The 228,456-nt window shown below is 38.8% G+C and overlaps 11 protein-coding genes across 33 annotated transcripts; 6 read left to right on the top strand and 5 right to left on the bottom strand.

Moving 5' to 3' along the window:
- The first annotated feature begins 8,936 nt into the window (after window positions 1–8,936).
- On the top strand, window positions 8,937–39,509 carry limk2 (LIM domain kinase 2). Its single transcript, XM_026931101.3, has 16 exons — window positions 8,937–9,137; window positions 10,923–11,019; window positions 21,511–21,646; window positions 27,295–27,404; window positions 28,788–28,979; window positions 29,595–29,700; window positions 30,250–30,461; window positions 30,796–30,982; window positions 31,543–31,629; window positions 31,796–31,927; window positions 33,184–33,240; window positions 34,568–34,633; window positions 35,821–35,998; window positions 36,698–36,753; window positions 36,947–37,104; window positions 38,158–39,509. The coding sequence occupies exons 1-16, from the start codon at window positions 9,122–9,124 to the stop codon at window positions 38,348–38,350; spliced, it is 1,983 nt and encodes a 660-aa protein (XP_026786902.1). The 5' UTR covers window positions 8,937–9,121; the 3' UTR covers window positions 38,351–39,509.
- A 100-nt stretch (window positions 39,510–39,609) lies between these two features.
- Window positions 39,610–51,666, bottom strand: pik3ip1 (phosphoinositide-3-kinase interacting protein 1). The gene is made up of 6 exons (XM_026931102.3): window positions 51,030–51,666; window positions 50,499–50,627; window positions 47,999–48,115; window positions 44,727–44,894; window positions 44,436–44,514; window positions 39,610–41,746 (listed from the first exon to the last, which is right to left on the bottom strand). Exons 1-6 carry the CDS (start codon window positions 51,097–51,099, stop codon window positions 41,530–41,532), a joined length of 780 nt encoding a protein of 259 aa, XP_026786903.1. The 5' UTR covers window positions 51,100–51,666; the 3' UTR covers window positions 39,610–41,529.
- Window positions 51,667–55,440: 3,774 nt separating this feature from the next.
- Window positions 55,441–74,760, bottom strand: si:ch211-225b11.4 (thyroid adenoma-associated protein homolog). 2 transcript variants are annotated; one of them, XM_026931374.3, is made up of 31 exons: window positions 74,530–74,760; window positions 72,537–72,720; window positions 72,293–72,379; window positions 72,167–72,194; window positions 71,880–72,028; window positions 71,683–71,805; window positions 71,370–71,490; window positions 71,091–71,233; window positions 70,344–70,428; window positions 70,108–70,244; window positions 69,745–69,942; window positions 68,315–69,032; window positions 67,941–68,093; window positions 67,639–67,748; window positions 67,357–67,517; window positions 66,345–66,499; window positions 66,087–66,245; window positions 65,189–65,337; window positions 64,552–64,689; window positions 64,338–64,442; window positions 63,968–64,168; window positions 63,713–63,863; window positions 63,245–63,482; window positions 62,385–62,624; window positions 62,003–62,207; window positions 61,285–61,473; window positions 59,992–60,239; window positions 58,721–58,891; window positions 58,019–58,285; window positions 56,633–56,835; window positions 55,441–56,427 (listed from the first exon to the last, which is right to left on the bottom strand). In XM_026931374.3, the coding sequence occupies exons 1-31, from the start codon at window positions 74,658–74,660 to the stop codon at window positions 56,183–56,185; spliced, it is 5,592 nt and encodes a 1,863-aa protein (XP_026787175.3). In that variant the 5' UTR covers window positions 74,661–74,760; the 3' UTR covers window positions 55,441–56,182. The 2 variants fall into 2 exon arrangements, with proteins under 2 accessions (XP_026787175.3, XP_053085017.1); XM_053229042.1 differs by having other exon boundaries at window positions 71,683–71,784.
- Window positions 74,761–74,839: 79 nt separating this feature from the next.
- On the top strand, window positions 74,840–78,022 carry si:dkey-174n20.1 (uncharacterized protein LOC796174 homolog). The gene is made up of 4 exons (XM_026931376.3): window positions 74,840–75,231; window positions 75,664–75,906; window positions 76,782–77,084; window positions 77,600–78,022. Exons 1-4 carry the CDS (start codon window positions 75,111–75,113, stop codon window positions 77,857–77,859), a joined length of 927 nt encoding a protein of 308 aa, XP_026787177.2. The 5' UTR covers window positions 74,840–75,110; the 3' UTR covers window positions 77,860–78,022.
- A 206-nt stretch (window positions 78,023–78,228) lies between these two features.
- Window positions 78,229–138,119, bottom strand: camk2b1 (calcium/calmodulin-dependent protein kinase (CaM kinase) II beta 1). 21 transcript variants are annotated; one of them, XM_053229060.1, is made up of 23 exons: window positions 138,029–138,119; window positions 130,207–130,266; window positions 128,924–128,978; window positions 127,433–127,498; window positions 116,851–116,923; window positions 113,012–113,114; window positions 112,139–112,222; window positions 111,937–112,031; window positions 110,809–110,931; window positions 110,602–110,685; window positions 109,645–109,687; window positions 103,339–103,376; window positions 99,506–99,538; window positions 96,609–96,677; window positions 92,702–92,746; window positions 88,522–88,570; window positions 86,202–86,294; window positions 84,487–84,609; window positions 83,466–83,666; window positions 83,024–83,099; window positions 82,798–82,892; window positions 81,810–82,044; window positions 78,229–81,586 (listed from the first exon to the last, which is right to left on the bottom strand). In XM_053229060.1, exons 5-22 carry the CDS (start codon window positions 116,875–116,877, stop codon window positions 81,812–81,814), a joined length of 1,614 nt encoding a protein of 537 aa, XP_053085035.1. In that variant the 5' UTR covers window positions 116,878–116,923; window positions 127,433–127,498; window positions 128,924–128,978; window positions 130,207–130,266; window positions 138,029–138,119; the 3' UTR covers window positions 78,229–81,586; window positions 81,810–81,811. The 21 variants fall into 21 exon arrangements, with proteins under 21 accessions (XP_053085035.1, XP_053085037.1, XP_053085022.1 ...); XM_053229062.1 differs by lacking the exons at window positions 92,702–92,746; window positions 99,506–99,538; XM_053229047.1 differs by lacking the exons at window positions 86,202–86,294; window positions 130,207–130,266; window positions 138,029–138,119 and adding an exon at window positions 109,058–109,153 and having other exon boundaries at window positions 128,924–128,972.
- Window positions 138,120–146,942: 8,823 nt separating this feature from the next.
- si:dkey-13n15.2 (protein transport protein Sec24C) lies at window positions 146,943–160,627 on the bottom strand. Its single transcript, XM_026931603.3, has 21 exons — window positions 160,376–160,627; window positions 159,833–160,164; window positions 159,615–159,685; window positions 158,629–158,697; window positions 158,387–158,498; window positions 158,062–158,189; window positions 157,419–157,554; window positions 157,199–157,302; window positions 156,161–156,273; window positions 155,881–156,072; window positions 155,680–155,773; window positions 154,982–155,086; window positions 154,713–154,880; window positions 153,607–153,703; window positions 153,247–153,395; window positions 152,517–152,655; window positions 152,037–152,158; window positions 151,636–151,815; window positions 149,627–149,824; window positions 149,445–149,534; window positions 146,943–148,239 (listed from the first exon to the last, which is right to left on the bottom strand). Exons 2-21 carry the CDS (start codon window positions 160,101–160,103, stop codon window positions 148,096–148,098), a joined length of 2,682 nt encoding a protein of 893 aa, XP_026787404.3. The 5' UTR covers window positions 160,104–160,164; window positions 160,376–160,627; the 3' UTR covers window positions 146,943–148,095.
- Window positions 160,628–162,083: 1,456 nt separating this feature from the next.
- LOC113537205 (transcription termination factor 1) lies at window positions 162,084–172,481 on the top strand. The gene is made up of 10 exons (XM_026931599.3): window positions 162,084–162,227; window positions 163,656–164,583; window positions 164,672–164,857; window positions 167,715–167,793; window positions 167,928–168,052; window positions 168,165–168,369; window positions 168,857–168,943; window positions 169,999–170,064; window positions 171,470–171,555; window positions 171,859–172,481. Exons 2-10 carry the CDS (start codon window positions 163,722–163,724, stop codon window positions 172,077–172,079), a joined length of 1,917 nt encoding a protein of 638 aa, XP_026787400.3. The 5' UTR covers window positions 162,084–162,227; window positions 163,656–163,721; the 3' UTR covers window positions 172,080–172,481.
- Window positions 172,482–172,720: 239 nt separating this feature from the next.
- Window positions 172,721–178,672, bottom strand: LOC113536899 (gelsolin-like). Its single transcript, XM_026931049.3, has 16 exons — window positions 178,553–178,672; window positions 178,024–178,230; window positions 177,772–177,926; window positions 177,522–177,683; window positions 177,277–177,426; window positions 176,938–177,027; window positions 176,715–176,847; window positions 176,264–176,568; window positions 175,589–175,722; window positions 175,277–175,367; window positions 174,232–174,402; window positions 173,972–174,146; window positions 173,741–173,862; window positions 173,547–173,624; window positions 173,403–173,463; window positions 172,721–172,949 (listed from the first exon to the last, which is right to left on the bottom strand). Exons 2-16 carry the CDS (start codon window positions 178,214–178,216, stop codon window positions 172,780–172,782), a joined length of 2,190 nt encoding a protein of 729 aa, XP_026786850.3. The 5' UTR covers window positions 178,217–178,230; window positions 178,553–178,672; the 3' UTR covers window positions 172,721–172,779.
- A 2,837-nt stretch (window positions 178,673–181,509) lies between these two features.
- Window positions 181,510–189,385, top strand: LOC113537055 (ras-related protein Rab-14). The gene is made up of 8 exons (XM_026931354.3): window positions 181,510–181,644; window positions 182,423–182,481; window positions 182,562–182,615; window positions 184,501–184,678; window positions 184,851–184,917; window positions 186,774–186,861; window positions 186,952–186,982; window positions 187,395–189,385. Exons 2-8 carry the CDS (start codon window positions 182,430–182,432, stop codon window positions 187,570–187,572), a joined length of 648 nt encoding a protein of 215 aa, XP_026787155.1. The 5' UTR covers window positions 181,510–181,644; window positions 182,423–182,429; the 3' UTR covers window positions 187,573–189,385.
- A 2,228-nt stretch (window positions 189,386–191,613) lies between these two features.
- riok2 (RIO kinase 2 (yeast)) lies at window positions 191,614–197,823 on the top strand. The gene is made up of 10 exons (XM_026931000.3): window positions 191,614–191,805; window positions 192,250–192,388; window positions 192,514–192,630; window positions 193,377–193,552; window positions 194,051–194,139; window positions 194,945–195,136; window positions 195,311–195,403; window positions 195,489–195,914; window positions 196,301–196,397; window positions 197,542–197,823. The coding sequence occupies exons 1-10, from the start codon at window positions 191,740–191,742 to the stop codon at window positions 197,701–197,703; spliced, it is 1,557 nt and encodes a 518-aa protein (XP_026786801.2). The 5' UTR covers window positions 191,614–191,739; the 3' UTR covers window positions 197,704–197,823.
- A 1,696-nt stretch (window positions 197,824–199,519) lies between these two features.
- Window positions 199,520–226,132, top strand: epg5 (ectopic P-granules autophagy protein 5 homolog (C. elegans)). 2 transcript variants are annotated; one of them, XM_026931605.3, is made up of 45 exons: window positions 199,520–199,671; window positions 200,018–200,127; window positions 200,264–201,145; window positions 201,988–202,231; window positions 202,327–202,457; window positions 204,069–204,176; window positions 204,321–204,394; window positions 204,689–204,800; window positions 205,607–205,721; window positions 205,940–206,090; window positions 206,214–206,375; window positions 206,855–207,012; window positions 207,248–207,402; window positions 208,331–208,471; window positions 208,873–209,034; window positions 209,520–209,642; window positions 209,838–210,103; window positions 210,232–210,372; window positions 210,693–210,837; window positions 210,970–211,167; window positions 211,253–211,363; window positions 211,546–211,668; window positions 212,060–212,226; window positions 212,337–212,570; window positions 212,846–212,969; window positions 213,612–213,759; window positions 214,100–214,271; window positions 214,833–214,995; window positions 215,102–215,244; window positions 215,439–215,595; window positions 216,098–216,292; window positions 216,537–216,750; window positions 216,889–217,019; window positions 218,057–218,264; window positions 219,043–219,118; window positions 219,224–219,327; window positions 219,444–219,619; window positions 219,854–220,039; window positions 221,154–221,363; window positions 221,458–221,602; window positions 221,773–222,015; window positions 222,164–222,383; window positions 222,602–222,817; window positions 223,275–223,389; window positions 223,668–226,132. In XM_026931605.3, the coding sequence occupies exons 2-45, from the start codon at window positions 200,071–200,073 to the stop codon at window positions 223,848–223,850; spliced, it is 7,689 nt and encodes a 2,562-aa protein (XP_026787406.3). In that variant the 5' UTR covers window positions 199,520–199,671; window positions 200,018–200,070; the 3' UTR covers window positions 223,851–226,132. The 2 variants fall into 2 exon arrangements, with proteins under 2 accessions (XP_026787406.3, XP_053084796.1); XM_053228821.1 differs by having other exon boundaries at window positions 199,540–199,676.
- Window positions 226,133–228,456: the final 2,324 nt, after the last annotated feature.

The raw sequence follows: 228,456 nt of genomic DNA, 5'->3' as shown, positions 1-228,456 counted from the left end.
CTATGAAATTTGAAAACTCACTGTAACTCCTAGGTCTTGCTGTGAACTAAAAGCATTTTTTGTCATATTAACTTTTTTTCTGAAATTCTGGATATTTCTGAACAGCTTCAAGATTCATGGTTTAACACTCAAAAGCAGAAATGAACAAATGATCCAATATGAAACCGCCTGGAAAATAATGCTTTCAGGCCCTTCTCCTTATCTCTGTGATCACATTTCTGTGTGGCACTCCTGCAACCCACTGATGGAACTGAAACAGCAAATTCCACTCACTTCTGTCAGCATTTAAATTTTAAATACAGCAATTCCCTGCTTATTGCTTTTCACTGAAGAGATCAAGAGACATAAGAGCAAAGGTTTTGCTTTTCAGTGTGTAATGTTTTCTGCATGTTGTTAATGAAAAGCAATACAGTCTGTGTAGGTCATTTCACATTGTTTCACTGCTATGATTGCTTTTTTATCACTTAAACAGAATCACACAGTCAAATGCAGTGAAGTGGCGTAGATTGCTTTTAAAGGTGGATCACCTTCACTTCTGACACAAGTTGGAGAAAAAAGACAAAAAGCACTACTTGTATATTATATATATATACTACTCTAGTATATATAAGCTTAAATAATGCTTATATATAATACACTAGTATATATAAGCACTATATACTAGATTTATTGACTTTATTTATAAGATCTTACAACAAATGCCACAATAGTACATCCAGAACATTATACAGTAGTTTGAGGGAACATACTGTATATCATGGCCAAGATAATCACTAGTGTACAAAGTCAGAAATCACAGGACAGGCTAGGTGTTTAAAGTGATGGACTGCAATGCAAATGCATTTTCTAGAAATTCTTATTCCTCAATAGAATGTGCTTACTTTGGGGTGAGAATTTGAATTTAGCACAGGTTGTGTTAACCTTTCAGGATGTGGTTTCAATTTAAGCCATTTCAGATCATGCTGCATGTCTGATTTCCTGTTGTCACATACCACAGACATTTCCTAGAAAAATAATATGCATGCAAGTAATTTGTGTTTTCCATTTAGAATAAACAGGGACAGTGTGTCCAGATCTGACAAGACTATTATTGGATAGGACTGCCTGGGCCAGATGTTGTATGGGTATTGGGGGAGATTTTTGTAGCTCAGAACCATAAGCTGAGGGATTGCAACATGGCTATAGCGAGGGAGTTAGATGGTTGAAGCTTTCAGGCAGTGTGTATAATGAAGAGCCAATTTTATCTTTATCCAGAGAGACCCATAAATAAATCTAATCAAAGGATCAATATGATCTGATATCTTACTACATTTAGCAAATAATATATAACTTAACAGTGGACATGCTTTGTTTACCATCTACCCCTACTAGCACAGTCCAAGCCTATGGTTCTCAAATCCATTTCCCTTTATATTGTGAGTTGAATCAGGTGTATTAGAAAGGTGTATTAAAATGTCTCTAAGATTATAGCTGAAAATGCTCAATGTGTATGTACATACTTTGTCTAAATCTTTTATTTTGTTTAAGTAAATAATCCAACACATTACAGGAGTAAAAGATGATATTCAGGGCAACATGTTCCAAGTGCACTGAAAATGGTAACTACCAAACTTGAACTAAACATTAGGTATGTAGTACTCAACAACAGCAGTACCTTTAGGGTAAATTGTTGACTTGTAAACCGTTTGGATGAATTACTGATACTAAATAGACAATTAAGCTACGGCAGGCTAAAATGATTGGAGATAGCCAGCTGAGATACGTATGACTGAGTTAGTATTGTCCATGTCATTATTTTATAATTACATCATCACAAGATTATCACACATCATTTACTGTTCATGTCTTTATTGCTTGCTTCTAATAAGATTGCAGAAGACATTGCCCTCTTCGTTCTGTTGGTATTTTATTCCCAGTTTATACATGTGCATGTATATTTTTAGGAGCATTGTTGATTTACATCTGTGACCCACCGACAGCTATGGCGGTCTGTCTGTTCTATTTTTTTCTCTCACTCATTTTTTCTATCTTCGGTACGCCATCTGGTGTCTCACTTCAGTAAACCATCTACTCATCAGTCCCCTCTTTAGTATTTCTAATGTGACTGAATTGTACAGGATTTGCACATACAATATCATGCAGTACTGCTTCCTTCTGTGAGTGATGTCTAAAGTGTTGGTGAGAGCTTGAGGCTATCATGCCTCTGCAAATCATGACTAGGTTATGTTGGACTTGAAAACCTATTCCAACCTGTAGCTTTCTCCATTCATGTCACTTTTACCACAGTCACTGAGCACTAAGTAAAGAATAAAACATTATTCTTATAATGTGCTTTTACAGGAAAATAATCAATGATCCCCAATCATTCAACCACCCTGAAGTTTTTCCCCCTATTTTCCCAGAGTCCCAGTGTTTTATTCCTCTTATACCATAGCAATTTGCCAACATTACAATTTGTAATTTATTAATGAATGCCACATGGTACTTTTTAACCATTTATGGTTACATTTAATGCTGTGGAAGACGAGTTAGTTCCTGTTATCACTTGTAGCAGTTATAGTCATTCCCTATTCCCTCCACAGCCTCTCTTTTTTCCACTCACTTGCAGTTTATAAAACAAAAGAATGTGCTGATTCTAATCATAAGTCAGAAAGAAAGACTGTCTCCTTTTCCTAAGTCAGTTTGTATTTATTTTTATTATTATTTTTTTTAAATAATTTTAGCATCATGTATGTATGTATAGTCTGTTTGTAGACTACATCTAGGATCAAAGAGAATCAAATTGCAGAATATGCTGAGATTGCCAAATGCATGTTCCATACATATCAGTAATATTTCTTAATGTAAATATAGTAATAACTGAAACATATTTGGTGAACTATCTTGACGTGTCCACAGATGTTCTTAATTATTTTCATGAAAAACATGTTAGAGCATGTTAGAGCATGTTGGATGGTTGAAATTGAGAGTTATTTCAAGTTGCATGCAATTATCTCAAGTCTCTAAGAGTAGCATCGCATTGGTGTCACAGACAATCTACAATGTCATGTTGGTCACAGAAAATTCTTTGGCACAATTAGCTGGCAGATGGCTGTTATTTTCTTACATTGATTCACCACGTAATTAGAGTCAGTAAATGAAAATACAGTACTAAGTCAATGTTTTGGGTACTCTAACCACACTGAAATATAACCATGCTAATTGGTTAGGGCTGTATTTACACTTTGTATATTTATACTAAAATTTAAAAGAGGACTTATTCATATGACAAGAACATAATGTGCTACTGCTTAGAAAGAGACTAGAATGTACTTGTCGAAATAAAATGAGAGTAGGTTTGGAATTCAATATCATTAAATGTAACAGAACATAGAATAGAAGTTTTCTATTTATTTACAGAAATTTTCCGCACAGCAATTCATTTCATGAATCGTTTAGATTGAATATTTGCATTTGTGTATCATAAAAATAGACACACACTGACGATAGGCAAATGCAAAAATGATACACGTGACAGGAAAATAGTTTGCTTCTGGAATAATATATTTCATTAATCAACAGTAAAGCAACCACATGCAGCTCTAGAGTGTTTTCATATATCGTTATTTTTAAATGAGCCATGCTCAGTATTGTTACATACTCAGGACCTGAAAGGGAACTAGCTGTATACGACCTCAGTGCTTTTGATACAGGACTCAGAAGTGGACTCAGTTCTCTCTGTGGACATTTTAATATTGAAGAAATCTCAGACCACTTGGTGTTCACATGGCAACTCCTTTACCATAGCTAAATTATGGATAATGTCATTCAAAATGGCTGCTTTATATTGGGCTGTGGATGAAAATTAGAGACAGAGAAACAGAAATATGGTGAAACACCAGAAGCATCTGGTAAAAAAAACAGTGGTGATGTTGCGCCATCAAAGTCAACTCTTGCTTCTCTCTATCTTTCATCCAAAATACATGCATACACCACATATATTACAATAGTAATATACAGTAACTATTGTTTGTATCACTGACAGATTACTATTATTACTGCTGCCTAACTACTTAAGTCAATAGCATAATTGCTAGTGCCACAATGCCTCTATTAGCCTCTCTGTCATGTTGATACCTAACACTGCTGACTTTGTTGTGGGACCACACAGAAAGCCATTTGAGTATTTTTTAAAGTTCTTTATCCATAAAGCGAAATGTCAAGCGGACTGAGAGCGCTTTGTATTCGCAATGCACGAGTCAAGTGAATTACAAAATGAACCAAAAACAAGGTGGTCTGAGAATGGTTATTAATTATGGGTCATTTTAGAGAGGTTTGAGTTTGTTTATTGTGTTCAGATATGCACAAAAATAGCCTTCATCTTCAGTCATCAATCTGAGACCACTTGGAACACTGAAATGGTCCAAGTGTGAAAACACCCTTAGATAATAATCATTTTGGTTCTGCTTTCAGGTTCTTTTTCTTTATAGTGGAATTTATTACCCAACACAGATTCCTCTAAAGACTTAGCTCTTCTCGAACGGGCTGCATGGTGAAACATGATATATGTTTTCTTGTCATGCCATATTCAAGGTCAAAATAATAATCAGATACCTAACATGCACACCACAACAACATAACAAGCAGTGAAACAAACAGCTCAGCAACTTCACATGGGAATGAGAGGTCACTTAAAGCAGGTAAACTATCGAAGATGATGAGAAATGTATGTATATAGTGTATGTATAGTCAATTTTGGTTGACTGTTTACTCTAGTGACAAATACAGAAAATGCACTTAAAGTTATTAAAATATACTAAAATGTGTCTATACTGTAAATATACTAATACATTTCTATACTTAATTAAAATTGGCTTAAAATATATTAATCTCAAATGCTAGCAAGCAAATTTTGAACATATGGTTAATAAAATTGTATTATTGTATACTTTTATGGTATAAAATTACCTTAATATTATAAACTTTATATTTTGATCTTTATAATTTAACCTTGAGAGTATCAAGTTTAGAATATACCAATATAGCATAAAATTTGCATTGTAGTATACCATTTATAAACACGTTACTATCAAATATAATTTTTGTTTTGTACAGTGTCACTATATACACATATTAAATACTTGCTTTCAAATAAATTTCTTTGATATTTTTGCAGTTTTTGTTTTTTAAATCATATTGAAGCAATTATATCACATTACCAAAATTTCTCATTCTATACAAAGGTTTAACACAAGCCTATTTATGAAAGTGAATTTCATAATATTTTATTTAAATTAAATTGGAAATAACTGTCCCTTGACCTACTGTATATGGCAAAATTGAGATATTTAATAATAGTGTACAGGGCTCTACCAGCTTGTTTTGAGAAATGTTCAGCATGGAATCTTTGCATCAGTTTTAATTTTGAATTCAACTCAGTTTTGCACAGAGCTTTTAACTTTAGACAATGTCATAATGTGGCTTTACAGCAATCCAGATGTAGGTTTTAAATTCCTAATGAGCAAACCAGATGCAACTGTGGCAAAGAAAAACTTGGCATGAGGAAGAAACTTTGAGAGGAACCAGACTCAATCCATTCAACCTCTAATCAATAGCCTTCTACATCTGTATACTATAAAGTGAAATATTACTATGAGTGTTGAAAGGATGCTCAGCATGAGCACATTGTGAATGAGTCCTGGGAAGAGCGCAGGGCAGTGTTAACGATTACAGCAGCAGTTCTTAGGTACAAATCTACAGTAATCAAGCAAGATTATCCGCGAAAGAAAAGGAGAGTCTTGGGCATAAACTGTTTTGGTGAGTGCATATCTTTAGGATATCTATAAGGGATCAAATCTAAACCTTAAATGAGATGTTCTTCAGAAAAGTGCTATAGACTGCAGGATACAAAGTGATAGAACCACTTTACATTAAATAATATGAAAAGAAAAAAAGTGTGGCTTGGTTAGTCATTCATTTAGTCAAAACCTTTTTATCTCCTGTCCAAAATCCCTACACACTGTTGTAGCATGCGTACACACACACACACACACACACACACACACACGAAGCATACAATACTGTTGTAAACCATGACATCCATGATTGACATAACACAGTATATAATAATGTAGTGGGAATGTAACCCTACGTATAATAAAGAACAAGCCTCTAAGACTTAAAAGACTCTCCTGTACAATTTTTCAGAAAGAAATGTTAAATGTTACGGTTATTTCATCTTATTTTAGTCCATACCCTGTGTAATATCCAGAGATTTTGTCTGAAAGCAGAAATTCATACTCTAGGAGATTCAAAGCATTATTTTATCTCATATTTTCTAAGTTATAAAAATAATTGGCAGCAGAAAGTCCTCAGGTCAGTATCTGGTGGTTATGGTCAGCTCTTAACTCAGTACTCAGTGTTTGCTTTACACCTAAGTTAGGGGTTCGCATGCTTGCTTTGCACCTCCTGGGTTGGGGGTTCGATTCCTGCCTCCACCCTATGTGCATATTCTCCCCAAGCTGTGGGAGTTTCTTCTGGGTACTCTGGTTTCCTCCCCCAGTCCAAAGACATGTGCTGTAGGCTGATTGGCATGTGAATGGGGGTGTCCCCTGTGTCCCCTGTGTCCCCTGGGATATACTCCAGGCTCCCTTTGACCCTGTGTAGGATAAGCAGTACAGAAAATGGATGGATGGATGGTAAATATTTACAGGATATTTTACTTCTGATTAATTCATCAGCAAACTATGTAACATTATTCATGAATATTACCTGCAAACTGAATATGAATGAATATGACGAGCAAACGGCAAACAGATATAGAATGATGTTTTCAGCCAAAATGATGTAGTTGCATATAACAGTTTTAGGCAAGTAATAAATGTTAGCTTTAACACGAAAACATGACACTAACTTAATTTTTATCAGTAAAAAAAAAATATTTACTTTTTTTACTTTTTAATACTTGAGTACATGTAAAAGTGATTTGATTGTCATTTGATTAAACATTTGGCTGGATACTTTTTACTGAGTAAGATTTTGACACATCTACAGTCCTGTGCAAAAGTCTTAGCCACCCTATTTTTGCACAAATTTTATTATAGATGTTTATTTTATTGAGTCATTTTATATTTCCACACATTACTTTTCCAACAACAATAAATTTAAGTTTTCAGCATTTTTTCCACTCCTGGTCTTTTATAGCTACTATGGATGTAAAAAGTCACCCCTGTTAAAATGGCAGGTTTTGAAGTAAAAGAATGACACTAAGATAAATCAGATAATCAGATAAGTGAGATCTTTTCCCACCTTTAATGTGAAATTGCAAAGTATGCAAATGAAGTGAAAAACAAACAGAAACTTTTATAGGGAAAAAGAGAAATTTAAAAACGTACGTTGCGTAAGTGTGCACACCCCTAATCTAATGCTTTGTTGAAGCTCCTTTTGATTTTATTTGATTTTATCAGTCTTTTTGTCTATCAGAGTCTATCAGAGTGGCACATCTAGACTGGGTAATATTTTTCCACGCTTTCTTGCAAAAAAAAATTCTAGAGCCATCATATTGTAAGGGCATCTCCTGTGTACAGCTTGCTTCAGGTCGCCCCACAGATTGTTAGTTGGGTTCAGGTCTGGGCTCTGGCTTGGTCATTCAGAAACATTGATCTTCTTTTGGTTAAGCTATTCCTTTGTTGATTTGGATATATGCTTTGGATCATTGTTGTGCTGAAACACCTGAAGGTTTTGCAATAAAACTGACTGGTATTTGTAGCTATTCATGATTCCCTCCACCTTGACAAAAACCCCAGTGCTGGCTGAAGAAAAGCAGCCCTAAAGCATGATGCTGCCATCACCATGCTTCACTGTGGGTATGATGTTCTTTTGGTAATGTGCTGTTTTTTGCAGCAAACATACCTTTTCGAATTATGGAATTATTATAACTCTTGGATTTGGTTTTATCAGACCATAACACATTTTGACACATGGTTTGGGGTGATTTAGTTGAGTTTGGATGTTTTTTTGTGAGAAAGGACTTCTGTCTAGCCAACCTACCCCATAGCCCAGACATGTGAAGAATAAGTATATAATGTACTATATAAATAACAAGTAATCTATATAAATAACAAGTAATCAGTACTTGTCAGATATTCCCACAGCTTCTTTAATGCTGTCATAGGTCTCTTGGCAGCCTCCCTGGTGAGTATTTATTTTGTCCTTTTGTAAATTTTGGAGGGACGTCCTGTTCTTGGTGATGTCACTGTGGTGCTCCATTTTCTCCGCTTGTTAATGATGACCTTCACAGTGTTCCATGGTACATCTAATGTTTTGGAAATTTTTTTGTACCCCTCTCCTGATCGATTCCTTTCAACCATGAGACCCTGTATGGCTTTGTCAGCTCTTTGCAGACCACGGCTTCAGAAGTCAGAAGAAACCAAGAGGATGTCAGGAAAATCCTAGAGAAACAGCTGATCCTTATTTGGGGTTAATCAGAATCATTTCACTGATGACATCTGTATGATCATTACTTTTGTACATGAGATTGGATGTGATTGGTTCATTCTGAACACAGCCATATCCCAAATGATAAAAGGGCATGCACACTTATGCAACAAGGTTATTTATATATTTTTCCTATCTTTCCCTAAGGTGTTCTTGATTGTTTTCTACTTAATTTGTATATAATTTGTATAAGCTGTAATTTCACACTGAGGATGGGAAAAAGATGATTTATCTTTGTTTAATTTTTAATTGTTTAATCACAAAACCTTTAAGAGGAGTGTGTACACTTTTTACATCCACTGTAAATGCTTTGATTCACAGATCTACCCCAGCTCTTCAAGTGGCCTGTTTTACGCAGAGATAAGCACTAGATGGAGCAGTGGGATCTCAGCTCTCAGCTCTCAGTTTCTCCTGTTTCAGGTGTTGCTGTTTGATCCCTTCCGGTCTCCGTACAGGAATTTCAGCTGCATGACGTCACCAGCTCTCCCAGCAGCCTGAGAGGCAGTCGATGGAGCGCTGGTTTCAGCTCGGCGGCTCGGGATTTCTCGCTTTTCAGTGTGTCTCCAGCCTCAGAGATGGCCGGTGAGAGTATTCCTCAGATCGGGAACAGCATGTGAGCTCCTGTTTGAAAGCAACCACCGAGTAAATGGACGAACAAGAAGGTAAAATGACCCTAATCGAGGAGGCGCGCGTGCGTGTTTACAAACCGCAGACTAAATTGGACCATCTCAGTGTTTTAATATCTTAAAGCCTACATGTGTGTGTGTGTGTGTGTGTTTGGGATTGCTGCTCAGAATGATGTAAACAAATGTACTCGAGGTGCTCGAATTTGCTGTTTAGACAACATTTTTGTTGCATAGCTTTGATGTGATTCATGCAAACTCACTGATATGACAACACAATTCAGATCCGGTTGTGATACATAGTTATGACGTCACTATTGCCCTTTGCTTATCTATGTCTATTAGGTGAATGTTCAATATTTCATTCAAAATTCTTGCTGTAACACTTTATTTATCCAAACTAACCATTCTTTTCTTTAGCTTGCGCTCTCAGAAAAAGGGCACTAAAGGGTACTGTACCTTTCCTTGTCCCTGGATTGCTACAAGGTCAAGCATACACCTTCTGTACACGTTTATCTAGAACGGTTGCATGTCAGCTTTACTTTACTTAAAAAGTAATTACGATTATTCATGTAGCTCAGAAAATCTTCTAGGAGAAAGATACGGGTTAAAGGTACAAAGGGTGCCAATAGGTGTGGACGATATAACAAACAATCATATCACGATACGCAGACATTTCTGCGTTATGAGGTGTGTATCATGTTGGCGTGCTTACAATTTGCCAGCAGAATAGTAGTCGCAAAAAAAAAAAATATGAAAAATGTCTATTTAATGTATACAAAAATGACTTAAAGCTGTAAAGGAGAAAATTCTAATAATAATTTAAAGAATTGTAAAGAATTAGTACAGAATCTTAACATCAGATCAGCTGCTTCCATCAGAGTTTGTAACTACTATGTAAAACATGTTGGGAAAACATACCTGTGATATCACAGAAAAGTATATTATGATCTTGATATCGATTATATTGTCATATTGCCCGATTATATTGTCAATTATATTGCATATTATCGATTATATTGTCATATTACAAAGATAAGTAGTACCCTTTTTCTAAAGAGTGTATGTATACGTGTACTTGGTATATAGACAATAAGCTGAGACTTCTGTTGGACTCGTATACATGCAAGGAAATGGTCTTTCAAAACATGGGACAAAGCAGGAAATGCAGATGAATGGAAATAGGTGCTTTAGTGGAGATGTGCGCCCTTTTTTTTTCCCAGTTGCCTAAAAATTACCCGAGACACTAACCTGAACCAGATTTTAGACTACTTCACTTTATCAGCCATTATCAGCACATACTTAACTTATGCAGATGGAAAAGTAGATGATGTGTAGATGAGTTTTGTTGTTTGTCCGCCTGAATTTCCAGTGTGTTTGTTGTAAATTTGTAATGCTATAATTCGAATCATTTGTTATTGTGTATTAATTTTTGATTGAAGACTAAATCTGAGTAAAAGTAATCACACAGCTATACATATTTTAAATTCAGTGCATTAAATAGGTTCTGATCATCTGTGGTTCCTTATTAATAGGAGACCAAACTTCAAAATCTGACTAAAATAAAGTAGTCATTGATTCACATGTAATAAATTTGAATGTAGGGGAATGTGGGAAAAGTGCTGGCTCAATGGTTAAGGCTTTGGGTGACTGGAAGGTTATGAGTTCCAATCTCAGTGCTGCCAGTGGTTCATTCTCAACTGCTCAGTTGTATTCTGTCTCTATTGTAAGTCGCTTTGGATAAATGTGTCAGCAAAATGAGTAAGTGTAATGAGTAGGTTAATCTCAAATGTGTTTGTTTACCAGTGTCCTCTTGTACCCCAGATCCAGGTGACAGCGTGTGCGCTGGATGCGGAGGCAGGATTCAGGATGCTTTTCATGTCAAGCTGCACAAAGGTTTCTGGCACAACGCTTGTTTTCGGTAAGTCTTTATCCTAGCAGGACTTGGACAAGACAAACATATCGTGATATGGATACATTGGGCCATTTTCTTTATATGCATGTCTTTGTATTTTGAGGAAAGTCGTGTCAGGGATTGTTGATTAAATGACATGCGCATACTCTTTAACGCTGACCACATGTGTAAAACCCATAGATTAGCTGGAATGTGAGGTATTCCCCCAAAAAGAAATACCAAAGGAGCTTATTTACTTTTGGCGCACTTAAGCGTGACGCAAATATTGATCTGGAAATGGAAAAAATGATTGTAATACCAAGCGATACAGTGGAGGCTGCCAAGTTGGCAGTTGTAAATTTCTTCCCAGTCGAGGCAGGGAGAAATGTGGCTTTATTTCCATTTCATGCTAATTTCATTGCCAGTAAAGAAGGCGAGTCTGAGCTGTTTTGCTGCATTTTTGCATTCAGGTTCAGAGGGAGCGTCAGTCTGGTTAAGATTGGGAGTAACCAGGGCCTGGAAGCTCCTTTCAGTCGAGTATTACACCAAAATTCTTTAATACTTCCTCACATAATTGGCTGTGTGTGTGTGGCAGGGATTCTCAAACTTTTAATGCCCATGGACCTCTTTAATTGTTAAATAAAATCCAAGCAATACAGATTTTATTTACTATTCAGATATCAGGCTCATTATTTTAATGTGTACATTAAGAATTTGGCTATGTGTTGGAGCCATAGAGCTTTTATTCCTGAACTTTCCACACACAGAGAACGCATTTTTATTAAAATTATCATTTGATTCAGGTTGGCATTATTCGTTAGCCTGCTTGATTTTGAGTTTTAAAGATTTGGATTAAACCCATTCAATTCAATTCATTAGTAAAAACTAGAACTCAGTGATGAACATAAAAACTCTGATAATGGTATATTATGATTTTCACCTGTGTAAGACAATTTTAAAAAAAATTCTTGGACGCTCTGATTATGCTTGATATTTGTGAAAAAGTGCAGGATGTATATTAATAAAGTTTGAATTCAGTGCTGATACAGCAGTGATAAAAGTGTGTGTGTTTATAGCTGAGATGGAATGAATAAATCATCGTGTACAATGCTGATTCACTCTACCGCACTGTTTCTCACACTCTGTTTGTCCCTCTCTTTTTCATTTTTCTGTTTTCAAGTTTAATCATTTATAGGATTAAGTGATTTTTAGCACATTGTTCTGAGGTATTAGGGTCAAAGTCTTCTCTACAGCTAAAAAAAATGCGGAACTGCAGCAACAGTACAGTGAAGTAGCCACATGAAGGAATGTTGGGTCATCCTCCACTTCTTGTTATAAAAAAAAAATAAATAAAAAAAAAAGGGCAGGCCAAAGTACAAGAGTGTGTTTTGTACATATGGTCATGACTAATCAGTAGTATCAGTTACAGATGATCTGTGAGTCATTGCATAAGGTTGAACTACAAAAGTTAAAGAGCCAAAGACACATTTTGTGCAAACAACATAATTGTAGTCACATGCATGGTAATGAGTGTATGATCCCTTTTTATTTATACTTCTAATAAATTATTCTGTTAGATTCTCCATACAGTTGTTTAGATGAGTCAAAATCCAATCTCAATGACACTAACCATGGCATGGTTGTTGCTCCCAGATGGGCTGGTTTGAGTATTTCAGAAACTGCTGGGATTTTTTTACACACAACAGTATGTAAAGTTTACACAGAATGGTGCGAAAAACAAAAAACATCCAATGAGCGGCAGTTCTGTGGGCAGAGACGCCTTCTGAAATGCTTTTCTGCTCAGCATGGTTGTAGAGAGTGGTTATTTGAGTTACTGTAGCCTTCCTGTCAGCTCAAACCAGTCTGGCCATTCTCCTCTGACCTCTGTCATCAACAAGGCGGTTCCACACCCAGAACTGGATATCTCGGGATGTTTTTTTTTTTATTATTATTTCACGCCATTCAGGGTGAGCTCTAGAGACTGTTGAGTGTGAAAACTGTGAGTAAATTTCACTAAAACAGCGATGTTTTGCTGTTTAATCTTGCCTAGGCTTAAAATCTTCTTGCAGAGGATGGTGTGTAAAGAGCCAGTTAAAAACAGTCAGGCTGTGTAAAGATTTCTAAACCCTTGCTAGATAAATGTGGTTTTCTCACGCAGTGAATGCCCTGCTTTGATCAAGTTATTGGATAGTTACATGCCATGACAAAATATCCATAACCCTGATCAGTTCAGTTTGTAATCAGACACTGACTGTTAAAGTGTCTGTGATGCATGTGCGCTGCAGTCGAAAAGGCAATTCAGTCTTCTCACTTTTTTTTACTTTCCAGAATTGTGTATAGTAGAAAATTTCATGACATCACCACACATTTGTGAATAATCCTCCAGCCTGTGTGTGTGCTGAGTAATATTTGGTATAGCCCAGACATCTGGTGCCTTTTTTTTATGTGACATCAAAAGTTGCATCAACATTTTGCATGTAACATCAAGAAAGTTATATGGTCACGTAGATGTTGATTTTAGACTCTTGACCGAGTTTCTGAGAAAGGACATTGCTCTGCTGCCTAGATCGGCTCACAAAAAAGGACAAACCCGAGCAACAGGCAGAGAATTTTAAACAGGGCTGAGAACTGAAATGGATGTCAATCAAAAGGTAACATAAGTTCATCTAAGCTTGTAGTTGCGACTAATTGAAGGCTCAGTAAATGCAGTAACCGAAATTGCGCTTTAGACTGGAAAAGCTATTTCTGTTCAGAGTTGATTAAGTCTTTAGGATAGATTAAGGCTCTTAGTTGGGAATTCCTTTTGCACATGATTAAATTATTTGCACATCCTGTTGCACAGTCCTTGTTTTCCAGGTTAAAATGAAAACTGATGTTGATAGACTGGAATGGACATTTAATCAGTCATCATATAAACACATCATATGGACATATATATATTTTAAAGTGTTTCTATCAGCCTTTATCTTCTTGATTTACTTTATACACACTTTATATTAGATATGACACAGTAACACGTTTTGGCAAATACTGAAACCATTCCAATATATTTTAGCTATTAAGCTTTAAAAATTAGCAGTTTTTAATTTGAAGCACTTTATTTAAGCTAGCTATCTAAACATGGCTCCATTGCTGACAATCTATGGCTCCAAAACTGACAATTTAAGGACGAACAAGATTTAAATGACTTCCTGCAAATCTTCTGCACTAGGGCAGGTAGGGACCGCTCTCCACAGCGCTGTGCAGACCACTGGGACATTCCTAGACGGCGATTCAGTGCTCCTCCAGACACACACCGCCTGCTATTACTCCTGCTTCTGAAAAGCGAGCTCGTCAGTGCCCCAGCTAATGCCCCTTTGTGATTAGAGGAAAAGAGTGAAACCTCGGGCCTCAGTGGCTGCTTTTTAAGTGCGGTTATGGGAGGGACAGGAATGCTCCCTGCATGCCTGCTAATTGTGTTTGGTTTCCCTTTTCATATAGGTTTGCTTTTCAGTGAGGACGTCATGTTGTGGGTAGGATTTTGTCCTCCCACTCTGACAGCAGCAGTTTGTGGTTTAGTCGTATAAGAAGTGCAATATTTAGACATTATTTAGTTTTGTGTACATAGGCATTGTGTGGTCTTGTGTGTTTCACAGTTGCTCTTGGTGGCAGTATATCTTTTCCTGTTGTTTCATGTACAGTATGTGTACATGAATGGACATGGATAGATTGGCATTGTCAACTCAGCAGACCTCTCTTTGAAAGTTCAAATCATAACGGTTCACATGCTGTAACATGCTGTAGCAGTAAGACTTCAGAATTTTATTACATGATAACTGTACAATCAGAGTCAGTGTTGATAAAATTATCACAATATCATCATATTTGATTTCAGTCGGTGTAAGAGAGTTCCTGTCTGACGTGTTTTTCAGAGCTTTCCCAAAGCTCTGTTTTGGTGAGCAGAGTCATGGGATTGCCTTCACTGAGGAGGGCACATGCAGGTCTCCTTCAGATTGGTCCAAGTTAACGAACCTTAGCAAGCAGCTTTCTTCTTTATTCGTCCTCATACAGATACTGGATGCAGCAGAATAAGTTAACAAATAAATTGTGAACAAAGATTCAACAAAACTAAAAATCCAAACTACACTTAAGGAACCTTAAAGCAAAATACCTCTGTTCATTTTTCTAGCCTTACAGGCATAGGACTTCACTGTGGCTGAATTCTGGCACTCAGCCAAAAAAAAAAAAAAAAAAAAAAGATGAAAATCTGTGGTGTGGCCAAAATCAGGTTTTTCTATTTGACACTTCAAATTTCTGAAAACACAATGACTTTAAATAAATAATAAAGCAGTTTGTGCTGTTATAATAAAATAATCAACGGTGGGGTAAATAATCAGTGATGCAGATAATCAGTGTGACTGTCACCACCCCGAAGTAGATTATTTTCCAATAACAGCATGTCCCAAAGTGTTTTATTCCTTTTATACCACAGTAATTTATCAATGATTGCATTTTTTTTATTTAATAAGGAGCAGTATCTTGTACTTTTTTAACCATTTATAGTTACATTTAATGTCCTGGAATGTCCATGAAACAAATTTGTTCCTGTTATCACTTGCTTTATAGCATATATAAACACATTCTCTTGAAATTAATAAGACAGAAAAAATGCAGCTTGTCAGCTTGAAACTGACAGACTACAAGATATTGAAGGCTGCTGAAAAATCAGCTTGGTCTGAGCTGCTACCAGCCGCCAAAACACACACCGAGAAACTGGTAGACTGTCTTTGCCAGATACGGTGAGTGCTGGTAAACAGAAACAGTTTTTAATGACCAGTACGGATGCTACATCGTAGAAAAGCCATTATTAAAAAAAATAACTATGACTATCTTCTGACCGATCAGAATTGAGAATTCAACAGCACTGTGGTGTAAAATGCTATGGCAGTCTTCAGAATTACTGTATGCGTGCGTGTGTGTGTGTGTGTGTGTGTGTGTGTATGTGTATATATATATATATATATATCTCCGCCTCATTCATATGAAGGGTTTTTCTAGGTTGCCGCAGATATAGTTATCTTATTTCATGGACTTGCTTAGTAATTTAATTCTTCCTCTGTAGAGGAAAGGTTGCCTAATAAATGAGACGTAGGCATGGTGCTTAAGATTCAGATTTGATTAAGTGTTGGGCAAACATGATTCTCTGTTAATTTCCCTACTGTGAAAAAGAAAGAGGACTGTTTGTTCTGCATTGTTTGCTGTGTAGTGTGGCAACGCATGCACGCCTTTGTGTCTTTCACCTGAGCATTGCTTCTCTATCTCTCTCTCTCTCTCTCTCTTTCTCTCTCTCTCTTTCTCTCTCTCTCTGGGTGTGAACACCAAGTGTTAAAGGAGGTGGCGATTTGCTGCTTGTGCAGAACAGGAGGAGAGTTGCTGACAAAGATACAGGTTGGCATATTGAATAAGCAGCGAAGCTTCACAGCGAGGTGTTTTGTGTGAGTTGCATGTTCCATGTGGGAGTCATCAAACCCCGGCTGTGTCAACACGCTGGTAATAAATCAGGACCTTTCAGTCACGTCTGGCTTAAAGATGTACGTTTATCGTGAGTGTGTGTGTGTACACCTGGAAGACCTCTGTGACAGACACAGATTTGTTCACAGACGTCACAGAGTGTAAGATTGTGTGTGAGAAAAAGATTAACAAATCCTTAGATACACATGCATTCCCAGATGTTACCATGACATCACTGCACACACGGGTTGCCAAAAACAAATTGATTAATCCTGTTGACTTACAGTTCAGTCAAATAATTCATCTGTATAATTAAGAACAATTAAAGATTTTGGTGTGATTTTGTACTTTGTGTGTTTGCATTTCTGTGTCAGCAGAGCAAACTTTAGGATTCCAAATATTCATTTTTTTTAAATAGCTAAATGTTTGAATGTCATTAAAGTAGCATATTAATTAATAGAGAATTTTTCAAATAAAACTCTTATCAAGGCTGCCTGGGATTACCTGCAGAAACAGAAATAAATGAGACAGCCAAAGTCTCTAGAAGAAATGGGGCAAGTTTGTTTCAAGATGCTTGGAACAAATTACCAGCAGAGTTCCTTATAAAACTGCGCAACAGGGTGCCTAAGACAACTGATTCACTTTTAAAAGCAAAGTGTCATGAAAAATATTGATTTGATTTAGTTTTATGTCAAAAATGCATGCTTAAAATTACAGAAATCAACCAAGCAAGCGGAGACAACAAACCGAGTACTAAAATAAATAAATCTTTAAATAACATTATATGTAAATGTGTAGCATGATGGCACAGCAGGTTGTTATGTTTCACAGCACTATTCTTCGATTCTCAGCTCGTGTTGCTGTCTGTGTAGAGTTTCATATGTTCTCCTCTAGGTCACATGGGCTTCCTCTGGGTTCTCCGGTTTCCTCTAACCTCCAAAAACATGCCGGTAGGTGGATTGGTGACTCTAAATTGCCATGAAGGTGTGAGTGAAGAAATGATGTCCTGTGATAGATTGGTGTCGTGTTCAGAGTGTATTTCCATTGTACACACCGTGACCCTGACCCGGGTAAAGCTCTTTCTAAAGACGAATGAATAGCGCTGTAAACAAGTCACTTAAAATATGTGTTCATTATACTTCTGCAGCATTCTAGCTGTGTCCTCTTTCTATTATTATCTCGAAAAATAGTCTGTCACATACAGTGTTCACTTTCTTCATTGGGATTGAATCAGGGTTCTGTTCTCACTACTACGGCACCATGAAGACACAAATTCATACACACCTAGGGGCAATTTAGACTAGCCAATCCACCTACCAACATGTTTTTGAAAGACGATACAGAAACTCGAGCTCGGGATCAAACCGGGGACCCTGGAGCTGTGAGGCAGAAACATTACCCACCATTCTGCCTGGTCTACATACTGTAAAAAAATAAAATCAATAATAAAGCTTCTGCAATAATAAATTTTATCAATAATAAAGCTTCTTGCTTCTGCAGAGAGTGTTTATCCGATCACTCACTCAATCTCATTTTGCAGATGTGTTTTGTATTTTGCTCCAGAAGCAGAGCTTCTGATCTCTACATTCCTCGATACGGAGGCACTCGTCAGGCGATCAGCCAGAACCCAGGCGCTTGGTGGACAATCCCACAGCTGCTCAGGCTGCGTCTTACTAATGTGATCCTTATCAAAGCAGACTTTTATTTTCCATCCTGCTTCTCTGCCACTGAATGCAACATGATCTTTAACAGCACCTTTCTCCTGGTCTCTTTGTGACTTCTTTATTCGCTTCCTTTCTGTCTTTTTCTTATTGTTTTTCTCTTTTCTTACCCCCTCTCTCAGTTTCCCATTCTATGTCCATTTCTTCTTCGAACACTATGTTCCAGACACCTCAAATTTCCTCTTTTAGATGAATCAGAGATTGGCGATGTTGAGCAGCAGCCGGCCTCGGAATTCAGCTCGCACATGCAAGCGGGACCCGAATTACTCATAAAACACTTGGCAATCACTCTAAATCTGCAAATAGAGCTTTGAAATGTCTGGAATTAAAGATTACATATGTCAGGAACAAAAAGAAAGCCGTGCACTGGAGTGACTCGTTTCCTGTTCACAGGCCAGCTCTCACAGCAGAATGAGGCGTAATCAAGAAGATGGATTGCACTTAAGCCGTGAAAGCTTTCTGGCTGTTCGGCTCAGAACTTTGCTGCTTTTTTTAGTTCTTGACCAGATTCCATGTCAAAAAAATGTTCCTAGCAGCTAACAGTTATCGGAGGTTCTGATAGACATGTCTGTTTTTCTAACAGTGACTCTGAACATTTTCGCTGTTATTGTTTTGCAGCACAAGTTGGAGCTAAGTGAAAAGTTTGGCTCCAGGTGTTTCCAGTTCTCTTGGTATGCAGAGAATTTAGGTTGTAGAAAGTTTTGAACATGTTGCATTGTTCGCTGTTGGATTCAACTTGATTGGTGTAAGACAGCAGTATAATTGTATGCAGATTATAGATGGAACTTTTCTCCTGAGTTGTTTCTGAAGACAAATGATACACTTCAGCAATTCACAGCAGCGAGTCTGTATTTTTCACAGAGGGTAAATGAAAACTGTGGCATGACTGGATAATTGCATCTGACCATCCATGTTTTCGGTTAGTCGATTAAATGCAGATGCTCAAGTACTTGCAGAACGTTTTTCACTGACAAATTGTCAGGAACTCTCCAAAGGTCAAAAAGGGAATGTTGTCTTTCTAGTAAACTTCCCCTAACTGTTATTTCCCCTGAAGGCAACCCTTCTAAGGTCCCCCATGGTGACACACACACAAATCTATGCTCACACACTGTGACAAATTTTACAGAGCAAGCTGTGGCGTGTTCAGAAGGAGTCATGTACTTTCCGTGCTTCTTAGCCAAATGTTCTTCCTTAATAACAGAACTAAGATGCTCCAGTGTGCAGTTCAACAAGTTAGTCTCCTTTAATTAAGTCAATTTTTCCCGTGGGAGCAATGTCACAGCTAAAGGGAATATTATGGTGCTCCAACATCACCTCCCAGCCATGGGATTGCCGAAGGGAGAAAGTGTGTGATATCCCTTTATGACTAGTTTTGGCTTGAGGCCCAAATTCCTTGTTTTTTTTTTTTTTTTTTTTTTTTTAAAACATGCCTCAGACTTCATTCACTGTGGCCCCTGTGTTTCGGTGGGTGGGCTAGTGTGTGTGTGTGTGTGTGTGTGTGTGTGTGTGTGTGTGTGTGTGTGCGTGTGTGTGTGTGTGTGCGCGTGAGTGAGCACACCCCCAACCATGTCTTTGTCTCTACACATGAGCCAGAGCTTTCCTCTTTGAAACCAAACACCAGGATTTTCTAGCGTGAGTTTGCCCTAACTGAACTGCTACTTTTACCAGAGTTTACACTGTCAAAATCTAGCGAGTTGCTTTTATGATGTATGTTGTCTGAAACAAAAATTCATATTTTGTGGACTATATATACATGTAGACCACATGGTAATAAAAAGAACGGTGGTAAGCATTCAAAGCAAGTAGCCTAAAATGCCAATCCAATGCTACAAAAATGCATGTGTCTACCAGTGATACAGTACAGAGATTGAGGACACAGAGAGACAAGGTCAGGTAATAATGCAGGGGTTGTAGACTGGGTAAGAAAGGAAATGCCACAAAATCTGTTGTCTGCAGCTTTATAGACTTTTGGCACTGCATGCCACTACACTACTCTCTCTCTGCAATGGAATAAAGCTTGTAAAGCCTGCTGTGTAGATCAGGGAATGACACAGGGGATACAAATTGTGGAAAGATGCACAGAACATAGATTGGGGATTGATGCAGGGGACGTACACCATATCACCAAAAGTATATGGACGCATGGCCATCACACCCATATGTGCGTTTTGAACATCCCATTCCACATTTAGTACCCTTTTGCTGTTATAATCGTCGCTCTTCTGGGAAGGCCTTCAACTAGGTTTTGGAGCGTTGCTGTGGGGATTTGCCCATTTAGCCACAAGAGCATTAGTGAGGTCCGGCACTGATATTAGGCGAGGAGCCCTGGCATGTAGTCAGCATTCCAGTTCATCCCAAAAGTGTTCAGTGGGGTTGAGGTCAGGGCTCTGCGCTGGTCACTCACGTTCTTCTACTCCAACTTTGGCAAACCATGTCTTCATGGAAGGACATTCATGGGGCACTGTCATGCTGGGACTAGTTTGAGCCCCTTAGTTCAAGTGAAGGAAAAACTCTTGTATATGGGTATGATGGTCAGGTATCCACAAACTTTTGGCTATGTAGGTTAGATCAGGGATCGGTGCAGGAGATGTTGATCAGAAAATGATGCAGGGATGTTGATCAGGGAACGATGTATGGGATGTTGTTCGGGAAATAATATGGGGGATTTTGATCGGGACATGATGCGGGGATGTTGATCACGGAAAGGTGCGGGGGGTGTTGATCGGGAAATGATGCAGGCGATGTTGATCAGGGAACGATGCAGGATGGGGATGTTGATCAGGAAATGATGGAGGGGATGTTGACCGGGAAATAATGCAGGGGACGTTGATCAGGGAACGATGTGAGGGGAGTCAATCGGGGTATTGCTGCAGGGGTTGTTGAACAGGGACCAGTGCAGGGGACATAGTTCAGGGAACGATGCTGAGGATGTCGATCGGGGAACGACACAGGGTACGTAGATGGGAGGACAACAGAGGACAACATTCTGTAGATCAGGAAATGATGTGTGGGAAGTAGATCGGTGAATGATGCAAGGGACTTAGATCAGGGGACAAAGCAGGGAATGATGCAGGGGATGTAGATCTGGGATTAATACAGGGTACATACATCAGGGAACAATGTAGATGATGTTAGTACACATCAGCGAGTGAAGGAGGAATGGAAATAGCATTGTTTTAACCACTGATTTTCATTGCAATAGAAATGGTAAAAGAAATTATATTTCCTTGTATATAGTCTTAAATTCTAATCCAAATCAAAAACTAACCCCTGCTATAATTAGTGCTTTTCCCTTGTGTGTCCTCAGGTGTTCCGAGTGCTGTGATCTCCTGACCAATTGGTACTATGAGCGGGAGGGAAAACTCTACTGTGGAAAACACTACTGGGAGAAATTCGGGGAGCTGTGTCATGGCTGCTCACTGCTAATGACCGGACCAGCTATGGTAAGAAAAAACTATTCTGCTTTTCTCACTTCACTGAGTATGTCTTGAGGCCGTTACTTCGGGACAGTGATTCTTCAAGTTTGCATGTCATTTCACAGATTAAAGTGATCAAATAGATTTTGGGTGTTTGCTTAAATTTGTCTTTGAATAACAAACATGCAGCAAAATATAATGACTGTAAAGCATTCATGAGGGAGAGTAGCAGTGTTGTTGCTATTTTCAGAACTTGAAGGAAGGGATTCTGGTTATACTGCCCTCTTAACAGCTCACACTGCAAGAGAATGTTTTGCAAACAAAACCTTGCAAATCCCTAATTGCAGCTCTAAAATGTAGCACAGCTTAATCAGATATGGTAAGACTTTGCTGTTATTATTTAAGCCTTTATACAGGTAATAAGCAAGTGGAGGCATCAGCTTCATTGATCTGATTTTATTTCACTGGTTTTAGAGATCACTGATCCTCTAATGATAGATGGGTAGTGGCTGTCTCTTCTCATTCTCACTAATCCTCACTCCTGCTCTTCCTCCTACGCACGATTTTCATTGAGGATCTTGCTGTTCATCTTAGCATTCCTCTGAGCCAGGTTTCATGGAGGCGCCAAGTCTGTGGACTTGGACAGTATTACTATCTTGGATTCACCTTAGAGCTGTGCACATTTAAACACAAATGTGACAAACGGATCCACCAAGATTCACAACACTTTTTTTAATCCTATTTTTTGTGACTATTATGCAGACACAAAGCTGAGTTGATACCACACAGAAGATTGCATCTCAGTGGTTAGCCTAAGTAGCTATGAGCAAAGTCAGCTTCAGAATTATTGGCGCCCTTGATATAGATGGGTGAAAAGGTTATGAAAACAATCTTTTGTGCTTACTTAGCTCAATTTCACTCAATTTCACTTTAGTTAAATTTAGGTAAATTTAATATAGTAGAAGATGCTGTGATGTTATGTTGTTAAAGGGAGGTTCCACAAAGTACTAAATTCATCGGTGTGAAACATATAGTTTGATCATATGTAGTTTTTTAAATTTTATTTTATTAGAATTACTTCAATTAAAGATTCTGGATTCATTTGTGTCCCATTAGTGTTGCCGAAGTTCAGTGTTTTATTGTTTCCTGAGCTACAGTCCTTATCTTTTGTCATTATATAGCAGTATTTAACATTGACACCTCTTAATACATAGCTCCTGTATGTATGATTGCTGTTGCTATGACAGCGCAAATGTCTGCTATTGTTGTGTTAGCACCTTCCCATGACATTACCATAACTGCTGGAGTAGCAGGGCTACTGTTAATACGCTAACAAATGTTCATGACACCTAAACTAATGAAAAAATTATAATGCATGTTGCTTTGCTGTAAAGGTCGCAGCACCTGCTAGAAGAAAGAAAGAGTATGCATCTCATGGGTTTAAAAAGTACAGAAGTTGGTTCCTAATGGCTTCATCCACAAATTGGTCTCACCCTGAACAGAGTATTTATAGTAATTACGCAGTTATAGTGTAGTCATAGCCTCTGAGCTCTCATAAGCACAGGCAGGGGGCAAACCCTTCGCCAACCTAAATCATTTAGTGAGTTTATTTAGCTCTGTGCCGTGTCCTACTTTAGATTTCCTTTCGTCTCTCAGTCTCCATCCTTCTGTCTGTGATGCTTACTGTGAAAGCTTAAATGAAAACAGGCCATAAGCACAGCTTTCCTCCTCTCCTGTGTGTGTGTGTGTGTGTGTGTGTGTTTTAACCCTGCTAGAACAGACTTTCACTTTAGAGCAGTTCATTTTCCTCTACCTGTGATTTCTGTCCTGGCTCTAGAGCAGCACCTTTTGTTGCTAGCAGATCAGAGCTAGAAGGCAACAAGGCCCAAAACCTAACCACTGTTTGTTTTCCAGGCTTAGACTATGAGCTCATTCCCTATGATCTGGATGAACGCGATCTGAAGGCTGGAATGGTCTCAGCGTGTCTTTGCTTTGTCATCATGCCTTTGGAATGTGCATGGGCTTTCAATGGACTGCTTTGTAATCATAATACAAATGTTAGCTCTAACCCAAATCCTGAATAAGCGCGGCGTTTAAGAACAGCAGCGTGACACACGCAGGGCAGTGGTCACAAAGCAGCCATTTTTCATTGGGTAAATTCAGGGTTTTGAAAGCACATTAAAAGGAAGAGGGGCTTTACCAGTGAGAAAAACGCATAATAGGTCTCATCTATTCAGACTCGAATTGACAGTTGGCAAATATTTTTGTGGATGCTGTGCATTGCGATCGCCCTGCAATCAGCAAGGTGTAAAAACATATTGTCCCCTCAGAGGGACAAACAGACTGGAACTGATGCTCACAATAAAACTGCTGTGTGCCTGTAGTTGCTTGTGTGTGTGTGTGTGTGTGTGTGTGAGAGAGAGAGAGTAACTGAGTGTGCGTGTGTGTGTGTGTGTGTGTGTGTGTGTGTGTGTGTGTGTGTGTGTGTGTGGCTGTTCATGTGGAAAAAGAGTCGTCATGGTGTGTTTTAATGAAGTGTGGCATGAAATGGTGAATTTGTCATGCGAGCAAAACCAAACATTAGAAACCTAATACAAATTCAAATTAAACAAGTATGCATTTACAACAACACATCATGAAGTGTTTCTTATACAACAGCAATTTATCAAGGATTACAGTGTTTTATTAATTAAACAACATCCCATTGTAATTTTTATACATTTAGAGCTACATAAATGTTGGGGGATGTCTACAAATCATGTCACTTAAGTTATTGCAGCTGTTAACAGTCACTCCCCTATCAGTCTCTCCTTTTCTCTTAAAAAAAAAAAAAAAACTCGGTTACAGTCCTCTGTCCTGAAGAGCTTCCTGTGGCAGAAAATGTACAGCTTTAAGTCTGACTGTTGCAAAGCGCTGACACTGGAGACTCCTTCCAAACATTCCATCACAGAAAGCTACACTGTATTAATATTAATATACAAACACATTTTCTTACTGTGTTAACATTAAACCTGTGATTTGAAGTACAGACAGCACTGCTGTCAGAGCTGCTGTTATAGAAAATGAAAACACAAAAACATCTGACCAATCAGAATCGAGAAATCACTGGCACTGTGTTATAAATATATGAATAAAGTTCTAATAATACTCAAATTTTGAAATTAATCTTTATAACACAGCCACGTCATGTTTGGGACAGCACTTTCTCTCACTCATGAGTGATCCTTTCTTTCTCTTTCCCCTAAATCTGCTTTAATCTCAGGGTCTAAAGGGGAGGGAGTAGCTGCTGCAACCCAATGCTGGGAAATACACACACACACACACACACACTCACTCACTATTACGAATCATATAGGAATGAAAGTGTCTGAGACATTCTGCATGCTCAGAGTCACAGTGTCAGCTGCATCTAAATCAGTGAGTCCTAGTCAATATTGTGTATAATCACCTTTCCAAATGCACTTGTGTTCTTCCTGTGTCAAAAAGGTGAAAGCAGAACCAGAAGCTAGATCTAGGTTTAAGAGACAGAGAGCTGAAATCATCCTCACCAAGAAGGACTGACTGATGGATGACTCTATAACCGTCTCTCCTAATCTGTTTTTGTGGTTTTGAATGAATTGACCTGCAGCGTATGTGTTTTGGCTGGACATCGCAATCTCCTTTTATGTCCGTCCAGACAGCTAAAGATACAGCAAGTTACATGCACAAATATTTAATGGCCCTCATGGAACAAAAATAGCATCTTTATTTTAAAATATCTAACAAAATAAGTTCTTTGGGTTCCTCAGCAGTTTATATCGTGTTTTTGTTGTTTGGAGAGACAGTATGATCTGCTAATCCTGGAGCATTCTGAAGTGTGGTGGTCGAGGTGTGTGCACGCGTGATCAGCAAACATACCACTAGCTGCCGCTCTGACATTGAGCCCTTACGGCTGCGGGTTACTGTTATTAGCAGAAGAAAGGCAGAAGAGCAGTGTGCGTGTGTCTCGCTTCCTGTGTATAGAGGCAGGTATTCGTTTTCCTGTTGTCTGCCCAGGGTGTGCGTGTCTGACATGTGTGCGTGAGATTATTTCTGGTGCAAACATGAACAAATAGGCGTGTTTCTTTTGTCTGCACTTCCCTTTCCTTTCCATAATATGTTCTGAGACTATAGGTAGCATGCAGCGGCTGTGTACATGTCTTTAAAGGTCTTAAGGGATGAATGTTCTGCCTGTTTGTCATAGTTTGAGGTAGAGCTGTACAATATCTCATGTTGAACACACACACAAGCAAACCACAAATCTGATTAATCTGTCAGGTCTTTGGGTGTTCCTGAGTGATGCAATTTTGATCAAATTAATGCAGACAAAAGTATTTAACTGTGACGCAACACAGGTTTATTGTAATATGTAAGGAAAAACAGACATGAGGGTGTGCAGTTATAGGAAAATAACGAATGATGGAATGCTGTGATGAGGCCCTCACAAAGTGGAGTTACTGTTACCACCCTGAAGTTGATTATTTTCCAAAAAGAGCATGTCCTAAAGTTTTATTACAATTACATTTACATTTAATGTTTAATGTTTACATTTAATTTACAGTTACAATGTAAACATTAAACAATGTAAACATTAAACATTAATGTTGTGGAACATTTGCAAAACAAGTCAGTTCCTGTTATCGCTTACATTATAACAGCTATAAACAGTCATTCCCTCACCATACTCCCTTTTTCTCTAGTTAGTAAGACCAAAAAACATAGCTTATCATAATACTGACAAACCAGAACGCATCATCTGACACTGTTAAGTAAACGTCTCCTTACAGAAAACTTCACCATATCAATGATTAGACTTTTTTATTTGTTAAATAACAACACTTTTTTTTTTTTTTTTTAAATCCATTTATTATTAGCTTAAGATTATGTTCATCTTCTACCATGTCCCTGTGAGTGAGCTACTACAGATAAGAAAATATGTTAGAATGAGAATATATATAAACCTGTGATTTGAATTACAGCCGGTGCTACTGTCTGAGCTGCTGTTATAGAAGATTAATCAACACTAAATGAAAAATTAGATTTGAGAATAAAAGTTTTGGGGAAAATAATCAAAATAAGACCCAAGTTCCGAATCTGTTGTCTTTGGACATTTTCCTGTTTTTCATTTTCATGATATAGTTAATTAACTTTAAAATGAGCAAGAAAACAGAACATTGATAACTGTGAAGGATTTAAAGAAACAAAAATTGGGAATAATTCTTAAACTTTTTTTTTTTCCCTTAAATGAGGCAAAATCATGAACTTTGTGAAAAATAAGGAAAAGTAGCTAAAGGTACAAGAAGACAACAAGGAATTAGAGATAGGGTAATACTGTGTGTGAGTGTGTGAAAGAGGGTTGGTGTGTAAAGTTCCAGACTGCAGGGAGGTGCTGATTGCATTGCATCACTGACAGCAGGCAGGTTCAGACACAAGCAGGTGAGAGAGGTAAAAAAAAAAAAAAAAAGGCAGCGAATACAATTAGTCTCGTGTGTGGAAAACAACCCCAAACCACTGAGGACGTGTTAGTGTCAGGGCGGCGTGCAGCAAACGCTTGGATGCAGTAGAGGGTGTCACTGGGATCTAGGGTTGTTTTTTTTTTTTCTGCTCGTCTTTGGCTGTGGAATGGCACTGATCAGAACTCTGGCTATGTTTCTCAGGTGGCTGGAGAGTACAAGTATCATCCCGAGTGTTTTGTGTGTCTGAGGTGTAAGGTGGTGATCGAGGAACGGGATACGTACGCCCTGGTGGAGCGCTTCAAACTGTACTGGTGAGAAAATGCTGATCTGTACAAACATTTTCACTATCTCTGTCCATATCTATCGCTCCGTCTCATATTGATGCACTCCATTTAAAGAACTATTTTTCTTTGAACAACAAACTATCTGTTCTTCATAGAACCGTTAAGGGTTTCCCCAGAGGGACCAGCGCAAAAACCCTGCGTGTACTCTTATAGGAAAATAATCAACAACGGGGTGGTGTAATGTAACTCGACACAAAATTACCACCGTGAAGTTGATTTCCTATTAGAGCATGCCTTGTCATGTTTTATTCGTCTTGTAATTCAACAATTACAATTACAGGCTGTCCCAAAAGTCTCCATACATAGGGGACCTTGTATGCTAGCACCATGTCGGTTGTGCCTTCGTCAGTGGATGTTCGTGGACAGCCACTTCTCGGTTATTCCGCAGCACTTCCAGTCTTTTTGAATTTGTTAAGAAGTTTGGCAGCAGTGTCGTGTGTGATGTGCCTGCCATGTTACCTGTTAAAGTCTTTCACAACTTTGGAACAGCTTCCCGATCCAGCCATGAGAATTATTTCAATACGTTCTTCTTTTGTCAAAGGCATTTTTAAAGGCTATCTGAAAAAAATATATATAATATAAACTAAGTATGAAGAATTTTGGAAGACATTTTGCTATTTAAAGAAAAAAAGTTTTAATTTCCGCTATGTATGGAGACTTTTGGGACACCCTGGATTTTATTTATTAACGAGTGAGACATCATACTTTTTACTTGGAATTAACATGTAATGCTGTGGAAGATCCACAAAACAAGTTAGTACCTGTTATCAGTGACATGATAACCAGCCTCTCTTTTTTTCGCGCTCTTTCTTGAAGTGACTAAGACAGAAAAATGCAGCTTGTTACCAGGAAGCACCAAAGTGTGGGAAAACTTAACGACTTACCTCTGGCATTTTTGATAATGTATTCGAACGAGATTAACATTAATAAAAATAATAAAAAAAAAAAAACTCTCAGAGGCGGACTGTTAAAGAAAATAAATCAAGACCTTCCAACCAATCAGATTCAAGAATTCATAGGTGTTGCGGTGTAAGGCAAAAATAATAGATACAATAATATCACAATATTTCAGTTTGTTAGCAAATGAGCAGCAAATATTGCTGCATTTCTTTTTTTTTTTTAAAAAAAGTCATTTTTAAAAAATGCATTTCTAGAGCAAGAGATTTTGTTTTTCTTGTTTAACAAGGAAAATGAAGGAAATTGGAAAAACATGGCTAAATCCATTGCAGCTAAATCCAATCAGCTATTGTTTCTGTGAGTAACAGTGGAGTCAGTCAGTGTTATATCTATATCTGCTTGTGCTTGTGTGTGTGTGTATGTGTGTGTGTGTGTGTGTGTGTGTGTGTGTAGTGGTAAATGCTACAAGCAGGAGGTCTTGGCACCGATGTTGGAAAGGCGCTGCACGGCTGACTCGTCTCCCGACACGCTGCCTCACACAGTGACGCTGGTGTCCATGCCAGCGGCTGCTAATGGGAAACGAGGCTTCAGTGTAAGCGTGCTCCGGGACTGCAGCAGCACTACAGCCAGCGTGCACGTCAAAGAGTGAGTGAAGACATGTCAAAGAGCTTGATACATGCACACACTTGCATGCGTAATTATGTTCAATTAATTGTTGAAGGCAATTTTTTGGGCCAGGTACAAACGCAGCCTCTCCTTCTACCTAATGAAAATGCCAATTTAGTCCATATTCCTTGAAGGCTGTCTATGCTATCTTTTTTTTTTAATCTATCTGAAACTATTCTTAATAAATTCATCCCAAATGGATCAGTTTTCTTGAGTGTGCCTCACGTTCTTAAACAGTGAGTTCATATCCGATCAATCACCACAGGAATTAGCCCCAGCACCATTTTGGCTCTTGTCATAGACACATACTAGTAAACACTGAGTAATATGTTGCATGAGTGTATTTGTTGGTTTGTGGTCAGGTTCAGAGCAGTTTTGAACTTGTACCAACCATCCTGTTTCTTTCACACATGGCTTCAGTATCTGTCAGGAATCTTTCAGTATTTTTTATAGCTGCTAGTGGGTTTGTCATGGTGCTGTTATGCTAGTAAATGAAAAACCTGCCAAGCCAGTCCCTGGTTGCTTAGGTAATCAGACCAAGCGCTCGCATTGATGTGTGTGTTGGTGCACTCAAAGAAATTCCTCCACCCTCAGGGTACGGGGGATGCTGATCAGCCCGGAGGTTCGGAATGCCATCCATGTGGGTGACCGCATCCTGGAGATCAATGGCCTTCCAGTAGGAACGCTGATGGAGGACGAGGTAAGTGCGCGTGTTGCAATGCTAGCGTGCTACCTTGTCCTAGAATACAGTGAGGAATGAAATCAAAGTCAGTTATGCTGGAATGGTGTTCGTCTACATTGTGGCTGCTTGCTGTGACACAGTGTTTTTACAATACCAGCACACTTCTCAAGGAGAAAAATCAACTCCTGGGGACATTTTGTGTTTGTCAGGCATTTCCATGAGAACTAGTTTTACATTATGACTTGTATGTCAGGAGTATGAGAACACTTCGTCACTTTGTCAAGTCAGTTTAAAAGCAGTGCTTGAGGAAAAAAAACAATATATAATAAAGCACAACTCACTGTGACCGCAAAAGACTCTCCAGTTTCATTTCCCAAAACGAAATCTTGTTACATTACAGTTATTTCATCTTATTTTAGTCCAGACCCCACATAATCCCCAGAGATTTAGTCTAAGATCAGAAATTCATACTCATACAGACCCGCATCATTGTTTTATCTCACATATTCTAAATTTCAATAACATCAAGCCTGAGGGTTGGATTTTACTTTTGATCGGTCGTTCTAGGTGGAGGATCTCATCCATCGAACCAGTCAGACGCTGCAGCTGCTGATCGAGTATGACCCGGTCAGACAGAGACTGGACCGACTTCGTCTGGGCACCTCCAACAACCGCCTGGGCGTTCCTGCCGCTTCACGTCTGCGTCTGTCCTCCCCGACTGACGGAGTGATCGAGAGGACAGATAATGATGACGGGACACTGAAGAGGAGATCTCTAAGGTTGGTCATCCAGAGTGATCTTGTATAAGATTATATAATACAGATTTTAATACAGATTGTTATACTATGATGAAATTTTCATTTTCAGTCCAATATCAATATCAGAGCTTTCCAAATTTTCTTCTTAAATAATCACTAATCAACAAGTACACAAATTATATCAGTGGATTTAATATATTCAGTATGATTGAGTATCAGTCCAATACTTATAATTGGTTCTTTCATATTATATTAAATATAATATATTTTTTAATTGTTCTATAAACACAAACCATTAAAGTGTTAATGCTGTAGTGTTTTAACAGAATGGTTTGTTTTTTACTATGAATTCCAGGCGCAGTAACAGTATCTGTAAGTCCCCGGGGCCCGGTTCCCCTAAGGAGCACCCGATTCTGGCACGGGACATCAGCCGCTCCGAATCACTCCGAGCCTCCTCCAGCTGCTCCCATCGTATTTTCCGACCATGTGACCTCATCCACGGAGAGGTGCTCGGCAAGGGCTTCTTCGGTCAGGCCATCAAGGTCTGTCCACTCTTCAGTTTACGCTCTCACGGTGCCAGTGTTGGTGTTGATGCCTAAATCAGGAACCGTTTCATGCTTTTCCACTGCGCATGAGCTAGTATTCTGCAGGCAAAAAAAAAAAAAAAATGCTTCTCTTAGAACCAAGAACCGGTGAAGTCAGAGGCTTGGCATCATTGCGTTACCATGACACCAACCAGTTATTTATTACACTGGAGAGGAAGAAAAAATAGTTTGGCTCTCAAAGTGGTGAAAACAGGACAGTTTGGGAAAAGGTTTGCCAGTTCCAGCACCTGCATCGGCACCAGATTCCCACTTTTCAGTGGAAAACAGGCATCTGGTTCATTCTTTTGGTTTGATAGAGTAAGTGTTAGTGGTGCAGCTCGGTAGTAGTGGTGTGCAGTTTGCTGAATGTGGTTAATGACTCACTCTTTTACCACTGTGTTTTCATCCTCTTCTTTTTTTAGTGGAATTTTGCTAGTCAAAGAATTACACTGTTGGTAATAATTGTCGTCAAAAGTTCCTGCTGTTAGTTGATGATTTGTTAATTTGTTATTGAACAGGTCACCCATAAGGCCACGGGAGAGGTCATGGTCATGAAAGAGCTGATCCGGTGTGACGAAGAGACGCAGAAAACCTTCCTAAAAGAGGTAAGATTCTGTCCTTCACCACACAGCATTTCATACTGCAGTGGTTGGTTTTGGACAAGAACTGTCTTTGTGACTTTCATTTCCTCGTTTTTATAGCTTTGGTTTTCTTCAAGCTTACAAAGCATACAGCATATAGATAATTAAAATTCATAAATATTTTTTCTAGGTCAAAGTGATGAGGAGCTTAGATCATCCTAACGTCCTTAAGTTCATTGGCGTGTTGTATAAAGACAAGCGGCTCAATCTAATCACAGAGTTCATCGAGGGTGGAACCCTGAAGGACTTCATTAGAGATGTGGTATGTTCCGGCGGATAATTTTCTCTCTCTCTCTCTCCCTCTGTCTCTCTCTCTTCGTCTCTCTCTCTCCTTCTCTCTCTCTCTCCTTCTCTCTCTCCAGTCACTTTTTTATTTTCCACAAGCGGCTTTTCTAGTGACTGCAAAAAGCCAGGATTTTATCCAGACAGCGTCTGAGACTGGTTCTCATGTCCCGAGGTAAACTGTGCAGATGGAGAGATACAGAGGTCCAGTGCACTGTACTGAAGGAATAGAGAGAGAGGGGGACATGCATGCATTGGGAGAGTAAGGAAGGAATGCAGGAAGAGAGAGAAAAAGAAAGTGTTTCCAGGTGAGAGCGTTCAAAGAAAAGGTTGTTTTGCTGGCTTCCCCCTGTGATCCCTCTCGGCTGGTCTTGTCTCAGTATCTGCACATGGCCAGCAGATGAGACCCGGAGATCTGCCGTGGCACTTTGAGCTAGACAAGTTGTCTCAAAGTGATGAAAGTAGAATGGAATAGAATTTTATTTTTACACATTACAGATGGTCTCAAAGTTGCTTTAATGACATCAGTGCCCTTGGCCTTAACTCTTCTGTGAGCAAGTTACGGATGTGTGGAGAGGACTGTCCAAACTCTGGACATTATTAGCATACCTTCAGTGTATAATTTATCTGCATGTGCATGTTCACATTTGCCATGAAACTCCTAATATTCACAATATGATAAATCTATATATCCCATGCGCAATGGATTTGATGAACCCTGTATTTGAAACACATCTTCTCTCCACTGATGGTTCTCAAAGTCTGCTGTTGATTCACTCATAAATGAGGCGCCTTATAAACAAGCAGTGTCATTCAAATGACAAAGAAATGTAATCAACCAATGGTCTCTAAATCATCCCGATTTCATGGCTTTCCTTATGTTACTGTGTCACTGTACTAATGTCTTAAATCTGCTGCCTTGAAAGGGAACAGCACAGTCTTTCTGGGTTATGTAGCAATCTTTTTCCTCACACAAGAGATCCCTGATCCTTTTTCATCTTCCCAGGATTCCATCTATGGCTTGCATTTACACTGAATCCATTCCTGATTAATTAACATTTAGTTCCTGGTAGGGACTTACAGGATAGATAATTATCCTGTTAGTCCCTACCTAGGTAACTACAACCGTTTTTGCATAGCGTTTTCCAGGTCCCACGTTACGGTAGTGATAAGGGTCCGTGAGTCATTATCACATGATAACACTGTTATTGTCTCTCTGTCTCTCTCATTCTTCAGGACCCATTCCCATGGAGGCAGAGGGTTAGCTTTGCCAAAGGCATTGCTTCAGGAATGGTGAGTGCTAAATTAGTTCACTTGCCTGCAAATCTGGCAGCTTCCTCGCAGTGACAGATTTGTGCGTGAGCCCAAACATTAAGAATGACTGAATAAAACAACATGACTGTAATCTGTGAAACTGGATTCAACCCAGCCCACACTGGCATTTATGTGAGCCCTTGAAAGTCTGTAAAGGCTTTTAGGTTTTTAGTGTATTATTATAAGGACATTTATGCCCTAATCTGATCGTGGTTCAGATTCAGTTTACCATTTATATGTTTCATAATGATGACAAAAATTGTATTAATTCATACCACAGCTTCTTGACTGTAGCAGTAAAGATGAAATCATACTTCACTTTGTAAGGACATACACATCCTCAGTCTCCCAAGTCTTCTCCCACTGAATGATGCATTTCAGTATTTGGAGTCGATTACTATATCAAAGGCTGTTAACAATGCACTAACACTAACAAACACTCTGAAGCGTTTCTAGATACGCTGCAGAAATGCATCCATTTTAACTAGCATTTCAGTCCACTAGAGCTTTGTGAGATGCCCTGTTTCAAGTGCTTTATTTTATTGTCTCTATTAAGTCCATAAGGCATAATAATGATAATTATGGGTTGTCAGAATAAATAGATACTTGTGGTTTATTCACTGTTTCACTCTCTTCTGTCATGATTTTTAGTGAACTGTACTGTAAATATAGCTGGCACAGCGTCCATTGTCCCCATCCCTCATATACACTGACACCGTTGTATACATCTGAGTTAGTTTTCTTTGTGAAAGTTAAGTGCATACGGAATGTGTGTTGCACTTTGGACGGGCGGTCAGTATACACTTGCGCAAAGTTTCTGATGGGATTTAAGCACTTTTTGAAGCACTTTTTAACTAAAGTTTAGAAAGGTGGTATATTAATAGAGATTACTTATTTAGATATTACTTAGTAGAAGCTGTTTTATTTCTAAAGACACTTTTTCAGGGACTTTGCCTCGGTTCCAGTGTTTTCCAATGCGTTTCTGTTCCTGACAAGTGTCTGTTGAGAGAAACTCCTCATCTTTTATTACTAGTATAGGATTCACAGCCTTGCTGTGTTAGCATGCTGAACCACCTGAACACACACATTTATATACATTCCTGTCAGGATCCTGTAATAAAAATACATGGTGCCTACTAGCATGTGCATGTTCCTAACATGTTTTTACTGGTCTAACAAGATGACATACAAAGCCTTGTAGCCATAAATTAAGTTTCCAAGTGTTGCTAACCTTCCTGTACCATTCCAGTACTTTTCTGTTCTACATCCCTCCTGTTAAAGAGTGCTCTCTTTCTTTTCTTTTCAGTCATACCTGCACTCGATGAGCATCATCCACAGAGATCTGAACTCACACAACTGCCTGGTAAAACTGGTATGTTACCTTTTATACACTGTTTTTATATATATATATATATATATATATATATATATATATATATATGGCACTTGTTCACATCAATTTGCATGCGTTGATGTTTGGTATCACACTGCCCTCGACTGCAGTAGTCTCAATTGAGACTGATAGCCTTGATGGTGTTAAAAACTTGTTTTCATCCCGACGGTGAAGGATTGTCTGCATGTGCTCATCGGATGGGAGGGAGGAGCAGTTTAGCCTTCATGTCAAGACAGGCCAAATATCTGCAAAGGTGAAAAACAAAAACATGTTTTGGAGGACTCTTTAGCATGAAAGACAGCTGGAGAGAGAGAGAGAAAGAACAATCCTGAGTTGGGATGAAAACCAGTAGATTTGAGGCTCAGGCAGCATGGTGATAAGAACCAGAAAGAAATTGTGTGTGTGTGTGTGTGTGTGTGTGTGTGTGTGTGCGCGTGTGTGTGCTGTATATATACCCTGCCGAAAAATCTACCCTGCTGGCAGAAAGGAAACTGTATTATTCTGAACAATTACCGAATTACCGCTCCTGATGCTACAACTTAGAACATTTATTTTTAAGAAAATAGCATGACAATTTTAAAATAATCACAAATATTCATTGATCAGTTTAGATAAGTAATAAGGAAGCCTGAAAATACCTTGCCAGCTGGCAAAGATGGTCTACCAGCTTGTGTTGTTTTGGCAGCTGGTAGCTGGTCAGCCCAAACAGGGTGGGAAAAAAAGGCACAGTGAATCACTTTCTTTATCTGAATCTTCTGGAATGTGCCTGATAAACTGGAAACCTATCATAAGAAACTTAACACTGGAGGGGAAGTCAGATTTGTTTCTTAAGTCTTATTTTTATATTTAGAAGTAACCCAATTTCATTTGTTTGTTCAGACTGGAGACTGAGAGAGAGCCACACCGGTTTCACAGTTTTTTGATTGCGGAAAATCTTTACTGCTGAAACGTGGCCACAGTATCTGAATTGAGCTGTATGTCTGAACAAAAGTGTATGTAACCTGCTTTTTAAATTCAACATTCATCTCTGAAATGAGTGAGACTCCCTTCCAGTTTAAACACCTACAGCATGGTACAATAAGCCTTAATATCTACCATGTACTTACTTGCAAAAAACCTCTGAGCATTCTATATGATTGAAAATAACTATGGTTAATTGACATCAGGACAACACGGTGGTGGTGGCGGACTTCGGTCTGTCTCGTCTCGTCATGGAGGACAAGGTGAAGCAGCCCCCTCCTGACAAGCCCACCAACAAGAAGAGGATATTCCGTCGTATCGACCGCAAAAAGCGCTACACAGTGGTGGGCAACCCGTACTGGATGGCTCCGGAGATGCTGAATGGTGAGAAGGAATTAGAGTGTCACCATAAAACATCAAAGTGGAGATAAGCTGTCATTTAATTAAAGAGCCGACTTTTCTTTCTTAACAGAAATTCATTAAATGTACACAGTATTAAAACATTTAACATAAAAACAACCCATAGATGCATGACGTACCACATAACATGCATGTATACAAAGCGTAATAGCAAATACAACACAGTACAACAGGAAGTAATCAGCAGGAAAGAATTGGAACAATTGCATATTGTAAGCAAGTACGGATAAGTAACGCACTCTAATGTTCTTCAACCTAATCTCTAACCACTGCATGTGTAATGTGTGTGTGTGATCACTACAGTCAAGAATTTCAACATTTCCCCGCACTGAGAAAAGAACAAAAACCTGTTTTCCCCGAAAAACTCACCTTTAATAGAAGTTTCAGGGCACTTGTTTTTACTTACTTATATGCAATAACCACAAAACCTTCCCTCGTACTTCCATTATAAGTGTGTTGTAAGGAAAAAGGTTTTCTCAGTACAGAAAAACATTGAAAATCTTGCTTATGGTAATCCTATATACACTACAGATGTGGTGGATAGATAAGGTTTAAAAACACGAGTATTCCTTTAAGTGTTCTGATTTGCAATAATCATTAATCGAGCTTAAAGCTTATACATCATTCCTCCTTGTGAAATACCTCTTTCTTTGTGTTGAACAGGTAAACGCTACGACGAGAAGGTGGACGTTTTCTCGTACGGCATTGTGCTCTGCGAGGTGTGTCTCACCACAACCCATCTCACCTTTCTTTTTCTTACACTGCCTAGAACCTAATTTACAATCCTGTCATTATCCTGCAAGGACTTATGCAAAAGTCAGTGTTGAAATCAAATGTCCAGCTCAACTCCTCTCCATCTCTGTGGGGCATTTGCATGGCTTTTGTTCATTTTCTGTGTGTTTGTGGCTCTAGATCATCGGGCAGGTGTACGCTGATCCCGAGTGTTTGCCCCGCACACTGGACTTCGGGCTCAATGTGGGCAAGTTTACAGAGAAGTTTCTACCTGAGGACTGTCCTCCTGCTTTCTTCCCATTAGCCGTGGCCTGCTGTGACCTCGTTCCTGACAGCCGGTGTGTGTTTTGGATCAAGAAGCTAAGGATGTTGCAATATAAAGCCAGCTATGATATCTGACTGAAAATCTATGCCTTTTTTCAACACCCCATCCTGCCAGTTCTTGTTTTGTCTTCAGTTGTAATGGAGCTGAAGAGATGTAAACAAGTGATACACAATGCTGAGTGCCAGCCTGCTCTGTTTTCCTCCCTGTTGAGACTGAAGTCTGAATGCTCACTGAATTTCAAATAGCTTTGCAAAGCAGTCCTGCATAGGGGAATCAGTTTTTTCCACTGTCTCTCACTATATATAGTCCACAGGGTATTACATAAGGAATAAAAACACATCGGAGTGTGCTGTTAGAGGAAAATAATCATCACTGGGTGGTGTGATATCCAAAAACTGCATGTCCTTATGTTTTTTTTATTCCTCCTATACTACAGCATTTTGCCGACGATTACAATTTTTTTATTTATTAAAGAACAACATGTATGTTTAACTGTTTAGGACAAGTTAGTTCCTATGATCACTTATGTAATAGCATCTATAAAGTCATTCCCTCGTGAAGTTAATACAAAAACCTCCTTACAGAAAGCTTCACCATATCAACCATTATATGTTTCTCATTAATGTTTTTTTTTTTAATTCCAATTTTATTAGCCTTAGATTATGTACAGCACCCATGAATAAGTTGTTACTACAGAAACGATAATACATTAGAATGAGCCCATTAATATAAACCTGTGGTTTGAATTACAGCCAGCACTACTGTCAGTGCTGCTGTTAGTCAACACCTTCGGATTCGAGAATGCAACGGCTCTGTGGTATAACTTCTGTTACACAAGTTGCAGAACTCCTTTTTCTGATTTATTTAGACTTGTACTTTCATCTGTATAGATGCCAGAGTTTACTCATTGACAGGTTCTTAACATTTTCTCTTTGCTTCAGAAATCTGCATTGTCCTCTGCATGTATTTAGGGAAAATCAGCAGCTCCCTGGCCAGCATGGCTGTATTTGAATAAAAGATGCAAAGCATTATTTTAACCCCTCTCTCTAACATCTTACCTTTCCAGGCCAACCTTCCAGAAGCTGGAGGACTGTTTCGAGGCCTTGACTCTAAACCTGGATCTTGGTATCCCTCTTCCGGCGGAACTTGATGAGCTGCAGCAGAGACTTTCAAAACCTAACGGGCTCAAGAGTGACGATCTGTCCCCAAAATCCAGCTCTTCTCTGGAGCGCTCCAGCCTGGATAACGACGCCACGTAGCCGGAGGAAGTAAAACTCGTAGAGCTCAAGTTGGGCCTCCACACAGATTCCATGGGGCGGTGACCAATTTATTATTACCTACAAGGACAAGTTTACATGAACGGATATGCTGGATTCTGTGCACTTGGTGTGTTTACAATGCGTTCACACTGGGGTGCTTGTGTTGAGTCAGAATGTTGAGGAGAATTTTAGAGCTGATGGATCTTTTGTTATGATCCAATGAGGGAGGCACATTTCATGACTCAAGGAGGTTTTTTTTTCTTTTTCTCTCAAGGGTAAGGTTTTTCCTTACGTTACAGACTAATTTGGGATATTTTGGCATCTCTCATCCTATTTATATCTGGAGTGCTTGCAACTAGAGGCATCATGACGAATCTGTAAAACAAACCCAAATGACATGCAGCTGCTAGGATCAGAATAAAACTCACAAGGGTCTTACTACGGCTTCTGTTGTGTATCTGTGAGCATGCGTCGATCTTCCTTGAATTAAATCAGTAGTATCTTGTTGCTGGAGAGACTGTTAATCACTTGGATGACTTTGTAGCATGACTTTAGAGGTCTTGGAGCGCAGGCTGTTTAAATCAGAACCCTGAACACTGAACCCTGCTGCCCCCTGGTGGTTGATTACATTAATGTGCATATTTCTCAGCAGGGCCTAAGACAAATTACCTGGACGAAAAACTGGATATTCTATTTTTAAAAAGAATGAAAAAAAAAATAGAAGGAACTGCCAGCAGCAGTTGTTTTTTTCTGTTTTACTTCCCACTACAAAAAATAACTCCTAAATGACTGGTGAGTTTTTATCCTGGACGAGTCGTTACAGATTTTTGTACATGTTTAGGCTGAAAGCAGCTGCCAGTTTGGTGTTAATATTTGTGAAAAAGTACAGAAACTTAAAAATAACTGGAGATATGATTGTTTTTTGTTTGATAAGAATTATTTGAGATTTGTTAGTGTCAGAATTGTATAGAAGTTGTAATTGCATAGTGTGGGATAACCTTGGTTTGCTGATTGCATTTTGTAGAATGTAAAAAGTCCAGTTCTTTCCCCCTAGCATCCTCGTTCAAAAGGTACTTGATGTGTGAACATCATAACCACTGATATTTCTATTTCCTGTGTTCCTGACGCTAATGTTTCACAAATAAATTAATTAATTAACTGTTGGATTGATGTTCATTTGGCATTAAAACCATTTAATGCTGTTATTTTTAGAATGTACTGTAATAACTTTTTTGAATAACTGACATAAAGCAGAAAACTGCATATTAGTTCATTTTTTATTTTCTTCTTCATAGCAGTGAAAACCTGCCAAACATTAAAAATAAGATTTTTCGAAACTATATGCAGGTGTGTTCTGGTACATCAAGAAGACAGTAAATAAGAATACAGACTCCAGGTCATAACAAAATGAACAGAAACCAAAATAACTAAATGATTCCCCAGGGAATGTAGATCCACATACCATCCCGGATTGGAGGGCAAAAAAAAGAGGGGAAAAGTCAAGGGTTTCCAACATTTCAGGCTTTTTTTCCATAATGGATTTGCTCAAATGAATGGGTCACACAGCCAGCTTTCATCTATCAATATCAAATGAACTTGTTTTCTGACTAGATAATACAGCTGGACGTTCCGTTCCATTCGCACCCCTTTGTGCAAACAGGCTGCTCAAATCTGATTTTTTTTTTGACATCCTGAGCAGGGAAGATTTAGATCAGCGAAGAGAAACAAAAGAAAGCTGAATTTAGCCAAAGGGTTTCAACCGTGTTAGTCTCCCAAGCCTGATCTCTTGCTAGAGTCTGGTATATTTTGTTATGAAACGTGGCCAAGAGCCACCTTTCATACAAAATTCCTGATTAATTCTTAAATACAGGATGATGTGAACGTTCTTCAATCTTGTGACTATATCTTTCTACAAGTGTAAAAGCTCATTTTATCATAGTGTTCAAATGTTTGTTTTTCCATCATAAATGAAAATGCAGCGTGCCAATCAGATTGCTACCTTCAAGATCCTGAAGCTTGTGGCCAGAAAAGTGTACAAAAGACATCAGATGATCAGTGTCCCATAGGTGGAGCAAAAATCTGGTAGATAACTCACTTTTCTGCCCTGCACTAGTTTGCAGACCTCCATCTGTACAGTTACTAACAATCTGCAGTCCAGAAAAATCAGATTTGGTAGTGTCATTTGCAAAGCAGACATTACAGAATCTGAAAATGGAATTTAAGATATAAATCAGATTTGAGTTGCTGTGTGAAACCGTTTTTGTTGCCAGTCTAAATCATTTAACACCTAATCTCTGCTCAAGGACAGTCTATACTCTCTAATACCACATGAGGAACAGAGCTAGTGTTGACCTCACTAACCTGATCCACAACACACTTTCAGGCTTTGCTAATCTTTCTTCCATTGCATCTGGCTTCCTTGGGAATGTATTTCTGTACACACCCAAAATAGTAACACTTCAAAAACCCCAAAGTCTGAGTTACAGTAATATTCAATACATTAAGGCAATGTGTGTGGAAACCTGGGCACTGTTTTCTGTAATAAACTGAGTGCAGGTTTCTGAAAAAGACCTGTCAAAGCTGATGTATATAGATCCACTTTGCTAATTGACCCAAAGCCACTCAAATACCGAGTGCTACAACTCCAGAGGGGCACTGTAGCTCTAAATGCTGTGGGGAAAAAATGCCTGCGCTTGCTCTGCCCTTTTCCTCCAATTAACATAGTGCATGATCATCAGAATTCAGGAAAAGAACGCAATTCCCCTCCAAGCACTTAAATTTTGCCCTGTTATAATACACAGCTTCTTTCCATCATGTGCATAAGGCTTGTTTATGGACCACCATGCTATAACCAGCATGCAAACTGGTGAAATGCTGTGACTGTATAGGTTCCAAAAGAACACACTCAAAGGTTTAAACGTGATTAACCTTGAAAAAATCCTGACATGCACTTTTATACAACTCCTCCCCCAGTCCTTGCATCCTTAATTGTCTGTGATGTGTCTTGGTGCATCCTTCACTCCTCAACATGGCTGCCGTTGAGGAGACAAGGATGCCAGGAGTCCATGAAGAGCTTTCCCTTCTCCTGAAAAGCAGGAGACAGACAGAGAGGGTGTGTGGGGTGGTGCTGATCCTCTGAGACTCAAGATTTTATCATTTCCAGTCCTGTCCAGGATCTGTCAAGCTCCAGGGGTGCCTGCAGAGTCAATGAGGGGGTCGCTGCCCTCAACAACTCCCTGCGAAGGCGCTTGCTCAGCGGGCTCGGCCGCCACCACGATGGTGTTCTCATCCACCAGCTCGCACGTGGGGTTGGCGAATGCAGAGAGGGGAAGCGTGATGCGGTGCATCTCTCGCTCGTACACACGCTGCTCATGCTTCTTCTTCAGGTCTCGACCCCTGTAAATGATGGAACAGGAAGAGCTCGATTCATCAACAGTAACATTTCATCTTTATCACGGCCTCAGAAATGTTCTTTTTATACTGCTCTAATGAACCACTCCCACTGTTAGGGATTATTATAAATGCACATTCTGTGAGAGTTGGTGTACATGTATAGCTACTTTTGTGTCTCCTATTTAAAGGAGCAGTTTGTCATTTTTAGGTGAGGTAAACTGCAACTGCAATAGAACACTGGCAAGCCTTCAACTTCCTAACTTTCTGGGATGAAATTACATATGTCTCTCTTATTGTTTTTTGGGAAAGGGGGTGGAGGTGAAGAGCTGCTGCAGATGGAGTGTAGCTGATTTCCAGCCCAGAAAAAAGTAAACGAGTGCCTTAAATGTAGAAGCTAGCCAACTCTGTTGCAATGGTAATATTATAAATCATGTTTTCTAAGGTATTTTTAAAGGTATTATCATTATTTTAGGTCTAGAGGGACTTAAATAAATTTACAAAGTGCACCTTTAATACTAGAGTTACATATTGCAATTATTCAGCTCACTTCTGATATATGGGTCCTATTTCTTCTTTAAATATTTCACAATGTGTATATCTAAAAAAAAATAAAATTAATAAATCACGAAAACTCTTCTTACTCTTTAAGACCAAGGTTATGTTTTAGAGCACCTCTTCAGAAGGTGTCATATTTAGGGAGCTGCAGGATAATAGTGGAACTAGTGCACTGCTGAGGGCGTGTGTATTTTCAGACTGGGCCATTAATCACTGATAGGAAGGAGCGTGGCTGTACTAGGCCAGGAAAAAAGAAAAACATCTTTCTCCAGAGGCAGTCAGAGATGATGATTGAGTGTGTACAAATTACGGCTCATGGCTTGCCATTTGGACTGCAGCCCTCTTGTACCTCCCTCTCTTCAACCTTTCTTCTTTTCTCTTCATCCCCTTCTCATGCCCTGTCCCACTCTACCTCTCTGTGTGCACCCGTGTATCTTCGCTTATTCTGCCAAACTGTGTGGAACGTGTTCGCAGAGCGTTACGCAACCATCTTGCATCTCTACACACCTGTGTCTGCATTAACCAAGCAATTCAGTCATTAGAGCTCGAAAATGAACTATTCAAGCATTTATATGAAAATAAACTCCAAACTCTGCAATGCCGAAACACTTGATGAAGTAATTGAATTAAATGCTATATTTATTACTGTATGAAATGATGCTGCTAAAATGAATGGTGAATGGTTATACAAGAATGTCTGTGTATCTGTGTGTAAGTAAGCCTGTTCTATTTACTTTTAATACTTGTTAATGCTGAGGTGTTTAACCAGATAAGCATTAACGACAGAGTGAGATCATGACAGCTGAGAAACACACAGCTTTGGTCAGGTGTCCTTCCACAATAAGTCCCTCTCTCTGGTTCTTTTATCTTGTTCAGTATACATAGGCTTCGTCTTTCTACTCTTAATAACAGCTTAGCATTTGATTAGCGGAGTGTAGCTTTATTAGAAATCGATTATATATTAAAATATCTAAATGGTGTCATTTTTTTCCCCATCCTGGTGAAAATAGCATTAGCCACACAGTATAGCATTTAGTATTTGCACCGTCAAATACCCCAAACAAAAGTGTGCATACCTAACAGAAGTTAGCCAGCTAACTGGCACCATGCTAATGTTGCCAGCTAAACAGTTACTTAGCTAAACTCCAGCAATAGGTATTATTAATAGCTAATGTCACCACACTTAAGCTAACCAACTTGCTAATTCTAAAGCTATGTATTTTATTATAAAAAGCTAGCTATTAGGCTATTATATTGTGTAAAGCAACAGCCAAGGTTTGTTAGCAGGCTAGCTAACATCAGCCTAACTTGTATTGTGTACACCACGCCACTAACAAGCTATGCTAACTAGTATACTGTTTAAACAAGAGTGAAGATTGCTAGAAAGTTAGCTAACATACGGCCAGTAAAACAACAGCTATGAATAAATTGGGAGGAAATAGTACACATTAAATAGTATACAATAGTATACAGATAGTATACACCCTGGTGCAAATAGCCTCTGCTTATTAAAACATAAAAAAATTAAAAATATCAGTGGATTGAAAAGCTTAGTGGATGAAAAATATATATTAAATTCTATATACTAGAAGGTTTAGAATTTAAAAATAGTTTTAAGATTTTTTTTTTTTAAAGACAAACTATAGACACTGCATTTGGCCTTACTGGTTTAGTAATATATAGATAGAATTAATATTATATATTAAAAAATTACTAGATTAAAGAAACATTTCATTCATTTCTGCTGAAATTTCATTCCCACTTATTACTTTTTTGTATTCACACAACCTCCTGAAGCTCTTAATCACCTCCCACACACAAAAACACTGAACAGCATTTCACAAGATTCTCAGTACTGCCCACAAAATAATCAACAACATAATCGAATGATTAACTGACAGATTATTCAGGACCAGCCAGCAAGTTTCTACATTAATTATACTCAATCCATTCAACCAAATTACTTACAGCATGTGCTGTCTTGCTTTGTTTCTTCAAGCCCTCTTTCTTATAAGCCATGCTTTGTCTGTGTCCTCGTTCTCATTTCACGCTCTGGTCTGTTCTGTACTGACCCTAATTCTCTGTGGTGCTTTGTGGTGGTGTGTTTGTTCCCATGTGTTCACGTGTGTGTACTAACCGCTTGTAGAAGTAGCCCAGTGTAATTCCCACTCCCAGTATGATAATGATGGCCATCATGATGATGGCTAAGACATAACCTGAAAAAGAACACATCAGCAGATTATTAACACTGGGCTCTGGGGAAAGCTGAACAGAGCTGGTCATCTATCCAAGCATTTACAAACTACATGAGCCGATTTAACGCAGCCAGGTTCTGCTACAAGGGAAGCTTCCAGCCGAGTTGCTCAGGCATAAGAGAGGAGTTTGGGAGTTTACATTTATGAACAATGATCCAAACCACAAGACCTACCCATAGTCCCTAGGTCTTTCTTCTTCTTGGGTCCTGTCCTGACCCGCTGACTGACCCCCACCACCGGCTGCACAGCGGCGCCATCCACCGCCTTCACCTGCTCAGTCATCGCTTCCCCTTCTCCAGAGGGGCTCATGGCGCAAGTTACTGCTCCTGTGCAGTTTTCATCTGTGGGTTACAAGGTCATTTGCCTGAATGCATGTTCAGACACAATTTAAGGTGCAAAGTGAGTTTTTTTTTTCTTCATTTTTTTACTTAAATCCACCAGCATAGAGCAAGGGTATTCAATTAAAATTTGTAAAGATCCAGCTACATAAAATTCCTTGCTTACAAAGGTCCTGACAAGCAACCAACATGACTGAATGGCAACAACAGTTACCTTTTAATGTTTAACAATTAATGTTAAGTTCATGGCTATAAAGAAGACAGTTCATCTCATCAGTTTACCGTCAGTTTACCATCAGTTTACTTTTAACTAGCCATGTCATCAGTTTTTTTAACGAGCCATGTCATCTGTTTACCAAAGAGGAAAGTCTGTGAAAACTCTCCACTTTTTGACCTAATGTCTCTAGCCCTGTAGCTAGTCTCTGGTCTGATGAGCTGCCTTCAGCTTAATAATTTACAAATAATTGCATGTGACTGCATAAGCTATAATGGAGAATCTGCTACAAAAGCTTCAGTGGTTCATGTTTAGAAAACCACCAAGTCGCTGAAATACATCCAGATTTTATACAAATTTATTTCCTCTGCTCAGTTTGGTGCTGGTCCACATTAAGACCCCTAGAGTCTATTAGTCAAAAGGAGACATAGGTCCATTTCAAAATGAGATACCAAATTTGAGTATTACATTGAACATCCAACAAAGTTTGAATTGTAAAAAAAAAACACCAGATAATAATATGAGAAAACATCCTTGATTGACAGTCCTCTACAGACTCTTCCTACTGCCCTCAAGCAAAATGTAACAGCACAAACAAGACAATCTTGTTCGGTGAGACTCGAAAATATTGTTCAAGATCGAATGGATTGTTTTGATCAAATCTATGTGGTTGGGACATCGCCCTTGTGATTAGTGGGATTAACACTTGTATAATCCTTATATAAAGACTGTCACAGCTCAGTTTGCATTGAAAGAAGTGAAATTCAGGCAGTAGAAATGTAGACACTGTAGTTCTTCATTTTCAATAGTGCATATCATGCCCATAAGACAAATTTTAACCTAATAACCAATCACAAGGGTTTAGGCCTCTGGTATATTGCAATCTTGTCACAACAATAAGGTATGCACTTGTGTACTGAAGCTTTATAGAAGGAACCTGTCTGTTATTTAAGCTACTTGTTCTTACAATGTAGGATTCAGGGCTTTACAAAGAAGTATATGCGTAAGTAAATGAGCTCTCCTATGAATCACTACATTTCTGTTGTGCAGTGAGCTCCGTTACTAAGTGTTTAGAGTGTTTCATCATTATCATGACCCAACAAACAGATGGTCAAAATATGCCAAATGATCAACCATTGTACCAACGTGTTTGTTATCACAATCACATTATGTAACAATACAACTACAATGTTATTTTGTCTGTATTGTGTAGCACTTCCTGTGTGTTTGCTCTCGTTATTGGTCTTGGGTTGTGTCTTGCCTGGTTACAGAGACAAAGCTTAGAATTTTTACTGATTAAGCAGCTTGGAGATGACAACAGCTGTGATAAGCTTCCATTAGCAGACAGACTGAGCAAACACAGGGATCTTTCTCATTTATTTACCTTTGAGCCATTTGCTAGAGGAAACAGACTTTAAAAAATAAAAAAAAAAAGAGAGAGAGAGAGAGAGAGAGAGAGAGAGAGAGAAGCATTATGCTTGACATGTTTTAATGGGTTCATGGGAGGGAGAAACCTGAGCTGAGAACAACAACTCTGTATCTTCCTGTTGCCTGTCTACTGATTTTTTTTCCCCCAATCATCCCCCCTGAGCTCCACCCCCATAAAAAAAAAAAAAAGTTTTTTACCAACAGCCCTAGCGTTAAACAGTTTAAACCAGTCAGGAGCTGTTACTGTGGAAAGCATTTCACTTTCACCCAATCACAATCCAAGGCTTACTTACTTCCTTGAGTAGTCAGCTGCCTGACAAGTTTCCTTATGTTCTTGTTTGACTTGATCTGCCTGATCACACACTCACAGAATGTAAGGCGACACGTTCAGGAAAAGACACATGAACCCTGACCGACTGGCCCACTAATTTTAATAAAATTGAAGAAGGAGGTCATTAAATGCCTTCTCTGCATTTGTTTAGACTGAATAATGCTCCACCACAGACTTGTTTAGTAAACCCTGTAGGATTCGCTCTACATGATGGCCAAATATGGGACGGAGAGAACATGATTTACTGAGCCAGCAAAATTCACACTCGGCACACTTGATCTTCAGTGTGGAGAGTATTCACTCACTGGAGAAAATTATTTGCACTACATTCAGAGTATAAGACAGCAAGACAGATGAACAGACATTCCACAGGCTAGTGCACATGGTGTGAAATGCCTGAGAACTATTTTGCTCAATAACAGACTCCAAACAAACCAGGTCAGGAGACTCGAAGCTAAAATGGCTAAAAAACGTGGGCTAAAAACGTGGGCATTCCCTCTCCAGGCTCTCTTTTTTTCTTTCTGTTGAAGTTAAAAAGACGAAAAATCACAGCTTGTCATGTTACTGAAAACCCAGAAAGCACAAAGTCTTCCATCCTCAGACTTTCACCTGGTGGAAAATCTAAAGTTGCACCTTTACCTCTGACTGTTACTGTTACAAAGCACTGGCACTGGAGACTCCTTCCATACATACTAAATAAACAACTTCTAACAGAAAAATTCACCATGTCAATAATTAAATATATTTTTTGTTGTTGTTGTTGTTGTTAAATAACAGCATTTATTACTTGTCTTAGATTTCTATATTAGCTGTTACCACAGAAATGATAACATATTAGACTGAGTGCATTAATAAAAACTTATGATTTGTTTGGAACTACTGTTATAGAAAATGAGTCTTCTGATCGATTCAACAGTGTGGTAGGAAGAAATACAAAGGTGGTGTCTGTAGGAATAACTCCTTTGTGGACGCTGCTTTCTACAATAGATGCAACATTTTCATTCAATACTAATAGCTTGCAATATTTAAGTGTTTCATTAAAAATACATGATCTCTATAAATGGTACCAACTGCTGATCTGTTTTTATATTAGTACTGTAGATCAGTTATGAGCAGGTTTAATAAGATGGCTACCTTGGCATGCCTCAATAGCACATGCTTCTCTCTGGAGTTGTCCATCTGCTCCGGAAACATAGCACCAGGGCTCGTCTGAGTCATCGGGATTACGGCAGTAGTTATGGTCCCCTACACCTGTAGAGAAATACAACACAGTAACCAATAGAGATTTAAAGGTATGTGAGATTTTTTTTAATAGAACTTGTCTCTCTGACCCCAATAAATAGCATAAAATGTGAGAGAGTAACATTAAAGTTTTTATTAGCTATTATTTTTGGTTATACAAGCCATGTCCAAAATCATAGAGGAGAAATCCAGGGCACTTATGAAATCCCAAAACGACAATTACAGTGTCCAAGCGTTGTCACATGGCTGGCTCTGCTACAGAATGGGTTGCACAAACATGCTGTTCTTGCTCAGTATATTCTTTCTACTATTTTTCTCCTACTGTGTGTGCGTGTGTGTGTCTCCAAGCAAAATGCCATGTTATAAATTACAGAAATGTACCAAGATACTAAAAAATGTTCCTTTATACAAATGACCTTGAATGTGGTTGATCATTGAAGACACCACGACGCTCATATTTCAAGTTAGCTTTTTTAATCCTGCAGTAAGACAATAAATGCTGGCTTCATGTGCTTTCAAATTGACCAGAAAAAGAGTCCCTATCTGAAACATTACACATTAACATCCCTCCAAGCCATGACTACAGCTGGGAGCCTATGAAACTAATTTGATACTCAAGTTTCCGACTTTAGTTGCTGACCTTTATTCTTTAATCATGGCAAAGGAAAGGACAGTTCTGTTTGTTAAAAGACTATATTGCTTATTTAATCATGGCTTACTTCTAGGTTAAATATTTGCATCATATTCAAATGTATAAGAGAGCAAGACAAATGAACAGGTAGTCCACAAGCTAATGCACACAAATGCCCGAGAACTAGTTACTGCTCAATCACACACTACACACAAACTAGGTCAGGGGACTTGGGTGAAAAACAAGGACTAGATCAAGAACCAATTCCAATATATACATGCAAGCTTAGGAATAAAACATGATGCGGTGTGCTGTTACAGGAAAATAATCAACAGCGCGTGTGTGATGCTGCCAAATGAGGAGCAGTGTTTATTATTTTTCTTATAACATCACATCCTGATGTGTTTTATTTCTCTTATACCACAGCAATTTACCAACACTAGCATTTTTATTTATTAAAGAATGACACTTACATTTTATGCATTTATACTTACATTTAATGTTGTGGAAAAGCCACAAAACAAGTTAGTTCCTGTTTTCACTTACAGCTATAAATAGTTGCTCCTTCACCAGCCTCTATTTTTATCTCTGTCATGAAATTAATAAGACAGATAAAATGCACAAAGCCCTCCACAATGAAGAACCAATTCCATTAAAATGCTTAATAAAACACAACAAACTGTGTTGTTTAAGGGAAACGATCAACAATTATGTATACTGTGTGCGTTTTTATAACAGGTGGAAGATACAGCTTGCTTCCTAGCTAACGTAGGCAGTGCGCTCAAATACAAATAATTACGATGCCACAAGTAGAAGCATGTAAAGGCAGCATTAAATAGAAAATACAGTCACAGAATGCTTACAGAGGAAATATTAAGCCTTCAGCAATGCTATTACATGGCCAGCATCATGTGCTTCTTTCTGCACCAATGAACAAATCAGATGTTCTGTAAATACACGTACAGGTGGTGCCACTCTCGAGTGTGCTCTTGCCCTGCCTTTGCCACCGCGTTTGTTTGAAAAGGTGGACAAACCACTGAGTCACAAATCCCTGTATTATACATTTCAATAATACACACACCACACTAATTCATATTGAAGATAAACAGGAGCACTAAGTATGCAGTTCTAGATTTTGGACTCTGAGTCACTCTGACTCTCTCTCTCTCTCTCTCTCTCTCTCGTGTTCATTCTGGATGTACTGTGTAGTGTGTTATGTGTAGTGTGTAGTGCTAGATTTTGGACTCCTCCCCTGTGTCCAGGCCTGGGTTCAGTGTGTAGTATGTAGTTTGCAGTGTGTAGTATGTGTAGTGTGTAATTTGCAGTGTATAGTATGTTATGTGCGGTATGTTATGTGTAGTGTGTAGTATGTTGTGTGTAGTATGGAGTTTTCAGTGTGTAATGTGTAGTGTTAGATTTCAAACGTTCTCTCACCCATGTCCGGGTCTGGGTGCATTGTGTAGTTTTCAGTGTGGAGTACATAGTGCTAGATTTTGGACTCTCTCTCTCTCACCCATGTCCAGGTCTGGGTGCAGTGTGTAGTTTTCAGTGTGTAGTACATAGTGCTAGATTTTGGACTCTCTCTCTCTCACCCATGTCCAGGTCTGGGTGCAGTGTGTAGTTTTCAGTGTGTAGTACATAGTGCTAGATTTTGGACTCTCTCTCTCTCACCCATGTCCAGGTCTGGGTGTATTGTGTAGTTTTCAGTGTGTAGTACATAGTGCTAGATTCTCTCTCTCTCTCTCTCTCTCGCTCTCTCACCTGTGGCCAGGTCTGGGTGCAGTGTGACGTCATAGTCCCGGGTCGTGCTGTTCCAGCTCAGACAGAGACTGCCTGAGGAAGATTTCTGCTGCTCTCCTCTGTACTGCACACCACTGCCCCTTATGCACTCTGCACAGAGTTACAGAACACCTTTAGGTGAATCAATACAGTCATTCCTTACAGAACAGCAGGGATCTCTATAGCGCTCAGAAAGTCACGTGGTTTGCCAACATTAAATACCCAGTGTGTTTATTTCACGTGCTTTTTAACAGCAAAGAAATATGAGTTCAATTGCATGGTTACATTTAAACACTTAATTACAGGTAGTAAGACCGAGCTGATTTGCTTTTATTGTGGTGTTTTGGAAGTTTTTTGGAAATTATTTAATTTGGTGTAATGTCTAAATGTTAAGGGAAAATCTCTAAAGTACGTATGTCAGAATAAAATTAATGCGTGGGAATAACACGTTTTTACACTTTCTACAAAATAACTTTTTCTAATAAACTGAACAAAGAACAAAGGGACTCCTACCTTCAAGAAGCGACGAACAATCTCCCAAAGCAAGGCTTAGCAAAAGCACGAAGTGCACAGGACTGGCCATTTCCAACGCCGTTGTTTAGCCTGCTAGCAGCTGGAGTTCATAGTGAATCGAGTTAAAACCGTGTGAAATGATTTTACTGAGAAGAAGCTGAAGCACCCTGATTAAACCTCTCAGAGCTGCACAGCCCTTTTTGTTTTGGTAAAAGCCAGTTCAGATGCAGCGTTCACAGGCTCGTCTGATTTACCGTATATACGAGTTAGCAGCACATGAACCGCCCCCAGTGCTAAACAGCCTACCAGTGCGGAAAACACGGCTTGTTTTTAAGTACCCGAGATAAAATATTCACCAGTTTGTGATAGTGCCAAATAAACAAGTGACAAGACACAAATCAACACTTCGTTGCGACTTTTCGATTATGCTACATGTCATTTTTATGAATTGTTATATATTTTTTCATTTTTATTTGCACTCATAACAAAGGTTATCACTATTTATCCTCACATTATCTTTCCAGTTCATGTGTATTTATTGCCACATTCACACTCCTTAATGTAACTGCTTATCAAGTCAAAATTACAAACATCCAACTATGAGAAAGTTTCGAGGAGCGCGTGAACGCTGCATCAGCCGAAGCTTCGTTCGTAAACAGCCTCATGCTCTGAGCGGTAGCGGCGGCGCGCAGCGCGGGGGCGCGCATCGTTCTCGAGCTCCCATAAGCACTGATTGCGAGCGCGCACGTGGAGCCCTGCTTCCAGCCAAGGAGATAACCCCAGATTATTATTAATAAATAAGCTAATAATCTTATTTAGAGTTAAATAATATTCGATTTAAATAAATTACCGGATTTGTTCATAAATACTTAATCTAGAAATGTGTATAGTTTTTAATCTTTCTATATTTTTTTCTCTATTCTATAGTAATGGCAGCAGTAGTAGTAGTAATATTAGTACCAGTAGTAATATTAGTACCAGTAGTAATATTAGTAGCAGTAGTAGTATTAGCAGCAGCAGCAGTAATAGTAGTAATATTAGTAGCAGTAGTAATATTAATAGCAGTAGTAGTATTAGCAGCAGCAGTAGTAGTAGCAGTAGTGCTATTAGTAGCAGTAGTATTAGTATTAGCAGAAGCAGCAGTAATAGTAGCAGAAGAAGTAGTAGTAGTAATAGTATTAGCAGCAGTAGTAGTAGTAGAAGAAGAAGTAACAGTAGTAATAGTATTAGCAGCAGCAGTGGTGGTGGTAGTAGTAGTAGTAGTAGTAATATTAGTATTAGCAGCAGTAGTAGTAGAAGAAGAAGTAGTAATATTAGTATTAGCAGCACCAGTGGTGGTGGTAGTGGTAGTAGTAGTAGTAATATTAGTATTAGCAGCACCAGTGGTGGTGGTAGTGGTAGTAGTAGTAGTAATATTAGTATTAGCAGCACCAGTGGTGGTGGTGGTGGTAGTGGTAGTAGTAGTAGTAATATTAGTATTAGCAGCAGCAGTAGTAGAAGAAGAAGAAGGAGCGGTAGTAATATTAGTGGTAGTAGTAGAAGTAGCAGTAATAATAGTAGTAGCAGTAGTAATATTAGTAGTACCAGCAGCAGCAGTAGTAATAGTAGTAGAAGAAGAAAAAGAAGTAGCAGTAGAAGTAGTAGTAGCAGTAGTAATGTTAGTAGCAAGAGTGTTTTCTTGTTACAACAATTTTTAATATTTATACCTGATTACTACTGAAACATGTTTTAAAATCTAGTTGACCCGAATATAGATACATAAAGAAAACATCTTATGTATTGTCCTTTTTCTATTTAATATAAAAGACTACATCGAAGTTATCAAGAGCAAATTTCACATTTCTTCAAAGCATTAACTTAAGGTGTATAATGAAAACAAAATATTATTAAAGTGGATTTAAATGAGAATATCCTTGAAGTACAATCCTCAAGCATGTTTGGACTTTCATTTCTGCACCCCCAGCATCTTTCCCTATTCAGTCATCAATCTTCCTGACTCTGATGTGAAGTTAGATTGCGGCTGCTAACTATCGGGCAAAAGAAAGAGAGGTCCAGCAGTTTACATGAGCATTAGCCAGTCAGATGCTTTGTAAACAGGAGCCTAATTCTCGCTTTATTCTTGCTCTCTTTATGCCAGCTTTCTTCCTCGCATTGGGTTAGTTGCTCACCATTTCAGATCATTCCAAATGAAAGTTAGAGAAACGTTTCCTAGAATATTTCTAATTGAATATTAAATATCTATAAATTGTAATTCATATAAAATGTAATGTATATTACAATAGAATCTCTTTGCATTTTGGAATATATCCAAACGCAAAATAATCCCCTAATGAAATATTTTCCATTAGTTATAAACTGTAGACTTTTTGAGCAGGAATCAGAGCTAGACATTAATGGATATTTTTCACGAGCTACACCTTGTCTAGCTAGATCTAGCTAGAAGGTCCGATTGCAGTGTGTCTAATTGTTTCACCATGTGGACACGAACTATGCTGTTCTATTGGGCTTGCTGCAGCATTCTAGAGAATGGCAGTAAATAGTCACACATAATTGGACCAGATGGTCAGCTTCCTGTTCCACAACACTCTCGCGCCAAACAGCACACACCCTGGCCAACTGGCAGTCTTTCTAATTAATACCACAGAGTTTCCATAATAAAACTTTCCAGAGTTTTTCAGTGTAGTGGCTCTTTGTGCTCCTAACACGTGCTTTCAAAGTCTTCCATTCAGCCTCCTGATATTCTTTATTTGGTTTAATTTCTGTAAGGTGGTTTTAAATTCTCCAATGCACAGCTGAGCTTAATACCAAAAGATCCCAACAGCACCAACACCTGTGTTTTAACACTTATTTTCACAGTGTGGAAGAAAACAGGTAGAAGCATGGCATAGGATTTGTATGCTCCAATACGTGCAACTAAGAGGTGTAGGTAAATGTATTCATTAATGAAAAATGTGGTCTAATATGGAACTTGTGCTACACACACACACACACACACACACACACACACACACACACACATACAGCTACAGGTTTTCCATTTGTGAGAAGAAGGAAGCATTCTCTGAGTTTATTTGTTTAAGTTGTTTTGAGCAAAATAGCTAAAGTATTCTTATTGAAGGCACACTTTCCTCCCCGTGACAGCTACAGAGGCCACACCTCCTTCACTTTGACTGACAGGCACAGAAGATATTTCTCTTTTCAGTAAGACGAACAGGTAGAACAAGCACACCTTCTTCACTGTGACTGAGGCACAGAAGATTCCTCTCTTTCAGTGATCTGAAAAATAGGCATACAGAGGACAGAGGACACGCCTCCTCCACTGTGACGGGCACTGAGGACACATCTCTTTTTCAGTGAGACTGACAGGCACTGAGGACACGCCTTTTTTACTATGACAGATATAGGCACAGAGGACATGTCTGATAGGCACTGAGGACACAACTCTTTTTCAGAGAGACTACTTTTACTACTTCACTGGGCCTAACAGGCACATAAGCCATACCTCCTTTACTATGATTTATACATTTTCTACATTGTTAGGTTGTTCTTCAATAAAATCCCTGATGGAAAAGAGCCCAATTTGTATGTATACTCTGAAACTACTATGCATTTATTTAGTGTATTTTCTTAACAGCAAGTAATTACTTAAAACATAGAAAGAATTTCTGAATTGAGAAATGGATTGATTCTACATGAATGGGTGGCTGAATGCTGCACCTTTTGCACAGAAAAGGTTCAAATTTCGGGTTGTTCAAACTGAGAAAAAACATTCTCTGGACACAAAGTGAGACTCTTCACCTGGCAGATGGGTCTGTAATGAGGCTTAAAGCACACTGTATTTCTCTGCTGATTCACTTAGCCAACTCCATCAATGCTGCTGCCACGACCATTACATCACAGCCTGATACAAGCACTCCATCCACTGTTGAGGAAATCAGATCAGACACGGCTAATGTAGAGGGATGAGATAAGTGAAGGAGGGAAATAAAGAGGGAGAATATATGAGTATAGAGGCATAGTACAAATGAGATAGAGAGAGAGAAGAAAATGTGATGTGAATGCGGTTTATAATGTGGGTCAGGAGATGCTGTGGGTTGGAATAAGGCAGTTGAAACCGGTTCTGGGAAACAGCACTCCGAAAACCAGGCAAACAGCACGGTATTGTTCATAATTCACCATGTTGCATAATGCTATACAGATCACAAATCAAATGGGTCTCTAGTCCGCCAACATTACCGATGTGATTTACTCCCAAAAAAACAATTGTATTATAAGTTCATTGTGTTATGTACCTAAAAACAACACAATTCCACTTTTAACAGTCCAAGATGAGACAAATGTTGTAGCAGTCTCTGTTGGAAGGGTTTTTGGGGTGCTTGTTTGACTCACATAAGCAAGTTTTAGAATACAATTTAAAAAAAGAATCAACATTTATTCAACACATTATTATCTTTACATATCAATAAAAGTAGTTATAAATAACCAGTGTTAAAAAATCAACTTGGTTGTGGTCCGAGGACATGGTGTTATAGCACATGATTAAGAAATAATTAAAGGAGCAGTTTGTGCATTGCAGAGCCCCCTGCTGCCTGCTAGGAGAAGTGCAAATGCAATAAAAAACATTACTTGTGCATGAGCTGTCTTTTTGTGAAATGGAGCAGTGCTGAGAAGCTCTGTATCAGCTGGGGGGTGGAGCTCAATTCTGGGTCTGAAATGAAGAAACTAGCCTGATCCAGATCACAGTCTTTGTAAGATCTCTGTAATTATATGCTTTTTAAAACATTACACACTGCACCTTAGATATTTGCTTCAGAAAGGTAGGCTGATCTCAGTATAAATTAAAAAAAAAACAAGCCAGTTATCCTGGCCTGCATCCACTGTAACATGATCTGGCTCCAGCTCTGATCTTCTCATCTTCCTACTCCTTCTCAGACAACTCCGCCTGAAGGAAGTAGAACGATATTGCCTGCTATTCAGAACCACATCAACATTCACTCATCAATGCAATACTGACTCTTTGTCCAGCGCTGTTCTTCCACTTTATCTGGAAGAGAGGTAGCTCAAGGTAGCCAATGGCATAAAACCGTAGTCACTATAAAAACTCAAAGCAGCAAAAACAACAATAATACAATCCCAAATCCCCTTGCATCAATTTACACTCGTTCTGTTCTGATGGCATTAATAAAACTGTCTGGGATATAAACTCCATTCAGGCTCAGCCGTTTGTGTAAATCCAGCAGGTCCTGCTCTAAGACAGAAGGGTCAAACAGGGGTCGTGGTTTATTGGAAACACTGTGCATCTGCAGTAGAAAGGCAGCCTTGGCGTACAGCCCACAAAGGGCGCCATGGAAACGTGGCTCCATCAGCACACTCAGCCAATCAGGATCCAGGGTGTCACCTAGACAACACACAGGACACTAATCATGTGACAGATCCAATCAATAATGTTCACAGACAATTTTTCTCCTCAATAAAGTCAATGCCATCGTTTTAGTAGTATAGGAGTGTAGTGAATGTTTTTTTTTTAAATACTACTGGAGATCACATGACTATAGCTATATTTAAGGAAATCAATACAGTAATTGATTGTCAGTTGTAATTACCTAAATGAAGCTTGGCACAGATGCTGAGATTCTCTCTGACAGAGACTGTATTTTCTTGTTCCCACTGATCGAGAAGCTTGGCAAGAACAGAGGATTCTGGGTATCGTTTTGCCAGGCAAAGCAAATATGGCAGCATGGTCTCAGAAATCACAGAGGGCTCCAAAAACATGTTTGCGTTGTCCTGCTCATACAGACTGCTGCATCTGAGAAGCAAAGAGAACACAAGCAACAGGACAAACAATGTGACCGATTAACTTTTACATCTATTCAGCAAATAATTCCTAACAAATTAATATTCCTAAAGTAATTACGATCAATTATTGAATTAATAAACATTGTGAATGGGTGATGAAAATGTATCCTGGAGGGGTGGGACTTAAAGCAGAAGCGCCAGCATTGCTAACAAGAAAAACCTAGCAGATAGAGAGAAAAACTGAATTTTACAATAAAACCCTGTAGGTGGATGAGATCACTAATTTTCTTTCAGATGTGTGCCAAGTAACAGTAAGAAAACAGTGAGGCAAATGTCCAGTGTTGACCACTATTTAATGAAAAGCAGCTTTTTTATAAACCAACAATACCACAGCCCTGCATTCTTGCTTTCTATGGGCTCAGAAGACTAAGGCTCATGAATTCACAGGTCAAAGTTCACCTAGATAACGTCGGTTCAAGTGAAATTAACCACAAACAAAAGCAGATGTATCTATCTTTCACAGAAATTGTAAGCTAAACTGTGAACATTGGCAACTTTGTGCTAAAGTAATATAAGGTGAAACCAGCTGATATTTAAAATCTTTAGATCTTTAAATCACTGGGTTCTGAAGTCCTGAGTGTGTAGATGGATTTTCTTCTCCAGAAATTTTGTAATTAGGGCTGTCACAGTTATGATTTCTTTGACTCCTTAAATTCTCAGGATATGTCGGCGGGTCAGGCTTATGTTTCTTATTCACACTAGATACCTTCTTATTTATTTCAAAGTAGTTACTCAATAAGCCAGAGAAGGCAATCTGTCAGTCTTATCTGTTGCTGGAGATAATGCAGTGATTCATGGGAGATTTCGGGTGATGATAAAGGATTATTATGGCTTGAGATTGTAGTGGCTGACTGCTTTAATAAATAAGTACCATAGCTATTATTTAACTGATTATTTATTTTATTCCTAACAAGTATGTCTTGGATGTTTTAGCCTTGTTTAGGTCATATATTTCAGCCACTATTTTATTAATTAGACTGTAAGTGAGCACTAAGGGCATTCACTGTATGCTGAAAACATTTTCTGGTCCTTATTAAAGGTTTTATTTAGATTTGATCAGAGAGCAGATACAGTGAAACATAGTGCAATGCTGGAGTATGTGTATGTATATGTACAGCAGGTGTGTGACTCACTGTGTGAGCTTGGCCTCCTGAAGTACACTTCTGAGATCCCAATCTGGCAAGTGACACACCAAAGCTTCCAAAGTGCCCTCGCTATCCCAGAATTCCCCCAGCAGCAGGTCCAGCAGCATACGCAATGATCGGCTGCTCTGCATGAGGAAGCACTTTGGTGGGGTGTCTCCTGCTTGAGACTTGCAAATGACAGAAGCAAATTTGGCCGCTTGGGCTCTCACTTGCTGACTCTGATCCTGCAGTAGGTGCGCACCTGTACTGATCAGCCTATACACACACACACACACACACACACACACACACACAAATTCCCACATTTTACAGTTGTTTGTGATGTTCAGTCAACCTCCTGCCAACAACGTAAACATAATGAATGTTATCAAATTGCAAACAGGTCTGTTGAATGAGCTGAGGGTTGCATGCTGGAAACCTGATAAGGAAACCAGAGACCTGATAAACAGCGTGAGCTCATTGTTAGCGCGACGGCTAAAGCACTGGGCTTTAGAGTGACTGAGATGATAAAGCGAAGATTTAAAGCTGACTTTTGTCCTTCCTGTTCAATTCAGAAGTCTGAACCATTTGGAAAACTATGTAATCAGCAATAAGACGCAAATGAACTGTACTGCACGTGTTAAAACTTTTTTTTGGTATAAAATATAAATAAATTGGGAAAATGAAAAGAATGTGGCTACACAAACGCACCTGGTGCTGAGGGCTTTCAGAGCGGTGCTGCCCATCAGGCTGCTGGTCACTACTGCAGCTCCAGTCAGAGCCAGAGCCTGAGCACAGGCCAATCGCAGAGCTTCAGGAGCCTCAGCACGCCTGTGTGTTTCTAATAACACACACCAGCGCTGCAGTACGGCCATGTTTGTGCTAAGAGAGAGAAAATCATAGTATATTAAAGGAATAATTCAACGTTTCTCTTATGTCTATCTCATCTTAAGACTAGAGATTAGAGTGTAACTGTTATACTGTTAAATGTGTTATTTAGTTGCATAATTTACTGCATTCACATTGAGTGACTGATTCCAATAACTGCCCTTAGCCTTACAATCAACAGTTTTTCCTTTCTTTTCCTGGTACAGAGAGGAAATTGTAAAACGTAGTAAATGTAGAAATTGTTGCCTGGGTAGTCAGATATACTATACAGATGCTGTAGATAAAGGTTAGGGTGAAAAATGCTGGAGTATGCCTTCAACCTTAGTCTGTATAAATACATCTACTCCATCATGAAATCTTGTTAATCTTGGCAAAAAGGAGGGGTTAAAAATGAGGTAAGGACTTCAGGTGTAGAAAGTGTATATAATGCAAACAAATATAAACATAACTGTTGGCACCCTTCAATAAAATGCACATAAAATGATTGTATAAAATAAGCAATACACACATTTTTTACAAGAGCAACTTGTTAGCATTGTTCTAACAAAACACAATACTTAAAAACATTTTTAAATAATAGTATTTTCTCTAAAATTATACACTGTGTCCAGATGATTGAAAAACCTATGGAATACTTTAAATAAATCCAAACTGTTAATCTTGAAAAACTTTCTTTTATTATTTTTCTTAATTTGCTTTATTAACCATGTATGTGTAAAAATACTGCATGTATGTAGCCAATATAACCTATATAAGTAAAAAAATCTTCTCGTACAGCAATAGAAGCAGAACTAAATGTAGCCTAAAACCACATAGGTGGTATGTTCAGTATGTGGGAGTGCATGTATTTGAACAGAGATCCTGTTGATGCAGGTAATTGCCGGTTTCCTCTTTCAACAATCACACTCCCAAAAGCAACTTGACTAACTGCACCCCCTTGTGGGGAATCTTCTGCCTTCTAAACCTGAGTAAGTGTGTGACTCGGGAGTTACAATCCAGGTCAGTTATCTTTTACGTGTTTTTGTGATCACTGTGAATGAGGGACAGCATTCAATCTGTTTCAGTGAATATGAAAATGACGTTAAATGAGTCACCTTGGAGAAAGTAGCAGAGTCAAAGCACCTAGGGTCTGAGAGAGGAGCTCTGGCCCTCCTCTGCTTCCCTCCAGATCCTCCAAGAGTAGCTGTATACACTCGTGCAGTTCTGCCTCCTTAAGCTTGAATAGGAGAGGCTGAGTCTGGGTTACACTCAACACATCTGGGGTCATGACTTCCACCAATGCTGATAAGTACGCTCCCTTGTACTCAACATCCTGATCCAAGAGTGCCTCCCTCAGACTGGCCTGCACACAATACATACCGTTATTAGATGGTCCTGATTGGGATTCAAATATCTTTTAAAATCAGCTATCAAAACCACTATGACATACTGACCTCAGTGCAGCACTAATGCAGGATATTTTTAATCCTACACAAGGTTATGCCAGCAAATACAGATAATTCTTATCCATTAAAAAGCTTTTTAGGCCTTTGATCATTTTGTTGAGTTTATCCAAAGAGACTTACAATTGAGACAGGACAAAACTGAGTAGATAAGGGTTAAGGGTCCTGCTCATGGACCCAGCAGTGGCAGGTGGTTCTGGAATTTGAACTCACAACCTTACGATCAATAGCCTTAGTCTTAACCACTGAGTCACCCTACCCACAAAAAGGTATTGAGCCGTTACTAAACGGACTTTAATGTTTCTGCACACAAAGCCCTTTCACAGCATACAGTACATAAAGGATGGAAACACTGTGGCACAAGATAAGCTGCTACCCTGCCAGGGTTTACTTTGAAGTCATTAGTGAAATACAGAGCCGAATCAGATGTTTTTGGGTAAATTTTTACTTTAATATTAAGTCAGTTACTATTATAGCCAAGCGGAAAATTGTGACTAAGCTTGTTCTGTACTTCAGAGTCACTGAATACAATAGCTGTGCCTAAATTCCCTAATCAAGCAAGAACATGAGTTGTGTATCAATGACCACCAGCAGTGTATTACAGCAGTAATTTCCTTTCATTGTGTGTAAAACAGAAGCAACATAACAAATGCCAAGTGAGTTAAGGCTTTGCCAAAGTCAATCACAGAATGTCCATCTGGCCCATAACCCACTCGATAAGTAAGGAATAAAAGCATGATGGGGCATGATGTTGAAAATAAATAATCAACGACAAAGTGGTGTGATGTGGCCCAGTGCAAAGCAGAGTTACTGAGTTACACCCTGAAAGTTGATTATTTTCCAACAGCAGCACGTCCTAATAATAAAAAAAAAAATGCAGCTTGTCACATGTTACTGAGAAACTGCAAGCCCTCCTGAAGACACGGCCAAAGATGATTTATTTACCTGGAGTGCTTTCTCCAGGGCATGCTCTAGGCGGCTTCCTCTCCAGCCCCGCCCCTCTTTTACCCACTTGACCAAAGAGAGACGAGTAACTGCATTTTCACTGGATAGGTTGGGCCACAGCTGCCACGCCCAGTCGGGGTCTTCACACAGGTAGTGCACTGCACTTTGGTGGAAGGAGGCGGAGCCAAGCTGAACAGACATGTAAAAAGAATATCAGTGAATAAGACTGCATGTGCACGTTTGTAGCACGGTTTAACAAACCAAATACCATCCGAATTTTCGGGATTTACACATTTAAAGGCAACACCTTGAAACATTTAAAGCCTGAATAACAACTGCTTTTTTGTTGATGTGTGAAAAGGGCTCTGAATTAATGTCATACTTTATTCTCATTCTCACTTATTTTTAATTGTGCAAGTTATTTTAAGTGTGCACCAAGTCATATCACATGTATTCAGCATATATAGTGAATAGAATGCTATTTGCAATTCAGACTAAATTCAACATGATAAAAAAACTTCCTCGGCAAAGACGAGTTGGAGATATCAGACTTTTAACATGAATCCTGGGTAGCATTAGAAATGTAAAATCTAGCTTAACATCACTTTGCCTGTTATGAATAATCTTGCTGGAATTTAAGAAAGCACATAAACCTTTTAAGCCATTTAAAGTCTTCATTCATATTCTATCTGAATGCCAAATGAAGACATATCTGCACCTCCAAAGTGTGTGGAGCCCGGTGTAGATCCTTCATCAGCAGAGAGCCAAGTTTCACGAGGAAAGCCCTTGAGCAGTTCTCTCTCAGCAGCCTCAGCACAGCCACGTACGCCTGGCGCACCAAAGGGCACCTTTGCTCGTGGGATGCCAGCCAAAGTCGGGCCTCCATCGCCTCCACCACGCCACATAGAGAGGATGGGCGAGGGCTAGACAGAGGACCACAATACATATATTTAGATTTGGCATTTGAAATCGACACTGGCAAGTGAATAGGTACAGTTATGTAACTAGAGAGTGGGCAGGAAATGAACTGTATTGGTGAAAATCTAGCTTTCTTTTATTTTCTTTTTGCTTTCCCAAAACTCCATCTGCAAGATTCTCACTTGTCGGCATGAAGGACCCTGGCCAGGATGGCCTTTATCTGTAAGAGTTGACCATGTATGCGGTTGTGACATCTTGGGCTACTCGGCTTCTCAGGCAGCTCCTCCACCACTCTCAGAACGCTTGCCACATACTCTGTAGGTGGTATCATAGCAACCAGGGCTTGGGCTGACATCGTTCTCACACCATATACCGGACTAGCAGCTAGCTGGAGCAGCGGAGACAGGAAGTCTGACAGAGCTCTGTTACAAAAAATCACACAAAAATCAGTCTGAGCAATTAGCCGTAATTCAATTAATCCATCAAATCCTCATTTCCTCCTAAATAGTGCAGTGACCTAAGAGATAAGTAGATTTCTGTACATTACAGCAGTCATTGCATGCTTGGGAAGGGCAGTTTGGTGCCAATACAAAGCAAATTTATAAAAATTCATTTCCAGGGAATGTCTAATGTCAACTGTTTTTATAGAATATGCCATATAATTTATTCTGTATCTTGACATGGTACTTCCAGAAAAAGGCACAATTTTACCTTCATCAAAAAATCCAAATTTTTCTCGAACCCTCTGTTGGCATGCCCCCGTTTCACGGTAAAATCTACATGGGCTTCATTTGCATATTGAAACATGATGGCTCTTATAATTTATGACACACTTTATAATTTGCCTGTTGTGAGATTTTCCGCTCCCTGTTACTACACTTTGACCAGTCTATACTCTTGAATGTATACAACCTGAAAGGAATTAGTCCAAAAAGACTTTGATAAGCAATGCCATCTTATTAACTGATTTAATACAGTTAATACAGAATACAGTGCATATTTTATCATTTAAAAATCAGCACTAATGAACAAAACGTCATACTGTGTTTGCTCCTGAGCTCCAGGCTGCAGCTTGGCCAGCAGGGTTAGGATCGGGTAGAGAGAGGGGTGAAGGCTCAGTCTGGCTTCATGCAGGTCTGTGGCTGCTCTTTCTAACGCCTCTTGGAGGAAGGGCTTTAATGCAGGATAATGCTTAAAAAATGCAGGGGAAGACATGCCATACTGGGCAGAGATATCTTCACCAGCGGGTCTCTGACCCAACATCCTGGAGCAGAGAGAACCTGGGGGATGAAGACCAGGGATCAACAAAAGGATGTAAAACATAGGCATGGCAAGAAATCCAGGATGATATATAAACTCTCTACAAAAAAAAAGAGTTTGAAACCAAGGCTATATTCACAGCTAAAACAATTTTTAACATACAAGTCATTCCCATTGGCTAGTAGATCCCAGAAAATGACATAACGAAGTGATATGCAAGAGTTGAGTAAATGCAGATAAAGTTACATACTGTAAAGCTGCAGGGCAGCGTTCCTCATGGCCCAACAAGGAGAGCTGAGGAGTGTGAGCGACAGCATGGTGATCTCAGGGGCATACTGAAGAATAGTCAAACCCAGACTGGAGCCTTTCACCAGTGCCTGAATTGTGTGAACTGCACACACCTGGAGAGAGAAGAAGCAACAAATTTTACCTAGAAACTCAGTCCAAAGGCTCAGTCTGCGTGTAGTCTATAAATATCGATAATAATGGGAAGGCGGGGTTGTACCTGGGGCAAGTCAAGGGTCTGATCCCAGTTCTGGGGCAGTGGGGCTGCGGCTGTCTCCAGCAGTGTGTTGATGCTGTGGGCCAGCAGTGGGTGAGAGGTGCTGCTCTCCTCTGCTGCTAACACACCAAGAATAAGCATCGGCAAACCCGCTGCCCGTCTCGTCACTGATGTACTGCGGGGGGTCTGAAGGACACACAGACCCTGGAAACAGAATTAAGGATGGATAAAAAAGTAAGCACAAAATGGAGAGGGAATCCCAGGGGTCACTAATAGTAGATCTTCACCTCTCCACCACCATCACCATCAAAATAGTACGAGTATTATGAAAATTCAAATAGCATTCAAACAGTGAAATCCGCCATTTTAGTACCTGCTGTAGAATGTGGTTTGGGATTTCTCTGAGCTTTGGATCAGAGCTGGTAAGAAGGGCAGCGCAGAATTTAGTGAATCCAATGCAGCAGCCCTCCACTGCCCCCTAAAGGGACAAACAGAGTAAAATATTGTAGGTCTATATATGTGAAAAAAAGACATTAACACACATCATTTGTATTTAATAAACGGAGTCAAATAATGTTTCTGCTTACCCAGTGCCTACATTTAAGAATAATGTCCTTAAATACTTTTGAAGCCTTCTGCAGATCTTCTACAGTTAGCAGTGTTCTGTCTTTACGAGTGATTGATAGAATCCTCTCTACCAGCGAGCCAAGAAAAATCCCTATTTCCTACCCAGAAAGAGGAAAAATACAATATGTAGTGAGATATATGTAGCAAAAGTAACAATACTGGCTACTCAGTGGCATAAAACAATCCCAAGTTACTAATCATTTATTAAATGCAGTAAAGCTTGTTTGGACTCAATATGGCAACGCAATCATTAAAGCTTTATGCCAGGCATACAGAGTATGACTTGACCATCAAGGATCAAGGATCTTCAGAAAAACAGGCAGCATTTTAATGTCATTAGCCGTGATGATTCCTGATGAAATACAAAAACAATCTTGGATTGAGCTGTCAGATAATGGGAGTCTTGGACAGATTAGAAATTCTGGTCAGCTGTCATGAAGTTGAAGCAGTCTCAAATAGTCTCCCCTATACATGTACACATGCCCATGGAGTGGCCCTACTGTTTTGAATGAAATAAATAAAAATTTCTCGCACGGTGTGAGCAGATAAATTGTTATTTCATCTTTGCGAGACGTGATTCCACTTCCACGCCGGTACCTTCAGCGTGACCCAGCAGCAGGTCAGCACTAGACTGTGCTCTTCTGACAGCAGCACGTTCTCTTCTCCATCCTCATCCAGCTCCGATCCATTGTGTCCAATTAGAGAGCTGATGGCATTCCCCATGTCACAGAATGAAGGCGGGACTTCTGCAACAAACAGCCATGAGGCATGTGTGTGAAAATAAAACCTCACTAGAACAAAAGATATATTGGCCTAATTATTCAAATAAAGTATTAATAACTAACTACCACAATCCTCTGTTGCAAAATTATTAATTTTTAGTCTGTGTCTTATTGTTGATTTGTTAAATCAGAAATTTGAAATGCCAGGCGAATGGATCAATGACCAGGGGCAAGCACCTACTGACCAAACAGGATCATTTCTTTAAACATTATTTGGCAGTTGTCAAAGTTTCGTAACTCAATAAACTCAGAAAAACATGTCTTAATTTGGAGACACTAAGTCAGAATTTACATAAAAGCAGGTCAAAATGTTGAGAAAGAGATAAAACATCCCAATTTCCAAGTCTTTCCACACAATTAGTCAATACTGTAAGGTACAAGTATACATTTTGACATATTAAGCTAGAAATGAGAGAAAAAAAAGTCAAAGTTTTGTGGTCATAAGTGAGAATGGAACATAGAACAAATAACTGAAATTAAGTCACAACTATAACAAGTCTATAAGTATGACAAGTATATAAGGCATTACATCATGTTTCCCCCTAGTGGTCACCCAACATCATAAAGCCAAAAAAAATGGAAAAAGCAATGTTTATTTTAATATAAATGTTATGCACTGATGCCTAAAGAATGTATTCATATAACATCTTACAGATTGCTAAGAAATATATTTACATTTTAAGACAACCTAATAGGAGTAATAGTGAGTGTACCTTTGTCCTCCATATTCTGATCTCCGTATAGCACACCAAGCAGCAGCAGTGTGATCTTTTCCAACAGTGAGAGCGTTTCTGCTATCATACTGTGGTCTAAAGCTTCAGTCAAAACCCCAGGTACGTCCAAAACACACTTGTGAACAGCGCTGACTGCACCTACAGCCGTTCAGTTAAACACACACAGTAGACATGAAGATACATATACACAGTCGTGCATGCTATATTTTCCATTGGAGCACATATGAATCATGTCACCGTGTAGAGGTGAGGAGCGTGCAGCGAGCAGCATGTCCTGTTTGGCGATTAGGTACTGCTGCTCCAGACTCTTCAGCAGGTGTCTGATCAGCCTTACAGACTGCACATCATCCTGCTTCAGAGCCTCCGACAACACATCATCCAGAGACACACACCTAGAGCCCAATAACAAAGACGCACAACAATGAGTATTTATTAACACCGAAAACAAAACCCTACAGGATGAATCGAACTTACTCAGAATGATTACTAGAATGGTTAATAATAATTAATAATAATGGTTAATAATAAGAATGATAATAGAATGATTACTCAGATAAGTGACAAACCAGTAGATTATATTATTAAACTGTTTTATTAAATCTGGGGTTCATTTTGTTAACAATGTTGCTGAAAAAAATGCTTGTTGTAGGATTGTAAAATTTTGTCATTTTTTCATATATCACAATAAGTTAAACATCATCCTATTAAGTTAATAAGTAAGGAATAAAATGTAACGGGGGCACTTAAATAAAGTGTAAATGTCACAGTTCAGAAAACTTCACCACAGCAACGTATATGTGTTTCATTTTTGTTAAAAAGAATTAGAAGGAGTGCATTGTTATAAACCCGTGATTTGCCTTGGAGCCAGCACTAACACCTTCTGACCAATCAGATTTGAGAATACAGTAGCGCTGTGGTATACCATTAAATATGAACGCTTTCTTTAATTTTTTTTCTGTGAAAAAAGTGTCGACTTCATGAAGGCTATTTTTCACATTTTAGTTTTAAGAATAGAGTGTTTATGAAGGTACAAATGTGTGGGAGCCTTAAAAACAGGAAGAAATTACGGTTTACAGCAGAGCTTGTAAGTAAATTTCTGTTTAAAATGCTTTATTATTGTTTGTTCAGTTTGACAAACAAGCACATTTATCCACTAAAACATGAAACACTGCTATTAAATAGTAAAAATCACATGAGATATTAAAATGTAAACTGAGTTATAGAAGTTTTAGAAAGTATACTAACGCACTTCTGGAACAGCAGTTTAATCATCAGAGCCCCCATCTGGGCCTCCTGAACACGTGGGCTGTGCAGACGTCTCTGTGCTCGACTGAAGAGCGCAGCAGCGACATCAGACTCGAGAGACTGCGGGAAAAACCTCACCAGCAGCTCAGCCGCATGCTCACGGATCTACAGAGGAGTGGTATGATGGATGCTATGTTACAGAACACGAAGACATCATAAACTATTCTGTATGAATCATCTCTTAATTAAGTAAAAACACAGAACTTGGAAATTGGAAAGTTGTTACCTCATTGGTCACATCCTCCAAACAGCCAATCAGGACCAGCTGTCTTGCCCGGCAGTAAAAGTCCCACTTTCCTCTTTCTCTTGCGAAGTTTATCAGCTCAGACATATTAGCTGAAATAAAAAAAATAATAATAACAAATTTGTGATGTCAGTCATATCACCATAGTAAAACAGTGGAACTGTTAAGTGGAAAAAGTTCTTAATTGAAAATTAGAATTTTTCTCAATTTTAAGTCTAGTACTTGAGCTGCAACAAGTTCTAAACAGAAGTTAGTGTTTTAATAATGTGAATAGTGTCTTCTACCTGGTGGCTGACCCTTCTTCCTGTCTGGACTCCAGGAGTCTGAGCAGGTCTCCAGAATTGCAGCTAGCAGCAGAAGAGCTGTCTTCTTTCTCTGGAAGCTGTTCCCAGGAGCCAGGGAGACTAACGGCAACTGCGCCAGCCAGTCAATAAAGTCTGAAGATATTTACAGATTCACAGATATTTATCCAAATGCCCAATCATGGTTTTAATATAGACAATGCTGACTGTGAGAATATTCTGAACCCTAAACTGGACATGCATAATAATCTGACAGACAGTATGATCGATCGAAAGAGAATTTATAGGAAGAACGCCTTCAAATTTATCAGTAACAACAGATGTAGAAGATGAGTGTAGATTGTACCAGTCCGTACCTACGCCTTGTTCAAGTTCCTTCTCTTCTTCCTTGCTCAGACCCCTTTTACTTTTTTGACCCTTGAGACTCGCCATACAACTGTCCCGAATACGCACAAGGAATTTCCTGACCCCAGCCTGGAGGTGCTGACGAAACGGAGACGACTCGCTGTTCAGATTAAAAGGAAGGAAATCCTTCACGGCAGCATATTCCACTTCTAATGGAGGCTCTTTAGACTTTGGGCTACAGCAAATTAGACTGAACGCTGCTAACCGCACGCTGTCGTCCAGAGACGACAAGGCTAGCTGGAGTGTTTCCAAGGCAAAGTTGCTCTCTGAAATCCAGGACAGACGCCCGCTATTTGCTCGCTGGGCACTCATGATACACACCCATGCTCGTAGGTGCCCAGGGGCAGCAGGGTCTAGAGCAGCTAGTAGTGTGTCAAACGCTTCCGGAAAGCAGCGTAGGGTGCAGGGCAGGAGGTAGCTAGAGGCGTTATTCTGAAGTAGAGTCACATCAGAGGTCAGAGATTTCAGGACTGTAGGTTGCCATCGCCGTGCCCATTGAGTGGCCATGTGTAGCTCAGTGGGCGGAGCATCCTTCACTGTACTAACTGTAAGCTCCCGTCTTTGCTCCTGAAGCAGCAACTTGTAGATCTCAGAAGCACAAGGTGCAAGGTGATTGGTGGAGAGGCACTTATAGATATGAGATGGAAGAGCAGGATACTGTTCCAGAACCTGGAAAAGAGAATATAACAGATACCAATACCATTTACATCAATAATGAGTTTTGGGTAAGTGCTTATTTATTTTTAAAGTAAAAATTCTTGTCCTTTGTAATTGCACATGCACTAGAGATGAAGTGGAAAGAGGTCTATTAATTCTTTCCAAATGATGACACCTTAACACAGACAGACACAAACAGATGGATGGAAGGATTGACATATAGACAGACAGACAGATAGTGAGACAGTTGCAGAGATGGTTAAATCGACAAACCAACAGACAGATAGGCAGACAGATAGATGACAGAGACAAATAGGCAGACAGACAACCAGATAAACAGATCAATAGACAGATAGACAGACCAACAGACAGCCAGCCTGAGACAGACAAACAGACTCAGGCAGACAGAGACAGACAGACATGCGACAAACAAAATGACAAAACAAACAAAAAATACAGACAGGTAGAAAGACATTCAGAAAGACAGACTGAGAAAAGACAGACAGGTTGAAAGAGAGACAAAAAAGACTGACTGACAATCACAGACAGACATAAACACAGACCGAAAGACAATCAGACAGATAAATGGATAGATAGACAGACAGACACACAGACTGACAGATAGACACAAATCGTCAGATTGACAGACAGACAGACAGACAGAGGCAGACAAAAAGACATACACATGGTTAAACTGATGCACATCCCACAACACCAGTTATACCTTGTTCGTACCCACGTATGGCAGAAGGGCACTGAGTGGTGAGTACTTGGCCCTGGACTCCCATGGCAGCTCAGCAATCCTGCGCAGTAAGTTCACATAAAGCCGTTTCTCAGTATCTCCAGAAAGCTGACAGTCCAGCTCATAAATCTCCAGAAACAAACTGAAAGCAGTGCGAACTGATTCAGAAACGCCCTCTACCTGTACACAAAATGTACATAAATAAAATAACTGTAACATGGTGATATCTGGTACAGTCGAGTGATATGAGTTGCTTTGGTAAAATACAGCAAAATAAAGATGTAATCAAATACACACTGATCAGCTTCTCTATTTGTATAGCAAATTCACATAAACCAGGCTTACCGGGCTCTCAGCATTGTCCCAAATGATTTGTGTGAGTTTGTCTCTTAGGTTTGAGCCTTCTTCAAGGAAAGGAGCACCGGAGATCTCCCTAATCTCGGGCAGACATTCTTTCACACTCTTCAGCCACAAGATAAACACTGCAATCAGAAATTGTAATATGTCAATTCCATAAAAAATACATGCAGCTATAAATCATATACTTTTATAATGTACAATTTTTCTACAGATTAGAGCACCTTGAAACACATAGTAGTGACAGTCCAGTTTCTCTCTGAGCAAATCGGAGACAAGAGGAAATAACCCATCTAGGAGGAGGCAGGTCTGTGAGACAGCAAGAAACAGATGAGAGCTGGAAGATACAGCTAGCAAAGAAATAAAAAAACAATAACATTGACAAATACAAAAAAAAAATGAATACCGTTTACACAGATTACAAACATGTTATTAAAAATAGGCACACTAGTGATCTATTGTTAATCTTCTGCACAATGTAGCCCTAATAAAATAGAACAATATTAAGACATAGGGGTCAAAGAAGGGAAAGGAGAGGAATGGATGGTGTAAGAAAGGATATGAGTGGAAAGGAAACGATCCGATAAATCAGGTACGGGACGGGACAAATTAGTATATAAAAGTAAATGAATGGAAAGAATAGGATAGGATGGGATGGGATGGGGAAGTTTAGGAAACTGAAAGGAATGGAAAGGAAAGGAAAGAATACATTATGAAAAGAAAGGAAAGGAATGGAAATGAAAGGAAAGAATACATTATGAAAGGAAAGGAAAGAATACATTATGAAAAGAAAGGAAAGGAATGGAAATGAAAGGAAAGAATACATTATGAAAGGAAAGGAAAGAATACATTATGAAAGGAAAGGAAAGAATACATTATGAAAAGAAAGGAAAGGAAAGGATGCCTTAGTGGGCAGCAGTTTAGGTTTTGGAAACACCCTATGTCTAACTTTATTCAGTGCACCGCTGTACCTGTTTGCCTGTATTCTGTCGAACGAGGATGTTCTTCCTCAAGCAGGTCAGGAGTCCTCTGGCTACACTGAGTCTGTCAACTCCATCACATCCTCTGGGAATACAGTCTACCTGCAACTGCCCTACTGCCAAGCTACACTTCTCTGCAACATACATACATACATACACCATTATGAACTAAAATGGAAAATTATAGAGATATATACACACACCCCACTTGTGGAGCATAATATTCTTGATGCTTGTGTACAGTAGATGCTCATATACAAAAATACTCACCCATGCTAGTAACCTGGAGTAAACTCAAAGCTGATGAATTTCCACTCTCACTGTCGGGGGCTATGGAGATCAGCATGGCCATAGCAGTGCCTGCCAACAACCGTGTGTCCCTGTTACAAATCTGACAAACACAATCCACCATGAACTGCCAAGATCACACACTGTTTATATAGCAGTAATAAAATGCAACACAGCCCACATTACAAAATGTTCTTTCAGAGAGGGAGAAATTCCCAAATTCTTACATCCTGGAGCTTACAGTGTGAACAACGCAGATGATTTGTGGAACGCAGCCCCAGCTAAAAGCACTCACCTCCCCTACGATAATATTCATAAGGAATCCCAGAATCTCCCTCATATGCAGCTTGTCTTTCTGCTCTGAAAAGACCAGCGGCACCACTTGCTCAGGCAGCAGCTGGAACATTTGCAGACACAGCTGGAAAACATACACACAACTATGTGAAATGTCCAAAAGATAAACTTAACCCAGGCTTAACCCAGTATGCTGACCTTGACTGTCTGGTAACACAAAGCACCGTTTCTTGTTGCTTCTTCTTTCATAATGTCAGGCAACAATGTGGTGATTTTACACAGCAGAGATGGAAACACTAGTCGTAAACCTTCTCGGCCCATCATGCTCTCCTCCAGGAACATACACACTGTTTGGGATACGCAAGAAAAATCAGCTTTATCATCAAAGTCATAGTAACCAGAACTATGTATATACATATATAAACAAATATGCATGCATAACCCCAACAATAGGTAGTATTAAACGGCCAATGTTAGTCACTCACCTATTTGAAGGTCCTTTAATGACAAAACCTAGAAATGAAGCGAAAAGTCTATTAATACACAGTATTTCCAGTTTAGCACAAAATTAGACTGCAGAAACCATCCTCTAGAAGATCCTTCTTTCTCACCTGCTCCTGGTGGAGTAGTCTGTGAAGACATTGTTGGAACTCTTCAAATACTAAAGACTCACTGACCTGAGCCAGGTGTTGCAACATCTGTTATAACACAAATCAAGACTAGAATGAGCAGTCATGCATGAGAACATAAAGCTCGACCTTATAGAGGTATCATACATATCACATTTGTATCAGTCTGATTGGTGATATGTGTTGTGTTGTACAGGAATCTCCATGAAAAAAATCATCCTATTACTTGGTCTAGTTTGCGGCAGGCTGATGTGGATGTGTTCACAGCATCCAGCTGTGATGCCAGGAGGAGCTGAATGAGGTGCCGGTGATGTTCAGACTTCAGCGACTGCAGCAGTGGTGGTGATATTTTCCTCAGCATCTGCAATGCCTCCTCTAGGGAGCGCTCTTTAACCCGCTTTGTTGTACTCCTGTTAGCAGTAATACAGCTAAATCATCATATCATCAGGATTTCAATGGGTTTTTTTTTTCCTTTTTTTGCCCCATTGTCTTCAAATTTTAGTAACTGCCAGTTCCCACCCACTACCTAGTTCTTTGTGGACAGAGACTGGGAAGTGGGAAGGCTAGCATGTGCTTCCTCTGAGACATGTATAGCCAGTCTATTGCTAGATGATACATCACAGGGCAGCAGAACACACTTAAAGAAAAGAGTCAATAGCCCTCTTCTATAGATGCTCCAACCACAGACTGCATCTGATACTTTTGTACACTTTTCTGGCCACAAGTTTCAGGATCTTAAAGGCTGCAATATGATTGGCTCTCCACACTTCTGTGTATCTACCTTTCCATATGCTGGCTTCTGACAGAAAACACTCACAGCGACTGAGCTCACTGTGAGCATCCCGTCGTTAAAATGTATTCTTGAGTTTTGTATGAAACAGTGGGTAAATGATATTTTTGCGAGTCTTACAATATGCTCTAGAATAATAGGTCTGTGGTTGTTTGTTTTCAATGTCAGTCAGAATACCTTTTTTGACAAAATATACCAGACTTTCCACAAGAAGCTAGAGATCTGGCTAGACTTTATTCACACCGGTTAAACTTCTATCTTCTGCTAGTGAGTGTGGTATGTCTCAACAATAAACATGGCTAAGAACTGCCTACATGACCAAAAAAAAAGGCAACCACAGAGTGTCAGCAAACACCTGACAGCATCTCATACACTAAGTGCTTGACACAAAACTCTTTAAGAACACTTAAAGATAGGATTCTGTGAACTTTTTAAATACAGGGACTATATCTGGCACTACTGGGTCCCTAGAGGACTAGTGGTTAGGCCACAGTGCTCTCACCGCTGTGGCCTGGGTTCGATTCCTAGCCAGGGAACCAACCCCAGCTACTGGGGTTGCATGCAACAGTGCACTCACAGTGGGGAGGGTTGTGTCAGGAAGGGCATCCAGTGTAAAAACTCTGCCAAATCAAATACACAGACCAATGATCTGTTGTGACAACCCCAATGATCTGTGGTGACAACCGCTAATGGGAGCAGCCGAAAGAGGAACAACAGAACTATATCTTGCTCTACTGAGGTGTGCATAAGTGTGTCCCATCAAAAATCTACGCACAGAAGTGTGGTGAGCCAGTCCAACTGCAAGCTTTAGGATCCTGAGGGTTCTGGCCAGAAAAGTGTACAAAAGATATAACATTGAGAGTACACCAACTCTCACCTCCTGAGATCTTTCAGAGGTCTACAACTGTTGTGTATTCTTTGTATTCCTGAGTCATGTTGGCTTGACGATAAAATAAATAAAATAAAATCATAAGATAAGCCATATGACGCAAAAACCTGAACGAATCAGTTCAGAAGATTCAAATAAGTGAACTGAATCACTACAATGAATCATTAATGTCTCTCTTGGTATAGCATCTCTAAAAACCTGAACGAATCAGTTCAGAAGATTCGAATAAGTGAACCGAATCACTACAATGAATCATTAATGTCTCTCTTGGCATTGCATCTCTAAAAACCTGAACGAATCAGTTCAGAAGATTCGAATAAGTGAACTGAATCACTACAATGAATCATTAATGTCTCTCTTGGCATTGCATCTCTAAAAACCTGAACTGTCACAGTATCGAAATTAAATGGTTATATCGCTCATTTTAGCAATAACCGACACGACTTCTTGTCACGATGACTTATAGTAATTAATATCTTATAACAGATTTCCACAGTAAGTCTGAGGGGTTTCATTTTATTAGACTGCATTACCACCAACCTTGCACTCTCTGTAAGCCTTTCCAAGAATAACTGGAGCTTATCTTTGACATCTTGCCGTATATCATCCTCTAAAACAAAGGAACTGAGAAGTGTTCCCACCTGAGGTTCATCTAAAACTGCAGAAATCATTGTGGCATAACTTATCTACGTTACAGCCGAAACACAGGACAGCGTTCCCTCATGTGCAGCAACTACCACCAGGTCGCATCCCAAATAAACACTCACTCCCTGTTTGAATGCACTACGTAAAGTGTGAAATAGCTTGACCCTACGCACTATGTAGTGTAAGAAGATCCTATTGGAGATCGAGCCACACTTACTCTGCTGCCGCTAGGTTGTGTCAGTACAACTCTCTGGCGTCTTCTGCTGCCTGGGATGTCATTACAGAAGGAGCTAAAAACGGGAAGCTAGTTTATGAAGCTTGCTAGTCATATTGAGTTATTATTTTGCATGGATAGGGGACACTTTACACGCCAAAATAAAGTGTTTAGTTGGCTAATGTTGTGCACTTTCTCCAGCTAGCTATTAGCTAACGTTAGTGCCTAGGCGATTAGATAGCTAGCCAGTTAGCAGTAGAAAATGTATCTTTTGTATACAATTCTCGCTGCACTTTTGTCTTTCCTGGTAATGAAATGGATGAAGCGCAGAAGGTATTGCATGGATGTAAAAAGACTGGATGGAAAAACTGTTCTTATAACCGGTAAGCTGATAAATTACATAGAAGCGCTAAACAAATGGCCGAATTTCATATTATTGGCTACTTTCTATATTCGCGCACTACATAGGGGACGAAATAATGACGTCCGCATTCTGTCTAGTGCACTGCACTTTCAATAAGGAGTTGTTTTAAATCCAGCCATTGTAGTTAACTATTTTGGTTACAATATTACATTTTTTATAGTCGAAATAATTTTTTTCATGGAATCACGAGGCAATGTGTGCAACTGAAGGATTCTCTCAAACCAAAACAGAGGATGAATTCATCATTTTTCCTTTCACAAATACAAGATATGCCTTATTCGTGTATGATCCTGTTAAATAGTCAGTAAAGATACATTCAGTAATTTCATTGAGGTTTATTAATGTAACTCTGTCTATGATGCTCCTGCCTTGCTTTGTTTTTCATTTTCAGGAGGTAACTCTGGCATCGGAAAAGAGACGGCTGTGGCTCTGGCCCTGCGAGGAGCCCGAGTCATCATCGCCTGCAGGGATGAAGACCGAGCCAGGAAGGCTGTGCGGGAGATCAAGAATAGGAGCCACAACATGAACGTGCTCTTCATGGAGATGGACCTGGCCAACATGCGGTCCATCCGAGAGTTCTGCAAGAACTTCCTGCAGAAGGAGAGGAGGCTGGATATTCTCATCAATAATGCAGGTGAGGATGGTGGACATCTCAGAGGCTTTCAACGACACTGTAAACACAGTAGATTTGATGTGTAGTTGTAATTATTCCCAGCTCGCAGACATATGTAATCTTATCAGAGGAGGTGAAATCAGTTGGTGTGAAAAGGAAAGTTTTTAGTGTTTCTCTTGTGCTTGCAATTCATCTTCCAGGCAGCAGATGGCTCTATATTATTACAAACCGCTGCTTTAAACAACAGGGCATACTGTTTTAAAATTTCGTAGCATGTTTTAAGAGAATCCTTTACATCTAGAAATGTTTTGTGTTCTTTTGGGATGACACTGTTAGGGCATGATCAGTATGAACATGTGTCACTCGTAGATTTTAAGGAGCTAAAATATATGTCCAGTAACTTAGCTGATATTAATTTATACAGGCAAAAATTAAGTAAAAACAGTAGCATTGATTAAACACATCTTTGTTGATTGTCAGTTTCTCAAACTCAAACCGCAGGAATAGAAATATGAATGAAAAACATGTCACTGATGTACTAATATATGTAAACAACTTGAAGTCTCACAATTCTGAGTGCTCAAGCAAGAACAAATTTAATGTATTTTTGGTGGACTGGAGTAAGATCGTGCGTTTTCTGACAATGCCCAGCAGTCCGAGAGAGCAAAATAAACACAAAGTAAACACTGATTTCACATGTGACTGATCAGCGCTTTATAATATGTTTTAGATTTTCCTGTGTCTGTGTCGCTGTGATTTCCATCATTGCTATCAATTCCACAGAGTGTTAATCCTGGCTGATGTGTGTAATGAAACTAGCACTTAGACCCTGTTGGTGAGTGTATAAGAAGCTGTGTTCTTGTCCTGAACTGTCCTGTTTTCTTTGCTCTCTCCAGGTGTTCCCAGTGTCCTGGACTGGACCGATGATAATTTTTCCATGTGCTTTGGCGTAAATCACCTGGGTCACTTTCTCCTGACCAATCTTCTGCTGCCGCGACTTAAGGAGAGCACGCCGAGCCGTGTCATCAACCTCACCTGCTCCAGCTACAAGTACCAGAGACTGAACTTCCAGGACCTTAACTACAACCTGTTCCCTTTCTTCACCTACTGCCGCAGCAAACTGGCAAATATCTACTTCACCCAGGAGCTGGCTCGCATCATGGAGGGCAAAGGCGTGACGGCCTACGCTGTACATCCTGGTGATATGAATACGCACACACACACACACACTTCTGTTAAATATAGTCCACACCTGGGCTGAATTACTGGCACCCTTCAAGAGAATGGGCAAATATAATTGTATGAATAATTTGTTTGTGAAGGGTGCCAGTAATTCACTGTTGTCTGCTCTGGCACAGAAGCTCTCCCGCACTCTCTATAAGTAATAGAGTCTCTACACTAATGAACTATACAGTATAGACAGTATATATCCTCTGTCACCATGGAAAGGGGTCATATATCGTAAATGCTGTGGCTAAACTGTAGGTGTTGCCACCTCTGAACCACAGCAAACCAGAATACAGTTGAGATTTTCTTGCTCCGTTTCTGCAGTTTTACTGATGCATGACTGGTCCATGTTTAGTCATAGAGAATAGTAAGAGTGTCTATTTACATAAACATGGTACCAGTGCTGAAACACTGCTTTTACATGCAAAGGCATGAGCAGCAGCCTGACAGCAGGCGTGTTTCATCTTACCTCTCGTCCTCGTTGCAGGTTATGTGCAGAGTAACTGGACGTGCCACTATTCGTTCCTGTACCAGCTGCTCATGAAGGTGATCATGTTTATGTTTTTCGTGCCGTGCGAGGCCGGGGCACAGACGGTTGTGCACTGTGCCGTAGCGGATGAGGTCACGGCTCACAACGGGGGTTACTTCAGCGACTGCAGACCAGCCTCATTAAAACCTTACGCCAAGGACAGTGGTGTGGCCAAAAAACTCTGGGAGGCTAGTGAGAGATTGGTCAAACTTGCCTAAGAGCAACGTGATTATCTGTATGTTGGATTTTTTTTAAATAAATAGGATTATTTATGATGTATGTGTGTAATTTCACTTTTTTTCTTAAGTGTTCAACTACTGATGTGACTCATGTGATGGCTGATCTGCCTCTTGCTAAAATAAACAGTTTATTAATGAGACAGTACCTGTCTTTTTTTCCTGATTAAACATTAGTTGCTGTTATAGGAAAATAATCAACTACGGGATGTGATATGATGCAAAAATAAACATCTCCTAACAGAAAACCTTACCATATCAACAATTACACACATTATTTTAATCTGTTTATGTCTAGTGCCAAATAATAATATAATAAACAAAATAATAGATGAAGCATCCACAGAATCCTTTAGTATTTAAATCTTCATTTTTATTTAGAACACTTGAACACATTTCCTTAAGTCAGGTAACACATAGCAAGTTTGAGAACAGAGCAACAATAAGAGTAAGAATAATCCGAGAATTAAAAGAGTATAATATCTTATACAGGAACCCAAAACTGACAGCGGGCTACCGTGAAGACTTCAACTTCAGAGCAACTAGGTGAAACGGAAGAACGGCAGGGAATTAGGAACAGAGTGAAACAATACGGTACTAAAACAACCCAGTCGAATGTTTGCGTTGTCAGTGCAGGTAATATTACTATGTAATTCACATCATGGTAAACTTCTCTGCCGTTTCGTAACTGATGACTCTTATGAGCAACTTGAAAGCAAGTACATCTACATCTTGACTTTCCCGATGAGTAAGAGCAACTGGGATTTCACTCCACGGGCCTAAGTGTATTGAGCACAATCACTATAATTACTTCAGTGTCTATCCAATAGAGTAACGCAATTATTCATGCTGAATTCAAATCCAATCCTCAGTTCAGTTCCTGTTCATTCAGACATGTCTGCCACCTGCACTGACAACAAGGAGCTTGAATACAAAAGCATGCCTTGAAATATTATCACCAATTTTATAATCTTGATCTCATCAGTGTTATTACACCTTTCGTTTACATAATCTTCATCTCGAGACAAAAATATTTTTATGCACTTACAAAGCTTGGAAAATAGATAAGAGAAAGGTTTAGTTAACCAGCATTCAATAGAAAATGAAAATAACAAAAAAGAAAGAGAAGAAACACCAAACTTCGTGTTTGAGTGACTTGTCATGCAAAGAAAGTCCGGCTAAAATGCTAGTAAACTGCCGCTTTAATACTGTGTCCTGTTTAATAGTAATAATGTGCATCACTTATTTTACATAATTATTTTCAATGGTAAACACACAAAGAACATTAGTACATTTTACATGCTGTTTTGTTGTTTTTTAAGCTTTTTTTTATATTCAAGGAGTGAACTGGTGGGGGTATTTTTTTATAGCACACATATAAACGTATGTACTAGTCTCATATGACTTTGTGTCAAGACAAGAGACAAGATGAGCCATCCAGAGTGGGACACAAAGGGGATCCACAAAGAATCAACTCTAAAATACATCCGGCCCGAAGCACAGCACTAGAGCCAAAACCGTACCCAGCTTGATTGCCTCATGGGGTCGCTCCAGTTCACAAACAGGACTCCTTTTAAATGATTCGCTGTAGGAGCTATAAAAGGGGCTTTGGAAAAAAGGTGCCCATCAAAGCTGTAAAGCTCAAAGATAATATTCACTAAAGCCTGATATTGTCACTACACTGTGAAACACTGAAAATAAAATGAGCTCGTGAGTGAAAAATTGTGACAAAAAAAGCTGTACAAATGACAGAAGTTAAAAAGCATGACAAAAAATGTGAGATAAAATACTTAAATAAATAAATACATAAATAAATAAATACAACCTGAGGACACAAACAATGAATAAGCCTCTGAAACAGTCTCGTTTCAAGGACAAAAGGTTCTCTCAATCGCCTGATCATTAGGCTTCTCTCATATTTGAGTCCCTCATGCTCATCTGCAGCTCAAAAGCTAACACCGGCGTACAGCCCGGCTCTTCTGGACGCGATATATGTTATCTGTCTTAAGTACACTTCATGTAAAGAGAATTAAACTTTCAAACTCCTCATATTACAAAAAAATTCCCTGACATATCTCTTTGATTAATTTGTCACTTAACAATACCTTATATGCAGCCTATCCTCAGATCATCCCTCCTCTTCCAGCGTAGCAACTTACTTTCAAGTACAAACACACTCCTTCGAAGAAAAACAAAAAGTGAACAAATCATGTTTTATATATATATAAATATATATATATATTTATATAGAGAGAGAGAGCTATATTTTTATCCTTAACCTTATTTAACCTTAACCTTAAGATATATACTTATAGTTAAACACAACAGCATAACATCCAACCCTTGTGACAAAATTATAAATGATATTAAAAGACAAGAAAAAAAAAAAAAAAACTCGCAGCCTGTAGTTCTGTCAAATGAAAATTCAGATCTTCACTCACAGCCTCAAGGGTTTTGCTACATCCTTCCTCATTTAATAAACTTAATAAACCAGTTCTTTAGCCATGCATCAGCTTTTAGCCGATACAAGGAACCCACGTATGTGCTGTTTGTGCTGTTAGGAAAAGACCAGGGCATGTAGATGCAGGCTAGACTGATATGTAGCACCTTTAGCTGGATTATGGCTTATAATGTGAGTTGAGCTGGCATGCTACTGATGTACATATATACACACACACACACACTGTCTTTAATACAGTTCAGCAACTGGCTCAGCTGAGTATGGAGAAATGTTTGATGGGCTGTTTTAATACTGATACTGCAGTCAGTGTCAGAGCTGCTGAGATCAGGTTTAAGTATGCAACCATAAGAAAGCACAGAGATTCTTTAGTGATATTCGTTAGTGATTCTTTAGGTTAAATCCTTTGCAATCGCTGTGAAGTCTGGCAAAATTGATCCGCCTAAAGTTACAAAAGGCAGATGAGCTGATTCATAAGAGACACTGAATTATCTGCGCTCATTTCACATTGCTTGAAAGGGCACAACAAAAGACTGGAAGACCCCAAACACATCGCTGTGTATCACTCTGTTTAGCTCGACCCCTACACACACACACACACACACTCACACACACAATGTAGGTTAACAGACTGTTTTTGATTGTAACCACACATACACACACACACACACACAAAGCGTGTAGTCGAGCTTTGAATCATCCCACACCAAACACTGTGCTTCAACTCGCCGCCTCTGTTACTATAGAAACAACCACCGTGGATACACCGAGTGTCATGCTATCTATATATATAAAAAAAAAAAAAAAAAGGCTTAACTCAAACCACTAGCATCCAAAATATGAACTGTACAAATGACACACGATTGCTTCTGTGTAGTAATCATATTAATAAACAACAGTAATAATATCAATGATTAATATGAATTAGAATATTAAAAATGGGTGAACACACAGGCTTGTCATTCACACTGAGACAGTGAGAGAGAAAGCGTGACACGTCACGGACAGTCAGAGATCACCTCACTCGGCTCATTCACACACAGCACGGTGTGGCAACACAGTGGGAGGGGGAACAAGGGAGGGGGCGGGGTGGACATTGCACAGAGACGTGATTGACAGGTGAAGGGCGGAGCCCAGTGTGGAAGGGTCAGGCACTGACACTGGACTTCCTCTCCTTCCTCCCTCTCCCTTCCTTTCTCTCTCCCTCTCTGGCTGGATGCTCTTCTCGCATGTAGCTACAACGAACTGTCCCTGCAAACAAACACACACGTACAACTGTCATGACACTTCACTAAATTGACCAATTTTAGCTTAGCAGCTGTAGGTCTGAATCCAATAATAAAGCATTACTTTATATAAACCAGTGCAAATGCGGGTGGATCTTAAGAACTTGTGGTGTTTCTCTGAAGTTGCACCAGCACCGGAACCTTTTCAGTGAAAAAAAGGGTAAGAGGGAAAATCCCCGGAGGCTCACCTTCACTGCAGTGGAGCAGCAGGAGCTCCCGAGCAGTGGAAATGGACATTCTGCCACTTGGAGTCCCGACGATGCCACACCCTTGTCTCCTCTGATTGGCTGCTGCGTGGCCGGCCCTGTCCATCCACGTACTGCGTCAAGCGGATGTAGGCTATGCAGGCGGCGTCTTCCCCGATCAGGTGCACGTGAGGGTTCAGGATGGTGGTGTGGATGGGCTTGCTGTTCTTAGACAATACTGGATGAGAAAAAGTACACAAAGAGTTTCATTCCAAAATGTATTCTAGATTTTCCTATGTTAAGGGGTGCTTGATTTCAGCTGTGTGTTGTCTTGACTGTAGAAAAGAATAACTGGCTGGAGTTAGGAGATAAAAAAAAGACCTCCATGCCCCCAGACCCCCTACCCCGCTGGATTTTACTCCCCAATTTGGTCACCTGGAAACTCCCACCCACCAGCTAGCTCTCCTCTATTATATGGCAGCTACCAACCAGAGAGGGTGAAGGTTAACACATGCGTCCTCTGTGACACCTGAAGCCAAGCACATCTTTTCAAACTGCTGCTCATGCTGCATCACATGGCAGTGTAACACGTTCAGAGTAAAGTGTTTCTGCTCTCTTCTCAAACATAAGCACAGATGCCCATGATTGGCTAGTGTCGCTCTGATTGACGGGGGGGAGAGAGTATACCATCCCAATTTTGTTCCGAGGACGGACAGTGGTGGCATCAATGGGATTTGAACTCACGACCTCCCAAGACAGCCATCATTTTAATGGCATTTTAATTTTTTTTGACTGACCAAGTTGGTGTGAATACATTAACCAAAAAAAGCCCCTAGCTATATGGCTATATTGCTTTTTGTTTAAAAAAAAAAAAAAAACAGACTTTGGGCACTTGGAAACCCAGACAAACATCTATGTAAATATTTGACTAAACTGAACAGTTTAACTAAATGTGAAAATCTAACTAATTAATGATGTTTAGTGCACTCACAGTTGTCGAAGTAGAATCTGTGGAAGTCCATGCCCTCCACCAGGTTCCCCAGAGCCTCTGGCTCAAATGAGGTCAAACCAGGATCACAGATTTTACTGGACAAAAAAGAAAGAAAGAAAGAAAGAAAGAAAGAAGTTTTTAAATGATGTACTCATCCACCCACCGAAGCACTGCCCAAAATGGAAATCATACACCCACAATTCTAAACAAATATTTAGTGACTTACGCATAAGCTTCAAAGTCTCCATTGTTAATGGCCTCAATAAGCTGTTCAGTGATTTTAATGATCTCCTGTTTGCGTGCTGTCAAAGAAAGCAGGCAAGGAAAATCAGGAAACACATTCTCTTTCTTCCTCTCACTCATTCTCACACACGCAAAGCAACACAATGAGTTTCGCGCTAGTCATGAAATCACCTTTCAGAACATTCACTCCTTAATGCATGGATCCTGTAAACAGCAGCACGCCAACCATGATGCTTCAACACACCATCTTTCCCAGTCACACACTTTTGCAACTCTAATGGTCACAGATCCCTGATATCTCAGAACAAAGAACTTTCTCCAGCATCCTCGAGAAATCAGTCAACCAGGTCAGGCGCATGTTAGTCTGTTAGCATTACAGACAGCCTCACAACAAACAACGGCATGTCGCTATGTAAAGTACTCACAGTGTAGTGCAGGCAGGGGGCTGGAGGAGGGCTGTGGGGGAGGAGGGGAGGATTGGGAAAATTGGGACGAGGCAGTAATAGGGTTTGGAGCAGGAACAGGGTTCAGGGCAGTGTGTGGTCGACTGGGTGTAGCTGAGTCAGCATCGGCCTGGGGGACTGAACTCTTGCGCACGCTGCTCACCAGATCTGTCAGACGCGACACTGCACGGTTCGGCAACAAAGCAAATGTTTAGAAGAACAAGAGATAGGATGGAAGAGGAAGAAGTGATGAATGGAGAGAATGACAATGGACTAGGTAACAAGGAATTAGATGCAACATGAAAAGACTAAAACAGCAGAAATAGGGTATCTAGAGCCCAGGTTATGATTTATAAAAAGCTTAATAGTTGATATGGAATGGGCACTAAATCATAACATATGGGACAAACTCTGTCTAGTTTCTGCCTAGCTTTATATTTGGTCTCTCTTAACTTGGCATTATACTCCATTTTAACTATGCATACGTGTACGCAAGATGGCTGTCCCACATACCCCATGATCATTTGGCGCATTGGTTGGGTGACCTCTGAGTGCTATGCATGATGATTCAATACCAAGGTATATGACGGTGGCAGTATGCCCTGTGCACCATATATACACTGGACGTGAACATATACTGTTTATATGGTGGAAAAACAGTTTAAAAGTGAAGACTTAAATACTGAGCAAACAAAACAATTTCAGATCTCCAATTTGATCAAATTTTGGCTTCATAATGGCACTGGGTAAATCAGCAGAGCCACACTCGGATGAGGTAGGATGGCAGCAGCAGAATAAATGGCTCCAAATAAGCTTGCCTGATTAGTGAGCATGAAATCTCACATGCAAGTGTGGTTTGTTCCTGACTTGCCTCATACTGGATGAATCTGTTCCATATCTTCCAGATATGCAAAAATGTACGAACAGTGCCGACTGCATAGCAACCATGTGCGTACACTTACATATAGTTACATGTCAAGTATAGCGCCAGCCTTATACTTACTCTGCATGGGAATGTTGGGGGTTTGGGGGGTTGGGGAGGGGGTACTGGTGCTCCCCTCACCATCAGCCGCAGGGCCTGAGCCCCTGCGTACCACACCCAGCAGGTCCGAGAGCTTGGTGGAGGCTGGGAGGGCCGAGAAACGAGGGAATGGGGAGGAAGGCAAAAATCAGAGAGAAAGAGAGAGGAGTCAATGTGAGGGATGGAGGACACAGGAGGACACAGACACAGCAGTGGAAAGGTGAATACAGACAAGAAACCTTCTGGTGTCATTGTAATAATCCGCTTACACTCAGAGTGCTGATCATATGATTCCTTTCTTGGTTGCCTGGAGAATACGGCTGTACATCTTGGACAAATTTATATTGGCTTGTGACATGCCTTGCAATATTTAAAGGCCCTATGATGAAGTTATGGTGAGACAGGTAAAGCTTGCATCTAATCTTGTGGAGCCACGTGTGATCTCAAAACTCTGGCGACATGTTTTAAAACAATAGTAATAAACTGCAGTGAGAACAAGCACAAACAACCCAACGACCTCCATACCAGTCTTCTGGATTTCTAGATTAAATACTTTTAAATGCAAGATCAGAGTTTTCGATTTGAGACACAGATAATGACAACAATCACAATGTTGGCAGCAAAAAGTTTTTACGAGAGACAGAGCTCGTCATAGGGCTTAACATTGCTATACATGAAATTGCTAAACATTTTAAGCTAGACTTCAAGTTAGACTTGGAAAACTGACAAACAAGGAAATTTTGGCTCTGACATGCTATCTAGGGGATGTTGCTTTTAATTCGGCAGACATACATAAACTATGAAGGCCGAATATATTGCGATAATGATATACTGTGCAGCCCTTACGGGGAGGAGACAAATATGCCTCTGAATCAACACACTTTCTTTGATGCCACTGAAAAGATTCTCTGGTAGAAATCATGAGAAAATATCTGGCTAACAACTGAGGTGGGACAATTCAAAGTTGGTAAAAAGAAAAGCTGCAAGAATTATTATAATTATATAACTATATATATATATATATATTTTTTTTTTTAAAAAAGCGATATTATATTAAAAAATTATGAAGCAGGTTAAAGCCAGATCAAGCAGATAACATTAACACTTCATTTTACTTGCTCATTGTGAAATAAAGTAAGTCACTGAGATTGTTGTGATAATAAATGTGTCAGTGTACAGCGGGTCTGAACGATCTAAAGTCTCTAAACACTATTTCACAGAATTGGTTACTAATACAAACTAATATTAATAAAAAGTCAGGACACAGGAGTTGTTTCACTGATAATTTGGACAGTAAATAAATGGAAGCATTCTGTTTACTGTAGACAGCACAACTCCTTATTTCTCTAGGCTTTAAAAAAAAAAAAAAAAAAAAAAAAAAAAGATTTCTGACTTTGTTTACTTCTCGCCATGCTGAATTTTTTTTTTTTTTAAATATCAGTGGCATGCCCCTTCAAACTGTTATCTGGGTAGTCTCTCAGCAAAGACTCAACTTTTATTATTACAGAAACGAAGATTAATGTAGTTAAGGTTAAATTTAAGTATCTAACAGTTATTAATCACCCACAGTCATATGATCACCTAAAGAAATATGGGCATACACACGCACACAGACACACAGGATGATAGATTAGCAAGGGAAAATGAGGAGTCGAATTAGGCCAAAAGTCAAGGTTCATAGACAATGTGGCACTCACAGAAGACAGGAGGGACAGGACCCTGAACTGTGTGGTCTGCCTGGGAGCTGGGGTTTGACTGGGTTTGACCTGAGCTGTTATCAACACTCTTTCCTGTGGCCCACCCCCCCCAGCAACACAGAGAGATGAGAGTATAAATAGACAGATTATGGACACACTGGACCAGCAGTGGAGTCATCTACTGTAAAGATCTACCAGAGCTGGAAATGTGAAACACTCAATGAGAGAGATCAGAAGAAAAACATACTGTAATGGAAGAATGTAATGGAGCAAAGACCAGGGCTGTCAGACACGAGGGGGTTTAGGAACTTTAGGCAATAACATAGTGGCCACCAAAGCTGAGGATATACATGTACAGTGATAACGCAACCACATGAAAATATGACAAATACACTCACCAGCCAGTTTAATAGGAACACCTGTACACCTGCTCATTCATTTAACTGTCCAATCAGCCAATCATGTGGCAGCAGCACATTGTATAAAATCACGCAGATACAGGTTCACAACAAACATCAGAATGGGAAACAATGTGATCTCAGTGATTTGTTGGTGCCAGATGGGCTGGTTTGAGTATTTCAGAAACTGCTTATCTCCTGGCATTTTGTTGCTGGAGTTTAATGGTGCAAAAAACAAAAACCATCCAGTGAGCAGCAGCTCTGCAGTTGGAAATGCCTTGCTGATGGGAGAGATCAGAGGAGAAAGGGCAGACTAGTTCAAGCTCACAGGAAACTATGTTAACTCAAATAACCACTCTTTATAACCATGGTGAGCAGAAATGCATCTCAGACCACACAACACACCAAGACTGGAGATGGATGGACTACAACAGCAGAAGACCACATCGAGGAATCTGCCTCAGTGGGCACAGGCTCAACAAAACTGGAAAGCTAAAGAACATTGTCTGGTCTTTTTCCAATCTTCAGCTGATTGGCTGATTGAATAATTGTGTGAGTGAGCAGGTGTACAGGTAAGTGAATGTATAAGCGTACACGATTCTTCCATGTGAAACTATGAAGTTATATACAGCTATATATGAATAAAATACAAATAAATAAATATATATAATAAAAACTGCAACCCATGTTTCTGAGAAAAAAAAACATTAACTGTACTCTAAATAGAATAACTAAATTATTTTATTAGAAACATGAAAACAATATAATTAACCTGTTACGGAGGATGTGTCTTTGAAAACATTTACACTTTACTCTGTACATTTAGAGAAATTTTCAAACATTCAATCATCTTCTCTATATTAACGCAAATTCACTCATGAATGACGCACCCTGAACTGTGCCATTCATGGAAAATTTCTTGAAAATTTCTTTTTTCTATCCAAAGAAGCATTTCTTACACTTTTCTGGCTAAATTAACTTTATGATGCTTGATACAGGAAAATTACTCCTGCATGAGAATGGGATGAAGATGGTGGGTTCTATGTGGATCCTGGCTATTGTAAACAATTCTACAAAATATAATTCACTGCGAGTAAATAATTAAACAAAAAACCTAATCTGAAACATTAAGTATTTATATTTAAATGATGACACAGCCTCTCTGCAATTTGTCTTTGTTTAAAAAGGGACAATTTTCATTTTCCGCAACACTTTTTATGCAACACAGTGTAGCACTATGCTAAAATGATTACCTAATTAGTATTCATTAGAACTGTAAATTGGAAGCCTCAACTAATTAAAGCACAAAATTAAACACTTAAATGCATTTCTAAAGGAATCTGACAGCCCTGTAGAGACTCATTTAGACTGAAAAAAATTAAAAGGATTAAACACGGCAAAAACAGCAAACGGGTAATCAGTGGGGTCCAATCAAGTGACACCTAAGCTTCTACAATTATCAAAAATGGACAGCGCCGACATTATGAAAACACTTAACCATTATAAACAAGCAAATTTACAAAATATCACAGGTAATCATCAAGTGACGATAATCACAACAGATACTTATCATCTATGTGAATAATGAGCATTCAAACTGCACTTCAACACAACCACTGCTGCTCCTGAAACACCAATAACTTATCCACACTAATCCCAACACGGGGCATGTATCCTTAAATCTGTCTCACACACACACACACACACACACACACACACACACACAAACACACACACACACACACACACACACACAAATCGCACACATTACCATCTCTTTTGCATGCACCATAAAGATTGGGTTTCATGATTAAAAGTTTTACAAGGTGGCTTTTAACCTGACACACAAACACACAGTCTGTGGTTCTCGTTAAAGTTAAGTATAGCATTGTTTTCCTTTCCAAGCTCCTTCCTACTCTCACCTTTCATGTCTTCATCCTCCACTGTGGCATTGCTGCTGTCAGACGATTCCTGGGGCAAGAAGAAAAAAACTGTTAAAAAATAAACTCGGGCATTTGTTTCAGCGAGGTGGGAGGGTAACATCGTCCTCCGTTCACTCATACAGCAAAGCACGTGTATCCTAAATTAATAGCTCAAGAACAAAACTCCAGGGATCACATACAATTAAGTGTCCGCTGATGCATGGCAAACCTCATTAGAACAGTTGCAACATGCTTGTTATATATCCACACAAACACACACGGATATTAAACAAACACATTAAACACTCCACAGAGAATATGACTCTGGAGGCGCAACACTATTTTTCATGTTGTAAATATGGTTTTCATGTTGTAAAGACTAAGCCACTAAGGCTATAAGTTGAAATTTCATTGTTTAAATGCTAGTTGAATTTTTAAGTTTTATAATATGTACATACTTGTAGACGAAGACCCTATGAGTTACTTTTATTCGTCTGACTTAAGCGTATTGAAACAAAGTTTCCTAAACATTTTATTACTTGCTTGCTTGATTCAGGACTCTGAATGAATAAATGTCATTTAAAAGTGCACTTTTGATTATTTATATATACATATACACTCAGTGACTTTGACTGTGGCATGGTTGCTGGGGCCAGAGTACTCAAAAATGCTGATTTCTTGGGATTTTCACACACAACTGTCTCGAAAGTTTACACAGCATGGTGTGAAAAACAAAAAACCTCCAGTGAGCAGCATTTCTGCAGGTAGAAACACCTTGTTGATGAGAGAGGACAGAGGAGAAATGGCCAGACTGACAGGAAGACTACAGTAACTCAAATAAGCACTCGTTACAACCATGGTGAGCAGAAAAGCATCTCACAATGCAGAACACATTGAACCTTGAGGTGGATGTGTTACAGCAGCAGAAGACCACATCGGGTGGATGTGAACATTAAGCTCTCGACCTGTATCTGTATGATTTTATGCATTGTGCTGCTGCCACATGATTGGCTAATTGGATAAATACATGAATTTTTCATGTTCATTTTTGTGTAGTCTTAGTGATAATTGAGGTACGCTAATTAACAAGTAGCTCTCGTCACTTGCAGTTTGTCTCATGGGCGTGTGTGGATATGCACTGTTCGGAACACATCATCGTGTTGCTCTTGTTTTAAAATAGATTTTATATTGAAGTTACATATCGTAAACCATATGTAATGGCTTTTCTACTATTTCAGAGCTGTTAAATGAGGGCTAAACACAACTAAACTTGTGAGACGTTTCAGGAAACAACCCACACCATGGGATCGTTAGCGTTTGCCTTTTTCACATTTCATACCTAATTTGCATAAAACTGAGAAACTCTCAATTCAAATGTTGCTTGTTGCTCTGGTGCTGTGCTGCTCACCACTGCTGCCAGAACTGTGGTTTTATGTTGTGATCTTGCATAGATAATACTGTCACAGTGTAAGACTGTGCAATTCAGAGAGCAAACGGGTATACAAAGGCCACATTTGCTGCATAACTTCCAACTTCAGCACATCTCAGCAGGAAAGCACAGTACAAAAGCCCCAAGTCTGTCTATTTACCTAAATCTCACTTTCAGGAATGTGATTCGTCCGATATTCAGTATAACCTCACTCTTGCTCGTGTGATATTGCTTAAGTACTCTCTGACCAACAGCATAGCTGCAAAAAAATGATACAGTGAGGAGACCAAGGTCATGTTAAACATTTTAAAAGACTTGTAAAGAAAGAGCTATTCAGCTAATATTTCAAAGCAGAATTATGTGGGATACAAATTCTTATTCCCGCCTTGGAGTATGTTTGCTTATAACATCAAGATTTGTTGTAAACACACGCAATTTGATTGAAACTTCTTTATGAGCTGAGCTAGTTCTAACTAAACAGTTCTGTACACCCTCACAGGACTCGCACGCTTAATGCTCCTCGCATGTGCATTAATTTGACAGATGATGTAACATGCTTGTAAATGGAGATTTTCGTTCGGATCTGCAAAGAATTCATTAGCATTGATGACAATCTTTGTGTGTAAACATAGCCATGGCCATTTATAAACCCATCTGATAAATTAAATGGGCTGTAAAAGAACAGAAAACAGAGCAGCTTAAACCACTCATTGGCCTCCTTTCAGCTTTCCTCAGCAAATAATTACATGAGAAGTGAGACGGAGGAAAAGGATAAGAAAGAGACGAAGGGAGAAAGAAAAAAGGAGAGAGAGGAAGAGAAAGACGCAATGACATATTGATGTCAGGAGAGCAGAGGGGAGGTGGAGGTCACCTGAGAGGAGAGGAAAGAAGCTTCTGTCATGGCCAAGCTGCAGTGATCATCAAGGACACTCACCGGAAGCTGCTGTAAATAGGCCAGCTGAGCCGTCAGTATCTGGGACGGTATGATTAGATAATCCTGATACTGCCTCTTTTCTTTCATTTTACTATCCCCATAAACTACACACCTCTCTACAAGTGCATGGAGTGATGAGACTGGAAACAGTCGAGCACAGACAGGCCTAGCAACCAGAATATAGCAACCAAAATTAAAATGTGTAATTTAATTGAGTTTTCTGATTACTACTGCAAAAGCAAGTGACTCATTATTTGAAGTTTACTAGCTATGATGAGTGTTATTTTTGCAATATTTGCACATACACAGAAAATTTGTTGACACAGCAGGGCAAATCTTATAGTTAACTAGCTATCAACATGGAGACTTCACTCCAGATGTTTCATTATTTTTATTTATTTATTTATTGAAAAAGTCAGTTCTAGTTAGGGTTCTGAACTAGAACTAAACAGTGGAAAGTGTTTAAACAAAGGCAAACCATCCCTTTGTTGGTGAAAACCTAAATCCTATGCTCTCTTGACCTGCCTCTACGCTGTTTTTTGTTGCACATATCTAATGTTAAAAACCATCGCCCACCGAATGACGAAACAAAAAGACCTCCAAATTCAATTTGACTGGTCAAAATGAATTGCATATCCCAAAATCTGATTTGAAACCCCATACAAATGTGGCATGAATCGAAAAAAAAAAAATTCAGACTGCATAAAATCTTTTATGCTCAAATTGAATAAGTCAAGAAATCAGATTCGGGCTGCCACAAAGGGCTCCCTGTTGTGAAAAAAAAAGGGTCTTTGTGAAGCAGCACTATAACTTATTTAATTCTGTTTGTTGATTATTGGGTTATAACTTAAACAGCATTTTACTGGTTACATCGATTTGACCTGTTGAGGAATGTGTGGTCAGCTGTGTGGATGATGAGTAAAACATTGGAAAGGAATTGTCTGATTGTTAATTCTACACCCGAGAGGTAAAGGTTAACGAAAGCCAATGCAATTGCATGCTGTACATCTGGCTCAGATCTATAGTGGGCTGTCTTTATCTACACCATTTGCATTCTCTTAACTCTGTGTCCTGATCTGATATCTGAGGTTACTAAGGACATTCAACAGCTGAATCAAAATGTTCTGGGTCTTTTTTATGTTTGAGGGTTTTTTTTTTTCCATGCCACTTCCTCCGACTATTCTGCTATATTCCCACACAAAACTAATTTGTGGCTTCTCTTTAATTAATTAACAGAAGTAACAAACTAACCTAAAATTTCCTGATGTGTTTAAAGTGGGAAAATAATGAAGACAGCTTCTTGGGAATGTCAAATGAGCGTCGCAATGCAGGTTGAAATGGTGCACTTCTAAACATCACCAGGAGATGGCCGCTTTAAACAGTTCAGTGGGTTTGAACGCAGACTCTCAGCAAGGAGACGCCATGATACTTATTCCTGCCAACTGTTGATCTCCGTATCTCACACACCTTAGGTACAGTCAAGACTCCTCTGTGCACATAAGAATTCAAGAGCCTCTCACAAACTTACATGCTTATAGATACTGAGCAACTGCAATGATTTAAATAGGCTCTAATAGGCCTGCAATAATTTACTTAAAAGTCACAAAGCACCATTTCAAGGATATTATTATACCATATCACTATTTTAACACTATTTTAACTCATGCAAGTCTGAGATGCAGCATCTTTTACAGAACACATCAGAGAAAACCCAAAATGCTCAGACAAATCGAAAGCACACGAAAATCAAAAAGAAGATAGTTAAATGAAAAAAAGAAAGGGTGTGAGAAAAAAAAGAAGCTTGCTGGGGATGATACCTTAATCCCATCCAATGGATTATGTATAACAGTGGTCTGAGCTTCCTAAAGTCACAGAGGAAGAAAAGAACAGATGAGAGATGTGAAATAAAACGAAGGAAGACAACAGAGATGATAACAAAAGAGAGAAAGAGAAACGCTCCAGCTGCAGCTGGAAAAGTGAAATCTTGTGGGGGTGGATGGGTGTGGAACATTGACAACCCAGAAAAAAGGAATAAAATACACATCCTACCAAAGACTGATTGAGGATCTGTCAAACTTTCAGTCTTTTTATACATCCAAATAACTGTTGTAACTATAATACAGACTTAAAGTTAATAATACCAGCTTTAAAATAATCTCCAATCCTGCAACTTTGGACACAGGATTCAATTAAGGCGAGAGATTTACTACCCCTGCCACTACAGAAATGGCAGAGCAGGATCGGATTTGCTTCGGTTTGATCTGATCTATTAAATTTTTCTTTTGTGGTTTGCGTCAGAGATCATCTCCTCGCTCTCCTTTCCCCACCAACCCCCCAGGAAGTAACATTTCTCCAATGACCAATCAGCAATTAGTTGCCTTCTGCATTATGATGTTGTCATTGGCATGACAACCGTCGCTATGGGCAACCGCCAGCAGTGATACCTGGGGGTGGAGTTGGGGAAGGGGGAGGGGGATTCTGGCTAAAAATAAACAATTAACAAACACTATGCATTCTGTAGCTACATCTGAAATCACTGCACACATTTGCAGAAGATTTTATAAATATCGGATCTCTCTCTATTGCACTGCAAATCAGTAAGGCATTCCTAATGTCCTGGATAGAAGATGGCAGTTTGGTGAGGAGCTGCTGTCTTATTGGTTGCCAGGCAGCACAGGAACGGTGTTTGTAGCTCATAAATAGCTCATAAATTTCCTAAGCCTCCTGGCATCCAGTAGCTCTGACCTCACACCCTCTGCCTCCATCAGCACGTGTTTTCTTCAGCCCAAATGTCTGGTTTAAAGCTGTAGGAAGAGTCATCATCCGGGCAAGTCTCTGACCGTGACTCACAGTATGGCAAGTAGATTTAACATACTACAATACTTTATAATACAGCACTGCTAAATTCTCGAATCTGATTGGTCAGAAGGTGTTTATTCATTTTGTATAACAGAAGCTCTGATAGTAGCCCTGGCTGTAATTTAAATCACTGTAATTTATTAATGCACTTGTTCTAATTCGTAACTTTGTGCTTTCTGGTTTCTCTGTAACATCTCAACCTGTGTTTTGGTTATCAGGCCAACTTAAAACATGCTTTGCGTTGGACCGTATCACACCCTGGCATGTTTTATTGCTTACAAGAAACATGTCCTCTAACTGATAGAGCTCAAATCTAGCTATGTGAAGCTACTTGGTTGTCATACTGATCCTCCTTCTAAAAGAGTTTCCTTTAGAACAAAATGCAAATACAGTTCATGTACTAGCTTCCATTTAAAGTTTTATTTCCTGGCTTTAGAAGTTACGAAAATAGTTGACACTAGCTTTTGTCTCACTTTTAATAAATCTAATTTAACTAAGCAGCTTTCTCTGAAAAGTAGTTATGTTAGCTGGCTAGATTAGACTATTTATTTGATGAAGTTTAGGCAATAAAGATGATTTTTCATTCATAAATAAAGAAAAAACACCAGATGTAATATGGATACAAGAAACTGGAAAAGTCACGAATTCCTCCAGACAGCGTGCGACACGTTTCTGAGTGTGACGAGTGCTGCTCTTGTGATGTTTCGCTTTGAGTTCATGTCATGTACTTTTACGTTACTATCTACTATCTACTTTTTGTTTACGTTACTATCTACTTTTGTTTCTGTTCAGTACTGTAATCACCCCATCCTGTTACTGTGACCTGATTGTGTTCACCTGTTCTGTGTTAAGCCCTTAATTAGTTTGTCCACTGATACCCTGATGTTTCTGTCTTTCAGTGTGAAAAGTCTCGTCGACTGTCGTTTCCAAACCTTGTTTTCCATCTCTGTGTTTTCTCATGTGATCATGTTTTCATCGCTGATTTTGATTATCCCTGTTTAATATTGTCTGTCTGTTTTCTGATCCATGCTACAGACATTGGTAATTGATTTCTTTTTTTTTTACATTTTCAAATAAAATAATACAATAAAATAGCTGTTGCATATTCTGTAACACATTATAAAGAAAAAAAAAACATTAAAAATGTTGACGAGTCTATGGGAAACACTTACTTCTGGTTACTGTGGCATTAACAGTACACTCTCTTGTCGCTAGCTAAGATAAGTATAGGGATCAGATTGAGTCAGATCTACTGAACATTAGTGAAATTCTCCCAAATGCCTGCTTGTCCACTGAACTGATGCCATATCAGCGGGATAAAAGGCTTTTTCTGTATAGGTTGGGTAAACCTATCTGCACCAACAAGCAGGCAAAGCAACACACACAGCATTAAAGGGCAACTATGAGAGATCCTAAAAATATGCTGATATATTGCGCCACGTGTTGTGGTGGCTGTATGAGTCTGAGTGCTAGTCATTCTTCCAAGCAGAGTTCACTGCCTGATACTCAAGCATGAGTCTTCCAAGGCTCTGCAGCAGTGTGTGTGAGTTTGTGTGAGCTCACTTGCTGAAGGTTCCGAGTTCACCCTGAAACACTCCTCTGCATTAATCCAGGCCATCTGCATCAGCCACTGCAGCAGACCATTACACATTCATTACTGCAAACACACTCATCGTCCAGCTGCCTCTCTACAGGCCGATTTTATAAAATAAAAGCAAACCTGATTATACTTATTATATATCCACTATATTTCAATGCACTTCTTGCGTATGGTTTGCTGATGCGGAAGAAAAAACGCTGACATATTCAACGAAAATATGCCAGAGGAAAAATGTTGCATCAGCATGGGAATAAGGCAAAGAGCACCACTGTCTACTAGTTTCTGAAAAACACCCTGAGACAAAGGGTGTTCTTGAGCCTCTTGGGTAGACTCAGAGATCCACTGGGTTTTGTTCTTCCTTTAAATACCAGCAATGATTCATACTGCAAATTTAGTGTCCAGGTAGACAAATCAGACATTACCTCACCATTGGCTTTTTTTTTTTTTAGAAACTGTCTATTACCATCTTCCAGTTCCTTACTCCAGTGGTTCTAATCTCTTTTGTATCTAGCTACGACTTTCCAAAAATGTAGGATTTTGCAACATGGACTCAATTTGGAGCTAAAAATCACACTATAGCAACCTCCTCTTTTCCGCCCAGGGGATGTGGACTGCACTGAAGTCCCGTTGGCTGTATAATCCACTACTGTTGTAAACACATTACATTGCTACCTCTGCTGCCACTCCTAGCATGTTCATAACTTTACAATGCACAACAGCTATCAAATGCACAGAAGAACACAGCACTGCTGATTGTCACTAAATGAAACAGCTCTTTATTTTAGGCTAAGCAGCGCTGCACACTGCCACACTAGATTTAATACTCAGTTAATGCCATGAAACCTACCATGTGGTAGACTATCTTACTGGGCAAATTAGAAAAAAATAATTCCCCTACCCTCATAAAATAAATGCCAGGATCAATAAATATAAATGATATGCAAACTGGAAATACTTCCATGTCTTCCTAATATTACAAATAGCTAGTTAGGTGCTAGTGAGCTAGCTGCCATTTGCCACAGATATAAATGGGAAACATACTGTCAAATTATTCTTCTAGAAAACTAGAAGAGAAACAGCTCACCAGCCAACATCCTTTGGTTCTGACAACAGAGCTAACAAAGCTAAAGGACTGACACATCCACACAAAACTCACAAGCAGGATAAGAAGAACTGAGAAAGGTAAAAAAAAAATAGAGGGAGAAAAGGCAAGAGCAGTAAAGGAATAGAGTGACAGAGGAAGGAAGGATTAGAGAGGTAAATACCAGTGCAGGAGAGGGAAGGTTTCCTTTGGGGCTCGTGACTATGCTGTTTTTGGTGCTGTTGGTCTGGGGCTGTGCGGGGAAACACAACACACACAGGGTTAAAGAAGATTTAGGTTTAAAGTGATGGAGGAAGAGATCAGCATGCATTTCACACTCGTACATACCCAAAGACACACATATTCACAATCAGTCATTCTGTGTGTATATTAAAACCTGTAAGATCTCTAAGAGCTAATATGTGCAAACTCAAAGGACCATTTCATGTGCGACAAAAAAGTTCTTCGGGGCAGTTTGTTGAGGGAAAGAGAGGTTAGTATAAACAACATGTCCGTAATAAAAATGCATTCCTTGCTAATTATACTTCATAAATCTATTCCATTAGGCCAATTACACATAACAAGGATATAATTAATCATATTCTGATGCTTATTTACTCTGGCCCAAATAAAGCTGTCTTGCCTCAATTCTAAAATTTCTCTATTCATAGCTAACACTCCCCTTCCCTCATAGTGTAATATTCATTTTGTTAAAAAAAAAAAAAAAAAAAAACAGTCATCATTAAGGAGGAAGACAGATGCTGAGAAAAGATGTTGACAAACCAACAGAAACGAATGAAAGGCCAAATAAACAGATGCTCATTTAATGCATCGTCAGCTCAAGACCAGTAACGAGCACATACTTTCCTGAGAGCAGCCTTTCTGGGGATTATGAGTATGTAGTTGACATGTGAAGCAGCAACAAAAAAAAGCACAGAGAGGAACAGGAAAAATCAAGTGACAGGCTCACACATACACAACTGGACAGTAAGCACAGGGACGCTACATTTATAACACCACTGTTACAGTCATGTTCTAAAAATAGGACATGAACAATGCACCCTACCTCATACCAAGTCAGATACCAGTTTCAGTTAACATACACTTCCATACACACTGCTATGCACATTAAGGCTAAATCGGGATGTTTTCCAAGTCCTAGAAGAATCTTTTGACAAATTTACATTGGACTGGAGTGTTAAGCTTCATTTTTGTCATGTAAACTGCAAAGTAACAAACAGAGATATGAAGAAATACATTAGAATGAAAAATCAAACCACTCTGACAGACTATTTTTGAAATCCTATCCAAAAGGCCATATTAATTGTTCATTTCATCAGTGTTCATTTGGTTTGTTGTGTGGATTTTAAAGATCCACAGGGGGCCACATGATGCCTGAAGGTGACAGTTAATTTTTTCAAAAGTTTTTTTTTTTTTTTTAAACTTTCAAAATTATTATTATGATTTTTTTTTTTGGCAATGTGGTGCATTGTGTGTATAATTTTTTTTTTTTTATCACAGAGACTGTATAACTCCTCATTGGAACAATAACTAGGTATCTTCATAGTCATGCACAGAGGTCTTGCAACTTCACTTGCTTCAGCTACTTTTGTAGTTTTGTAATAGAATGGTAATAGAAACTTCATTTAAATATCACTACTGGTTTAGAAACATCTGACAGTGTCTCTTTTATAATGGTATACTGCCTTCCACTAATGCATGTGTTTTATGGACGCACAGCCAGTTCCACTGTGTCTCTAGTTTTGTATAGTGCACTTTGTGCTCACTACAGCAGCAATAAAGTGAGCTCAGATACTTAGTACTTAAGTAACTCTATGCTAATGTGCACTTTATGGACATTATTGCTGCTATAGTTAAGTGATGTTAATTTTGTCCACTGGCACAAACATATGAAAAGCTTTATTAAAGACTCTTAAGACTACACACAATGGACTTCTCTAGCCCTATGAAAAGCTGACTTTTTTAATTTATAATTGATTTATGCACAATATATAGCACATTGTACACCTGTTTTTATAAAGTATTACATAAATAAAGTGTTTTATCGTTATTGCTTTCTCCTGTGGGCGTCACGGTGGAGTATCCTTAGCTTGAGTTTTATCATGAGCTCAGGTTACTATCTCTGTGTTCTTCCCATGTCCTCGTGGGTTTCGTCTGGCTTCTCCGGTATCCTCCCACCTCCCAAAAACGTTAGTAGGAGGACTGAGTAAAATAAATTGCCATATGTGCGAATGAGTGTGTCAATGTGTGTGTGTGGTGCCATGTGATGGACCAGGGTCTCATCCGTGGTGTATTCCAACCTTAGGCTCAGTGTTCCTGGGATAGGCTCCTGTTCCACCGTGATAGTGACCAGGATAGTGGTTACTGAAGCTAAGTGAGTGAGTGGGTGAATATGTGAGGTTTTTTCTTCTGGTTTAATAATGATATTATTTCCCAGCTTCGATTTTTTCATTTGAAAACAAATTAATAGTTTTAATCTGTCTCTCTCTCTCTCTCTCTCTCTCTCACACACACACACGCACGCACAGATCAATACTGATAATACTGGGCAATCATTTGCAGACAAGATCAATAATGTCAAAAACATTTCTTGAAAAGGTCATGAGCAGCCAAGTGGTGAGTGCAGTCCAGAGATACGTGTAGTTACTTCACTTAAGAGCGATTAGGAGATGAAGGTGGCGAGAATGAGTTAAGCTTAAACGCTCAGCTGAGTGAGGAAACCTGAGTAACAGGCAGAGGGCATCATTAGGCATTTATGAAGTGCGAAGTTCTTCTTACTTGAGCATAGGACAACTACAGTAAGACAAAAGGTATACTGTTTATTCACCAGTGCAATCAAGAGGAAAGAGTGTATACCACAGACACAGAAAAAGAAGAGGAAATCCAGTTTATGGCAGCAGGTAGAAAGTAGCTCTAGACTGCATGAAAACCTGGACCATCATTTCTTCAGGATAGAGGATAAAGGAATTCTATGAAGGTTCAGGTGGTAGGCTGGTGGAGGCAAACAGGGGAAGGTGAAAGATAGGATAAAGGATAAAACAAATGAAGTAATGTTCTCACCATGTACTGAACGGTAGAGCTTGACTTCCTCTTCTGGAAAGATAGAAAGAAGAAGAAATTGTGGTAAATTTTTTTAAGAAAGTCCTAAAAAGAAACGTCCTATCCAAGTGACCAAGTGACAACTTCGAGTAGCTGATGAATGGCAAACTCATCCATGATTAATTGAGGTAACAGGAAGCTCTGTGGAAATTGCTCCACACATCTGAAGCGCCTGGTTCAAGCCGGGAATGAGAGTGACCATAACAGGAACAACTGGCTTTAAGACACTACGGTCTGACTCATCCCTCAGGTGTTAAAGACGAGGAAATCAAAAAGAGGAATCAGGGAAAGAAAGGAGGATGTAAAGGAGGAGTGTGTAGTAAATAGGTGGAGACGTGGAAGCACAATGCGTTCTACTCGGCGGAGAATAAAGAATGAAGTACATGCTGTAGCAAGAAAGAGTGAAGTGCTTCATGAGATGCACTTGTGGCCAGAAATGAAGAGCAATGGTTAAGATTAGAAAGAGCAAATTATTAACCACAGATGCAGCAGAATATAGGGTCGCATGAAAAATGTATACTTCTAAAAATTGTCCTGCAATTTGGGCCATTTCTGAAGTTAAGCTCATCTTGTAGAGCAGAGAAGTTCAATCTCACATAGCGTTACACAGGCGATGTAATTGCCTATCGGCAATGGCGAACATATAATCGAAGTTAATCCTTGACAGGATTTAGAGAGGGAACATGGATTGCAAATTAAAGAGGTGTCATTTTAAACAGATTTGAAATAAGCTAAGCATTTAGTTATTACAAAACATACAACTAAATCTTTCTAAAAATTTAACTACAACAATTTTAATTTCGACATAATAATAATAACGCAATGAAATAAATAATAAGCATCTATTTCTATGTCATGGTGCTCTACTTCTCTGCTCAGGCCTGGTATTTCCATCTATCACGAGCGATCATGGCACCCGATTACTCTGGTCTGACTGTGGACTTCTGGTTTATGTGGTCTTTAGGCTATATTTAGACAGAAAAAGCTCATAGGTCATGATTTACATTCAGGTACAGCTTTTGAAATTTGTGGGGATGAGAAAAAAGTACAAAACCAGCTTGGTTTTTTTAGACATTGTCCTGCCCTGTTGTGCAGCAGGTTTCCATCCCAGCTGAACAGGAGCCGGGGGGGGGGGGGGGGGGGGGGGCGGTGTGGACGAGAGGAGCAGGTAATAAACCAATAAAACAAAGAAAGGAAGGAAAGCGGGAGTCATGAAGAGAGAAAAAGAGACAGTGTTTGTAATGGCTAATGGAGGACGTGGGGGAGCCTGTTGCTAGGCGATGAGAGGAGCACAGCGATGCTATTTCTGTCACAGAGTTTCCAGGGTTCAGACTTGCGGCTATTCCTGGAACAGGAGTCATATTCCAATCTGAACTAGTCTTCTCAGCTGGCATGTGCACTCTCTCACACACACACACACACACACACACAATCACACACACACACACACACACACAATCACACACAGCTTGTGCAGGAGCAAGGTGCAATAGTGTAGCAGGTGCTCATCAGGGATGTGGAGCAAAAGGTCAATAGTTGATAGGATTATAGACCCAAATGATTACAGAAAATTAATGGGGCGTGCCCTACTTGTAAGCTTTTGTGTAATGCATGTGGGTGTGAAGAAGGCATAAAAAATGAGATGAGTATTTTCCTGTGCAAAGAGTGTTTTTAAATGTTTTAAATTTGCAAATTTTAAATTTTAAATTTGCAAAAATCTTATTCCAGATACCAAAGAGTCCTCTCTGACATTACAGCCTCCCTCATTTAATGCTCCTAGATACCGCCCAATCTCACACACGTGTGGAGATGGAAATAAATCATTCAATCCATTTCTTCTCCTCTTTCAGGCCGTGTCACCGCCTAGCTGATCAGATAAAGCTTGCTTTTACTGTTAGGTAACACTTTAACTCACCTCATCCCGATTTTGCAAATAAGCATAAACTATAATAAGCATAAGAAAATGTCGAGCGTGAAATCAAATTTTGCATATTTATCACAAAACGTGTGTAGACATGTTTTGCACTGGATCTTATGTTGGATAACAAGTAATGAAAGTCACCCAAAATCCTTTTTGCATAAATGTTTGCCTTAAACTCCAGTTGTACAGTAATGTCTCACAGACTTGCTGGTGTGTTTTACAACTAAAGCTGGGTTTACACCGTACAATTTTTCTGTCACGCATGACAAATGTACGTTGTGAAAAATTCTTTGGTTGTGAGTCGAGATCGGTGGTCTTAGAGCGCATAATGTGATATGCTCAGTGACAGCCCATTTACTGCCACTGTGTTGAAAGGCAGTCAATCAGTCGAATAGATGGATGGCATAAGATGACGCAAAACTCACAGGACTGCTACACAAACACAAAAAGAAATTTTAAATACAAATTAATCACTTTAATTTATATAATGTTAGCATCCTACATGCCCCCGTACAACAGGTTTGCAACTACCACACATGCTAATGAACAAACAAACAAAAAAAAATCCTTATTTTGAAGCATGGACATTCCTCTTTTTGTCCTCATTGTCCTCTTTTACCCAGCCACAACCTCCTCCTTAGTCCTTTAAAATGTGTTTTCTCCAGGCAACATTGCTACTATTATACCGCAGGCATGTTTCTGTTTATACGAGCCTGTTTTCTGCAAGCACTGATTGATGATGTAAGCAGAATTTTCTTTAATAGCAGGTCTATAGTGAGAGGTTAGTTTAGGTTCAACTTTACTGTCATCCTCAGCGCACGAGTACAGACACAACGAAATGCAGTACCCAGGACCTTCTGCGTGTGTAGACGTGATAACCGCTACACTATGGAACCAGCCAGACGATCTTCATTGTATTATCTGACATGAAGAACACGTGTTATCACAGTCAGAACAGCTAGAGTTGATTGAGGCAGCCATGTTGCCATGTTGGACAACCACACTCCCTTTCCCTCACCATAAACTGGTTCCACCTCCTGAAGTTGGAAGGTATATTAATTGTATCAGAGATTTTGCAGATGAATTTTTTATTTAAAACTGAATGTAAGTGATGCCCCTGCTATTTTACAAAACTGATCATTACATCTTTCATCTTAATTTACATTTCAAAGGTATGTACATCTTAATTATGTCACCTAATGCACATATCTAATCACACAGACAGACCTTCATTACTTTTTAGCTACATACGCCTTGCAGCTCCAGTGCAAAACTTTAGAATCAAACGTGGACACTGGCCATGTCTTGGCTGATCATCTACATCTGAGGTAAGTAAGATTCTTTTTTTTTTTTTTAAGCTGAACCTCACCTCCGCTTCTCTGTTTTCAGTTGTCAATAATACATAACCCTGTACTGATCCTATCTATAAACCTATAAACTAAACTCTTGGGCACTACAGGATATAAAGTACAGTGCAGTGAAGAATTAGTATGAAGAATAGTGTAATTAAGTGTCGCAAAGTGATTTAGTTCTGTGTTTTTCTTAAATGTTGGGAAGAAAAGGACAGGTGAAAGATAATTTCTGAATGCTGAAAACACTATTACATCTTCTCTCCATCATTCAGACTTGGCACAAACACAGACACATGAATACACAGACAGACAGACAGTGACATTAGGTGCCCTGCTAACACATTGAATTGACAAAACAGAAAGCAATGATGTAACAATTAGATGTGAGGACACACATCAGCTACATGGACACTGACACTGATGGGGGAAAAAAAGCAGCAGCAAAGACACTGACAGAGCTCTGAAAAGAAAAAAGTGCGCAGTCCCAAGTCAGGTGCCAAACGGTCAGGAGGTCATCTTACCTTGACATCAGCCTTCTTATTCAGCAAACTCTTAGCTGCTGCAATAGGAGACAGGAAAGAGAGACAGAGGTTCAGCAGACAGTCAGCGAATTCAGATCATATCTTATAAAAATATAATAACTTAGTACAAAGTCAAAGATAACATGCTCAGTTTCCCATTTACGATAACCTTCAGCAAAAACGACATGACTTTGGATTCTATAAAAAAATGTTAGTGTTAAGTTTAACCACAAATGCTTCAGACCTCTGGGAAACTCAGCTTCTGATCAATTCAACCACATTCTGAATCTGATCAGGTATCAATATCCATACATAGACTTCTGTTAGAGAGAAAAAAGTCATACAGGCCCCTGTTGTCTCCTCCTATACAGGTTTCCTTAAACACACTATACACGGTTATGCATTGGTAAGACATTTGCTTAAAGGTGCTCGGGGTAGGAAAGCTCCTGAAATAGCACACAGATGTTATTACATACAGTATTACCTTTATTATCTTTACACCATTTCATAAATCAGAAGAGAGACTGATCAAGAGGAGGATGTCTTATTTACAAACAGTGGACCCTTTGCACCTTTAAACAATAAGTTTCATATAAGGTCATTTTCACACTTGTGTTTTTTCTGGATTCTAAGCTGTTTGAGCACCGAGTTCGGTACGACTGGTGACGTGTGAAAACTGTTTTTGAACCCGGGCGCGGTCCCGAGAGCTGACCCCTGGTGCTCTTGAAAACGTTGGTCTGGGGTTCTCTTCAACTGAACTGCAACACACACTGTACCAGGTGTGCAGCAATCCACACTGGGTGCCGCGTGCCGAGTAACGTGACTGGTTTGACATTTCACATTACTTTGTCACGTTTCTTTCTGTTTCTACTTTTGTGATGCTGGGGAAAGAGCTGTCATGGTTACTGATATATAAAACCACACTTTCATAGGACTGGAGGAGTATAGTTAGCTCACTTTCGTGGTGCGAGCGCTTGCACTGAGAGCATCTCAAAAAATGCTCATCTCCTGCCAGGCTGCCTGGCTAAAAATCTTCTGATACGAGATTGGCTCCAGAGAGCACCATTCTTTTACGCTTGTGTTGTTATTAGTACTACAGGAAATAATATTTAAAAAAAAAAAATGAACATAGCGCCTACCATTTTACAAACGAAAACCAAGTTTGGATCAAGTGTGAAAATGCCAGAAGAACAAACATTATAAAGATGATACGTAACTGTCAGAACGCATTGCTGAACATTAAATAGGCATATCAAAACTCATATATCAGTGACACAAGAGAACCATTTTAGCCTCCAGCACTCAAATTTAGAAACCATAAAGTTCAATCATACACTTTTTTAATCAAGAAAATGCCACAAATCTGTATAAATTACAAATACAATCTTTTTTTCATGCTTTTCACTTGAGGAAAGGCAGTTTTCTTGTGGCAGTGTTTCAATACATTTACTGTTGAAGAGGTGCATGCTTTTACTAAGCCACTTATCTCACACATCATTGACTCAATCAGGGTATAGATCATACGAGTTGATTCCATATTTAACACAGTGGATTTAAGGTGAATGGAATCAAACAGATTACGCTGTATTGCTCTGTGCTGAATCAGTGAGTCACACAGCTTTGACATTCAGCCAAAGATGAGAAGAAGGAAGTGGTGATGACCACAAATCAGCATAGCTAATAATATGATCATGATTGCATTGGTCATATTTTAATGTCTCAGTACTAGTAGTAACCACATCCATTTAAACTACACTGCACATTTGAGATATGGAACAATGATAGCTCGTCACTTAATGCAGTTAGCCCTAGGCTTTTCTTTCCATGCAGACCGGGTCAGGGTCATGACCTATGAAACAAGGAACTGGGCTTAATTTGCTGAGGCCAAAGAAATGAGAGTGAGAAATCGTGTGTTGATCCCTGTGGAGAAAACTTAACTTGCTCTAGGGAGAGAGACAGTGAGAGGGTTGAGATCCTTACCTTGCCACAAACACAGAGCGTGAGAACAAAAAAAAAGAGAAGGAAGGAAGAAAAAAGGAGGACAGCAAAGGTCAAAAAACTGCAGTACTGAGCTTTACTCTGTAAAGGAAGACTAAATCAACCCAATCTCAAATCTACCACATCTGAAGCATATGTGTGAGTACCATAAATGGTCATGAGAAAAAAAACAAAAACAAATCCTGTTTACTTCAAACTCACTTCTAACGGAAGTCTTTAAGGAAGTCAGTGAATATTTATGCAAAATACAATTTTTTAAAAAAATTCATGACCTGTTCAAAGGTATTTGGAAATTAAATTGTAAATTCATATATTTTGTTGTTTTACAGATGAGATGACTTTTTGTTTCCCTTTTTGGGTATGCCAGTTTTTTTTTTCTTTTTTTTTGGGAAAATTTAAGTAATTTAAGCAGAATTACTTTTTATTGTATTGGAAAGGTGGACAAAACTGTATAATCACAGTTTCTGGTAACGCCTTTTGGTACTCTTACAGTTGCTCACTTTTATTTTGCTCTGAATTTTCCCCATTTTTCTTCCCAATCTGGTCAGCCGCCAATTCCCGCTCACCCCATCATACGTCAACCAAGCTCTATCTGCCCTCTTCCACATACATGAACTCACACATGCCCACGACTGGCTAGTGTCACTCTGATTGACAGGGGAGTGATAGTATGCCCCTCCCACCCAGAGAACACAACCAATTTTGTTCCCTTGGCTTCTGGCCACAGATGGCTGTGTCGTTGTCAGAAACTTGAGCTTGAGATCTCCTGATTATTCTCCTAAACTTTTATTAATGGAATTCATAAAAAGACCACAGACTTCCATTATAAGTGACTTTTTGAGTAGATTTATGTTATTTTCTCAATACTGGGAAATGTTGAAATTTCTGTCCATGCTACAAATGCAGTAGAAAGAGCACAGGTTGAAAAACCTTTTAAAACCCTTTGATGAGATGGACATCTTCTGTCAAAACCTGATCATGGTTTAGTTGACGTGTGAAGATGCTCATTGCTCAGAGTTTCTTCCCAATTGTGATATAAAAAATAAAAAGGAGAGCCACAAAAGTTACAAAAATTAACTACTGATATTGCGTTTCAAAGATTTTCTGCCATGTTAATGACAAACAACAAATTGTGTACGTAATATTTAAAGACATTCAGATTCCAGATGTGGTTCTTGTTTTGGAGCTGCTAGTGCCACAGATGAGCAGAAGAGGGAGGGAGAGTGGCTAACCGATAGAGACAGTGCGGCATGAATATTTGATTGCAGGCGTGTGGAGACAGCATCAAATATGAAGCGCAGCCTTTACACTGAGCCACAGCCACCACTCCAGCTGAGAGCACCAGCTCTCCACTCCCGTCTCAAAACGAGGGCTCTCCAACGTGCTCAAACGAACACGACTTTACCGCTGAAAACGACAGGTTTGGATATTTGACTGCAGTAGGCTGCATCAAATATGAAACACAGCCTTTGCACAAAGCGACAGCCACAGCTAGCTCACATGAGAAGCTGCACTTTATCACACTTAACAGTGTGGCCTTATGGTATGGTAATTATGGAAATAATTCTCAGGCATTCTGTATTCAAAGCATACACATAAAAATATCAGAGGCAGTGGGTATCATCCGCAAACACCACAGGGAAAAGCTACTCAGAAAGCACAGTTATCTTTCTCCACCCATTCAAAAATAAAAATCCATCAGTCTCATTTTCTTTTTACCACAAAGTTTCCACAATGCAAATGCCGCAACAGACAACTCCCCACATCCCAACATATTAGTGACCATGCGTTAGTCCAGTCGCTCATGCAACATTCAGTACAGCAGCAGGCAGCCCGTTCCATTCCCACTTTCAGGGTGAACTTCACAGTCTCATACAAATACAGAGGGACAGGAAAAGAGAATAAAGGCTGAAAATAATGAGACGTGATGGCATGAAGACACGAGAGAAGAGTAATCTAAACAAGATATACATAGATGCACAGATTGAATCGAGAAACACTAATAAGAGACAAATAGGAAACTAATAGTGCCTCAGTGATGTGGAGAAGAATGAAAGAAGATGAAATGATGACAATTATAACTGACAGCCAAGATGACCAATGGGAAAACAGCGAAGGTGGAGGAGACATGGAGAGAGAAAAATTTCAGATGAGCAGAAGGAGACAATTGTAGGAGTGAAATGCGAGACAGGAAGAAGAGGAAGGTAAAGATGTGCCACTGTGCGTGGCGCATGCTTTTAGCGTCATGCAAAGTGGGAAACAATAAAAGTGGACAAAAAGTATAGATACACGGGGGGAGGAGGGGAGAGGACAGGGTCTGTGAAATCATGAAGAGAATAAGGGAAGACGTAAGAAGACTTGAAGAAGGTAAACAGAGGTAAGAGGAATGAGAGAGGACAAGCAAAAGAGAGGAAGTTAAAGGAATAAACCGCAGTTTTTAACTTAATCTCATCTGTAGCACATGTGATTAGCACGGATACATTTTTAGGAACAGATCACCTGCTTTCTCAACACTCATTTATAATGAAAGTCTAAGGGCTGTCAAAAATGTTACGAAAAAAAAAAAAGACATATTCTTGTGAACGCTTTAACGACTTCTTCAGTCAAAGGTATGTAAATTAAGCTCTAAACATATTTATATCACAGTGCTGCTGTATTCTTGATTCTGATTGGTCAGAAGGTGTTGATTAATTTTCTGTAACAGCAGCTCTGACAGTAGTTCCAGCTGCAACTCAAAAAACTATTTCAAGTAAGCAATTAATTTCTGTAATAAGAACTTATTCACTTGTACACTTAATGGACACTCTACATAATCAAAGGCTAATTATAAACAGTTTTTTTTTGAAGTGTTGTTATTTAACAAAGAAAAAGCCCTAATCAGTGAAATGGTGAAACTTTCTGTCAGGAGACGTACAATAAGGAGTTTATTTAACATTTATGGAAGGAGTCTCCAGTGTCAGAGTTTTGTAAAAGTTAGTAAGTTTTCCACCACAGCACATGACATAGGTCTTCGGGACTTTGCGCATTCCAGTTTCTTGGTAACATGACAAGCTTTGTTTTTTTCACAAGAGAGAAAAAAAGAGAAACTGGTGAGGGAACGGCTGTTTTCAGCTGCTATAGCGTAAGTGCTAACAGGAACTGACTGACATTCTATATTGTGGACATCCTACATTAGGTGTAACTACTGTATATATTGATAAAAAGGATCATGTTGTCATTCATTACTAAATAAACCTGCCATAAATGCCTTGGCAAACTGCTGTGGTATAAGAGGAACAAACACTTTGAGGCTCTGTTGTTGATTATTTTCCCACTGTGTTTTATTCCTGGTAGAGATGGAACAATTTTTTAAAGAGGGAAGGAACTGTGGTTATGGATTATGAATGTGGTGAGACTCACGTCTGTCTCGTTTCGTGGTAGCTGTCATTTTAGTTATGAATTAGCCTTATACTCTATATATGTCTATTGACAAAATTCACTAACTTCCTATTGACTTCCATTATAAGTGAGTTTTGCGTAAACAGGTTTTCTTTTGTTTTCTCAGTACAGGGAGAGAAAAGCATGTCGAAAGAGATAGAGATTAGGTTAAAAAAGAGTGGAGTATTTCTTTAATAAGGGAGAGAGAAGAGTGGGAGGAGGAAGAAGGACAAACAAGGACAGGGGAGAAGTGTGGAAAAGAGGACAGAAGGAGGAGAGAAGGCCCCCTCGGGGACTCTGCTACCTTGTTCCACCAGCCCTGCTGTGGTGCCTGCTGCTGCAGCAACAGCAGCAGCGGCGGCAGTGACCGAGGCCGGAGCCGTGGTCTGCCTGCTACCCACTGACACACACCGTCCACACACACACAAAATGAGAGGAGGGAGGGAGAGAGAGAGAGAGAGAGAGAGAGAAAGAGAGAGGGTGGGATAGAAAGGGAGAAAGAGCACAAGGAGGAGAGAATTGTTTATTAGTCTAAGAGCAAAAGAGAAAAGAGAATTTTGTTCTTTAAGAAAGCATGTGAAAATGATCCCCACTCAAAACTATCACATCAGATGTTCATTTTAATAATCCGCAGCGACACTGCTTCAGACAGAAAAACTGTCACGGACACAATTCTTTAGAAGGCATGGATGCACACAGAGACAGGTTTCTGACGATGTAACAGATGACAGGAGCACATAAGGACATGAAGGAACTCAGAGACGGAACAGTTCCTGAAAACACGGATCATGACTATCAGACGTGTCAGAAAGTCAACTGAAGAGCATGACGCACTGTAAAATAACAAACAATACCAGAATTTTGATGTAATGCAGAATCCATGTGACTTACCAGAGAAGTTTCTGGACACCAGCATGGTAGTTAAGATAGCGCCCTACAAGGAGAGAGAGAAGGAGTAAGAGTACAGAAAGAAAGATAGTGAATAGCTGTGTAAGTGTTTGAGTTAGTTTTAACTGGGACTAACATTTTGAATGTGGCCTAGCTGTAGCAGGAGAATATTCTGCCTGAGTCCCAACCAAAACAAAGCTTTAGGTGTAAAACCTGAATAAAACCAAACAAACCCAGGGTGACTCTATCTCGCCCAGTTAACAAATAGAGAATTTTAAGGTAATAAAGTAGGAAGACAAACTCAAGCAGGGGGAGATGCTAACCAAAATCCATTAAGTATTAGAGACAAAACAAAACATAAAGGTGAATTCTGAATCCAATCAGAGCTAGAGGGATATTGAAGGAAGAATACCTAAACCAAACTGAATCAGACCTGGCCTACTATCCAGCTTCAGGTGCCATTAGGTTCAGAGTAGCACTGTTAAAATGAATTTCACTGTTGATTACTATCTGATAATATCATATTTGAGAATGGGTACACTTTTAAGTCAACATTTAAGTACTTTTAAGTCTAACATGTTTCACATACTCTATATATTTTCACCAAATAAAGTTAATTAAATCAGATTTTTTCTAATTAAGTGTAAATAAATGAATAAAGTACCTGTATGCGTTCAAAAAGTGATACTACATGCAAGTAGAACAATTTTCAATAGGTACAGTCACTGTTTATCTGTGGCTGAATCTCAAATGGTGCTCTGCTGGGCATAAAAACCTTTATGTTATACCCTATGTAGTGAGTATGTATAGTGAATAGGAAGCCATTTGGGATTCAACTGAATTGTAAAAACAAGCCGAGGATTTTTATTTCTCAATTCCAGTAAAATATCAGTAAACAGAAAATCCCTTGGGTAATCCATTTAATTTCTTTTAAACAGCCATCTTGAGTGTGTGTCACACCTTTAGTTTCCTCCTGGCGTTGAACTTCTTCAGGCACTCCACTGTCTCTTGTCTGTGCATCATGGAGGCCACTGTAGAGCGTTGCTAAGGAGACAAGCAAAGAGAACTAAGTGATGCTATTTACATGACTGTGCATAACGTGTTTACCTACTGTAGATGAATGTATATACATATAGTGTATCACCTGTGCATGGTGTGTGTACTTACGCAGACCCATGGGTGTTTAAGAGCCTCCTGTGCTGTGATTCGCTTGGCTGGATTGATGGTCAACATCTGGTTGATTAGGTTTTTGGCTTCAGGAGTGACTGTGTCCCACTCTGGAGATGGAAACTAGCCAAAACAACTAAGAACGTCAAACATACTCACACACACCCTTACTGATGAATCACAGTAACCTGCAATCAGCGTCAACGTCTATTTTTCAAAGCATATGACAGGACTGTAACTGGTGCAACTATTTAAGACTGCTATTTTACTAAATTTAGATGAATTAAAAAACTAATAAAGCAGATATCGCAAGAAACATAAAAATACATTACCGTATATTCTTGTGACTTTATTCAGGCATTGTCTTCTAATTTTTTCATCTGTTTTAGACTACCGAAACATATTTTAAACGTGTATTTCGCATGTGTTATATTTGATCGGATTATCTTCCTGTGCACATACACATCTGCCATTAGGAGGATCTCCAATTAGGGAATATTTTTATGTTGGTGTGTAATATTGTTTCCATAATATTTAACATATCCCTAACTTATTTGTTACTGAGGTGGGCAATATGGCAAAAATATCATTTTACAATTCTCAAAGGCATTTCTACATTATGTGTATCACAACATATAGGTTTGCAAAAAATTTGCCAGTGGTACAATAGTCCTGCTTTTAAAAATTGTTCGTTAACACATTATTTAACGTCTACAAAAATATATTTAGGTTTCTCTTTTATATCTAAAACATAACATTTTTATTTATAATATACATAAAATAAAAAATTAACAAAAAAAATTAACACAAAAAATTTGGACAATTTTAAAAATTAGTACAAAATGTTAACATCAAATCAGCTGGTTCCAGACATTCTGCATTTATAAAATGATATCATGATATCTCAGAAAAGTGTATTGTGACAATTTATCATGATACTGATATTATATCGTCATACCGCCCAGGCCTAACTGTTAACATTTTTACAAACCTAGTATTATAAGATAAAAGGTGGCCTGGGTTAGTGAGTGATCCATTGCTAACCAGGATAGAATTTAAAAAGTGCGAGAGAGAAGAAAGTGAAGAAAAGATGGAGAGAAGATGGAGATGGAACAGAGTGTGACTTACATCATAAGCTCCAGCTTTAATCTGCTGGTAGAGTTTATGCTGGTCCTCATCCCAGAACGGAGGATAACCAACCAGCAGAATGTAGAGGATCACACCTGACACATACACACATAGACTCTTGACATTTGTGTGGCTGTGCAGGTCCTTCAAATGCATGCATGCATGTGTGTGTGTGTGTGTGTGTGTGTGTGTATGTGTTTACCACAGGCCCAGATGTCCACAGGTTTTCCATATGCCTCCTTCCTCAAAACCTCAGGGGACAGATACCCTGGTGTCCCTGCAAATCCTGCACATCAAACACACATACTAGCATTATTAACCAACACACAAAAAAAAACAGAAAAACTGTATTCATAATGCATGGATCCAGGTAAATCACCTTCAACTTCACAAACTACAGTATGATGAAGCCTACAGTCAACTATAATGCCTAAAGTGGCGTTCAAATCAGAAACATCATCATGATCATATACGTGTGCAGTATGTAAGTGTTTCTAGAGATATAATAATAATAATCGAATTTCAAATATGCCTTACAATACAATACAAAGGTGCTTCAGTGGAATCAGACAGGTGAGGGAAAAGCACTTCAATGTTTTTACTGAAATTACAATATGCCTCACAGATATTACTTACTGCTCCGTTAAAGTTCTGATAAGAAACAGTAGTAAAATGTTAGAACTACTGTATAAGTTATTACTTGTTATTTTAATAATTGTGTTATGAACATTTTAACTTTGAGTCACAAAAAAGAATTTTAATGACTACTACTATGTGCATTTCAACTTCAAAATTTACTAACCATGCTTTTTTGTCAAAAATTCCTAATAAACACAAAGCATATTTTAACCACATTTTGTAAGCAACAATAAAGTCTGGTAATAGTCATGCTTTATCTGCTCTGGAATCTGGGTCAAAGTTTTTTATATCTCTCTTCTGTACGTAATTTAGGCCAAGCTCACTTGAAAGAGATTTATAACTAATAGGCACAAAATAGAAGAGCTGCATTAAGTTGGTCAGAAGTAAATAAATGGGAATTAAAAAGGTGAGACAACACCAAGGTGCAGTAGCATACCAAACCATGCCTGCTGGTCTCCCTGCACCTCGATGGCCAGACCAAAGTCAGCCAGCTTCACGGCAGCGTTCTTACACTTACTGGCCAGGAGCAGGTTCTCTGGCTGGATAGAGCAAAGAGAGATTTTACTACATTCGCAAAAACACACAGCCACACACACACACACAAACACACACACAAACACACACACACAGAAATACTGAACACAGACTGGCAGTTACACTATACATGCAGACAAACATCTGCACACAAACTGTGGAAAGCAACATGGCAACACACACACATACACACACATACACACACACACAATCAATTGATGTAAGATTTCACACCATCCCCAATTTCATTTGCTAGAAAAAGACACATGGATGCACTTGACAGTTAAAACCATGCTTTGTTCTTACCCAGTGTTTTAATGCAAGGTGATAAGAAGTTAGTAAATTACACAGAAATGTACATAGAACTTCTGAACTAACTGGAGTGCAGGAGTGAAGTCATTATTTGCCTCTGCTGATATTGGAAGTGTGAGTGTGCAAGTGCGGCTGTGTGTGTGACCCAGATTAGCTATCCTCGTTACTCTCCGTCACTGACGGATACTAATAACGTGCCGTCCCCCATAGGACTCCATGATACACTGCACATAACACGTGCACACACACATACACACAGGTTATTATATAACAGCCTCCAATATCTGCGCGCGCGCACACACACACACACGCACACTTTTTAGCAAAGACACCACTGCAGTTTAAACATGGTGCTTTCCTGCATTGCAGGGGTTTGGGTTTCTCTGATCTACCTTCATCACTCTTTCTACCTTCTCGTACATATACGGGCATCTGCACCACTCAATATAGCCGGAAAAATCGAGGATTTCTGTGAAATGCTGCCAAGAAATGTTTTAGTGTCTGAAGTTTGCTTCTGTATTTTCACACTAGATCTATGAGACCTTACCTTATTTGAACTTGCTAACAAATAAGGGAAGCGTGTAGCTGCCTAATTGTCTAAATCATCACTTGTCTTAAACCACACTGCGCTGTGCAGTTATCTCAAACAAACTTTATAATGTGGCTTTGGACATATCTTTAAAAATGGGAAAAAAAGATGTTTCAGATTTCAAAGAGTCATAGCACCATCTTGAAGCTGAAACTTTTTTCTTCTTTAGCACATATTTTCGTTCCACTTCTCACCAGCATCAGACTAAGAGGCATGGCCCAAAAGAAAAAGAAAATACATTAGAAGGGATTCAGCCTTGTCGCCATGAGATTGCAAGTATGAATCCCGACAATGTCACAGCAATCCATGGCCTGGAGCAACAGGAGCAAAATTAGCCATGCTCTATGGGTGGGAGGGGCATACTCTCTCCGCTGTCAATCACAGCAACACTAGCTTGTCATGGACATTTGTGAGCTCATGTACGTGGAAGAAGGCAGACAGCGCTTTCCTCTGCGTGTGCTGATTATATGATTCCAGTTTAAGCTGTATATTTGTTTTCTGCTATTTTATGCACTAAAGATATATTTGGGCCAACTGATGTGTAAGAAGACCTGATGTTTGCACAATCCTAAACTTCACACTGTATGTTCCTTGCAAGTGAGCACCAATACAATACTAGAGAAGCAAACTTCAGCCACTTCATTTTCATCCAAACTGTTACTTGGATTTAATTGACCACAGAGCGGTCATATCATATATCTGAAGTGCAGCATTATTTCTGAGAGGTTAACCTTGCCAGCACTGCTGAGTGCCAGAACACGGATAACTCATCCAAGTCTCAAGGCTGGATTGTAGGAGGAATTCTGAACTGCACCGTGTCCTTAGGGAGCATGCAAATCGGGAAGAAAATCTGCCTCCCCACACTCATCTCTAAACTGCACAACACTGCAATTTCCTTTCTCAGCTATATGTACAGAGACTCGCACACAGAAACAATGACTCCCACACACATGAACTCACTAAAAGACTCCCAACCTGCTGAGCTGCCTTGAGTGGGTTTTGATCACTTTGACTGAGATTAGTTCAGAAAGATTTATTGTGTGAGTAACACATCCTGCTGCAGCTCAGCATAACTCTGTGTGTGTGTATGTGTGTGTGTGTGTGTGTGTGTGTGTGTGTGTGTGCTGGAATGAAACAGATCTCTTATTCCTGTGGAGGCTGCTCTTGCTGCATTCCCACTACCAAGAGTAGGAGTCACAGGCCTCTATTCAAAAGGGCACTCCAATTTAAGCGGACATCGATAGCGTGAAACCGGAGTGGCCCTGCACTCAAGGGACCTGACTGGCAAACTAAACAATGACGCATCACACTCCAGCCGTGTGTGTGTTTAACACTTTCAAATATGTGGTTAACCTCTTGTGGTTACCTTTTCCACAAGAGTGAAAACTAAAAAAACTGGGACCGTGTCCAGTGTTACCTCTCACTTACGACAGTTTATAGAAACCTTTTAAAATATCGGTAGTGGTGTGGTATTTATTCAATACAGACATTAGGGATAAAAAAAAAAAGGAATTAAATCTTAAATGCATTGCACTGCATCTGTATCAGTGCAGAAAACATCACAACTCAACAATCTTCTTTTTAACTGAAAAGTGTCAGCAATATTAATTATACATTAATGATTCACACTCACCATCTTCAGCTCATCTAATTTAAGGCCCATTCAATACAAAACATAATATGACATAATATGATTACAGTGAGTGTGTGCTAGAAATTGTGACTTGGAAAACTACTTACATGCAATAACACTTTTAGGACACATACTGTATTTATTATACCCACACACACACACATTTAAAGATAACACAGCCAATAAGACTCATTAGTGCAAACATTGCTCTTTCACAGGAAACGCTGTTCAAGGCTGTGTTCAAAATGTGCAACCATATCTGCACATCTAATTACTTTACTGTGTATCGCTCACGAACAAAGAAATTTCTGTCTCGTAACTTTAATCTGATAAAAGCTCAGAATCATTAACACCATACTATTAGTCATTTTGCCTCTTGTGTGACTGCAGCTGCATGGAAGAAATGCAATGCAGGAAGAAAGTTGGTTAAGTAGGTTAAAATGATGCACAGTGAATGGCAGCAAGGGCCAGAGGCCACAAAGGTACACTGAAACCTATGTGTGAAGATTGGCCTGTGACTCTGCTGTCTACACTGGCTCTCTCTCTCTCAGCACTACTTCCTGTCTGGGCTTGATGAGAAATTGCACTTCCCTTAGAATGAATAGAGACTTTGTGGCTTTTGAAGGGTGAATAAAATTTTCATGTTACTAAAGGAAAGTATATCTGATCTTATTATTGTAAAGTCACATGCAGAGGTGGGCATATCGTAAATTCATTAGCTAGCCCAATGACGAATGAATGCACCGTTGTGCTTTGTTTGCCTGGAAGCGTAATTAACTAGGCTAAAATATGGAAGCTAAAGGAAGCTACACCAAGCAGGTAATGGATTAATATAGACTTGAAATTTCATATTTTATCAGAGTAGGAAAAATAGTTCTCAGTAACATCTCAGGTTGATATCGATAGCCTAGAAGATGGCAGAACTTTCGACCACCTTTTCTATCCTTTCAATTGCTCCGCTGCACATGAGGTGATAGTCTCCTGGCCAGCCAATAAATCAGCACTGATACACACCGCATTGCTATCACTGTGTGATTTCATAGCCCATATTTATCAATTATTACCATCTCCAAAAGCAGCTACACAGCCCACACAGTGGTAGCTGCTTTTCCACTTCCAATAGCACACTCCCCATTCGCAGACACACACATATACACACTTGTTCACACATTACTCAGCAGACGACAACATGACACCTGTCACTCACCTTCAGGTCTCGGTGCACCACGCCCATTTGATGGCAGTGAAGCACCGCCTCCAGGATCTGCTGGATGCAATGACTGCATGCAAACACCAGGGGGCGCATGTTAGTCTGAGCAGCGCTACAGTCCCGTGCACAGGCCAGGGTATTTGGTACAGGGGGGAGAAAAGGGGGTGTGGAAGGGGGGGAATCTCTGCAGACACAAAGCTCTTGCCTTCCAAACACTGAAGAAGCAATTCAACTCTGATTCTGTTAATGCTGTGCAGAAATGGTCTACTAGTGCAGCAAGCCATGTTAACTTAAGTTATATTTGTCCCAATGGGTAACACCAGTCAGATATGACATGTAAGCCAGTAAGCCAACCGCATCATCCAGTGGGCCTTTATCAAAAACATTATTTGTACGTAAACATTAATTGTACTTTTTTGTCAAGTCAGTGGCCTAATTTCACCTACACAGCTCAATTTCCACTCAGAAGAAGGGTATTAAACTGTACCATTCCTTGTTGCTGGGGTTGGTACTGTGCATATAGTGTACCATCACTCTACAAGCTAATTACAGTTCAATTATGCAACTGACCATCACACCTATATGTTCTTTCTGAACATCCCATTCCAGATTTAGTTCCCTTTTGCTGTTATAATAATCACCACTCTTCTGGGAAGGCTTTCCACTAGATTTTGGAGCACGGCTGTGGGGATGTGTGTCCATTCAGCCAGAAGAGCATTAGTGAGCTCAGGTGCTGATGATGAGCCAGGAGGCCTGGGGTGCAGTCGGCGTTCCAGTTCATCCCAAAGGTGCTCAGTAGGGTTGAGGTCAGACACTCAAGTTCTTCCACTCCAACCTTGGCAAACCATGTCTTCATGGACCTCTAGACAATTGTGTGGTTCCTACTCTGTGGCAACAGTTTGAGGAAGGCCCACATATAGGTGTGATGGTCAAGTGTCCACATACTTTTGGTCATATAGTGTATTTCTTAAAGCATTTTCTTATTATCCCATATACGTATTAGCTGGTGTTTATAGGGGTTGAATAGCCTATAGGCAACCATTACTTTTACCTGGTACTGACAGGTAGGTCTGCATAATTCCTTATATTGTAACTGCAATCACGACTTTTGGCTCTCATTTTGTTCAACAGGGATTTTGGTCAATTTGGATTAAAGTTTGGTAATTGTTTAACATAATGCCCTTTTATTTTGGCATGGTGCATTTAATCATGAACATACGTTTAAAAGATAACCTCAGGATAACTTAAGGTATTATTTTGATTCTGAGATTTATCCATTTGATGGAATATAGGCTTATACTGTGTATTGTGCTGTTTTAGGCATCTGTTTCACCTCTGATACACATTCAAAGCATCAGGGAGACTAATATTACCATAAATCCCACTAACTTGACAAAAATGATATGTTTAGTGATATAGCATTAGCCAAAAATGAAAGGCAAGGCTGTGTGCCTGTGGAGAATTCTGCCTCTTTTCTTCTAATCTATGCTCTATCAATCACTGCATGTTCGTCTGTTCTACAGTTCAGGACAGAAATCGTATTAGGCAGGACCTATTTAAGGACAGAGCAACAGAACCATGGCTTCACTATCCGGAATAAAAAGGAAAAAAAAAGGTCTCTCGTCTTCCCTTGTGAAAAATTCAGACAGACAGTTACATAAGAAGACGGGGTCTTTTCAGGAGACAGACGCAAACAGAGGGAGATGGATACAAACTATGCACAGGCCAACATATATCTATGCTGGACCAGATAGATATATCAATCAACATACTGGAAACACAATCATGTGATGTTCCTTTGCATGACTGCGTGTGTGATTGTGAGCACTTAGGAGTGTGTGCGCACGTGTGGGAGGCTGAGTACATGCGCAATGTGAGGCGGCAGCAACGCATCGCATGCATGAGGGGAGGTTGCTAAGAGACCGCGGCATGTCGTCATGTGCCGGTGTAGAGGGTGCTATAGTGCCGAGAGATGCAGATTATAGACTTTTTGGAGGGGGGAGGACGAAAGGAGGTGTGGGCTAGACTAATTCTAATGGCTGTTATGACATAATTTAGCCGATTTCAACTGCAAAAGGAGGACATGAGTTAAGAAACACAGCTGTTTATATCTGAAATGCAACGCAAAGATTATGAACACACTTCAAACGGACTGAAACTCAGACGTGGAAAATGTGAACAGATACACACGGAGTAAGTGTACGAGTCGATAGCACCGCGTGCGTGTGTGACAGTGTGCGCAAGTGTGGCAGATATTATTGTGTGTGTACGTGCTCTGATTTACTGTGAGCGGCATGGCAGTAAAGAGCAGGGAAATAAATCACAGCACTGTCTCTTCCAATGAATAAATTCTGCACAGGTCATATCATACCGTGCATGCGTGCGTGTGTGTGTGAGCAACAGAGAGATGAAGTGTGTTCCAGCATTTCAAGAAAAGTTTGACTGGTCTGTTTTCCATGTAAGCTGATATGTGAGTGTGCTATGCGAGCTTGTGGACATATAGTATAGTGTGTGTGTGTGTGTGTTAATGGATATGAATAAATGTACTGTGTGTGTGTTAATGGATATGAATAAATGTACCGTATGTAGATATTTGAAATGAGAGCGTGCTTCATGCACGTCCTTATGTGAAGATGCTAAAGTGTGAACACATGAATATGGGAGTTTGAGTGCGAGTGTGTATATCGCTCTTCACCTCCCCCACTGTCAGCTGTTGAGCAGTGTGGCCTGCTGGGAGAAAGGTCTTTAGGGTGCTGTCGCAAATGTTACTGTGTCAAGTTGTAACCTCGGCAGTATTCAGTAAAGCTTTTAGAGCGGTGGCCCATGCCTCTGCAGCGCTCGACTCAGGACCGAATTTATAAATACCTTCACACACAGGCACTCAGGGACATATATATATATATATATATATATATATATATATATATATATATATATATATATATATATATATATATATATGTATTATAAATAGAAAACAATTACCGACCACAAAACTACACATGCCTGGAAGAACTATCACTACTGACTAGGCATGTGTCAAAAAAACGTGTGTAACGGACATAGCGGGAAATTACATATAACTATATGGCTGCTTAAATATATAAAAAAATCTGACTATAATGACAAACATGACAGAGAGACTAAAATGTGCCTACAAGCCTCCCTTTTGTATGTGTAACATTATTTAACAGATAGCGAGGGAGACAGAGCGTCTGCCATCCACCATATAAAGACCAACTGCGAGTTTCTTTAGAAATGACATACACTCACCAATCACTTTATTAAAAACACCTGTACACCTGCTCATTCATGCAACTAGCCTTTCAGCCAATCATGTGGCAGCAGCACAATGTATAATATCATTTGGGTCAAGAGCTTTAGTTAATGTTCACATCAAACTATGTGAGCTCACTGAAACTGGAAAGTTGAGGATTGGAAAAAAGACCAGGTGATGTTTTTTTTCCAATTTTTAGCTGTCCAGTTTGGGCGAACATGTACCCACTGTAGTACCAGATTCCTGTTTTTGGCCGAGGAGTGGAACCTGATGCGGTCTTATGCCGTTATAACCCACCAGCCTTAAGGTTCAACATGTTTTGAGATGCTTTTCTGCTCACCACGGTTGTAAAGAGTGCTTATTTGAGTTACCATAGCCTTCTTGTCAGCTAAAAACAGTCTGGCCAGTCTCCTTTGACCATTCTCATCAACGGGGTGTTTCCACATGCAGAACTGCCACTCACTGGATGTTTTTTGTTTTTCCACACCATTCTGCGTAAACTCTAGGGAGTGTTGTGTGTGAAAATCCCAGGAGATCAGCAGTTTGTGAAATACTCAAGTAAAATACTGGCAGCAGCAAGTGACTGAGATCACATTTTCCTCCATTCTGATGTTTGATGTGAACATTAACTGACGTTCGTGAGCTGTATCTGCATGATTTTATGCATTGCGCTCCTGCCACATGATTGGCTGACTGGATAATTGCATGAATAAGCACGTCAACAGCTGTTCCTAATAAAGTAGCTGATGAGCGTATATATCTTTTTAAATCTTCAGAAACGTGTTTATGCTACAGATACAAATTTCCTTGCATTTATTTGTGAAACGTATTTACAATCACAATTGTAATACCAAATGCTTAAAAGTCCCAGATGATCTGAGATATGTGCAGAATAAATTACTTCTTCTCCAAATTAATATTTGTTCTTTTTTTAATTTATTTGAGGAATGTGTATAACCATATCAGAAGATACTTGTGCTTGTATGTATGAAGGATTTTGATATTTTTTACTTCCATACATAGCATGAAAATCAGCTATTACACTATTATGTAAAAAGCAACAGGCATGTCACCAGACTTCAAACAAATATACAAATCAAACCAAAGCCACACAGTAATTATTGGGGAAAATAAGCATCCTAAAGCAAAAAGATACTGGCTATAATTCTAGACTACACTCTAGCGAAGAAGAGCTGAGCTGATGTACAGAATAAGAATAGCAGGAAGGGGTTGGGGAGCAGGCAATGCAAGAACAGAAGCTCATGATGCCACTGACACACAGACAGGCAAAACCCACAGACACAGACAGACAGACAGACAGACAGACAGACAGACAGACAGATAGGTGCAGGCAATGACAGACACATGGGCAGAGCAGGATGTGAGTGGGCTACATACTGACCTTCAGGTCCCTGTGCACTATGTCATGTTGGTGAATGTGATTGACACTGTCTAGAATCTGATGGATGCAGTGACTGTGAAGACAAAAAGGGGGAGAAAAAAAGAAAAAGGAAATGAGGGAGTAGAGGTGGGGATAGAAGATGAGAAGAGATGAAGGGAGGGTGAGAGGAGAGGTGAGAGAAAATAATTTGGTGAACAGTGATGAAATAAATAAGAAGTGGAATGGAATGAAATGGAAAGCACAGGGATGGAGGATAGGACAGAGAGGAAAGAGGATGAGAAGGACAGTGAAGGAGGAAGTGAAAGAGTGGAAGAGGAAAAAAGAACGAGTGAACGTGGAGGTGGTGAAGAGACAAAACATTTTCAACATGATGAGACACAACTGGCAACAGCATCCAGCCTGACATGCTTTCAACAGAGAGAGAGAGAGAGAGAGAGAGAGCGAGAGAGAGAGAGAGAGAGAGCGAGAGAGAGAAGGGAAGGTGACACAGAGGAGAGAGTGATGCAGAAAGAAATGAGGAGTAAGAGAGAGATGAGTTGATTTAAATATAGAGTGTGTGTGTGTGTGTGTGTGTGTGTAGGGGAATAAGAGTACGGGGAAAAGGCTTACATATCTAATGTGTGTGACTAATTTCTGGAGCAGTATGACTACAGCGCACACACACACACACACACACACACACACACACACACACACACACATTTAACTCCAACTTGACAATACATATCCTAATAAGGCTGTGCAATATATTGCTAATTGTTATCACAATAATGGCCTTACAATATTTTATTATAAAATACAACTTTATCTACTGTCTCTGAGCAGTTTTTGATTTTTTTTTTTTTTTTTGTCAAATTAATTATTTTAAGTTAACAGTGACTTCATGGCATCACCAGATTGTTTCGCTGTATTGCGAATGGCATCCTGCAATGTGTAACAGTATAACGGCAATAAGCTATTCTCGTCCATATTGGGCACATACACTCGAATAAAAGTACAGCCACCTCTGTTGATCTGATGTCAAATTAAAACAGACATTAGGTTTTGGTTTTATACTTTAGAGACACATACTGAGCACTCAGATATATACCCTTCAAATCATATCAAGTGAAAAGAGTATGATCATCACGCACCTGACAAGAGGAGTTACATATGAGAGAAACAGGCATGAGTGACACAGTTAGAAGACAGAGAGAGAGCGAGGAGAGAGAAGAGAGAAAGAGAGTGGGGAACGGATAAAGACAGGACAAGACCAACTGAAATGGACAGATGAAGCCCTAATTACGATAGTTAATTGGAGACCTAGTTTCTCTCGCTCTCTCTGAGGACAAGAGGATGAGAGAGTTAATGTGAAAGAGTGGAGAGTAGAGACAAAGAGTCACATAAAAAGGAGAGAGAGAGGGAGAGAGAGAGAGAGAGACTAACATTTTAGTATATAAGGATGGGCATTTCAGGCCAAATTACTTACTTTTTAACAGTTAAATCATGGTGCTTCTTCTACAAGTTGAAATTTCAGTTTGGCTAAACCTGTAGCTCCGCCCCAATTCATGATTATTATGTATCAGTGGGTGGTGACCTTTGGACCACCAACGCCCCCAAATAAATACCCATAAATACAGTTATTCCAAACTCTTTTTATGGACTGTTTGAAGCTAACACTGCTACTCTAAGGCTTTTCTTACCTGTGTTTTATCACCTCATTTATATAGCGGTAGTTTATTTCAGTGTTCAATATATCTGTAATAAAATATGTCTGTTTTATTAGCTTGATTAAGTGTTAATGATATAATAGTGTTAGATAATGTTAGCCATTTGTAGAATATTTTTCTTTATTCATATCATAAGTATCTGTAATGCCCTCTAGTTTTATCAGGTTAGTTTAGGTCATAACTACAGCACCATGGCTAAGACTCATGCTGTTCGGGGATGTGACTGCTCCATGACCCTGCCGTCTCTCCTCACTGATCCGACACAGGCTCGAGGGAAAGTGAGAGGACCCACAGACACTGCCAGCCTCAACGCTTGTGCCGGGTGCTTCACTGAGTGACTTTAATAAGACTTTATTCATCGTGTAAGAGAAGATACTGCGTCAAACATTTCTGAATTTCATGAGCGAGCTGTTTCTATAAATAGATTGCACGGTGCAATGTTATTTTTGCCATGTGGACGAATAACGTTCAGCAGCTAGATTTAACCAAACCGAAAACCGGATTCCAAATGGCTCCTCATTAAGGGCATAGCATTTAGTATGTCCACTTCTGTGGCTTCTATGACCTATGTAGTGTTTGGGATTCAGTGTCTGGTTCGGTTTTGAGCTATTTAAACAGTTCGCTAGCAATTAGGTTGCATAGCTGTCACGTTTTGACCTCAAACAATTTGACACATTTACAAGTCCATGCATGTTTGACTTTCCCCAGGGACATGTACATGTCCCCGGGGATATGTACAGTCTTTTCACATGACTCACTTAGTGGGAGATTTACTCACTCATGATTACTACTGCAAAACTTATCTGTCTAGTTCTCACTCTCTCGCTCTCTCTCACCCGCCCCTCAACACTCATCACACACTGCGTCTTGCCACACGCGCGCTTGAAATATGTACCCTTAAGCGTTTTTTTTTTTTTTTTTTTTTTTAAATCTGCAGAAAGGACAGGGACACAGATGTACTCTTTCAGTCAGCTGCCATGTGTGAATGCACAGTGTGCTCAGTGGTATAAAGTACACTGAGTGGCACATTAAACACGCCACAGCTGGCACGCGGCATCACATCCCACATTCAAACTTTAGACCCTTTCTAAGCTCAACCACTGAGACACACCGCTGCATGACCTGTGACAAGAAGAATCTCAGTTTGCTGAAGCATTGAGGAAAAATTTGTTTTGCAGCACTGAATCATTTACACATTTACTGTGAGACTGGCAGTGACACAGATATGCCACGATAGGCTGGGAGGGGTACCCTATGCCTATTTGTCTTAAATTGACATATTGGGTATTTCACAATAATCTATTAACAATTTGTGGTTTATTCACCATATAACTCATTGTTTGGAGTGTAGCCATTTTGTAGTGTTGCCTGCACTCTCAGGATTCCCTGGAAAGTGCACTATATTATTACCCATAGTGTACAACTGATGTACACTACTTCCACACTAAGCAACACAATATATAGATGTTTATTCACCTCAAAATTACCTTCAGAAAATGGATACTTGAGCAGCTAACTTAATCTGTCAATGCAAATACAAAATATATTGACCACTAAAGACAACAGATACTTGTTATTAGTGTATGTAACACAGAAGATCACTTTAATACTTGCATTTGTGTGGTTTTAGGTTGCAGAGTAATTTGTAATGGCAGGTCTTAATGGTGTGAGCATGCTCCAGAGGACTCTCAGACTACTGTGTTGTCTGACTTTACTATGGTGTATTCTGAATCCCAATGCAACAGCAATCTTGTAATTATTATTTAATAATACTTAAACACATAATTTACTACTCAAATTTTTATTACTATTTAAAAATACAGACACCTTCCCCTTATTTAGAGTGCTTTCTTACCGTATGGTCATTTGCCAAATCAAAATTTGATACTTTTAGTTTCCTTTAGTCCACTGTCTCTTTAAGGACCCTAAAACACACCCCTAAAAGATGAAAATTTATCAACAGAGATATAGCAATGGAAAGTGTGAACAATCCTTTTGTATATCCAGAATACGTTGTACTCCTGCTACACTTCGGCTCTGTCCTCTGGCTCTGCTCTTGTGTCTTGCATGCCAAAATATGCTGCTTCCTCCCCATAACACATAGCATGCATAGGAAATCAGCGCTGACTCATTTTCTCACTGTATTCAAACTGAATCTGAGTGTAATGGTTGTTTCCACCTGTCATGCAGAGAGGGATGTTTGATTCAAACATTTCTGCGTGTGTGCATGTGCCCTAAACACATAAATTGTCAGGTTACGTGATCAGTGGTACACTGCTGCATGACTAGCGTTATCATAAGGCACGGAGAACACTATGTGATTATGTTATTCCAGACTTTCCAACCACCTGTATGTGCAACCTGCAGCAGCTATTCCATAACAAACCAGCCACACACACGCACACACACAGTAATGTGAAGGTCGTCAAAAGTGCAGACACGCTTACTCGTGTAGTGGAAAGGGCTGTTATGTAGTACATATGTGGTGTGTGTGTGTGTGTGTGTGTGTGAGTGTGTGCGCGTATATGTACGGTAAATGAAATGGGAGAAAGAATGAAAGTGAGCCCTTTTCCATTGACACAGTGCCAGTGCTGGTTTCAGAGCCAGTGCCTAATCTCGATCAGTTTCCACCACAAAAAAAAGCCAAATTTCCCCCATTTTCTTCACAATTTGGTTTTGCCAATTCCCACTGACTAGCTAACTCTCCCCTTTCACATTATAGGGACTAACCAGGGAGGGTGAACACTAACTCCAAGACACATGAAGCCGGCCAACCTCTACATCACAGGGCAGCATAACACACTTGGAAGAAAGCGCTATCCACCCTCTTCCACATACATGAGCTCACAAAGGCCCATGACTGACTGGTGTCACTGTGATTGACAGAAGAGAGGAAGTAATGTCATCCCTCCCACATTACAGCTTCCAACCAGGGAGGGTGAACACTAACTCCAAGACCATCACCAATTTTGTTGCCTTGGCTCCCGGCAGAGGGGTGGCTGTGGAATTGTCGGGATTTGAACTCACAATCTCTCAAACGCTTTTCTGTTGCGCTGCTTAAGAGACCCAAAAGCCAGATTTGGGTTGACAAAGTACCAAGTATGACAGACAAGTATGAACACTCACACAGTGGACACCTGGGTAGCCATAGTCCTTATCATCTCCTTATAAAGTTTTTTCATTGTGTTTGTGACCTTGATAAAAAGTCAGCAAGTCTTTGGCCAGCATTTTGGCTGAGTACAGATAGTGTCTTTACATTCTCTCGATATGTTTAACTGTTAGGTGACTGTATATAGCAAGCAGGAGAGCTCTATGGCAAAACTTTATTTACCCGGAATATCAACAGTGTTTCCACAAACCTGCAAGTTCCTGATTCTGAAAAGAACGCTTCTCATCCATTCATGCTAATTAATCCGACTAGTAAAAGTCATTCTGCAGACAGTTTGCTCGTGTCCTGTGTGTTGTACTGCAATTCAGAAAAAGTAGTGTGGACTACATAGGGCATATGGGCTAGTAATCTGTCCACGCAAGAGGTAAATCTTAAAAACAGAATTAATATTTTTAAGCTCCTCCATCTGATTACACACTGGTTCGGCTTTTAATATGGTGAAAACACAGTTCTAAAAAAGGTTCTCTGGTTCCTGAGCAAGTGCTGACACAGTGTTGGTGGAAATCGAGCAAGTGAGAAAAAAGAGAGAGCTTAATGAAGAGAAGGTAGAGAGTAAGAAAGGTAGAGAGTGAGAAATGAAAGGCACTACATAAATGAACAATACGAGGTTCAGTCCATGATTCTGCCACTGTCTCTACAGTACATATAAAGCGGGCATGAACATCTACAGGTCAACATGATGATGAGTATCCTTAACTAGATTGGGGCCAAGTCACAGTAACCATTCATTCTAACTCCATTCAGGGCATGTGCTCATTATGTATACCTATGTGTGCGTGTTGTAGACTTTGTGTTTTAAATTATGTGGGAAGATTATGTAGGCGCACGCCCAAATGTGTGTAAAGTAGTAGAATGAGTGCAACCAGGGGTGGAGACCGACATGGTGAACAATGGAGGAGAGAAAACAAGGGGAAAACAATAGGAAAGAGAGAGACAGAGGAAGAGAGGCATCACAACAGCAGGAGCTGAGGAGAGACAGAGAGAGAGAAAGAGCGAGAGAAGCACAGGGCAGCTTTGCGTACCTGGCATCAGCCTCGCTATAGTACTCTCTGGCAACAATGTCTTCAAACAGCTCTCCCCCTGTCACCCTGCAGAGCAAAAAGAGTGTTGGTTATCGCCACACTCACTCACACATGCTTCCTGCATCCATACACACGCACACACACACACTCACACACACACCACGCTCCCACGCAACAGCTCAGCATCATTTCCATGGAAACAGAACCCGCTATGACAATTCTAAGGGAGTCTCATCGTCTTCAACAACACGTTCTAGCGCACTCTGCATCTTCCACATCATGTAAGATGTTACAAAATGGTGAAATCATGCTTCATGGATCAATAGAAAAAATAGGCCAAGCTGGTACAATATGAGTAAACACAAAGCATGGAAAGTTCCATAAGCTTCTTCAAGGACAGCACAAAGATATAAATCAAACTTCAGAAGGCTGTTATCTATTAGTCAAGCAACTGTTTGCACTGTTATACAAAAAAATTAATCAATGATAAAGTGGTGCTATGAGGGCTGAGTTGAACCGTCCACCCCAAAGTTGATTATATTCCAAAAATACCAGAAAGTGTTTTATTCCTCTTATACCACAGCAATTTGCCAGTGCTAACAATTTTTTCTTTATTATCATGCCATGTTATCCATTTACAGTTACATTTAATATTGTGGAACATCCATGAAACAAGTTAGTTCCGTCTTATCAACTAAAAACTAGTGTAATATAAACACAGCTTGTCATATTACTGAGAAACTGCAAAGATTTTCCTGTGGTGGAAAACCTAAGGTCACAGCTTTACCTCTGACTGTTACAAAGTGCTGACACTGGAGACTCCTTCCAAAAAATGCTAAGTAACGATCAGTCAACGATCAACTATCTTTACGATCAGTGAATCAGGAAATTATGTCAATAAAATTAAAGGAGCAGTTTGTAATTTCTAAAGAACTTTCCCTGTCAGGCAAAAAGCAACCGCAGCTGACAAACCTGCCCCCTAACCTACCCCGCCCACGGTGCTACAGTATACCTCCTCGTGAGTTACCCTTTAGGAAAAGAGGTCAGGCTTTTTCCGAGGTGGCAAAAAGTGAACAAAAGCCTGGAACAAAGGAACCAGCGAGCTCTACTGCATGGAAATATTCAAATATGAATCACAGGTCTCTAAGATATTAGCGAAATTATCTCATCATTATTATAGGTCTCAGGCTGCTAGACACTAGCTAAAGTGACACTTAATAGTAGATAAACCTGAGATATATTTTCTAGTACACTATGTCACGCTCCATATGGTGGACTCGCAGTTGGAAAAGCCCCAATGATTGTTCAAAAAGCTCATCTTTCCATGTCCAAAAAGAGTGTAACAAGCATCAGACATACTTCAAAATCTCTGCATAAGAAGATGTGTGAACAATGTTCATCTCTCTTGACCTAACATGGATTTGTATCAGATAGTGAGTGATTAGGGGTTTAAGAGTCTTACTAACGAGAAATACATACAAACATACTTACAGGTCAAACAGCAGGTAGTGGAAGCTTTCCTCTGATATGCTGTCATGAAGACGAACTGCAACAGCAGAGAAGAGACATAGCACATTTCATGCAACTATAACCTTAGAATGATGTTTTATTACATTAGCTAAGCTTTAAAATGCCTACCCTGTTGGATATTAATAAACACATTCAGGGATTATACGTTTATGCTTACTCAGAGTACGACAGTGCCAATTATTAAATAATCACCTGTTCATGAACACTTGAACTGATGGGGGCGGGGGATAAAAGGTCAAAAGTCCAAGGAGTAGGACTTGTTGTGGTTATATTATTTATAGCCTGTCTTTGCCACAGTGCAATGCTTATTTATATAGTTTTTGCTTGTTAAAGGAATTTATGTCAAGTCTTCGCTATTAAATATATAAACATTTAAGTACATCTTGGTTGACAATGTCAATAAATGGTCCTTCTTCATGAAATGTGTATAACGTGTATATTACACTAGTATTAAGTGCTAGTCAGATGGAATTAGATTTCCTGTTATTGTCCTGTTACCAAAGGAGGTCTGTAATGATTATTTTAAGATTCACATCTATTCAGATAAGCAACCTCTGTATACGGAAGTGTCTTCACAATGAACGCATGCTTGTCACACTAAACATTCCATGTTTTCTACATACATCTCATTTTAATACAGTTTTTGATGTTTATTATAAGCGGGAAGGTTTGTAAAGCTTGCGGCCATGCAAGTTGCTCTTTACCATTAGTAGGTCACATAACCACACCATGTATGGACACTGTACATGTGCTAGGAACTTGTGTTCCCCTCTCCATCATGCTGTTTTCAATGTTGTCTACATTTTATCGTTCTAAACTTGGACAATATTAGGTTTCAGAAGGAGACTATAGAAAAGAGTGAGTGCTTCCTGGAGTGTTTCTATAATGAAGAAATGTACAAAACCATTTTTTTTCCAGAGAATATAAGAGGATCATTAACAACATGTCAATTCGGACAGGATATACAGGTATAATTGTGGCATAATGGGCAATAAAATTGTTCATCATAATTTTTAATGACAATCATCAGCTAAAATGTCAGAGTTGTGACAGAAATAGCTGACTGCTAGCAGACATTACTTAATTTTTAATTAATTTAAGTAGTTTTAACAGCAGATTAAAACCTTTAATATCCCTTTAGAATGGATTTTCTTTAATTCTTTCATTATCTCTACATTTGTACTAATTTGATTTATTTCTTGGAAAGCAACACAAAGCCATTATTATGTATATTTCTTTCTCACCGATATTTGGATGCTTGAGCAGTCGACAGATTCGAGCCTCTCGTTCAAGCTTCTGATGATCTGCAGAGAAGATGAATGTGTTAACACATCAGCAAGACAGACACAGTAGTATAAAACTGAGATTAAGGCATAAAACCGTGTATCAACACAGCCAAAACCCTGTTAGTAATACATTAATTTTGAGATACTGCATATTGTGTGCATTTTCTGTTGCTGTTTTATAGGGCGTACAAAACAGCCACAGTAATCACAGTGATAATAATATTCATAGGCTTTTATAAAGCCTGAGAGCAGTGTGAGAGGATGACTGAGGGAAGACAGCACAGTGACAGGGTTTTGTGTCTGAAGGAGAATGAATGTATTAACACTGCAAGAAGGAAAAGGTCACAAGACGCCACCCAGCTGTCTTTAGTCCTCTCATTTAAGGCTACATGATGTCACACTGACGATTTCATCCTCCGCTGGTTTATTTGTTAGCAACCAGTAAATACTGATCTAAGAGCTGAGATGATTAACGCTTTAGTCTCATTATCATCACGCACACACAGAGAGAATGTAAATGATGAAGAGAAACACTAAGTCATTAGTCTTCATTGTGCTGCAGTGGTCATGCATATAGAAATCATTACAGCTCTTCCACTTGTTCACCTCCAGCCGACCTCTACCTACTGCTCATGATGTGTGTGAGTACTACGTGTGTGTGTGTGTGTGTGTGTGTATATATATGTGTGTGTACGTCGCCTACATATAAATTAATCCCATTTTTTTTCCCCCCGGAGCCAGCCAGCTCTGCTTTGGAATTGACCGCAGGCACTTCAGCTCCCTCCCTGCAGAGTGACGACACTGGATGACGAAACTGGATGACGTTCGAGCTGAGCAAGGGTGTCAGAGGTCCAGCTGAACGCAGCGGAGTTACATGGGGCTAGCGCTCAGAGCCCAGATCACCAGTGCTTCCTACAGTCAGCATAACAACAGCCTGCATTTTGGTCACGCAGCATAAGAGAGAGCTGAGACAATTTAATCTGCTCTGTATTCACATGTGTGTTTTAAGTGAGGCACAATTTTATATTTCTGATGCACACAAACTTGTTGAAGCTCTAAAATAGTAATACATGATAAAACTGATGGTGCATAAGTGGTGCTCTCGAAGAAGAGCACATTTGCACTCCAATTCAAAAGCACAGCTGTCATCTAAGTGTCCTTATTTTGGACAAATATAAAGGAACACATCTGCATCCAGAATTATAATGAAAACCTATGGCAATTTCTCTAGCCTGGACTGAGACACAGTGAAAGCAGGAGGGCAGGGTGAGGGTTAAAGTTCCTCAGAGAAGCTCTGGTATTAACACAGCAAGGTAAATAAGACATGAGAAGAGCGAGAGAGAAGGGAGGAGGAGAAAGGAGGGATGAAAGGTAGAATGAAAGGGCAGGGAAGAAAGAACAAAAATGAAACAGAAGGACAGAGAATAGAAAGAGATAAATCCCAGAGCGGATGAAGGGAGAGAATAAAGAGCATAAGTAATGTAATCACAGGGTGAAGATACAAAGAAATGCCATGGCTGCTGCATGAAAAGCAGCACTAAACCATCTTTTTGTGCGTGTCTCTAACCAAACAAGGCTTGCACACAGACGTGGCAAATTAAAGGAAAAACCAACATAGTGACTTAGCAAGGTGTCAGGCCACCACGAACTGTCTGAAATGCTTCAGGGCACCATAGCATAAATTTTACAAGTCTAGGGAACTGTAATGAAGGGATGAACACCGTTTTTATAAAAGATATTTCCTCAGCTGGTGGTTAGATGATGATGATGTTGAGTGCTGTCTAAAACATCAGCCCAAAATCTCCCACAGATGTTCAGCTGGGTTGAGATCTGGTGACTTATTTAAAATTTACTTCTTTTTCACACTCATTAAACCATTCAGTGAGACCTTGTTGCCTACGGATGCCTATGGAAGAGACCACTCCCTCTCAGGGTAGAAATGTTTCATCATAGGATAAAGGTGATCAGTCTGAAGACCTCTGTATTGATTTGCTGTGACTCTTCCCTATAAGCGGACCCAAACCACGCCAGCTACAGAATAATGCTGTCGAAAGTCGTACTTACATCATTTACAACCACAGTACATTCAAGTAACAATGTTTACTGTTGATGCTGTGAGCAGCCGTGTTGATATGACGTCATGTGCTGAAAATGGGGGCGAGGAGATCTTTCCCGACTTTCCAAGTAGGACTTCCAAGTCTAAGGCCATTTTTTGTTTTTTTAGTAGGAGGTAAGAAATGCTGAGTTATGTGCTTTAGTAGAATCACTGTTTTTTTTTTTTTTATTTGTTGCCACCTATATGTTCAGAAAGCATTATGGTTGTATGAAAAGTGAAGTGCTCCAGACAGATTAAAGCTCAGGAAAATACATCATTAACAAAACTGACTTTGCTGAATGTCATCCAGCTAATGCGAGCTAATAAAGCTTGGTTAATATTAACCTGACACCAAAAACTGTCTGAAACAAGACACAAACATGCCTTGGGTGAGAAAGATGCCACAACTCGACCCGTTCCTCTCAATTCAAATTGTGGTTATAGTCCGTCAAGGACTTCTAAATAAGTCGCAAGAAGTAGAGCAAAAGAAGACCTGGTCCAAGTGCACTGAAACATTCTACGGGGCTAGACAGCTCACGTTTTCAAAGAATCACACGTTAGCCCAAACCATCCCAGTCTGGTAGCTATCGTGGAATAAAACTGTGTGTGCCTCTCGTATCTCTGAGAACAACTAGCACATACAGGATCCTAAATGGGACACCAGTGCAGAACTGATGCGTCGTGTGAGTAGCTGGAAAATCCAGGTCACCCTCCACTTCACTCAAGCACATTCACACGAGCATGCAGTGCATTTTTACACTGATATGGACTAGCTGTGTGCTTGCTTCAGATTACGGCTTTACACTACTGCATGACATGAAAACACAAGAAAAGCTTTTCCCAAGTGTTTCCAAGGTATTGTTAGTTTTCTAACAATGACTTTACCTAGTGGGAGTGCTAATGCCCCATTTTGTTTACCCTTGGACAAAGCAGGTTAAATAGTTTTGTGCAGAGTCCTCTCTCGTTTAATAAGTTTATTAAGCTATTGTACAGTGGTATCTGAGGTTAATGAGCACTAATCAGTGGTGGGTGAAGTGGATATTATAATGGAAAGCTAAGCAATATTCGCAATAGCGGTTAGAAACAATGAGTGTACATCCAGCTTGGTACTGGCCAAAGTAAGTGCTGATTTTGTCAAAACACTTTTTGCAATATTTGCTGAAGTTCTCAGCACATTCTAGCAGCTGTAAGAATAAATAAATAAATAAATAAATAAATAAATAAAACTGATCTCTGTCAACAGGACAAGGAGACATCTTGACTTTCAACTATTGTTCTGACATCTTTGGAGAGAATGAAAACATGACTTATGATAATTACTGTAGCTGACGACAGGGTATTTACATTGACATTTACCCCACTGACATTTATCTCTTTCCAACCTCACTCTCCACATTTGGAAAACGCAGCCTCCATATCCCTTGGTATTTCTTCACAGACATCTAGCAATATCACAGTCATTTTATTCAACACTCACATCCCAGTTTAAGCTCCCCTCAACAAACAAACGCACACAAACATCTCCCTGAACACTGGCTGGCTGTCACCTTTGTTGATTTGTGCTGACCTTAACTGTCAGGCTGCAGGGAATTCGGCACACTCCGCACATACTGACAGTGCGGGCAAAATCACAAAAATATTACATCATGGCAATACATGATATACACTCACCAGCTACTTTATTAGGAACGCTTGTACCCCTCCTCATTACATAAAATCATGCAGATCCAGCTCAAGAGCTTCAGTTAATGTTCACATCAAACGTAAGAATTGGCAAAAATGTGATTTCAGTGATTTCAGATTTGACTACGACATGCTTGTTGGTGCTGGTTTGAGTATTTCGGAAACTGCTGATCTCATGCGATTTTCACTCACAACTGTCTCTAGAGTTTACACAGAATGGTGCGAAAAACAAAAAACATCCAGTGAGCGGCTGTTCTGCGTGTGGAAACGGCTCGTTGATGGGAGAGGTCAGAGGAGAAATGGCCTGCCTAGTTTGAGCTGACAGGAAGGCTATGGTAACTCAAATAAGCACTCTTTACAACCGTGGTGAACAGAAAAGAATCTCACAATGCACAGCATGTCGAACCTTGGGGCGTATGGGCCACAACAGCGGAAAACCACATCAGGTTCCACTCTTGTCAGCCAAAAACAGGAATCTGAGGCTACACTGGGCACTGGCTCAGCAAAACTCGATAGCTCTATATTGGAAAAAAGTTGAGTTGTATAAGGCAGACCACAGTGAGAAATTAAATCTACACCAAGAGAGATCTGAATGAGAAAGGTTACTTCCTAGTGAGGGATTTTGACCCGAGTGGCTCAACAGAAAACAACTGGAATGTAACCAGGATGGCTTGTGGTTACTACTGGATTCTTCATTTGATTTATGACACACGTAAGTAAGTATATGTGCGTGTTGCCCAGGCCATGACCGTCTCTCTATGGCTGTCCGGGTCAGATGAGAGTCCCGTGCTCCAAGCATGTAGCTATGCTTTCACGTGCTTGCTTACACACACACACACACACACATACTCACACACACACCACAGCTGCTAAGTGCCATGGCTGCCTTCACAGTCACGGTTCTCCTAAACTGCTTCGCTCTCTCATTCGCACAATCACTTGCAATCACTCATCTCTTGTTGTTCGGTCTTAAACCCCTTCCTGGCATCACAGTGCCTCTTTCACAATGAACTTCACTCCTTCAGCTTTACAGATCTGTCTGCTTCAAATGTATGCATGTGTGTTTATCTCTCTCAAATTCTGTTCTTCCTCCTTCATTTTCTAATTAACCACTGACACTGTTAGTCAGATTTGTGCCTAAACTTACAACATATTCAGCTTTTTCAGAAACCTCATTTTCATATTTCATATAATATTTTCATATTTCATATTATATAAAGTTCTCTGTAATAATCAATACAGCAGAAAATAACACTGCAGTGACAATGATATTATGTGCAGGTCTGGCGCTCAAGAAGCGAAAATCTGCAGTGCTGTCAAACTGACCCAGTTCTCACTGTCATTAAGAGAACAGATGAACAAAAATGATGGCTGGCATCTGCAGTGGCTGTGTGTGCATACGTGTACCAAGGCCATGAGCAACCATCCTTTATATTGTACTCAAAATCACAGAAATCCTACAGAGCCACTGAAGCAACATGGTGGTTATTTTTTGTTATACCACAGCATTCTCCAAACTGAAGGTGTGCATTAATTTTCTAGAACAATATGGTAGTTGTGGCTGTCATTTCAATGGTAGGTTTATAATAATGTGCTTGTTCTATTACGTTATTGTTTCTATAGTAACAGCTCATTCACAGGGACTTGCATGGCAGACGCTCCATATATACTAAGGTTAATAATAAAAGGATTAAAACAACGTGTTTTTATTTGAGAAAGTAAAATGTATACGCGTTGATATTGTGAAGCTTTCTGTTTTCCTCCACAGTAAAGTCTTCAGGAGCAAGGACTTTTTTGCGCTTTCTGTTTTGCCTGTAACGTGACATGATGTGTTTTTTTTTCTTCTCAAGCGAGAGGAAAAAATAAGGCTGGTGAGGGAAAGACTGTTGATAGCTGCTATAAATTGATAACATGAACAAACTTTCTCTGAGACGTTCCATAACATTAAAAGAACTATAAATGGCTAAAAAGAGTGACGTGTTGTTCATTAATAAATAAAAAATGTAACCGCTGGCAAACTGGGGTGCACTATCTACGCTTCACGTTGGGCTGCATCACACCAGGGAGATGAGTAATATTACACTTCCTGTGTAATATTACACTTCCTGTGTAATATCCTGGAATGACACATAAAGACATACTAGAGTCAATGGCATTGCGAATTCTCAATTTTCACACATTCCTGCCTTATAATTTACCAGAGGCCATGTGTTAAGTATGACGTTCCAACAATATATAATGTCATGGGCTTAAGTTACACAGTTTGTGGCCACAAGTTAATATTTTGAAGCCTCAAGGTAATATATTTACTTCCTGGCCTCTAGATATTAACTCATGGCCTGGAAATATTCATTCGTGGCATTGCTTTATTAAAAAACAACCCTCAAGTCACCTCAGCAGCTCTGTACAATCCTGGAATTGACATAACTGTAAAATCATCTGGTGCATACCATCCACCCCACCCTCACCAGCTCATGATCATATTCTCTACCAGTTTTCCAAATCAGCTACTCGCTGCATAGCAAAGCCTTGGGAGTGAAATACTTATTCGCCACAATGACCAACGTACGCTGTCAAATGCTCAGCAACACCTGGCCAAGCAGCTGCCCGATTCAGTTTACAGGCAGGGTGACATAGCTACACTCCTCTCGTGTAGGATGCCATCAGAAAACTGCTCTCCGTGGAGCAGGTGCAGGCTGGAGTCTGTCTCACTGCCATGGAATTCGGCCTCGGCCTTGGCAATAGCTCTTACTGTGGAAACACGTGCGACTGATGGCTTGCAGTGGCCAGCATGCCGGTAGATACAGGACACTGAAAGAAATCTGTCAACTGGTAGAGGTTTGCAAATACCAGTTTACCTCAGTTGAGCAGAACTACAAAGAGAAGTCAAGTGTTTGCCCCAATAGCTACTTGCTGCAAACGAGATGAAGGTATATCTGCAAAAATAAAACAGGAGTTTCTTAATATGTGAGTGTTTCTCAATCGCACATGCTGTTCCCAAATCCCAAATCCAACAGCATGAATCTGTTACAGGAAGTTTAGAGCTTTTGTGTCTCAGTTACAGAAAGGTTTTCAGATTGACGCCATGGAGTGTTTGTAAAACCTTGAGCTAGTTCAAAAGTGAACTGTTTCACAGCACACTTAAACCATCTTTAAGCTTTATAAAAAATTATTTTTTAATGGTTAATCACTTTTAGGAAAATTCATGTGAGTGAGCAGATGTGAGCAACATGTCAAAATGATAAGTGAAGATATCTTTAAAAAAGGGGGAAAAAATTAATGTTAATTAATAATTCTCATGAGATTATTCGATGACCATTAAGCCTATTTCTAGACAAATTTGCTCATTTCAAGCTTAAAATTGTCTTATTCTGTTGGTAGATCATTTTCTACAAACAATGAGCAAACAGATCTGCCAATAGAATAAGACAATCTCAAGCTTGCAAAAAAGATCTAGAAATATTATAAGGCTTATTATGTCTTATATTTTTATTTGTTTAAAAACAAATAAAAATCTAATAAAGAGAACTACTAGTTAAATTTACCTATGATCAAGATATTTTTACTTGAATATAGGCAATATAATCATTTTACAGAGAGCATGCTTTTAAGAAAAATAGAGGAGCTGAAATGTTAAGTGAAAAAAAAAAAAAGAGTAATGAACACGCAACGGGCCAATATTGTTGAGTCATAAAATATAAAAGCCTGTCTTGTTTCAATATGCCAATGTCTTCTGTTATTACAGCAGTTTAACAGGAAAAAGGAATTGGACATATTTTGGGTGGAGAGCGTTTTCAATATGCATTTTTATGCTGTCTAAGTAACTGTGTATGTGTGTGTGTGTGTGTGTGTGTGTGTGTGTATCTGCCACACTGGTTTATGGCACAGACCCTTACGATTGTTACACTGATTGTTAATTTTTTTGCACATTCATTTTAATTTGATGAGTAATCGTTGCCATGCTTCTGTACAGCAAGTGAGTTCAGAAAGGCATTTCCTCACCTCTGGCAGATAGTTTTTTGGTGTTGATGATTTTGGCAGCGTACTCCTGGCCTGTGCACAGCTTCACACATCGCCTCACCACTGAAAATGCTCCCCTAGGGAGAAAAAAAAGGGAATAGAATTAAGAAACAAATTCAAATATCATGCCAACTTAGTTCAGGAGTGACAAAGAGCTGATGAGGCTCATCAGCATTTCTGTGATCCCTTGATACTCTAAACTCTTATGTTTTAGAGTCAACGTATCATATATGTTTGTTTCATAATGATGACACAAATGTCATGTTCTTTCCTGTAAACAAATTTTCGTGTCATTATTTTATTTTGTGTTATCGGTTAAATTTGTCATTTCTTATTGTGGAAAATAATTATGAGATATGGTTTCGCATAAGGCAGTTTTATTTGTCTTCTGTCATTCCTCCATTGCATTATTCTTTCTGTACACTCAGCCGTTTACGTACAATCAACCAGCATTGTTCTGGTGTGTGCATGTGCATGGCGTTAATGATATATCAATGTCTGGACATGGAATTAATAAAAGCCCAAGTGATGACATGAGCAGAGGCAGCAAATTGTACATTTCTCTATTCTCTGAAAGTTATTACTAAAAAATGCAAACAGATAATCATTTTAAACAAAATAAAACTAAATTTCCCTCCACCATGCTGGGATGTGTGTTAACTATGCAGTAAACAGACTAAATAATAATGTGGCTACACAATAAACTGTATTTTAATCATAAGATTAAATGGTAAGCTGAAGTTATATATGAGTTCTTACAGACACGGGTGCGTTAAACTGGTGGTTTAACTGGTCGTGTTCTAATTAATTAATTTATTCTAATGAGTCTGACTGTGTTAGATATGTAGTACAAAATACACTTAATTAAGTGTCTAAGTTAATTCAAGGATTTATGCATGTGAAGGAATACAGGCATATAGAAATATATAGAAATTAAATGAAAAGTGCTATTTTCTGGTGTTTAAATAAAAAAAGAAATGATAAAACATAATAAAATGATCAGTTCCTAAACAGGCTGAATAATTGTGATTTCAATATTAAGCAAATTCTCTTGCAGTCCTGTTATACAGAAATGCAAAACTGATCTGAGAACCATTTAAATATGTCATATTTCATTTTATACAAATATCTACAACCCTTAAAACTCTTCATTAGGTCTCCTTAAGGTACGTTCACACTAGCAAGCGACAAAGCGACAGGTGATTATTCACTTTCTGTGTACGCACAACACGGGGCTGCGATTTCAGTTTGTGTAGATTATGACATCCGCGTATGCGTGAATGTGACGTGTGTGCATGAATGCACTGATTCAGAGCTCTTATTTGTCTTCCTCCACACTTCATCCCTCATTAGTAGGACAGCTGGAACTTTTGGGGGAAGAAAATCGCTCTTCCATGAGACAGGTAAACGGTACTGACTCCAAGACTTTACACATGTACAAAGGAACGCACTTTTGAACGCATTTCTTACTGAATACACAAACAACTTGCAAACAGCAGTCTGTTGTAGATACTCACACACACAACCTACACTCTCTTGCTGCGTCAGTTTAATACATGCTTCCAAACTAAATGCAAACTCTGGCATCATCACTGGTCTTTGCTCTGCTGACATTAAATAAGGCTGTAATAAACACATAAAGCCTCTAACCAGATCTACAGATGTGATTTTGGTGGATGTTTTGATAAAACACATTTACACAATCCACCGTATAAATACCCATGAACATTCATACTCATGAATCATTAAAAATAATCAATACAGAATAAAAAATTGTTTGATAAGTTTTTTTATTGAACGCTCAATGTACTGAGCCTAAGACCATTTATACACCCTACACACTCTCATTAAATATTCCAGAAGCCATGAATATCTTTTAGAGTCTGATACACAGGCTCGACGTCGGTCTGATACCAGCAAAAAAAAATTATGGATCGGATATCAGAGAAAAAAGAATGAAAATTGATCAGATCCTGTAACAAATGGCAAAGACTGGAATTGGAAATATTTACGTATAAAGAGACTTGACTGTATTTTCTATTAGGATTTTATTACATGTATACTTTATACTTTATTATATTAATTATATTTGCAAGGTAAGTGATTTTTTTTATGAAGGAGTTTAGCTGAATAAAAAAAAGGAAGTTGTGTTTGTAGCTACATATTTTTTTTGGGGATTGATTTTATTATATGTATACTTTATAATTTATTATATTGGCAAAGTAAGTCATTTTTGCCTGAAAGAGTTTAGCGCAATTTTAAAAACTGCAGCTTTGTGTAAGCTGTGTTTTTAGCTACGTATTTTTCATGTAGTTTTTACATGAAGTGCTTCAGTTAAAAAATAAATAAATAAATAAATAAATAACGCATGGGTATCAACATTTGTTGATACTCAAGGTTTCAGTGTCGGAAGAGTAAAAGTGGTATCATGCAACCGCTATTATCTATTAATATCTAACAAAATGCGATTTTCAAATGTCCTGGTGTTCTCCTGTCATCCCAAGCTAACTAGTAAACAACCAGTAAAATGGTTGATGGATGAGTGGGACCGCTGATCATGATATTTAACTTGTTTTGTCTACATTATTTTCAAGAGTTCAAAATGATCACAACTAGGGCTGCGCAATACAGTATATCGAAATGATCAAATATCACAAATGTAAATATCGCAGTATGCATATCGTAAGGGCTTGCGATAACTGAATGATTTTAACACTTCAAAAAGTTATGAAAAGTCAAAGTTTTTAGGTTGAAAGAAAATGAAACTGTTGAAAATGTATGTTGGTTATGTAATTTTTAAGTTTTTAAAGAAATATATAATATATATAATTTTAAATTGATTTTACACACTTATAGCATTATCGTACCGCATATCGCATTATTTAACAAGTTATCGTATATTGCTTTTTCTTCGTGCAGCCCTAATCATAACTTAAGTTGAGCTGTTACGTTAAGAAAAAAAAATGTACTTAAGAGAAGCAACAGAAGCTACAGAAGTTTACCGAACATACATAAATCTACAAATCTGTAACATATGTAACATTAACGTTAGCTTACATAAATCTTCAGCAAATCATGAAGAAAGAACAGCAAGACAAGATGTACAGAGGTTTATAAATCATGTTTTATATTTGGGTGCAGCTTTTGAAATGCAAGGGGGTGAAAACTTAAAAAACCTGTGTGACCAATATGAAAGAGGTTACCATGACAACCGTGGTGTAAACAGACTTGTGGTGTAGGATGTGTGGGAAGGTGGGAAAATTTAAATGATTAGCATTTTTTTTTTTTGATAAAAGTGAACTGCACTGAAATGAAAATGATTTCTTTCATGTGTAACTCTTTCATGTGTAACAGTGACTGGGAAAAATCTCTCTTACGCAACAAAGAAGACTCAACAACACGCCTAATCACTACTGAGGTATTTATCACACTTTTTTTTTTTCATGCAACCTTAACAAACACACCATGGACTGAAGTGTGTTCACACTCCCTCACAGATCTCACGGCATCACAAGCCGTACATTTGCACTCTGCATCGGCATTTAGTGACCTGCTCCTACTTGCGTCACAGCTTTGAGTTTATCGGAGCGGCTTTTCTAAGTGAACACACTCTGCGCGCTCTCAGCTGATTTAAGATGTGTGTTCACACCGTGTCCAACCTGCCCCATATTTCACGTTTCTATTTTTCACCTGGACTTAAACAGGAAGCCTACCATTTCTAATACACACATCAGCCCAAATCCCTTTGCTTCATTTCCTCCATCCTTCATTAATTTCACACTACAGTCTCAATGCGTCATTCAATTTACTCACTGCGCTGGTTTCTCCAGATTTATTGCTCTCAGATACAAACAAATAAAGTCTGTAGCCTATATAATCACAGTTTTAATATTCTACAGAAAATAAGATGCCATTTTAAATCTGCAGCTTGTAATGTTTAATACCGTTGAGTTTCTAGACATATTAATAATTTCACAATTTAGATGCAAAGACAGAAAACTCTAATTCATAATGGCGCAGGTTAGTTTCTCTTTTTTTTCCCAGACTTTCTTTTATAATTAGAAGTTGTCTCCCAGGAAGCACAGGACTCTACTATTAAAAACTTTATACATTATCTTACTTCACTTAGCTTCAATATTTAAGACTTTTAGCAGAAAAACACTTCCTAGTGAAAGTAAGATGGTGTAATTTCTAGGAATCGAAAAAAATAATCTCTTTAACACATCACAATTCTTTCTTAAACAATCCTGTATTGATGCACAAAGCATCCTAATCAGACTTTTACATGAGCTTCGGCATAAATGGCTTTTTAAAGGTACTAAAAAATAGCTGTGTAGGGCTGTCAACATTTAATTACGCTGAAGACTGTTTTACACTACCACTGACAGTACAACAGAACATTATTAGTAGAGTTACATATCAATAATTTTTTTTTTTCAGAAAATATTAATCAGTTAGTTCCTGTTATTAATGAAGTCATAGCAGCTTTATAACACTGCTTTCAAAAAGCAATGTTATACAGCTGCTGACACTGGAGACTCCGTCCAAAAATGCTAAACGTCTCCTCACAAATCAAATAACACTTTTCTAATCTGTTTTCGTGGCACGCCAAACATCAAGTCCCTGTGTAAACTGTCAGTACAGAAATGATTATTATACGCACATTAATACGAACCTATGATTTGCCTAGCAGCTACTGTCAGAGCTACTGTTATAGAAAATTAATCAATAAAATTTATTGATTCTTCATTGATAGATGTTTTCCGTTATCTATATCATCTATATCACTAATGTCACAAAAGCCACATTTCAGCAGTAGATTTGCATCGCTAAGGTCGGAGCTAGGAGCTATTAGCGGTGTGCTGTAACAAAAACAAAAACAAGCATGGAGGAGCGTGACCCAGAGTGAAACTCCCCACGACACTCCGACACAGAACAGGCATCAGCCCAGCTAAAAGATGAGGAACTTCTGTCGTTCAGATACCTGAGGTTGAACAGGGTGTTTTAATATTTACTTCTTAGGTTTTGTATTCATATTTTTCCCATTCTGACAGTGTTATATTTTGCTTGTTCTCATCTGTTACAGTTCTATTCAATGCCATTTCCAAATAAAAGCAGAAAAGAAAAAGTGCCTTTCACTGGAGTTTAGTTCACAGGTCTATCAAAAAAAAAAAAAAAAAAAAAAGGCAGTTATTTTGTATAGATCATTTTTTCATCAATTTTTAGAGAAAACGTAATGTATTGTGATCTACAAGGTGTCCCAAAAGTCTCCACACACAGGGGAAATTACAATTTTTTGCAAAATGTCTTCCAAAAGTTTTCATACTTAGTTTATATTATATATATTTTTTCCAGATAGCCTTTAAGAATGCCTCTGACAAAAGAAGAACGTATTGAAATCATTCTCATGGCTGGATCGGGAAGCTGTCGCAAGGTTGTGATGGACTTTAACAGAAAACATGGCAAGCACATCACACACGACACTGCTGCCAAACTTCTTAACAAATTCAAAAAGACTGGAAGTGCTGCGGAATAACCGAGAAGTGGCTGTCCACGAACATCCACTGACGAAGGCACAACCGACATGGTGCTGGCGAACACAGTCCCCTATGGATGGAGACTTTTGGGACAGCCTGTATATCGTTTGAAGATATAAAAATTATCCATATCAGGATATAACATTTTGTCCATATCACCCAGCCCTAATTTTCAGAATCTATAGAAGTTAAACAACAAGATGCCTGGAGAATGGATTTATTACTGCACCGTGGCACCCTAAATTGAATTTGAATCATGAAATTCCTCAAGATTTCTACATTTAAACATTTCGATCATGGTGACTCGATAGATAGATCTACATGCATTACACAAATGCGTCCATAAAAATAGAAATATGCAGTCAGAAACACTGACACACGCTCACTTACGTCCTGTCTCACCCCATACCCTTGACCTCAGGCACAGACGTTACTCTGGAGACACAATGTCCCAATGTTTTAGGGATTTGTCCTACCATAACACAGGTCTTTGTTAAAAAAAAAAAAAAAGAGAGAGAATGCTGTGCAATTTTGTCTACTTTATTACTTTATCAGAAAATGGGTCCAGCATGAAAACTACAGGATTCTGACAGCGTTTGATAGAATTATCAGAAATTGCTTAGAGCATGAAACTAAACTGAACCAGGTATCATATTTTGATAGACTATCTAATGATCAGAAAACTGCTCCAGCATTAAAATATATGAAGAAGCATGATTCTGTGTGATGTGCGCATGCGCAGAACCCCTTAGTAGGACGCCTGGCTTTTCAGAAGATTTTACGATTTCTATTTCCGTCACACACTCACATACACATACATACTTTATGCGGAATCCCAGATGTTGCGTTGTTTATGATTAAATCTTGTGCACATCTGCATAAAAGTATGATATCATCAGAGGAAGACATTTAACCCAAGGGGGGCGTAGCACCAAGCAAAGTCTGGCAGCGTTTCACACTTTTCCTGCAGTCTGTCATCCATTTACAAGCCACTGACAACACCTGAGATTAGGAATACGTTTAGTAAATATGTTTATTTCTACATTGCTACATTTCTAGATGTTTATTAAATGAAAACACGGAGCAGAAAGTTGGTTATCTCGCCACTACGCCAACATTTCGCGAGCTAACGTTGACGCTAAACCTAGCTGTCACAAATCCCAAATCGCTGCCTATAACACGTCACTGCATAGCGTGCCAAAAGCCGTAGTGTTTATAGGTAATGTAGTGCACTCATATAGGGAGTGAGGCGGTATTTGGGATTCAGCCAGTGTCTCAGTGCAACACCACACCTTATCGCTATCGCTCCAAAACTCGGCTGTTTGCTTTTGACAGCTGCAGCTCTGAGCTCAAGCCGAGCAGCTTTCACCCACAAACAACAGCTCAAACTACAGCAGACTGTTACTTACTTCCGAGCTCTTCGTATAGCTGATATTCATCCGTAAACCGAGTGCAGGTCGTCGTAGCCATGTCTGTCTGTCTGTTTGTCTCTCTCTCTCTCCTCAGTTAGATTTTTGACACTCTCGGATACAGCCTGCCTTAGCTAGCTACACAACTACTACAGCTAACGCTTAGGTCAGGTGTCACACACTCGACTCTCTATTTTGCCTTTTTTTTGTGTTTGTTTGTTTGCCAGCCCTTTTCTTCTCCCTATTTTTGTGCCGTAAAACGATAAACAGTAAGACAGAGCTGCGGGTCTTCTGATAACGGACGTCCTCTGCCCCCGCTCGCGCGTTCTCTTCTCCGAAAAGCGTTATTTTGTCTACCCGTATTCTTAAAGCCCCGCCCCTTCACCAGATTGGCTAGAACTTGACGTTCACAATCTCTCCTCTGATTGGACGGTTAAAACGTCGCTGACGTCACGGTAGCAGTAGCAGAACACCGAAGTGCACGCAGATTTTGACACGCCAAAGTGTATTATTAGTGAAACATGAAAACTGTGCATTATGTGGTCAATGTTTGTCTTAATTTTCGTTCTATGCTTCACTATTGGCATCAAGTTGTTTAATAAGAAATATTAGCCAATCCTGGAACAGGAGGCGGGATTTGACGGAAAACAGGTAGGGAAATAAATATAGCCTCCAAATAACACTGCGAAACACAGCTGACGTTTGGCTCTCTGTCGCCACCCAAAGGCCGATATGTGTAACTGCAGGCGTGGGCAGCGTTAGCGCGCGCCTCAATCCGGATACGTCTCTACTGTAACACCAAATAGGGACAGAACCATGAGGGCCATTTTGTATTTGGCGGAAGATGTGTTATGTAACCGTGTAAAAGCAACAGAATATTCACCCACTTTAAATATGTTAATGTTTGCATAAACATGTACAGCCTACAATATGTGCAGTCATCTCTAGAAATATTGGCACCCTCCCAAAAAATGGGCTATATTATTGTATTAAAAAAAATACAGATTTAAATTTAGATTTAGACTTTACTGTCACATCCCAGCTTACACAGGATAAAAAGTATAAAATATGAGTGAAATGGTTATGTTACAGAGCTCCAGCAACAGAGTAGTCAGAAAAAAACTGATTAAGATCTAGGAGAACAATAATGTATATTTGTGCAAAATGGAGAAGTGTATATAATAAATATTGCTATACTTAGACTAGATTACAATTTTCATAAGACACTGGATCCTTTTCTCCTAAAAAAAAAACAAAAAAAACCCCCAAAAAAGCAAGTGCAAGCAAACTGTCATCCTTGAAAAAAAAAATTATATATAATATATATATGTCTGTGTGTGTGTGTGTGTGTGTGTGTGTGTAATTCTGGTCAGTATCTATAGGTACTCATTCCTTGTCATTCAACACACTTTGGGAAAAAGCACAACGATCACAGTTTCACCAATGTACAGTTTAGCTAACTCTTGGGGTTGTCAAGTTTCAAAATCAGCTATTTGCCATCTTCGGAATAAGCTTTTTGAAAAAAGAAGAAGAAAAAAAAAACAACCCACAAAATGCATTTCCTGAGCTGAAAGGCATTGGAACTACTATTGGAATTGTGTGTTGTGGTCAGATGTGACAAAATTATGAGTATGTTGGTGAAACCAAACCACATAGAAGGAAAAGCAACTGATCCTTACTGTAAAATATGGTGTATTATTGATACTTTGGGGCAGTTTTGTAGTTTGCTGTTCTTGTCATCATACCATGTCATGTCATGTCATTTAGTTCCAGGATATTTTAGGCCAAAACCTGGTTGCCTCTGCCAGAAGGTTAATAACTGGCCATAGGTAGATTGTCTTTTTTAGGTATGTCAACAACATTCTGAGTAACTTTCGAAATGTTCTGCATGGAGGAGGATCCAAGATTCACCACAATTGTCTCTGACCTGTTTAGACATTACAGGAAAAGTCTCAGAGGCTTCTGAGGTTGCTACTCATTTTTTTTATTTAGGAAAGTGCCAATAAATCCATAATACAACCATCTAGGAGACACAATTCCTCATCACTAATGTAAAATTCAGCAATTTATACTATAATTATTATACTTTCACTGCACTATTATATCACAGCATGTCTCCTACTGTGAGTCTGCCTCTACATCAAGGTTTATTTTAGATTGTAGATTTAGATCAAGGTGCTAAAGTTGACAAAATTGCACATAATTTGAGGCAATTACAGACATGTCAGATAACCTGTATTACTGTCTGTGAAATAAACCACACAATCTTCTCAAACAATGTGCATTCAGGCAAAATCATTTTAATCTCAGCCTGAACCCATGCCCTTTTTATGAAGTGTTTATGAACAACAAACTCTAGTAAAGCACAGAAGACGTGGGGAATAATCTCATCAGAAGTCATTAGGTCTTCATTTTGGGCCTCAGTTCCGCTTTGATGAGCAAGGACGTCCTCTTTCTGAAATCTCACATTCAATACAAAGTCAACAACATTTAACCCCAATTAAGCTGATTAGGATGAGCCAGAATCGTGACGCCTGTTTTTGAGACATGGCTGCTTGCGTTTTCTTCTCTTCATGGAACCAATTACACATTTAAACACTTCCGTCATGAGTATCCTTAGTATATTATGCTGGTCAAGCAGGCAAGACTGAGGAATAATTCGGTAGCAAATTCTTGTCATACACACATCAGTTTATTTGAGCATTTCCAAATCCAAAGATAACTGCGAAATAAATACATCAAACACACACCCACACACACAAATATTAAGCATACACTACTGGTAAAAAAAAAAAAAAAACCTGAAACTGTGATGTAGTGAGCAAAAAATGTGTATAAATTTTAATATCTTATTGCTTAAAATGTTCACATGCTAGTTGTGATTTGCACTCTGAGTAATACAAGTGCAAAAATTAAAGAATGAATTGTAAAAATGGGCTCATCTTTAAGCTCAGCTTTCATACATCACGCCTCATCCAGAGTCCTGTTCAGGCCGGCTAGCCATGGTGCTCTCTGATGAACATAAATAAGAAAACTAATAATATAAGTTACTTCGTCCCTGATTAAAGACACAAGATGTCAAGACACATAAAAAATGCAGCCATCATTCCACAACACGGCGCAGAGAATTGACATGAAGGTGGAACAGGAAGTCGGCATAGGACGCGCCTCCGTTAGGACTCCTGTCTTCCACCAGGAGTCTCTGCACACACTCGTCGCAACTGTCGCCTTCCTTCACCACCTTCAACTGAGCACACACAGCAATGTAGAGTTATTAGAACAGTCCCCTGAGCAGCTCACTAATCCAATATATTATGGCTCTAATGCTGTATTAGAGCTGTAATACTCATCATTTATATTAGTGTTTCTCAAAAGAGTCTTCAGAGACCCTTAGACAGTCACATTTTTGCCCTTCTTGAGACCTAAAATAGGAAGATTCAACTCCAGAGTGGCACAACAGAAAAACGTTCACCCTGTCGTCGGGAGAGCGCGAGTTCCTGCACTCATGTATGTGGAAGATACAGCATGAGCAGCAGTGCAAAAAGATTCAGTTAGTTGGCTTGATGTGTCTCGGAGGAAGTGTGTGCTTACCCCACCTCCCTGGTAGGTAGCTGTCATGTGATAGGTAAGAGTTAGCTGGCGGGTAGCAATAGGCAAGACCAAACTGAAGAAAAAATGGGGTTAAAAAGGAATATTCAAAGCTGCTGATTGGTTTGAGACAAAATGCAAACTTCTGAGGAAACACTGATTTGAGAATTTTAAGTACTTCTTTTAAACCTGTAAATATCTTAAGAGGTATTTACTTCTGAAATAGCCTAAGCAGAACTCAAAACTTTACCTTTACAAAGAATGCAATACCACATGAATATGCATAAATGTGCAATTTCCTAATGGCCCCAATCCCCACCATTACGAAAAGGCAGTTGGCCTCCTCCAACTATGTATGTGTTAACCTCAAATCCCACTCTGGGTCCCAAAGGTTTGGTGCTATTATGTGGCTAGGGGCTCATGTCATCATAAATTTCATATTTTAGGCCAAAATCTGGTTGCCTCTGCCAGGAGGTTAAGAAATGGGCATAGATGGATTTTTTTCAACTTAAGTAGACATCCAAAATAACACATGAAATGTTCTGCATGCAGGAGGATCCAAGTTCATCCACATGTGTCTCTGGCCTTGTTAGATATCACAGGAAGATGTTCAGAGGTTTCACCAAATATTAATTGTGAGGTTGCTAATTATATTCAAGTTTTTTTCCCCTACAAAAAAATGACTGAAAAAATATTGTGTTAAAATGAAACACCCCAAATGTGTTTATTCTTAAACATCAATCTATACAAGTTTCAATCCAATATTTAAAAATCAGTTTTTTGAGAGTAGGGCTGGTTTTATGTCTAATGCATATCAGTTTCACACATGTACGACTAATGAGCTGGAGCGATGAGCAGACACACCTTAAGAGTCACAGCTGCATAGGACTGTAAAGTGCTGATGAGTTTCTGAAGACTGACAGACAGAGGATTATCCAGCACCGGAAGTTTTATCTGCAGAACAAAGACATGAAAGTGAATGTGCCAGACCCTGACCACTACACAGCACAATACTCTCTGAGTCTTTAGCTGCAGGTCTGTTTTACCTCCCCGGATGTCAGTGATAAGAAGGAGGTTGTGTTGAAGAGTTGTGTTAAGGCCTGATGGGAAACCTGGCTGCCCACCCAGAGTATCAGCGTCAGCGGGGAATAGAGCAGGTAGAGACCGTCAGACTGCAGGCTGGAGGCGGAGCAGCGCAATGCCACATCCATGGAGGGCACAGAATCTCCCTCAGCATTCACCAGCTGGAAAACAGAGCAGTGAAACGCTCTATAACGTGGTTCAGAGGCAGGTAATTCAGGGTTTTTTTGGCATATCTTAGCAAGATCAAGATGAAAATTTGCAAGCATGTGTCTCAGTTTGACCAGGCAAAACGGACACTGTGTGTGTTCCAAACTGCAGCCTTGAGAATCAGTGAGTGTGACAAGTAGGAGACAGACACACTGAGGAGACAGTCATTCAGTGAATCAGCCAGTCAATCCATCCATCATACTATACATCAGTCCCTGATTTTTTTTAAAGCATTGAGCTATATATCCAAGCATGTGGATCTTGAGTAATAAAGTTGCAGGTAAATGACATGCAATGCAGAAATGAATATCTTCAAGCTGGAATGGTAAAAATCATGAGTTTAATCTGCTAAATGCAAAAAATGTTGAGTAGGCTAATAAATAAATAACTGATCTCTTTCTCTATTAGAATAGTGAAATGCTGCATCTTGACGTACTTGGAAATATCACTAATTGGGTGGAAACTTAATCTGAGAGCTTCAGGCTGGCAGAAGGAAAAATAATGGACAGCTTGTATTAATCTGTAACTGGCCAATGCAACATGTGATTGATGGGCACAAATAGTTACTTAATTGGTTGATGCAAAAAAATGATTGACAGACCTTCCACACTCATGTTCTTGCCCATAATAATCATCGAGTTGCAGCATCCCCCTATTTTTTGTTTGTGTGATCCTCCCTGACACAAGAAATTTGCAAGAAGAACAACATCATGGATGAAAACCAGCATGATTGCAGGTCAAAGGAAAAGACTACGTTCCTCACCTAATCATAGTTATTATACACCACTGTGTTCAGTTTCTGTCACTACTGACTGCGCTAAATGCATTTAAAACTGTGACCTGCACTGTTTCTATAACAACCAGCATGGATATGTGGGCAAACACACTTGTAATTTGCTCTTCAGATTTAAGAAAAAGAAATTGACCCTGATATTGACGAGTACAGGAAATCTTAATATGGCTGTTATTATTTTTCTTCCATCTTCTTCCATCCCATGACTAGAAGCCTTGCTAGGCCACATTCAAAAATCTGAAGCATTATTCCCTTCTCATTTGCATAAATTTACGAAATTTGCAACTTTTCCACAATCTGCCTGCTTTGCACCAATCTCCTCTTCTCAGGATTTTTGTCTATACCGATTGTAAACGAGTGCCAGGCGGAATGAAAAATGCTTCACTTCATTGCAAAGTAAATGCAACATTAAACAAGCATTATTCAGCATTAGAGAAATTCTAAAGCTGTACATGTACACATTTCAAAGTCAAAAATTATTCATACTTTGTGCTGCCTATTGCAGGCCCCCAAGACAAGCGTTAATTAGAAAGCCATCACCGATTTTGGTTCCCTAAAACACTTTTGGGTGCATTTTCTTCTCCATTTTCATGTGGAAAATCATTATCTAGATATAATCCTGATGCAGGAAACAGCTAACAAGTGTAAACAGGAGCTTTCTTCCTAGTAACTATTAAAAATTCTTACTATGGTGTACTCATAATCCAGATACAAGCTACAAAAACAGCTTGAATAAAAACTTCATACTCTCAATATCGGTTGCTGAATCATTATTTCAAACAGATTACATCTAAACAGCTCAGCCATGTGGCTGAGAGTTCTCACTTGACCCAGAGAGTGAACTCAGTGTAACACAGCTGTATTAGTAGGATCAGTGAATCACAGCAGCTACTGATTCCATTAACCACTTGAGAGAGAACAATATCGCTGTGCCGATTAACCATGATGGAACATTTTGTTCCAAAACCTCACCAGAGGCAGGACGAGTGGGTACAGCTGAGCAACGGTGCTGCGTGTATCCATGGAGACGGTGACGCTGCGCAGCTGCAGCCGCTGATGAACAGAACTGCGCAGACCCGGGAGGAGAACCTCACTCTTCCTCAGACTGTTAATGTAGACGGGGAGAGTCTTCAGAAACTGAGGCATCACCAGCTGAGGGATGCGAAGTGAAAGATGCAGTCAGACTAGACATGACATAAATTTAGAGCTTCTTACGTATCTAGATGTGTGTACTAAAATGACAGTACTTGTACCACCTGGTGAATGGGGAATGGAATAATTATAATTCACTAGAATTTTAGTGTTTAAAAAGAATCATCTGACAATTTACACATCTGTAAATTGTGTGTGTGTGGTTTTTTTTCCAGGCTGACCTGTCCAGGGGAGACAGAAGTAGTGCAGCAATGTTTCCTGTAGCAAGCTAAAGCTTCTGTGATCTCAATCTGCAGCTCCTCACGAAGAGACTGCAGAGATGTCTCCAACGCCAAACAATACACTAAGACACACATAATATAAGCTTGTAGGTAAGCATTAAATATCTTCTTATATCTTCTTATGTTTTAAGTAAAGAAGTGAGAATGTTTATGTATTAACCAGAAAATATACAGTACATACCTTATAGATAGATAGATAGATAGATAGATAGATAGTACCATGCAAAAGTCTTAGACTCAAGAACCAACCACGGTTCTTCTGTTGCACTTGCTTCTTATTTTTGCAGCAAATATATACATAATAAAATATTAATATAAACATTAATCACTGTTAACTTTAACACTAATTGGTCAGTAAATATCACTACAAGGCAGGTGTACTGTTTAAGTTGCTACACTTAGTGTATAGTTAGTACATACTCTTTTTGCAGTAGAAAGTGAGCAGCGTCTCGGCCTGGCTGGTCCTGAATGTGTCCATCAGACTCTGAGAGCAGGCCAGAGTAACAGTGTGTACCCGTGTCCTCCTCTCTCCTCTGGATCCACTGTAGGACAGGACGGCCTACAAGAACACACAGCATACACACTAGGCATGTAACCGAATATGAATACATTATTCGGAATGAACAGATGTGTTCTAAACAGAGACAAATACAGATACGAATAAGAGGAGCACTATTCATTTTATTTATTTTTAGAAAGCTTGCCAGAAACAGTCCTTGATAACTGCCTGGTCCAGGTCACAGTGGTTTAAATTAGGCTGCTATTTTGTTTATATTTTTGGGAAATAAACCATTAGAAAATATCATGGGTAAGTACAAACAAAAATAATAATTGCATGAGCAGTGAGACCATTTATGAACTCGAGTGATGTAGCTGAGGTTGAGGAACTACTATGAGAGTTAGAATACTGGGTTTTCTCCAGTGTTTCTGGGAGCATACGGTTCATATAAAAAAAAATAAATAAATAAAAAACTTTCTATTTAGGCCACACCCACTTCAGATTTAAATCAGAATGCTTACTATATACTGATATGGATATTTGGAGCACTAAACAGATACAGATAGTGGCACTGGGTTACATCCCATATACACAGATGACACTACAGAATTCATTTCCATTCCTTTGCTGTCATGTCAGTCCTGTTCTCACCTGTATGGCCACGCCTCTTTTTTCATCAAGTGATTTGCTGTGAGTGAACTCAAATGCCAGGGCTGTGTGCCAATCAAGCGCTGCCATGACAACACAGTGGGATTCAGGGCCAGCAAGGAAAGCGCCGTAGCAACCAGACACTCGTAATTCTACAGAAAAGACACACAAGTCACAAGCCATCATCATTAGTCGATCCATGTCATTAACTTTTCACCTCAACATTTCAGACCAATCTTTAAATCATATGGCATTATATCTGAAGGACTGATATTTGTGTCTGTGAAATGACAATAATTTAACTTTTTGCTGTAATTTATAACAGACATTGTGTTCTCTTTCAAGCATGGTGAGTTATGTTACCTTTGCTAACAAAAACTCGAAGCTGAGCTCGGTAGGCCATTTCAGTGTCCACGCTCCTCCACAGATCTCCACGGAAACGCTCTCTCTCCAGCTCAGACTAGAGACAATCACAGCAAAGATGCACTTACAACAATATCTAGAAAATATGCATGTATTTTATATGTGATCACAAAAGAAACCAGTGCCAATCATTTCACAATAATAAATCTTATACCACAAATCTTTTGAATGCTTGACTCTGATTGGCCAGAAGGTGTTGATTAATTTTACATGATAGCGCTGCTTTGACAGTACTGTATAAATCACAGGTTTATATTTATGCACTCGTTCTAATGTGTTATCGCTTCTATAGTCACAGCGAATTCACAGATACTTGTATGGCAGACGCTCACATAATCAAGACTAATAAACAATGTGTTGTTATTTAACATAGAAAAATGTATAATAGTTAATATATTAAAGCTGTAAGGAGACTTTATTTATTTTACATTTATAAATGTATTTAACATTTACTGAAGGAGTCTCCAGGGTAAGTGCTTTGTAATGGTCAGTAAGTTTTCAGCAAGTCTTGAGAACTTTTCGGCTTCCCTGTAACAGCATTTTTTGTCTTATTAACTTCAAGAGAAAGGAAAAAAGAGAGGCTGGTGAGAGGATGACTGTTTATATCTGTTATAGCGTAAATGACTTCACTTCACAAATATTCCACATGATTATGATAACTGATACAAAGTCTGGCTAGCAAACCGCTGTGATATAAGAAGAATAAAACACTTTATGCTGTTATAGGAAAATAAACACACTTCACTGTTGATTATTTAACAGTATGCCCACTGTTTTAATTTCTCACCTATGGTATTTCATCACACTGCATTAAAAGAGCCCTAACCCGACTGCTTTAAATGCATCTTTCAGACACTGGGATGTTGTTGCTTTGTAAACATGTTGGTAAGCATTCAACATCTCTTTGTGTTTTACTTAAAGCAGTGTATCTGTTAATGCTGATAAAATCAGGCGAGTTAAATAACTAGAAACAACATTGCTGACTATACCATTCAAGTCAGCAGATATTGTTCTTTGTATACTAAACACTACCCAGGGTGTAGTACCTGTAGGCTGTTGTAGCAGATAAGCTTTCCCCCTGTGAGAAAAGGGATATGCCCAGGCCAAGCCCCACCCACATCTGGCTGTGAAAACACAAAAAGCTGGACGCTGCATCCTTGACTGATACATGCCTTAGCCAGTGATGCAGAAGAGTCTGGTGCCTGGAAGACTGACTAAAACAAAGAGTACAGATAAACAAAAGACAGACCTGAATTCACAGGAAAAAAAAACAGTTCAATTCACATAGACGTTATTGCATTCTTGTTTATTTCACCTTTGGTTTGCTGGAAGAAAAGAATCCCAGGGAGCTTTGCTTCTCTGACCTCTCAGTAAGAGGTGAAGAATGGAAGACCAACAGCTTCCCGGGACACTCTGCAGCCTGTTGAAGTAAAAAAGTCAGTGATGCTGCAGCTAATAAGTGCCTGTCAATCAGTACAGGAGGCGTGGCCTGTGTGCCTTGCGGTCTCAGTACAGGAGGCGTGGCCTGTGTGCCTTTCAGTCTCAGTACAGGAGGCGTGGCCTGTTTGCCTGTCAGTCTCAGTACAGGAGGTGTGACCTCTGCGCCTGTCAGTCTCAGTACAGGAGGCGTGGCCTGTGTGCCTGTCAGTCTCAGTACAGGAGGCGTGACCTCTGTGCCTGTCAGTCTCAGTACAGGAGGCGTGACCTCTGTGCCTGTCAGTCTCAGTACAGGAGGCGTGGCCCGTGTGCCTGTCAGTCTCAGTACAGGGGGCATGACCTCTGTGCCTGTCAGTCCCAGTACATGAGGTTTGGCCTCTAGGCCAATCAGTCCCAGTGAAGTGCATGTGGCCTATGTGCCCATTAGTCCCTGTAAAGAAGGCGTGGCCTCTGTGTCTGTCAGTCCCAGTGAAAGAGGCATGACCTGTCTGCCGTTCAGTCTCAGTAATGGAGGCGTGTTTCTCACTCACAATATAGGAAATGTAAAACATTAACAATCAGGCATGTGTTATCTACCTGTAGGATCTTGAGTCCGGCTTGAACAGGAAGATCTTGGGAGCCTGAACTGTCCTGCATCTCAACATCAATCAGCGGAATTTGTTGTAGAATGCTGCACACAAATTATCATATTCAATCCTTTGCACATCCTGTGTAAACAATTCATAGTTTTTTTTTTTTTGTATGTGATCCCTATCTTGACATGATGTGCATTAATACCTCTCTACAATGTGTCTGCAGTCTTTGAGTGGTACCAGAAGCCCCTCCTGCACAGGAAGTTCCAGCTCATCTGTGTCGGTCAGGACCATCATGTGGGGGCGGGACAATGTCGGACTGAGATCATAGACATGGATCCTACTGTCATAAGTAATCAAACCAACTCGCAGATCTGCTTTTGCATTGTCTTCTCCCCTGAAAGAAGATACTAAGAGTCACAGGGCACAGCAGAGGTCACAGTGCATATGCTTTTTGTGTGAGCTTTTGTGTGACAATGTTGTACCCATCTAAAGACAGAAGTAGGGTACAAAGCTGCTGACAGATGAAGTCCAGTTGTCCTGATCTTATTGCAATGGCAGTGACATCAATTGCCAGGAGCAACACAGCAGGCTCTCCCTACACACAAAATGCAATATATGGAGAATACGATAAGTGATAAGTAATATTACACACACACACACACACACACACACACAGTCCAAACACCCAAATACATAACATTTACCAGTAAAAAAAAAAAAAACTGTGTACAAAACTACAAATTAGACAACTTGACAGACACTAGGGTGGTGAGAACTTTCAGTACTTGAATAATATTCAAATTTTCATAATACTGGTATTCAAGGACAAAAAAATTCACATTTGAATGATTAAGATCCCACGTTCTACTTTTAGGTACCAAAAATAAGTATGCATTTAATAATTTTTTTGTCTAAATCACGCTTGTTGCCTGATGTCTACATGAATGCATCTAATATATGTCATACTTTACTTTCACAGTTTTGTATTATGTATCCATTTTCTAATTAAATAATAAAATAAAATAAAATATTACATGGAAGTTCTTAATTTTCAACAGGCACTTATTAAAGTTATGTTTTTTTGGTAACTGAATCTCATATGTACTCTGTGGACATACAATACACTGCAGTACAATGGCATTATGTTATATCTTCCTATGTAGGTCAGCATACATATATAGTGAATATAGTGAATAAAAAAACATTTGGGATTTGGCCTAAGTATTTATTTGAAGGACATGAAACAAGAAATTTAGCTATATATCAATAACAAAGGTGAATCCAGAACAATAAAGTTCATGATAAATTTTGATACTGCCTCCTTGGGATTTTCTTTGCTTGAGTATAGACACAATTTTCACTTTTCTTTTGTATAAAGATAAAGTCAGTATAAAATAGTAGGAAAATTAATATTCAGGTTTATTTGAATACTACTTCTTTTAAGTAAATAAAAATTTGAATGCAATTTTAAAGAAACCTGACAACAATAATTAAGGGATCCTATTTATGATCCTGTTTACCTTTTGTGTTTCCAGGATCTCATATGAGCCCAGACTGAGCTCTGGCCTCTTCTCCCGGTCGACTCGTTGCCCCTTGTTTGTAGGCTGATATGACTGCCAGGGCACTGAGAGAGAAAGAGTGGGAGAAAATAGTGCCAATACTTTTTTTACACAGCTTAAATGTAATCATGTAAAAAAAAAAGGCAGAAAAGTAAGAAATGAAAGTCTGATTTATTCTGACCTTCTGTGAGTTTGCCACAGAAAGGGCAGTAGAAGCGTTGCCCACAGTCCTGCCAGCTCATAGCAGGACTCATGAAGGCACCACACACACCACAGCCCTTAACACACTCCCCTGCATTACACACTGGCACTGGTCTCTGCACAAAAAAACAACACACACCCACACAATAAGCATGGCACTACACATTTCTGGAAGTAATTTCTCAGCGTTAGGTCTAAATCACTGCAGCCTAGGTGACATGAACTCAACACTCATTTCCATTTAGAAAACTGTACAAACTGTACAAATATAAAGTGAGTGAAAAGTACTAAGGCTATGTTCAGACAGCCTGAATCCAATTTTCTGGCATACCTGATTTGAGTGGGAAAAAAAATTCTGCAGACATAAGATCTGACTTTTCCAAATTCAAGCCAATAAAAATACAAGACATGTGACTTTTTTTTAATCATTCATGTTTAATCATGTGTACCTCTCAAGAAGAACACAAACAGAGGAAAATGAGCAGGAGTCAGGTCAGGGGAGAACTATAGACTGTTTGGTTGTTAATGTGCGTGATTATTTAATACTTGGGCAACTGTGAGCTTGATTTGAGCTTTAGGGATCTTTATCTATCCATATCTAGACCCTAATAGCGCACACTTACCTCTTCATTCTCAGGTCTGGCCAGGGGGCAGAAAATGGCCGATAGTGGCAGGTGGCTCTGCTGTGCGGACTGGGGCTCAACAGGAAAGCTGTAGGACGTGCAGCGGATAAATCGAGCAGTTGCATTACCTACATACACAGAACAGATTGGAAAATCAGTCAAAAACTCTACATACTGTATATGGATCAAATTACAGTATGTCACTATGACATCATACTATTATGCATATTAATGTTTTTTGTCAAATGGTCTCATATTTGATACATATACAGTATTTATTCTTGTGTTTAGGATTGATGTGTGGATGTGTGCAGTTGTACGGTACCTCTGTCCTCCAGCGTGCAGGAAGTGCTGGAGAGAGGGGGGACAGAGGACTGGGGTTCAGATGCAAATATTTTCCCCTCCCACTGAGCCCTGTCCTCACTCATTACCTGCACCTACAGTGAGACAGACGAACCAAAACAGTGTTAGAATTCAATCTAGTGCTACAATCCATTACAATTCAGTGCAATGTAGCTCAACAGTATTAACCAGGTGAAATTAGATAATTCATTTCTAGGCACTTACGACACTGGGTAGTAGGTGAGGGTCCAAACCATAGCGGGACTCGGATTTAGGGCTGGATATAGGACTGGTCTGAGTGAACGATAGAGATAGAATAGAGATCACTATTACAGTTATAGTGTATATATATATATATATATATATATATATATATATATATATATATGTATGTAGCATTAAAATAATACATACTAAGGAAATAAATAATAAGTCCAGACAGGAAGAAAAGGCAGGATTAACTAATAATTGAGTTGGCGACCCTGTAGCCGCCTCACAGCTCCAGGATCCTGGTTTGATCCTGAACCAGAGGGATTTCTCTGGTTTTCTGATTTCATCTGACCTCCCAAAAACATGCCAGTAGGTGGACTGGAGACTCTAAATTGTGAAAGTGTGTGTGCATGTGCCCTGCGTTCGACAGGTGTCCCATTCAGCGCTCCCAGGATGCAACATTACTTTGTCCAGGATAAAGTGATTACTAAAGATGCATGAATAAATTAATAATAGAGATTCATAATAATATTTGCATGCAACCTACTCTTCATAATGCTCCTGTGGATGTAGTACTGTGTCTTGTGTATTTATTGCATTGTGCGATTGTGACTGGAATTGCACACTGCACATTTTGCACCTTATTTTATCCATGCTAGGGCTGCCTGAATTACTTCAAATACTATTTGGATACTATTAGAAAGGCAAAAATTTCATATTCCCTCACTTGATTTCAGTACCCGCTTGATTCTGATCAGGGTCGCGGTGGATCCGGAGCCTATCCTGGAAACACTAGGTGCGAGGCGGGAAAACAGCCTGGATGGGACGCCGGTCCATCACAAAATTCCACATTCTAACAATTAATATCATTTTAGCCACTTAACTTCAGTCTATTGACTTCTTCTCGTTTGTTGCCCTATGATTCCCACGGGGTACGACATTCTTGCATATGGATAAGATGAATGTGACAATAAAAACTGCTTGATGTACTTGGCTCTCACCGGCTGTGAGTTGATTCCCTGTAGTGACGTCTGTGCAGGGTTTCTGGCATCAGGGACAGGCTTATATACACCTGTGTCCAGAACAGTGCATGCTTTTAAAAAGTGATAAAACACCAGGCGATGACAAACAGGCCAACTTATTAACTGTATGATAGGAAAAGAAATAGCATCCTCTATAGAAAACCAAAGCTGTAAGAGAAAGTACTTGTGGCACGCACCATTGCAGTGTGGCTGTAGGGGGGACCAGTACGCTGTCACTGGCTGTGAAAGGTCTGAGTTCACTGTACTCTCTGGCACTGCCGTAGGACCCATAGCAGCCGGTCCGTTCTGAGGCGCACAGCTCGGGTGTAGGTGATAACCAGACGGAGGAGAAAGAGTAGGAAATGCAGTAGGAGGGCAAGCTGGAGATGTGATTACATCCCAGCCATTCCAGCCCTCCCATGTCTGCTGCTGGTGCCCATAACCGGGGTCAGAAGCAGGGATCTCCATCCTCTTCAGACCACTTTAAAGTGTCATTACAGCAACATGAACATCCTGAACGAGAACAGCTCTGCAAAATAAAACCACTTGATTACTACAATGTTACCTGCAGGGTAGTGATGTCCTGAGAGTCTGATCTGACAAGCTCACAGGACAGCTGATGGGTCAGGATCATGGAGGCTGATCATGTAACCCAACCTAGCAGTCTAATCTATTATTGATGCATTACAAATACTCGTATGGAAAAAAAAGCCGATGTATTTGACAGATTAAGGATTCACCTGATTGGATGTCGCGCCATCAGCTGATTCTGTGTCGTGGGCTGGTGATAGGTGCCTTCTGCGCCATTTCTGCTCTTATTTTTCAGCTATCCTTCTGTATTTTCACAAGAAGCGCTTTCTGATCGCAGTGTAGTGGCTAGAATCATTCACAAGCTTGGCGTGAGAACTGAATGAACGGCCATTTTCCGGTGTGCATTTTCAGCTCTCCACTCCACGCCTATCTATCACGCGCAGAGAATAATGTGAAGGTGAATCACCCGGGAGTCGATTCTTTTGAACAACCGAACACGTGATTCGCCTTTTTTTTTTTTTTTTTTTTTTTTTTTACTGCAGCATCCGTGAGAACAATCAAGCAATACGACAATAAAGTTCTTGAATCTTTGAAACCGTGGCTTTTCTACTCCAGAAATTTAGAATAATGACATTTTAAACTCTATAGAAATGTCCAGTTCAATTCTGTTTGGGCTTTCTATCTTTTTAAACTCATAAAATTAATGAATCAAGCTATTTTCTGTAATCTAATATATTCATAAAGAGCAGATGCTACAGTAATCATGGCATGACTTTCATGATTTTCTTCTGTAATAATTTAGTAATAATCCTCATTAAAATTGCCATTCAGTTCTATATTGAATCTACATGGAAATAGCATCTTCATTTTTTTAATTAGAGTACAAGGATTCATTCAAATCCCATCATCTCTTGGACATCGCACAGGACAGTGAATCAAAAGAATCAAATCTCGCGTAATTCGATTCACTTAACGGGTTTGTTCAAATGAATCGATTCGATTCAGTAGCGTATGTCGTCACTACGTACTGTACGTCACTACGTTCGGATAAAACAAAAAAGCAATTATTAAAAGTAAAGGGATTCCTTTAAGGTATTAAAGCTTAAAAATCTGTTGAAGTAAAACAGATCAGGGAATTGGAGGATGCTTTTAAAAGGAAAACACAGTAAACATTTACTGTCACTATGTAATAAAGATGTAATAAAGCTAATAAAGTGGATGTAATGTAAATGTAATAAATGTAATAAAGATATTACAATGTAATGAAGACATTAAACTGGATGAAATATAGCACGAATTTGTTTATAATAAATTCAAATGAGCTGGAAAAATGAAAAATTAAAGGTAAACCCTATTATAGAAGCTTAATACTAAATATAATAACTTTGATAACAGTGGATTGTGTCTCCCTGACTAAGCTTTGAGAAACAAATGATATGCTGAATATCATCTTGCCAGAGAGCCTCACTATATATATATATATATATATATATATATATATATATATATATATATATATATATATATATATAGTTCACTGAAATTAAAAACTGATATACATTACTGTCTTGGCCATAAATATCACCAAAAATCCACTAGATCAACATTATATCAGAACTGGCTATCAATTTTAATTATTTAATATTAATATTTTATTTAATTAATCAATTAATTTTTTTAACAAAATTAATATTTTGTTTCGAATACAAATAGTTTTGCTGTTAAATATTGTTCAAAAAATACTAACTATTTTTTATTACAGTGTCAATATTTTTTCTTAAAGTTTTGTTGTCAAGTAATTAGCATCACAAAGTAAAAAGAATTTTATCTAAGGTTTTTAGATAATTATTTTATTGTGTTTATTATTTATAATAAAGAGCAGCAGCATCCCTGCACTGAGACGCTGCTGTACTCGGGATGAACACTAGAGGGAAGTATTGCAGGTTGAGTGTACAGCTGATGTCATCACTTCCGGTGTAGAATAAGAGTAGCATGTCCTCGTGTTGAAGAAGAATCAAAACATCACAGGAGTTGTATTCCTGAGCATGCGACATACTGCAGGTAAAGTATATCATGTATATGTGTGAATGTGGATATGAAGTGTTGTCATGTCGTGATCTTTAATGGTTGTTTTGCTTCTGCTTTGAGCTGCTAAGGTTTGATACGTAGTTAAGAAGCTAACAGAGATGTTAAAGTTTGATCAAGACACACGGTCACATAACAGCCAGTTGATGATGGCAGTAAAATCATGGACAAATTCGGTGAGAGCTGAGATATGAGATGATGAGATATACCTACAGGATCTGTGCAGCAAAGCTGTTTGAAAGAGTGTACCTAATAAACTGGCATCTCAGTGAAAACATATATCTAACCCACATGGTGCATAAAACATGACAGGAAGTGCTGTTATAAGAAAGTAATCAACAACGAGGTGGTATCGAAGTTGGTGAAGTTGCCAACCTTTGTGATTTTTCATTTATTAATGAACAACATGTCATAGTTTTTATCAATTTATAGTTACATTTAATGTTGTGGAACGTCCGCAAGTCATTAGTTCTTGTTATCGCTTACTTTATAGCAGCTATAAACGGTCGTTCCCTCAGCAGCCTCAGTTTTTATTTCCCCATTCTCTTGAAGTTAAAAAGGCAAAAAAAAAAAAATGCAGCTTGTCATGTTACCAAGAAACTGGAAGGTGTAAAGTCCTCTGTCCTGAAGACTTTCCCATGGTGGAAACTTATTCACTTAAAAAAAAAAAAAAGAAAGAAAGAAAGAAAGAAAAGGGGGGCAGTTGTGGCCTAATGGATAGAGAGTCAGACTTGCAACCCGAAGGTGAACCTGAAGGTTGTGGGTTTGAGTCTCAGGTCCAGCAGGGATTGTAGGTGGGGGGAGTGAATGACCAGCGCTCTCTCCCAACCTCAATACCATGACTGAGGTGAGACCCTTGAGCAAGGCACCGAACCCCCAACTGCTATCCGGGCGCCACAGCAAAAAAGGCTGCCCACTGCTCCAGGTGTGTGTTCACGGTGTGTGTGTGCGCACTTGGATGGGTTAAATGCAGGGCACAAATTCTGAGTATGGGTCACCATACCTGGCCACAAGTCACTTCACTTCACTTATTGACTGTTACAATGCACTGACACTGGAGACTCCTTCCATAAATGTTGAATAAACATCTTCTCACAGAAAACTTCAAAGTATCAACAATATTATGTTTTTTCTTTGTTAAGTAATAACACAGTTATTAAGTCTCCGTGTCAGCTGTTACTAAGGAAATGATAATGTATTAGAATGAGTGCATAATAATAATAATAATAATAATAATAATAATAATAAAACCAAAAAAAAAAAACTGTAGTTTGAATTATGGCCAGTACTAGTGACAGAGCCACTGTTATAGAAGAGAAATCAACACCAATCAGATTTGAGAATTCAAACTGTTTCACTGTGTGAATAATATGGCTTATATATTTTGTTTTTCTTTTCTCTTAGAAGAGGGACAAGCAATGCAAAGTACATGCTGAAACCTGAATAAAGAGTCCAATTAAACCTAAGAAGATGGGCAAAACCAAGGAAAAGAAGACCCGAAAGCAGAAAAGTGGTTATCTTTTGGAAACTGCACCTGTCTGCGTTCTTACCTGTGAAAATCTTCAAGAAGATCAATTGCAAACAATTAAAGATAAAGAAAATCCCATAACAGACATTTCAGTGAGCATGGAAAGTTTGCCAGAAAAGCCTAAAAAGAAGCAAAAGAGAAAACATTTGTCTGAGCAACAATCTGAGAATGAGAAGAGTTCCACAGAGCCGCATACTGAGGGTCACCAGGAAAACAGAAAGCTAAAAAAGAAGAAGAAATTAAGGACTGAGGCAGTAAATCGTGATAAAGAGACCAAAGATGAGGATGTGGAGCACTCCATAAGTACAGAAGAACCCCCAAGAAAAAAGAAAAAGAGAGAAAAGACAAAGGAAGGGAACAAAGCCAAGGAGTTGGAGACACAAAGAAATGAAAAAAGTGAAGAATCACCAACTAGGAAGAAGAAAAAGAAAAATAAGCTGAAAGCGTCAAAGGAGAATATCGCAGGAAAGAGAAAAGAGACAGAGGAAGTAAATTCAGCTGTGGAATCAGAGACACGAAGCAACGAAGTACTGGCAAAGGAAAAGAAAAAGAAGAATCATAAATCCAAAGACAAGGACAGTGGCAATTTGGCAAAACAGAGCAAGAATGTGCAGCCAAACATCATTAGTCCTGATGTTAAAGAAGAGGAGACGGGAATCCAAATAAAAGAGTCCACGGGGATCGATGCAAGTCTTTTGATGCAGCTGAAAGAATTTATTCCTGATATAGAGTCAAAGGAGCCGGTGAGCATCAGTAAAATGATCAAATACGACTTGCCAAGATTTAAGGAATTCAAACAGCAAGGTAAGTGAAACAGTTTGGTTGGTTGATGTAAAAACCTTTGTATGCTAATACTTTATTAAGGGGGGCTTTATTTGGTTTTTGTCTCTAGGCATCTCTGTGAATCACGGACGTTTCACTGCACAAGAAAACGAGAGGCTGAGGAAGAACGTCAGAGACTTCATGGCTCTCACTGCAATAGACAGCGCCACCAAACTGTTCTTCACACATCGCTTTAAGCAGGATCAAGAGAACATAAAGAAGCTCAAAGTTACGTACAAATTCTTTGAAAGGATAGGTAAGTGTGTGTCTGTGTGTGTGTCTGTGTGTGTGTATACGTAATTGTCCATCTTTTACCCATCACAACTGCCTCTGTATTATTTATTATTATTAATATGTGCTTGGAAAAAAATATTTTAAAAAAATAAGGTTGTAGTCAGTTACCAGATTTGCACAGCGTTTGTTTTTTTACTTCATGACCTCAGACATATTGGCATGAATCTTGAGTGTTGTGCAAAAGTTTGCATCCCCCGTCAATTTAAAAAGAAAAATGGAATAAAGTGGAAACATACAGTATACCTCTGTTATACAACTTATCTACAAAGAAAAATCCACAAAGTTGTAAATGAAATATGAGTGTAGACAGCAATTCAAAGTCAACTGAGACACTGTTTACATGCACATCAGTATTCTCATATTAATTTGAATTTGGCAATAATCTAATTAGTATTGAGTCATGTAAACGCTGCAATCCGATTAAGACAATATTCTGATTCCCACACCTGGAGTATGCCTGTTTTAAGTGGAAATTTGTTGCACGTAAACACCTTATTCAGAAAATCTGCTGAAATTGGATATTTACGCATGCTCAGTCTGCAAGGAATTGTGGGTGCTAACAGATGCTTAGGTGTAAGCTAGGTATTTAGGAACGGCAACTCGGGCAAACTTACAACAACCATGTATACAGGAATATTCCGATGCCTGTACGCATATAAACATCATATTCGGAATATGGCTGCAACCTGAATACAGACCTTAAACAGAATTTGATGTGCATGTAAACATAGCCACTGTTTGAAAAGAACCGTAAGAGGAAAAAAAAAGGTCAGCCATGCCGTTTTCGAGACCTGACATGGAGATGTCAGTGTGTCTGAGTTAACCATACGATCCACTTTAGTGTTCTTGCTACAGTCTGTTTATGATATTCTCACCTGAAGAACAGTTACTTGTCCGTTTTTTGTTTTTTTGTCTTTACAAATCACATGTGCGTGAGCACATGGCACTGTTCGTACCATCCATCTGTCTTTACTATCAATCTAATGCAGAAGTCACTTTAATCCAGGGCTTCCCAAACATTCTGAGCAAATAATCACAAACGGACATTAGGAATTTTCTGCGACCCAGATTTTTATTCCAGATTTATAACGTAGAACTACTGTAACATCTGAGCATTTTATTTTATCAGTAACATACACATGTATAATGTAAGTGACTAAAAACCAAAGAAACATTCATTGCACTGAATTAGCAGTGGAGTGCGAGGTGTTGTTGACACATGACTTAGTGTGTGCGTGCAGAAGCAGCGGCAAAGCAAGCAGCATTGTTCACACGCTCGCCTGCGTATGTATAGTACTGTGCAAAAGTCTTAGGCACCCTATTTTTTAGTACAAACTTTGTTATAGATTTTTATTTTATGATTGCTACATTATTGATTCAGAGCAAAAACATTTTACATTTCTAAATATTAGTTTTCCAGCACAAAATTTAATGTTACAGAAAAATGTTTGTATGTCAGTAAAGAAAGCAGCAGATTACATAAGAGACACTTTCCAGACAAAAAAAACATATTGAAAAAAAAAAGTGAAGGATCATCATACCGAATATTGACTTTGTTTCATTTATTACTGTTTACTGCTCTTTGTAGTATTTTTTTTTAATGTAGAAACATTTAATTTTTGAAGGGATCTTTGCTCTACAGAATTTCTTAGACTTGCATGTGCCTAAGTCTTTTGCACAGTTCTGTACATGTGGAACATTTAAAAGCAGATGCTTGGCATATCAAAGCCAAAAATGCATCTCTGTTTCTCATATCTCAGGTTTAAACTGTAAACAGCTTAGTGGTTTTATAGACAGTGATGTTAAACACACTGACGAGCTCTGTCTCTCTTAAAACTTTCTGCTGCCATTGTGATTATTGTCATGGGCTGCTTCTCAAATCAAAAACTCTGACCTTACTTTCAAAAGTATTTACTGATCTAGAAAATCCAGAAGGCTGGTGCTCAAAAACAGGGCTTTCAGTGTGTAAGGGTACATGAGAGGTTTTTATAATCTAAATACTAACCGTAATAGGAAAACTGGTTGGTGATAGTACTCAGTAACCATCTCGAATTTGAGACACATCACTAGTTTACGTAAGTGCAGCATGTCAGGATGATGAATAAGATTAAAATTACATGAGCCCTATTCATTTAAATGTGGTTTGTCCGAATGTGTAACATTTCATACATTTCAAAAGATTAGCACACAAAATTTTACTGATATTACTTTGTAAAATAATTAAATGAAACAAAATCGAAGATTGTGAGTTTTGCTTCTGATCCTATTTGTAAATCATGTGACACCACGTGGGGCCGTGACCCCTAGTTTTCACTGTTCCTATTGAAACACAGCCAGCTGAGCGTCTTTGTGACTGAAGCCCTAACAATGAATCCTCTTTCAAAGTCACTTAGATCTTTTCTTCTTGCTATCTTGACCCAATATAGGTAAACTTGGCCTGTTGAGAATTTTTATACCTGCCACAGAGCATGGTTAGATGTTTAATGCTTAATTATATCAACTGAAAGTTCACAAAAGGACGATACAGATAAAGTTATAAGGCGGACGTACAGAGATGGCCTATTCACTATTAATATCTAAATATATACTATTATTATATTACTTATATTCATGAAGAAACATCTGTGAAACCGAAATATTAGATGCATCATAGATGTAAATTACATCCCAGTCTTCTTCATTTTGCCCTGTGGGTGTGTAAACTTCTGCCCTCAGTTATATTTCTGTTGTATTTCTGTTGTATTACTGTTCCTTAAGGCAAATTTAAACTGTATGCATGCACTGTGTAATTTGAATTTGTCCAATCTATCTTACAACAGCGGAAGGAATTCCCAGATCCTGTTATTATGTTTATGCTCGTGGAAGAAGAATGTTCGATGAGCAAAACTACCAGGGAGAGTAAGGACTTTTTGACTGTATGAGAATATGCACTATAGAAATAATATTTTCTTTATAAAATAATGTGCGTCTTCTAATTTCATTAAACATTGTGTTCATGTCGGCCATTATTCTGTTGTGTGTGTGTTTTTAAGGTTTACGAAAGCAGAACTGCACACTTTGAACAAGTTGCACAATTTACATGGTAATAATTGGAAGAAGATTTCAGAGTTGACCGGTCGAAGTGCCTTATCGCTCCAGAAACGTTACACACAGCTTGGTAAATTTCCAAAAAAAAAAGAAAAAGAAAAAAAAGCACTCATTCACAACACACTAAAATGCCATTTGTACACAATGCAATGTTGCTTCTGTGCTTGTTCTGTGTTATCCAGCTAATAAGGAAGGCCCCTGGTCCAAGAAGGAGGTACAGAGACTTTTGAGAGCTGTACGAGATCATATAGTGAGCCAGATCCCAGGTGGAGCCAGCAGTAGCGGGTCCATAAGAGTGATGAAGGAAACGTTGTATAAAAGGCTCCCCTTGCAGAAGATCGCTATGAAGGTGAAAACTCGCTCGTGGTCTCAGTGCAGGGAGAAATGGTGAGAAACAGTTGTGTGCATTTGTGATGTTTTTTGATGGCTCCTGTTTTAATTTCTGAAGGTTTTTTTTGTTAGGTTGTTTGATTTTAAAATATTTTCACCACAATCGTAACACAGAAATGACATTTCCACGTAGCCATGCTTGTGGAATATAATGATTTTATCATCCCTACATGACACACTGCCACTGAAATTATATTTCCAGACTTGCTAACTTTTACGCATTTTGTGAAGTAGTTCTGCAGTTTAACATTGTAGTATGCAATTAGAAATTATCAGTCAAATATATATACAACAAAAGAGCAGTCTTTTTCTCCCCCAATAAAATAAAAAGCCCCGCCCCCTTCTCCAATCCAGTACACCCATTTCGTAATAAATGGAGAATGTTTTTAGTTTTTGAATGAACAAAAACATTCGTTTTGGTTTGTCTTATTTGTTCCCACTTGTTTCGCATATTGGAGTAGGAATATTCTCGTATCGTTTTTAGGATGGGAATTTTGGCAGTGAAAATGTCCTTTGGAGCCGTGTGCACAGAGAAGAAATCTCTTGATGTCCAAGTCAAACTCATAAAAGGGTACGTAGTAAGCCTTCAATCTTTTAGTAATGTTGTGTGTAAATCTTATGCATAAGCCAAACTGGACTAAAAATTTGTGTCGAATCTACAAATGTTTTGGAAACACTGTTTTTTCACATGCGTATGTTGATAAATGGCAATCATGCATAAATCACCAGGTGCATGCACAGCACAGCTGATTTGCATTTAGTAACGCCCCACAAAACTCCATAAAAGGCAAAGCTCACAGAGTGGAAAGCACAAAATGACTACTAAACGGCCAAAAAAAAAGAACAGGCAGAAATAGTACTTTTGACTCACGTCTACAGAAATAAAAAAATAAAAAAATTTAGCTGAAAAGGCTAAAATATTGAGAGAATCCAAGATTTCTTACCGATTGCTGTCTTTGAAAAGCAGGACGCTATGCTCAGAGCAGAGGAGGACATTGCAGCAACTCTAAAAGACATGCATACAATTTTAAAGCAAATATGCCGATCACTGCAAAATGTGAAAAGGTGAAAATAAAGCTTGCTATGTAACTTAAACAGATGGCTGAATTTCTCTGAATTTGGGCTAGAAACCTTTGCTTTACAGACACATGATGAGGCGCTGATTTGTGATAGCCACGTCAGGTTAGGGCTGGCAGGGCTAAGCCCCACTGCTAGGCTCAACTTATGCACTATATTCACTATATTCTTATACTAATTACTGTGTGCTTTATTGTCAAGAACCCTGATTTTTAAATGATTACGGTCTCGAATACAGCACCGATGTTTTGAAATGTATAGAAATGACAAATTTCTACACGGTAGCTCATGTTAACGTAACAACCACCAGTTCTGAAACCAAAACTGTGCATTGTAAATTTGCTCTTGATTTGCCTCTGTGATGTAGCATCTCTAATTGCTTGAGTTTTTCTGTCATTTAGAAAAATCTGAACTGAAAATAATGCAGAGATTTAATGCAGAGATTATGTATGTTATTTCAGCTATACTGTACTAGGTCCAAACCCATTGCTGCTCTGACTAATACGTGTGTATTACACTCTTTGTTAAAGTATGTTCTTTGCTCCACAGGATGTATGAAATGGACGTAGATGATGCTGCCCATGTCAACTGGGAGGACTTGACAGCACTGATTGGGTAAAGGCAATCTCTGGAAGCTCATAGATATCTATTCATATACCACTGGTGTCAATAAACCACACTATTATACATCACTGACATCTTTATTCAACAGTGAATTTATATTATATGTCAGATTTATTAATGATATTTATATTTCTTTCATTAAGAAAAAATGCTGGAGACAAATAAATTAAATTTAAATAGGTGTATGTATTATGCATATGCTTTTGCACAGACTGTATGTAGGCTTAAATTAATAAAATGGTAGGTTGAGAAAGCTAGTAGACCCGATAGCTATGGCTCAGAACCTAAAGGCTATATTTTACACATATATTTTACTGTATTATTTTAAAGTTTACATATAATTTAATTTAGATTTTAGTTCTTGCACTCCTACCCCAACATAGGTGTCAGAACAAAGTGAAAATTGTGATCCTTTTACATAGGCTGTATTTAGGTCTAGTATAATAAATGGTGTGCGTGTTGATAAGGACATATCCACACATACATATAGCTTTTACATACAGTATAGTATATTATGTTGCACAGCACAACAAGGTTGCATTGTTCATTGATGCACTGAATGAAATCATGTGATGTTGATCCAGAAACATTTGGGAATTTGATGGTAAGATGTAAATAATGAGCTAGTGGGCTACATGGAAAAATTATTATAAAACATTATTATAAAATACATTATATATTACCAGGTGTCTGAAAAGTCCAGAAACCAAAGGGAATATGTTAAGCAAATATGTCAATCTGAATATGTTGAGGAAAATACACAAAAACATGATGACTGAGAAAGCACGTAGAGCATGGGGTGAACATGCAGAGCATACATTGTAAATAATAAATACAAAATTAAGTGTGTTTATAGACATTTTTTTATTAAACACACTATACAGTATAGTAAAACGTACCTTAATACCTGATGACATTCATGTAGAACAAAAAGAACAATTAAGGATTACATTTTCAGTTGCATTTTTCTTCTAAATACTGTTTCTGATTTTTATTTTTGTTCCTCAAACCAGTTTGGAGTCCTGGATATTACGTACTGCATTTTAAATTAGACGCAGAAACAAAGCGCATCAATCTTTTTTGGATCTTGATTTGATTTGGCTCTTGCTTCCGATTTACCTTCCTAAAATTGTATTTTATAGCTAAATAAAGTACATTTTCCTGTTTTCACCCAGAAAATATGGGGGATGGAAACTTTTTTTTTGCACTCAGCTGTAACTCTGTATCTTCTAAATATCTGATATGTACAGGGATTTAGGAAGTACCTCTTTACTGTTTGTAGTCCAGCTTGTGAGAGGTTTTCCATAAAGTTCCAAAATGATCATAAGTGAGAAGTCTTACACAGTGGCTGTTTTCCCCGTGTGTGTAAAAAAGTGCTGGTTTACTTTCTCCATAGGGATGTACCTCCAGCATACGTGCAAAGAAAATGGCACAAACTGAAAGTGTGCCATGTGCCTGAATGGCAACGAAAGTGTTTTGCAGGTAAGATTTTTGTTTATTTATCATTTATTTTTCAAAGGCATTAGGTTTTTATTATCTCAGATGTTCTGCCCTTTATTTCCCAATGCAAATTTTTGGAACAGTATCATATTTAGTCAAGAAGATGGGGTAGGGCCTAGGAACTTCTTTATTATGTATAGATTTTTTTTTTCTTTCAAACAAATACTGTAGCAGATATATAGCAAATGTGTTTCTGCATTGAACTAAAACAACAGAGCACACAGTTCTGTGGATACAACACATCATGTTGAGTCTCTTACACTTCTTGTTTATTGAAATTTCCAGATATCGTTGACTTTCTGTATGAGAACGTTTTACCACAGCTCGAGCAGAAGCTGATGTCCTACCAGAACTTGGACGAGACTCAGCATAATGAAAACGAGGAGAGCTATCTTCTCTCAGACATATTTCAGGACATAAATGAGGATGAAGATGTGGATGATGATGAGGAGGAGGAGGAGGAGGAGGAGAACAATGAAGGGAACAAGGAAAAAGAAACTCAGTAGTGGAGCTGTGTATAAAGTATTTTTAAAGACGAAAAGGATGATTGACTGAAAGCATTGTTTTTATTTAGTTAAATTGAGGAGCTCAGTATTTTTGTACTCAGTAATAAGATTCTAGAGATTTCTTTATGGAAGAAACTGATGTGTTTACTGTTCACATTTGAATGTATTTGTTTATTCCAGGTGGAACTGGTCTTTATGGGTATCTATCTATTTTGGTAAAGATTATTTTAAATGTGGAATTTGTGTGGACCAAAAGTAATCATTTAAATATGTTGTTGCATCTCATTCTTTTGGAAACACTATCCCAACAGGCTTTCTAATGAAATCAGTCTGAAGAGTAATCATTTGGCACAGCACTGACTATAATACAGAGTATTAAATATCCTTACTCCCAAATACAAATATTGTGTGATTGTCTTGACTACCTGAAATCTTATGGCTGGTCACTGTTTTCTTCTGTTATTAAGCTTTATTAATATTAATGCTTTTGAGGTTGACTAATTTTTGCCTAAAATTTGTTTTGTAGATTTTTTTTTAGGTTATGCTCACATTTTTTCATAGCAAAGAATAATGCACCAAGTTATTGTAGTGTTCATCAAATTCTGTGAAAAAGGGGAAAAAAAAAAAAAACACACACTAACTGGATTTTTGTATTTTATTCTGCATGAGACTGAATCTGCCACATTAAACAGCAGTAGGTTCAGTGCTTTAGAGCAGCCTTAGCCCTTTCCAGTGGATCCGAGCTCCAGTAATCATAATCCCATCCCAGGAACCACCCTGTGAACGTGGGAGGCTCGAAGCCCTGCGTTATCTTCACAACAGGAGTCCTCTTGTCTCTAACGGCAGGATGGGTTTCGATGTATCTGACAGCTTAGGAGAAAGCAGATAGAGTCAGCAATCATAGTCAAGTGAGCACACATGCAGGGAAACATTTTAGATGAGATTTTAAGCATTAATACATGCGAGTAACCTAAACACTGTATCAGCCCTTTCACTATGCCAGCCATGATACTAAATAGTCTGTAGATAGTTTTATGGATTTATTAGTTCCCCTGAGTTGCATTAGATACTTCTACTAAAAGCGATTATCTAAATAGTTTACATATAGTATTAGAGCAGAGAAAGAATGAATCATTAAAAAAATCTCCATGTCTTCTTCATAGAAAGACAAGTACAACTAATACAAGAGGACAAGACACAGGCACAGTAATTAAAAAAAAATAAAATCATTCTGTGTAAACTAGAGCACAGAAGGTATAAACTGAAGACCTGAAAGTCTATTGCACGACTTTACAAAATGGGGAGAAAAAAAAAAACCCTTACCTGATGCTACAGCCTCAGTTTTTTCTTCTTCATTTGCCTCTTTTCCAATCCAGACAAAGACCTTGGATGTAAACAGAAGCATCACCACATTGGTTATACTTGAACACAGCCTGGGTTTGCTCATGGTGCTGCTGAAATTTTTACCTCATCCCAAGTGTCCAGGATCATGACGTCATCAGGAGCCAGATCCTCTTGAGTCATCTCGCCTGGTACTTCCTCAATCTGATGGGAAAAGCCTTTTTTTAAAATTTACCATGAGTGATATATGGAGTGATGGATGTGCACCACTGCTGGCTATTTTCACATCATAGAAAGAAAAAGGTTAACAAGTCACTCACGTGGAATTGTCCTGTTTTGTTAGAGCAAGCAAACAGACGGGGAGGATGAGAGTCCATTTTGCTCTTCAGTCGTTCAGATGTGCGATATTCTGTTTTCCCTCCGAGAGCTCCCCAGAAGTGATCTTCAAAAATAAGCAGTGGGCATAAAAATAAATCAATAATTAAAGCTATTTTACAATAACGGCAATAGTAACAACATAGATAACATTTCATTTCAGTCAGCTGCCATACCTCCTTCTTCACCTTCTGTCACTTCAGAAACCTGCGCTCCTAAAACCTCACTGAGCTGTTTAGCTCCATGCTTCTCGACATCACTGGCACCTTGACCCACCCATAGCACCGAGGCAGATGGGTTCAGCAAAATGAACACATCATTGGAATTGAGGTTAGAGGCCACTGGATCAACCTTTTTTGGGATGAAAAATATATAGTTTTTTTTGTAATAGCATAAAATGGACATACAAATTCTTCAGTCCATTTAAGAAACTCACCTCAACTGCCCGGGTGTGGCCAGCAGCGTTGGACCTAACTTGAAAAAGGCGGATTGTTGATGCTTTTGACTGACCACCACCTCTGGAAGTCCCACCTTTGTAAACCACCATTGGTTGGGCTCCAAAAAGACTCATGAGGTGGACAGGCTCTTTGCCTTGAATCACTCGGACCTAAGGAAAGTACATAAGTGTAAGTAAGTACATTAGTACATTGAGACAAGTACATAAGTATTTTCTTCAAGACGTTTAATAACCTGAGTAAATAACAGATGGGTGGTTGTTGAACTGCTGGATATTTTGAGGATGCCTATGTTTTATATGGATAAAATTTTAAATCTTTACTATTCTGCATATGATAGTAAAGAGTAATCATCCCACCATGCACCACGTTGTTATTTTGTGAGTGAGGAACTGGTCAAAAAGAAATAAAGAACCATTGCAGAAACATGTGCTAATGTACATTAGTACTAAGTACTAATTAATAAAAATAAATTAATAATAAGTTTCTAGTTAACACTGATACCTACATCTACAATATAATAATAATAAACTTTATTTTATATAGCACTTTTAAATTAGCATCTCAAAGTGCTTTACATAAATTAAAACACACTGAAATACAAATTAAAATGATACAATAAAATAAAATACAAACAGAGATAAAATACAAACATAGAAATAAGAATCATTCTTAACAGAGCCAGTATAAATAACAGCAAATTAATCACATGGAAAAGCTACCCCAAAAAAGTATGTTTTAAGAGAAGATTTAAAAACACTAAGAGATGCTGCACTTCTAATCTCAGAGGGCAGGGAATTCCACAGTTTTGGAGCCAATGAAGAGAAAGCCCTATCACCCATAGTTCTAAGACGAGTTGATGGTACAGTTAAAAGACCAGCTTCGGAAGAGCGGAGATCACGTGCTGGTATGTAGGGGGTAACAGCTCAGACAAATATTGAGGAACCAAACCATTCCGGGCCTTATAAGCAGGGCCTACAGTAAGTCCATACAGACAGTAAGTAATATGGTCAACCAGTCAGTCACCTGCACTGCTCCTCCACCCAGTTCCTCATCCAGCTGAGTGGCCAAGATGGAGGAAGCACCTTTCTCATCTTGGCTGGAATCCTCACCCTGCCTGTGTACCAAAAAAAAAAAAAAAAAACTACTGACAACTGAAGTCATCCAAGTCATACAAGGGATACAAATAATGGTGTAAGTGATACTGTTAGTTCACCTTGTCAGATACTGTTACTTGTAACATGAACACACAAAGTGTCTGGCCTACACCCAAAGCTGGCCATTCACAATGAACTCCTTATCACCACAAGGATGGTGTTGGTTTTCTTTGTATCTCACCAAATGTAGATAATCTGTCCTCGACGTTCCCCGTGCTGGTAGTTGTACAGGATAATGTAACTGTCTCCTCCATAGAACTGCCCATAGGTTGAGGGATCAACGTCCACCTTGTCCGATCCTTCAATGCGCCAAATCTTCATATAAAGAGAATTGAAGATTGCACTGGTAAACATTTTCTCTTAAAGAGCTCATTTCAGTAGCTGTACACTACATATACATTCACTGGCCATGTTACAAGGACCCCTGCTCATTCATGCAATTATCTAATCAGCCAATCACGTGGCAGCAGCGAAATACATAAAATCATGCAGACACAGGTCAAGAGCTTCAGATATTCACATCAAACACATCAAAGAATGGGGAAATGTGGTTTTATTCCAGTCTTCAAATACCCAGTTTCAATGAACCCGTGTCCACTGTAGCCTCAGATCCTGTATTTGGCTGACAGGAGTGGAACCTGATCTGGTCTTCTGCTGTTGTAGCCCAATTCTATGCATTGTGCTGCTGCCACATGATGGGCTGATGGGATGATTGCATGAATAAGCCAGGCATATAGTATTCCTAATAACGTAGTCAGTGGGTGTAGATATCAAAAGTTCTTGTGGCATGTTCCATACCTTTTAGCTGAATTAATATCTAAATCTTATTTTCCTGGTTATTTCATACATTTTTCACCTTTTTCTCTCCATCTCCCTTATCAATCATCCCATGCTGAGCAGCCATAGCACTCGAGAGATGGAGCGTAGATGCGTCAAACGGTACTTTCTTAATCTTGGCGATCTTGTTGGACACATATCCTTTCCCCATCCCTTCAGTCTGGGCCACATCATGCCAGGATTTGAAGAACTGTTTGAAAAGTGGGGTCTCCCCATTTTCAGGCAGGATCTGAACCTGGGTGTGTTTTGGGTACCCCATTCTCTGAATAAACTCTTCTGCAGCCTTCATCCCTGCACTCCTCTCCTCTGGGTTGGCTTCTTTACCTGTAATTGATTCATTAATACTTAATCAGGAAGGTGTCTTTCCTAATGGGTTAAAAGGCAATAGAAGGTGCACACTACATCATAAATGGTTGTACAAGTGTTCTGCTGCATTCTACAACTTAAATAATATTTGGGCCTTCCCAGACCTTTCCAGACAAAGATCTTGCCATTGGAACCATGGTCCAAGATAAAACAATCCGTCGACTCCAGTGCACTCTGAGAGAAAGGATTCTCCGCTGCAACCAACGTGATAGACATCGCTCCCCTGGCATCTGACACCTGTTAGATTTTAATGACCATTTATACATTCTCAGTGTACTAATTTCAGTCAATATCAAATCAGATAAAGAAAAACTAGTTGAGTCTTACCTTGTATAAGGTGGCCATCTTTCTATTCGATGAATCGGTCTCAGAGTCATCACAGTCCGAATCAGGAAGATCAGGCTTTGGTCCAAGAATCTTAACGATGCCATTATAGGAGTTTGTTGTTTACAAAAATAATTTTGGGACATAGCATGAAGGCAGGAAGACAAATTTTGGGACATGGCATGACGATGGAAACAAACTAATGTAGCTGAGAAATTGATCTGAAAAGTTAACGTAGAACTGGATTTTATATGTTTAATCATGGCTGTATGAATTCAGTCCAATTTAACAGCCAATGAACATCCCTTTCGAAGATGCAGAAAATACTCTAGACAAACGTACCTCCAGCATCTTGTCAGGCTCCGACCCATCTTCACATATGTACAATTTTGCTCTTCCAGCTCGCTCGTTATCACGGATGCCCTTAGAAACATTGGTGGCTTTTAACCTTTCAAAGTGATTGCTCTTTGTGCCACACCATTGGTAGATTTCCTGGGGTAAATAAAAAGGGCTAGTTAATAAATATTACATTTTACAATGTATAAAATCAGACAATATGGACATTTAGTGAATGCCTGTTCCCTTACATCTCCAAGATCCAGAATGAAACAGTCTCCCTGGTTGAAGCTACCCCAGCTCACCGGGACCTCAGTAGCCCTCACTGTTCGTCTGCCTGTAACATGGAGGACTCTATGTATTCTTCCTGCATTAGATGCCACGTTTCTAAACCCTGATGCCACACCACCTTGCTGAGGTATTAAAAAAAATCTGTAAATTCATTGACAGTCCAAGTCATGCATCATTTTTCATCATGTTTAAATGTATAGTCCTCCTTACCATGTACTTAAGACCTGATTTGAAGTAACCTACAAATGTTTTAGATTCATGGCCCTGGACCTCTCGATACTGTACAGGCATTCCCCCAAGATAGTCATCCATTTGGACTGCAAAAATGGCCGCTGCAGCACTCTCATCTATAGTGCAGGCATTACCTGGACAACAAGAAGAAATGCATAGCCTAACAAGAACATGCCAAACAAAAGGGTACATCAAATAACTTGTATTATTTAGGTCACCCTGTCCTCGCACCTTGCCAAAAATGAAGATCGTATTGTAGACCTCCTAAACGTTGCTTGATGGTATTGAGGACAATGTAGGTGTCTCCTGTATAGAAACTCCCATAAAGATTCTCAGGGACTGCAACTAAGTCCATTTTCTCAATCCTCCATACCTGCAGACCAGGCTTCTCTCCTGCCTTCTTAAACTCAGGATGATAAACCATGCTTCAAGAGAAGACTGTGAATTTTAGACAGTTGTATGTCAAGAAAAGAGTAATATGTAGTCTAAAGGCATCATGTTTGACCCCTTTGCAACATAAAATGCAGCAATTCTACTCATCAAATTAATCAAATTCTACCCGTTTATTTGCCCAAAGCCACTTAAAAACACCAAGAAGCTTAATTTTGTATTATCCAAATGCCCACCACCTTTTGAGGAACGTAAACGTTTCGGGTCATTAATAAAATCAAGTTCAACCAAAAAGACCACATCAAGCAAAGTCACTTTATGCAATCTATTCTTTGTTTTACATATAGCTATAACACTCTGATTAACCTACCTGTTGCTGAACTCAAATGTCTTTGTGTGTTAGATAAGCTGCTCAGGGTGAGCTGAGGAGAAAAAACGACAGCAGGCGCTGTCTACCAGCACAGGTGTGCTTTATCCCTCACAATCAAGGACAAACCACACCCATCATACTCATTTTCCACAGCCAAGCTATTATGTTCCCTACTTGGCTCTCTACTGACTTTTCTACTTTTGGATTTTTTTTTTCACAACGTACCTGCAGAAACTTTATTTTACTACTCACTTACCTTCATGCCACATATAATTTTTCCATTCTTGTAATCTGTAAGACAACAGATAGGCCTATACTGGGATAACACTGGGAGAAAACATCTAAGGTTGTTACAACTGATGTGTATTTACATTACAGGCGTTCCGCACCCTACGGTCTCAACTGCGTATTGATTAATTATTTTATTTAAAGTTGTGAGCAGACACTATACTCCAGCAAAAACTTTTCTTTCTTTCTTTCTTGTTAGGGGTCCAATTCTTTCTTCTTCTTCTTTTTCTTCTTCTTCTTCTGCATTAAAATGAATCATTCAGACTAAACTGTAGGGACATGGAACTTGGTGAACAGGTTTTAATCCCTCCCTCTACTCAGGCAAGCGAAATGGCCTAATGGGTTTTACATTTTGGTCCATATCTCCATATTTCTGAACCATTAGCCGTACAAACAAATTTTTTTCCCTGGATTATATTATCATGAAACACGAATGTTAGGTTCACTTAGGGACCCCTACTATCTGATGCATTCTCACTCAAATTGGCCTCTGGAGGCACTATTTATGCTTGAGCACACGAAAACAAGCATATCTCTTGGAAAATAAGCTGTTCGATGAACATTTTTGTAGGTTGATTCTTGCTCCAACTGTAAAAAAAATTGCCTTTTGGCACATTTAGCTTCACCCACTTAAATTTGTATAATAATGCGAAACCTTTTTTTTTTTTGCAAACTAGTCATAGGATTTTTGTACTGTCTTCACAATTTTGGTGTCAGACTTTGGTGTGAAACTTGGTGTACTGCATCTGATCTACAGCTGGATGCTTGATGATGACCTAGTTACTTAAAAACATGGCCACCATCAGCCAATCAGCTTTCAGCAGGCATGTGTTGGGGTAAACATTGAGTTATTGTAAACAATTTGGCCACCACATGTCAATCAGTTCTAATATATGAAGATGAAATTTGCTTTGCTTTTTCTCTGTCAAAATTTAAAACTTTTTTCAAGTTGGTTTTCTAATTAATACATTTGAGGAAGAAATATAGCCTACCAAAAACTGTATACTCTTTGGACTCTGGTGTGTGTGTGTGCGTGTGCGCCAAGCCAGACACCAAGAAGACAGTAAAGTTAATTTAGTTCTTTAAATTCATATTTGACTGAAATCCAGGTGTAAGAATGCTCTGGTAGTAGAAAAGATGACAAAATGCATATATGATCCAATAGTAAAACAAAAAAATAAGGACTTTACACATCTTCTAATGTTACCAATGTTCACTCAACATTACTTTACTCTCTCTCTCTCTCTCTCTCTCTCTCTGTGTGTGTGTGTGTGTGTCCTACCTGTCCAGAAGGGAGAAACTCTGTATCCTACTAAGAACACAAAAAATGTATTATTATTAATTTTAATTTTATTATTAATGATTAATAATTTATATGGTTATAGTTTTCAAAACTTATTTCACTGACTAGATATTTTGGGGGGGATAAATGAAAGGCATTTTTTTTTTTACCCGTCTCTTCCAGTTTGACCCATGACCATGGTCTGATAGTAAAGAATGTATAAGTAATATAAAATGATTTTTAGACTTTGAGAAGTAGTTCAAATACTTTTCCCCCACTCTGTAGCCTAACCATTTTTCCTTCTGTATACAGTCATATACAGGTCACAGTCATACACTAGTCTTCAATATTCATTTCTAATCTCTCCTCTGCTTAACACATGTATAGTCCATGTACCTGTCGCAGTATACCACGTATATATCATAAGTCATTTATCATATTACATTGGTAACCATACTGACTAATAATAATAATAAAGAGTTTTAATGTTTTGAAGAGCTAGAATTAATCAGATATATTTGAACAGTTTTTGCTGCTTTTTGTTCTTTGCAGTTTTTTAAAAAAAATGTTTTTAGCACATATAGCACACATTTAGCGCAAGTATATGGTTTCTTCTTTGTCTCATTATTATTATTATCCATCCATTCTCTGTACCGCTTATCCTACACAGGGTCACAGGGAGCCTAGAGCCTATCCCAGGGGACTCAGAGCACAAGGCAGGGGACGCCCTGGGTAGAGTGCCAACCCATCGCAGAGCACAATCACAGACACACTCACACACCCTTTTACTCACTACGGACAATTTACAGATGCCAGTCAGTCTACAGTGCATGTCCTTGGACTGGGGAGGAAACCAGAGTACGTGGAGGAAACCCCTGGAGAGAACATGCAAACTCCATGTACACAGGGCTGAGGCGGCAATCGAACCCCCAACCCTAGAGGTAGGAGCCACCATGCCACCCCTATTACTATTATTATTATTATTATTATTAGTAGTAGTAGTAGTAGTTGTAGTATAATGACCGAAGATGGTGTTTTATTCTGTTTTGGAAGATGTAGAACTGATCTGATCTATTGGAACAGCTTGTTTATCCATGGCAGTTTTTTCCCCCACATATTACTGCTTTTGGGTCAACACTTTATAAAGGACAAAAAGGTCTCAGGTAAGATCAGTTGAGAGCCACTGCTCCACATCATCTGGACACTAAAATTAAGTGGTTTTCACACATGGTTACACATGGCTAGAAAAAAACAGCACATTTGTGCAGTATATAGTCAGTAGAGTGCACTACATGCTGGATTAAACAACGCCTTTCACACCATGGCTCGTGTCCATTACAGAGCGAATCAGCACTTAGCTAAATAAAGCGAGTGACTTCCGCGTTGCGCCGCTGCGCTCCCCGGTGCGGCCACTAGAGGGCGCCGCAGTCACTGTTTTGATAGACGTGTAGGAAGACGCTGGACGCCATCGGTGCGGGAATCTGCTCAGGTCTACAGGAGCCGGCTTGAATTCATATATTAGGTAAAGTGTTTTAGCCTAGTGTTGTCAAGAAATATCTGACTGTCAGAAGCTTTTAAAATGCTCTCGGGGTGGCATTTAGGGCAGCATGTTTGTGTTTCACTGTTTTCCTTGAGCTCTGTGTGGCGCTAGGCTAAGGAAGCTGAGCTAAGCTAAGCTAAGCTAAGCCGTCGAAAATATCCGAGTTAGCGATTGTTTATATAATTTGACAAATAGGCAAGATATTGTGCTTTGTTTGACCTGAAACACTGGATTGCTCTGTGATCCAGCTCACCCGGGTCTCGTTATGACAGTCGCCTTATGCACTGCAAGAGAATTATCCGTTAATAGCTCGATGGATGGATAGATAGACAGACATGGATGCTAGGCTAACTAGCTAACTAACTAACGGCTATTTAATTTCATCGTAGCACCGGCCTGCATCACTCTCTTAGCCACTTAGCACGGTGATTTGTTTACGTGCATGACTAGTTAATAAGATGTCATAAAGCAGCATAGGTGACCCGACAAGCTTTTACAAGACTTCTTAGGACACATAACTCTTCTTTTAATACATAACTGAGTACATAACTGTATTCATTTTATTAGCTATTAGTAGCTTTGTTAGCTAGCTAGGCGTTAGCCAGGTTAATGCCAAGACAATAGTATGTCAGCTGACTAGCCTTTAGTGAAGCATCAGCAAGCGGCTAATTTAACACCAGCTACTCTTTGTGCTTTGTTTATATTTCTTTATGTTATATATCGTTATATATCATTACAATTTGTCTTTTTTCCCCCTTAGAACCAAAATGACGACTGCACCATATAACTATTCCTATATCTTCAAATATATCATTATTGGTAAGTGACCTGCTGCTAGTGAACATTTTCAGATGTTTAGATATTTCCTGACACTGACTCTCTTGTGTTTCTTCTTCCAGGTGATATGGGGGTTGGAAAGTCTTGTTTGCTCCACCAGTTTACAGAAAAGAAGTGTAAGTAGTGCTGCCTGTTAAGCCATACTTACAGACAGGTGATGAATGAAAGGAAAATGGTCCAGAGCAGCTTCACTGCCCCTCAACACATTCTCCAAGTCTCTGGAGGTGTGCTGAAGGATGAACGCTATTCTTCAAAAAGATATTCGCTCACTTGGTGTTTTGATAATAATAATGATGACGATGATGGTGATGGAGAGTCCTGTCGTGTGAAAATCTGCCGTAGGTGTTCAGTTGGGTTGAGATCTGGTGACTGTGAAGGCCGTAGCATATGATTCAGATCATTTTCAACCTCATCAGAGGATCCTGTGAGCCCTTGTACTGCAGAAGAGGGAACCACTCCCATCAGGATAGAAATATTTCATCGTAAGATGAAAGTGATCAGGCAGAAGACCTTTGCATTGATTTGCAGTGATCCTTTAAGTCTCTAAGGTATTCAGACCTTTTCCTGATGAGCCTCACTGCCCAGGGTTTTCCTTTTAAATAGAACCCATGACCTCTAAACCCTGCTAGCGCCAAAAAATACCTAGTGAAATTATTGACAGTTATTAGCAGGTGATCTCATTGAACAGTAAGAAACATAACAATAGCCTACATTTTCGATATAACGCTTTTACAGATCGGTTGCCTAACATCCCTCCTGAACCCACTAATATCATGGGACCAGAGCAAACAAACAATGTTTTAAATCAGATCCAGTTATAATCACCATTAAAATTATTTGAAAAGTGTTGGATTTCATTTTATGCCTATTTATGCCACTTTATTTTAGGCCTATTTAATGTGGTTTTTTTTTTTTTTTTTTTGGGGGGGTCAGAATTTTGAGCCTTTTATTTTTTTTGGCCAAAAAGGTGGAGACACATTGATAGACTTTATTTCACTGCTTAACTATAAAAAAAAAAAAAAAAGCCCTCAACACACCTGTGCAACTGTCAGTCATTCAGGATACATATGTTGATTGGCTCATCTGCTGTTTTTATTTCTTAGGGGGAAAAAAGAAGACTGCTCTTTTGGCATATTTTTCTGTTCTGTTGTTAAAATGCAGAGCTCCTACACAAAATATATGAAGGTTGGCGGGTCTAAAATGATTGTTTAAAGATTTATTTTTGGTACTTTCCATCTCTCTCTCCCTCCCTGCATTTCTTTCCGCATGCCCCACAGTTTGAATATAGTCGCTCTATGAGGACCCTGTATGTTTCTTTTTTTTTTTTTTTTTAATGTTTTTTTAAATACACTTTTTGTGATTTCACAGAGACAAAATGAGCAGATTTTGCCTTCATCAAATTTGGCATATATAAATGTGTCTTAAAAGGTTTTCTTGCAGCCAAATCTCTTTCCATCACATCTGCAGCACGTCGGCAATTACAGGCAAGACGTTTCCCTCTACTGAGAAAAGAACAGACAATCCATTGTGCTGAAATTTTCTTAAAATGGAAGTGTAAGGGCAGGTGTTTAGTTCAGCTAATAAACAGCCAGTGTTTACAAATGTCAGTCCAGATATACAGATTTATAACCAACATTAAAAGCCTTGGTATGAGTCAAACCTGAGAGAAGCTTTCCAATGCTGGAGCAATGCAGTGAACAACAAGTCCAGTTAAGGTTTTGTGGTCTCCATATAGACACACACAAACAGAAACCCTTGCTTCTGAAAAGTAGCCTCAGATATGGAGAATCTCTTAAAAGAATTTATACCCCAGTGCTGGTGAATTCTCAAATATAATAGGTCAGAAGATATCGCTTAATTTTCTACAAGGCAGATCACAGGTTTACATTAGTGCGCTTGTTCTAATACGTTATCATTTCTATAATAGCAGCTTACACAGAGGAAGGAGTCTCCAGAGTCATGAGGAGTGAATGACGCGTTGTTTGTTCTTGTCTGAATCAGTCATGGCGGACTGCCCTCACACGATCGGGGTGGAGTTCGGCACGAGGATAATCGAGGTGAGCGGGCAGAAGGTGAAGCTGCAGATTTGGGACACGGCGGGTCAGGAGCGATTCCGCGCAGTCACTCGCAGCTACTACAGAGGAGCCGCCGGTGCTCTCATGGTGTACGACATCACCAGGTAGAGTGGATTATTTTCTGTAAAGCCTTAAGGAGATATCTCATAATCTGAGACTAGAAGGTTTGAGCATTAAAAACCCAAAATGAACCTTTAAGAGCATTGATGTTGGATTAAACACATAAAACAACTTTGTTTAAAGCTTAAAGTGGTACCTGGTGCTCTTTCTCCACAGGCGAAGCACGTATAACCACCTGAGCAGCTGGCTGACTGACGCAAGGAATCTCACCAACCCGAATACAGTAAGTGTGCGAGATCCTGCGACACGTCAGAATTCCTACTTGTAGTAGTTGCTCTTATGATTGAGATGAGATTTGAGATGAGTTCTTTTAAAAGTCAATTAAACAATATTTTTATTTGAAGTAAAAAAAAACAAGGCATGAGAAGAAAACAAATAGCTAATCATCTCCTAATCGGATGTTATTGAGAGTAACAGTGAAGTCAATAGTACTGATGACATCCGTGCTCATCTCAGAGACGTGTTTTGTTAACTTTCTATTTTCCTACTTTGTTTCAAGCATGAAAGGTGAAAAGGTTATACTATGCTACTTCCCAGTATAATGTAACAAGGCATTTTAAATAGCAGTTGTTTCTAGTCTAGTTAGTTAGTTCTAGTTCCCTTTCCATTTGTGTTTGTACTAAATATCAGCAGCAGAATGCATCTAGCTTCTAATTTAACTCTGCATCTGGTCTTTAGAAAACATGACATCAACCCACACATTTTTATTTAATAAATAAATAAATACCTTGGCGTATACCTCCTGCCTTACAGACACTAAGCTGATCTGCCCTGTGCTCCCATTGAATTGATTGCTTAGTTTAATGAGTGTATAAATAAAAATGAGATTTAATATTGTAGACACATCAGTTTTTGACACATCATGCATGCAAAATTATAATAACCAGGCTGCTATGGAGGATGTGCATTTCAAACCAGTTTGATATTTGAGTAGGTGTAAGAGTCAGTTATCGGATGTTCAGGTAACTGCGTGGAAGGGCAAAAGGACTTTGCTCGAAAACAGAGTGTCATAAAAGAATCACTGCAGTTAAACTCTCCTCCCGTCAGTGGTGTAAATGTTTGTTAATAAATGCACAGCAAAAGCTTTACTGAACGTCAGCTCCATCTTGTATGTACAGTTGTTCAGCCTTCTTAGTAAGGCTGTTTTATAATGACTAAATTTTTTAAAAAAAAGGACTTATGGTAGTTGATTAATATATTCTTTTTATTTCTAATTGTACAAGCTAACAGACTTTGGCATGTATAAAATTTTAAAATTTCATTACATCATTCAAGCTTTAATTTAATGAATGCAGAAAAAAAATTAGACTATCTACAGAAACAGATTGAAAGCATCACAGCAAAATTAACATTAGCCAGTGTTTAACATGGGAATTGTGCAATCATTAAACATACATAAATGAATAAAAAGTATGTGGTGCTATTGTTTAATTAATAAATTGACATCATTGGCAAATTGTGTTGGTATAAGGGGAATAAAATACTTTGCAACATGCTGTTATTTATATATATATCAGCATCTTCTGGGTGTTAACAGTAATTAAAATATGATTGGATTGTGCAGCGCTTAGCAATGTTTTTGGGAGTGTATCGCTAACTGTTATTTTGCGACAGTGTTTTCACTGCCAGTTTTGACTGCCCACGACTGGGGCAGTCGTGGCCTAATGGATAGAGAGTCGGACTTGCAACCCGAAGGTGAACCTGAAGGTTGTGGGTTCGAGTCTCAGGTCCAGCAGGGATTGTAGGTGGGGGGAGTGAATGACCAGCGCTCTCTCCCACCCTCAATACCACGACCGAGGTGAGACCCTTGAGCAAGGCACCGAACTCCCAACTGCTCCCCCGGTGCCGCAGCAAAAAAGGCTGCCCACTGCTCCGGGTGTGTGTTCATGGTGTGAACATCACATTTTCTCCTTCATGACAAATAGTGATTTCAGCTTTCCAGCTCTTGTATCTGGCACACTCCTAACTGTTCCACATCATCGGTATAAAACAGGGAAATTAGTTAGTGATGTTTCAGTAATTTAGAGAATCAGCATATTTGTTAAGCTGCTCTGTCCTGAGTAATTGTTTTCTCCTCAGGTGATTATTCTTATCGGTAACAAAGCTGACCTCGAAGCCCAGCGAGACGTTACGTATGAAGAGGCGAAGCAGTTCGCTGAAGAGAACGGTAGGAAAATCATTTTATGAAATAGAATGGACTTATCGTGCATTCCTTTACTGATTTAATTAATTTACGCTTAATCTTGTTTTGTAATAGGCCTGTTGTTTCTGGAGGCAAGTGCCAAAACGTAAGTTTATTTCCTTTATCAGTAAACAATGTAGTCAGGTGTGTTTGGTATTAATTGCAGTTATTTTTAGTTATGATAGTGATCAAATGAAAAGCATTTTGCAAAATATTTGTATGAGTGTCAGTCATGTGTGTTTGGATGTTTCATAGGAGTGCAATGCATTTGGAGCTAAGTGTTGTATGTAGTATTTTCTAAATCATTATTCGTCCAAATTTATATTGCGTATTTGCTGCATAAACACCTTAAGCAAGTGTAAAACTATTTTAAATAGATGAAATATACATTTTACTTGTACTATAATGATGGCAGGTAAGAAAATAAATTGCAGAGATTTGTATGGCTAGGTCTAGCACATTTATTTATAATTTAGCACTGGTCTCATCCAAGCCCAACGTATTTGTTCTTTGAACAGAGGTGAGAACGTTGAAGATGCATTCCTGGAGGCAGCTAAGAAGATCTACCAGAACATTCAGGACGGTAGTCTGGACCTGAACGCTGCCGAGTCAGGAGTCCAGCACAAGCCCAATGCGCCGCAAGGCGGCCGACTCTCCAGCGACACACAGCCTCAGAAAGAGGGCTGCAGCTGTTAATGACCATGGAGACTTCTTTCTGTCTCACTCGTTCCATATCTCCCTCCAAACCCACACCACAGCCCCCCTCTCTCTCTCTTTCTCTCTCTCTATGATCTGTATGCTCTTCCCATTCTGATTGGCCATGAGATTAGAGTTTGGGGCTGGGCAGCTCTGAATGATGGAGGGCAAGCATTAGTCAGCTTCTGCCATGTTCATCCCCGTCCCTTCCTCCCTTCTTTTCTCCACTCTCACTCATTTTATCTGTTCATAATGCACACGTCCCAGTGCACTCGGCAAACATTCACAGGAGGACGAATCCTCCACTGAACACTAATGTAGATGGAAAAAAAAAAATAGAGTTTATCAACAAACGGGTTGATGTGCATAACTGTAAATGAGACATCTTGTGTACAGGAGCTGTTTAAATAGTGGGATAATTTAAATCAAATGAAATTTTGATATGCGTTATTCTCGTTTAAGTGGAAATGAAGTTAACGTTTAGGCAGAATCTGATTTTAGAATGTGCTTAAGAGAAGATGCATGATAACCTATTATTGTACATTTTGTTAAAAAACAAAAACTCTGTTTTAATTAGGATTACTGCAATGTCACAAGTAACCACATGTTTATCCTTGTTTGTACCTACTCAAGACATAATAATATACAAGAACTATACAGGATGAGTATTGTTAAACAAATGAAAGCGCCATTGTAAAAATTCTGGGTTTTTTTTTTTTTTTTTTTTTTTTTTTTTGGAGTGGGTGGGGGGAGGAGGGTGGGATGATAGGGACGTGGTTGCTTTAGATACAAGATGTTTTAAGACCTAGAACATTAAGAGTAATATATTAAACAGGACACACATTTGAGTCTGTAAAAACATTTTTTGCACTTTGTAGATTGTTTTCAGTGGCCTAGCGCTTGTTTTATCATCTTATTAGTCTTACATCGATCAACCTGCAAAGCGTCCAGTGTACTTTAGAGTTCAGCGTTTTTTGGTCCTTGACATGTTCAACATCCCCGATTTCTTTTCAAAATTATTAATGTATGAAACAGACCAGCACTATCTAACTCTGTCAAGGAAATAAAGTAGTTAGTCAAAAAGTGTGATTACACAACATATCACCGTATCTTTTCAGTTCTAGTTTCTGTTGCCTTATGATTTGTGTTTGTTCTCATGTCCTCTTTTCTGTAAATCTTGTTTGGTCTGTAAAATGCATTATGTAAACAAGTCACTTAAACTTAATGCTAAAACAGGCACTAATATTAGGCTTGTCCATCCCTTCAGAACCATTCCTTTGCTGTGTGTGTATATAACTTTTTTCACTGAATTTAAGACTTATAAACTGGATTTGTGGTGTAATGAGCTGACTCTTGGTTCAGCATTAGTTTAAACTAATTGTATTTTGACAAAAAGTGGAGTCATCTCAGACTGATCTTAAAGGCACCAGTTAAATTTTTAACTGGACTCTTGTTAAGTAAAAATACTGCCCTTAACTAAAGAATGCAACACCAACCTGTTTCGCATCACCAATTTTACGATGTTTCGTTGGCAAGCATTTCAAGCAGATGAAAGAAGGCAAAAGGAAGCGTTCCAAAAATGTTTTTCTAAGATCTGTAATTCGAAGTGAGACTGGAAAGGAGTACGTGTGAAGTGATTTGTAAACTAAAATCCCTTTTTTTCTTTATGGAAGCCCATTCTCTTGCTTTTCTCCCTCATGTCTCATTGACCTTTAAAAAAAGCGTATATAACCTTCTGCTCTGAAACTCTGAGGTATGTCTTCTATCAGTGGCGTTTGTAATTATGTTAATAAAGACAATGCTGTAGACTGTCTTTGATCATGCGTCATAGTTGTGTTTTACACTAACAGTATGCTGGAGAAAATGAAATTTACAAAAAACATTTTCACTTCAGTGTGAGTGAGAGTGAGACAGTCTGTGGAGTTTAATCAAATCATGTGCACATGAATGTGAATGTTGGCTCTGGTGGGACACAAGCAATATAAATCTTATTTTAAGAAATTATTCATAGTGTTTTTCTGTTAAAATAGCAAATGCAGCCACGGAGCCTTTTAAATAGGAAAACTGGTCGTGTTTGAGGTAAATGCCTTCAGAGAGAAAGAAGTGTGGGCATTTGTCCTGCTTTAAATCCTGGAAGATCATCCAGTTAAAATGCACATAGAGCCCCCATGAGTTTTTAATGTTGTCCAGGAGCAACACCGTAATATTATTGCCTGTGTCTGTTCTGTACCACGTCAGGGCGCAGCTAATAAATATTAGGGTGAATTCAGATATATTGGGATGTCAGGTCAGGATCGAACCAATGATCCTGTAGCTGTGAGACAGCAATGCCATGTTTGGTCATTTGGTACATCATGGTTCAGTGAAGATGTATAATGGATATACAGTGAGGGGAAATAAGTATTTGGACCTTTTTTGTTATTTAATAAATTCTTATATTAATAATTACTAAAAGTTCCAGTGTATATCCACTTCAAATTTACACACACAATGTCTTTTGACTCTGTACTTATAAATATGGAAAAAAGTATGTATTCAAAAAGATAAACAAAGATACTGTATGTTTAAAAAAATTATCAACATAAATTATCAACATTAGTATTTTGTTGCAAAGGTATTGTCAGTTGTTGACAGTTACAGCTCTGAGACCTCTACAGTAAGAAGTAATTAGCTTTTCCAGCATATTAGTTCAGCTTTGGCCCATTTCTCTTAACAAATCGCCTTCAGTTCCCCAAATTTATGAGGGTCCCTCTGATAGACTCGTAATTTTAATCCTCCAGGAGATTGGCCAGGCCACACGAGGCCTTCTTGAGTTATCTTCACTGTATATTTGAGATCATTGTTTCATTGAAAAGTCTGTCTTCTTTCCAGATTCAGTTTTTTTGGCTGATGAGATTAAATTCTCTTCTGATATGTCCGAGTACTTCACTCGTTCTATTTTTGTTTCATCTGACCAGAGTATTTTGTTCCAAAAGAGTCTGGATTGGTTTAAATGCTTTTAGATATGCTTTAAGGAGTTTTACATGTGGTGTAGGAATGGAGATGATGGTGGTTATGGACATTGCATATTTTTCTGTGTGTAACTGCTGTTCCTGCTGCTTTCAGGTCATTCTGCAGCTCTTTCTGAGTGACTGCTGGCTTCACGCTTAGCTTCTTTACATTATCATTAGTCTGAGAGTGCATTGTGAAATCCTGCATGGTGCAACCATTAGCTGTGGTTTTATTAACTGACAGGGACGATTTTTCTGACAGGGATTGTACTGACTCTGTAGCTTTTTCCAGTTGAGCTTTCTTTAATAATGATGTTCTTTCACCTTAACCGTTGTTACTTATTGCGAGAAATCTTCCCAACATCTTTTATAATGACACCAGGTGCAGAATACTACAGTACTATAGTGACACAATACTATTTTTTTTGTTGCTTTTTAGAAGTATTTTATTATGCTTATAAATACATCCTTTTTGTTCATATTTACAAGCACAAAGTCAAAAGACAGTAGGTGTAAATCTGAAGTGGATATATGAATATAATTTAAAGTTAATAATACTCAAACATTAATTTGCTAATAAACAATTAATAAACTATATAGTCCTCCTATAATATTTACTATTTAAATGCTATTTTTAAACGTGCTAATTTACAGCCACTCTTTCTGGTATTAAAAATGGATTTAAAATACTTAGTTTGTAAAAACGATAAAAACGATAAAATACTTAGTTTGTAAAAACTGGACTGTAGTATTATACAAGAACCTGGTTATTAACTGGGACTGAATTGTTTTGTTTAATCAAATTGTTTTGCTTGATGTTTTGAAACGTCTATTTATTTATATAACGTCAATATATTTTTATTTATAATTTTTAATTTTTTTTATTATATAATTTTTTATTTATATTTTTTATAAAATGAAGAATAAAGATCCATGTAAGTCTTTTATTCTGCTCTGTTTAGTTATTCAGCTGTCTGAAATATTCTCCTGTCCGCCAGGGGGCGGTAAAGCACTGGAGCCGGTTTAGCTCCGCCCCCAACACGGAAGTAGACGTCTTGTTTACTTCTTCCGGGTTCTCCATGTGTTTTGTGCGCATATTTAGCGGACGCATGAAGTCTAAATAACAGTAGTTTTTTTTCCCTCTGTAATAACCCCGACTCACTTTCTGTTTAACACGATGGGTAAATTAAACGTGGTTGTGCTGAGATATCTGTCTCGAGATGATTTTCGGGTGCTGACGGCTGTGAGTGTTTTTTATCACATCTTGGTGGCTGACATGGCTGATGTAAACCTGAGCGAGGCTATAAAACTACTTTACATTAACATTAGCACTGTGCATTGAGTTTTGTATAGATGCATAGTGAAATCATTTAGAACGTGGAATGAATGATAATGATAATGAATATGATAATGAATATGATACAATTTCCCAACCCTGGTCCTGAAGTACACCATGTCCTACACTTTACAGTTTTCATTGTTCTAACACACCCACTTCACCTCAGGAAGGCCTGGTAATTAGCTGATTAGAGCAGGGAAAACACTCAACTGTGCAGGACAGGGCTTAAACCAGGACTAGGGCTGGGAACCTGTGGATTGTGATGAAATTGACTTCCTGTAATAGTCTGCCTGATATTAAAAATCTTAAGGAGTCTTATCCTCTAACTGATTTTTCATCTCTGACCAGGTGGAGATGGGAATGAAGAATCATGAGATCGTACCAGTCAGCTTGATCGCATCCATTGCGAGCCTGAGACATGGAGGATGCAATAAAGTTCTGAGAGAGCTGGTCAAACACAAACTGCTGGCCTACGAGCGCACCAAAAGTAAAACTCGCCTGTCTGCTGTCAGCTCTCAGAGATATCACTCGGTTGCTTTGCTGTCTGAGTTTCTGTCTCGTGGTGAATTGTGTCTAACCTGATGTCTGTCAATGCTTTTTTTGTTTTTGCAGCTGTGCAGGGATATCGCCTGAACTATGGTGGTTATGATTATCTGGCTCTGAAGGCGCTGTCGTCTCGCAATGTCATTTTGTCTGTGGGAAACCAGATGGGCGTTGGCAAAGAGTCAGGTCAGTATTTCATTCTAGGCCACAGGTTTGCAGCCCTGGTCCTGGAGTGCCCCTTGTGCTGCACATTTGAGTGTTTTTGCTGCTCTAACACACTCACTACAGAGGTTTTGGAACCAGGGAAATACTATGTGCAGAACAGGGGGACTCCAAGACTCCAAGCATTGGGAAAGTGTAGCAGAAGAACCAATATCAGAATGTATTTATTGATAGAGACTTGTAAGTCGCTCGGGACAAGAGGGTCTGCCAGATGCCGTAAATGTAAGTGTGTAAACTAGGCATTTAGAGTGTTTTTGTCTCTGTTTTTGGATTGTAACTGATAATAATTTAACCACTTGCATTTACACTTGTAGTTAACTGGTTTGAAATCCAATTACTGCATTGTAATTGGTATGCAGTATCACATTATACTTGATCACTTTTTTCTGGTGTTGTTTTATACTAGATGATGTTACCGCAATGAGTTTTTTTTTTTTTTTTGCCTTCAAACATGCTTTTGGAAGACAAGATGTATTTACATTTATAATAGCATTTAAACATTTATAACACTTTAAATCTGCCTTAAATGTTACTTGAGCACATTTATATTTATTGTAGCATTTTTATGTGGATAATTTTGACTTTCTTAATTAAGATATTTGAATTGACCAGATGTCAGTGGGGCTAAAAGGTTGTGCACAGAGAACACATGGACTAGCTGTTAAGGATGATGATGATGAGAAGCACATTTTTGTTTTTTTCCTTTCCAGATATTTACATCGTAGCCAATGAAGAAGGGGAGCAGTTTGCTCTGAAGCTCCACAGACTTGGAAGAACATCTTTCCGGAACCTGAAGAACAAACGTGATTACCACAAACACAGACACAAGATGTCCTGGCTCTATCTATCCCGACTCTCCGCCATGAAGGAATATGCGTACATGAAAGTAATTCTCGTGCCTCGTTTCTTAAACAAGTTCATTGATTATAATGAGTTGAGGACTTAAAGTGATAAAGTGAGTCTTTGCGTGAGACAGAGATGGAGCAGTGTTTGGGTAGGTGTGCTGGTGTATTGTGACTGTCGGTATCCTTGCTCAAGTCTGTGCACAAACACTGTTCTCATATGCATTAATAATAGCTAATACTGGCATAAAAATAACTTATTTATATACTGAATATAATGGAGCACATGCATGGTACAAAGAATGGACCCAGAAGCCATATCACAATATATATTTAAAAAAAAAAAAAAAGGCACATGATTGGGTGATTGTGAAGTCATGTGACCAGACTAGACTGATGGTTGCTGTTTTATAAGTAATTTTAAGGTAACTGTCTTTTTACTCAGGAATGGTATACACACACACAAGGCACAGGTCTAGTGTACCACATTAAATTTCTTTCATTTGGAATATTATGTTTAATAGTCTTTTATTTCTTTACAGGCGCTGTATGACCGAGGCTTTCCTGTTCCAAAGCCAGTGGACTACAACAGACATGCAGTCGTTATGGAGCTCATCAATGGCTATCCTCTGTGAGTTGATTATCAATGTAGTAATATTTTCAATTTAAAAAAAATTTGGAAGAGTAGAATCTGAAATCGTTACTTTGGAGAGTTTTCTGTGTTTTGTGAGTGTTTTTAAATTTTAACTGTCGCAACTTGTCTTAAAGCATGCTGCTATTATGCTCAGAGCTTTAATATTGTATCATATTGAAAATAGAAAAATAAGATCGGGTTATCCCTAGGAGAAAAAATGGAAAATTGGTAGTGACTAAAAAAATACCGTAAACATACAGGTTACGTGTGCAATAATGCTTCTGGTGAAGAAATCAGAGATGATTACCTCTGGAGTACAAACTCAACGGGGCATGATGCTATAGGAAAATAATCAACGACAAGGTCGTATGATGCCATTGCCGCTCCAGAGTTGATTATTTTCCAATGGCAGTGCACTCTTGTGTTTTTGTTGTTCTTTTTCCACAGCAATTTCCCAACAGTAACATTTTCTATAAATTAAAGAATGACTTCATACTTTTTAAATCAGTTTACAGTTATATATAATGGCACCATACAAGTCCCTGTGAATGAGTTATGATAGAAATGATAACACATTAGAATGAGAGCATTAATATAAACCTGAGATTTGAATTACAGCAGGAAATACTATCAGCACTGCTGTGTTAGAAATGTAATTTCCCAGCTCATAGACAAATGATTGAACTTTAATATTAATTATCAGGTTGAGTAGAGAAATCACCAAACGGTGCCACACTTCAGGACTGCAGTTTATTTTACATTTGGATGGAAGCTTGAATGATTTATTCTCTTTCTGTGTCAGGTGTCAGGTGCGTGAAATTCAAGACCCTGCCTCGTTGTACAGTGAAATCATGGAGCTGATAGTCAAACTGGCCAATCATGGACTTATTCACGGAGATTTTAACGAGTTCAATCTGATGCTCGATGACAACGATCACATAACAATGATCGACTTCCCACAAATGGTGTCCACTTCTCATCCAAATGCACAATGGTGATTTTTTTTTTTTTTTTTTTTGTTCTCACTTAGGAGTTCAAAGAGGAGTTAGCTGATGTATTTTTCTATTTATATTCAAGCTGTGAAATTAAATCTATAGCTAGATTAATTGTTTTAAAATGAAAGTAATGGCTCAAAACTGCATCCTAGCTTATTGGATTTTTTCCACAGGTATTTTGACAGAGATGTTAAGTGCGTTAGAGATTTCTTCATTAAACGATTCAACTATGAAAGTGAACTGTACCCAACGTTTAAAGATATCAGGTAATTATTTTGCATGTTGTGTGTTTAGAAATAAAAGGTATATAATAGCATACGTTTTAATTGCTGGTATTTTTTCTCCTTTCAGAAAAGCCTGCTCTCTCGATGTGGAGATCTCAGCCAGCGGTTACACCAAAGAGTTGCAGCAGGATGACCAGCTTCTCCACCCAGTCGGCCCCGAGGGTGAGGAAAACCTCAGTGGAGATGAAGACGATGCTCCTGAAGCACCAGAGCCTGTTTGTGAGGAGTCTGTTGACATGGAGGAGTATAAGCATGCTATTCTGGAACTTGAGGGCCTGAAGATTGGGAATGAGACCTCATCAGGAGAGGAGCACACAGAGGAGCAACATGGAGAAACTAGCTCAGAGAAGGAGATCTGTTCTGACAGTGTTAACGATTTAGTAACAGACAGTTCCAGAAGGTTGGAGAGCAGCGAGGAGTTTGAGGAGAATGAGGACGAATGCCCAGAGTTGGTTGATCTTTCAGCTTACAACAAAGATTTCAAGCCTTTCAGGTAACATTAATTAAAATGATTCATCAAACAAAATCATGAGAATGATTGGGCAGTGGTGGCTCAACGGTTAAGGCTCTGGGTTACTGATCAGAAGGTCGGGGGTTCACTCCCCAGCACTGCCAAGCTGCCACTGTTGGGCCTTTGTGCAAGGCCCTTAATCCTCTCTGCTCCAGGGATGCTGTATCATGGCTGACCCTGTGCTCTGATCCCAGCTTCCTAACAAGCTGGGATATGCAAATAAAAGCATTTCACTGTGCTATAAAATATATGTGACAAATAAAAGCCCCTTTTTCTTCAGTTGATCGCTTTTATCTCTTGCAGCCATAACCAAGTACACTTTGCTAAGCACGCTAGCTGAGCATGTTTGCTTGCTCTGATTTTCACAGAGATCAAGACAGCTTACTCCATGTGAATGAGCACAGACAAAGAACAACCAGTGAAACGTCCATCGGAAGCGTCACCAGCCAGTCCACAATTCCTCCAGTGAGTAGAGCTACTTTTTTTTTTTTTTTTTTTTTTTTTTTTAAAAACATGGTAATATGGCCAAATTGATAAAGGATCATTTGATAATTGTAAGCAGACATAATCAAAGATATGCACTTCTGTTGTGAATGTTTCATCTGAGTGCAAAAGTTTGCACACCCTTGCTTTGAACCAAAACATTTATTGTATGCTAAGTTATTAACAGTGAAGCAATTAAAAAAAAAAAAAATCATACATGACGTTAATATGAAAGTGTATTTCACTTGCGACTACTTTTCACGTCTCCTGCTGTTTGGTGCTTTAAAAAAAAAAAAAAGAGTGAAATCTCACGCTTCTTTTTTTTTTGTTTGTTTTACGATAGTGGTAGGTTTTTTTTAAAGTTTTTTTTTCTTTAATTTTTGGCTGTGTGTTTTTTTTTTGACCTTTAATTACTGATATTTATATCTTTAAAGACTTTAAAGATATAACTTTGAAAACTATGAAAAGTTAATATTCTCTGATTTATTCATTATTTTCTTGCAATAGTGTTTATTTAATTTTCACTGAAACTTGATGACTCAAAGCAAACTGCTTGAGAGGCTTAAAACACTTTATTCAGGTAATAAAGTAACTAGAGCATGTCAAATGAAATACAAAATTTTGAGCATTCAAGTAAAGAGAACTGTTGTCAGATTCACAAAATTCAAAAAACAAACGGTAAAGGACCTGAAAGGTAAAGACATGTGGCATACACTTCCAGATTTTCACCATGTATAATTTTTTTAATATATAAAACAGACTTACTTGTACAAAACTTGATATTTTACTTGGGCAGATATAAAAATATGCAATACCTGTGAATCTCTGTAATATGTCTGCTTACCAAAATGGATTATAGAGTATTCATCATATTGAGGCAAAGGAACATCGTTATCAATAGGAAAACATGCAGTTTGGTTGTAAACTGTAAAAAGAGCTACATTTAACTTTATTTTTCTTCTCAGAAATTGAGAGGGAATTTATCTTTTGCATTCTACTGTATATTTTATGCGTGTATTACTGTAGCGTACTATTCAATTAAATAATGTAGTTTAGCATTTGACCAAAAAAACAAATCTGTGGCATGTCGCACTAAGTTGACACTCTTGAACGCTTTCTTCTCCAGTCGGTGATCAGACAGAAAGTGAAGAGACAGCTCACTAAGCAGCAGAAGGCTGCTCAGAGGAGACGCCTGCAAAAAGGAGAAGCCAACCTGGTGACTAAAGTGAGGAGGGAAAACATGAGCAACATCAAGAGTAGCCTGGAAGCAGCCCAGTTCTGGGGATGAGGACATAAGGGACTACTTCTTGGACTGTACTGCATCTGTGTGTATAAACTGGCCCTTTAAGACTCATTTGAGGGACATTTAGTAAGCTGCATGAGACATTAATAAATTGTTTATATTGAACTTCTAAGTGGTCGTCATTTCAGCCGGTTTTGTTGTGTGACCTCATTATTGGCAGTCAGTTGCAGCAGAAATACGAATTTTATTTTTTTCTGAATTTACAGCTCTGAATTATAACATTAAAACAAGTAAGCCCATGAAAACCTCATGTATCATAGCCAGAGTGATGACAGCTCAATGAAGTTTAATATGTCAGTGCATGTGTAAGGTTCAGACTTCAGAGATTCAGGTACTACGAAAGCGTTTTCATTGAACAAGAAGTCTCTTTTCTTTCAACAACAAAAATGGATAGAAGTTTGATAGAGTTTGTTAGTTTACATATTGCTTTGTGGCTTTACTAATCAAAGTCTTGAACTGTTGCTGCTTTCTTTTTTTTTTTAACACATTGTGTTTAAGAAAATAATCTGGGTTTAGTAGAATTAACAAACGATTAAATAATCATTGTGCCAAATGTGTGAGGTCACATTTCACAAAATGCCCTTGTAGAATTGTCCCTGGGTTTAAAAGAAATGGTTTAGCTTAATGAATAATACACAAATTGTATAGTATAATATACAATAAAATCAGTTTACCTTTTACATATTTGAATTACAGTAAACTAATATGTATAATATCATATTTAACAAAATATCTCTCCCATCAACGATATTTGTTCTGGTTAGATTAAGATGGCTTGTCTACTCCTTGTTCCTCATTTAATTGTGCATGTGTGTGCATATATGTGTGAGGTCTCGGGAATGTCGTAACTCAGTGGTTAAGAAGATTGAGACCAGAACCTACGACTAGAGGAAAGCGATACAGTGTGATAGTGTGAATATAACCACAGTCCTGAAACCTCACACACCAGCTCCACTGCTCAGTCCTGCCAAGGCTGGACTCCCAAGCCAGTTTTATTTTTTTTTCACTGCTTTAAGGGTTTCCAAGAAACTGATCTTGTATGTTTGGAGCATGACTGGCAGAAAGTAAAATGTGTCAGTGCAATGGTCAGAATAAAGGTTCTGATCAGTTTCAGACTGGAAATCTGTTTAAATACATTGCTGGAGGCTGTTTTCTGGCCAGTAAAAATATCCTAATTGCTGATTTTACACAATATAGAGCAGCAAGATTTTCAGGACCCTTTTTCTGGTCAGTGTCATATTGTGACACTCTGTCTGGAAATGCACAGATGCTCCATAATGACCAGATCACTCCAGGATTCCCTAGAAAAAAGAGAAATAGCATTATATTAAAACATTACCCCTATTTATAATAGATATTTATTTCCTATGAATTTAAAGCCACTTCATGAAACTTCTTTCTGTGATTAAAATTCCTTGTTAAAAGCTCACTGGAATGACTGAACAAAAACTGAAAGCTCACTGAAGCAGTTTTGCTGCTTCATGCTGGGAAAGGAAAGCTAATATTAATCACGTGACACGAAAATATTCTTACTATAAAATGCAAGAGCCAATTACGTTCTAATATGCAAATTAGACCACGCCTACTTAGATTATTGCTTGACGGTTTACTAGCGGAAGGGGCGGGGCGCTTGTATTCTTGAGAGCGTTTTTCTGTTATGCCTATTCATAACTTCTGCATTTCATTATAAGTATAAGGCGCTTGGGCGCATTTTTCTAACGTTTAGTGACTTTTTTTGGAGGAAAACTAAAAAAAAAAAAATGAAAAAAAAAAGAAAAGCGTTTTATAAATGTCCCTGCTCGGGCGCCGTCGGAGGGTGGAGCGTCACGTGACCCTCTGGCTTGCGACAGAGTTCCCGGAACAAACCAGACCAAAACAAACATACCAAGCGGAAGGTCCTATGGAGCTCGTTAGTAGTCCACTATTTTGTTTAAGTGTTGACATTTGTGTCAGGTATGGTGAGTGTCCTAATTTTGATTTACCTTTTTTTTTAATATCAGTGTTTTTTTTCAGCGCGATCTAAAGCATTATAACTTTAACTAAGTGAGCACTAATGTTACAGTAAATAATTAACTTATTTTTCGATAAGCAGAATAAATACTGCAAACAAGTGACTGTCCATCTGTTTGTTTATGGATGATCATAAAAACATCAGACTTCAGGTGTTTGTCAGGTGTCCCATGCATTAGTCATCAGTTTAGTTCGAAAGAAAATGTTGTATCGTTATGTAGATATTATACACAGGAGAACTGCTCTTCATGAGCTATGTTGTTGATGAAGGTCCTTCATTACTTCACAGGGATGTGTGTAGATGTAAAATAACTAAACTGAACTGAGGAGATCTATGTAAATATGGCTGAAGCAGTGAGACCAAAGAAATCAAAGGCAAAATCTTCTGTCAAATCACAGGTAAGAAAACACCTCTGAGTTCATTGCCTGTTTTTTCTTTTAGATAAAATGTATCTTATCCTAATTTGTTATTGTAAATGACTTGTGAAAGGCATCAGGCTCTAAAATTAACTGAAAAATTCCTCTAATACCATAGGATAAAAAGCAGTCTCAGAGCCTAAGGAAAGCTGCCGGACCTGTGGTACTAAACCCTCCTGCCCCTGAAGTCACGGCTGAATTTACAGACATTCCTCTCAGTCTTCCCCCTGAGCCGCCCGCTTCTGCTCAAGAACCTCCGAACACACAGCCCTCGGCAGACCAAAATGAAAAAGAGGAGAAGGATCAAAACAAAGATCTTTTGTTCGATAGATCTGATGCTGCAGAGATACCGTCTAGCACTGAGGACACAGCATCCAAACTCTTATCACAAGACCCTACGATTGAAGTGGGCCAGTTGAGCCGGTGTGATCCAAAAATCCTTAGCACTAATATCCAGCCGATTGAAGTGTCTTCACTTTACCCATCACTCCCTGTTTTGGCTGTGGAACCCCAATTCCTGGTTGACGTGTCCTCTGTTACCACTGATCTACCACAGACGTCGCTTATGCCTTTAGTGGTTGAAACTGCAAACACAAACACAGTCGAGCAAATCAGTCCAGCTCCAGCCATTCTTCCTCTGGCTGAACAGGAGTCTTCACCTCCCAGCCTAGTTCCAGTGGAGCTAGCCAAAGTAGAGAGACCCCAGGAAAGGCTGTATCCAGAGCTACCTCGAGCATGTCAGGTGGTCCAGGCGTTCACCAGCGAGCAGCTCAGGATGTGGGAGCCGGGGTCCTGGCTGGAGAATGTAGAGCTTCATGCTTTAGAGTTCCAGGCCCTGGTTCATCAAGAGGGCCATGAGCTGCACGAGCTGTTGCTGAATTACTGGAGATGCCGGAAGCAGTTGGTGCAGGCACAGACTGAGTTGCAGGCGACCATTTCGGACTGCAAGAGTGCACAGAACCGACTGTGGAGCTTTAAGGATGAACAGCTCACGCTGCAGGTTTTAATATGTGTTCTTTATTTTCTTGTTAGGGTTATGATTGATGTGATGGAATACCGTGGTTAAAAAAAATTCAAATGGTTTTAAAGAACAAACCCAGTGGCTAACAGTGATTCTTTCAGCAAGTCGGTTTAAAAAATATTTTAACCACTAGAGTCAGTGATCTACCACATTTAACAATGTAAAATTGTAGACACTGTGACTTAACGCAAAAATTATTTATCATTTCCTATAGAGCAAATGTACAAATAATGTATTGTAACTAGCAAGGTTTCTGTTTTGAGCTTAGTTTAGTCTGACTCTTCAGAAAGTAGATTTCTAAAGCTTACTTTGTGTGATCAGGAATGTATTAGCTAATTATATTAATATAAAACTAACATTTGGGTCTAATAATTTGCATACCCTTAGGACAAAATGAAGTAGAACATGAAATGTAATTTTTAGTAACAAGACATTCAGTGTGTTTGGTTTCACAGGTGTAACTTAATTATTGAAAGTAATAAATATGTCAAATAGCGTGTGTTAGGAGATCAACAGTGTAAATGACCAGTTTGAAAGTTGGTATCTCCCTTTCTGAAAGGGATATAAGTATTCTCTAATCACGGGTATGCCCACTGTTTGCCTTTATAATTGCACACTCCATTTTCATGCTTGGAATTCTATTTTCTGTAGATAAATTGTAAATGTATAGTCACAGTTTTCTTGTTTCATACAGAAACCAAGGGGGATACAAACTTTTGCACCTAGATCTTTACAAACTTTTGAAATTAATTTCAGGTTGTTTATTGTATGCATTCTGTAGTGTATATGGTGCTTGTAACAAAGGTCCTTTCACCCCGCAGGGTGTGTGCGCTGACCAGGCCAAGGTGTGCGGCTACCATCGCTTCCAGCAGGTGGTCCTGAACGAGGCGGTGGTGGCTGAACTGAAGCATCTGTTCAAGACCAAGGCTGAGCTGCTCCACCAGACCATAGCCCTGCACTCCTACACCTCTGTCCTGTCTTGGCTGCAGGTGGAGTCTTATCTCTACAACCTGCTCAGCACCAACCCCATCACCAGGAGTGTGGCTGTGCACAAGACTGGCCCAGGCAAGGCACTACTGACATGTATGGTGTATTGATTTCAGAATTGGCTAAACAAAGTAGTGTTTGTGATACTGAAATATACCACTTGGCTTTTCTAGATGGCCCGAAGTCACAGCCATCTTCTCTAAAGCCATTAAAGGAGAGCATCAGTGTGCTGTTCAGCTTTACTCGTCGGGTTCTAGACGACTCTCAGTTCCAGGAAGACATTCATCTGTGGTTGCAGAGATTGGTAAACATGTTACAGGAGTATTTATATAGTTTTATACATTTACCATTGGTATTTTATTGCATATTTATTTATTAACCAGTTTTATTTTTTTGACATCTGAATGTCATTGTTATTTCTGAGATTTTTATCTAGGAAAAATTCAATATCATGACTAAATGATGGATCAATGCACAATTTCCACACACAGATAAACAATATGCCATATACAGTATATGTTACAAAAAAGATAAAAAATATGTCAGTGGCGGAAATAATCCTGTATATGGACACCACTGCCATGATCAACTATGGCCTTACATTTTTAGTCTGTCTTCTCAGGAAATGGTGGTGTAGTGGTGATGTTCTGAATGGTCTTGGGGTTAAGTGGCTTTGGTGGGTTGTGCAGAACTGCTGTAACAGACACTTATTCAGGTTGTTGAGAGTGTTGTAACAGTGTTAAGGTGTTTGATTGAGTATCCAATCTAATGTAGATGTTCTGGCTGCTTGAGGATTGATACTGAGGCATGTGGCATTTCAGGTTCATTCCAAAACTCCATTTACTGGATCATTAGATTTGTTCCTTTGTTACCAAACTGCCATTGGGTCCTATGTTGATTCTTTGTAAATGTATGCTTAATCCTTAAATAAAATAAGCAAATGATTATCTGCTTAATTACTGATAGCATGGCATCATAACTGTAAGGGCATCATATGGAGTTTTATGGTGCACTAGTGTAAATTCTCAAAACTATACTTGGTTTCTTTTTGGTTTACTTTGGTTTATTTTACTAACACTAAATTAGTCTTGTAAGAAATGTTGGGCCTCATTCTCTTCACTCTTTTTACCAGCGGCCAAAAAATGGAAATTTCTGCCTGTTTTGGTGGTGCCCATGTTCAGCATTGAATTTATTTGTGATGTCAGGGCTTTAAGAATTAGCAGTTGTTCTTAAGTATTTCTTTTTTTAACCCAACCTACTAGGTTTAAATGTTATAATTTTATTGTGGCAGTTGTATACAGTGTTTTACTGTCAAAAAGCTTTAGCTGTGCTGTCCATTTTATCTCTGTATCAGTGTTATTGTGGAGAGGTGTTAACTGTTTGCCCAGCAGGGGGCTCACACCCCTCCCATTTCCCATCACCCTGCTCACCAGCAGCTAAACACCAAGTCACGATACTCTACACACAGAAACCCAACAGTGTCCTGACTAATCTTATAACAGACTTATAAAATAATTCCTTTGTTTATACTGATTGATAATGTCTTATAAGTCACGGGTGGAATGGAACGCAAGTGTACGTGTTAACATAGGTGCTTCTTAGAAATATTTGGTGACAAAATATACCAGCCTGACTATTAGAAACAAAACTAGCCCATGATTGTAGCTGTTAGATGACAGATAACCAAATGAGAGCGTCCTTTTATTATTTGTTTTTTACTGTCATGATTATTAGTTTGAATAAATGTTTTACAAATACAGTGATAAAACCACTCATGCATCATTCATATTAGGTCTGATCAGTTGCTTTATGCTCATAAGTGGTCTCTAATAATACATGAACAGTTTTGGAGTAGTAGAGGAGTATAGTTCTCCCCAGTCACACTTCATCACCTCTATGTGTCACCTGTGCGTAGGTATCTGTTCTTCATCGAGTGGGCTCAGCAGGAGACCATCTGTACATCCTTAACCATCTGCTATGCTGTCCTGCAGGAATCAGGAAATGGGCCGTGCCTTTTCTACAGGTAGGAAGTAGTTTTGAACATATAAATACAAATAACAGCTGTTCAGTTGTACCTTTAATAATAGCAAAAATATAGGAAAAGAAAACCTTGCAAAAATGTAATTGTTTTATCAGTTTCTGTAATTTTACATGTTTCTGTCTTTAGATTAAAGTGCTGGATAATCCATCTGGAGTTTATCACTTCATGCAGGCACTGGCTATTCTAATGTCTCCAGTAAAGTAAGGGTTTCAGCCTTTATAGAACAAAGCTCAACCTTTCACAGTTTACCTCAACAAGCAATCAGTGTGTTCAGTTTACCTCAACAAGCAGTGTGTTCATTACGTATATCCCAGCTCAGGCTTACTTACTCAAACAATATCAACTATAATTATTTCACATTGTTTATTTAGCATATTAATTTAGATAAAATGTTTGTTCTGATTAAGATTCAAAGTTATTATTTATAGGTTGTTGCTCCTAGGTCTTTTTTTTTTCTTTTCTAACGTACACACCCATATTTTTGTGACATTCAGAAACCGGGCTGATTTGATGTGCCATATGAAGCCCAGTGATGTAAAAAGTAACAACAGCTACTCAGGACCTCCAACTAGTATCTGGACCCTTGTAGATGAAGGTGGAGAAGAGGTCAGTAGCTGCTTTAGGCTAATGCTACTTAATAGTGTCTCTTTTACCGTTTTTTCTTTATTTTTATTATTATTATTATTTTTTTGAGTGGTGGTTAATGTAAAATGCAACCATTTTGTCCAGGAACACTCTACTGAGTGTGCAGCAGAGTTTATTTTTTTTCTGAGCCACGTTCCTGCCTGAAACTAAACCACGTTGCTGCCTGACATGTAACATCTGCAGCACAAGATAATCACAAGGACTTCTTCCTGTTTTCATTTACGCAACACTGGCAGCAATGCAGAGATTGATAAAAGATTAAGAATTTCAGTTTCTATTGCTCAGGAGCCATGAGGGTACTCGTGGCATAATCTTCTACTGTATGTTTCAGCTATAAACATTATAGAATTCATGACCTCTATTTGTTCATCTGTGAAGTATTATCTGGTGTCCAAAATCATTTCACTTATCCTTTTCCCTTCTTTGAAAAGGTTTTCTGTTCAAATTAGGCTTCCTTATTATATGTTTATAAGTGGAAGTAGAATTTCACAAGATGCCAACTTTTTTATTTATTTATTTATTTATTTTTATAGCAATATAAACAATTTAGGACTTTCTGATTTCCTTCCTATAAGACCAAGGTTTTGTGTGTGTATAGGAGTCGACCTTGTTCTCATTTGACATTAATTTCAGACATTATGGTAAAAAGGTCTAGAAAATAAACATTACAAATGAAAATGTGGAAAAGAAAAAGTAACATATGAGCAGAAAAGGGGATATTGCATACAAATACTCAAATACTCACACAGATTTTTATCTGCTTTCAGGATGAAGACCCAGAGACAAGCTGGCTGCTGCTATCAGAAGATGACCTTATCGCTCTTCTCTCTCAATTTCCATTTGATGAACTTTTTAAACACTTACTGGGGATGTCCTCAAAAGGTCAGTCGTTGACACCAACCTGCAGTTATATAATAATCATTTAATATGTTGGATTTTAAGTAATTTCACAAATTCTAGCTGCATTTGCTTAAATAATAAAATAAACGAGCCCGGATCAGCATAGATGACACTAACAATCCTATGATTAATTTATACCAAGCTCTTAATGTGCTTCATCAAATGTACATAAATAAATTATTCATTTATGCGTTCTTCAGGCAATTACCAACCCCAAGCCACCACAAGTCAGAAAATGATGAAGATATTTGCTTTTGCCTCTTCGCTTGTTGAGCTGCTAGCTGTTGGTCTGCAGACCTACAACCGAGCATGTTACAGACAGTTTGTGAAGAGGATTGGTCACATTATCAGGTTAGCTGATAATTTATTGGTTATTCAATCCTTTGTTATTTTGATTTCCCTGATATATTCAACTCAACAGTTCATACAGTCAGAGGTGACTTTGCATTTCCTGTCCTGTCTTGTGTTGGTCAGGATGACTCTGTGCTATGTGAGCGATCACTGGGCGCAGTATATCAGTTTAACCGGAGTGAGCAGGACCACCATGCAGGAACAGTCATTCTCCATGGAGAAACTGCAGGTGGAGTTTGACCATCTCTTTCTACGTGCAGTCTTACATGTCCTTAAGGCTAAAAGGTGAGATTGCTTTACGCACTCAAATGATCTCTGTTTTGTGTTAAATAAACAAAATTATACTGTTTGAAAATGAATAGAAATGTAGGCATTATGATTCCGGTATACTGGTACTGGAAAAGTTATCAAGCTAGCCTAACAAACTACTTGAAACAATACTTGAACTATAAATTGTTTTATAGTGTAATGCAATAATATTATGTGGTGTGAGAGTTTTAACTTTATACACGCGCAGTGTAACCAGTGTAGCCTGGATTCTCAGCGAAAACAATATAATCCTTACAGTAAAAAGTGCTTTAGGTGGTTGAACAGTACAGACAGTTACTTGATTTCTCAAGGATTGTAGAGCAATGACCATTTTTAGGAATCTTATCCAACAAGTTCATTCTGCTTTGGAGCATCTGTATCTGTCAGAACGCTCTGGCTTCTTCCATTCACACACTAATCATCCTGTGTCTCTTTCACCACCCTGTATACCTCAGACTTGGCATCTGGCTCTTCATGTCAGAGATGCCGTATGGAACTCTGTCCAGTGCAATGCTATGGAAGATCTTCTACATCATGCAGTGTGCTGAGATGGACAGCTTGGATAAGCTGGAGTGCAGTCTGAGCGTGGAGAGCTGCATCCAGAGCCTCCAAGGTGACAGTGCTTTACTAACAAAAAACTAGGAGCACAATTAATTTAGAATTAGATTACAATATAGCCAACCAATCAGTGTCTAATTGCAGTAAACTACTGGGACAGAGTATGAATTGGATTAGTGTTTATATCTCATAGAAAATAATGATTAAACAAGTTCAACTTAAGAATAATAAATGCAGTTTGGTTTGTTGTGGGTGTGTGTGCATTCATGTCTGTGTGTTTATCTGTTCAGAACCAGGTCACCAGGAAAAGTTTGAGGCCTGGCTGTCAGAGATAAATAGTTCAGATGGAATTTGCTTGCTCACAGCGTTTGCTCACATGGCTCAACCCAAACGCACTGACGCAGACCCCGGGTTTGTCAGGACCATTGTGCTGGAGATATACAAGGTGATTTCATTCCCACACTCACAAACTACATTGTGGGGGCTTTTACAGTACAATTTAGTGCAAAGGTTTGCACTTCCTTTGTTTTCTGAATGAAAAAGAAGTAAATATTAAGCTATATTTTACAGTTTATCAACAAAACAAAATTCTATGCTCATTTATATTTTTAAAACCTGTTATAAGAGGTTCATCAGTTGCATTTAAATCAGCAGGTGTCTTTATTAGCAAGCACAGAAGTTTGCAGTCTTGTTGACATGCTCTAGTTTATTTATTTGAATGCAGCGCATTGAAATGTATAAGAACTTAAAACCATCGACACGTGGTTAAGTCTTATTTAAGGCATGAAAAGCTGAAGCTCAAAAGTAGTTTGCTAGTGAAGTTGTGAGTGGTAAGTGGGATCAGGAAAACCATCACAAGACCTAAAAGAGAAAATAATGAACTTTCACAGAACGGAAGAATGGATACAGTTACTGACGATTGGCGGCAGTGCTGTTTCAGTGCTTAAGGCTCTACTCTACTGATCAGAAGGTTGTGAGTTCAAGCCCGGGCACAAACAAGTAGGCTTTTGAGCAAGGTCCTTAAGCCTCTCTGCTCCACAGGCACTGTATCATGACTGATCATGCACTCTGACCCCAGCTGGAATATGCAAAGATATATGCTTTCACTCTGCTGTACTTGTATATGTGACAGTAAGGATGGATCAAAGAGTGGAAGAAAAATAACTAAAACTTTGCACTTGACTATATTCAAAATAAAGTTTTTGTCCTTTACCATTTTCTTATTCACTTGGGCATCTTTTCATTGTACTAGAGCTTTGACTTTCACCTTTGAAGGTTTAGTGCAGTCAGCTGTACAATCTTGACTCACTGTTGTTGCAAAAATCCCAAGAAAATTCATTCAGTTATTCTCTTTATTCTTTATTCTTACTCAGGTGTCTTATGTCAGTGTGGCCACACGGGAGATCTTCTCAAAAGTGGGGAGAGAGTTACTAGCTGCTATAGCCACAGCTCACCCAGATGTCATTTCCATTCTGCTCGAGAGGCTGAAGGAGACAATTGACAAAGTCGGCATGGTGTGTTACTTCAAATAACTCGACTCCTTCAGTTTATTTTAAATAATAACACGTGCTGTTAATAATCATAAATACCTGATATTCATTTTATTAGTCCTATGTCTTATGCGTTTTTTTATGCTTTCAGGAAATAATATGCTGTTTTTTCTCATAGTGAGGAATCACGCAATCCTGTTTGAGAATTTAAATTTGACAAAATGTTATTTGTTCCAAAACTGATTAAAATAATGTTGCTGATAGACTCTAGCCTTAACCTGTATCAAATGTACAAATCAACCAGAGAATGTGACAGAAAATTGTATGGTTTATGGTTTGCATAGAAGTTAGTTAGGTTTTTTTGTGTTAATTAGAAAATAGCTAGTATTTCTAATATTCGTCCAACGCTCATATTATGTCTGCAGGTGTCCTTATACCTGTTTAAGGAGCTTCCTCTGCACTTGTGGAGCCCTAGTGAAGATGAGGTCGGAGTCATTCGGGGTTGGCTGCTGGATTACAGCCTCTCTGCAGTGGAGAATAAACTGGCCTGCATTATCCTGGAGGGTCTTAACTGGGGATTCCAGGCTGTGAGTGAGCACCTAATCTGCTTTTCCCAGCATTTCATGTGCTGTGTAGTGTAAACAGGGTTTATATGTCTGTGTTATTTTGAAAGGATAGGATTTCTGGACAAATACAGAAGGATGTCAGTAACGATTATAACCAATTTGCCTGGGTTAAGAGATCTTCTTTTGGAGAAGATTTTAAAGCTTGAAGTTTCTATTTGATGCACACACGGTTGTTCATTTCCATACACAATATGTACATCTCATATCTTCAGAATAAACTGTTCTTGGTTATATAGCTTCGACCTTTGTTGTTATTTGTGCTTGTTGTAGGACTGGTTTCTGTGCAGGCTGGGCTTGAAAATTAGTAGATAACAGTCCCATAACTTGGAGCACAGGCTATTCCTGTGCTTGAAAAACAATATCTTATCTAAAGCCTCCTGTGTAGCATCAAGATGAAAAATAGAATTTTGTCTATATCTATGTATTTGTATGTATTTTGTCTTTAGAGTGGTTGCCTTGCCCTGCCTGCTGCATTACACAGTGAAGTGGCACTGCTGGTGGTAGAGGCTTATCAGAAGTACCTCACAGACAAACCGTATGCTGGCATCATCTCAGAAGGCCTCAAGCAGGTACTCATGCAGATTTCCAAGAAGCCAAAGTGTGCTCGTGTAACATGCTTATTGGATGCCACTGTGTTAAATGCTAGTATTATCTTATCTGATACAATTTTTTGTATCTAGAGAAACTATTTGTTCTAGGATAAGGATAATAAGCATGGTGTCATTAACGCCTCTGCTTATTTTACTCTCTCGCTTTTTCCTTAGATGTCTTATCTAGCCAATATCATGCGTCTGGGCCAGACTCCAGAGACGTCCTTTAACCAGTGGGCATGGGACTTGGCACTGCGGCTTAAGCTCCACACCAGTGAAAGGAATCCCCAGGGTGCATGGTGTCCACTGCCTTCCTCCGATGTGCCTAATGTACTGGAGGTCACAGACTCCCCCACCATGCACCCGGTGCTTAAAGCCGTCAAAGCAGGCATCCCCATTGGCTGTTTCCTAGCACTGGATATGAGCACCATTGGGCACAGGTTTAGAAATCAGCTAAAAAATCCATGATATGATGTCACTCTCTATTTGAGATTTGTTTGTTGGTAGAGTTTTGTGTGTACATGTTAAATCATCTTGTTGGTTTCAATTACTGTTTTTCTTGCTGCAGTTTAGAGAAGTTTTGCAGTGAAGGCATACCCTTGCTGAAGACCTTGGTTCAGTCTCGCCACCTCAAAGCTGCGATCCATGTGCTGGAAAACATTCTACCCATGGCCTATCACTGCCCCTTCTACCTCCTCAAGAATGAACAGTTAGGAAGCATTCATGTTATTGTATTAGAAATGTTCCACACTTCTGATTCTTTTGTGATTTTTGACAATAAGCCAAATGTAACTAAGAATTGGCAGATGGTACAGAGAGCCAGTAGTGTGGTTTTGCCTTAAACAGATGTTGCATTTATAATGGGATGGCATTAATATTACCGTAAATGTTCTGATGGTCCTAAAGGGGGCACTACAACCTGGATTCCTCAACTGTGACCTTAAATAATAATGAGATTAGTAATTACACAAAAGACAGATATAACTCTATTTAGACTTTATTTCTAATGCTATATTTTCTATCTTAAAGGTTCCTGAACTGTATCCAGCTGTTTTTGCAGCTTGACAGTGGGACACCCCAGGGCATGACCCAACAGGTCACACTCAAGGTGGCCCAGCATCTTATTGGTGCCTACAGTTGTGAGAACATCAAGCTTCTTAATAGCGTGATCCAGGTAGGTTTAAATATTGTTGGTAGTCCATTTTTCAGTAAGGTCTATGAGTATATGGGTAACATGTGGTTAAAAGTCTATGGGAAGAAATAAAAACATGTACTGTATAAGTCCTCTCTTTTTATTGTGTTTCAGGCTCACATTCTGGAGAGCTCCAAGGTTGGCAGAGTCGGAGCAGTTGCCGTTCTGGAATTCTGGCTGCAGGTGTTGACCAAGCAGAACCTCTGGCACAGAGACAAAACCGTTCTGTACCTCCTGGACCATCTGTGCCGTGCTGCTTTCCTCCACCAGCAGGAGGAATGTCTCCATAAATTGCTTTACCAGCAGCATAAGGTAACTCGTGCCACTCCAATTTGCGTATAACGAAAGGGAAAATATAAGACAGTTTTACAAAAAATGTTGTTTTGTCTCCCTGCAGAACGCGCTAGGTTACCACGGCGATAAAGGTCTGTTGTCATCTCTAATGGGTTGGATTGTGGCAGGAAACATCACTCCTTCATTTATCGAAGGCAATGCTCTGACTGGTGAGGTATGTGTATTGTGCTTTTATTGATTAAAACACTTTCTTTCTCATAGCAAATTTACAATAGAAAAGAAAAACAGAAAATAAAGCACACTTTAAAAAAGTTAATCTTCTAATGATATCTTGTTAGACAATGTTATAATTTAAAACTCATAATCCATACTCCCATACATGTTGTCTGTCTGTAGGTGTGGTTTGCTTGGCTAGTTTTAAACATGGAGTCCATCTTTGAGGAAGACTCTCAGCTACGACGCTGTGTGGAGCATGAGCTTGTATCCAACCCTGCTATCACCCCGGACCAGGCGCTCAAGGTTCGTTTTACACCTTCTCCTTCCTCTGCTCTCCAGATTTAATTTTGAAAAACTTTTGGCAAAACAGGAGACAAGTTTTATTAAGAGGAACTAATTATAAGAAATATTGTAAAACATCAAATACATCTTGCATTAAAATTCATTCCTTTAACTCTTGAAAATTTTCTATCACAGTGGCTAGCAGTTTTTTTTTCTTTATTGTGCCAGCTTATTATTCAGTTATTTATTTTAAAGTATATTCTTTACTAACTACTAACTACTAAGTTCCAGTCAAGTTCTTTAGCCAGGTGCTTTTTAGATTTTGAAAGTGTAGCATTAAATGTTTGTTCTCACATACCTCCACATTGGATTTAATATTTTGATTGTTTGGTGCATTATTGTGCTTCATTAGAAGGCTCAGCTGCGCCTGAAGCTGCATGTGGTGCCTTGCCTGCAGCGACTCATGGTCTATCGGTGGGCTCACCAGGCCCTGGCTACATCAGCAGATCACCCGCTTCTACCCCTCATCTGGCAGAAATTCCTACATCTCTACCTTCGCCAGCCTGGCCCAGAGTTCGGGTAGGTTTCTGCTGCTCCAACTGTTACAACATCACCTCTATAGCTGGATACAGTATTAAAAGGCATGAAGTCAATGAGATGGACATCTTTTCTATGTGATTTATTTTTAGACTGGAAGCTAAAGGTTGTATTGGGAAGCGCTATTTCCACAGTGCTGCACACATCACTCTGCTAAAGGAGCTCAAACAGCGGCTGGTGGAGGTGTGTGACTTTCACCATGCAGCTGGTAAGGCCCTGAAAGTACTGAGTCCATCCAGTGACACCCACAGTGAGGGAGAGGCTACGCCAGGAACCAATATAACTCAGTCCATGACCTCTCCTGAGCTGCATGTCGAACTGGTTAGGTATGTCCACTTGCTGGTAACACTGCTAAAATGATATCATAAGTAAAGTGAAAAGTTTTAAAAATGTAATGCTTCTATTCACGAAATACAGTTTCCTTAAAGACATTACGTAATTAGTTCTATAATATATGTGTGTAACATATAATATTTCTTTTTATTAATTAGATTTTCTTAGTGCATTTACTGGTAGGATTATTGTATGTATTATTAGATGTCATAATACAGAAAAACCCTGAAATGTGTTTCTTTTTTTTTTTTTTTTTTTTTTGTGCAAGGCTTTTCAGTGCCTTTGCGCTATGGATGGATGATGAAAGCATACAGAAACAGGAACTGTACTTGCCCTCATTGCCAAAACAGTACGATGCCCATCGGCTAGCCACAATTATGCAAGGCCAGCAGGTAAGGATCCTATCAGAGGGTTTTCCTCTTTGCTCAGTAATACATTACTGATATAATCATCATTTAGAATGGTTTTTAAAGATGTATTGCACCTAAGAATGTTAATACGATTAATTATATGTGAAATGTTGGATGATAATACTGTGATTATAGTGTTTTTTTTAAACATGTTTTTGTGATTATTTGTATAGGAGTATTCTAAGTAGCGTTACTTTGATCATACTCATTCAACAGAAAATATATTACGCCACTAGAAAGACTTGTTTGTTTTAGATTTCTTGTCATTATTATTATTATTATTATTATTATCATTATTATTATTATTTAAATTTTTCCCATATTTGTTTGGCTGCACATTACACACTAGGGTATCATTACCCAGTTCTCTGAAACAAGTGGAGATAGCCACTTATGTGGAGGATGTCCATACCTGCTCTCTGTAGAAGTGCCTCTGTAGAACCTTCCTTTGATTTGCAGTTAAATAAAGTAAAACAACTAAGTGATAGGATCAAAATTTAAAGGTTAGCCACTGAGGTCCTTCAGATATGGATATGTGCTTCTGTTTTCGAAATTTAGTTCAGGTATGGATGATGCAGATGAAGTGAAATGTAGCCTTAACTCATGTTTTTTAATATGACGTAGGAGCCATGGATGGAGTATGTGGACATTGAGCGGGTTCAGCATGAGTTGAACGAAGTTCTTAACCTGTGGGTGAAAGTCAGAAGTGAGCCTTCATTCTCCCAGAGGAGCAGCAGCTCCATCTTCACTGACTTCATCAATCCTCAGGCTGGTTTGTTCACGTTATTGGTTTTATAAGCTTACAGTGCATATTAAAATGCAGGAAGCTGAATATTTTAACCATGATGAGCAGAGTGTACTATTTTTCATCACAAATGTTAATATATTTACTCTGTTTGTCATTGGCAAACTTCCTGGTCTATAAATTAGTAAACAGGTGTGTTGGAATGATCCACGTGTTTGTAGGAGTAGTGTTTCTTCCACACTACTATAGTCACAAGATTAGATTTTTATGCTTTATTAAAGATGAGAATAGAATAACGTGACTGTCTTTCACATTACTTCTTCTGAATGTTACTTTCTCAAAATTCTCCACTGTTTTTTCCTTACAGCACGAGAGCGTATCCTCACTAACCTGAAGAAACATGATGCCCCCCAGTGTGCGCTATTATTAGTTCCTATGAAGGCCCCAGTACCTGATATCTCTACTGGCAGCCTGTCTGATGTACACACATCTACTTCTCTCATCCAGGAAGACCTCACTATGCTACAGCACCAAGCCAAGTAAGATATATCATAGCTTTAAGACTATAAAGGAAGATTCCCATTTAATGTATCTTGTGACCTATTTTAGGTCACACCTTTGAAATTTCACCAATCATTTAAAAATATTATATAAAATAAACTTCACATGCAACTTTACACGATTTAACATTTTCACTTAAACAATCTGCAAAAACAATAATTCACCCATGATAAAATATAAAAAAATTGTACTCTTTTTATATAAAAAAATTGTACTCTTCTTGAAAACTGTTTTACATATTTTCATCTGAAACATATGGACATATGTTTCAGATCAAAATATTACTCGTTGCATATGTTGTTTATTTTATATGCTCACTATACTCACCTTAGCTCATTTTTATGAAAGATAACCAAAATTCCATCTTTCTGTGAATATGGAATTTCAAAATACACCTAAATACCTCATCTTTTCAAAATACAGTTATTTATCTGCATTTAATTGCAAAAAATTGTAGAATTCAAAATCATAGAGGTATGAAATGCCTAGTCTTTAGTGGATGTAACTAAAAAGTCTAATTGAAGCTATATGTTACTCAGGTTAGCAGCAGTGCGTGAGACACAGCAGGTGGCGCTGGACAATGAGCTTCTAGAGATTTTGCCTCAACTCTATACCAACCGTGAGGAGCAGCTCTTCATGCAGCTGGAGTGCAGTGGTAAAGGAGGGCAGCCATGCCAGGGCCCTGCACATATAACTGTTAAGGTGTGTTATAGATACATCATCATATATTCACTTCTGACCAGATTTCACGCTATTGGATTTATCTTCTGATTTCCTGATATAATCTGCTGTCTTTGACATTATCTAGTACGCAGGCATGCACAAAGTGGAACCAGTGCAGAATCAGATCCAATCCCTGAAGAGTGACATTAAGCAGCTTCAGACAGACGCAGTAAAGCCTCTTCCCCAGAGCCTAGCCGAGGCCGCCGTGCATACTGAGAACTTGATAACGTCAGTACCCCGCTCACCCACACAGCAGTTTTCAGCCATTTTTGTTACAGGATCTTATGTTTTTTATAGTAGTATTTTTTGGTTTCTAGTATTAAGTGACATATTAAGTTTTGATGAATTGCAGCATTTTTGTACATTGCTTGTCATTAATAAACCTTCCCATCATCCTCTTCTCCGTATTTTTCCTTCTTTAGGACCCTAGTTAATGCGTACAAGTTACACCCAACACCCGCCATGCAGAAAGTAGGCATTGCGGCCTTCTATCAGATTGTGTCTTTAATTTGTGAGGACACCCAGAGACACCCGCCCACACGCCAGTTTTTCACTTCCTGTGTGGAGATCCTGGGGCAGGTAGAGTCATTTATTGTAGCAGATTTTCTGTTTACTTGGATCATGTTTTCTCCCTCTTTTTTTTGAGGTTTTGTTGTATTTGTAGGGAAACATGTAGTTTTGGTTATGCATGGCAGTAGTAACCTTACAGAAAAGCCACATGAAATTCACATGTGAATTTCACACATGGTTTTGAAACAACTCACATGTAGACTTTTCACATGTAGGACCTGCATTTTTATTTTACTGCATGTGATTTTTCTCACATGATTTATTTATTTTTACATGTTAATTTTTCACATGTAGTGCTTGCGGGTTTTTTTTCCACGTGATCACGTTATTCACGTAATGGTGAAATGCACCTTTATATTTTCCATGTAATCACATATTACTCACACAGTCACATGTGAAATGTGTATGATTTTTTTTAATAAGAGTATCCTTTTACAGATTAATCTAAATATACTAAGTTAGCTATGTAGTAAGTACTGATTATTAAATAGCCTGATTTTCCTGGTCCCAGGTCTTCATTAGGGATGCTCAAGCAGAGTGTAAGCGCATGCTGAAGACCATCTTGCAGAACAGACGTCTGTGTAACCTGCTGTCTCCATACTTCACTCCCAATGCCTCACCTTCTGAACTGGTGGCTCTGTATGAAGAAGTGGTGACGGCTCTGCACGCTGACAGTGGAGACGTCATCTTCATGCTCCTCACAAAGGTGCATCTTTTACTAACATTCCTTTGCCGTACCTCTGCCATTCTCCAGTTTCATAAACTATTCTGATATTTTAAGAAAAAAACAATATGAAGGCTCTTAGGACCCTTTCTGTGCTTTGGGGCACCAAGAAATTCTAAGAGGAGCTTAGGGAGTTACTCGTAAGCATTTAAATAAAAACACATTGCCTAAAAGCCTAATTAAGTACTTCATATAAGTTTTATATTCTCCTTTGTGTCTCCTCCAGTTTGACCTGGTACAGTGGCTCTCTGCCAGTCAGCCACCATTCACTGATCGCAGTCGTCTGATAGAACTCATCCATTTGGCGCTCACAGCTTGTGGCCTGGAGCCTGAGGCTGAAGTCCTCATGCCCTTTAACCTTTTCTGTAAGCACTGGACCCAGCTGCTGGTCTACCAGTTTCCTGACCACTACAGCGACTTCCTCAGACTCTTCACACAGAGTGAGTAATGTGTACTCGGTACAGACTTGGTACATCTCTAGATGGGATGTAAATAAAGTGTAATATTGTTACATGACAATAATTTATTTACATGTATTTTCATTTACAATCTGAAACATGGACAATCCTGTATGACAGGTAGCTCAGAGCAGCTTCTCAGCGCAGATTGCTGGAGGGCTTCCCTGAGAGTGCTTGGTTGCTCTGCGAATCGCAAAAATAAAGTGTCCAAAACATCCTCCACGCATTCGGTCTGTCTTTCCCCTCAACAGGTAATATACTGCATTCACATTTATTAAATACACACAGTTGTAACCTCTGTTTCATCAAAGAAAACTATACTATGATTACTATACAACAATTACTATATTATTTTCCTATGACTGCACAAAAGTGTGAGTCAGAGCATGTCCTTTTAAAACCCAGCTAGGCCTGTGATGTGTGGTAATCATACAGCTCAATATCATGGTTATCAGACAAGCAGAAAAAGCTCCTGGCACCAGACTCTAAAACTAAAACTAATAATAATAATAAGTAAGGAAGTTCAGCGGGCTCAGTTATCTTGTAACCATGTAACCATTAGATGGTACTTACTGATAAGTCAACTCAAAAAATTACTCATAGATTGCTAGCTAGTTATAAGGATGGATGATTTTAGCTCTAGCTAGCTTCAATGTGAGGCATTTGCTGATGTTAGCGAGCTAGCTTTTGTTTAGGGATTATAATATACGGCATGCTGGACGGCTCAGTTTGTAGGATACTGATGATCCAGAATAAGTTTAGATATGTTATTTGCCCAGTATGAACACTACTAAGTTTTCTTTTTCACTCCTCATAACATAGCTTTGCAAACATTAACAGTTTAGCTTACAAGATATCATTAGCACGAGGCATATTATTAGCAATAAGATATGAAAGAGCGGACAAAGTTTAAAATGACATTTTGTAATTAACATCTATATTTGAAGCATGTAGTAAGCATAAGTAAGTTAGTTAACTACGTAACAGTAGGTAGCAATATTTAAGCAGTACTAAACTAAACTAGGTAAGTGTAAATAAATGGCTCTTGGATCAGTTTTTTGTGTCTGAACCTGTAGCTCTCTGCAGAATCAGTTGTGGGTTGGACATGTAGTGACTAAGCGAATGCAAACTGCTAAGTATTATGTGCATTATGTGACAGTATTATGATAACATTTTTGTGATGTCATTATCAATAAGAGTATACATAAGTAACAGTTTATCATTATTTTTGTATTTCCTTGTCATGGTATGTTGTCCCATAATCCCAGTGATGTCCTTTTCCTTCCAGGTCAATGAAACAATCGAATGGCTCTCAAACTACTTTCTCAAGCTCCGTCTGTCTAAAGGAGACATTCGCAGCTTCGGCCTTCTCTCCAAATGGAGGCCATACATTGAGGAAGTCAGGATGTTCTGGGAGTATCTGATCAGTTACCTCATTGATCTGGAGCTGAATAACTGCAGCAAGGAGCCTGTGGGGAGTGGAAGACTGGTCAAAGGTACAAGAATGACATTAATAAATGTGCCAGTTAGAGTTTGACATGCGTTCAGGGCTGCTTTTGTGATTATTTTGAGTAATATTAATAGTCTAATAAAAGTCTTTTCACTGGACAGTATGGATCAGTACAGTAACAAATCTGTTTCCACATTTTGTTCTCCTAAGGCAATAACAATTTTATCATGAAATGTAATAATTCAGGTTATTTTTATTTATTTACTTACAGTAACATTAACTCAGATTTGTTTTTATTTATTCACTTACAATAATATTAATTCAGATTATTTTTTATGTATTTACAAAAACAACAGCACTGTAAACCCCATTTAGTGCACTTAGATTGCATCAACAGAGAATGTGCAACTCCTTATTATTTTATTGTTTTTTTTTTTTTTTTTAAACTCAAATATCAAAAATTAAACTCAAGTATTGACACACTTTGCCTTGTTTGGGTCACTGTTTGGGTCATACACACACACACACACACACACACACACACACACACACATACATACATACATATATGGTCATATATATATATTTAAAGAAAATCAGTTTCTGAATTTTGAGTAGTTTTTCCTACTCATCCTCATAACTCATCCCCACTCTACAACATCCAAAGGACTCCTCCTACTTACAGTTATGTCATGAAATGAACACAAGTATTAAAAATCAAGAAATACTTTCAGGCAAAGATCTGATAACCCATGTTATGTGGTTGGGTAATGTAGGTAATATGTTATTTTAATGTGTATTCTGTAATATATTTCTTATTGCAGCACTTGAGGAACTCTATAAAAAGATGACTAAACTCTTTAGCCCCTGGATGTTGGTTCTGGACACAGATGATGCGAGGTATGCTCCACTCCTGCTTACTCATAGTGTTGCATAAGTGTTCACAGCCGAAAAATACAATGACTGTATTTGATGCTTTTTTTGTTGTTGTTTTTTTAAACATAGCAACCCTCGCTGTTCTCCCTGGCTTGAATCAGATACCACAGTAGCTGTCAGTCTGGTCAGCCTATACACAAATCTAACTGCAACCTTGCATGATAAATTCAAAGGTAAGGATGTCAAGATCAATCTAATGGTGTACCAAGTGTATCAAAAATCTATCTAATTTTTTAAAAATTCACATACAGAGTAGCACTACCAATAACTTGCTTTATTATTTGATCAGATCGCCTGTTGCCAGGACAAAAAAGTGCCCTGTGGCTTCATCTCATGCACTACTGCGAGAGCTGCACCTCTCCAAAAATGCCAGAATATCTTCTGTATAATTATCACACCGAGTACAGCCAGTTGCCCTGGAAAGATCTTTATCCAGACCAGACCCTCATGAACCAGTTCTTCAATGTAAGAGGCCTCCACACACTGCGCGCACACACACACACACACACACACACACACACACACACACACACAGACACGTCAGAGCATACAGGGTTTGAAAGTATCATAGACTTTGGCACAACTGTCTACTTAAAGACATACCTGATCTACTACTTAAATATATACACGATTTACATAATGTTTGACTTTAATCTTTTAAACTAATGTTTGTTCTAAGCCTCATTTTGTCTCCTCCAGGTGGAAAGAGGAAGCCCGAAGAGCTGTTTCCTGTTCATGGGCGAAGTTCTTTGTAATGTCAACTGGATCAGCGTGTTAAGTGATGCCCTGAGCCCACAGCCTAGTGCCAATGCCCACATGATGGTGGTCTATCTTCTTTACCTGATGGTATTCTTAGCCAAAGAGGATCATCTTATTAGCAAACCTGTGAGTTTTCACATTCATGTAATAGTTTTCAGTCACATTATGAAAAATCATCCCCTTAAATATACATATAGATAATAAATATAGACAATCTGTTCATTTTTAGTTTGAATGCATTATTGCAAAGTTAAAATAATACAAAAGGTCAATTTTATATATATATATATATATATATATATAATATATATATATATATATATATATATTTGCTTTTGGAAAAAAGGCATAAACATAACTTACACTGGCAATGTGTTCCTAATATTTTTCATATGCCTGGTTTTGTAAACTGTTAAGTCATTTATTTAATAGCTTCTAAACATATTCTGAAAATATCACTTAAACTATATTGATGCATGCTTGTTTCTCAGTGTGGTCTGTCCAATACAGTATCTACTCTGTGACAAAACTTGCATCCAGATGAACCAATTTTCAGGTTTCCTTTCTTGCAAACCTATATTTTCCATTACACAGACACACAACAATTTGATTATAGCTGATAAACTATAATCATATTGTAGCATATGAGAATAAAGCTTATACCAGCTGCATTACAATGGCTGATTTACTCAGCCTGCAGAAAATTTTAAGGCGTCCACAGCATCTGTCATTCAGATTGCCTAAAGTGTTTAAAAAAATGATGTGGATTTAAACACTTTCCATGTGAATTGGCCTGGTGTCTGATTCAACATGCACAGTTGTTTTTTTTTCTTTCTTTTCCCCTGTCATGAAAAAAAGATCTTTAAAAAAAATCTTTCCAGCATTATTTAAAACATAGTTATGGCTGTGGAACAAGGCGCTGGTAATTATGTCAAGCATATCAGAGTTGTTTATTAATTAATTAATTACTCGAGAATTATATGCAGAAAATCCATTACAGAAGTATTATTTAGGAAAATGCATACTTTGAGTTGCTTTCCATTCTGTCAGTTAATGATCCTTGGCCGGCACTTCTACCCATAACCTTTTCACATTCTAGCTTTTCTACTCTGGAAAAGCAAAACTTTTTCATCAAAAATTCTCTTAGAATTGTGTTAGCTTTGATATTTCCAGCTGACAGAAATATGGGACACTATGCTCTATTTCAGTTCTTTTTGTTGTTTTTTTATATTCTCCACAGGATTCCCCTCTTTTAAGTCTCCTTGGCCAGTCAACGTCTCTGCCCTGGCACCTAGTAGACATCTCCTCGTACCAAAATGTCACAGGCTATGTGAGCACACACTACCAAGCTTCCCTTGTTCTCAGCCAAGAGACATCTTCACAATTAGTAGTCAAACTTCTCAAGATGGCTGCTGGATTTGGATCCAACTTAGATGGATTGCATCACAAGGTGAGCATTATTTAAATACAAATTATATAAACTCTTAAGCTGTTTTTCCCATTTGTTTTTGTGATCTGGTTGCACTATTCACTTTTTCTGTTAGGACATGACTTTAAAGTGCCAAGAGTTCCTCCATCTGATGGTGCAGTTCCTGACTTCTCTGGATCAGAATGGTAACATCAGTCTGGCCTCACTAGAAACAGAGATGGAGAGGCTTTTGGAGTGCATTGTTCTTTTCAATCCACCTGGTAAGAAGATATGGCTTTCCTTTGATTTAACAGGGGTCCAGGGGTATCAGGTGTCATTGTCCAGTATTAATTTGCATTTACTTTAATGAGAATTTCATAATATTTGGTATATTGAATGGATTGATTCTTGAAACCCCCCTTACAGCATCGTTATTATTTTATTCCATCAGAAACAGACCTTCAGCAGAGGCACATGGCCACCTGCAGTCTGTTTGCTGAGCTGTTGACTCTACTGAATGGTGCAAGTGTGTCAACAGCAGAGCAGCTTGGCACTAAGCTTCATTCCTGGGTAGAGAAAAGGGCTCGAAGTCCCCTGGTGTTGCCTCTACTCACTGCTGCCTGCAGATGCCTGGCCTCTGTACGCCATATGACTCGCACCACTGAGGCCTGCATATTGTCCTACTTCACTGATGGTAATTTTCTCCCAACATTGAGAGATATTGTCTCTTTAACACTTAAACCTTTTAGGTGTTGAGATTGAATAACTTTAGTTTTAGTTATAAAATATTTATGCAGAGTAGCTTGTGTCATATTTTCTCTAATTTGTTGGATCTCTCTCAGGTGGCTGTGTGGATCAGTACTCTGGCTGGGGGCCTATTCTGGTTTCTCTCCAGGTTCCTGAACTCACTGCGGAGGACTTTATCCAGGAGAGTCTGGCCCTCGGCAGCTACCTCACACTCTACGTCTACATCCTTCAAAAACTCAACATGGAGCAGACTCTGCTCAATGAGAAGAAGACTTTGATGCTGCTTAACTCCTGGAACAACCAAGTTTTTCCTAAGTAACTTTATGTTAATCTTTGTTTGCCATAGACAAGTGCAAGTTTTTAAGCCTTTGTTAGTTACCATTGCCTATATGCATTTTTACCATTGTATGCACATGTAGTATGCATCTGTGATTGTGATGTAAACAATTAAAAAATTCTCGTTAGTTACCATATAGTGCACAGTACATAAAGAAATATGTGATGAGGGTATAATTGTATATACATTATTACAGTGGTCCAGCGGATGAAGCCAAGGTGTTTCTGTGGTGGCACAAAGCCTTGCACCTGCTACAGGTTCAGGTGGATCAGGGGGACCCATGTGGACTAGACACGCTGGTGCTCCCTATGATATCCTTTCAGAACCACCTGGCACAGCTGGGAGAGGAGCGGCTCAACTCGGGCATCCTGGGAGCCATCGGCCTCGGACGCAAGTCACCGCTCTCCAACAGGCAAGACGTTTTCTACTGTCATAGCAACATTACTCCACACTAGTGGAAAAAAAAAAGATTTTAATACAGGTGATGTTTTTAAGGAGCTGGTTTTGTAAACAATACCGCCTTCCATGCTTCTTTTATAGGGCTTGTATAGGGCTCTGGAAAACCTGGAAAGTCTTATAAAAAATAAACCTGACCAGATAATTAATAAACCAGATAATTGTCCTTGAAAAATAAAAATCATGGAAAATATCATGAGTCTGATAGAGAAAGATACTCAAATTTAGTGCTTTATGTAATGTTTGTGGGGTTTGAGAGTGAAATGAACTGAACAATAACAAAATTATAGCAGTTTGATGTATCTGTAAACACCTCATAGCAAAATTAGGTTTGAGTAAATCTGGGGGTCAGTTTCTAGAGCAAATATACAGAAATGCTTTATATGGTTTGACTGGTTTCATGTCCATTACAGATTTCGGGTTGTTGCTCGTAGCATGTCAGCGTTCCTCCTGGTGCAGGTGCCTTCAGAAAGCCAGTTACGCATCCATGCAGGAACAGAGCTGCACCTCTCCTCGAAGGCCCAACAGGTAAGAGCTTCAGGTTAGGGTGGTGGATAGACAAAGGTACAATAAGTACATTTTAATGTATATTTTATATAATATTCTGGTTCTTAGTAGTTGTTTGCTTCTTTCAGTTTACAATTTTATTTAACTTTATACATTGTGATATTTAAGACTTGTGTTTACAGTATCTTACACCAAAGTGAAGAGAACACACTCAGAGCAACCCTCTAGTTATACTGATTAACATTTGCTAGTGAAATTTGAGAAGTTCACATTTTCAGGGAAGATTTTTGAATCCTCAGGCTGTAACATTGCTGGAAACCATGTTGACCAATAAGCAGTATTCGGAGCTGCAGCAGACCTTGAGCCAAGCCTGTCAGTTCATTAAGTACCCGGGTCACTGCCTGCGTGACAGCAACCGCCTTTTATCCCTGCTTATCAACTCGCTGTACCCAGATCTCCATTACCTGGACATCATGCGTTAGCAAGGCCTGAATCACAGACTTATCAACCAAGAAGCTACACTGGTTGTGTTACAATGCCCTGGAAAATGAGCACAACAGACTGAAATTAAGATCATTTGTGCTTTTATGGGGTTCTTGCCTGAAAACATTGTCTGGAACAAAGATTTGGACATTATATGGAACGGAGTGCCAAAGAGAAGCTTTGAAAGTCATGAATTCAGGCCTATAAGGTAATCTGGATGTGTGTAATGGTGTTTCATTCCCTTTTTTCGCCTGCCTTTCTTTGATGTTGTACTTGTACGTGTCTCGTTTTGCATTATACATTCAGTGTCATCATTCAGTCTTTTTTCATTTAAATCAGCCAACATCAAAATCATTTTCAAGCCTTATCTGAATGTTCCTTATAATGGAGCGATAATGTCCAGACATATTCTACAAGACCTTAAATGCTTTACTACACACCATCAGTATTCAGTATAGCCATTTTCCTGTAGTCAGATGGACAAGTTGGCCAAAGTTGAGAAAGTAAAGTATGTATGATTTTCTGTCAATCAGAGCCATGAGTTACATTTGATAGTAGGGTGTAATACGAATGGAATCATGGAAATTGGGTCTTCATGTTTGAATCACTGTCTAATGCCAAGATTTTGGCCCAAATGAATGCCAGACCTGGCCTGGCAGCCGTAGTGGCAATTCCAAAACTGGAAATATGACTTACTAGTAACAGATTTCAAAATGTGCTACAAATGTGCAACTCTAGTGTGAGATATATGTACAGTTGTTGATCTTAATCTAACATTTTCTAGGTTTATATGCTCAGATTTATTAGATATTTTGGTGAGGATTTCAGTGGTTAAATATAAGCATGAAGGACATATTAGATCACATACATAAATGAAGTGAAACAAGTTATCTTTTCAGATTTAATTTTGCTCTTATTACGAATGTTTCATAAAACCTTACAGTTTGTTTAAGTGAATACTACACTATTTCTCAAGTTGTGTAGCATACAGTATTTAACATTCAGGTCTGTAATGTGAACATGCTAGAGAGAAGACTGAGGATATGAGGAGGCCTAAAATAACTTATCCTCTATTCCTTTTCTTGAACATACTTATTTTTGCCACATGATTAATTTATTTCGCACTTTAAAGACAGTCTGATTTGGGAATCATTGCATGTTTGCTGAATGCAGTCAGAAGTTCATTCAGATGTCATGGAGGCCTTTAGGATTTTTAGTAGTCTGTTTTAATACCGTTTCTGTTTAGTTTTTAGAGACTTAGATATATTTTATTTAAAACATTCATAATTGGAATTCCAAGATGGTTTATATTTATGCTGACGCACCTTTCTGTTTGATGTGTTGTACTTACTTGAGGCAAAACAAAAAAAATGAAATTTCAGTATGGTGAGACTGTGAAATTGAAGTGATAAAAAAAGTCCTATATGTTTGTCAGTTCACACAAAACCCAGGATACTGCAGAGCCCTTGAGAGGTCATGAAAAGTATGCCCAATTTATTGATCACAAGACCTACTGTCAAGGTCCCATTTTTCCTTGAGCTTTCAATTTGACATTGTGCCCATGTTTGGTATTATTTGTGCTCTCGTCTGAAGAAAAGGTGCCCACAGTTTAATGGATAAACTGATCTAGCAAGTTACAGTTTAAAGTTCAAGTAGGTAGAGTTCTACTTAAAGTCTCAAGTGTACTTTGGGATAGAGATGTGTTCTAGAGACATTGGGAGTAATAGAATTATAATAAGAACACAGTGTTTTTCACAGGTCTGTTGTAAACCTGCTCGAGGGCCAGGAGTGCTGCAGGAACAATTCAAAGGCCCTGAAGTGTATATATAACCCATGTGTGGGGAATATATATATCTATATATATATTATTTATGTATTACACATATTGGACATCTATATGTATATCTTAAAATGTACACTATTACATACAGCATATTGTATTTATGTTTTATATATGTTGGCATGCAGTAAACATATTTGGAATTTTAGTACCAAGACATGATACACATATTGCACAATATTTTGGGTTTAAAGAATCTATTCCACTTCTATAATAGGGGCTTAATGATCTGTGTTAGCTTACTAAAATAATCTTTTTGTCACCTCTCCGGGGCTCTATAGGACACTCAGATGAAACTGGATACACACTGTCACTGTATGTGTCTTCTTTGCATTTTGCCATGATTTTTGAAGTCATGTGAACAAGTTGTAAATTGCTAATGTAAAAGTGAATAGCCTTAGACCATGTCTCTCAATGTCTATAATAAAAACATAACAAACATCTTTTTGTTTTTTCTGTCAGGAGAAGTATAACTATTTGCTTGAAATGTATATGCATATTTACAGGTTTTAGAAAATTTTGTTAATATTAACCAAGCTCAGCGGAAATGACTAAAAAAAGGTTGCAGCCATAAACAGTGTATCTTAAGTCATATCTAGTGTATCGTGACATATCTGCAATATATTCTGTTAATAGGGTATGAAAAAGAAATGTGTTTTGTATACAAGGTGGTGCGATACACATAAAGCATGTCCATGAGGCCATCGTTGTTGTTCTTCTTCTTTCGGCCTCCCGTTAGGAGTCGCCACAGCGGATCATATTTGATTTGGCACAGATTTTATGCTGGATGCCCTTCCTGACGCAACCCTCCCCAATTTTATCCAGGCTTGGGACTGGCACTGGTAGTGCACTGTCGCGTGCATTCCCAGTGGCTGGGGTTGGTTCCCTGGCCAGGAATTGAACCCAGGCCACTGCAGTGAGAGCGCCATGGCCTAACCACTAATCCTCCAGGAGGCCATTGTAAAATGTGGTGAAGTGGAGGAACTTAGCCATCACTGTATTCCAGTTTTGCTTAAAGATTATTCCTGTTTCTACAGTGCTAGGTTGGTTAATTGTTCTTACTCAGAAGCAGTCTGATGATTGGATTGAATTATGAAGCCAAATTATAGTGGTGATGAATATCCAGCCAAACCTAGAGATTTGTCGAAATGCAGGCAGAGGGGGAAAAAAAGCAATGTTTAGCAATGCCAGGTCTGCTGTCTTGCTGTAGTTGCTACGGTGATGTGAATGACTGCAGTCCAGCAAAAACTAGATTTGCCTGGTCTTGTTGAATCAGTACAGAGCCTAGATCCCTCGACATCCAATAAATTCAATCTGCACCTCAGACCAGTACTCTGATGGCTTAATGCCACTTCTTCTTGTTTGGCAAAAAACAAAGAATATCACAGTAAACCTTTGATAATCTACAGACATGGTAACTTTAAAATCATGTCTTATCTCCCAAATGTGAACGTGTATAAGGCTGATAAGGGACACCTGATAACACACCTCAGAGACCGCTTTAGCATTTCTCTAAAAATGTCGATTTATATTATTCATAGACTCAGAAATACTAGTCAGAACCGTCTTTCACTTTGGGACGTTATGTGATGCAGACTGCACCCCCACCTTCTCTGTTGCTATGGTTATCTCAATTTTTTTACGAGCAGACAGCAGATGGGAGAGTGCGATGAATGTCCAGGTTCTGTTCTTTTTCACTGTCTCGGCTCTCTTCGCTTGTGATTCAGCTCCACGTGTGAAGTCGACAGCTCAGTCTAACACCCCTAACAACCTGCAATGTGTGAGACCCAAACATTTAAACACATTATGGTTGTCTGCTGCTTAATACAAAAGCTCAGTGTTGGTTTGTGCTGGTGAGATTTGGCCTTAACAGTTTAAGATTGTGTGAACATCCATTGTATGGCAGCAGTTAGAACAAAACACATGTTTTTATCCAAATTACAAAGCTTTGCCAAAGGTTTTTTGTTCAGACCTGCATTTAGATCATAGGTTCCCAACCCTGGTCCTTGAGTACCCTCGGTCCTGCACATTTTAGTGTTTTCTCTGCTGTAACACACCCATTTCAACTCAGCAAGGACTGTTCATTAGCTGATTAGTTGAATCAGGTGTATTGGGAACAGAAGAAAAAGAACAATGTGTACTCCAGGACCAGGGTTGCTTTTGAAGTGATGCTACAGACAGACTCTGGGAGAAATCCACCAATAATCAAAGATTGTGTTTATTTTCATATTATCTGAAAACTGATGGGTAAGCACAGCTAACTTACAGCTGAGGAAATACTACTGTGGTCTGGCCTTTCTTCTAAAAGGTAAGCTTTTTCTGCCTTTCTTCTCTGAAAACGTACTTCCATTGCTTGCAATATCACTGTAGAACTAGGAACAAAGACAAATCAGAAATGCTGAACAGCAGGTAAGCAGCTTTGTGTTTGAGAATTTTTAGCCCATTTCACTAGTGAAACATCTTTACACTGATAGAAAATGACTAATGGCCCATTAATGGCCTACACTTACCAGTTCATCTGGTCCATATGCCACCTGGGAATTCAATTCCATTTATTTATATAGTGCTTTTAATAATGGACATCCAGATGTAAATTTTAAATTTGAAATGTATCACTAATGAGTTAAGAGGGGAATACTTATACAAGCCACTATATTGTCTGCTATCTGGGTGGATAGTCGATGTGTAACCTGCGTAGATATTAAATAAATACACAGCTATGTAATAAAGTGTATTATTATTATAACAAGAACACAGTGTTTTTC

This window comes from Pangasianodon hypophthalmus, chromosome 24 (genome assembly GCF_027358585.1).
Source record: "Pangasianodon hypophthalmus isolate fPanHyp1 chromosome 24, fPanHyp1.pri, whole genome shotgun sequence".
In the NCBI taxonomy this organism is placed as follows: Eukaryota; Metazoa; Chordata; class Actinopteri; order Siluriformes; family Pangasiidae; genus Pangasianodon; species Pangasianodon hypophthalmus.
This window is presented reverse-complemented; position numbering and strand designations above follow the sequence as displayed.

Excerpts from the sequence above, each read along its gene's own strand:
- LOC113537205 (XM_026931599.3), top strand. The coding sequence starts at position 163,722 with ATGGGCAAAACCAAGGAAAAGAAGACCCGAAAGCAGAAAAGTGGTTAT. Across the intron at positions 167,794-167,927 it reads GAGCAAAACTACCAGGGAGA|GTTTACGAAAGCAGAACTGC; the intron begins GTAAGGACTTTT and ends TGTGTTTTTAAG. Across the intron at positions 170,065-171,469 it reads GACTTGACAGCACTGATTGG|GGATGTACCTCCAGCATACG; the intron begins GTAAAGGCAATC and ends CTTTCTCCATAG.
- LOC113537055 (XM_026931354.3), top strand. The coding sequence starts at position 182,430 with ATGACGACTGCACCATATAACTATTCCTATATCTTCAAATATATCATT. Across the intron at positions 186,862-186,951 it reads GCAGTTCGCTGAAGAGAACG|GCCTGTTGTTTCTGGAGGCA; the intron begins GTAGGAAAATCA and ends GTTTTGTAATAG. Across the intron at positions 186,983-187,394 it reads CTGGAGGCAAGTGCCAAAAC|AGGTGAGAACGTTGAAGATG; the intron begins GTAAGTTTATTT and ends TTCTTTGAACAG.
- pik3ip1 (XM_026931102.3), bottom strand. The coding sequence starts at position 51,099 with ATGGCCAGTCCTGTGCACTTCGTGCTTTTGCTAAGCCTTGCTTTGGGA. Across the intron at positions 44,515-44,726 it reads GAAAGACCTAGGGACTATGG|GTTATGTCTTAGCCATCATC; the intron begins GTAGGTCTTGTG and ends GTTCTTTTTCAG. Across the intron at positions 41,747-44,435 it reads CTGGGCTACTTCTACAAGCG|GGGTCGAGACCTGAAGAAGA; the intron begins GTTAGTACACAC and ends CATCATTTACAG.
- si:dkey-13n15.2 (XM_026931603.3), bottom strand. The coding sequence starts at position 160,103 with ATGGAGATCCCTGCTTCTGACCCCGGTTATGGGCACCAGCAGCAGACA. Across the intron at positions 152,656-153,246 it reads AAAGAGGCGTGGCCATACAG|GCCGTCCTGTCCTACAGTGG; the intron begins GTGAGAACAGGA and ends GTGTTCTTGTAG. Across the intron at positions 148,240-149,444 it reads ATGCAGCTGTGACTCTTAAG|TTGAAGGTGGTGAAGGAAGG; the intron begins GTGTGTCTGCTC and ends GTGTGTGCTCAG.
- camk2b1 (XM_053229043.1), bottom strand. The coding sequence starts at position 116,877 with ATGGGCGTGGTGCACCGAGACCTGAAG. Across the intron at positions 112,032-112,138 it reads TGTGGACATCTGGGCCTGTG|GTGTGATCCTCTACATTCTG; the intron begins GTAAACACATAC and ends TGTATGTGTCAG. Across the intron at positions 96,678-103,338 it reads ATAAGAAGGCTGATGTCAAG|CCCCAGACCAACAGCACCAA; the intron begins GTAAGATGACCT and ends TTCCCCGCACAG.
- riok2 (XM_026931000.3), top strand. The coding sequence starts at position 191,740 with ATGGGTAAATTAAACGTGGTTGTGCTGAGATATCTGTCTCGAGATGAT. Across the intron at positions 195,137-195,310 it reads TCTCATCCAAATGCACAATG|GTATTTTGACAGAGATGTTA; the intron begins GTGATTTTTTTT and ends TTTTTTCCACAG. Across the intron at positions 195,915-196,300 it reads AAAGATTTCAAGCCTTTCAG|AGATCAAGACAGCTTACTCC; the intron begins GTAACATTAATT and ends TGATTTTCACAG.
- epg5 (XM_026931605.3), top strand. The coding sequence starts at position 200,071 with ATGGCTGAAGCAGTGAGACCAAAGAAATCAAAGGCAAAATCTTCTGTC. Across the intron at positions 210,104-210,231 it reads ATGAGCACCATTGGGCACAG|TTTAGAGAAGTTTTGCAGTG; the intron begins GTTTAGAAATCA and ends TTCTTGCTGCAG. Across the intron at positions 220,040-221,153 it reads ATCATCTTATTAGCAAACCT|GATTCCCCTCTTTTAAGTCT; the intron begins GTGAGTTTTCAC and ends TATTCTCCACAG.
- limk2 (XM_026931101.3), top strand. Across the intron at positions 27,405-28,787 it reads GAGCGCTTCAAACTGTACTG|TGGTAAATGCTACAAGCAGG; the intron begins GTGAGAAAATGC and ends GTGTGTGTGTAG. Across the intron at positions 31,928-33,183 it reads AGGACTTCATTAGAGATGTG|GACCCATTCCCATGGAGGCA; the intron begins GTATGTTCCGGC and ends CTCATTCTTCAG.
- si:ch211-225b11.4 (XM_026931374.3), bottom strand. The coding sequence starts at position 74,660 with ATGATTTCTGCAGTTTTAGATGAACCTCAGGTGGGAACACTTCTCAGT. Across the intron at positions 72,029-72,166 it reads ATTAAAGGACCTTCAAATAG|TGTGTATGTTCCTGGAGGAG; the intron begins GTGAGTGACTAA and ends TATCCCAAACAG. Across the intron at positions 64,443-64,551 it reads TTCTTAAATGTAGGCACTGG|GGGGCAGTGGAGGGCTGCTG; the intron begins GTAAGCAGAAAC and ends TTGTCCCTTTAG.
- si:dkey-174n20.1 (XM_026931376.3), top strand. The coding sequence starts at position 75,111 with ATGTATCTTTTGTATACAATTCTCGCTGCACTTTTGTCTTTCCTGGTA. Across the intron at positions 75,232-75,663 it reads AAAAACTGTTCTTATAACCG|GAGGTAACTCTGGCATCGGA; the intron begins GTAAGCTGATAA and ends TTTCATTTTCAG. Across the intron at positions 75,907-76,781 it reads TATTCTCATCAATAATGCAG|GTGTTCCCAGTGTCCTGGAC; the intron begins GTGAGGATGGTG and ends TGCTCTCTCCAG.
- LOC113536899 (XM_026931049.3), bottom strand. The coding sequence starts at position 178,216 with ATGGTTTATCATCCTGAGTTTAAGAAGGCAGGAGAGAAGCCTGGTCTG. Across the intron at positions 177,427-177,521 it reads TCATTCTGGATCTTGGAGAT|GAAATCTACCAATGGTGTGG; the intron begins GTAAGGGAACAG and ends TATTTACCCCAG. Across the intron at positions 174,403-175,276 it reads TGGGTGGAGGAGCAGTGCAG|GTCCGAGTGATTCAAGGCAA; the intron begins GTGACTGACTGG and ends TACTTTCCTTAG.